The sequence below is a fragment of the Asterias amurensis genome, chromosome 21, assembly GCF_032118995.1.
Source record: "Asterias amurensis chromosome 21, ASM3211899v1".
NCBI lineage: Eukaryota > Metazoa > Echinodermata > Asteroidea > Forcipulatida > Asteriidae > Asterias > Asterias amurensis.
This window is the reverse complement of record NC_092668.1, coordinates 4818243-5068356: the sequence shown is the minus strand read 5'-3', so window position 1 is coordinate 5068356 and position 250114 is coordinate 4818243. Positions and strand designations below refer to the sequence as shown.

At 39.1% G+C, this 250114-nt stretch overlaps 14 protein-coding genes, 1 long non-coding RNA gene and 1 other non-coding gene across 21 annotated transcripts; 11 read left to right on the top strand and 5 right to left on the bottom strand.

Moving 5' to 3' along the window:
- Positions 1-3207: 3207 nt before the first annotated feature.
- Positions 3208-4863, top strand: LOC139953190 (uncharacterized). The gene is made up of 3 exons (XR_011787949.1): positions 3208-3276; positions 3654-3767; positions 3882-4863. It is a non-coding gene; the product is annotated as an uncharacterized lncRNA (long non-coding RNA).
- A 5260-nt stretch (positions 4864-10123) lies between these two features.
- LOC139953074 (uncharacterized) lies at positions 10124-60641 on the top strand. 2 transcript variants are annotated; one of them, XM_071952477.1, is made up of 54 exons: positions 10124-10296; positions 16997-17192; positions 18529-18686; positions 20076-20167; positions 21550-21626; positions 22374-22640; positions 22781-23047; positions 23717-23983; positions 24099-24365; positions 24543-24809; positions 24949-25215; positions 25350-25616; positions 25792-26058; positions 26520-26786; positions 26926-27192; positions 27863-28129; positions 28246-28512; positions 28685-28951; positions 29091-29357; positions 29917-30183; positions 30323-30589; positions 30724-30990; positions 31166-31432; positions 31893-32159; positions 32299-32565; positions 33236-33502; positions 33618-33884; positions 34057-34323; positions 34466-34732; positions 34850-35116; positions 35291-35557; positions 35702-35968; positions 36084-36350; positions 36526-36792; positions 36935-37201; positions 38107-38355; positions 39819-40085; positions 41088-41351; positions 42482-42598; positions 44500-44775; positions 44936-45070; positions 46236-46493; positions 47367-47479; positions 47888-48104; positions 49332-49451; positions 50154-50287; positions 51372-51518; positions 51758-52127; positions 52828-53030; positions 54992-55144; positions 56678-56802; positions 57742-58025; positions 59446-59512; positions 60007-60641. In XM_071952477.1, exons 1-54 carry the CDS (start codon positions 10255-10257, stop codon positions 60524-60526), a joined length of 12594 nt encoding a protein of 4197 aa, XP_071808578.1. In that variant the 5' UTR covers positions 10124-10254; the 3' UTR covers positions 60527-60641. The 2 variants fall into 2 exon arrangements, with proteins under 2 accessions (XP_071808578.1, XP_071808579.1); XM_071952478.1 differs by lacking the exons at positions 31893-32159; positions 32299-32565; positions 33236-33502; positions 33618-33884; positions 34057-34323.
- Positions 60642-65066: 4425 nt separating this feature from the next.
- On the bottom strand, positions 65067-68798 carry LOC139953355 (uncharacterized). Its single transcript, XM_071952863.1, has one exon. The coding sequence runs from the start codon at positions 68796-68798 to the stop codon at positions 65067-65069; it is 3732 nt and encodes a 1243-aa protein (XP_071808964.1).
- Positions 68799-83146: 14348 nt separating this feature from the next.
- Positions 83147-101842, bottom strand: LOC139952896 (uncharacterized). Its single transcript, XM_071952182.1, has 9 exons — positions 101620-101842; positions 99622-100223; positions 97910-98089; positions 93074-93223; positions 90581-90781; positions 89753-89911; positions 88593-88751; positions 87466-87582; positions 83147-85841 (listed from the first exon to the last, which is right to left on the bottom strand). Exons 2-9 carry the CDS (start codon positions 100192-100194, stop codon positions 85449-85451), a joined length of 1932 nt encoding a protein of 643 aa, XP_071808283.1. The 5' UTR covers positions 100195-100223; positions 101620-101842; the 3' UTR covers positions 83147-85448.
- Positions 101843-104962: 3120 nt separating this feature from the next.
- LOC139953099 (QRFP-like peptide receptor) lies at positions 104963-127086 on the bottom strand. 2 transcript variants are annotated; one of them, XM_071952508.1, is made up of 2 exons: positions 126982-127086; positions 104963-106592 (listed from the first exon to the last, which is right to left on the bottom strand). In XM_071952508.1, exon 2 carries the CDS (start codon positions 106584-106586, stop codon positions 105438-105440), a length of 1149 nt encoding a protein of 382 aa, XP_071808609.1. In that variant the 5' UTR covers positions 106587-106592; positions 126982-127086; the 3' UTR covers positions 104963-105437. The 2 variants fall into 2 exon arrangements, with proteins under 2 accessions (XP_071808609.1, XP_071808610.1); XM_071952509.1 differs by lacking the exon at positions 126982-127086 and adding an exon at positions 123557-123636.
- A 1603-nt stretch (positions 127087-128689) lies between these two features.
- On the top strand, positions 128690-134226 carry LOC139953287 (uncharacterized). Its single transcript, XM_071952768.1, has 4 exons — positions 128690-128963; positions 129944-130066; positions 131105-131199; positions 132204-134226. Exons 1-4 carry the CDS (start codon positions 128795-128797, stop codon positions 132558-132560), a joined length of 744 nt encoding a protein of 247 aa, XP_071808869.1. The 5' UTR covers positions 128690-128794; the 3' UTR covers positions 132561-134226.
- A 2250-nt stretch (positions 134227-136476) lies between these two features.
- On the top strand, positions 136477-141216 carry LOC139953015 (uncharacterized). Its single transcript, XM_071952402.1, has 4 exons — positions 136477-136821; positions 138351-138473; positions 138718-138812; positions 139090-141216. Exons 1-4 carry the CDS (start codon positions 136659-136661, stop codon positions 139444-139446), a joined length of 738 nt encoding a protein of 245 aa, XP_071808503.1. The 5' UTR covers positions 136477-136658; the 3' UTR covers positions 139447-141216.
- A 912-nt stretch (positions 141217-142128) lies between these two features.
- On the top strand, positions 142129-148538 carry LOC139953018 (uncharacterized). The gene is made up of 4 exons (XM_071952408.1): positions 142129-142396; positions 145202-145339; positions 146003-146094; positions 147120-148538. The coding sequence occupies exons 1-4, from the start codon at positions 142225-142227 to the stop codon at positions 147477-147479; spliced, it is 762 nt and encodes a 253-aa protein (XP_071808509.1). The 5' UTR covers positions 142129-142224; the 3' UTR covers positions 147480-148538.
- An 837-nt stretch (positions 148539-149375) lies between these two features.
- On the top strand, positions 149376-153042 carry LOC139953086 (uncharacterized). The gene is made up of 4 exons (XM_071952493.1): positions 149376-149615; positions 150482-150619; positions 151292-151383; positions 151889-153042. The coding sequence occupies exons 1-4, from the start codon at positions 149444-149446 to the stop codon at positions 152246-152248; spliced, it is 762 nt and encodes a 253-aa protein (XP_071808594.1). The 5' UTR covers positions 149376-149443; the 3' UTR covers positions 152249-153042.
- An 887-nt stretch (positions 153043-153929) lies between these two features.
- On the top strand, positions 153930-156044 carry LOC139953239 (uncharacterized). Its single transcript, XM_071952705.1, has 4 exons — positions 153930-154101; positions 154916-155050; positions 155438-155529; positions 155685-156044. The coding sequence occupies exons 1-4, from the start codon at positions 153930-153932 to the stop codon at positions 156042-156044; spliced, it is 759 nt and encodes a 252-aa protein (XP_071808806.1).
- A 6462-nt stretch (positions 156045-162506) lies between these two features.
- LOC139953073 (microsomal triglyceride transfer protein large subunit-like) lies at positions 162507-184789 on the bottom strand. Of its 2 annotated transcripts, none has more exons than XM_071952476.1 (17): positions 184589-184789; positions 181595-181696; positions 180002-180171; positions 179375-179608; positions 177937-178202; positions 177612-177762; positions 176379-176539; positions 174834-175002; positions 170224-170340; positions 168678-168890; positions 168014-168228; positions 167689-167786; positions 165646-165767; positions 164750-164974; positions 163962-164086; positions 162978-163148; positions 162507-162828 (listed from the first exon to the last, which is right to left on the bottom strand). In XM_071952476.1, exons 2-17 carry the CDS (start codon positions 181641-181643, stop codon positions 162654-162656), a joined length of 2661 nt encoding a protein of 886 aa, XP_071808577.1. In that variant the 5' UTR covers positions 181644-181696; positions 184589-184789; the 3' UTR covers positions 162507-162653. The 2 variants fall into 2 exon arrangements, with proteins under 2 accessions (XP_071808577.1, XP_071808575.1); XM_071952474.1 differs by having other exon boundaries at positions 184597-184789.
- Positions 184790-185746: 957 nt separating this feature from the next.
- On the top strand, positions 185747-204670 carry LOC139953172 (poly(ADP-ribose) glycohydrolase-like). 3 transcript variants are annotated; one of them, XM_071952605.1, is made up of 17 exons: positions 185747-185816; positions 187163-187316; positions 187749-187866; positions 189252-189803; positions 190145-190307; positions 190951-191070; positions 192327-192410; positions 193143-193310; positions 194163-194323; positions 194826-194926; positions 196596-196732; positions 197801-197948; positions 199413-199491; positions 200704-200812; positions 201073-201178; positions 202725-202853; positions 203517-204670. In XM_071952605.1, the coding sequence occupies exons 2-17, from the start codon at positions 187211-187213 to the stop codon at positions 203735-203737; spliced, it is 2502 nt and encodes an 833-aa protein (XP_071808706.1). In that variant the 5' UTR covers positions 185747-185816; positions 187163-187210; the 3' UTR covers positions 203738-204670. The 3 variants fall into 3 exon arrangements, with proteins under 3 accessions (XP_071808706.1, XP_071808704.1, XP_071808705.1); XM_071952603.1 differs by having other exon boundaries at positions 187746-187866; XM_071952604.1 differs by having other exon boundaries at positions 185774-185816; positions 187144-187316; positions 187746-187866.
- On the bottom strand, positions 188685-188757 carry Trnan-auu (transfer RNA asparagine (anticodon AUU)). Its single transcript has one exon. It is a non-coding gene; the product is annotated as a tRNA-Asn (tRNA).
- Positions 204671-207636: 2966 nt separating the features above from the next.
- On the top strand, positions 207637-216949 carry LOC139953019 (uncharacterized). Its single transcript, XM_071952409.1, has 5 exons — positions 207637-207827; positions 211536-211643; positions 213149-213223; positions 214078-214203; positions 216152-216949. The coding sequence occupies exons 2-5, from the start codon at positions 211589-211591 to the stop codon at positions 216226-216228; spliced, it is 333 nt and encodes a 110-aa protein (XP_071808510.1). The 5' UTR covers positions 207637-207827; positions 211536-211588; the 3' UTR covers positions 216229-216949.
- Positions 216950-221059: 4110 nt separating this feature from the next.
- Positions 221060-227638, top strand: LOC139953062 (uncharacterized). The gene is made up of 5 exons (XM_071952464.1): positions 221060-221197; positions 222428-222532; positions 224195-224263; positions 225423-225542; positions 226413-227638. Exons 1-5 carry the CDS (start codon positions 221134-221136, stop codon positions 226475-226477), a joined length of 423 nt encoding a protein of 140 aa, XP_071808565.1. The 5' UTR covers positions 221060-221133; the 3' UTR covers positions 226478-227638.
- Positions 227639-228901: 1263 nt separating this feature from the next.
- Positions 228902-247192, top strand: LOC139953100 (mitochondrial import inner membrane translocase subunit Tim23-like). The gene is made up of 7 exons (XM_071952511.1): positions 228902-229100; positions 233343-233407; positions 234350-234443; positions 235580-235661; positions 238167-238225; positions 241865-241975; positions 243862-247192. Exons 1-7 carry the CDS (start codon positions 228959-228961, stop codon positions 243972-243974), a joined length of 666 nt encoding a protein of 221 aa, XP_071808612.1. The 5' UTR covers positions 228902-228958; the 3' UTR covers positions 243975-247192.
- Positions 247193-250114: the final 2922 nt, after the last annotated feature.

Genomic DNA, 250114 nt, shown 5'->3' with positions numbered 1-250114 from the left:
GCTAATAAAAACCCAAAAATGTACAATTCAGTAGTGGTTGGGTAAAGTAAACAACTGCTATGAACAGCCACGGACACTCTACATGGTTTTGCTAAAATAGCTTTGAAGTAATTTCCTTCCAAAACACACCAACAAAAAGTCCAATCATGGTCCAATGCAGTACCATTTTGCTATATAGCTTTGTACACAAAACAATGGGATAGCCCTGACCACCACATGTGGAATCAATCACTCCAGTTTCCCGAATGACCCAAAACGGTAACATCACGTCATGCGACGCCTGCGCACAGCAAGCGAAAGTAGTCAATTGTTAGTGCTGTACTGAGTCCCGGAAAACTGAACACGGCGGAAGACTGAAACCGCCACACCTGGTTAGCACGCCATTCAACTTTGGCAGTTTGTTTCATGAAGGTATGAAGTTGGATTAGACGGAAGCCTGATTGTTACAAATTATTATTAGTAAAGTTATGCAAAACAATGCAAATAGGTGCAGTGAAACACAGTGGCACTGTCTCGGGGAGGGGACGAAAGACATGCGTGTCTAGAAAATATTGAATAATGAATATGTACGCTCATTAATGGCTCATTTAAATGTGCTAGCATATGGCACATTAAAATTTGCCAATTCCAGGGGTTATCGAGCAAGGCATGATGGGAAAAAATGGCGCTGTGAGATTGATCACGCCTGGGAACGAGGTTGAGAGGCAAATTCTTCGGTTCAAGACTCTACTGAATTAGCCAAAAGAGGGCGTGCTGCTCACCCCAAAGCGCTATCAATCAAGAACCGCTATATACCACATCCCGAGAACCGCTATTACATGAGAGTACTGGCACTTTTGTGATATGTTACCGTTCGTCAAATCGATGGCCAAATGGCCCCGTCTGATGCTGTGCACTGTCCCATATTATATCGGGAGTGCGTATATCGCGGCACCAGACAGTTCGAACGGTGCGTTGAGGACGCTCACGAAGACCAGAGACTTCCCGGCAGTTCGAACGGTGCGTTGAGGACGCTCACGAAGACCAGAGACTCCCCTGCAGTTCGAACGGTGCATTGAGGACGCTCACGAAGACCAGAGACTTCCCGGCAGTTCGAACGGTGCGTTGAGGACGCTCACGAAGACCAGAGACTCCCCTGCAGTTCGAACGGTGCGTTGAGGACGCTCACGAAGACCAGAGACTCCCCTGCAGTTCGAACGGTGCGTTGAGAACGCTCACGAAGACCAGAGACTTCCCGGCAGTTCGAACGGTGTGTTAGGACGCTCACGATGACCAGAGACTCCCCTGCAGTTCGAACGGTGCGTTGAGGACGCTCGCGAAGACCAGAGATTTCCGCAGGGGCGCTGTTGACGACCGTTGTGCCAATGAGCCAATCTTAACACAGCCGCAACCAGTGCTTCTTTAGCGACTGCACTCTTGACTGTGACTGTTTGTTGGTGTTGGAAATGCCACCATAAATACAATTTCAGTAAACACTTTCGTCATTAATTTTGTTTTTTTACCCATACACCGATGTGTGTTAGCACTGTATTCTCAGTACTTTCCCGAGTCAACTGCCTCTAGCTACTGGGCAACCTCGATAGTCTAGTTGGTAGACACTGCTCTAGAATTGCAAGGGTCGTGGGTTCGAATCCCACCCGAGTAACATGCCTGTGATATTGTTTTCACAGGAGTCGGGAAAGTACTGAGTATACACAGCGGTGTATAGGTAAAAACCAAAATTCATATTCTTTATCCCCGATGCAAATTTAACATCTATTACTTTCGTCATTCTATTTATTTTGTCAACCATGAACGCATCGGTCCCGATCAACAACCCCAATCCACAAATCAACCCTGATTGTTTCAATTTCCATCAAACTTCATTTATCCTCTCCTATCAAAACAAAACAAACACTTTCATACAAAACAAACTAGTCAACACTTAAGGGGGGGGGTACAGAATTGGTAAGATAAAACCTCGTTAAAAATTCCTAAGATCACAGATTTACAAAACACTTACACGGTTTAATGATGATGATAGTAGGAAACATCCCTTGAAATATTTCCGTCCAAAATTCCATATTTGATGAGAAAGAAAGAAAAGTAATTTAACGATCGGACTTTATCGCTCCGGTAGCGTTTTATTCATTTTTTTTAATCAATTTCGTAGATACTGCCCTCACACGACAAATAAAAGCTATTTTTTCACTCAATTGGGCACACGTAAATAATTCGCGAACGGTCGGTTTCTATGGTTCGCAGCAATCGTCGTTCTGAATGATGATCGATCTCGCCGCTCCCATAACACTTTAAAAACTTTTTCGAGCGCGCCAAGTTAACCCACCGTTGCATACGAGGTTGTGTTGTGTACATACACGTAGTCTGGCTCCCACACCCCAAATCTCTGACCTATGTTTACATTAAAAGAGGTCCAGGAATATGTGGTCAGCAACTAGACTAACTTAAACTCGTGCACCCCATCCAGTACACACACGCACGGCCCATTGAATACTTTTGGTGCACACTCCATCCACACTCGGCGCACCGCCGCCGGGGGACTACCCGCAATCAACCAATGCAATCAACCAATGCAATCAACCAATATTTGTCAGCAACAATGGGTGATCGTACCAAAAACGGGCCGTCCGACACTCGCAGAGAGTGCAAAAAAAAAAAAAGATCTAAAGCAAAATATAACAAGGACCATAAAAAGACGCTGTCTCTGCTAAACACATCGACGAAGCTTCCAGTTTCCGTTATGCAGAGATGGCGTTGAACATCAGTAGAAATGAAAATGTCGTGTGCTAGTACTTAGTAGGTTGGCCACGTTTTTACTGGATAAATACGTCGTCGGCCAACAACATGCACCATCGAGGAGAAGAAGCAGCACCTCCAGTTCCAGCCCTATGAAGTGAGTATTTTGTATTTTAGAATCCAACAAACCCTTCACATCATCCACATCATATCGAGAAAAAAAGAAAAGATTCATTAAGAAAAACTCACTAGCACTCTGAAATCCCTGTGAATTCATGATTTTATTTTTATTTCACCTTTTGGATCCCGCCTTTTTATTTATTATAATGTTATAATTTAAGGGAACCTTGAAAAACAAAATCTAGACAATTAGACTGGCCTCTGTATCGAATGTGTTCAGTCACTCACTGACAATATTAATTAAAGCTTTCTTATTTATTTCCACATCTAGAGGACTACCAATGGCTGTTTCAAGTTCAACACCTGTGGAGACAAAATCACTAGAGACTATCATGACAGTGACTCCATTTCCTCTGGATTGTAAGTTAATTTTACTTCTATGTTTTTGCATTGCTAATAATAAAACTAATCTTTTCAAACCTCCTTCAAAGACACTGGACACTGGTAATTGTCAAATACCAGTCTTTTCATTTGGTGTTTCTCAACATACAACAAACCTGTAAAAAGTTTAGCTCAATTTGTCGTCGAAATTGCAAGATAATAATGATGAAAAAAAAAAAACCCTTGTTAGACAAAGTTGTGTGCATTCGGATGTCAGATGCTTGATTTCGAGACCTCTATATCAAATTCTTAGGTTTCTAAATCAAATTCGTGGAAAATTACTACTTTCTGGAAAACTACGTCACTTTAGAGTACGTTTCATGACATTTTTGTGTTCTTATTTTTTTCAAATTTAGCATCAGTGTCAACTACAAGGTTGATGGCCAGTTTATTTACCCCCAGGAATTTGAGGGTGATATAACCCTACAAGATGACGATTTGTGGAAGCCAGTGATGTCATGTAAAATAGGGTAAGTTTTTTGTCTTGTTTTTTAAACTAAGTACCGGTATGCAATTACTTTTATTGTACATACGCAACTGGCATTATTCTATACACAGCTGACATTATTCCATGTATTTTTTAGAAAAAGCTGTGAAGGACTTCAAGTGGGTGCACATGCTGAACAAGTCCACGGAATAGCCGACGAGGATGAGGAAGAAGCTGCACAACTTGAAGATGAGGTTGCCTTCACATGGTCGGGTCTACACTGGATCTTTTTAGATCTCACAATGTTTTATACTATGAACCTCTCCCCATTACTCGTTACCAAGTAAGGTGTTATGCTAATAAATATTTTGAGTAACTACCAATAGTGTCCACTGCCTTTAAAGTGCAGTATTGATTGAAAGTTGCTAAATGTACATACTGGATGTAAAGAAAGGCAATGCCCATGTGTATTTCTGCAACAAATACATTCCTCATCTGTTGGCATTGGTCAGCAATGTGTACAAGTACGTACACAACTCTAGATCTTGAGCAGGCCGAGGTTGGGCTGGCTGCTGTGGTTGCTCATGCAAAATGTCGAAGATGAGACCTGGGCTTCTCTCTGCAGCTTGCAGCAGCAACTGCCGAACTCCTTCGATTGACATATTTGCAATGCCCTCCTGCGTAATTAGAAATTGGCAATGTTTAATTATTTTGATTCCCTATCTATATTATCAGACTAACCTTACATTGATGACAGTATACTACAAAAAAATATGTTCTGGGTTTGTAGCTACTGAAATTGTGCAGGTTTATGAGCTGTATACATGCAGTTCGTGCTGTAGGGTTGTCACTACCTACAGCATCCATCTATGTACACCTGTGTACATGAATCCCAGTATGTTGAATAAACACTTGGATGTGGGTGGTTTGCAAGTAAAAGGGGTCCAAGTAGTCTGCAAGTCTACAAAATCATAAGTTTCAATAGAAATATACAATGTACATGTGGGTTTGTTTTACCTTCAAAATAAACTTGTGCATTCCAATTATCTGCGCTAGTTGTGTACCCACATTTCTTGCTAGCAGTCATGGCTGATGTGTTTTAACATTGGTATTTAATTATTTATTTGACAGATTTGACAATTGAATTGATTGTAATCGAGTCCAACTAGAGCTTTGGATTTTGTTGTTCTTAGGTGTGAACATTATTTAATGTAACTCTACAGTTTGATTGTCGAGGGATTTATCAACCATGGTAGAGCCAGAACGAAAGTTATGATTGGGGGGGGGGGGGTGAATCCCAGAATTCTAGTGGTAAATTTGTTCTGTTTGCATGGTTTTTTTTTATCATAGGCCTTTCTGTGTAGTAAATAATTGATGAGGAATTTAAAATGTCAATAAAAAGTTAGAATATTTTTGCCCAACTTATGTACCACTACTAGTGAATTAATTTTAAATTGATGTTTACCCTTAATCTTTGCTGCTTCTGTTCACGAAGAACAGTCACAGCCTGGGCTTGTGGCAGAGGTTGCAGTGCCACAACCCTTCTGCCTCTAGTGCCCCTGGCTGCCCTTCCTCTCCCCCCTCTTGATGATGCCTCTCACCTTGTGCTGCCTTGTCCCCTTACTGTGCCTAAGCTTTTCCCCTTGCTCGTCTGCCTTGCCCACTTCTGCCCTCCCTTCCTCTGGTTGTAGTATGTAGGTTAAAGACATGATCTTTTTAATTTAATGATTAAAAAGAAAATAATTCAGTTCAGTCTGAAAGCTTACTGTCTGTTTATAAATAATTTCATAAAAGTATGTATCATCTACAGTATCATCAGAGAAATAGTTTTGCGTATAAATAGCTTGAGATGATGTGAAGGCTTACCAAGATGCGACTGCAACAATTACAATATGTTTACAAAGCTGGACCTCGAACATAAATTTGTCGATTTCTTTTTGGTTGAGAGGTTTATTGGATCAGTGTAGAAAAGCAGCAGATTAAAATGAATAATGGTCACTTCAAACATGCACACACGCACGCACTTCACAAATAACGCGCACACATGAGCCCATCATGACTAGTGAAAGTATAACAACTTATTTTTGGCAAATTATTTTGTCTACTGAAATCTGAGTTTTTTTCTAGCCAAACTACACTCTATAGGGCCATTGTATCCTTGGATTTGTCATATTCATGGTGCTTGAGTAAGCATGGATAGATGTGTACGAATTGCATCTCGTTCTTCCTAAAGTCGGAAACTTAGATTTCACCTAAACACAACACTGGGTTGGGGAGAGGGCTATTTATGTCATCGATTCCTTACCTGACTTTGTCCTTCCAATTCAGGTGACCACACTTCTTCATCGGCACGAACCACTTGTGAAGAATTCGAACTCATTTTAGTTTGTAGGCTATTACACGAGATACAGTTAGGACGACTGTGTTGTACAATAATATACAACATTCATTCACAGGCGCGTGTACTGTGATGTGTAGCTGCGTTTGTTGCTAACTAAAAAAAGTATCTTCTGTAAACTAAATGCTATATAATTACTATCCTCCATTCTTTATTCGAGGAAATTTTCATTATAATGGAACTATTCTACCTCTACTCAAGACCCATGGTTGAGAAAGCCGATATGGATTAATAAAAATAAGTGTGTAAATACAAAAAAATACAGAAAAATAAATGAATCACGTGAGCCTAAACGATAAGGATAAAACTGCCATTGCCACTGTCAAAAGACATTGTTGAGGCAATATATAGGCTATGTACAGTATACCGAGTTAAAGAACCACTTGTCGTAACCCCCCTTTCAACCTTGATTTTGGCCCAAAGTTTTTTCCCTGTTTTTGTTGCTCGAAACAGAACAATTAGTCAAGAAAAAGAGATAGATTTTTTAGAATGGCTATAGTTTCCGTGTGGAGGGATGCGTCCGGGCTCGCCGGCTGCCGCATGGCCGCCCGACGGCTGTGTGTAGGCGCGGACCGCCCGGGTTGCTTTGCGCCCGTCATGTGTGATGATCCCAGTATATTTTCATTGTTGTCGTTGTTTACGTTTTCACATAATCCATGTACTTTACCTTATAAAATACAATGTAGGTATAGCTCCACGGAGATGACAAAATTTTATTTCATTTGTAATTGAGGAGCTCATACATAGAGCTCATGAGTGATGGCATTGTAGGTCCATAACTCCCTCCGACGAGAGGGTTTTGGGCCAGTTACATAAAAAAAATATAAAATAAAGCAGCTATTAGGTCTATTATATCATGGATCGGTACCTCCATGTTTTTTTGGTCAATCGTGGAGGAAGATTCTAAAAAAAAAATTATTATCTTACTGTGAATGATTCCTCTTTTTTTTTATCTAATTAGACACGACACAAGTGTATGAAAATAAACTTCATAATTATCATGTTGTTATAAATTATCTAACAGGTTTTTCTCCATGTTCATCGGCAGTACTTTACAATTGTTTATGAGCTTGGCGTATTTTTCCACGGTTGATGGAGTGTCCCCCCCCCCCCCCCCCCCGGCCGTGAGCACCATCATCCCTGTTCAAGTTGAAGTAGTAAAAGAGTATGCTGATGCTGTATGTATCAAAGACATAGAGCTCTATGATGTTAACCACACATACATGATTGTACACGCACACACCGCGCGTGTGACGGAGGGCCTCATTATTAATGTAGATGAACCTTCGGTGACCTTTCAGTATACAACCGCAAACGGCCAACTCGCAAAACCCTGAGTACGAATGAGTATTTCAACGGCTGTCCGTGCTGAAACGCATGAGGGCGACATTCAAAATCTATCTATGGAAATTTGCAAGCCTGGACCGTGCATGGATATTCGAATGATTTAGCGGCAAAAAAGTAATCGGTTTTTCACTATTTTCTCGGGACTCAGATGGCCGATCGATCTAAAACTTCTACAGGTTTGTCAGTTTATGTATATGATGGATTACATAAAGTGCTTACACTGCCAGCAACTATGTTATTGGTAAAACCAATTCTGTAACGTTCCTTTAAATGCAAATGCCTTTGTTAATTAAATCTATTTTCGTTTATATTATATATTTTTATTTAGTGCAGTTGAGTATTAAGTTGAGCCATGTTATCCAAATTTTCGTCTTTTGAAAAAAGGGATTGTAATTTAAAATGGACGTGAAAGTAGTTGAGGTTGGGTGTGGCACAGAGTGAACGTAAGCTCTCATGTCAATGCGTGTATTTTCAAGAGGGATCAGTACCCAATTTCATAGAGCTGCTAAGCACAACAATTTGCTTAGCATGAAATTTCTTCCTTGATAAAAACAGGATTACCAAAATTTTCCACGTGATTTTAAAGGATGAGCAAACAACAGCTTAAAAAACAGTAACCAGCAATATGCAACAAATGGAAAATTGGTTGGTAATCTTGTTTTTATCAGGAAGAAACTTCATTCTAAGCAATTTTTTGCGCTTAGCAGCTCTATGAAATTGGGCCCTGGTGGGTGATTTTAATTGCACGCAGGGCAGGGGGAACACCCGCTGGTCGCTGGAAGTGGAATGGTGATCGCAAACGACGAATTCACGGCGGTAAACAGAGAGGTGAAATTTGGCCCAGGTGTTTTGCGCCAATGTTCATTTTGGGAAAACACGCTTTCCACAGGTACAAATTCCTCATGAACCAAACAACAGTGGCCCACAATGAGTCAATTGAAGTCAACACGGTAGGGCCGACGGTAGGGCTCTTTTGAGCTAAAAATGTTCGGCGATTATATTTATTTCCTGTTCTTTGAGCTCGTTTGTTATTTCTATCTACAATGCCCTACATGGCAAATTGGGTTTACTTGTGTTTAATTGCATGTAAACTTATGGGTTGTAAACGTGCCACATCTCAAATTTTGATCATGTCCATCATTATGCATTGTGGCGAAATTAGTTCAACAATATACTAAACTGAACAAACAAATATAATATATTCAACAGCCCTTATTTATTGTTTGTCTCCTCACAATGTTTTATACTATTAACCTCTCCCCATTACAGTTAATCAAGAAGGTTTTATGATATTATTAAAAATAACTATTTTGAGTAATTACAACACTATCCACTGCCTTTAAGTGCACAAAGTGCTAAACAAATCGACAACCGTGTCTCTGAGTGGCAACAAGTATTACCCAGTGGACGGGACTTTGTAATGCTAGGCATACTTGTCAGATTAAATGTTTATTGATTCTAATGTTCTGGTCAGGCGCATGTTTCCAAAAACATTGGATCACCTGTTAAGTCTGCTGCCACCACGAGTTCCAAAAGTCCCATCAAATCAAACTCACATTAATGCATTTCCGAACATGATACAAGTAAAAAAAATCAAGCGCGCCACTATGATTGCTACCATGATTAAACTTTTGTCTTAAAGGAACACGTTGCCTTGGATCGGTCGAGTTGGTCTTTGAAAAGCGTTTGTAACCGTTTGCTATAAAATTGGTATTGTTAGAAAGATGTTGTAAAAGTAGAATACAATGATCTACAAAAATACGCCTCAAAATTGCGTGGTTTTCGTTTTACCTCGTCGACTAACGTGGTCGGCCATTTATGGGAGTCAAAAAGTTGACTCCCATAAATGGCCGACCGTGTTAATTCGCGACGTAAAATGAAAACTGTGCAATTTTGAGTGATGCTTGTGTGGATCATTATATTCTACTTTTAAAACATCTTTCCAACCATATACATTTCATAACAAACGGTTTCAAACGCTTTTTTATAGACCAACTCGTCTTATCCAAGGCAACGTGTTCCTTTAAATTAATTGTGGTTTTTTTTTCGTATGATTTTTACCAATCAGTTGATATGTTTTTTTAACCAACTAGTATAACCAAGTTGATGATTGGACATTTTGTGTGAATCTACATCTTGTGTAACATCTTATGTGAATCTACATTGGCTCATTGATCAAAGAGTGTACTTCTCCTTCTTTACAATCAACCGCTCACTACTTTTGTTTTCATTCATAACAATATTACATGACAATTTTCTTGTCACTAGTCACTGGTCACTGGGTCAATGGGACTCGATTAGGGACTTCATGGGTGTTTAGGTGTATAATACACTGACCTCACTAGGGAGCGTGACAAAGAAGGACTACTTCTACTCCATCAAAATTGTACCCTGAAAGGGTATTTTGCCAATGGTCTCTTGAACTCTTATTGAGTGTTTGTGCAGTGAGGCATTTCGTGCTGTGTTGTATTATGGTTGTATCGTTCCCAGAAGACTAAAAACACACGCCCATTGAAATGACTGTCAACCAGTCTATACAAAGTTGTGGAAGGTAGTTTCCCTTTACTGCACCGTGACACGTAGATTACAATCACAACTTTAAATCAAGTTAAACTGCTTCAAGGACATGTCACGTTCGTTTTTGCTGTCGCAATTTAAGCAGGCACTAAATGATATTTAACACGGACGCCGACTTGGTACCACTGCCGCAGAACGTTAGAATTAGTTCTACTATACTTGTCCCTTGGAAAGAGTGTCACGATAGCTGCAAACCTCTACCAACGAGATGAATGGTAATAACGGACTGTTGCCAACATTATGTCAAAAGGTGAGTTTAGAGTTTTCGTAAAAGAGTGAGTGTGTGGTGCTGGGGTGGGTTGTGTTCAATCTTTTGTGAAACACTATTTTAAAGGATGGCTTCCAAATCTGCCTTATTCCCAGTGCGTTAATGAACAGTTTCCGTATTGCCACCACGTTTGCAGTTGCTGTGAAATAAAATGGTATCGGCCCTATCTATTAGTATCTACAAATTGACATCTGAACAGGTTCATTTTTAAGTAGCTTTGAATGGTGTGGATACATAGGAAGAAAACTATGAATAAACAGTAAACGTGCAGGTACAACCATGTGTAAATCTGTTTTATTCTGGTGGAGTGTTGATCTCTACGTTTGGAACAGTGTTTTAAGTATACTCTTCTGCAGACGAGCAGCGTGTAATGTTCGAAACGTCAAGACACACCGTTGTTTGTTTGTTTGTTTGTTTGTTTTTTTTACAGAGCCAACACTTCCACAAAAGAAACACTTCCACAAAACAACCAGAAATCTGCGATCTTCAAATAAATCCCTGCTGGCCCCCCAGCCCCTGTTATCAAAACCAAGTCGTACGGTTCCCGCTCTTTCCAATACGCATCAGTTCAGTTCTGGAACAGTCTTTTAGGGATTGTTAATACAGGCTGAGACATCAGAACACGTTTTAATCTTTGTACAATAATTGTTGATTTCCTTAAACAGCGCATAGGGACCTCACGGTGAAATATGCTATATAAGAATGGTTTTATTAAAGAGATTTAGACTTGGTCGAACCCGCAAATTCATTATTCATTTATTGTTTTGAGATTTTGCCTATGGTTCATTTTCAACTAGGTTCATTTTCAATGTTTACTTTCTCACTTTGTTGTTTAAATATAATGGCAACTTATTCGTAGTTTGTTTTCAAAATGTTGAAAATGTGCCTTAGGGGAAGATGCTAGAAGAAACAAACCGTTGCTTTAAAATCCTTGTTTCGGTATACATGTTTTTGACCATTTTATGCTGTAATTGTTTTTACAAAAATAAAAAATATTAATAAACTATGAATAAATAGTAAACGTGTAGGTACAACCATGTGTAAATCTCTTCTTCTCCACGTTTCGAACATGTTTTTAAAATGTTGAAAATGTACTTGAGGGGAAGATGTAATACAAGAAAAGAAGCAGTTGCTCTAAAATCCCTGTTTCGGTAGCAATTATGATCGTTTTTGTCCTGTATAGGAAAAAAAAAAAAAAAAAAAACATGTATTGTAGAGACACGGGAAGGAGAGCCGGTCCTCTAATAAAGGATGAGCATTCGCCAAAATACAATCAATAATAACGGAATGCCAATCAATGACGTCTGGGATGTATAACGTATTAATTAGCATATTATAATTATATTAATTAGCAATCCGTTATTACGGATTAGCAATCCGTTATTACGGATTTGAAATCCGTTATTACGGATAATCGCAATCCGTTATTACGGATTTGTAATCCGTTATTACGGATTCGTTATAATCCGTTATTACAGATTCGCAATTTGGACAGGGAACTGTCCGCCGTCTTTTTAGGAATCTTAGATCCCGACGGAGTTAAGTGTAAGGAAGATGCTTCAGAGAAGGTCTTCGTTTATAGAACTGACATAACAATGATTAGAAGACAGTTGTAGTTCCATTAATTCTGGGTGACCCAATGACTTACTAAGTCCCCAGAGTGAAATAATTAAAAGGATAAAAATCAAACTAATTAACATCACTTGGTTGGCAAAAGTGACATTGATTATATCCGAGTAGTTTTAATGAAATACATCAAGTCGAGTCTCTGCCGTGAAGCATTTTTTTGTCATGATATATCTACATGTATCCATGCATACCCTTCAAATTTCCGAAAACGCTCGTTATTTGCTTAAAGGCAGTGGACACTATTGGTAATTACTCAAAATAATTATAAGCATAAAACCTTTCTTGGTGATGAGCAATGGGGAGAGGTTGATGGTATAAAACATTGTGAGAAACGGCTCCCTCTGAAGTGCCATCGTTTTCGAGAAAGAAGTAATTTTCCACGAATTGGGTTTCGAGACCTCAGATTTAGAACTTGAGGTCTCGAAATCAACCATAAACGCACACAACTTCGTGTGACAAGGGCGTTTTTTCTTTCATTATTATCTCGCAACTTCGATGACCGATTGAGCTCAAATTTTCACAGGTTAGTTATTTTATGCATATGTTGAGATATACCAACTGTGAAGGCTAGTCTTTGACAATTACCAATAGTGTCCACTGCCTTTTTTTGTTGAACATTTAACATTTAACATGTAACATTGCAGAAATCGGTCCCTAAAAACTACACATTGCCCTGGATTTGGCGAATGTTATGATATGAAGTAAATTTAAATGGTTGGAAAGATGTTTTTAAAGTATAATGTTATGACCGCACACAATGCCATTTGTGTGATTTTCTCTATACACGTGTAAAAATGTTCGTCATTTTGGTGGTGTCAAATCTTTGACTCCACAAAATGGCGGACGCCAGTCGATAGCTCTCGCCAATCAAACCACTGCACTCTAGGCTGAGTAACCAGCAAGTAGCGCCCTCGGGGGATCCTCGAGGAAATCCGTAATTTCGGATTACAAATCCGTAATAACGGATTGCTAATTCGTAATAACAGATTGTGAATCCGTAATAACGGATTACTAATCCGTAATAACGGATCACTAATACGTAATAACGGATTGCAAATCCGTTAAAACGGATTGTTAATCCGAAATAACGGATTGCAAACCCGTTATAACGGATTACTAATACGTAGTAACGGATTGCAAATCCGTTATAACGGATTGCAAATCCGTTATAACGGATTACTAATCCGCAATAACGGATTGCGAATCCGTAATAACGGATTCGATTTTTTTTTTTTTTTTTTTGCTGGCACTAATGGGCCTTCGTAGTTTAAGAAGAAAACTAGTGGTGACATTATTCGGAGAGTTCTTGACATTTCTCCACGGGCTAGCTATACTTTACTGTGATACGTTTTGAGTGCGTGGCACAATCTGAACTATTTTTGTTGTTTGATCTAGACGGTCTTTGTTGCCAGCTGATGAAGCATGTAGCATATGAGTGCATTTTGTTTCGGTTCATGGAAATGGACCTATACGTGTATGAGTAGACCTACGAAAAAATGTTTCCTTTTGTTCACCCCTTTGAGGAGCGATCGACTTTTCTCTCACCGTCTCATAATCCTTATGTTTCTCAGCGGAGTTTGGGTCACAGTCAAAGTCTTGACATTGATTCCTTGAAGCAATTCAACCCATTGTTGTTATGATGTGACGTAAAGCTGTATGTCCCGTGTGTTGTGTAACGCATGTGAAATAGCCTATAGTTACTTTAGTAACTAAAGTTATAACTTGTTGGACTTAAAACATATGATAATGCGTTTTGCCCTTATGTTTGTGTGGTAGTGCTTTTTGCTTTACCATGCTCCATGGTTTTACCGACCAGGCTTCGGATTGATGGCACCCAATCCTACATCCGTATGAACTGTAAAATGGGTAACCCTGTTTCAGCCCTAGGAGTAGGTGGCAACGGTCTCTGGAAAAACAAAATTGTAGCCATCACCTTGAAGTGGGCAAGTCTGGCGATTTGCGTAAAATATATATATATATACGGCCCGTGTACGTAGTTCAAAGGCATCCCATGACTATGAACGTCTTTATAGTTCAGAGGGTGGGGACATGCAAATTATGAATTTATGCATTGCGCCCATCTTGAAAATCCAAGATGGTTGCCTTTCTCAGTAATTAGTTGTAAAACGAAAGAAAGCACAGCTGGTGTCTAAAATAAATAGTAGAGTTGTATTCCTTGACATGATCCTCACATAGGTGAGGTTAAAGAGAATGGACGAGAAAATATGGATATGTGTGTATGTGAATAAAATGTACGAGCGGAAGGCGAGTACACTGTAATCACGAATCTACACTTCAGAGTCGATCTTGGTTGTGTAAACGTTTCAATGAATTGGATTTCTCAATAATACCAACACTAGTTAGTCTATCCAATTCAAAAAAATAGTTAATGGCCTGACGTTTCGACCCTAGCAGAGTCTTTCTCGAAGGCTAAATGACAACACGACAAACATGAACAGGTAACTAGGTGAAACATAAGCAGTGAAGTGGAAATACATGATTCCGTAAAACTTGTCAAATGACGCGTCGTCGCGACGGTTGGTCACATACAAGTTTTGTACAAAATATAGGCATACTTAAAGCCATTATACACTTTCGGTAAACAGTATTGTCCAAGTCCCACACTTCGTTTATCACAACTTATATATAAAACAACAAACCTGTGAAAATTTAGGCTCAATCGGTCATCGGAGTCGGGAGAAAATAACGGGAAAACCCACCCTTGTTTCCGCACGTTTCGCCGTGTCATGACATGTGTTTAAAATAAATCCGTAATTTTCGCTAACGATAATTTATATTGTTTTACTGTTTTCTCAAAAAGTAAAGCATTTCATGAACTAATATGTCAAGAGAAGTCTTTCACCATTACCTTCTGTAAACCCTGTAAATTATTTGTAAATCTGTGAACTTTTATTTTGTTTTCTGTACCGAAAGGGTCCAATGGCTTCAAGTGCTTGATGCAACATATAGAGTTCAACGAAAAAAAAGTGCAGACTCGTATAAATAATCTACACTTTTAACAATGGAGTGACGTCACAGATAGTTCAAAATAATAATAATAAGTAGAAAACTAGTGGTGACATTATTCGGAGAGTTCTTGACATTTCTCCACGGGCTAGCTATACTTTACTGTGATACGTTTTGAGTGCGTGGCACAATCTGAACTATTTTTGTTGTTTGATCTAGACGGTCTTTGTTGCCAGCTGATGAAGCATGTAGCATATGAGTGCATTTTGTTTCTGGTCATGGAAATGGACCTATACGTGTATGAGTTGACCTACGAAAAAATGTTTCCTTTTGTTCACCCCTTTGAGGAGCGATCGACTTTTCTCTCACCGTCTCATAATCCTTATGTTTCTCAGCGGAGTTTGGGTCACAGTCAAAGTCTTGACATTGATTCCTTGAAGCAATTCAACCCATTGTTGTTATGATGTGACGTAAAGCTGTATGTCCCGTGTGTTGTGTAACGCATGTGAAATAGCCTATAGTTACTTTAGTAACTAAAGTTATAACTTGTTGGACTTAAAACATATGATAAGTTCAAAATAATAAAAACAACTGGTTGTCTGTCGCGTAGTCAGCGACCGTAACCGTGGTAAACACCATTTTGTTAAACATCACGAATTGTGTCCAGGTTCCTAAATTATGGAACACAGCCGGAAAACAGCATGGCCAGCAGAATAAGCTTGGGGTAAGCCTTTACCCTTTAGAGTTACCATTTACTTCAAAGCACCATAGAAAGTGAACACAATGCCAACCATGCAATAATTATTCACGTTTTGAGACATGACGCCGCAAGTTGGATTTGGGTTATTTTATGTTTGTATGGCCTGAGTGTGCTAACCCAATACATACAAGCATTCTTGTTGATTATGTGGCTTTGGTGGTGAACCTTTTGAAGTTTATGCAGACTGTGTATGACCATGGGTTGAGGTGAATATAATTATTGGCATCGTCCACAGGTTAAGTGGCTGCCAAAATGTATCATGAAGAAGTGATTCCTATTAAAAATGCTAAGCTTAGGTAACTAGCATGTGGAAAGATGTTCCTCTGCACGATAGTATCTACATTGTCTCTAATGTTGGTCATAAGAATAAAATTGTGTACATAAACAAGTTATTAGGTATCATTATTATTAAACAAACTATAAACAAACAAAAAAAGTTATCTTCAAATGTTCATGTTTTTTCAAACGCCGTACCTTGGCCCAACTCCATAGAGCTGATAGATGTTAAATTTGCATCGGGGTTACAGGAAGTTATAAGGTTTCCATTCGTTTGAAGTACCCGCTACTAAAACATAGGATTCGAACTGCCTCTAGCCACCGGGCAATCTGGGTGGTCTAATTGGTTCTACTCTGCTCTAGAACTACAAAGGTCGTAGGTACGAGTCCCCGCCCGAGTAATAAGCCTGTGATTATTATACTATTAGAGAAAAAACTTTGGGTTAACATTGAGCAGAAATTAACAGGATTTTAGCCACAATTTGTGCACGTGACATGGTAGTTCGGTTGGACAATTTAATCCTGTAGTTGTGCTACCTTTTGTGCCTAAAGGGACACGTTGCCTTTGATCGGTCGAGTTGGGCTTTAAAAAGCATTTGTAACCATTTGTAAAAAAAAAAAAAAAAAAAAAAAAAATTCCACATGATTAGAAAGATACTTTAAAAGAAGAATATAATGATCCTCAGTATCACTCTAAATTGCGTGGTTTCCCTTCTACCTCGTCGACAAACGCGGTCGGCCATTTTATAGGTCAAAATGTTTGACTCCCATAAATGGCCGACCGTGATAGTTCGCAGAGTAAAAGGAAAACCACGTCATTTCGAGGCAAATGTGTGTGGATCATTGTATTATTCTTTTAAAACATCTTTCCAACCATATCATTTTTATAACAAACGGTTACAAACGCTTTTCAAAGACCAACTCGACCGATCCAAGGCAACGTACGTGCTCTTTTAAGCAACTGTTTTAAATTGAGTCCGTATTAGATACCTGCGATAAGACTGTTGTTCAAAACCAACCTGTCTGCTATTAATTGTCTTTATTCAACAGGTATACATAGCTATTACAATAGCATTTCTGCTTCGTGATGTAAATGGACTACCGTCTGGTCCACCCGTTACCAACTACTCGGGGTTATGTTTAGACATGAAACCGTCTGGGCACGGAGGCAAACCGAGCGATAGTCCGCCGCCTTACACCTTGTATTTCAACGAATCCGAATATTCGCCAGGAAAACATCTACAAGGTAAGCCGGGGCGCCCGGGGATTCGGTCCCCCAGTAATGGGAAATTCCGTCTTCCGTCTATGTTAAAGGCAGTGGACACTATTAGTAAATTACTCAAATAATTATTGGCATAAAACCTTTCTTGGTGACGAGTAATGGGGAGAGGTTGGTGGTACAAAACATTGTGAGAAACGGCTCCCTCTGAAGTGCCATAGTTTTCGAGGAAGAAGTAATTTTCCACGAGTTTGATTTCGAGATGTCGAAATCAACCATCTAAACGCACACAACTTCGTGTGACAAGGGTTATTTTTCTTTCATTACTATCACGCAACCTCGATGACCAATTGAGCCAAAATTTACGCAGGCTTGTTATTGTATGCTTATGTTGAGACACACCGAGTGAGAACACTGATCTTTGACAATTACCAAACGTGCCTTTAACATCACCACTGAGTACAAAAAGAGTAGGTAAAAACAAGCCAACTGGTGCTAAGTTGCCTCTTCTTCCCTGGGGAAAAAATATGCTTAGATTTTTTTTACCGTCCCCTCCCTCCTCCCGACCCGAATCGAAAACTACCTTTTGACATGGGCTAGAGGAGAATGATTCAAAAGAGGGCGCTATCAGAAGAAGTGGGGGGGGGGTCTCCAGGGGACAGAAATTCCTGCTACGCTGGTGGCATTTGTTGTGTTTCCACTACGAAACTGCCACTGTCGCAGCGCTTCAACGGGTACATATTTTTCTTCTCAATCGATTCAAAAAGGGAACCTTAAAAACAAAACATGAATACATTTTTTGAGGATTTCAATTAAAATGTGCACAAAAAGAAAAACAGCAAGCCTGTCTGAAGGATTTGGGTGTATACAAAATGTTTCACCCAAAACACATAATGTTATAGTATGTGTCCACAATAATTATCTCAACATAACTTGGCGCCCTCTTTGGGCACAACTTCCTTTAGCCCATTAATTTACCGTGGGACACACCGAAGGACAAACATAACCCTACGACCCACGCACAATCTTTAATCATTTTTATCCAAGTTCTTGTCCCCATAACGTCGATCTGTCTTTAGACATTCTACATTTGAATTGTTAACAACGGACACATTAATGACAGTGTCTTTTCTAAACATGAGTTTACGCTTGTCTATCTCGTTACACTTACTAATTTACTTACTAATGGGAGACTTTTGGAACGCTTGGTGGCAGCAGACTTACCAGGTAAAATCCATTGTTCTCGGGCATGTGCGCACGCTCAGAACTACGTAAACAATGGGAACTTCCTGGTAAGTCTGCTGCCACCTAGCGCCTCAAAGTATCCCATGGTTACACAGTTTTCAACATTTTTTTTTTGCAGTGACGCTTGAAACCGGACAGAATGGAAGTGGACAAACAGAACACTTTAAAGGTTTTTTCATCCTCATCGACAACCTCGACGAGACCATAGTTCCACATGGGACCTTTGGTGAAGTAAGTGAAGGAACGCAGGTTCTCAACTGCTCAGGGAAAGGACAGGTAAAGAACGCTTTTGTTGATATCATTGGAATTACAGAACACTCTAACACTGTAGACAAATAATGGAAGTTAAGTTAAATCAATAAAAACAAAAGCAAAGTGGGAAAATCGGTTGAAAATACACTCTGATTTTTTTTACCCTTTCCGGGTCATCGTGACCCGGAAAGGGTCATCGCGTTTGACCCGATGCCGGGTCAGATATTGTTTTAACCCATTTCCGGGTCAGATTTGACCCGGAGATGCCGGTTGTGCCATTGTTGACCCGCTTCCGGGTCATCGTGACCCGGACACAGGTAACCTTGTTTGACCCGGTGCCGGGTTGGCCTTAGTTGACCCATTTTCGGGTCATCAGGACCCGAAAATGGGTCAAATCTGACCCGGGATTTTTTAATGTTATTCCATCAATCGCTCACTACGTAGTGAGCGATTGATAACCATGAGCACGCAAGCCATAATCGAATTAGAGCTGCATTTGCTTACGCCTGTTTAAACTTTAGTTTCAGGTTAGCTGAAACTCATGAGAATCTGTTATATAACTGTTTTATTTTGTGATACTTCATTTCCGCAATTTGTCGAAGTTCATATACGCACATCTGGGACCTTTGGTATCAAATTTGCAAACGTAACAATTAAGCACACATGCCTACATAAAGAGTTTAGTGGGAAACACAAATGAAATTGGGAAATTGGGAAATACCATCCGAAATAATTATGAAAGGTACATTGTCCGGTGTTCGCCGAAAGAAGTTGTTTGGGCACGGCTGATGAATGTGGGACAAGTCAATATTTAATGAAAACAACTATTTTGTATTATAACCGGTAGGTTAAATAACACCAACAAAATCACTAATTATTGTTATCATTGCCGTTGTTTTTGTCCAACATCTTAGATGTAGGGTAGACCACGCTCACTTTGTGTAAAATAATTATTGGCATAAAACCTTTTTTTGATTACGAGTAATGGGGAGAGGTTGATGTTATAAAACATTGTGAGAAACAGCTCCCTCTGAAGTGCCATAGTTTTCGAGAAAGAAGTAATTTTCCACGAATTTGATTTCGAGACCTCAGCTTTAGAACTTGAGGTCTCGAAATCAACCATCTAAACGCACACAACTTCGTGTGACAGGGGTGTTTTTTTCTTTCATTGTTATCTCGCAACTTCGATGACCGATTGAGCTCAAATTTTCACAGGTTTGTTATTTTATGCATATGTTGAGATGCACCAACTGTGAAGGCTAGTCTTTGACAATACCAATAGTGTCCACTGCCTTTAAAGATAGCTGTACAGGTAGTTGCTTGGAAATGTTATCTTTACATTTTCATTTTGTTTCAGTTTTAACATTAGTTTTTCAACTTGTATTAGTTTAAACATTTCTCTCATTACTTCAGGATGCATGGGGACATACAAACAGCGAGCCGAAGACCAATGTCACTGCTTTATGGCTGCCACCGATAACATGGACAGGCCCTCTCGTGGCAAGGTAGGTTAACTTTATAAAGCGTCAATAAGGGTGCACCAGTCCACATAAAGTCACCCAACTACAGCATAAACTCCCGCAATAACATATACTGTGAAAAATGTTGTCAAAATAATAATTTGTGAATACGATTGTTAACAGTCAACAAATTAACAGCAGTAACTCTAAAAAAGTATACATGATTGACAGGCAGAAGTTGTTGGCAAGTGACAAATTCAACTGCTTACAGAGTATGCAAATCACGAGTTCAAATCACTCGTTGTGTAAGCTGTTACTAATATCTAAACAGCCGTTGGAACAGCCACGGAAGATGCTGATAGGTTAAACCTTTTTAAGCGACACTCTTTTGAAATCTGGTATTGTTTTCTGAAAACACTTTAGCGTAGGTTACTGTAAGGTTAGTTGTGGATTGTTTGCAGCAATAACAGCGATACTAGAACTAAAACCACAAAATTTCAGCACTTGGGTCATGGACTGACACTAGCCCAATGACATGGCTCTCTTTAACATCGGTCCTGTAAAATGGCGACTATGTTAAGACCGATGTTAAAAACAAACAAACAAACAAAAAGGGAGGGCTAGGGCAAATTAATAACAAATGATGGAGTCAAATTGCTCGATGGGATCGACGCATAACCTGGGAACGATAATGACAAACTACACACGACAAGCAAAAGCTTCAATTCCACCGATTTAACCTCAATTGGGTCAAGAAGCTATCACATACGGAAGGTTTCTGGTCGGACAAGATTGTTTCAGACAGCAGTGTCATTGAAACTGTACAGTACTCTACAAGAGTTTCGGCCGAGGTACTAGCTGGTTGGACGAAACAATGCCTGTTTAACGTTAGGGCTCTGGCTTTACATACACCAGATAATGTCCACCAAGGAGGTGGAGTGTTATTGGTGGTGGACCTTATTTTAAGCATGTACAACGGACTCACGCGACTCTTCTGAAAAACAAAATATGCTCTGTGAGCCTGTTCACTTACCTTAAGAAAACAAAACGTGACGACTAATAATTAAGCTGGAACTTCTACACGGAAATTATATCACATACATATCTAAGTGGGGACACGACGACTTTAAGACGTCTTGTAGACGTAAATTGACGTCAAATTAACGTAATTTACGTCTATAAGACGTCTTGAAGTCGGTGTGTGCCCACTGAGTGAGTATGAATTCATAGCTTCGCCATAAACTTGATCGACAAAAAGGTATTAATACCCTGTAATGCTGATTAATTTTCGTTTCGTTGTCTTCCTATTTTGTTTACTATGCTTATACTGTTTTGTTTACTATTGCTCACTAGAACATGTGTCAACTAATGTGTATACAGTGTATAAATTGTAAAACGCAGTGATTTTGGTTTTGTACAATTTACAGAGCAACAGTGGTATATTCGTTTGCGGTTTATTGGCAGAACATCACATCTGATATCATCACATTTAAAAATCATTCGGGTATGTCATAACTAATCAATATTTTACCATAAACGAGAAACATACGATACATCATTGGTGGGAAAGCATTTGATTAAGAACAACGATCTAACACAGGTAACAACACAATAAAAATCCCGTTTTTAAACTTAACTTGTCTGTTGCCACTACTTTTAAATAAAATGTAACTGAATGAGTAATTGAGTGAAAGGACATTGGTGATGTACTGAAAAGATTGTTTATCAGAACTTTCTGTTCGACCATTCGGTTCAAGTCTCTTTCAGACCAGATTGTAACTATGCCAGCAAGCTAACGTGGAAGGGCAGCCAAAATGCGTCGCATCCTTTTTTCAAACCACTGTTTTGCGTCACTTGTTTTCGCTCGGATTTTCTCCCATTGTGTGTGTGTTCCCCCCCCCCCCCAGACAACACCATTTCCATGTCACTGCCGACGGGTGGTTAGTAATAGTTTGAAGTACAACCAATAATATTCGGAAAATGTAATACCATCCATTGGTGGTCGATCGTTTTGAAATTGCATTGTCCGAATTACTGTCTGTACTTCAAACTACGATATAACATGTTTAATTATGCGCCCGATAGAGCAGACAACTATAGGGCAATGAAGTGTTTTGGGTGGGTTTTACTGGCTTAATTGGTTTGTATTCCCATGTAACATTTTAAATGGGTTTTTCAATATGTAAACCAAAAGCTTATTAATACCAAAATTAGATTTTGACTGGGGGATTTGGTTTAATATTTATTACAGACAATGAAATTCCAGTAATTGACTGCCCTGTTGTTGATGCTGTTAACGTAACTAAAGGAACCAGTGGCAGCATGGTCAATTTCATGGTTACAGCACATGATGCCGACGATGGTGAGATAAGTCCAACTTGCTGGATAGAAGATACCCTTGGTACCGAGACGCTCTATCCAAGTTACATCTTCCAAGTTGGAGACACAATTGTAACATGTAACGCAACTGATACATCAGGCAACACTGCTACTTGCTCATTGACCATAACTGTCTTAGGTAAGTTCTATTTTGTTTTAGTGAGATGGCAAATCCTTTACCAATTAACTTTTAACTGTGGAAATTAAAGACATTCAAATATTTACTGATAACAAACGGCAATTCAAAGCGTTTTTTTTTTCCTTCTTCTTGATTTGCAGACAATGAAGAGCCCATTATGAACTGCCCACCAATTTATAATGATGCTGTCAATGTAATGAAGGGAGTTAATGGAAGTACGGTAAACCTGATAGTGACGGCACATGACGTTGTGGATGGTCAAATCAGTCCATTTTGTTTGACACTCGATACATTGGAGACAGTATCTCAAGAGTACATTTTCCCTGTTGGCGAAACAGTAGTAGTATGTGTAGCTACGGATCGATCAAACAACACGGCATGGTGTTTTTTTTACGTTTACGTATTGGGTATGTCAGTGTATTCAATCATACGGCTAACAAATTATGAGGTTTTCAAAATGCCATTTTGTGTGTAAGATTTGAATGTATTTGTTACAATGACGTGCTTGATCACAAGTGACCACTTACGTTTGAATTCCGCAGACTATCGAGACAGTTGCTAGATCACATAAAAAGCCGCAATAGTTTGCGTAGTTACGTAAGAAACGATGAACACCCTCACATAATGGGAGACTTTTGGGACGCTTGGTGGCAGCAGACTTACCAAGTAAAATCCACTGTCTCGGTCATGTGCGCACGCTCAGAACTACGTAAACAATAGAAATTTACCTGGTAAGTCTGCTGCCACCTAGCGTCCAAAAGTCTCCCATTCTGAAATGAATACGTATGACACAATGGTACCATGCAGGGTCTACCGATCCGGAGGTTGCTACTCAAAAGCTTGCCCCGAATCATTTTACAAAGCAACTGTCTCTATTGTTCGAGGTCAAAAATGTAAGCGGTAATTTGTGACTAAGCAAGTCATTGTGCAACCCATTATTCGAATCTAACTTGCAAACAAAATTGCTTATTTTGTCAATACAACAAAAACGTTTCTAAGCTTTAAAAAAAAAACAGAAAAGTTCATCATACAAACATTTACTTTTTTATATAATGGATTATGTCACCTTTTTGCAGACAACGAAAGTCCAGTAATTAACTGCCCTGCTGTTACTGCTGTCAATGTTAGTAGCGAAACCAATGGAAGTACCGTGAACCTAAATGTGACAGCAAATGATATCGTCGATGGTCAAATCAATACAACTTGCTGGATAGACGATACATTCGGTAGTCAGAGAGTTTCTCCAGATTTCATCTTCCCAGTTGGAGAAACAACTGTGACATGTAACGCATTCGATGCATCAGGCAATACAGACACGTGTTCTTTTGACGTAACCGTTTTGGGTAAGATCTGATGTCATTTTTCTTTTCCAAGTGCAAAATGTGACAGTTCAAAAGATAGACAAGTCCCTGATTACCAGGGGTCTTAAAATGTTTTTTTTCACAAATATTTCCACAGATCATGAAATTCCTGTTATCAACTGCCCAGTTGTTGATGCCGTCAACGTAAAGAACGGAACCAATGGAAGTACAGTAAACCTAATGGTGACTGCATTTGATGTTGTCGATGGTCAAATCAGTCCAACTTGTTGGGCTCTTGGTGAATTCGGTACCGACAGAGTAACTCCAGCTTATGTTTTCCTTGTCGGTGATACAAGAGTACAATGTAACGCCACAGATATGTCTGGTAACACGGCAACGTGTTCTTTCATCGTAAACGTGTCAGGTATGTAACCGAACAAAAGTTCATCCGTGATTTTGTCAACCTCTAATACACGACCTATCATACACTCAACACCAGTGGCCATTTAAGACATTTTGTAATATTTAGCCAAAAGACCTCATATAAGCTCTTAACCAAGATTGATTGAAAAACGATGCTTTGTTTTGTTTACTTCTGCAGACAATGAGATTCCAGTTATTGACTGTCCAGCTGATGATTCTGTTACCATAAATAACGGAACCAGTGGAAGCACAGTAAACATCATGGTGACAGCAGCAGATGTTGTCGATGGTCAGGTCAAGACAACTTGCTGGATAGAAGATGATCTCGGTACTAAGATATACTATACAGGGTACATCTTCCAAGTAGGAGATACGATTGTGACATGTAACGCTTCTGATGCATCAGGCAACACTGCAACGTGCTCTTTTAACGTAGCTGTTGTAGGTAAGTTCTTACGGAGTGGGTATCCTTAATTGTTAAAGATATGCTGAATCAACGTTCAATTTATTTTACAGTTGAAAATAAAGACTAACATTGTTGGTTTATTCAAACAAACCTTTAAAGCAATTTTGTTGTTTAACAGACGATGAAAATCCATTCATCAATTGCCCACCTGTTGATGCAATCAACGTAAAGAACGGAACCAATGGAAGTACAGTCAACCTAATGGTAACAGCGAATGATATCGTCGATGGTCGGATCAATACAACTTGCTGGGTAGACGATGCATTCGGTATTAAGAGAGTTTCTCCAGATTACATCTTCCCGGTAGGAGAAACAACTGTGACATGTAACGCATCCGATGCATCAGGCAATACAGACACGTGTTCTTTTGACGTTACCGTTTTAGGTAAGATCTGATGTTGTCATTTATGTTTCAATTGCAAAATCGTTAAGGTCCTTTTAATTGACTAGTTAAAAGACGAATAGGCAAGTCCCTCATTATAAAGTGATCTTTAATTGTTCATACAACTGTTTCCACAGATCATGAAATACCTGTTATTAACTGCCCAGTTGTTGATGCCGTCAACGTAATGAACGGAACCAATGGAAGTACAGTCAACCTAATGGTGACTGTATTTGATGTTGTCGATGGTCAAATCAGTCCAACTTGTTGGGCACTTGGTGAATTCGGTACCGACAGAGTAACTCCTGCGTATGTTTTCCTTGTCGGTGATACAAGAGTAAAATGTAACGCCACCGATACGTCTGGTAACACGGCAACGTGTTCTTTCATCGTAAACGTGTCAGGTATGTAACCGAACAAAAGTTCATCCGTGATTTTGTCAACCTCTAATACACGACCTATCATACACTCAACACCAGTGGCCAGTTAAGACATGTTGTAATGTTTAGCCAAAAGACCTCATAAGCTCTTAACCAAGATTGATTGAAAAACGATGATTTGTTTTGTTTACTTCTGCAGACAATGAGATTCCAGTTATTGACTGCCCAGCTGATGAAGTTGTAACCATAAATAACGGAACCAGTGGACGCACAGTAAACCTCATGGTGACAGCAACAGATGTTGTCGATGGTCAGGTCAAGACAACTTGCTGGATAGAAGATGACCTCGGTACTAAGATATACTATACAGGGTACATCTTCCAAGTAGGAGATACGATTGTGACATGTAACGCTTCTGATGCATCAGGCAACACTGCAACGTGCTCTTTTAACGTAGCTGTTGTAGGTAAGTTCTTACGGAGTGGGTATCCTTAACTGATGGTGAAATGCTGAATCTGTGTTCAATTTACTTTACAGTTTTCTCCCATTTCGTTTGTGTTCCCCCCGCCCCCCCCCCCCCCAGACAACACCATTTCCATGTCACTGCCGATTGGTGGTTAGTAATAGTTTGAAGTACAACCAATAATATTCGGAAAATGTAATACCATCCATTGGTGGTCGATCGTTTTGAAATTGCATTGTCCGAATTACTGTCTGTACTTCAAACTACGATATAACATGTTTAATTATGCGCCGGATAGAGCAGACAACTATAGGGCAATGAAGTGTTTTGGGTGGGTTTTACTGGCTTAATTGGTTTGTATTCCCATGTAACATTTTAAATGGGTTTTTCAATGAGTAAACCAAAAGCTTATTAATACCAAAATTAGATTTTGACTGGAGGATTGTGTTTAATATTTATTACAGACAATGAAATTCCAGTAATTGACTGCCCTGTTGTTGATGCTGTTAACGTAACTAAAGGAACCAGTGGCAGCATGGTCAATTTCATGGTTACAGCACATGATGCCGATGATGGTGAGATAAGTCCAACTTGCTGGATAGAAGATACCCTTGGTACCGAGACGCTCTATCCAAGTTACATCTTCCAAGTTGGAGACACAATTGTAACATGTAACGCAACTGATACATCAGGCAACACTGCTACTTGCTCATTGACCATAACTGTCTTAGGTAAGTTCTATTTTTTTTTAGTGAGATGGCAAATCCTTTACCAATTAACTTTTAACTGTGGAAATTAAAGACATTCAAATATTTACTGATAACAAACGGCAATTCAAAGCGTTTTTTTTTCCTTCTTCTTGATTTGCAGACAATGAAGAGCCCATTATGAACTGCCCACCAATTTATAATGATGCTGTCAATGTAATGAAGGGAGTTAATGGAAGTACGGTAAACCTGATAGTGACGGCACATGACGTTGTGGATGGTCAAATCAGTCCATTTTGTTTGACACTCGATACATTGGAGACAGTATCTCAAGAGTACATTTTCCCTGTTGGCGAAACAGTAGTAGTATGTGTAGCTACGGATCGATCAAACAACACGGCATGGTGTTTTTTTTACGTTTACGTATTGGGTATGTCAGTGTATTCAATCATACGGCTAACAAATTATGAGGTTTTCAAAATGCCATTTTGTGTGTAAGATTTGAATGTATTTGTTACAATGACGTGCTTGATCACAAGTGACCACTTACGTTTGAATTCCGCAGACTATCGAGACAGTTGCTAGATCACATAAAAAGCCGCAATAGTTTGCGTAGTTACGTAAGAAACGATGAACACCCTCACATAATGGGAGACTTTTGGGACGCTTGGTGGCAGCAGACTTACCAAGTAAAATCCACTGTCTCGGTCATGTGCGCACGCTCAGAACTACGTAAACAATAGAAATTTACCTGGTAAGTCTGCTGCCACCTAGCGTCCAAAAGTCTCCCATTCTGAAATGAATACGTATGACACAATGGTACCATGCAGGGTCTACCGATCCGGAGGTTGCTACACAAAAGCTTGCCCCGAATCATTTTACAAAGCAACTGTCTCTATTGTTCGAGGTCAAAAATGTAAGCGGTAATTTGTGACTAAGCAAGTCATTGTGCAACCCATTATTCGAATCTAACTTGCAAACAAAATTGCTTATTTTGTCAATACAACAAAAACGTTTCTAAGCTTTAAAAAAAAAAACAGAAAAGTTCATCATACAAACATTTACTTTTTTATATAATGGATTATGTCACCTTTTTGCAGACAACGAAAGTCCAGTAATTAACTGCCCTGCTGTTACTGCTGTCAATGTTAGTAGCGAAACCAATGGAAGTACCGTCAACCTAAATGTGACAGCAAATGATATCGTCGATGGTCAAATCAATACAACTTGCTGGATAGACGATACATTCGGTAGTCAGAGAGTTTCTCCAGATTTCATCTTCCCAGTTGGAGAAACAACTGTGACATGTAACGCATTCGATGCATCAGGCAATACAGACACGTGTTCTTTTGACGTAACCGTTTTGGGTAAGATCTGATGTCATTTTTCTTTTCCAATTGCAAAATGTGACAGTTCAAAAGATAGACAAGTCCCTGATTACAAAGGGGTCTTAAAATGTTTTTTTCACAAATATTTCACACAGATCATGAAATTCCTGTTATCAACTGCCCAGTTGTTGATGCCGTCAACGTAATGATCGGAACCAGTGGAAGTACAGTCAACCTAATGGTGACTGTATTTGATGTTGTCGATGGTCAAATCAGTCCAACTTGTTGGGCACTTGGTGAATTCGGTACCGACAGAGTAACTCCAGAGTATGTTTTCCTTGTCGGTGATACCATAGTACAATGTAACGCTACGGATACGTCTGGTAACACGGCAACGTGTTCTTTCATCGTAAACGTGTCAGGTTTGTAACCGAACAAAAGTTCATCTTGATTTTGTCAGCCTCTAATACACGACCTATCATACACTCAACCCCAGTGGCCATTTAAGACATTTTGTAATGTTTAGCCAAAAGACCTCAAGGTCTTAACCAAGATTGATTGAAAAACGATGATTTGTTTTGTTTACTTCTGCAGACAATGAGATTCCAGTTATTGACTGCCCAGCTGATGATGTTGTAACCATAAATAACGGAACCAATGGAAGCACAGTAAACCTCATGGTGACAGCAACAGATGTTGTCGATGGTCAGGTCAAGACAACTTGCTGGATAGAAGATGACCTCGGTACTAAGATATACTATCCAGGGTACATCTTCCAAGTAGGAGATACGATTGTGACATGTAACGCTTCTGATGCATCAGGCAACACTGCAACGTGCTCTTTTAACGTAGCTGTTATAGGTAAGTTCTTACGGAGTGGGTTAACTGATGGTGAGATGCTGAATCTGTGTTCAACTTGTTTTACAGTGGAAAATAAAGACGAACACTATTCGTTAAAAAAACAAATAAGACTTTCAAAGCTTTTTTGTCATTTTTTCAGACGAAGAAAATCCATTCATCAATTGCCCACTTGTTGATGCAGTCAATGTAAAGAACGGAACCAATGGAAGTACAGTCAACCTAATGGTAACAGCGAATGATATCGTCGATGGTCGGATCAATACAACTTGCTGGATAGACGATACATTCGGTAGTCGGAGAGTTTCTCCAGATTACATCTTCCCAGTTGGAGAAACAACTGTGACATGTAACGCATCCGATGCATCAGGCAATACAGACACGTGTTCTTTTGACGTAACCGTTTTGGGTAAGATCTGATGTCATTTTTCTTTTCCAAGTGCAAAATGTGACAGTTCAAAAGATAGACAAGTCCCTGATTACAAGGGGTCTTAAAATGTTTTTTTTCACAAATATTTCCACGGATCATGAAATTCCTGTTATCAACTGCCCAGTTGTTGATGCCGTCAACGTAAAGAACGGAACCAATGGAAGTACAGTAAACCTAATGGTGACTGCATTTGATGTTGTCGATGGTCAAATCAGTCCAACTTGTTGGGCTCTTGGTGAATTCGGTACCGACAGAGTAACTCCAGCTTATGTTTTCCTTGTCGGTGATACAAGAGTACAATGTAACGCCACAGATATGTCTGGTAACACGGCAACGTGTTCTTTCATCGTAAACGTGTCAGGTATGTAACCGAACAAAAGTTCATCCGTGATTTTGTCAACCTCTAATACACGACCTATCATACACTCAACACCAGTGGCCATTTAAGACATTTTGTAATATTTAGCCAAAAGACCTCATATAAGCTCTTAACCAAGATTGATTGAAAAACGATGATTTGTTTTGTTTACTTCTGCAGACAATGAGATTCCAGTTATTGACTGTCCAGCTGATGATTCTGTTACCATAAATAACGGAACCAGTGGAAGCACAGTAAACATCATGGTGACAGCAGCAGATGTTGTCGATGGTCAGGTCAAGACAACTTGCTGGATAGAAGATGACCTCGGTACTAAGATATACTATACAGGGTACATCTTCCAAGTAGGAGATACGATTGTGACATGTAACGCTTCTGATGCATCAGGCAACACTGCAACGTGCTCTTTTAACGTAGCTGTTATAGGTAAGTTCTTACGGAGTGGGTATCCTTAATTGTTAAAGATATGCTGAATCAACGTTCAATTTATTTTACAGTTGAAAAAAAAGACTAACATTGTTGGTTTATTCAAACAAACCTTTAAAGCAATTTTGTTGTTTAACAGACGATGAAAATCCATTCATCAATTGCCCACCTGTTGATGCAGTCAACGTAAAGAACGGAACCAATGGAAGTACAGTCAACCTAATGGTAACAGCGAATGATATCGTCGATGGTCGGATCAATACAACTTGCTGGGTAGACGATGCATTCGGTATTAAGAGAGTTTCTCCAGATTACATCTTCCCGGTAGGAGAAACAACTGTGACATGTAACGCATCCGATGCATCAGGCAATACAGACACGTGTTCTTTTGACGTTACCGTTTTAGGTAAGATCTGATGTTGTCATTTATGTTTCAATTGCAAAATCGTTAAGGTCCTTTTAATTGTCTAGTTAAAAGACGAATAGGCAAGTCCCTCATTATAAAGTGATCTTTAATTGTTCATACAACTGTTTCCACAGATCATGAAATACCTGTTATTAACTGCCCAGTTGTTGATGCCGTCAACGTAATGAACGGAACCAATGGAAGTACAGTCAACCTAATGGTGACTGTATTTGATGTTGTCGATGGTCAAATCAGTCCAACTTGTTGGGCACTTGGTGAATTCGGTACCGACAGAGTAACTCCTGCGTATGTTTTCCTTGTCGGTGATACAAGAGTAAAATGTAACGCCACCGATACGTCTGGTAACACGGCAACGTGTTCTTTCATCGTAAACGTGTCAGGTATGTAACCGAACAAAAGTTCATCCGTGATTTTGTCAACCTCTAATACACGACCTATCATACACTCAACACCAGTGGCCAGTTAAGACATGTTGTAATGTTTAGCCAAAAGACCTCATAAGCTCTTAACCAAGATTGATTGAAAAACGATGATTTGTTTTGTTTACTTCTGCAGACAATGAGATTCCAGTTATTGACTGCCCAGCTGATGAAGTTGTAACCATAAATAACGGAACCAGTGGACGCACAGTAAACCTCATGGTGACAGCAACAGATGTTGTCGATGGTCAGGTCAAGACAACTTGCTGGATAGAAGATGACCTCGGTACTAAGATATACTATCCAGGGTACATCTTCCAAGTAGGAGATACGATTGTGACATGTAACGCTTCTGATGCATCAGGCAACACTGCAACTTGCTCATTTAACGTAGCTGTTTTAGGTAAGTTCTTACGGAGTGGGTATCCTTAACTGATGGTGAAATGCTGAATCTGTGTTCAATTTACTTTACAGTTTTCTCCCATTTTGTTTGTGTTCCCCCCGCCCCCCCCCCCCCAGACAACACCATTTCCATGTCACTGCCGATTGGTGGTTAGTAATAGTTTGAAGTACAACCAATTATATTTGGAAAATGTAATACCATCCATTGGTGGTCGATCGTTTTGAAATTGCATTGTCCGAATTACTGTCTGTACTTCAAACTACGATATATCATGTTTAATTATGCGCCGGATAGAGCAGACAACTATAGGGCAATGAAGTGTTTTGGGTGGGTTTTACTGGCTTAATTGGTTTGTATTCCCATGTAACATTTTAAATGGGTTTTTCAATGAGTAAACCAAAAGCTTATTAATACCAAAATTAGATTTTGACTGGAGGATTGTGTTTAATATTTATTACAGACAATGAAATTCCAGTAATTGACTGCCCTGTTGTTGATGCTGTTAACGTAACTAAAGGAACCAGTGGCAGCATGGTAAATTTCATGGTTACAGCACATGATGCCGACGATGGTGAGATAAGTCCAACTTGCTGGATAGAAGATACCCTTGGTACCGAGACGCTCTATCCAAGTTACATCTTCCAAGTTGGAGACACAATTGTAACATGTAACGCAACTGATACATCAGGCAACACTGCTACTTGCTCATTGACCATAACTGTCTTAGGTAAGTTCTATTTTTTTTTAGTGAGATGGCAAATCCTTTACCAATTAACTTTTAACTGTGGAAATTAAAGACATTCAAATATTTACTGATAACAAACGGCAATTCAAAGCGTTTTTTTTTCCTTCTTCTTGATTTGCAGACAATGAAGAGCCCATTATGAACTGCCCACCAATTTATAATGATGCTGTCAATGTAATGAAGGGAGTTAATGGAAGTACGGTAAACCTGATAGTGACGGCACATGACGTTGTGGATGGTCAAATCAGTCCATTTTGTTTGACACTCGATACATTGGAGACAGTATCTCAAGAGTACATTTTCCCTGTTGGCGAAACAGTAGTAGTATGTGTAGCTACGGATCGATCAAACAACACGGCATGGTGTTTTTTTTACGTTTACGTATTGGGTATGTCAGTGTATTCAATCATACGGCTAACAAATTATGAGGTTTTCAAAATGCCATTTTGTGTGTAAGATTTGAATGTATTTGTTACAATGACGTGCTTGATCACAAGTGACCACTTACGTTTGAATTCCGCAGACTATCGAGACAGTTGCTAGATCACATAAAAAGCCGCAATAGTTTGCGTAGTTACGTAAGAAACGATGAACACCCTCACATAATGGGAGACTTTTGGGACGCTTGGTGGCAGCAGACTTACCAAGTAAAATCCACTGTCTCGGTCATGTGCGCACGCTCAGAACTACGTAAACAATAGAAATTTACCTGGTAAGTCTGCTGCCACCTAGCGTCCAAAAGTCTCCCATTCTGAAATGAATACGTATGACACAATGGTACCATGCAGGGTCTACCGATCCGGAGGTTGCTACACAAAAGCTTGCCCCGAATCATTTTACAAAGCAACTGTCTCTATTGTTCGAGGTCAAAAATGTAAGCGGTAATTTGTGACTAAGCAAGTCATTGTGCAACCCATTATTCGAATCTAACTTGCAAACAAAATTGCTTATTTTGTCAATACAACAAAAACGTTTCTAAGCTTTAAAAAAAAAAACAGAAAAGTTCATCATACAAACATTTACTTTTTTATATAATGGATTATGTCACCTTTTTGCAGACAACGAAAGTCCAGTAATTAACTGCCCTGCTGTTACTGCTGTCAATGTTAGTAGCGAAACCAATGGAAGTACCGTCAACCTAAATGTGACAGCAAATGATATCGTCGATGGTCAAATCAATACAACTTGCTGGATAGACGATACATTCGGTAGTCAGAGAGTTTCTCCAGATTTCATCTTCCCAGTTGGAGAAACAACTGTGACATGTAACGCATTCGATGCATCAGGCAATACAGACACGTGTTCTTTTGACGTAACCGTTTTGGGTAAGATCTGATGTCATTTTTCTTTTCCAATTGCAAAATGTGACAGTTCAAAAGATAGACAAGTCCCTGATTACAAAGGGGTCTTAAAATGTTTTTTTCACAAATATTTCCACAGATCATGAAATTCCTGTTATCAACTGCCCAGTTGTTGATGCCGTCAACGTAATGAACGGAACCAGTGGAAGTACAGTCAACCTAATGGTGACTGTATTTGATGTTGTCGATGGTCAAATCAGTCCAACTTGTTGGGCACTTGGTGAATTCGGTACCGACAGAGTAACTCCAGAGTATGTTTTCCTTGTCGGTGATACCATAGTACAATGTAACGCTACGGATACGTCTGGTAACACGGCAACGTGTTCTTTCATCGTAAACGTGTCAGGTTTGTAACCGAACAAAAGTTCATCTTGATTTTGTCAGCCTCTAATACACCACCTATCATACACTCAACCCCAGTGGCCATTTAAGACATTTTGTAATGTTTAGCCAAAAGACCTCAAGGTCTTAACCAAGATTGATTGAAAAACGATGATTTGTTTTGTTTACTTCTGCAGACAATGAGATTCCAGTTATTGACTGCCCAGCTGATGATGTTGTAACCATAAATAACGGAACCAATGGAAGCACAGTAAACATCATGGTAACAGCAACAGATGTTGTCGATGGTCAGGTCAAGACAACTTGCTGGATAGAAGATGATCTCGGTACTAAGATATACTATCCAGGGTACATCTTCCAAGTAGGAGATACGATTGTGACATGTAACGCTTCTGATGCATCAGGCAACACTGCAACGTGCTCTTTTAACGTAGCTGTTATAGGTAAGTTCTTACGGAGTGGGTATCCTTAACTGATGGTGAGATGCTGAATCTGTGTTCAACTTGTTTTACAGTGGAAAATAAAGACAAACACTATTCGTTAAAAACAAATAAGACTTTCAAAGCATTTTTGTCATTTTTTCAGACGAAGAAAATCCATTCATCAATTGCCCACTTGTTGATGCCGTGAGCGTAATGAACGGAACCAATGGAAGTACCGTCAACCTAAATGTGACAGCAAATGATATCGTCGATGGTCGAATCAATACAACTTGCTGGGTAGACGATGCATTCGGTATTCAGAGAGTTTCTCCAGATTACATCTTCCCAGTTGGAGCAACAACTGTGACATGTAACGCATCCGATGCATCAGGCAATACAGACACGTGTTCTTTTGACGTTACCGTTTTAGGTAAGATACTATGTCATTTATTTTCCAATTGGCCCATTTTGTTGACAGTTCAAAAGACAGACAAGTGCCTGAATTACAAAGGGGTCTTTAAATGTTTTTTTTAACATTGTTCCACAGATCATGAAATACCTGTTATTAACTGCCCAGTTGTTGATTCCGTCAACGTAATGAACGGAACCAATGGAAGTACAGTCAACCTAATGGTGACTGCATTTGATATTGTCGATGGTCAAATCAGTCCTACTTGTTGGGCACTTGGTGAATTCGGTACCGACAGAGTAACTCCAGAGTATGTTTTCCTTGTCGGTGATACAAGAGTACAATGCAACGCCACCGATACGTCTGGTAACACGGCAACGTGTTCTTTCAACGTAAACGTATTAGGTATGTAACCGAACAAAAGTTCATCTTGATTTTGTCAGCCTCTAATACACGACCTATCATACACTCAACCCCAGTGGCCATTTAAGACATTTTGTAATGTTTAGCCAAAATACCACAAGTTCTTATAACCAAGATTGATTGAAAAACGATGATTTGTTTTGTTTACTTCTGCAGACAATGAGATTCCAGTTATTGACTGCCCAGCCGATGATTCTGTTACCATAAACAACGGAACCAGTGGAAGCACAGTAAACATCATGGTGACAGCAACAGATGTTGTCGATGGTCAGGTCAAGACAACTTGCTGGATAAAAGATGACCTAGGTACTAAGATATACTATCCAGGGTACATGTTCCAAGTAGGAGATACGATTGTGACATGTAACGCTTCTGATGCATCAGGCAACACTGCAACTTGCTCCTTTAACGTAGCTGTTATAGGTAAGTTCTTACGGAGTGGGTATCCTTAACTGATGGTGAGATGCTGAATCTGTGTTCAACTTGTTTTACAGCGGAAAATAAAGACGAACACTATTCGTTAAAAAAACAAATAAGACTTTCAAAGCATTTTTGTCATTTTTTCAGACGAAGAAAATCCATTTATCAATTGCCCACTTGTTGATGCAGTCAATGTAAAGAACGGAACCAATGGAAGTACAGTCAACCTAATGGTAACAGCGAATGATATCGTCGATGGTCGGATCATTACAACTTGCTGGATAGACGATACATTCGGTAGTCGGAGAGTTTCTCCAGATTTCATCTTCCCAGTTGGAGAAACAACTGTGACATGTAACGCATCCGATGCATCAGGCAATACAGACACGTGTTCTTTTGACGTAACCGTTTTGGGTAAGATCTGATGTCATTTTTCTTTTCCAATCGCAAAATGTGACAGTTCAAAAGATAGACAAGTCCCTGATTACAAGGGGTCTTAAAATGTTTTCTTTCACAAATATTTCCACAGATCATGAAATTCCTGTAATCAACTGCCCAGTTGTTGATGACGTCAACGTAAAGAACGGAACCAATGGAAGTACAGTCAACCTAATGGTGACTGCATTTGATATTGTCGATGGTCAAATCAGTCCTACTTGTTGGGCACTTGGTGAATTCGGTACCGACAGAGTAACTCCAGAGTATGTTTTCCTTGTCGGTGATACCATAGTACAATGTAACGCCACCGATATGTCTGGTAACACGGCAACGTGTTCTTTCAACGTAAACGTAATAGGTATGTAACCGAACAAAAGTTCATCCGTGATTTTGTCAACCTCTAATACACGACCTATCATACACTCAACCCCAGTGGCCGTTTAAGACATTTTGTAATATTTAGCCAAAATACCACAAGTTCTTATAACCAAGATTGATTGAAAAACGATGATTTGTTTTGTTTACTTTTGCAGACAATGAGATTCCAGTTATTGACTGCCCAGCCGATGATTCTGTTACCATAAACAACGGAACCAGTGGAAGCACAGTAAACATCATGGTGACAGCAGCAGATGTTGTTGATGGTCAGGTCAAGACAACTTGCTGGATAGAAGATGACCTCGGTACTAAGATATACTATCTAGGGTACATCTTCCAAGTAGGAGATACGATTGTGACATGTAACGCTTCTGATGCATCAGGCAACACTGCAACTTGCTCATTTAACGTAGCTGTTATAGGTAAGTTCTTACGGAGTGGGTATCCTTAACTGATGGTGAGCTGCTGAATCTGTGTTCAGTTTGTTTTACAGTGGAAAATAAAAACGAACACTATTCGTTAAAAACAAATAAGACTTTCAAAGCATTTTTGTCATTTTTTCAGACGATGAAAATCCATTCATCAATTGCCCACTTGCTGATGCAGTCAATGTAAAGAACGGAACCAATGGAAGTACAGTCAACCTAATGGTAACAGCGAATGATATCGTCGATGGTCGGATCAATACAACTTGCTGGGTAGACGGTGCATTCGGTATTCAGAGAGTTTCTCCAGATTACATCTTCCCGGTAGGAGAAACAACTGTGACATGTATCGCATCGGATGCATCCGACAATACAGACACGTGTTCTTTTGGCGTAACAGTTTTAGGTAAGACATGATGTCATTTGTTTTCCAATTGATCCTTTTTGTTGACAGTTCAAAAGATAGACAAGTCCCTAGACCTATCCAGTAGGCTCCGCCCACGACACACGTGTGAGCAAAACACGTGGGGCTTTCCAATGCCTTTCTGCACAACTCTGCCGCGCGCGCCAAGATACGCGCACGCGTGTCGGACCTTATTTTGTCGGACTGTCTTTGCGTTGTGATTGGTCAATACTTGATGGGGCGGATCTTAGCGGATCGGTCTATTACGTGTCAGGTTTGAAACCGAACAAAAGTTCATCTTGATTTTGTCAGCCTCTAATACACGGCCTATCATACACTCAACCCCAGTGGACATTTGTTACATTTGTTAATGTTTATCCAAAAACCTTAAGCTCTTATTCAGGATTAATTGAAAAACGATGATTTGTTTTGTCAGGTATGTAACCGAATCAAAACTTCCCCCGTAAGGGTCACTAACTTACAGATAAAGTAGTTCCCACGGGATAAAAAACTTGTGGCAAAACAAACTCAAGCTCTTAAAACCGAACTTGGCTTTTTAATCGAGGATTTTGGCTGACCTTGTTGAGACAATGGAATTCTTGTATTTGACAGTCCATCTGTTGATGCTTTTAACATATACAGTGGAACCGATGAAATAAAATATAGCCAAATCATTGCAACTTATCAATAAAACATAATTATTATCATTTGTCTGCAGGTTTCATTTTCCCAATGTTGTAATTTGAACATTATATTGTAACACGACTGTGAAAATTTAACGTAACTGACATAACAGGCATTACTGCATTGATAAGCTTACGGGTGTTTAGCTTAGTTTCAGGTTAAATGAAACTCACGATTGTTTCTATTTTGTTTTACTTCATTTCCGCTATTTTTGTGTTATGCAGATAACGCAATTCCTGTATTGGACTGCCCTTCTCACATTGGCGAAGTTACTGAAACCAATGGAGCCGTGGTTGACGTCATCGTTACGGCTTATGATGACGTCGATGGCCACGTCAATTCAACATGTTGGATTGCAGAGAACGAAGTAGTGCCAGGGTACATCTTCCCAGTTGGTGACTCAATGGTAACTTGTTCCGCAATGGACGCAGCGGGTAATACTGCATTGTGCAATATTCTTATCACAGTTTCAGGTGAGTTTATTGTTTTGGGAAAGATACGATGGTTTGTAAATATTGCGCATCTACGTCATGGATCAAATACTTTTCAAACTGCCATTTCAGTGATTACGTTTACACAAAAATCAACGATGTTGATTTTGATCATAATATTGACAGATTTGAGCGGAGAATGTTATTGTCTTTTCTGACACTTTTGGGAGTAATAATATTACGCACCAAACACAATTGGCACCAAACACAATTGGTTATTACTCAAAATAATTAGTAGCATAAAAACTTACCTGGTAATGAGCAATGGAAAGCTGTTGATATTATAACAAATTGTGAAAAACGGCTTCTTCTGAAGTAACTTAGCTTTGGAGAAACTAGTAATTTATCACTAGAATATTTTTCGTGAATTGAATTCGAGACTGCAGCGGAGGAATCGAATTCAAGCGTTTTAAAGCACAGCACAACTAGTGCGACAAGGGTGTTTTTTGTCCATTATTATCTCGCAACTTCGACAACAAAGTGAGGTTAAACGTTCACAGATTTGTTTTGTTCTTGTTGTGCCAAGTGAGCAGACTAAGTGATACGCCAAGTGAGAAGACTGGTCTTTGGCAATTACATAGTGTTCAGTGGATTAAACGAATGCATGTGTCAAGCTTGCTTTCATTATAAACATTTGTGTAGGCCCTACATTGAGTTTAAACGAATAGTACGCTTAACGTGTATGTCGGCCTGGTGCACATTTACCTTAAAAGAACACGTTGCCTTGGATCGGTCGAGTTGGTCTTTGAAAAGCGTTTGTAACCGTTTGTTACAAAATGCATATGAGTAGAAAGATGTTGTAAAAGTAGAATACAATGATCCACACAAACATGCCTCGAAATTGCACGGTTTTCCTCCAGCCTCGTCGACAAACACGGTCGGCCATTTATGGGAGTCACTTTTTTGACTCCCATAAATGGCCGACCGTGTTAGTTTGCACAGTAAAAGGAAAACCACGCAATTTCGAGGCAAATTTGTGTGGATCATTGTATTTTATTTTTAAAACTTCGTTCCAACCATATGCATTTTATAAAAAACGGTTACAAAAGCTTTTTATAGACCAACTCGTCCGATCCACGGCAACGTGTTCCTTTAAGGAACATAGCTAAACGTTGAAGATGTGGTTTGGAGTTGTTCATTAGAGACCGCTTGCATTGGCCGCAATACGCCTTTCTTTGTGTATGAATGAGGTGCGTCACAAAGCTAATCCAAAACGAGGCGATGGGCGCATTCATTGCAAGTGGTGGCGAACGTGCCCCCATAGCCTCATTTTGGGTAAGAATTAATGACGTCATGCATAAAATGTTAAGAGAGACGTACATACAGTGGATTAAATATGCACATAGTCCACTCGTCATTGCCGACAAATGTTCCCATTTTGAAATGGTTTTAAATCATTGTACATGTATAAATTAAACTGTATCCATCCTTGTTATGTTTTGCAGATATGGCAGCGCCTGTTATTGAATGTCCAACCCATGAGGCTGTTGACGTAACTTCAGGAAAGAACGGCAGTACCATCAACTTAATGGTTACAGCAAATGACATTGTTGATGGACAAGTCAGTGTAACTTGTTACATAATAGATACGTTTGGAACTCAAACTGCAGCTTCGGGATACTTTTTCCGAGTTGGGGACACTACAGTTAGTTGTAACGCGTCTGATGAAGCAGGCAACGTTGCGTCGTGTACATTTGACGTCACTGTCTCGGGTAAGTTGTGAAGAATTTCCAATCTTCATTTCCTTCTTCTTTTGGGGGATGAGTTTTAAATTTACGGATGATTGTACAATGAAGTTTCGCACCTGTCGGTAGTATTTCCTAAACCGAACCACAGCTTTCGTTCAATTGACAGCTTTGCCAGGTATTTATAACCATGTTTTTGTTCTATTTCATTATACCTCACACTTTCAATAAGTTATAAGCATTGTTGTTGTTGTTAAGCAGATGCAGATTTACTTCCTTAAACCAAGTTCTAAAAACCGTTTGTATAACTTGTGTGTATTCGTTCAGTTCCCTTTACGTATCCTAGAAAAACGGTTTCCCTTTTAGTAAGACTTGTGTTTGTATGTAGAGCTTTATCATGGTGGAGCAATCTTGATTGTTTTCCCTAATGGTATTGATACAATCTACCCGAGGCTAAATAACAAGAATAGTCTGGTTCCTATTTGCAAAATGATTATTATCATTTACTAGTGTTATTCGATACAAGGAACACGACCACTCATTCCCATATTGGTCAACAAAGGGATAATAATAAACAAATTGTGTACAAGTATTCAAGTTAAGACAGTCGGAAGCATACCTAGATAATAATTAATGAAAGTTAAAGGCAGTGGACACTATTGGTAACTACTCAAAATAATTATTGGCATAAAACCTTACTTGGTGACGAGTAATGGGGAGAGGTTGATGGTATAAAACATTGTGAGAAATGGCTCCATCTGAAGTGCCATAGTTTTTGAGAAGTAATTTCGAGACCATCTAAGCGCACACAACTTCGTGTGACAAGGGTGTCACAAAGGTTTGTTATTTTATGCATATGTTGAGATACACCAACTGTGAAGGCTAGTCTTTCACAATTACCAATAGTGTCCACTGCCTTTAACTAAAACCAAACAATGGATAACTTATTGTGGCATTAATTCACTTTCAAGCCGATCTATAAACCAGTTTGAAAGAATTTAACTACTTTTTTGATTTCCATGTTTCCAGACAATGAAATTCCTGTTATTGACTGCCCTTCTGGTGTTAATGTTGCTACAAAAACAAATGGGACAACCGCTGAGTTAATGGTTTCTGCATTTGATATTGTCGATGGTCAAGTCGACACGACTTGTTGGATTGGTGAGGCATCTGTACTGACGAGAACCATATCACCGGCGTACGTTTTCGAACTTGGCGGCACATTAGTGACATGTAGAGCATCGGATACATCTGGTAACACTGCCACGTGTTCATTTGTAGTAACAATAACAGGTAGGTATTGTTTGCAGCCGTGAATGGTGTGAATAAATAGGAAGAAACTCAAAATAAATTGTAAACTTGCGGGTACAACCGATTTTTCCGATTTTTTTTTTTTTTTGTGGGGGGGGGGGAATGACCATCGAATCAATGTGTAAGTTTATATCTGAAAGAAAAAAATCTATCGTGTGTCTTAACAACAATTTGTACGCCTTTGAAATGGCTGCTGATTAGAAAGTATGTCGGTGTATGGGTAAAAAACAATTCATATTATTTATCCCCGATCCAAATTTAACATTTTTTATTATCATTGCGGTACCCGCTGCCAATGGGGACTTTTCGTTTTCGACGACGGATGGTTCTGCGACGGTAACGATGACATTTGGCGTCATCTGCGCATGCGTCGGCTTTGAGGACGGTCGTCCCTCAATTTATACGACAGTACTTTGGATGAATCTTCGTTGTGCTGAAAACGACAACGTTTAGATGAACAACCGTCGCGGAACCACCCGTCGTCGAAAACGAAAAGTCCCTACTACATATGATTCAAACTACCCCTAGCTACCGGGCAAACACGGTAGTCTAGTTGGCAAGACACTGCTCTAGAATTGCAAGGGTCGTGGGTTCAAATCCCACCCGAGTATCAAGCCCTGTGATATTTTTTTTCGCAGGACACGGGCAAGTAGTGAGTATACAGTGCTAACACACATCGGTGTATGGGTAAATAAAAAAAATAATAATATTCTTTATCCCCGATGCAAATTTAATATATCTTAATAAAATTTAAATGTTTCTTGGGGAAGATGTTTATATGTATGGATAGCTTATGTACTCAACTTTCATATGAAACCACCATGTCCGAAATTAATCCATGAATGTGTGAGCACTGCTCACTTTTGTAAAGGATATGAAAGTTAGGTGCACAGTAATTAGCCTCCCAATGTATGAGGGTTGAGTACTTCTTTGGAGCTTACAAGACTCACTCCAAGACGTCAGCTACTTGTGAGCAGTGCTCACCCAAGCATGAATTATTTTCGAACTTGTTGGTGTCATATTAACGTTGAATACATAAGGTATCTTATCGTATTATACTGTATAGTACATGTATTTCTTTTGCGTATTTTGTTATTTTTGTTTGACCTCAGACGAGAATGAGTGTTTAGAAGCTCCCTGCCCAGGTAATGTTATGTGTGTCAACCTTCTTGATGGATTCACCTGCCTCTGTTCTGCTGGCTATATCTGGAATGGAACTCATTGTGATGGTAAGATAAACATTTTCAACAAAGGTAAATGTCGTTGTTTTAGGCAAGCGTACAGTTCGGGCATGCGCATATCACTCGCCCATGAATCAACGCGTGAGGCTTGCCATGTTTCAAACGCGTATATATTATGGACTCTTGCACTCACACACAAATCAATTGACTCGGTATTGAACGAAGCCAAAGAGTGTAATATACCTGGGCCCAATTTCATAGAGCCGCATAATCCGAAAATAGTGCTTAAACATGTTCTGCTTAGAAAAAGTTTGCAGGATAACAGTCAAAGATTGTACACAAAGCATGCTTTTGGCTGGTAACCTTATTCTGGTAAGCAGAATTGTGTTCAGCTATTTTTTGTGCGTAAGCATCTCTGTGACATTTTGACTAATATATAACACCAATGCCAACAGACAACCTTCCCATCTTCTCCGGTGTCGCTCCTTCACACATTGATTGTGACTTCGTTTCCGCAAAACTTGCTCAGACAGACGTGGGCCCATTTTCACAGAGCTGATATAAGCACAACAATTTGCTCACTATGAAGGTTTGCCTATTGGCGTTGGTGTTATATAACCAGGGTCCAATTTCATTGATGAGACATACGAGTTAGCTGAGCATATTAAAATAATGCTTTTTACCGAATTAGATAAAAACAGGATTACCTAACGAACTTTTGCGTGATTTTCAGGATGAGCAAACGTCAAGCAATATGCAACAAGTGGAAATTTTGTTGATAATCTTGTTTCTATCAAGGAAGACATGTCACGCTAAGCAACTGGTTGTGCTTAGCAGCTCTATGAAATTGGGCCCAGAATCCAGACTGCACATCAGTACCCTCAATCTTTGATTGACCAATTGGCAGAAGGTTAAAAACCGCAGTTGCATCATAATACTCTTCATCATCACCCTTAAAGACAGTGGACACTATTGGTAATTGTCAAAAACTAGCCTTCACAGTTGATGTATCTCAACTTATGCATAAAATAAAAAACCTGTGAAAATTTGAGCTCAATCGGTCATCGAAGTTGCTAGATAATAATGAAAAAAAAAACACGAAGTTGTGTGCATTTAGATGGTTGATTTCGAGACCTCAAGTTCTAAATCGGAGGTCTCGAAATCAAATTCGTGGAAAATTACTTCTTTCTCGAAAACTATGGCACATAAGAGGGTGCCGTTTCTCACAATGTTTTATACTATCAACCTCTCCCTATTACTCGTACCAAGTAAGGTTTTATACTAATAATTATTTTGATTAATTACCAATAGTGTCCACTGCCTTTAATCGGAGGGAGAAGTCCTCTGCGAAATCCTCAACCATCCATGACCTCATTCCGACTTCATTCTTCAGACTTAGGGCCTAAGATCTTCCTCGTAAGACCTGAGTCCAACTCAATCGTTTTAGAACTGGATGGGGCTGTAACACCTCACTCCTTCGCGTTACAGAACCTAAATATGTGTCAGAATGGCAGACCACAAACAACAAACAGCACCATCTGTGACTAACCAGACTTTAGAACACACAGAATGCAAGCAGGGACAGAAAAAGATAAGGAAACAAGAGGACACATTCAAATACAAAATAACTTAGACAATGTTCACCCCTTTTAGATCACGGATAAAAAGAAGAAGATAAGTTGTTGTGTCTAAGCGTTTGCGTTGTAACTATTATGTAATACTGGAGTGGATTTCACAAAAAGTTAAGACCAGTCAGTAAGAGTAACTCGTCCTAACTAAGGGCTAGATACACGTTTTTGATATCTCTTAGGACTTGTCCTAACTCTTTGTGAAATCGACCCCCGTTTTGTTTAAGCTATGCCTATCTTTGAAATAGTCTTATGTATTTAAAATGTACTTTAGGATTATACTTTTTTGCATTTAAATACTTCATCCACTTTTCATTTTAGATGTTGATGAATGTATAAATGTGCAATCACCCAGCTGTCCGGTGTTATCCACGTGCCTCAATTCTATTGGTTCATTCCAGTGTCTGTGTCAAAGTGGCTTTACATTAACCAGCCAATCAGAAACCGGGTTACTCGTCTGTTTGGATATCGACGAATGTCTGGATGAAGGCTTAGTTGATTGCCATAGCAACGCTGGATGTTTCAACCAACCTGGTGGCTACACATGTTTATGTTTAGAATCACAGGGTTACCGTGGCAACGGAACTTTTTGCGCAGGTAAGTATCCGCGTAGGCACATTTCGTCGGATATTTCGTTTGTAATTCTGTATGTTCACTGAACGAAAACTCATAAAAAAGTCTTAAATTATGGTTGGTCCGAAATACTCATTTTTTTACTCTTGTCTTATTTAGTTGTTCACACTTTCTATTCCCGTAGCATATGACCTATGTGAAAGCTCGCCTTGTTTGAATCAAGGCATCTGCAGCTCCACGCTAGGGACTGGTGTCTACAATTGTTCATGCACGGATGAATTTACAGGAACCAACTGCGGACTCTATGTTGAACCTCTAGGTAAAAAAATGTCACTATTTTAACCCAAGAGAATGTCTTTCACCAATGAATGTGATATTGGTAATTTTAAAGGGACTGCCGTCGATTTCACAAAACTCTTCCTAACTTAAGACTAAACTTAGAACTGATGACGAGTCTCAACCCTTTACTGTAGCATGCAGATCTTAAGATTAATCCCAAGTTAGGAAGAGTTACTCATCCTAACTCGAGGTAAGACGAGTCCTAACTCTTTGTGAAATCGACGGCAGGACACGTTTGGGAATTGTCAAAATACCAGTACTGTCATGTTGGTTTATCACAACATATGCATATACAAAACACTTTTTACCATGTATTTGTATTGTTTATAATCACACTATAGTACGGTCCTGCGCACATTTATTTGAAAGGTTGCTTGAAGGTACTGGACACGTGTGTTTATTGTCAAAGACCAGTTTTAACACTTAGGCAGTAGCCCGACCTATGCACAGAACAATAAATCTGTGAAAATTGTGCTCAAATGCTCATCGAAGTTGCAAGAAAATAATGACAGCAAAATAATCTTGTTTACACAGCAAGTGTACTTTCAGATACCTGATAAAATTTTCAGGCCAAATGTTTCTCTCAGATACGAATGTTTGAGTAAGAAATTAACTACGTTATTTTCTCAAAATACTGTAAACTCACATCAACAGCTAACCAGCCCCATCTTAAAGGAACACGTTGCCTTGGATCGGACGAGTTGGCCAATGAAAAGCGTTTATAACCGTTTGTTATGAAATGCATATGGTTAGAAAGAGGTTTTAAAAGTAGAACATAATGATCCACACAAGTATCACTCGAAACTGCAAGGTTTTCCTTTGACGTGGCGAACTATCACGGTCGGCCATTTATAATTTTGACTCCCATAAATGGCCGACCGTGTTATAGTCGACAGGGTAAAAAGAAAACCACGCAATTTCGATGCATATTTGTGTAGATCACTGTATTCCACTTTTACAATAGCTTTCTAACCGTATACATCTTACAACAAACGGTTACAGAAGGATTTTAAAAAACCAACTCGACCGATCCAAGGCAACGTGTTCCTTTAAACAAGTCCTCATCTAAACTCATCTACTGTGTGAGAATCGACAAAATAGTTTACTATTTTTTTTTTTTTTTTTTTTTTTTTTTTGCAATACAGGTCCGCCAGCAGTTCTGAAACACCCTCGACCAGATGTCACAGTAAACCAATACGAACCAGTTACATTGCAGTGTAGTTTTGATAATGTGCAAAGTTTCGCCTGGTCTAGAAATGACGAGATTATCCCTGGGTCCGCCGGTAAAACATTCCTCACCATTGGTGGGGCTACATTATCTGACAGAGGATATTATAAGTGCATTGGGACCGGTCTTCAAGATGTAGCGATCGAAACAAACTCTTCTCTACTGCTGATTGCAGGTAGACAAAACACATTATAACAAACCTAGTCAATTAAACCCTAGTTTTTATACTTTAATTTGCTACATGTTGCAACTCGAGGCAACATTTTCCCAAGAAAAACAAAGGTAAAATTGAAATAAGTTGGAAAATTGTGTCTGGAAAAAATTGATGCGTATTTATAAGTAGAAATTCGCATTATCATTGACTGTTTTTTGTATCAAACGTCAATCTTTGCTGTCACACAGTGAGTTGACATACTAACGTTTTGAACAGCAAACAGAAACGTTTCAAACCTTTGCTGTTACACAGTGAGTTGACATACTAACGTTTTGAACAGCAAACAGAAACGTTTCAAACCTTTGCTGTCACACAGTGAGTTGACATACTAACGTTTTGAACAGCAAACAGAAACGTTTCAAACCTTTGCTGTTACACAGTGAGTTGACATAAAAACTTTTGAACAGCAAACAAGAATGTTTCAAACACACACAATATACCTTAATCATAGTGTGGTCACCTTGATTTTACTCAATTCCAACTCATTGTAACCAAACTGAGGCTGGACGAAATAATAGTATGGTGCCATTCGCAATGAACGTACCATTCATTACTGTACATGGAAACAGGGAACTTGATCAAGATGTTGATAGCGTGATAAAGGTCTAGGGGAGACTTTGTAACACTAGGTGCCAGCAGACTTACCAGGTAAATTGCAATTGTTTTTTACGTAGTATTGAGCATGCGCACATTCCCGAGAACAATGGATTTTACCTGGTAAGTCTGCTGCCACCAAGCGTCCAAAGAACAAGAATTGTATGGCAATAATGGTATATAAGGGAAACCTCTAGTACCACACCTGTCGTGTAACCTGTATCCCTTTCTTACCACCAGGTGTGTCTTCATTTTCAACAATTACTAGATTTCCAACACTGACATTTAACGAGAGGTTCTCGGATAAAACCTCATCGGAATTCCAACAAGCATCTGCACAAATTACAACCTTTGTAAGTGTATCATCTCTTGTAGTATACAAATTTAAATCAAATATATCTGCAAAACAATTACTTTAAATGACGTTCAGATGGTATTGCTAATAATTGGATATTGATATATTATCTTATAAACAAAAGTGTCCGTAAGTAAATCGTTTCCCTCGTGCTGAACATATTTCCATTAAATTGACCACTTTGGGTTGACTTTCCATTTCACTTAATAAAAAAAACTTTTTTTATTTATTTATTTTTTATTTTTTTATTTTTTCGTGTTTGCTTGTTTTTGTTTTGTTTTGTTTTTTTTTTTTTTTCGGGGGGGGGGGGGGGCGGGGGCAGGGTAGGCTGTGGCAGTACCCGCAAAGAAAAACCCTGTGACCAATATGTTCGACTTCAAATGTTGCTTTTCTCTAACAATTGTAGCTCACTGAAGGTTTGCAGTCTGCCGTGGCTTCACCGACTGTGGTTGTTGAAGCACTCCAAAGTGGGAGTGTAATTGCCACTTCCAACATTCTTACTCTGGACCAGACTATGACATCTGACCTGGAGAAGCTAAATACCATCTTGGAGACGTTGTTGGTGCTTGCAATGGACTCAAATGGATTCCTGGATCCGTCGTCTATATCGATCCAAAGCACGGGTAAGAATGTACTAAGCCGTTGAGGGCTATGGCTTAAACATGGTGGATGTTTAGCAACACCCTTTGGCAACAGTCTAAGGCCGTGTCCGAAACGGCGACTTCGGCTACAGCTACGGCTAGATCGCGCGCGTCTGCCTATTCTTCAACACTGGTAGACGCGCTGATCTAGACGTAGCTGTAGCCGAAGTCGTCGTTTCGGACACGGCCTTAGCCACCATGTTGGATTTGGCCAATGTCATGTCATGGATGTGTCATAATACTATTATTCATAAATTCCGCACTCAAGCTGTCTGCCTACCATCGGCTTGTTGGTGAGGCATTTGCATACTTTGGGCAACCAAAGTAAAATTGTAACAGTCCGGGCACATATACATCACACTATTAAATACACTTTAACCAACTCAAATATTGGGCAACTTTTAAGAGGAACTCTATCATTATTATTATTAAGTTATGTCATACACCCATTTTTTTTTATATACAGAGTTATACTAAAAATGGGGGAAGTTACAAGCTTTTAACCTCACGTTAAAATCGTGTAAAAATAATGTCATTGCGAAAGTTTTTAACATCATCCCAGCATTATCATATGACGTCTTAATTCAAAGATGTCTGTTTAGTTGTATTTGACCGTTTGTTTGATGAAACAAAAAAAACGTGTGGATTACGCAGACACACTTCGTTTCGATATTCAACATGTAATGGTCAAATTTTCGCGCTCTGTAAGAATATTGAACACAACAGAATGTTACACTTTTTCAGCAACGTGTGAGAGAATGGTAACATACATTTACCCGCTTTTATGAAGATGATCTAACGCAAAAGTGGTACATCACGAAAACTATGTTTTACACTAACGTTCCCCTTGAATTCCCTCCTCTTTCCGAAGCCAACTTTGTTCAATAATTTATGTTAAAGACACGACACCGGCAATTGTCAAAGATCACTCTTCTCACTTGGTGTATCTCAATATATGCATAGCCTATAACAACAAACCTGAAAATTGTTCGATATACTATATACATCACATCTCCCCATTACTCGTTACCGAGTCAGATTTTATGCTAATAATTACTTTGAGTAATTATAGTGTCATCAACTGCCATTAATTATGAGCATGATTGTTTTTAAATCATTTTATCATTAAATGTACTTTCTCTTGACCACTTGGCAATGCTGCTTCAAACGTTGTTTTTAACGTTATACTTTGGTGATTTTGTTTTACAGGAAGTTGTGTGGAAACCAGGTGGTCGTCAATTTACGGAACGATAACGTTCCCACCGAGAAATTTGGGAAGTATCGCTGATTCTGAACCAGATCTTCTGTGCCCCGACTACACACTCAATGGTACGTATCATCAGTAAATTGACCGTTAACACTGTAACACGGGTGTGCGGCACCATAATATAACCCGAGCCCTAAATGTAGCCTGACCTAAATGTAGCCCCAAACATGTACCTAGGTCCGGGCTACATTTAGGTACATGTTTGGTCAGGCTACATTTAGGGCTCGGGCTACATTATGGTGCCGCACACACGGGTCTTCGTTGTTAAGTTATACCGTAAAGTCATGACTCACGTTACGTTAAGTAAATGGAAATAGAAATCTGGTTATTAACTCCCGGACGTTTTTTTTTTTTTTTTTTTTTTTTTTTGGTGATGTTGTTTGATATGAAGGTTGATGTGTGTTCCGATTCTAAATCACACCCGGTGTAATTAAACTGTAGTCTATACTGACTGGCATGATTCGAGCACTATGGACAAAACTGACTCACGCTGTGCGTTTTGTTTTTTTTCGGAGCCGAAGTACATGTGTGTAAAGGGAAAACAGATCGCTTACCAAGGTTGAACAAGTTTTAGCCATAATGTAGTGAAAGGTGGCAGATGATAGGTGTATTTTGATATAGATGGATTTACTATTTTTCCTCCATCCTCTGTGATTTAGTATTTTGATTATATGGGTAATAATATATATCGTTTATGTTATTATCTTGAGAAGAGTTGCGTGAAATAAATGTTGACTTGTTTTGAAATGAATTGTGATTTGTAGCCGGGATGGTCATCGGAACTGCTGTATGTGTTGGCGACGGGTTTTCGGTGGCAAGATGGAGTCCAGCCAACCAGCCTGAGTTAAACTGTGGACGGAACCTAACAACCGATGAAAAACTGGAAATCTTAAACCAGGTATAATTTAGATAATGTTTTGCAACTGTTACTCTTGCGGACTAAACAGAACATGCCTGCATTCGAACATGATCTTATTTTGTTTAAACATTTAAGGGTCACGATGCCTTCAGATTAAAAACATCCAGCGGAACATACGCTCCGCCATTTTGTAAAGTCACATATTTTGTTATACAGTTATGGCGGACCGTGTTCTAGCATGAATAGTTAAGTGGACGGCTTGAATTCTAGACGCTTGCCAGTATGGTCTATGTTTCAAGCCGTCCCGGTTAAATAGATCATACCGTGGCGGGCGCGCGTAGTACACTATCCAATATCAAGCACCACAGTCTTGCGCCAAGACTATACGAAGTCGTGTGCTTTCAGATGCTTAATTTTGAGACTTAAAAGTATAATTATGAGGTTTTAAAATCAAATTCGTTGAAAATTACCTCTTTCTCAAAAACTATTATTGTTTTGAAGAGGGTGCCGTTTCTCACAATGTTTAATAATATGAAAAGCTCACCATTGATTGTTACCAAGTAAGTTTTTAAGGTAACAAGCAATGAGTATTTATAAATAGTGTCCACTGCCTTTAAAGACAATGAACACTATTGGTAACTGTCAAAGACCAGTCTTCTCACTTCATGTATCTCAACATATGCATAAAATAACAAACCTGTAAAAATTTGAGTTTGATTGGTCGTCGGAGTTGCGAGATAAAGAAAAATCACCCTTGTCACACTATTAAATTTGTGTGCTTTCAGATGCTTGATTTCGAGACCTCAAATTCTAAACTTGAGGTCTCGGAATCAAAATCGAGGAAAATAACTCCTTTCTCGAAAATTACGTCACTTCAGAGGGAGCCGGTTCTCACAATGTTTTATACTATCAACCTCTCCCCATTACTCGTTACCGAGTGAGGTTTTGTGCTGATAATTATTTTGAGTAATTACCAATATAGTGTCCACTGCCTTTATTCTACTTATTATTGCACACCTGCTTATAATTGTGTGCTGTGTTGTCTTACCCTTCGAGGAAGACTCTGCTAGGGGCGAAACGCCAGACCATTAATTTGTTTTGAATATACTTTTTCTTCTTCCAGGTCGTTGTTACAGAAACGAATGTAATGGAAGTCGCAACTCAAGTCGTAGCTCTCACGGAGGACGCAGCATCAATGACTGACAATGGCGTCACGTCAACTGCGGATATCATGGAAAAAGTAGCCAGTGTCGATTCAGTTACTTCAGAGGTAAACAAGTGACGGGAAAACAAACTTATTTTTAGTGTTGTTCTTCGAGATCAAAACTTAAACGCTTGATTAATTTGTAATGTACAGTTTCCGTATTGAAGTGAACGAAGGTAGGTTTAAACAAGTGTTCACGCAGATGCGAGGGCACTTGGCAGAGCAGTGACACGTAAACCTACATATCCCATGTTCTGCTCTGTAACACAATTTTCTTTGTTCAACCCCAACATTTGTACTCGCAGGTAACGGTTACTATTGTAGATGCCGTCGGAAATCTTATCGATGTCAACGACGAAGCCTTGAGACAAGCTGAAGCTACTACAAGAAGTCCGAGCAGGGTCGTCAAAGTCCTGGAAAAACAACTGGAGAATGTGCAAGTCTCCATGAATTCATCTTTCCGTGAAGTACGTCCCAACATTGCCGTTGAGGTCCGGAGAGTGACCGATTCGACCCTCCTGAGCGGGTTGGGATTTGCGAGTGCAGCTGCATCGTCGGAGGAGGGGAGTTTTGGCAACTCCAGCCTGGTGGTCATGGTAGGAAATGAAATGAGCAACCAGGACGAGATGACAGCTGTGCTTATTCTGCCTCCTGAAGTCAATATCTTAGCGCGAGGTTTGTCCTAGTTTTGATTTCGTTTCCTTTTATACAATGTTATGTACTGAGCTCTGGAAATGCCATCTAAAAATAGTTTACGGGAAAGTTTCCCCTGAGTTTATCATCTGCTGTTAACAGTGCCACGAAAACTCAACTGTTGTACTTGAATGTCGTTGCTATTAGTAGAAGTATGGACATACATTTTTTTTAACAGTGAATTGAATTTAATTTAATTGAATTGAGCTGAATTTATGTAATTTGCATTGGATAAAACATGTCAGTATAAATAGTGGGTGACAAAATTCAGCTGTACAGTCGTTTTTTGGCAGTAACATCAGGTTTCACTGAACATGAACACAGCAAATACATGTACATTTTGGAAAGTTTGTCAAATTTGTATTACGGGTGCACAATGTTATAAAAGCCTATCTATTGTTTAACCTCTAAAGGAACATCACATAATTGTTTTTTTTTTCTCTTTGTTTTCTTTTTTTCGGCGTCAAGCAAAAATAATGTGTAATCGTGTTTTGACTATTTTTATCTTAACCCAGATGACCGATCGATCTCAAACCTCTACTTGTTTTTCAGTTAACGTGTATGATGGATATTACAAGAAGTACTCACACTGCCAGCAACTGTTTTTTTTTTTTTTTTTTTTTTTGCGGAAACACTTTCTGTAATGTTACTTTATAATGTGTTTGTCTTTGAACATTTTCAGATGACGAAGATGAGGGAACTCGTGTTTCTTTCACCGTCTTCAGAAAAAGAAACTTATTCCAGTCAAGTAGGCTTACAGACTTCAACCAAAATGAAAACAATTTCAACCGCACGATTAACACTCGTGTCATGTCGGCCACTGTGGGAACTCAACCGATCAGGAACCTCAACGAACCGGTGAAAATAATACTAAACAGGCTCGATGTAAGTCAATTATGAAACATTTTCAGTATATTATTTATTATATTATTATCGGTGTATGGGTAAAAACCAAAATTAATATTCTTTATCCCCGATGCAAATTTAACATCTATTATATCGTTGCGGTACCCGCTGCCAATACATAGGATTCGGACTGCCTCTAGCTGCCGGGCAACCTTGGTAGTCTAGTTGGTAAGACACTGCTCTAGAATTGCAAGGGTCGTGGGTTCGAATCCCACCCGAGTAACATGCCTGTGATATATTTTTTCACAGGACTCGGGAAAGTACTGAGTATACAGTGCTAACACATCGGTGTATGGGTAAAAAACAAAATTAATATTCTTTATCCCCAATGCAAATTTAACATTTATTATTATCATTATATAATGAATAGGGTAGATGGCCTTAGCTTTCGATCCAATCCGGACCTTCTTCAGAGGCATAAAACAAGTACAAACAAATACATATCCATTTATAGAAAAAGAGAGGGGGAAAGGGATTAAGGAAAGGATCCAGAAAGAGGCGGGAAAATAACAGCCAATCAGGTTACTGGACCATAAAAGTGGTAAATGTATTGTTCGACAACAATGCAGGGAGACATGAAAGGGTAGGATTAGAGAGCAAGTTGCATCCTGATGCAACTAACAATGGTCAATTAATAAGAATAGCAAGATCAAAGGTATGATGATTTTAAAAATAGGTATGAGGGACCTGTGGAAAAAAAGGGGGGGTACTTACATCAGATAGTTATCATTATAAATATCATTATTATTAATTGGTTATTACTATTTTTATCATTTTCATAATTATTATTCAATATTGTTATCGTTATCATTATCATTACCATATTCAATATCGTTATCGTTATATCTACGCCTCAACTTGTGTAGTGTGTCCGTCAATGCTTGTTCACGTGATTATCAAGCCACCGCCACCAAATTGAGAAGGAGGCCAATGGAATAAAAAAATATCGATTATAAAACTCGCATTCTACAAAGAATATTCTCTACGCGACAGCTATAAGAAACAAATGTATAATGATTAAACATTGCGAAAACTCATTGCCATGGAACTAGACACCATCTTTACGGGCAATATACGCCATCTTTACGGGCAAATTGCAATTAAGCTTGCAGGCGCGTCAAGCGCTCAGTTCATTCACGCAACCACGCTGTTTACTAACCAATCAGGCAACGAGTTTTGTGAATTCTGTGCGTGCTGCACGCCGTTCTCGCGCAAAACACATGGCTACGTGTTCCAAATTGCCCTTAAAGATGGCCGATTTACGTCATGTGGGAACTATCTTATAGGGTGAAGAGCAGTGTATTCAATTATGTTTTGAACGTTTCCAGAGAAACAATTGTTACTGATAAAAGTGGCTATTTTTTATTTATTCCAAAGCCGAGTTCCAATGAGTGCAAAGGGCCGGTCAATTTAGTAACAACATTTTCTAAATGTGCCTATTTCAAGACGTCTTAAAGGCAGTGGACACTATTGGTAATTACTCAAAATAATTGTTAGCATAAAACCTTTCTTATTGACGAGTAATGGAGGTTGATGTTGTACAACACTGTGAGAAACGGCTCCCTCTGAAGTGCCATAGTTTTCGAGAAAGAAGTAATTTTCCACGGAACGCACACAACTTCGTGTGACATGGGTGTTTTTTCCTTCATTATTCTCGCAAATTCGATGAACGATTGAGCTCAAATTTGCACAGGTTAGTTATTGTATGCATATGTTGAGATACACCAACTGTGAAGTAGTCTTTGACACTTAACCAATAGTGTCCACTGCCTTTTAAAATAAACAAGAGAAAGTTCACTGGTTTCTCAAACACATGGCAGTATTTCGGATCAAATATAAAAAAAAATATATAATCTGAGACTATAAATCCATGTGTTATTGTTTTAAAATCAATCGGTATTCTAAACGACGTTATTCCATTGTTTTGCTTTCCTTCTCAGAACGGGTCCTTTGTGAACAACACGGCTTGTGTTTTCTGGGATTTCGATAATGGAGTCTGGTCATCGGAAGGATGTACATTGCGTGAGAACTACGGGACAGACCAACAGGTCGTTTGCCAGTGCGATCATCTCACCAACTTTGCAGCCCTCATGGTAAGGCCAACCATTGACATTCGGTGGTATAATGTTTAAGACGACACGGGCACCAACGATTTTTATCATTGGTTAAAGGCAGTGGACACTATTGGTAATAATTGTCAAAATCCAGTCTTCTCACTTGGTGTATCTCAACACGTACATAAAATAACTAACCTGTGAAAATTTGAGCTCGATTGGTCGTCGGAGTTGCGAGATAACTATGAAAGAAAAAAACACCCTTGTCACACGAAGTTGTGTACTTTCAGATGCTTGATTTCGAGACCTCAGATTCTAAACTTGAGGTCTCGAAATCAAATTCGTGGAAAATTACTTCTTTATCGAAAACTAAATCACTTCAGAGGGAGCCGTTTCTCACAAGGTTTTATACTACCAACCTGTCCCTATATACTTACCAATAAAGGTTTTAGGCTAACAATTATTTTTAGTAATTACCAATAGTGTCAACTGCCTTTAAGGGTGCCCTATGAGGAAATTGCACATTTCTACTGGACAATTTCAAGGGCACCAATGCAATGACTAGGTGGCTTGGAGACAATAATTGCTTTCGTTGCCTCCGTGAAGTATCAGGCCTGATATTGTCAACGAGATTTAAACAAATCTCGGCAAGAAAAACGTAAATGAATGTTTAAAGGAACACGTTGCCTTGGATCGGACGAGTTGGTCTTTCAAAAGCGTTTGTAACCGTTTGTTATAAATTGTATATGGTTGGAAAGATGGTTTAAATGTAGAATACAATGATCCACACAAATTTGCCTCGAAATTGCGTGGTTTTCCTTTTACTTTGCGAACTAACACGGTCGGCCATATGTTAGACCTTATCACATGTGGTTAATATTAATTATGAGTTTTAGTATTCGATATATAAAATGTATGAGTTAATCATTTCTTTGATAATTTCGATTACACGATGTGTCTGTTCTTAAAAGCAGTCAGTGGTGGGTCTAAACAAAAATATAAAAAAGCAAGTGCGTTTGTTTTCTTAAAGTTATCTATAAGAGTGTAATTACCAATCCGCACTATTGTAACAGCCTATTTTTTAAAGGGTCCATGTACTTTTTGTAGGACAGAAAACACAATGTCCACAGATTTACATTAAAATTAAACAATTTGAATATAATGATAGTAGAAAGCTTCCCTGAAAATATTTCACGCTGGAGTGCTGTAGTTTTTGAGACATGAGTTAAAAAAAATGTCATTAAAATAATTTTCATCTCAGTGATCATCAGACGAAAATTATGTAAGCATGTAAAAACGTATTTTCATTACATTGTTTTACCCATTTCTCAAAACCTACAACACCCAAGCAACAAAAATGTTTTAAGGTGTGTTTTCTACTATCATCTCCAAACGGTGTCAGTTTGATGTAAATCTGTGGACATTGTGTTTTTTGTCACAAAAAGTACCCAAATCCTTTAATAAAGCCACTGCTTTTCTGTTCAATGAGGTGTTGTGTTTCTGGAATACATTTTGTTTTCTTACGTACTATTTTGTTATTGTAACAACCATTTACGGGTTAATAATTCACAGGATATTTATCCAGAGTCTTCGTTGACCGAGACGCAAGAGTTTATTCTCAAGTTACTCAGCCTTATTGGGTGTGGAATGTCCATCCTTGGTTTGAGTGTTACCATGGTTACCTACATCAGCCACAGGTAATTTAATGAGATCATGTGTGTCTTCATATGTTATAACTTGGTGTAACTAGTATTGTGGCATCATGGGTGGCACGGTTGGCTTGTGCGTAAAGCGCTCGCCTCTCACCAAGGTGACCCCGGTTCTCACCAAGGTGACCCCGGTTCGATTCCCGGTCGGGGCCATATGTGAGTTGAGTTGTGCGTTGGTGCTCTGCTGTGCCACGAGGGTTTTCCAGACTATCCGGATTTCCTCCCTCAGGAAAAAAACCAAACACTCTCGATCTTAGCTGTGCTCTGTGGTCATAATGGGTTGATGTGGCTGGCAGCTGAATGTGCCCTTGCATGCCCGTTTCTCGAACACGTTGTAGCCGCGTACTTCGCAATTCAGCTCTAGCTGCGATTAAGGACGATTAGCCCCAAAATTATTATTATTATCATTATCATATTTTGCCTAACAAGAAAAAAATAAAAATAAATCGCACTTCAATAAATAGCTTGTGGTCGATTTCACAAAGCACTAATTCATCTTAAGTCAGCCTCTGTCCTTCGTACAAACATTTTCAATGTAAATGTGCCACATCAATGTGCCCACGTACTTCATCCTACCAGGAGGTTTGAGCGTGAAACTATACTTGCTGCTTCTTCTCACCCATACACTTTTTATCTGCTGAGAGTAAAAAAGAACAATTCTGACAGCTATATTTCACGTACTGTATCTCTTTGGAATTACCTGCCTTGTGCAAACTTCCCTCCATCCTGCAAATTAGACTGGTGTAAGAGGAATACAAATTCCTACTTTCAGCTTCCCTGACTTATTTTCATTTTTGTTTTTGTTTTTAGTAACCCCATACCAAAAGTAGTTTACGCCTAGGCGTCGAGGCGCCTAGTTAGGCGAGAACTTGCATTAACAATGTTTTCTTAACAATCTACTTTTTTTATTCCTGTTCTCACTTCCAGGAAACTTCGTGAGAAGAGCCCAAACCAGATCCTTCTTAATCTCTGCTCATCTCTGTTGGGTTTATACATCACCTTCGTAGTTGCCACGGTTCTGGATTCACAACAAGGCGTGGCCGAGGTAGACGTGTTACCATGCTGTATTCTCGCTGGTCTCCTGCATTACTTCACTCTGACGTCACTATGTTGGATGGGCGTGGAAGGGTTCAACATGTACCTACTTTTCATTAGAATAGTTAATGTATACATCCCAAAATTCATGTTGAAAGCAGCCCTCGTAGCTTGGGGTAAGTAAAATTGTAAATTGTAATAAAGTAGCTTACGAGATAACAATGATCATCGGTTATGGTATCGTTGGATTCAGATCATTTAACAAGCTTCTTTAAACACAAATGTTTTTCTTTGTTCATGGTTGGAGTGTAAAAGTCATGTTTGATCATTCACTGAGCACTTTCCCAAATGACACATTTTTGTATGTGCATGATAATAATGATATTGCGAAGACACAGTTACTTATCACATGCGTTGTGATTTTGACATGTTTTTTTTTTAAGATTCCTGTTCGAAAAACAAGGATCCTAGTTATTGCTTAACAAGGGTAGCTTTCACACGACTGTAATTTCTATTTGTCTAATGTTGATGTGATTTAGTAGATGTCTCTATTCTCTTATAGTAAAACAAATTATCTCGTGTGAAAGCGCCTTTGCAAGACTACATTCCCTTTTTTAAGCCATTATACACTTTCGGTACAGAAAACAAAAAAGTTCACAGATGTACACATAAACTTACAGGGTTTACAGAATGGTGAAAGAATTCTCTTGAAGTATTGTTCCATGAGATGCTTCACTTTTTGAGAAAACATTAAAACAATAACAATTCTCGATATCGAGAATTACGGATTTATTTTAAACACATCTCATGACACGGTGAAACGTGCGGAAACAAGGGTGGGTTTTCCGTTATTTTCTCCCGACTCCAACGACCGACTGAGCCTATATTTTCACAGGTTTGTTATTTTATATAGAAGTTGTGATACTCGAAGTGTGGACCTTGGACAATACTGTAACGAAAGCTTTGTCCAATGGCCTTTAAGAGTCGTTTCTCTGTAGGTCGTCACATCAGTTTTCAAAGCAGTACAAGTCGATATTTGGACAACAGCTGGCATGTATATACTCTGTTTGCCTTGGATCGAAGACAATACCACAGTTTCTCAGACTTCACTAATACTGTGACATAAATGATAACATTAATTTTTCAGTTGTTGATGTTACTCAGAAAATTACTTTGACAACTTTGCCATTATGTTCTTATCATTTTTAGTAAACCACAAGTGCCCCGCTGCCGCTTCCCTTGTCGTTTCGTAAACTTTAAGTGTAATCCCTGGCTATCATGGTATGGCCATCTTGATTTTCTCCATTCCAAGTAACCAAACTGACAACGAAATAACAGTCTGGTGCATGTTTGCGCAATGCTTGTTAGCATTCATTGATGATATGGAAACAGGCAACATGACCAAGATGGTGACATCGTGATTGAGGTCTATAGGCAATCATAGGTTGAATGGCTTCTGACTGAAGATATTGACACAATGGAGAGATAAGCTGGCATAGCGCCGGCACGTCATACAGGTCGCAAGTTTCAAATTCCACTCTAGTCATGTTTTCTCCATTTAATCCAAATTATTAAAACATTCAACTTTTTTTGCAGGTGTCCCGATGCTGATCGTATCTATCACTGTTGGAGTAACCAGAGAGGACTATGTCGAAACAGACTTGTAAGTTAAACTTTAGACCTAAATTAATCTATGGATAAAATTAAAGGCACTGGATACCCTTTGCTATTGTCAAAAACCAGTATGGTCATTTGGTGTATTCCAACATTATTATGAATCATATAACAAATCTGTGAAAAGTTTGACTAAATTTATTAGTCGGCTCAGTGGCAAGACAATATTGGAAGAAAAACACTCCTAATTATTGCACAAAATGATGTGTGTGCTTTCAGATGTCTACAGGCTTCAAAGTTTAGACCTGAAGTATTTTAATGTTTGACTTAGAAATAACATAGTTCCCAAAACTCTGTTATTTCAGAGGGAGCCATTTCCACAATGTTTCAAGAGCTATCCATTGCTCAATGCCAAGTAAGTTTTTATGCTAACAGTTATTTTTAGCAATAGTGTTCAGTGCCTATAATAGTCACGAACAGTTTATATTCTTCATCCCCGATGCAAAACGAAAATAACTTAAATCTATTTGTGTTGTTTTTCAGTTGTTTCTTGAAGACTACCCCGATGATCGTTTCTCTCCTCGTCCCCATTGGACTCATCATCGTTTTCAACCTCTTCATCTTTTCCATGGTCGTCCGGAAATTTATCATCACAACGTCGGAAAACTCAGCTCTAAGGACCAGTGAGAGGCGACTCTCGAAGCGCAAACTGCACAAGCAGCGTTTACAGAACGCCCTCACCGTCATGACCCTGATAGGATTAACGTGGTCAATAGGATATCTTAATCTCGTCCAACCGATCAGCTTCCCCATCCAGCTAATCTTCTGTCTACTCAATACACTGCAAGGATATTTCATCTTCATGCTGTACGGTGTACGCCAACCCGAAGTCCGGAGACACTGGAAGCACTGTTGTGCTCTTCAGCCGTCGAACTCGTGGTCCGGTAGGACTTATTCAGACCCTCAATCGTCATCAGCTAAAACACAACTAAGGACACCGTTTGACCCTAAGAGTGTACCCCAGCCAACATCGCAGATATATCGTAGAGGCTTCGATAATTAAAGGAAGTAGATACCGAAAATAACTGAAACTACTCAATCTTGATGCAGCACGGTAACCTATAATAAACTGCGCCAATAAAGTATCTAAACACTTACAAATGGTCAGATTTATCGGAACCTGAAATAGTATACAACAAAATAATTATTCATTTCTATTCACCGTTAACTTATGCACATTTTGACACATCTTTAGTTGCGCTACGATGTTGTTGGGTGGATTTATGGGCACTTGAGTGGCTTAAGGTCGAATTTCAAAAGTTGCAAAAGCCTCTATTCACCCCAATTCCAGAAGGGAACTCGCACAAGCACCACACACAGACAAAATCAAGACAAAAGACACAAACTCGTTTCGTTTACTTGACCATGAAATTTATTGACCGTGTCTATAACTCTAAAACTGCTGATATCCTATCCTCAGTTCTTAGTGTGTCCTCCATCACTGTCCTGAACGCCAAGGAGTCGTCTTCTCATACTCCCAATGAGACCTCTGATCTGTACCTGGTCAATCCCCTGCCATTTCCTGATCAGGAAGCGTCGCAATCCCTCGAGAGTGGTGTAAGGCTTTATGCACTTTCTTCTGCTGCAGAAGTCACCCTCGGACGGCCACTCCTTGACAGATCGTCCCCATTTCCCTGAGCTTGGTAGTCATTTTATCATTTACTGACCGTCGCTGGTGACGTTGTAACCATGAGCTGCAGCTCGCATCGACATACCGGCTTCTATCAAACCAACGATCCGTCCTCTTTCCTGTTTGATCATTTGAGCCATCTTTCCTGTTGTCTTGAACCACCTTTCCCTATCTCATCATAATCAGGGATTCTGGCTCTTAACCCAGATTGTTGTATGCCTCCCATCTTTGACCCCTTTGCTTGGTTACTGACAATTATTGCTGATGTTCATCACAACCGATTTATCAAACAAGCGACAAAAAAAATCGTTTATAAAAGGTGGGCAAAAGAAACGCTGATCTTACTCGTCACAATACAACGATTTAGCTTGAATAGGGGCTTTTACAACTTTTGAAATTCGACCTTAAGCCACTCAAGTGTCCATAAATCCACTAAACAACATCGTAGCGCAACACAAGATGTGTCAAAATGTGCAGAAATTAACGGTGACTCGAAATGAATAATTATTTTTTGGCATACTATTTCAGGTTCCGATATATCTGACAATTTGTAAGTGTTTAGATACTTTATTGGCGCAGTTTAGTTACTGTAACTGGCTCTTTAAAGGCAGTGGACACTATTGGTAATTACTCTAAATAATTATTAGCATAAAACCTTTCTTGGTAACGAGTTATGGGGAGAGGTTGATGGTATAAAACATTGTGAGAAACGGCACCCTCTGAAGTGCCATAGTTTTTGAGAAAGAAGTAATTTCACATGAATTTGATTTCGAGACCTCAGATTTAGAACTTGAGGTCTCGAAATCAACCATCTAAACACACACAACTTCGTGTGACAAGGGTGTTTTTCTTTCATTATTATCTCGCAAGTTAGATGACCGATTGAGCTCAATTTTGTTATTGTATGCATATGTTGAAATACACCAACTGTGAAGGCTAGGCTTTGACAATTACCAATAGTGTCCACTGCCTTTAATGCTTAGCTTGATTTAATTACCTTAAAAGTACATATCAATTCGTGAGCCTGTATTATAGGCAAATATGTAATGAATTGTGTGTGTTTTATGTATTGATTTATATTTGATATTTGTTTATTATTTAAAAACACTCAACGCATTTCTGTTAAATGTTTCTCCAAACAAAATAACGGTTGTGTTGAGGGGAGGTGTACGTTTTGTGTATCCTTCTTTATAGACGTAATGCCAAATACAACTTTTGGTTATATTTAGCCTACAGCAGCTGCCGATAGTATGAAGCGAAACAAAACTCACTTTGAAGTAACGTGGCTACATACAAGTTATAGTATATCAGTTTGGAGCGTTACCACGACAACTTTTTTCAGAGTGTGTATTTCCAAAGATTATATAGAGCGCCGCAAGGCGCAACATGCGGAACTGAAGCTTTATCTTTTGTTGGAATGTGAAATACGCATGGGCGCCATTTCAGCAAGTGAAGGTTTTGTTTCCCATTGATAGGAATGGTCATTGTCTGCACTGAATTGCACTGATCTATTGTTGTATCAAAAGAGTTACTTGCCGAAATGGCATCCAGTGGGATTTCACATTTCAGCCCGAGTTCCGCATCTTGCGGCGCTCTATAATCTTTGGTATTTCTGTATGATGTGAACATAATTGCTACGGATTTTCAGAGATATCTTAAAAAATAAATATATTAAAAAAAAAAAAAAAATCACAGTGCTGACACAATTCGGTGTATAAGTAAAAACAGAAAAGTAATGATCTATTATAGTTGGTATTTGTGTACTTAAAATCATTTGTTATTTTCAAGTATTTGACATTTACTAGTTTGTTCGTTACCAGTTGTTTTGTCATTGTGTTTCTTTTGAATATTGTTGTTGTTGATGTTCAGACGAGGGCTTGCAGGACCAGTGATCAATGATTAGTATTGTATGCCTATACTTTTTTGTTGTATTGTAATTCAGTAACTTTTAACTTGGTGTCGAAGACAAACAAATTGACCAGAGCGGGATTTGAACCATCGTCCTCCAGCTCCAATCCCACTCTGGCCAATATATCTTTGTTCCCCCAAAATTATTTCACAAGTGTTCTTTTTGTGTAGGCGTCTTGATCGGTTTTCTGGAGAAGCGCGCAATAATCCATTATTATTATTATTATTATTATTATTATTATTATTATTATTATTATTATTATTATTATTATTATTATTATTATTATTATTATTATTATTATTATTATTATTATTATTATTATTATTATTATTATTATTATTATTATTATTATTATTATTATTATTATTATTATTATTATTATTATTATTATTATTATTATTATTATTATTATTATTATTATTATTATTATTATTATTATTATTATTATTATTATTATTATTATTATTATTATTATTATTATTATTATTATTATTATTATTATTATTATTATTATTATTATTATTATTATTATTATTATTATTATTATTATTATTATTATTATTATTATTATTATTATTATTATTATTATTATTATTATTATTATTATTATTATTATTATTATTATTATTATTATTATTATTATTATTATTATTATTATTATTATTATTATTATTATTATTATTATTATTATTATTATTATTATTATTATTATTATTATTATTATTATTATTATTATTATTATTATTATTATTATTATTATTATTATTATTATTATTATTATTATTATTATTATTATTATTATTATTATTATTATTATTATTATTATTATTATTATTATTATTATTATTATTATTATTATTATTATTATTATTATTATTATTATTATTATTATTATTATTATTATTATTATTATTATTATTATTATTATTATTATTATTATTATTATTATTATTATTATTATTATTATTATTATTATTATTATTATTATTATTATTATTATTATTATTATTATTATTATTATTATTATTATTATTATTATTATTATTATTATTATTATTATTATTATTATTATTATTATTATTATTATTATTATTATTATTATTATTATTATTATTATTATTATTATTATTATTATTATTATTATTATTATTATTATTATTATTATTATTATTATTATTATTATTATTATTAGTATTATTATTATTATTATTATTATTATTATTATTATTATTATTATTATTATTATTATTATTATTATTATTATTATTATTATTATTATTATTATTATTATTATTATTATTATTATTATTATTATTATTATTATTATTATTATTATTATTATTATTATTATTATTATTATTATTATTATTATTATTATTATTATTATTATTATTATTATTATTATTATTATTATTATTATTATTATTATTATTATTATTATTATTATTATTATTATTATTATTATTATTATTATTATTATTATTATTATTATTATTATTATTATTATTATTATTATTATTATTATTATTATTATTATTATTATTATTATTATTATTATTATTATTATTATTATTATTATTATTATTATTATTATTATTATTATTATTATTATTATTATTATTATTATTATTATTATTATTATTATTATTATTATTATTATTATTATTATTATTATTATTATTATTATTATTATTATTATTATTATTATTATTATTATTATTATTATTATTATTATTATTATTATTATTATTATTATTATTATTATTATTATTATTATTATTATTATTATTATTATTATTATTATTATTATTATTATTATTATTATTATTATTATTATTATTATTATTATTATTATTATTATTATTATTATTATTATTATTATTATTATTATTATTATTATTATTATTATTATTATTATTATGAAGAAGTTTATTTTATGCTATCTACGATACATCCTACAGAGCCGGATCCAGACTATGGATCTGAGGCGCTAAAGGGGTGATGTTATTTAATGGACAGAATTCTACGTAGTATGTGAGCTGTGCCGAGGAGTGCAATCTTCTGGACTAAGTTGATGCTTATGCTGCCAGGGATACGTTCAATGAATTTCTCCAGTCCTTTCTTTACTAGTCCCAGAGCTCCGATGACCACTGGGATTGTCTCGGTCTTCATACTCCACATTCTGCTAATCTCGATCTCAAGGTCTTTGTATTTAGACAGCTTCTCGGCAACTTTAATTGAGGTGTTTCGTTCGGAAGGTATTGACACATCAATTAGTATACACCTCTGGTCTTTCTTGTCCTTGATGATGATGTCGGGTCTGTTGGCTTTAATCTCTTTGTCAGTATGGATTGGCATGTCCCAGAGGATGGTGACTACATCATTCTCTGTGACCGTTGTCGGCTGATGTTTGTACCACTCCCCTGTCGTCTCTATGTTGTAATGCCTGCAAATTTTCCAGTGAAGGTACGCCGCTGTCTTATTGTGTCGATGAATAAACTCCGTCTTCGCCAGCTCTGGACATCCAGAGATAATATGGTCTACGGTTTCTTCATATTTTCCGCATATCCTACATTGTGGGTCTATTCCATCTTTGATGATGCGATGGTGAAATGATCTGGTGGCGAGACTCTGGTCTTGGGCGGCAATGATAAGGCCCTCCGTCTCTGCTTTCAGCCCGGTGTTTTTAAGCCATTGGTGTGTCTTCAGTTGGTCAACATCTGCTTCTTTCGTCCTTTTTGGATACTTCCCGTGCATTACCTTGTCTTCCCAGGTTTTCTGTAGTTGTTCATGACCCTTGGTTTTTGCTGTCTTCTTTACTCGCTTTGTATAGATAGTTGTTGCTTCATTATCTGATGGTGTGATTTCTGAGTAGTCAAGTTCTCTTTTGAATTTTACTGCTTCTTTTTTGATGGAGTAGAGCTTTTTCTTGTCATCATGTTGTTTCACTATTTGGAGGAGTGGGTCATTAGTTTTCGTCAGATAAGCATCTAGACCGATTGTGGAGGTTTTGAAGGTCAGTTCAAGCTGGATCAGGCCACGTCCTCCAGTTGATCTTGGCAGGTACATCCTGTCAATGTCTGCTTTTGGATGGTGCATCCTGTTCATGGTCATTATTTTTCGTGTCTTTGCATCCATCCTCTTAATCTCCGACAGTTTCCAGTTGATGATATTGAAACTGTACGATACTACAGGTATTGCAATGGTGTTGATAGCTTCAAATCGGTTGGCTGCATTAAGTTCACTCTTCAGTATCATCCGCACTCTTCTATAATACTCTTTCCGGACCTTCTCCTTCATGGCTGAGTGTTGTATGCCGTTACCTTCATTTATTCCAAGGTATTTGTATGTACCCTCTTGGTCCATCTCCTTGATTTTAGTGACAGTGTCAATGTCTAGGTCTGTTGTTTTGGTGAGTTTTCCCCTTATGAATGTGGCTTTGGCACACTTATCGAGTCCGAACTCCATCCTGATGTCGTCACTGAAGGTCTTCACAATGGTGAGCAGACCCTTTTGCTGGTTGTCATCCTTGGAAAATGTCTTGAGGTCATCCATGTAGACAAGATGGTTAAGTTTGCCATTTTCGGATGTGTATCCGTAACTACTGTTGTTCAGCAGGTTGCTAAGTGGTGCTAGCGCTAAACAGAAAAGTAGTGGTGATAGTGAATCTCCTTGGAAAATCCCGCATCTAATGTTAATCGGTCTTGATGTTAACGACCCTTCTGCATGGTGGAGATTCAAGGTGGTTTTCCAGTTCATCATGCTTGCTGTGATGAAGTTGACAGTAGTTGGACATATTTTGTAGATTTCAAGGCATTTTCTTATCCAGGAATGAGGTACACTATCAAATGCCTTCTTGTAGTCAATCCACGCTGTTGATAAGTTTTTTTTCTTAAATTTGGCTTCTTCCATTACGGTTTTGTTGATCAGTAGCTGGTCTTTGCAGCCATAGCTTCCTTTCCTACACCCTTTCTGTTCTACTGGTAGCAAGTTGTTTTCATCAAGGAAGCTATACGTCCTCTCTGTTAGGATGGAGGTGAGGATTTTGTACATTGTGGGCAGGCAGGTGATTGGTCTATAGTTCTTAGGGTTCCGAGTCTCTTCCGACTTTGGAAGCAGGAATGTAGTTCCTCGTGTCAGCCATTCCGGGCATTTCTCTGGGTGTTTGACTATGTCGTTGTAGGCCAATGCAAGATCTTCGTGGATGCTAGGCAAGTTTTTGATCCAGAAATTCGCAATTCCGTCTAATCCCGGTGCCTTCCAGTTATTGGTTTTATTGATAGCTGCAGTGGTCTCAATGGTGTTTATATCTGACCATTCTTGGCTCGTTACATCTGTGTATTGGTCCTGTTGCTGTTGGATCCAGGTAGCTCGGACGTTGTGCATTTTGTTGTTTTCAAGGATCTTACTCCAAAACTCCTCAACTTCTTCTATAGTGGGTGGCTCGGTGACATCTATCTTCTTATTGCTAAGCTCACGGTATAATTTCTTTGCATCTTCTTTAAAGATCTTGTTTTGCCAAAAGAACTTGCTCCTTTTTTCAAATCTTCTGAGTCTATGTGCCTTTGCTTGGATCCGTTGTTTGAGTATTTCTTTGGCAGTTGATATGTCTTCCTTACATTTGATTTTAAATTTTCGTTCCAGATGTTTTCTTTTCCTGTCTTTGATGTTGGAATTCCGTTCAACTTCACTCAGGAGTGATAGTTGTCCACGTAGTTTCTTAATCTCCTTCTCTATGTTCTCCTTCCAAACAGGCTTCCTTCTCTTCCGCTTCCGTTCTTGCCTAGGTTTCTCTTCCACTGTGTCTGCAATGGTTGAGGCGGCTGCATGTATGAGTTGGTTTATCTCTGTTATGTTCAAAGGTCTCGTCATCTCACCTGTGATATTTTGGATGGCTTCATTGGCGAGTCTAAGGACTTCTATGGATAGGTTTTTCTTTATTTTGGGGATTCGTGGTCGTTGTTTGAGAGACGTTTCCTTCAGTGTTTCAAATTTCTGCTTTATGTTGTTTATCATTTCGTTTAACTTTACATTGTCTCCTTCTTGGGTAGTCTCTGTTTGGTGTTGTGTCAATGGGGGGTCAACAGTGGCATTTCCTGTTGGTTCTGTTTCCTCAGCAGCGGTAGCTATCTCATCTGGATTGTCACTAACTATATCGTTGTGGTTGATGATGCTCACCCTTATCTGTACTCTGATGTTTTCAAGTTCCATTTCTGTTAGACGTTGTTTGGATACAATGTCACGTCTAACGTTGGAGAGTTTGTTAGCATCTAGATTCAGTCGATCTGCTGGGTGTTTTTTTCGCCAGATATTGTAGGCGGCTTTGGTTGTTGATGTCTCAGTCGGGTTTAGAGAAGCGGTGTAGAATGCTTCCATAACATCTTTATACTCTTCCCGGGACCATTTGTTTCTTGTGACTTTTTTCGGGTTTCCAGTGGTTGCACATAGGGGGCCATTTTGAGGTGCGTCCTCTGCATGGGGTTCCTCTAGTACTTGGTGGGTAGAGCTTGTTCCAGCAGCATACTTTTCGATCCCAATCTGGTTCCTCACTGGAGATCGTGGTCCACGTTGACCCGCGTGACGACCGATGCGGTTTGTTGATCTGGCAAGTTGGAGTGGCGTATTGTTACTAGCTGTCGGCAGGGCTCTTTCGGTGATTGGTATAGCTGGGTTGCCAAACATGCGTTGCCTGGTCCGCCGTGACATGGGCGAAGGGGGTTGAACTTCTGCGCTCATTATTATTTTGTAAGTTACGTCAACAAAGGCAACACTACAAATCGTTGTGCGTAGATCTTTGCTTCTGCGTCGTTATGGGAGTTCTAAGGCGATGCGTTAAAGGCGCGGGCGTTGTGTTTTCCCGCACCGAACAAAGATGCACCACCGAATTTAAATTTGTAGTGTATATTTATCGATGAAAAACTACTTTTCTCACCTCCGTTTTGCAGAAAGTTGATGTCGTAGTAGTTCCTTACTTTCCCAGTGCTGTCTATGTCACACGAATTGTACTTACTCCAAACTTGGTGATTTTCTGTTCAGGGGATCTCCAAATTTTATGTCAAAATTACGGAGCACGATGTTCGCCCTGTTTACTGGCCAAATCTTATTATTATTATTATTATTATTATTATTATTATTATTATTATTATTATTATTATTATTATTATTATTATTATTATTATTATTATTATTATTATTATTATTATTATTATTATTATTATTATTATTATTATTATTATTATTATTATTATTATTATTATTATTATTATTATTATTATTATTATTATTATTATTATTATTATTATTATTATTATTATTATTATTATTATTATTATTATTATTATTATTATTATTATTGAAATATTACACCCAGACAGTCACATTTCGTGTCGTTTACTTCTCGTAGCTTTTTACAACCATAATTTGTTTACACATGCCGTCTAGTTTTGTGCACGGCGCTCTCTGGTCGTTATTAATGCGACCCTTACTGCAATTTATATTATTCATGATTAGTATTATAATTATTTGCCGAATGTATTTAGCCCTATACTTATGATATATAGATAGATAGATAGATAGATAGATAGATAGATAAAAGGTTTATTGGAAATAGCCATCACAGCATAAAAACTGAGTTGCAACTATGATACAATATTTTAAAAAGATTAAAAGGACATCAAAAAGAGAACAACAATTTATATACACAAATTACTATATAAAATACACAAGCAAAAAGGGGAATAAAATTAAACAGCAACCACACACCTTTGGCAAGACACACGCCACGCAGCACACACAAAAAGGACCAAAAGCGCATGTAGACATATGGACTAAACAAACACAGCATTTTTTAGTCTAATTAATTCGTTAACGGAAAAAAAACTTGATTTTCTTTTGTTTATTTTCTTCTCAATATTACATGTTCACATTGGTTGAATTGTGATTGAACAATTAAAGTTATCATTCGAAAGGACAAGTAAAACAGTTCGATTGTTTTGGTAAAAGAGTGTCAGGTCAATAAAAAATTGTCATCCATGCCGCTATTTCGGGGACCGCCCCACCCCCCCCCCCCGCCAATTTATTTACACTAAACAAAAATAAGCAAACATTAACTATGAACAATAATTTGGCCTCTGTCAATATGTTTTTACATGACAATGAGATTGTCCACGAAATTTGATAAAATGTATGTACTTACCCCCCCCCCCCTGAAGTTGTATTTGAAACATTCCTGTCTGAATACTTTAGATACAGATCGTAAATTAAGTTTATTAAAATTAAAGTAAATTTGTGCAGAAAGTTAGTCGGAGTGAAGACCAGGTATTCAGGGGACTCAAAGTCTGGTCGAAACCAGCGTGATGATCACCCATTAGAACCTTTAAGGGGTGGCTATTTCCGATCCCTCCTTTACTTTCCCACCCGGAATAATCACCCTTTCCTAGTTTGTAGAGACATGACGGACCCCAATCACTTACTGGTGCCAGCAGTAATAGTCATGTCCCTTTGGTACGGGAACAGGATTCGAACCGGATGTCCCAGCTCTGGACAGCCCGCAATTGAACTATCCAGTGCACCGTGTCGCCACAGTGCCCGTTGGTGTTTGAAGCCGGTTTTTAACCCTACTTATATAATTCACTGGCGTATTTATTATAAGCAAAATATACAGAAACAAAAAACACGCCCGGGTATTGAACCCAGGTCTCGGGGCTTCCAGCTAATTCGCACCTCATGTAGCTACGGCGCGATCTGGATTGGTATAAAAAATAAAATAATAATATATTGAAACATAATTTCAATACAAAACAAAATTAAACACGCCAGACGAAAATACGGGTGGGGTTTATAATGTGAAGTTTTGAAAAGATTTGTTATCGTGGGAGCTGTTTTAAATTGTACAAATTGACCAAACAAATCTTGAGAAATCGAAAAGGTAACGGTGGGACTTTCTCTGTGCTCTTCAACGTTTAGTTGTTGTACAACCGCGCGGCACTATAGGCTTGTGGCTCGGCGACTGGAAGTGGGTTCCAGGGTGAATGTTTATATATGAAGAGTCACAGTAAACGGTGAGTACAATATAAAGAAACGTGAGTACTTTGACAATTCTTGTCATGCATTTATTTAGATGTTTCGTGTCATTATAGCTAAAATTACAAGGGGGCTCATCAAGTTTAGGACACAAGTAAAAATGCTGGACTTAGGCTTACCCCTTGCGATTATTTTAATTTGGGTCAAATTTGATAAAATGTCTGTACTTGCCCCCTTAAATTGTGTTTAAAGAATTTCGGTCTGAATACTTTAGTATACATATCGTAAAGTTAATTAAAATTAAAAAATAATAATATGCTGAAACAAAATTTCAATACAAAACAAAATTAAACACGCAAGACAAACATAGGCTTGTGGCTCGGCGACTGGAAGTGGGTTCCAGGGTGAATGTTTATATAAGAAGAGTCACAGTAAACGGTAAGTACAATATTAAGAAATGTTGTACGCTGAGAGTACTTTGACAATTCTTGACATGCATGTTTCGTGTCTTTTAAGCTTAAATTACAAGCGGGCTTATCAAGCTTAGAAAACAAATAAACATGCTGGACTTAGGCTTACCCCTTGCGATTGTTTTAATTTAGGGTCAAAATTGATAAATATCTGTACTTACCCCCTGCAATTGTATTTTAAACAATCCGTTCTCATTAATTTAGTATACAGATCGTAAAGTTAATTAAAATTAAAGTAAATTTGTGCAGAAAGTTAGTCGGAGTGAAGACCAGGCATTCAGGGGACTCAAAGTCTGGTCGAAACCAGCGTGGTGATCACCCATTAGAACCTTTAAGGGGTGGCTATTTCCGATCCCTCCTTTACTTTCCCACCCGGAATAATCACCCTTTCCTAGTTTGGGGAGAGACATGACGGACCCCAATCACTTACTGGTGCCAGCAGTAAAAGTCATGTCCCTTTGGTACGGGAATAGGATTCGAACCGGGTGTCCCAGCTCTGGACAGCCCGCAATTGAACTATCCAGTGCACCGTTGCCAGTGCCCGTTGGTGTTTGAAGCTGGTTTTTAACACTACTTATATAATTCACTGGCGTATTTATTATAAGCAAAATATACAGAAAAGAAACACGCCCGGGTGTTGAACTCAGGTCTCGGGGCTTCCAGCTAATTCGCACCTCATGTAGCTACGGCGCGACCTGGCTATACATGATAATTAAAATAAAATAACAATATACTGAAAGAAAAATGTCAATACCAAACCAACCTAAACACGCAACTATAGACGAAAATACAGGTGGGGTTTTAAACTCCACCCGGGTTTATAATGTGAAGTATTAAAAGGTTAGTTATCGTGGAAGCAATTTTAAATTGTACAAATTGACAAAATAAATCTTGAGAAATCGAAAAGGTAATGGTGGGACTTTCTCTTTGCTCTTCGGCGTTTTATGAAGCCCCATTAGTGCCACTTGACATGTGCATATATGTTTCACTGAATGAGATGTATTTCACAGCACCGCCACTTATATCTTGTGGCCGCCACTTATTATCTTGCGGTCGCCACATATTATCTTGCGGCCGCCACTTATTATCTTGCGGCCGCCACTTAGTATCTCGCGGGCGCCACTTAGTATCTTGCGGCCGCCACTTATTGTCTCGAGGCCGCCACTTATTATCTTGCGGTCGCCACTTAGTATCTTGCAGCCGTCACTTATTATCTTGCGGTCGCCACTTATTATCTTGCGGCCGCCACTTAGTATCTCGCGGCCGCCACTTAGTGTCTTGCAGCCGCCACTTATTGTCTCGAGGCCGCCACTTAGTATCTTGCAGCAGCCACTTATTATCTAGCGGCCGCCACTTAGTATCTCGCGGCCACCACTTAGTATCTTGCGGCCGCCACTTATTATCTTGTGACCGCCACTTAGAATCTTGCGGCCGCCATTTATTATCTTGCGGCCGCCACTTAGTATCTTGCAGCAGCCACTTATTATCTAGCGGCCGCCACTTAGTATCTCGCGGCCGCCACTTAGTATCTTGCGGCCGCCACTTATTATCTTGTGACCGCCACTTAGAATCTTGCGGCCGCCATTTATTATCTTGCGGCCGCCACTTAGTATCTTGCAGCAGCCACTTATTATCTAGCGGCCGCCACTTAGTATCTCGCGGCCGCCACTTAGTATCTTGCGGCCGCCACTTATTATCTTGTGACCGCCACTTAGAATCTTGCGGCCGCCATTTATTATCTTGCGGCCGCCACTTAGTATCTTGCGGCCGCCATTTATTATCTTGCGGCCGCCACTTAGTATCTTGCAGCAGCCACTTATTATCTAGCGGCCGCCACTTAGTATCTCGCGGCCGCCACTTAGTATCTTGCGGCCGCCACTTATTATCTTGTGACCGCCACTTAGAATCTTGCGGCCGCCATTTATTATCTTGCGGCCGCCACTTACTAAACCCATAGGGCTTCATAACGGTCAGCCCAGCTTGGGCACAATTCGAATGCAGCCATCTGTATCCTTGGTGATTTCCTTGTCTGTTTGAGTTTTAACAATAAACATGGCAACATCTAACAAGTCAGATATGTGTTTTCTTCTGAAAAGTCCAAGCTTTCTCAATTCACGCTTTAGGGTCCGCATACTGATTATGATTCTATGATTGGCTGCTAAAGAGCACAGTATTTCCCTGTAATTTAAAGGAACACGTTGCCTTGGATCGGACGAGTTGGTCTATAAAAAGCGTTTGTAACCGTTTTTTATAAAATGCATATGGTTGGAAAGATGTTTTAAAAGTAGAATACAATGATCCACACAAATTTGCCTCGAAATTGCGTGGTTTTCCTTTCACTGTGCGAACTAACACGGTCGGCCATTTATGGGAGTCAAAAATTGAAAACAGACATTGGGACAGGTTGTCCTTCATAAGGACGTACAGTCATGCAAATGTTGTCGGTATTTTGCAATGTTGGACAACATGGAACGGGATTTATTGATACAAGTTTATGTCCAGCTGCATGTCTTTACGTCCTTATGAATGACAACCTGTCCCAATATCTGTTTTCAATTACACAACTTGAAGTTGCGGCTGCTAGATACAAGTGGCGGCCGCAAGATACTAAGTGGCGGCCGCAAGATACTAAGTGGCGGCCGCGAGATACTAAGTGGCGGCCGCAAGATACTAAGTGGCGGCCGCGAGATACTAAGTGGCGGCCGCGAGATACTCAGTGCACCGCTGCTTACTCGCTGACAGTTAGTTTTGCGCATGTGGGAAATTGTTGACGAGCGCCCCCTTGAGTTAAAATCGTAAACAAAACATCGCCTTTCAACCGTTGAAAACGATCTGGGGTCATCGCGATTTTTGACCAATTAAAAGCCAAGATGGAAAACTAAACATGAATATGCAATGAAGTTATTTGCGATGGTCGGATTTTGAGTCGAATTGATCCTTCAAAATCTACGTAATGTGAATTTTCTTGTTGAGAAATAGACCTCACACATAAGAAACATATAACAACTAATGTTTTCCACTCAAAATGGAGAAAGCAAACCCTTTGAAAACAATTCCCTGTTTATTTTTGTAGCACATGACGACGTTCTGGTGAAGCATTTTTATCAAGAGTAATGTACACAAGCATTGGGCAATTGCGCTTTTTGTGAGGTGTGCACATTGTAATAAACATTGTGCATTGTATGCGTTTGTTTAGTTTGTAAAACTATGTGAAACATGTAGGCCGCGTCAGAAAAACGTCGGTGGAATCCCACTGATTTTGATAATTCCAGAGGGTTTGCTGCTATATAAACGGAATAATTTGATAAAATAATAATTTTCCTCTACAACAAACATTGTTTTAATATCAGGGAAATTCAATTTTACTAACAACTCTAACAAAACTCATCGTTGACGTCATTCGGTCTCGGTTTTAAAGTCATAGAAACATGCACAAAACAGCGATGGGGTCACTGCTATGAATAATTCATCTCATGTTGGACTTTCTGAAAATCTCGCGCATGCGCAAAACTATTTGGCACTCGATGTAGAGCTCTGAACAGCGGTGAGTGGCGGCCGCAAGATACTCAGTGGCGGCCGCAAGATACTCAGTGGCGGCCGCAAGATACTAAGTGGCGGCCGCGAGATAACAAGTGGCGGCCGCAAGATAACAAGTGGCGGCCGCAAGATAATAAGTGGTGAATAAGTTGCGGCCGCAAGGTACTAAATGGCGGTGCTGTGAAATACATCTCATTCAGTGAAACATATAAGCATTTGTCAAGTGGCACCCGGCCGATAAGGCTTCGTAGTGATTGAAATTTGGCAACCTGGTATTTTGGGTACGTACTTGAAGTCATGGTGGTATAGAGTGAACAAGGACGTTATATAAACGTTTTAATAAAACTATTCCCAAAATTTGCATGAAGTAAATAATTAACTTAAAACGTTTACTTCACGATAGATTACTGCAAACTACTTTTACACCATGACTAGAACTACGTTCCCAAAATATCACTTTGCCAAATTTCATAAATTATTATTAACCTGAAAACAACCCCAGTGGTCATAAATTTCAAACTGGCTCCCTATAAAAGCATATGACAGGGAATTAATCCTATGACAGTTAATACAATAAATCAAAACCACTGTTTTGAGTTAAAACAGTCCAAAGGGTTTAGGTTCAGCATGTATATCCAGTGTGGACCAACAAATGCAAAGGAGTGTTTCTACCAAATATTATAGAGCGCCGCAAGGCGCAAGATGCGGAACTGAAGCTTTATCTATTGTTGGAACGTGAAATACGCACAATCTACCTGCAGTACCCTAATCCCCTTTGTTATATATCTACAGGGATATGCGGCGTTTTTTCATGCGTGACTTCGGTTTGAATACTATTAGTCAAAAAGGCTTCTGGAATTCGGTCATTTTCAGCCTTTGCTGAAAAGTCTCAACCAAAATAATGTACCAGTAAATTGAAACGAAGAGCATGTCTGTCGTTATGTATAAAAAACAATCGGTGCAACTCAAATTTTAAAAAGAGAACTTTGTACGTAAAAAATGGCTTCAAAAATGTTGGCATGGTACCTTGACCACCAAGCTTAAGTTAGTCAATCACAAAAGCGCCCGTCTATACCATGGGCTGAACGAGCCAATAACAATAGCCCCCGTCTATTGACTCCTCATCATTCAGCCCATGGTATAGACGGGCGCTTTTGAGCCCATGGTATAGACGGGCGCTTTTGAGCCCATGGTATAGACGGGCACTTTTGTTATTGACTAACTTAGGCTTGGTGGTCAAGGTACCATACCAACTAAAAACAACATGCTGCCTTATCAGTCGATGATGTCATCGTCAGCCAATCACCCGTGCAAGAAAACCATTCTGTCTAATAATTGACTTTTTCGTAATGTGACATTTGGATTAACGGTGGACGAAATCGCTGTATTCTGACTGGACTAGGAACGATCCGGTCTCGCTTTTAACATTTCCAGATAGAATATGAAATAATCTATCCATACATACTAATTTGGGGACTGTCGTTCATAACGGGAAAATTTGCCGTGTTTTGTGATTTGTTTTCTCCGTTTTTGCAGCCACTTTTCACGTACAAATTTATCTTTTTAAAAATTGAGTTGCACCGATTTTTTTCTTTACATAACGACAGATATGCTCTTTGTCTCAATTTACTGGTACATTATTTTGGTTGAGACTTTCCAGAAAAAGCCGAAAAAGACTGAATTTCAGAAGCCCTTTGTACTAATTAGTATTCAAACCGAGGTCACGCATGAAAAATCACGCCAACTCGCGCAGATAAATGACAAAGGGGACTTATTAAATCGAGTGTTCTGCGGGTGGAGTGCGCATGGGTGCCATTTCAACAAGTGAATGTTTTGTTTCCCATTGATAGGAATGGTCATTGTCTGCACTGATCCGCACAGGTCTATTGTTGTATCAAAATAGTTACGAAATGGCATCCAGTTGGATTTCACATTCCAGCCCGAGTTCCGCATCTTGCGCCTTGTTGCGCTATATAATCTTTGGTTTCTACCCTTCCATATCAGAACACTAAACAAAACACAATTACTCCGACATTTGTATCCAATTTGAACCCAAAATTGGAAGAAGAAAAATCACAAGGGAACGCACAAGACCGTGCAACAATGAGAAGAACCAACATTTAAATGGGCAGGAGGGGGGGGGGGGCAACGACAACGGCCGGGAAGCGCGCGGCCGGGAATGTCTGACATTTTTCATCGTGGACTTTGTTTAAAACATTTCAAAATAAGGGTTTAACAAGACTATAAGATTTGATCGAAAAAGTAAATAAAAAATCCGAAGTGGAAGGCCTAAGTCCAGCAAATGTATCAAACAGATTTGAACCCATTATTGAAAATTCACAAGAGGTAAGTCCAGCAACAGTGTGGGCCGAACTAAAGAAAAACACAAGGGGTTAGGCCAACTTTTTGTCCAATGTTGACTACAATTATAAACAATCACAAGGGGGTAAGTCCAGCATTTGTATCCAATTTGGACCAAAATTTCAGAAAAACAGAAGAAGTAACTCTACTTTCAAAATAAGGCCGAACACTAAGAAAAACACAAAAAGTCAGATTCTTTTTTCAAATTTGGACCCAAACTTTAAAACAAATTAATAAACCGTCACTAGGGGTAGGTCCAGCATTTTATACAAATTGAGGCGAAAATTTAAAAATCATGAGGGGGAGACCGTGCAACAATGAAAACCAACATTGAAATGGGGCCTAACGAGATGACCGGTGTCATGACAAAAACTGTCCGCTGGCAATAAGTGTCCGCTCATTAGCATATTGCGTTCTGATTGGTCAAGTGTCTATGACGTCTATGGCATGGCCAGGAGTGTAGCTTAGAAACTAATTACAGCTTCCGTCATGTCCGTAGTCGAGACAATTCACAGAGAACAAAACGATTGATATTTTGCTTATGAATTTTATTTGATTTTGTATTGGATGTCTATAATATACATACATGTATTAAAAAAACAAGTTCAGTACTCAGTAAAGAATGGCAAACAGCACATGCTTGTTCATTACACACCAAATAATATTCTAATTTAATTAATAATCTCAATTAAATACCATTTATTAACAACAGTTGTGGAACTTTATAAACTAAATACACCATTAATTTTTTCTGGCAATTATAAATCTGTAAAACTATTCCCGTAAATTATACCGTTTTTTTTTTTTATATTTTTATTTGGCACAAGCCCTTCTGTTTTAAGGTACTGTACACATTTGGTAGTTGTCAAAGACCAGTCTGCTCACTTGGTGTATCTCAACAAACCTGTACAAATTTGATTTCAATTTGCCGTCGAGGTTGCGAGAGAATAATGAAAGCTGTGTGCTTTCGAAGCTTGAATTCAATTCCGCAAATAATTTAGCGAGAAATTACTTTTTTTCTCAAAAACTCTGTTACTTCAGAGGGAGCCATTTCACACAATGTCAACAGCCCCCCCCCCCCCCCCCCGTTGCTCGTTAACAAGTACATTGTAAGTTTTATGCTAACAACTATTTTGAGTAATTACCAATAGTGTCCACTGCCTTTAATTACCGACTTATTAACAGATTGGATTACAGCGTATTATTAACCATCTAAATCAATTATGTACTGACTATAAAGATCAATATACTTCAAACACGGTACAAAGTAACTCAAATTGTTAAAATTGCAGTGAATTTCTTTGAACAGTTAGGTAATATCAAGAACTAAAAGACAGCAATATATTAAAAAAAAAAAAAAAAATAACGGATGTGAAATAAATCTATGAAGTTATCACGGCACATCTTTTACAAAAAGGTTGCCCGCTGTCTTGAGCTACTTTTTTACAAAAAAATACACACTCATATTAAAATGCAAGCTACATACATGCTTCATCTGAGCTAACTATACATTGGCTTCATAAAATAGGTCAAAAATCCAGGGGAATAAACATAACAAATTACCAAGCAAATCAACTCAAAATTATCACGAGCAAAAAGTTACACATTTAGGGGACTGTACATGTTTGGTAATTGTCAAGACCGGTGTTCCCACTTGATGTATCCCATCATATGACGAAAATGACAAGCCTGTGAAAATTGTAAACTGTCAACAGCTCTCCAATGCTCGTTACCAAGTCAGTTGTTAAGTTTTTAATATTTGTTTGAGTAATTACCAAACGTGTACCTTCCCTTTAACTACGAAATATTTATTAAAGTTTAAAATAATAAACCACAAGTAAAACTGCCTGAGTATTAATTTCAAATGACTTTGAAAAACTTGACTGAAAAAGTTTTTGCTCTGAAAAAGTTGAAGCCTAAACGTATTTAGAAGATTGCAGGGCAAAAAAAATGAATCAAAGATCATATTAAAAAACACTGAACTGTTCTAGGAAAAGTATACTGAGACCATTGTAACTATAGCCAACTAACAACAAAAATGCAACCACAACAAAATATAATAGGATTTTAGGCATTGCACGATGAGGTACATTATGTTTGGTTTGCGATAACACCATGTGACTGACGATGACTAGAGCAAGCTAATCGAAACGTTGAGACCAATTTAAGAACTGACTCCGCTGTAGTACACAGTTAATTACGATAAGCTAGAGTACCCCAGCCTCATTTCTATACCATCCTCCCGGGTAATAGTTAAAAAAGCAGGACATTTCTTTTCAGAACTGAGAAGTCTCCTGGATGAACACCCCAACACCCGAACAATCTACCGCGATAGTAGAATCAAGAAAGACAGTTCTCTAAGAAGTAAACACACACATGGTGTTACTGCAAACCCAAAAACAACAACATGAGATAAGCTCTATGGACGTACCGCATCTTCGAAGAAATCAGTCATTTACTGATATTGACACATTATAACTACTATTATGTGTATGTACAATGTTCATGCAACTACTATCTATATGTACATGCAACTACAAACTACATGCAACTACAATTACAGAAACACAACTACTAACAGAAATGCAACTATGAACTACAGATAATGCAACTATAATACACAATAATATGCACACCACACTCGTGGGTCTTTCTATTCTCCCATTTTAAGGAACAACCGTTTGAAAACCAATGATGCATTTAGTTTAAATCTCAATGTCGTTTCAATTAACATTCTCTGCGTTTAAAAAGTCTTGTCAAATACAAGATCTGCAAAGAGTTGCTTAATAATAATAATTAATACGCCTTTCTTAATATTTATGCATGAGGTACGTCACAATGCTAATCCAATACGAGGCCATGGGCGCAGCCACTGCAAGTGATGGGAGATGTGCGCCCATAGCCTTCATTTTGGGTAAGAATTATGACGTCATGCATAAGTATTAAGAGAGGCGTATAGGTACGGTTGTTCAAATAGACAGATCCACTAAGCTCCGCCCATAACTCTATGGCTCCGTCCCATTGCGTATTGACCAATCACAACGCAACGAAGGTTCGACAAATAAGGTCCAACATGCGTGTGCGTTTCTTGGCGCGCGCGGCAGAGTTGTGCAGAAAGGCATATTGGAGAGCCACACGTGTTCTTGCTCACACGTGCGTCGTGGGCGGAGCCTACTGGATCGGTCTATTGGTGTCTTTGTAGAAAAAAATGTGTACACATGATTGTGGATGTGTACCAATGTATATTGAAGAAATCAGTTGTTGACTGAGATTGTACACAAGTATACCAATCTACATGGAACTACTAACTACAGAAATGCAACTACTCTATGTAAATTGATGTACGTGTAGACCTACATGTACTTCCTCGATAAACAACTTTCAATTAGACCTTAGGTCTACAACATTTCCGTCTCGGGTGGTAATACCCTATTACTTAAACAGTTAACCAGGAAGGTATCAACTTTCTCATCTATCTATAATAATACCAAAAAACACCCTCAAAACCCCTCAAAAACTAAAACCAAAAACAAACTGTAAAATGACTTTATTTTTCCTTTTTTGTAAACTGACTGGGTTTTTCCTTTTTCTTTGCAACATTGCAATGTAGCGAGAAGTTACTTGTTAATAAGTTAATTCCGCAAATAATTTACCGCGAAATTACTTGTTTTCCTCAAAAACTCTGTTACTTCAGAAGGAGCCATTTCACACAATGTCAACAGCCCCCCCCCCCCCCCGTTGCTCGTTACCAAGTAAGTTTTTATGCTAACAACTATTTTGATTAATTACCAATAGTGTCCACTGCCTTTAATTACCGACTTATTGACAGATTGGATTACAGCGTATTATTTACCATCTAAATCAATTCTGTACTGACTATAAAGATCAACATACTTCAAACACGGTACAAAGTAACTCAAATTGTTAAAATTGCAGTGAATTTCTTTGAACAGTTAGGTAATATCAAGAACTAAAAGACATCAATTTTGAAATAAATCTATGAAGTTATCACGGCACATATTTTACAAAAGGTTGCCCGCTGTCTTGAGCTACTTTTTTACAAAAAAAATACACACTAATATTAAAATGCAAGCTATAAATACATGCAAAAACATAACAAATTACAAAGCAAATCAACTCAATATTATCAAGAGCAAAAAGTTACACATTTAGGGGACTGTACATGTTTGGTAATTGTCAAGACCGGTGTTCCCACTTGATGTGTCCCTCCCATCATATGACGAAAATGACAAGCCTGTGAAAATTGTATACTATCAACAGCTCTCCAATGCTCGTTACCAAATCAGTTGTTAAGTTTTTGATATTTGTTTGAGTAATTACCAAACGTGTACCTTCCCTTTAACTACGAAAAATTTATTAAAATTTTAAATAATAAACCACAAGTGAAACTGCCTGAGTATTAATTTCAAATGATTTTGAAAAACTTGACTGAAAAAGTTTTTGCTCTGAAAAAGTTGAAGCCTAAAAGTATTTAGACCAAACCAGAAGATAATCCAGGGCAAAACAAATGAATCAAAGATCATGTTTAAAAACACTGAACTGTTCTAGGAAAAGTATACTGAGAACGATGTACATGTAACTAGCCAACTAACAACAAAAATGCAACCACAATAAAACATAATAGGATTTGAGGCATTGCAGGTGAGGTATCAATAATGTTTGGTTTGCGGTAACACCATGTGACTGACAATGACTAGAGCAAGCTAGTCGAAACGTTGAGACCAATTTTAGGAACTGACTCCGCTGTAGTAAGCTAAAGTACCCCAGTCTATTTTCTATACCATCCTCCCGGGTAATAATTAAAAACCAGGACATTTCTTTTCAGAACTGAGAAGTCTCTTGGATGAACACCCGACCACCCAAAAAATCTACCGCGATAGTAGAATAAAGAAAGTCAGAATTCATGTAAGAACAAACGCTACCATGACAAGTAGATACACACATGGTGTTTTAACAGTTACTGCAAACCAAAAAACAACACACCATAGAGATAGCTCTATGGACGTACCGCATCTTCGAAGAAATCAGTCATTTACTGAGATTGACACATTATAACTACTATTATGTATAATGTACAATGTTCATGCAACTACTATCTATATGTACATGCAATTACAAACTACATGCAACTACAATTACAGAAATACAACTACTAACAAAAATGCAACTATGAACTACAGATAATCCAACTATATTACACAATAATATGCACACCACACTCATGGGTATCTTTCTATTCTCCCATTTAAGGAACAACAGTTTTAAAACCAATGACGCATTTATTTATCTCAATGTCGTTTCAATTGACATTACTCAGGTGTATGGGTAAAAACCTAAATTAAAGGAACACGTTGCTTTGGATCGGTCGAGTTGGTCTTTGAAAAGCATTTGTAACCATTTGATATGAAATGCATATTGGTGGAAAGATGTTGTAAAAGTAGAATACAATGATCCACATAACCATGCCTCGAAATTGCGCGGTTTTCCTTTTACATCGTCGACTAACTAACACGGTCAGCCATTTATGGGAGTCAATTTTTTTACTCCCATAAATGGCCGACAGTGTTAGTTATTAAAGAAAAAGGAAAAACACGCAATTTCGAGGCAAGGTTATGTGGACCATTGTTTTCTACTATTTAAAAATCTTTCTAACCATATGCTTTTTATAACAAACGGTTACAAATGCTTTTTAAAGACCAACTCGTCCGATCCAAGGCAACGAGTTCCTTTAACATTCCTTATACCCGATGCAAGTTAACATCTAATGGATGTACATGTACTCCCTCGATAAACAAACTTTCAATTAGACCTTAGGTCTACAACATTTCCGTCTCGGGTGGTAATACCCTATTACTTAAACAGTTAACCAGGAAAGTATCAACTTTCTCATCTATCTATAATAATAAAACAAAAAAAAACATCAAAAACTAAATCCAAAAACAAACTGGGGTTTTTCCTTTTTCTTTGCAACACTGCAATGGCATCTAAGCCCAATTTCTTGGCGATGCTTATAAGCAAATAATATGTGCTTACGGAAGCACGGTTACGTCAAGCCTAATTCCTGGGTAGCAAGGAACTTTTTCTAGTTCCACTGCGTACTCAATGTTACTTAATAGGTATATCTCTTTGCTTACACAGGTTTTACAGTAAGCGGAGATAGACGATTGTGAGCGCAGAATTTGGCGGTAAGCAGAGCCATGAAATTGGGCCCCATTGGACAAGACAGAAAAACTTCTTCAATACTATCATCTGATTGGACTAGCCATGAACATCATCATCAATACCGTCATCTGATTGGACTAGCCATGAACCTCATAATCAACACCATCATCTGATTGGACTAGCCATGAACCTCATCAGCAATACCGTCACTGACCTTACAATTAATACTATCATCTGATTTGACTAGCCATGCACATCATCATCAATACCGTCATCTGATTGGACTAACCACAAACCTCATCATAAATACCGACATCTGATTGGACTAGCCACAAACATCATCATCAATACTGTCTTCTGATTGGACTAGCTAAGATCATTATCAGCTGCCAGTCAACTCAAATGTCAAGCCATAGAATCATAGGCCCTTTTAGACAGCTTCGGCTTTGGATTCGGCTCAAGGCTAGCTTGGCGTCGCTGTTTGATTTTACAATTGTGCGTATACGTACTCGCTCAGGGCTTCATGGGAGAAAACGGAGCCTCATAAGCCGAGTCCAAAGCCGAAGATGTGGTTTGGAAAAGGGCCATAGCAAAATGATGCAGACACCAATCATAATTAGCTTCTCACATCATTTATTTCCACACAAATATTGTTCCATCTATACAAGATCTGAACCAAACGTTTATTTGGTCCTTACACTTCAACTACATGTACAAAACACCGTCGGCATTCCGGTAAATCACGCCACACAATGCCCCCCCCCCCCCCTTTACAAACTTTGTACAAAACTGAAACCAGTTGCTTTCATCTGCCTTACATGTATGTAATTCCCAGAAAGTCAAACATTTCTGGGTAAAGAGAGTATCATCTACAACAACGTCACTTCCTCATTATTTCCAGAGCGAAATCTTCTACCTGCTTTCTGGACAACGCTTCAGGCCTGGAATTTCATCTTGGAGGGGCAAGGCTATTTTCATTTTTTAAAAAGGGCACTTCCATCTTAAAGTCTATGGGAAACTTTGAAGGGGCACCAAGGCCAAGACAAGAGCAACGGAGGCCATGGCCATATGGCCACACTGCTAAAAATGGTTTTCTTGAAACAAGAAAAACATCTTATTTTGAGAAAATCTTAGCAGTGCATGGCCTCCGTCGCCTTCGTGAAAATCCAGGCCTGACATCTTCTAAACCCTTTCAGGAGTCATAAGGCAGTTTGCTTAGACCCATGTCCCGTACTCGGCTATCCACTTAGTGCGCTTTCAGTACGACGTACTTTGCGCTTCCTCATTTGTTTGAGCTTATAGCTCAGCCTCCTGTGGATCCATCCTGAGCTAACGAAAACAATCATGAAATCTTTATATTTTATCTGTGGACAATTATTCCCGCTGTTGATGTGTCCATTCACTTACTTCTTCTACACAACGGGGCTAAATAAATGGCTTCTGTAACTTCCCCCTAACTTCACTAAGTAAAACCCTTAGTGAGTATTTTACTATTTGACAATATCATACGTGCATGGTGATTATACGATACATGCAAACCAAGGTAAATGTAATCTTTGGGTATACATGTAACATGTCTAAGTGATAGGTTAAATAAAAGATTTAGTGACCAAGTAAGTTATAATTTCTTGCCCTTTATTTGACCTTATTAAAACGTCTCTGGATTATAAACTGGGGGTTATTTTCTTTTTCTTCATTTGTCCATCTTTTCCCTCACTACCTCCCTATCTTAGAGACCAATCAATTTCCTCCGTGAAACTGAAATCCCTTCACCAACAACCCTTCCAGATCCCGATGGGTAAAGCTTTTACTTTCAGGAACTATCGAAGCATTTTCTTACATGGTCTTGGTACTGCTCCGTCTTGTCCGCTGAAAACTCGCGTTTGCATCGTGGGCACTCTTGTACCTTGTCTTGCGATAAGCTCTTTGAGGACGATGAAGCACCCGCACCGTTCGATGTCGATTTGAACAGTGGTGATTCATTGTGTCCGTCCATGCAGTCCACTTCGACAAAGGGCGAGAGAGGCTGTGGGGGTGACCCGAACCATGGTACACTAACGGAACAGGCTCTTGGCAATGGGGTGCCAGCAGCGCCAAGGCTGGCAGCCATAGGCACCTGGTGGCGTGGCTTGGCTTGGTTCATCTGTTGTTGAAGTCTCTGTCTCAACTCCCGTTCTCTCTGGAGGTCTCCCATCAACAGATCAACCTGTAGGTGCGGATGGTAAGGTTTAAATAAATTGTTCACTTTAAAGACAGTGGACACTATTGGTAATTGTCAAAGATCAGTCTTCCCACTTGGTGTATATCAACATATATGCATTAAATAACAAACCTGTGAAAAATCTTATCTCTCCAACAATTATTGTCTCTTGTTCGACCTATCCTAAAGAAAAATGTATGTTTCTTGTGAAGAAAAGAAAGTAAGGGTTCCTCTAATATAAAGGAACTTACATGGGACAACAGGGAGTAAAATTATCACTTTTTAGATGTTCATGGCAACATTATATTCTGGCATTTAGTTGATCCCCTTAAGACTGAAACAGCTGGTTTGAGTATCGGTCTGGACACTTGTAGACACCTAACCATTAATGTTTCTTTCTTTGGGTGTGATATGTAAAGCCATAGGCCCCGTGTGTTGTGTAATGCACTTAAAAGACTCCAGTACATAAGCGAGGGGGGTTTGTCCTGAAGTTTTCTTGTATGGTTGGCTGTAGATTGTGCCACGGCACCTAAACCGCTACATGGTAAGCCGCTACATGGTGCTATGTTAAAGGCAGTGGACACTATTGGTAATTGTCAAAGACTAGCCTTCACAGTTGGTGTATCTCAACATATGCATAAAATAACAAACCTGTGAAAATTTGAACTTGCGAGATAATAATGAAAGAAAAAAACACCCTTGTCACACGAAGTTGTGTGTTTAGATGGTTGATTTCAAGACCTCAAGTTTTAAATCTGAGGTCTCGAAATCAAATTATTGGAAAATTACTTCTTTCTCGAAAACTACCATACTTCAGATAGAGCCGTTTCTTACTACGTTTTATACCATCAACCTTTCCCCATTACTCATCACCAAGAAAGATTTTATGCTAATAATTATTTTGAGTAAATACCAATGGCCTACTGCCTTTAATAGTCTGAGTCGATTCAATGATGGCTCGCTTTTTTGTATATTATTGTTGGTACACCTACATTTGCTGGTTATCCCATGGCTTTGTCTTTGTGAGTCTTATATTCGGTGTTAGTCTAGACTGTCAATAGGTTGGGGTACAAAAGCCGAGTCTTCACCCATGCAATCCTAAGATTTGCCATTCTTACTTTGTATAATGTTGGCTTCTACTTATAACTGTCACTGTTTGTTAATATCATAAAACACGAATTAAGCATTTTATCATGTGAGGCTATTACAAAAGAAATATTTTAATGAATGAAGGCCGAGTCACACTGCAGCGACAACAATAACGATAACGATCAAGACGCAAAGAGAATGCATTCTATTGGTTGATTTGCGCCATGCAGAATACGCACACGCTCATTCAACCAATGGACTGCGTTATCTTTGTATTGTTATTGTTCTCGTTCTCTTTATCCCTGCCGTGGGACCGGGCCTTTAATGTTTTTTTTTCAAACATAGCTCTGTATACCTAGCAAAATAATGAGTGCTTTGAGACACTCTTAGGTGTTATAAAGTTTGTGGAACTATTATTACATGTATTACAAAGAAATCACAATAAGAGGGTATCTTGAAAAAAAGTTGCAAAAGAAATGAGAACAAACGGTGACGGGATGCAACATGAGGGGAGGACCAATTAAGTGGTTTTTGTTTTTACCTGTTGCCCCATTTTCTGGCAATTCCTCTTCCACTGCTCAATGTGGAAAGTGTGCTTCAACTTCAGATTCTCCATGTCTAACTGTTCTTGTCTCAGATCTTCCTCGAAGAACTTCATCTGTGGAGGGAGATATAAATTAATCAGTGACTGGGGAGGACACAAGTTTTTCTTCACAGACCACAAGAAAGTACTGAGTATACAGTGCTTCCACACATCGGTGTACAAATGGTGTAGGTCCTATGTGGGTAAACCCAAAATTAATATTCTTTACCCCTGATGCAAATTTCCGTCTATAAAATCGTTGCAGTTCCTGCTGCTAATACATAGGATTCAAACTGCCTCTCTAGCTACCAGGCAATCTCGCTGGTCTAGTTGGTATGACACTACTCTAGAAGTGCAAAGGTCGTACATGTAGGTTCCAATCCCACCTGAGTAATATGCCTGTGATATTTTTTTTTCACACAGCTCGGGAAAGTACTTAGTATGCAGTGCTAACACACATCCATGTATGTTGGTAAAACCAAAATTAATATCTTTTATGTGTCCACAATGCAGGCATGATATTTGGTCTTGGGGAAAAAAAGTCGGAAGGCATTATTGAGTACTAGGGCTGCCCAACATGTACATGGTGTAGGCTTAAGAAAATTGTCCCGGCTGTTTAATCACACTTTTTCAGATTTATCCCTACATGCAATTTGTTTTGCTTCTGAAGTCAGACTTTTAGACACTTGACACCTTTGGTAATAATATTGTCAAAAACCAGTCTTCTCACTTCGTATATATCTCAACATAATAATGCACACAAAAACAAAACATGTTAAAATTTAAACTCATTTGGACTTCAAAGTTGCAAGATAATAAGGTCTCGAAATCAATTCAAATATTTTACTGAGAAATTACTTCTTTTTCAAAAGCTATGTTACTTCACAGGGGGCCGTTTCTCACAATGTTTTTCTGCTATCAAAAGCTCTCCATTGCTCGTTAACAAGTAAGCTTTTATGCTAACAACTATTTTGAGTAATTACCCATAGTGCCCAGTGCCTAAAGTAGGAAGAATATCATGCCTGCAGATGTAAACCATCCGCTGAACTGTATAATGAATTTTGCAAAAAAAAACACTTCCATACCTGAGCAGAGACAAGTTCATTGACCTCTTTCAGGTCAGCAAACTCAACTTTGACCTTGGCTAGCTCCTGTTCCAGGGTGCGACAGTTAGAACACTGGTGCTGTCGTTGCTGAACGGCCTGCAAGGTCTCCATGAGCTTGTTGTAGCGATCCTCGAAAATCTAGAGATAAGACAGGATTAATTATTGATTATCAAATAATATGTAACGGCCACGATCAAAAGGAAAAATGAAGGTTCTACAATGTAGGTCAAAGTGTAAGGTTTGCTTCGTAAAAGTTCAGGAAAGTATTGCATTTTGCTCCATCAACCAGGCGCCTACATCCTTCTGGACTGTGAAGAGGTAACACTGTTTTAGCCCCAGGAGTAGTGGGCAACATGCCCCTGGTGACAGCTGATTTTGGCCAACAGGGCAGATCAGTAAAATGTAGCCCTCACCTTGAAGTGGCAGTCTGGCCCTGTGAGTTGGGCGATACATGTACATGTACCTCATAAAAATGTTTTAAAGCCATTGGACCCTTTCGGTACAGAAAAAAAAAAAAAAAAAGTTCACAGATTTACAAATAATTTTCAGGGTTTACAGAAGGTAATGGTGAAAGACTTCTCTTGAAATATTAGTCCATGAAATGCTTTACTGTTCGAGAAAACATTAAAACAATATAAATTCTCGTTAACGAGAATTACGGATTTGTTGACACGGCGAAACGCGCGAAAACAGGAGTGGGTTTTCCCGTTATTTTCTCCCGACTCCGATGTCCGATTGAGCCTAAATTTCCACAGGATTGTTATTTTATATATAAGTTGTGATACACGAAGTGTGGGACTTGGACAATACTGTTTACCGAAAGTGTATAATGGCTTTAAACAAAAAAGTGACAAAGTGGGTGCAAATGAATCCACCAAGTGAGGAGGAGAAAGACCTGGGGCCGATTTTTGGGGCTAAGATTGATCATAACTGCAAAGCAATCGTAGTTGCTTAGTACAGCAGTGTGATGTCACAATGCAAATCACTATGGTGATACTGACAATTTGTCTTACGATGATTTTTTTTACTTTTATCGAGGCAAAAATTTAATGCTAAGCTAATTGTTTTGCTTAGCAGCTCTATGAAATTGGGCCTTGACGTGCTTGGAGGTGGGGGGGGGAGGGAACATTGATCCCTACCTCTCTCTGCCTCTCTGTTGCCTGGCGATCCTTGAACAGCTGTTTGTTCTCGACCATGACTTGATCCATCTGAATGGAGAAGAGTTGAAGTTCCTCTTCCAGACGCTGGACTTGCTGTCGGTGTTTCTTTCGCTCATTGGAGAGAAATTGGCTGCCAATCTGTAAAGGAGCAAGATATTATTATCAATATTATTATTATTAATTTCTTGTTTATTAATTATTTTTTAATTATTAATTTCCAGGCTACAATGTTTAAAGGCACTGGGCACCTTTCGTCAGTCTTCTCACTTGCTGTAGCTAAAAAAATGCATAAAAAAAAAAAACTGTGAAAATTAGAACTCAATTGGTCGTCAAAGTTTAAGAGAATAATGGAAGAAGAAAAAAACCTTTGTCGCACAAGTTGTGTGCTTTCAGATGCTTTTCAGGCTTCCTAAAGAAAGAGCCTATTTGCTCGTTCACCATGTACCTTTTTCAAATAATCTTTTTGTTGTTAAAGGAACGTTAAAGAATTGGTAAGAAAACAAAATCGTGAAGATCACAGATTCACATCAATCTTACAGGGTCTAATGATGATGCTAGCCTTAAGTGTCACATTTGATGAGAAATAAATAATTTAACTTTGCGTTTGGAGTTTATCGCAAAAATGTGTCATCGATTTTTCACTTTTTTCTTGTGACCCAGATGGCCGATCAATCTCAAACTTCTACAGGTTTGTCAGTTTATGTACATGTATATGGTGGATTACATCAAGTGCTTACACTGCCAGCAAATGTTTGGTTAGCAAGAACCAATTATGTAATGTTCTTTTAAAAACTCTGATAACTTTACCTGGTCTTCAGTCTTGACGGGGCTTTTGCTGCCACTTTGTTCTTTTGTATCTTCCGTGAGACCAGAGACTTTAGAGCCATCGATTGTATCGCAGTTTGGTTTCTGCGCCAACTTGACTTGGGCTTCCAGCTCCTCACACCGTTTGGACAGCGTGTCAATCATGACTTGACCAAGGTTGAGCCTCTTCTGAAGTTTATCTTTCTACAAAATGATAAAATCCAGCAGAAACGGGGTCAGTAAAGCTCGTTATTTTACTAGTCCACATCTCATACAGAGCTTCCACCATTCACATCTTGCAGTCAAAAACAATTCACAATTCTATAAATTATTTAGAATTACATTCTGCACAACAGAGAACAAGTTTCCATAATCAGGGAGATTTACTTTGTTCATCAGAACATGGAAAGATTGGTTTATTTTCAGGAAACTTTCTGCAGAATCAAGGAGAGTTGGCAACTCTGACCCAGAGCTGTATGTACATAAAGAGAGTTTTGACAATTTCCAATTAGAAGCCAACTTGTGTCCCCAAAAAACACATTGGCGAATACAGGACGCCAGACTAGTCTGCCAATAGAAGACCCTTGAGATGCTGGCGGCAGCAGACATAAGGGTTTGCTCGACCCCAGCGCCTTGCTTTAACTAAAAGCGCTGGGATTGGCAAATGTATCATGCACTGTCATTGGTTTAACAATGCGCAGTCCCATCAAGCATCACACTTACCCTGCACCATATTTCTATGCACTGCATACGTGAGGTACCTCCTGAACAAGACTCTGTGCAAGCGATTAGCCCATCCCAGCTGTCCTGCATAGACTGGCCACTGGGGCCGAGCGAAACATAACGGTCCTTTTTGGCGACTCTATGCGCGCATGCTCAGTATTGTGTGCGTAGGTCTGAGCACGCACACTACTGTGAAAAAGGCCAGTTTAAAAATCTCCCATTGGGTTGTGATGCATTAAGACCGAAAATGGCATCCATCATGTCTGTGACCAATGACAACTGGGGTTGATTTCACGAAGGGTTAGGACTAGTCCTCGGAGATAATGTACAAATAGCATCGTTGGTCCTAAGTTAGGACGAGTAACTGGTCCTAACTCGAGATAAGACTGGTCCTAACTCTTTGTGAAATCCACCCCTGGTCCCTTAAAGTTGCAACTCTGTCAAGACACAGCTCTGCACTTGCATTGTACCTAGCCAGCTGCAGGCCTGGAATAACACGGAGGCAATGGCTTCAATTACCCCTGGGGCCAATTTCATAGAGCTGCTTAAGCAACAAATGTGCTTAAGCACGGAAATAGCTGGCTTATTTTACACATGTTACTGGCCAAAATTTCATGCCATGTACATTGCTTGAGACTGGTATGTACATGTAGCTGTCATTTACTTAGCAGAACAATTGAGTGGGGTCTTGGCCGATAATCTGATTTTACTAAGCAAGGAATTTTTTGCTTTCAAAAGCAGAATTTTTTGCTTAAGCAGCTCTATGAAATTGGGCCCAGGTCTTAACCTTAGTGCCAAAACTTTCCCATAGACTTTTTGATTCTCCTATAAAATGTAAGTGCCCTGTTGCAAAATCACAATCACCTTGCCCTCTCAGAGATGAAATTCCGGGGCCCAATTTCATAGATCTGCTTAAGCAAAAAATTCATTGCTTAGTAAAATCAGATTACCGGCCAAGACTCCACTCAATTGTTATGCTAAGTAAACAACAGCTAAATACTAGTCATAAGCAATATGGCAGGACACTTTGGCCAGTAACATGTGTAAAATAGGCGAGCTATTTTCGTGCTTAAGCAATTTTTTTACTTAAGCAGCTCTATGAAATTGGCCCCAGGCCTGCAGCTGGATTCCATTGCAATAACTATGACTGGTCGTCAGGTGATTTAACTTGCAACTAGCGAACAAGTACGGGAGAGCACTTCAAAATACTTTTAAAATACATACTTTTAAGATCGTAAAAAAAAGGGACAAATAGTCTAAGCAAATATACGAAGAAGAATAACTGCTTTATTTTGCAAAACGTTTGGATTCAATTAAGTACTTTTTTTAATACAAAGTAAAAATGACTTAAAGCAATTGGACCCTTTCGGTTCAGAAAAAAAAAAAAAAAAAGTTCACTGATTTACAAATAACTTACAGGGTTTACAGAAGGCAATGGTGAAAGACTTCTCTTGAAATATTATTCCATGAGATGCTTTACTTTTTGAAAAAACAGCAAAACAATACAAATTCTTGTTAACGAGAATTACGGATCTATTTTAAACACATGTCATGACACGGCGAAACGCGCAGAAACAAGGGTGGGTTTTTCCGTTGTTTTCTTCCGACTCCGATGACCGATTGAGCCTTAATTTTCACAGGTTTTTTATTTGATATAGAAGTTGTGGTACACAAAGTGTAGGCCTTGGACAACACTGTTTACCGAAAAGGTCCAATGGCTTTAAAAATTGCTCTAAAAACTTTAATAATAAAAGATTTTAGAATTTGACCAACCTGAAACTGAAGCTCGGTGACTCGACTTCCTTCCTCCGAGTCCTGAGAGCAAAGCTCTTTTATTCTCTCAACAAGTACTTCATTCTGATCAACTTTCTCCTGGACGTCTTTTTGTAAATTCTTGATGATTTGGTTATACTCTGCTGTCTCCTGTGTGGATAATAATAATAATAATAATAATAATAATAATAATAATAATAATAATAATAATAATAATAATTTGGAGGGGCTAATCATCCTTACTCGCAGCTAAGAGCTGGGCCCAATTTCATAGCGCTGCTTAGCTCAAAAATTTGCTTAACACAAAAGTTTCTTCCTTGATAACAACAGGATAACCAACCAAATTTCCATTTGTTGCATATTGCTTGTTACAGGTATTCAGCTGTTGTTTGCTTATCCTGAAAATCATGTGGAAATTTGGTTGGTAATTCTGTTTTTATCAAGGCAATCAATTTCATGCTAAGCAAATTTTTGTGCTTAGCAGCTCTATGAAATTGGCCCCTGAAGGACGCGGCTACATCGTATACGAGAAGCAGTCATGCAAAGGCGCCTTAGGGCTGCCAGCCACATCAACCCAATTCACGGCCCTGGCCCGGAATAGAACCGGGGTCACCTTTGTGAGAGGCGAGTGCTTTGAAACACACAAGCCAACCATGCCACCCATGGAGAGAGATGAAGGAGAGACAGACTTTGTCGTTAACATTTTCAACAACTACGTAGGCAGAAGAATGTTCGGGAGACTTCTCAGTTCTGAAAAAGAACTGTCCTGCTTTTGAAAACTACTACCAAGGTGGGAGGTATAGAACATTAGCTGGGACTACTACTTTAGCTTATAGGGTCGTAATTAACTGCACTGCCGCGGAGTCAATTCCTGATGATGACTGGAGCAAGCTAGTCGAAATGTTGAGACCAATTCAAAAACTGACCCAAGGTAGTGCAGTTTCGTAAGATCATCCGTAAATCTACTCCGCGGTAATAGAATAAAGAAAGACAGTTCTCTTAAGAACATACTCTACCAGGCAAGTACATACACACATGGTGTTAATGCAAACCAAATATGTAACCAGAAGAACTTGTTTTTAATTTCACAAGTCTGCTTTGTCACTTGTTAAAGGCATTGATGGACCATGTTTGGTAATTGTCTTGGACCAGTATTCTCACTTGGTGTTTCCCAGTACATGTATGTATGCATAAAATAACAAATCTGTGAAAATTTGAACTCAATTGATCATCGACGGTGTAAGAAAAAAAAGATACAACACCTTTGTTGCACAAATTTGTGTGTTTTCAGATGGCACAAATTTGTGTGTTTTCAGTTGGCCAAAGTTTTGTTTAGCCCTGAAATACATTTAAACTCTTAAATTTTATGATATTTGAAAGCTATTTTGTCTACTATTTTTTTTTTTTTGGGGGGGGGGTTGGCCTTTACTCAGTTCTTGTTGTTCCAGATTTTAATACTTTTGATTTTGTTTGTGTAACTCTATTTGTTTTGATAGTGTTATTTAAAAAAATACTTTTTAAAAGATTTATAAAAAGATATTTTAAGGCTTGGCTTTTTAAAACTCGGTTAGCTCATTGAAAGGTTTCCCCAGTGTAAATAAATAAATTAAAACACAAATTTGAGGAAGCAAATTCACACCTTGGAACTTTAGCAGGAAGTGTGGCGCTTTAACATGAATGGATTGGCTGAAAAGGTTTATTGATATTACATACAGGATCCACATGAGGAAAACATTTTGTGAAATGTGCAGTATGCACATTTTTCAAACAAGGATCCAGGATATAGGATTATAAGGATGCACCATTACTCATAGTTCACATTTAAAATTTTACAACCTTTTATTAAATAAGGAACTTGATTATCATCCAAACTAAACTTTTGTCAGTCCCCTTTTTTTTTAGAGGCCAAATACAACAAGCCTTTTTTTGAGATATGGCGGACACAATGCTACAACACTAAGATACACTGATGGGCACATCTGTCTGTGTACACCCAAACCTCCTCCATGCCCAAACCAAACAGTCCACCCCTAATCACGTCCACCATACCTCAAAAAAGCTTTATACATTGCCTCAATGTAGAGTTATTGCCTCAAAGTCATTGTCCCCATCTGCAATCAGGTTATTGTGAAAATTTCTTTATGAGTCATGTGAGAATTCCCCTAAAAAGCACCCGCAGATGAAGAAAGAAAAACTGTAATCAATAGATTTTAATTACAAAGGTTGTTTTTGGCTCCCAGCCACGATAGTGATTAAACAATATGGGGATAACAAAGAGTACACAATGGACTCTGACAAGTTTAGCTTTGTGGTTTATTTATGTGGCTAGGATTGTGAAATGTATTACTGTATTAGGGAAACCCCCTCAGTCTGTGCAGTATACAAAGTGAAGTGTTCCACATATCAGCAGTTTCACCCAGGACAAATAGACTGTGTAAGTCTCGCGCGCACCGGAGCAAGAAAACACGACAACTTAAGAACTTTATTTTGTTATGAATCAAATCTTTGCTTTAATTTATTCTTAGTGCCGAATCTGAACAACAAAAATACCCTATAGAGCTTGTTGAAATTAGTTTTAGCTTTTTAAACAAATACACAATTATCGGTTAAAGTCTATTTATTGACAAAAGTAAAACTCTGGGACAAGGATGTTTGTTTGATCTTAAATTTTTTGAAACCCCTTTTGTAAATCTACGCCCGAATGCGAAACTACTAAAAGCTGGTTTATACGCGGACGCACGATGGTCGCAAGGGCGTTAGATAAACGCATGACGCAGTTTAAAGAGGAAGCCGACCGAAGCCGACGCCTAAACGACCAATGAAAAGGCTTTTCACCCCGCGCGACGAAAACAAGCGTCTCGTAAGTTTCGTGATCGGAGATGGGCACAAGTTCTTAATTTTTACCAAGTAACCTGACCTGAGGTCAAGTTTAAATATCGGTTTTTCTTCGTTATTATGTTGACTTTATTTTTACTTTTATATATGATGTTAATTAGTATTACATTTTTAACAACATATGTCATTTTTATGGTCATAAACTACATTAAATTAAAGTAATGGACGAAACAAAATCTCCCCAACGTAAAACTCCATAAGGTTGGGACCACAATGGTCCCGGAAGTTCAAATCCGCGCGAGACTTGCACAGTCTATAGGTTGAATCATACATTTTATGACTGCCTGCAGTTTCATTGCTACAGTATAAACCCTGCTCTTTATAGATCGAAATGTGAACTCTGTTCAACGGGAACCTCCCCCCCCCCACCCCATAACAAAACAAAACAAAAAAACCACTAAAAATTGATAATAATACTAACAATAACTAGTTCTTATAGTGCCCTGGTCATTGGGCAAGTATCATTCCATTAATAATAATTTAGGGGGGCTAATCATCCTTACTTGCAGCTACATGTAAGAGCTGAGTTGCAAAGGATGCGGCTACAACGTGTTCGAGAAGCAGGCATGCAAGGGCGCCTTTGGCTGCCAGCCACATCAACCCATTATAACCACGGAGCACAGCCAAGATCGATTTTTCCCGGATGGTCTGGAAAACCCTGATGGCACAGCAGAGAACCAACGCACAACTCAACTCACATATTATGGCCCCGGCCGGGAATCGAATCGGGCTCACCTTGGTGAGAGGCGAGCGCTTTACGCACACGCCAACCATTAATCCTTCCTATGCTCTCTTGTGAGTTATTGTACAGTCCCAGGCTGCTTACATGTATGTGTGCTTAAATAAGCAGCTCTATGAAATTGGGCCCAGTGGGTTTCACAAAGAGTCAGGACCAGTCTTATCTCTAGTTAGGACGAGTTAGGACGAGTTAGGACTAGCCATACGTTTTTAATTTCCCCTAGGACTAGTCCTAACTCTTTGTGAAATCGAGTCATCGACCCAAGGTTTCATAACCCACACCCTGATGACTTAACCACCACAATTGAATTTGATGCTTGGCCCTGACACTGTAAATTGATGACAAATTTAAGAAATATTTTCATCATTCCTCAAAGGCGTCATCGACATAATTAGAAATGACGGATGAAGGGCAAAGCTAGTGATTGGTTGATTCAGAAACTGTAATTAAAGGGAAGGTACACGTTTGGTAATTACTCAAAACAAATATTAACTTAAAAATTTACTTGGTAACGAGCATTGGAGAGCTGTTGATATTATAAAACATTGTGGGAAACGACTCCCTCTGAAGTAATGTAGTTTTTGAGAAAGAGGTAATTTCTCACTAAAATACTAAAAGACATTCTAGTCTTTTATTCCTAAAAGCACACAAATTCGTACAACAAGGGTGTTCTTTCTTTCATCATTTTCTCGCAACTTCGATGACCGATTGAGCCCAATTTTTCACAGGCTTGTTATTTTATGCTTATAATGGGATACACCAAGTGAGAACACTGGTCTTTGACAGATACCAAACGTGTACAGTGCCTTTAAAGACTTGTCATAAGTTTTCTGTTTCATAGCCATTTGGATTGATTGCAAAATATGAAAATGCAAGCACAGTATGAAATGAAAATTAATTCTCTAATATCACCAATTTACATTGTATGTTGTTGTTGTTGTTGTTGTTTTAAAAAGAAGATTTACCAAGTTCACTTTCTGACACTAGTTTTTCCTGTAAACTAGGCCTACAGTTGTAATACAAGAAGTTCTCAAGCTGTTCAAAAAACAGTTATTGTTATTGTATGCTTATGATGGGATACACCAAGTGAGAACACTGGTCTTCGACAATTACCAATAGTGTACAGTGTCTTTAAGTGACAAATGGAGATTTTAAATTTTAAGTGTAGTTGTTCATTCTATCATTCTGAGAAAATATCTTACCAAAATTGTGTCCACACTCATCGATTTCTCCTTGGCCAGAAGCGTTAGCTGCTCTTTGTAAAACACTGCTTCTCGAATCAGAAGTTCATGTTCTTCGTGCGGAACGCCACCTGTTCTTTTGCCCTCTGTTCCTTGCTGTGTTTGACTTTTATCTTGGTTCATCATGGATGATATTGCCTCCTGAATCAAAATCATAAATTGAAAACAAAAACTTAGGCAATATTTTCACACAAGGTTCAAAAAGAAGTAATCCCTGATTTATTTCAATTTCACAACATAAAGATTTTAGAATGAAAAGACCAGCGAAATATTCAACTTTAGCAGCCAACCATGTTATAAATGTTGAGTACGTCTGTGTTTAGATTGTTTTTCCGACAGTTTGAGGAAACCGTTGTTGGGACAAATCAACTTCTAAAGCAATAAAAAACCAAAGCAAAATCTTGATACATTGGGTTTAGACATCTCTATTTTTAGTTACTTACAAAGTCATTCATTTAAGAGGAAATTGTTGTGGAGAAATTAACAGTACAAATCAAAAGCGATAATAAAAAAAACCCAGTTGAAATCTTGGAAAGCATTTCGACACCTACCGGTACATAGTTATTTACAGAATATCGCAAGAGGAAATGCTAACTTTGAACCCCCCCCCCCCCCGTACTAAAAAATAACCATGCATGGTTGAGCAAACCTACATAATTATGTACATTGTATAAGGACCCTTTGTGCAACACAAGGTGTACGTGTACACATTTGTACAGTCTGTTGTCTGACACCGTATTTACAACACATTTCTACACCGTCTGTTGAGATGTTGTAATATTTTCTCATTTTGGACTGCCCCAAGTCTCGAAATCCCACCAAAACACAATCCAGGGTAACAGGGTTTCCTGTTGTGCATGTTAACTGCCCAGATCCCTGGATAATTGCAAAAAGTGGTAAACATCGACCAGGCGGAAGCTCAGTCAGTCAATTTATTTATACAGGGTTGTTAGATTTTTGAGCTAGTAGTTTCTCACATTGTGAACTTCACCCTGATGAGAAATGTGTGCGCGCCTCTTAACACTGTCACCAAAAAGGGAAAGATATCAAGTATCAGTGTAAGGCACCCCCGACACTATTGGTTATTACTCCAACTAATTGTTAGCATAAAAACTTATTTGGTAATGAGCAATGGGGAGCTGTTGTTAGCATAAAACATTGTGGAAAATGGCTCCCTCTGAAGAACTAGTTTTTTAGAAAGAAGTAGTTTTGCCAAAAAAATATGTGAAGTGAATCGGAGATCTCAGCTGAGGTCTCGAATTCAAGCATCTAAAAGCACACAACTTTTCAACAAAGTGTTGTTTTCCCCATTATTCTCTTGAAACTTCGACGACCAAATGAGTTCAAAACTTCACAGGTTTGTACTTAGGCATATTTTGTGCATTCTATGTCAAGATACACCAACTACCAAAAGCGTCCGGTGTCTTTAACTACCCAGATCCCTTGGTGTTGCAAAAAGTAGTAAATGTTGACTGGGCACTCACGCACTCGGGGTTGTTTGATTTTTGAGCTGGTAGTAGTTCATCACATTCTAAACTTCACCCTGATGAGAAATGTTTGCCCGCGTCTTAATATTTTCACCGAAAAGGGACAGATATTATGAAGAGTAATGAAACACTTGGGAAACTGTCTGGGTAAACTTGAACAAATGAGAAAACAACTTTTATTTGTACCTTCTTCTGAGTTGAAACCTCAGACTGTGGTAACCGTCTCTGAGCCTTCTTAAATCCTCTCATTGCTTCTCCGCCCTCTCCAGACGAATATCTCTCATCCTCTTCATTTGCATCCCCAAGACACTTCTCACAAATAACATGACGTTTCTCACTTTTTCCCATCAACTCTGCATTTTTTCTCTGCTCTTTCATCAGAGAGTCCCTCGTTCTTGATAACTGAGCGTACACTCTTGTTACATCAAGCTCAAGATGTTTTGCCCTCTCGCTATCCCGTTCGGAATTCTTCTTCATTTCATGGAACTCGTCTACGACCTTCTTAAAGGCATTGCTCCTCCTGTTTATAACAACCTCCGAACGACTTTTCTGGTCGATCATCAGTGCTACCTGACTCGGAGATAACTGATCTGAAATTCTTGTGAGTAAATCCGCCATGATAAGGTGAATCACACCAAACGTAAAACACAAAGCGCAGTATGAGCAGAAGCTATTTTGACTCTTTAGCCTCTTCGTTCGCACTTTAAGCTTTTCTGTAGTTGGAAATGTGGAGTAAAGCATGTAGCACCAGTGAACCATTATTCAGTTCCAAGAAAGAATGTAACATTCTGAAGAAGAAAAAAAAGGGACAACAAAGTCAAATTTGGTCGCATATAATTGTACAGTATCATCATGGATTACTCCACAGAAATCGAATAGGAATATTAATTTGTAAATTATAATGTATTACAAATTGAGACAATAGTGAAGAACCTCAAATATGCACTACAGGAGTAACACTATAGATTCTCTTGAAAGCTACAACCCAGAGCTCAATTTCGTATGTAAGCTTGTAACTATTAAAGGAACACGTTGCCTTGAATCAGTCGAGCTGGTCTTATCAAATCGATGGTTGCAAGATGTTGTAAAAGTAGAATATGCAGATTGTTAAATGCAGATTGCAAGTCAGATGCGATGGTACTGGATGCCTACTCCTAGAACTACATGTATGCAGTTTTGATCCACTATCGTCTCCCGTTACAGGAGACGATAGCGGATACTGGATGCCCAATTATCCTATAAGCAAAGAAATTTTCTGAGCAATACTTTTTGCAAGTAACAGCTTTATGAAATTAGGTCCATGACAAATGAACATGGAGGTAGATATGGGCCCGTCCTTACAACCTTCCGGTAGGGTACGTCGGCATCACTTGTCGCCGGGGCATGAGAAAGAGAAAGGACGGGGAGGATCTAGTTAATTCGGTCGGCCATTATGGGAGTCACCTACTCCTTGAATTATTTTGGTTTCGTACGCTATCGTCTCCCGATAATAGTATTAACGGACGATAGCGGACAAAACCGAACTAGGAGTAGGAGTCACCCATAATTAAATGGCTGACCGTGTCAGACAATGAAGTAAAAAGAAAACCACGCAATTCAATTTTCAATTCAATTCAATTTCAATTCAAGAATACATTTATTTACATACTCTCATAAAAGAATAACAACAGTTACATGTATGACGGAGTAAAGCAAGACATTTCTTCGAGGCATTTGTGTAGATCGTTGTTGTAATTGTATTCTACTTTTAGTACAACATCTTTTCTACCCATACATGACATGCATTTTATAACAAACGGTTACAGAACGCTTTTCAAACACCAACTCGACCTACTTCTAGAAACTATAAGACTCCCCTGTGCCTTATATAGTTTCTAGAAGTAAACTCGTGTTCCTTTAAAATGATTCAGTCTGGCAAAATACTGCTGGACCCCAAAACGCTTTCTATAGGCCTACATTATTAGCAAACAAATTGGAGTGATATTTGTAGCAGGATTACGAATACTATGATGATTATGATGCTTATTTTTTAGCCAGCCATAATTTCAGATACTCGCTTAATAGAGTCAATCAAAAGTGCTTGTTTGTTATTTTGTGGTGTTCGGATGTCCATGGATGGGGACCATGGATCATGGATATATGGGAAGTCCAAAATCGTATCGTTCCCAGAGTTACTCAGCTTACCTTCGTTGTTCTCATTGTCGTGGGGTTGTTGAGTCGAATGTTGGACCAGGAGACTTTCCTTCACTTTTTAAACAATAGAACAAAAATAAACGAACTTTGCATCAGTTACAACACGAGTCGTCACGTGACCACAACATGTCTGATATGGGGATTTCCCTTTTGAGGGGGCAGTCTTGCTCAATGCAATATCATTTATTTTACGCAATCATCTAATTCTTGGAAAATTCGCTGATCATGAGATGTCGCAATAATAATTGCAAGAGCGCCCTCTAGTGTTGATTGCATTTCGCGTTGTATGACAAATCAATGAAGAAAAACACTTTTTTGTTTGTGGTTATAATAATGTGTTTTTTTTTTTTAAATATATAAAGAAAGGAAACAAAAGAAAAACAACAAGGGAGAACATAACCGCATCAGTATATTCCTGGTCCTGCCGCTGACGAATCTTGATAGTACACCAATTATTTTAGAAAAACATGATAAATAACTATATGAATGACTTGCTGCTCATCATCGGTAGGACTCAGAAATTTATTATTTTGTTTCACTTTGTCTATGATATTAAAGGCAGTGGACACTATTGGTATTTGTCAAAGACTAGCCTTCACAGTTGGTGTATCTAAACATAATTATGCATAAAATAACAAACGTGTGAAAATTTGAGATCAATCGGTCATCGAACTTGCGAGATAATAATGAAAGAAAAAACACCCTTGTCACACGAAGTTGTGTGCGTTTGATGGTTGTTTTCGAGACCTCAAGTTCTAAATCTGAGGTCTCGAAACCAAATTCGTGGAAAATTACGTCTTTCTCTAGTAAAACTATGGCACTTCAGAGGGAGCTGTTTCTCACAATGTTTTATGCCATCAACCTCTCCCCATTACTCGTCACCAAGTAAGGTTTTATGCAAATAATTATTTTGAGTAATTACCAATAGTGTCCACTGCCTTTAATGTATGCACCAACACATAATGAGAAAAGTGTAAAGCACGCAGCGTTTTTAAAAAGAATTAATTGTCGCAATCATTGGTTCGAGTAATGCCCTTTCCGTGGACATGAAGGTGAACTAAAAACCAAAACATGCTACAAAACAAAAAGCGATAGAAGACAACGGATTGTTAATTTATAACTGTACTGTTTTATTTATTAGAATCCACAGAGTTTTAAAGTCAGTAAATCTTTTAATTCACTTTTAAATTGAAGCAAACTATTACACATTTATCAGATGGAATATAATTATTAGTAAACACTCTTAATGGAATACAATTTGGCAATGGAATACACTGTTATTGGTAAATTTAGAATTATTGGTAAGTATTTATAATGTATGTTAATAAGTACATGGGTGTACTACAATACCACTAAACTCTCAACCAAGATTCATTTCCGTATATGGGGACCGTATGGGTGAGGGGGCGGGGACACATTACCAGGAAATAAATCCCCAATGACATCAGCCATAGGGATTGTAGCATAATACGCCTCTCTTAATTTATAACGAGTGCGTCACAATTCTAACCGAAAACGATTCCATAGGCGCAGCCACTGCAAGTGGGTGGCGGACGTGCGCTTATATCATCTTTAGTTATTATTATTACTGTTATTATTATTATTATTATTATTATTATTATTATTATTATTATTATGACGTCATGCATGGATATAGAGAGTTGTATAAAGTAGTGACCTTGAAAATTAATTTGTGTCACATTGGGGCCGAGTTTCAATTGAGTGTGCAACATTTTGCCCCACGCGGAGGAAAATAGCACAATAATACAATATTCAGTGTTGGAATCACCATTTTAGCCATATTATTTCATTCAAGTTTCAACACGTACACTAATTACCAAGCTCACATGACGTCATCACACGATATGCTTGCACCATTTGGGGGAAATTATGCATGTGTAATATTGTGCAATAAGATGACCCGTCCAGATGTCCTTTTCTCAACGATGAAAGGACACGTGTGGTTGCGTGGATTTTCAATCGGGGCTAATAAAAAGCGTAAAGCGTTTTGAAATGAGTATGGTTGACCTGAAGTTTTAAAGACTCTGGACACTATGGTATTTGTCAAAGACCAGTCTTCTCACTTAGTGTATCTCAACATATGCATAAAATAAGAAACCTGTGAAAATTTGAGCTCGATTGGTAGTAAGAGTTGCGAGATAACTATGAACGAAAAAACACCCTTGTCACACAAAGTTCTGTGCTTTCAGAAGCTTGATTTCGAGACCTAAAAATTCTAAATCTGTGGTCTCGAAATCAAATTCGTGGAAATGATTAGTACTTCTTTCTCGAAAACTACGTCACTTCAGAGGGAGCCGTTTCTCACAATGTTTTATACTATCAACCTCTCCCCATTACTTGTTACCAAGTGAGGTTTTAAGCTAAAAATTATTTTGAGTAATTACAAATAATTATACTGATCTAAGTTTGTGATTCCACAAAATGGCGGACTGTGATAGTTGACGAAATAATGAGAAAAAAATACACAATTACGAGGCATTTTTATTAGAATTTAGTTATAAATCTTTCCATATTCATTTCATAACGAACGCTCCTTGATCATCAGTGCAACTCCCTCGCTCCCTTCCCTTTAATTTTCAACATCTGAACTTACTTCTGCAGTTATTCGTTATGGCATTATTTATAATCAAGTTGTTGTATAATTACGTTTAATAATCCATGACGCACGATATTATATATTATTATTATTTTTTTTATAATACAGCTGGTTTTTGAATAATTATTAGACAGATAAACGTTCAATTTACAAAATGAAGATTTCGCAACTTGCTTAGCCTTTTTTGGGGGGGAACAGCTGTTTTTTGTTCTTTGTTTGTTTGTTTTTTACTTGGGAGACGTATTAATTTAACAAATGTGAATAAATAATTGGGGACTTTTATGACGCTAGTGACAGCAGACTTACCAGGTAAATCCGTTATTCTTGAGTATAATAAATATTGTTATTAACTTCTATATATATGTATTATTAATTTATTTTATATGGTACCTATAAATGGTGAACAATACGCTACTGAAAAAATAAAACAATGTTATTACATAAAATAGAAGAAGATAGTACCCTTAAAAAAAAGAAATCTGAATCCTTCAATCAATCAACCAACCAATTTATAATCAAGGAATAAGTAAAATCAATAGTGAATCAATCAATCAATCAATAAACTTTGCTGTACTTTAGAAAGCAACATTTACCATAAAAAGTATGACTCGATTATAATGTTAACTAATTACAACTTATTTTAAGCTCACTTTGTGACGAAACTGATGCTGACATTAAGTTTTGGTAGTTTTTTTTTTTTTGTTTTTTTTTTAGACTCATATAACTATAATATAGGCATAAAATAGTTGAAAACTTCTTCAGGTTATTATTTCATTCATCTCATTTTGAACAAGTGTCTTATTTAGTCACAGGGTAGTTTGGACGGCATAAGGGCTGACAAGATGTGACGTTGACTTCTTCACCTTTTCTTTTCTTTCTTTGGCGGTTAGACTCATATAACTATACTATAGGCATAAACAATAGTTGATTATTTATTTGAAAACTTCTTCAGGTTATTATTTCATTCATCTTATTTTGAACAGGTACAGTCTTATTTAGTCACAGGGTGGTTTGGACGGCATAAGGGCTGACAAGATGTGACGTTAACTTCTTCACCTTTTCTTTTCTTTCTTTGGCGGTTAGACTCATATAACTATAATATAGGCATATACAATAGTTGATTATTTATGTGAAAACTTCTTCAGGTTATTATTTCATTCATCTTATTTTGAACAGGTACAGTCTTATTTAGTCACAGGGTGGTTTGGACGGCATAAGGGCTGACAAGATGTGACGTTGACTTCTTCACCTTTTTCTTTGCCTTCTTTGGCGGTCGGACGCAGAGCGTCCTCCTAAACTTTCTCTTAAAGTTCTCATTGAGAAAGGCGTACACTATGGGGTTATTGAAGCTATTACTGAAACCAATGAGCTGGACGATCGCGAGCATCATGCGATTTTGCTCACTGTCAAGAAGTCGAACGAAATCTCTGATGATGCTGACCACGTGGAAGGGCAACCAGCTTGCAGCGAAGAGGACTACGACCACGATCAGCATCTTAGTGGCACGCCTCTTGTTACGGAGTGACGAGGCGTTTGCCAGACTACCCGGGGCTTCAACTGGCGTGATGGCCTTGCGTATCCATAGTCGGTGCACCACACGGAGATACAGGATCGTCATAGTGAGAACGGGGATGATGTACAGGAATATGACCAGAAGGAGAGTGAAGGTTTTCTTCTGGTCGTGGTGCGGCCAGGTCTCACGGCAGAATTTGTATGTGGTGCCGCTAAGGAGGACCATCTCGACCTCCACCTCCATGACGAATAGCAGAGGGGACACTAGGATCATTGAGAAGATCCACAGCCCGGCGATCAAAATGGCGGCACGGGTTGGGGTCTGGATGATACGCGCACGTAAGGGGTGGCAGATCGCATGGTGGCGCTCTACTGCGATGGTTGTCAGGGTGAGGACGCTGGATACAACTGCAACCATGGTGATGTAGTTAAGCAGCTTACACATGAACGTCCCCAGGACCCAGTCTACGGTGATGACCTCCACCAGGGTGAAAGGGATGCAGAATATGGTGACGAGGAGGTCGGACGTTGCCAGGGAAACGATGAAGGAATTGATGACCGTGCGCATGCTCCGTTTGGACGCAACTGCGATGACGACGAGGAGGTTGCCAACGAGCGACATGATGAATATCAACGTGTAGGACGTGATGAGAAACGCATCAGCCCCCGGGGACAGATCCGTGGGGTCTACACCAACATCGTACACCTCTAAGAACTCTTTCAGAGAGGAGAAGTTTAAAAAGGCTAGAAGCTCATCGATAGATATGTTCTTTAAGTGAGGAATGTCGTAGGGGATTAGATGATCGGAATCCATGCCTGCTTGATCCATGACGACCTGCCAAAAAAGGGGAATTTTCTTAATTTAGTCATCTTCATAAAATAATGAAACCTTTCCTTTAATTGAAGTGCGTCCCGGGTGAAATTAAGGACATTTAAACTCAAAGAGCAGCAAATTATACTTTGTACCTATAGAAATAAATTTGAGAAAGTAGAAATTGCTATGTAACTGCCGTTGCTTACGAACCAAAACCGTTGTCTTTCTCGAAGGCTATATAATGTTAATTTTTAAAGTTGGTAATTTTTTCCATTGACTTTTACACTCACGTCAGATTATCTTTTAATAAAAATAGTTAAAGTGGCATGACAAGTGCTCTGGCCGTTAGACCGAAGGCTCATGACCATCCCGGAGACATCTCCTCCGTAGGCTACCTCGCACACGTGTGGAATTATTCAAGAGGCTTTATGAAGAAAAAAAACGTCTTATCAAAGTAAGGAATTAGTCTAGATGTATCATTTTATCTATAGTCTTTTTTTCCCCTCTTTTTTTTGCGAGTTTAAGAAATGGTGATTACGATTAACCTGTTTTTCCCCGGCCTTAAAACATTTCCAAAGTTCATACATTGACGTTGACTGTGCCGATCCAGACTTAAACAATTTTTCCCTCCTCTTTAACCCTCAGGATAACAGTTATGAGCGGTCGGGAAAAAAAAAGTCAGATTCCGCAATCTAGGAAATGCAACAACAAAATTCCCAAAGGAATGAGCTATTTTTACTGGGTTGCGTGAATAGACAAACATGATTGTGTTTGCAAGTCGGCAAGGGGAACTATAGAACATGTGTGGTAAATCTAAACCAACATTGTTTCGTCTTTGGATGGTGTTTGTCCCTGTGGTCATGGAATTATAATATGAACAGCCGAATATGGCTATTATAAAAGTATGATTGAGTTTAAAGAAAATTATTCTCGACTGAACAAGGGGACATTTTGGCGGACGCTAGGTGAAGAGTGTTGCGTAAGGGTCATGTCACACGAGGCAATTTACAGGCAACCAGTTCCAGGCAATCTCCAAGAAGATAATTCAGTCATGTTTAAATATAATACATTCCTTGGGAATCGTAAGACATTGTTTGCAACATTACTCATGTGCTACCAAGGTGGTCCTGTGGCATTGCACTGCAGTTGGTTGCCCCCAAAATGCCTGTAAAACTTACCTCGTGTGACAAGGCTTTTAATAGCAAGCAACAATAACAAAAGTTGTTTTCATTTTTTTTCCCATAAAAAAAAATAAAAATAGGAAGGTAATTAGAGAGAAAAGAGAGATCTCAAGAGAGAAAAAATATTAAATGCCTGTTTTTTGTGTGTGTTTTTTTCCAATCAATCGGAAAACTAAGTTATTAGCCGCCCATTTTGCTTTGGGTGTCCTTAGATTCGGCACAATACCGTTTCGTCTGTTTGTATTGATTAATATTGTTTTATGTAAGTTTCCAAACAAGGCTAAAAGCTAAAATTAAGCCACTCCCCAAGATGGACCCAGGGGAAGGAGAAAGCTTGGTTCCGCACTCAAACATGAGGATCTGAAAAATAAACCTTTCATATGTTATGATGAAAGGCAATGGACACTATTGGTAATGACTCAAAATAATTATTATCATAAAACTTTTCTTGGTGACGAGTAATGGGGAGAGGTTGATGGTATAAAACATTGTGATAAACGGCTCCCTCTGAAGTGCCATAGTTTTCGAGAAAAGAAGTAATTTTCCACGAATTTTATTTCGAGACCTCAGATTTAGAACTTGAGGTCTCGAAATCAACCATCTAAAAAAACGCACACAACTTTGTGTGACAAGGGTTTTATTATATTTCATTATTATCTCGCAAGTTCGATGACCAATTGAGCTCAAATTTTCACAGGTTTGTTATTTTACGCATACGTTGAGATACACCAACTGTGAAGGCTAGTCTTTGACAATTACCAATAGTGTCCACTGCCTTTAAAACTAACTCCTTGAAAAGGAATTGATATTTCGTTGAAAGTGTATTTTGATCCTTGATGTAAATCCTCCCTTAAATCTAATAGCATCGTAAAATAAAGTCGACGACTGACACTGGCGCCTATAGAAATTATTCCGCACTCGGGAAACAAAAAGGGCTAATATGAAAATCTTAAGGGCTTTAGATATAGGTCGAACTGAACACGAGATAAGGATGTGAAATGTTTCATTTTATGTTGAGTGTCTGGTCGTGGGGGGGGGGGGGGGTAGCTATACACAATCAAACCGTGACAATGGGTCCCTGGTTGGATGAAGCTCCCCAATTGGAGAGTGTGTACAAAACCAATGGGAGCTGTTGCCAAAAATAATCGAGTACAGACAACATAGAGACGGTTATCAGATTGCTAGTGGTTTTAAACAAATCACTTTATACGAATCCGGTTAGATGGGGTCCTTTTTGTTCTACTACTTCCTTCTCTAAAAAAAAAATCCCTTGTGGGGTCCAGGTTAAACAAAGAATTTTATTGTGGTGTCCCTTGTTCCATTCTATAAAAGACCCCGCAAGGGCACGCCCTAGAGCACACTGCAACCTTATGCATCTGGTTGGGATCTTGCTTTTGGTGCTCTATTATTCCCTTTTCTATAGAATTCCCTTGTGGGGTCTGGGTTGAACAAATAATGGGAGACTTTTGGGACGCTTGGTGGCAGCAGACTTACCAGGTAAAATCCACTGTTCTCAGTAATGTGCGCATGCTCAGGACTATGTAAACAATGAAAATTTACCTGGTAAGTCTGCTGCCACCTAGCGTTCCAAAGTCTCCCATTCCTTGTGTGGTCCATTGTTCAATTGTGTAAAAGAGCCCACAAGGACATGCTCGTAAGTACACTGGAATCTATTGATATTGTTGGAATCTTGCTATTATTACCTTTTCTAAAGAATTCCCTTGTGGGATCCAAGTTAAACAAAGAATTCCCCTTGTGTGATCCGTTGTTTCATTGTGCAAAAGACCCCACAAGGGCACTCCTCCCCCATGTCTATTAGCAGTTTTCTCTCCGAATGTTTAACACCCATACTACTACAGTGCGTATAGGTCATCCGCACTTTTTGTTACTGTCTGCATACGGAGGTCGCCAGGGAGTCCTCGTATGGATGGATGGATTGCACATGACGTCATTGGCCACCATCTTTGATGAAACGTACACACGCGTGAAAGGCACACGTACACGTGTGTCATCACCACACAAGCATCGCGTGCATTTGGTATCGCAAATCGCGCAAAGGGAATACAATACAATAATCTTTATTAGATCCCAAAAAGGGTAATTCAAATGCTCGCATACAGTAAAAACAATGACACATTAAAAACATTACAAAACAGACAATGGCTATATACAAAATATATTTTGGAAAACAAATAAAACAAAGAATAAATGAATAAAATTAAAATAAATGAACGCCTTGAAGCTTGGTCGTCAATGCTATGTGTCCGATGAATAGTACAAGAACGCTGCTCCAAATCTCCAATCTGATCTTTATATCAAACTGCATGTATTTAGGCGTAATGTCCCCTCTATAAGTTAGATGTAGAGATTTTTTAAATCTCTGATGTGTGTCTCCCATCGTGAATTACTTGCCCTTATGAGAAGTCTTCTAAACGCCCTTGAGCACTATACCGTGAACTGTATGATGAGATAACGAGCTTAAAAGCTTCCTGTCAGCTTTTAATAACAGTATCCAATATCGGTCTCTGGTGATGATGGACTCTGCCAAGAAATTCTCTCTGTTTTTTTTCCTGTTTTCTTCTTTTTACCAGTTGGATGTTGAAAGCACGGATGAATAATCCATACTCGTTTCATTATAAGCTATAATTTCGAAAATGGAGTCAACTTTAGCGCGAATGAAATTTCTGCAAGATTTTTTTTTTTTTTTTTTTTTTTTTTTTTGCGAGCCTGTGCACATTTTTGTTACTATGCGAACCCTGCAGCTGTGCCAGCACAAGCAAGCAGCAAAATTTAATGGACGAAAAACATGACGTCACAAGAGCTGTTTTATACTGAGTAGCGCGCCCTCACGTATCAAAAAGGGTTGATCATCAAAGACATTGATCTCCATTATATAATAGAGATACATGATCATAGACCTATTCGCAAATACCCATTGCGCAAGCGCTAAATGTTGAACGAGGTGCAGGCTGGTCTAGCTAGCGATCAAACTTGATCGCTAGCTAGACCACGTGCACTTCATTCCATTCCTAATGCGCGCGTACCGAGTATTTACGATAAGGTTGCATGTCATAGTTTTGCATGCGAACTCAAACGGGGTCATTTTATGTAAAGTTCAACGACTGCTAGGTCTCCCAGCTCGCGTGGTAGCCTGAAAATAACGTGACTCTACGAGGCTCATTATTTACGCCAGATACCAGTCTTGAGCCTACTACACGTCATCACTTCCTAAAGCACCTTAACCTGGCATCAATTTCATATGGAGATTCGCAGTCAAATCAATCGTCAGGCTGCATACAGTCATGTAAAACAACGTTACATGCATGTTCAAGTACACTATGCATGCCGCTGTATATGTATGCAGACGACCGAAAGTGCAGCTGATAAGCATCACCTCGGACCAATCAAAATACCGATATTGACAGCTTATAAATACGTCACTGCACGTGTATCCAATGAAAAGTAGGTATCCAAAGAAATCACTGGTTAGGTAAAACTAATACCTGGGTCGATTTCACAAAGAGTTAGGGCTCGTCTTATCTCGAGTTAGGACGAGTAAAAAGGATTAATCTTAAGGTCTGCATGCTACAGTGCAGGGTTGGGACTCGTCCTAAGTCCTAAGACTAGTCTTAAGTTAGAAAGAGTTTTGTGAAATCGACGGCAGATCCTTGCGGATACAGACAGTGAGACAATCTAGGTCACCGTCAACAGACACCAGCTCCCCGTTTCTAATAACATCGACCTCAAAATTGCGGCAGCATGACATCAATGCCAATTGCAATCAAAAGACTGACCCTCGAGCGTTGACGGCATGGCACCTAGACTGGCCCCTGTCTTTATATACGACCCTCGAGGTGTGACGTCAGATGTTCAGGCTACAGTTGACCTTATGCGCTTGACGTAGTTTAAGTAGGGCGCCCTCGCATATAGGTCAAAGTGGGGTTGTCCATTGACCCATCTATATGTGCCAATACGTTTCGGGACAGAATCCACACAAGCACACACTGGGCCAATGAAAAACCTTCCTTTCATGACGAGCTGTGGGCGTTCTAATCTTGACGAGTCATCTGTTTAAATCATTGATTTGCCTCATCTTTTGTTGGAATTATCAATAATGTTGCAAGCAATTCACCATTTAAAGTAAAGATCGTAAAAAAAACTATAAAAACAACACTTCCCACTGTTTTAACCTTAGGAACAACAATGGAGGTCAAAAAACAAAATGTGCACGAGGTGATTTGTAATGTCTCCTCGCGGCCACCATAGGAAAAAGCCGCCGTTTTCAAGGTCTGCGATATCTACACACGTACCATGAAAGTTAATATTCAGAGTAACTGATACGGAAAATATATCTTACCTCAACGACGGAACACCTTATACATCCTTCAATATACAAATTATTTTCTGAGAATAGCTATCTGTGGGTATAATGAGTATTACAGAACATCTCAAGACAGTAAGACAAAACGCTCAAAGCAAAATAAAATAATTATGCATAAATCACAGTACAAAGGACAGGCCGGCGGGCAATGAATTTGTTTCACTCGAATTGATTTATGACTATCTCTTGTGTGGCTTAAAGGCAGTGGACACTATTGGTAATTTTTTTAAATAACTATTAGCATGAAACCTTACTTGACAACGAGTATTAATGGTCGATTGAGAGCTGTTGACAGATAAACATTTTGAGAAACGGCTCCCTCTGAAGTCACGTAGTTTTCGAGAAAGAAGTAATTTTCCACGAATTCTATTTCGAGACCTTATAATTATATTTTGAGGTCTCGAAATCAAGCATCTAAAACCACACAACTTCGTATGACAATGGTGTTTTTTGCTTTCGTTACTATCTCGCAACTTCGACGACCAAATTGAGCTCAAATTTTCACAGGTTTGTTATTTTATGCATAATATGTTGAGATACACAAAGTGAGAAGACCGGTCTTTGACAATCACCAATGGTGTCCATCACTGTCTTTAATTCTTGTTCTCTAAACAGAGCCCGATTTCATAGAGCTGCTCAGCACAACAATTTGCTTAGCATGAAATATTTTCCTTGATAAAAACAGGATTACCAACCAAACTTCCACGGGATTTCCAGGATAAAAACAGCTTAAATCTTAGTAACAAGCCGAATGCAACAAATGGAAATTTGGTTCGTAACCCTGTTTTTATCAATGAAGAAATTTCATGCTAAGCACATTTGTGTGCTAAGCAGCTCTATGAAACTGGGCCAGATCTTCTTGCCCAGTGATGGTAAAACTATAACAACAAGCTGACAAACAAACAACAGGAAATTACGCGGCAAAAGACCAAAGAACATAATACAGTGGGCGGTGAGTAGATCCGAAACCCGAGCCCTTTTGCCGCGACCGACGAAGACCGCTACTCGACGGCGGGAGAAGAGAGAACCAAACATTGCAAACGAACGAACGTCTGTATTAGGATTTGGCTTTGCCTTGTAGCAAACATAAAAATACATCTTTCTTTTGCAAAATCACAGAGCGAGTTTTTGCCTATACCGAAGTTCCAAAATACCAATTAAAAATCTGTATAGTCCCATCTTTAATATAGACAAATGGAAAATGTACATTGTCTAAAACTGATAAAAGCTCTATAAAACGGGACAGTAAACATCTTCAAGAAACATAAAAAAAAGGATTTAAGACTACAACAATATTCTAGACAGTGCATTACAACGTACAAATTGGCAATAATAAACACCTCAGAACACAACCGTGTAAGTTACCCCTCCCCCCCCCCACACACACAAACATCATGATTGGAGACACAACATACTTAAATTATTCAAAGCTATTTGAAAACTATGGAAAGTGAAAGTCGTAGTAATAAAAAAAAAAAAAAAAAAAAAAAAAATAGCTACTGTTTGTAAGACAGTATTCAACAGTATAGTAAATCATGGGATTTATTTTCTTTTACAAAACATATTGTAGAAATGTTGAAATTTGACACAACATCATTCTATTTGATTTTATAACACCCCTTGCAAGTATTCTGCCTGCTCATTGGTTTAGAGCGCGTCACATGACATGTCTTAGTTTTGCCAGACGACGGCCGTGTGATAGAGCGTCGGTTTGCCATGCGCTAGTCCAACAGACTAGCACATGGCGTGCAGTACCCAGACGTCCGTTGCGTATACTGGGATGATAAATTAATAGTCTGTAACCATTTCGGATTGCGCGACACTACATGCAACACAGTAAGTAAAAGTGTTTGCAATCTGTATTCGCGTCGTCCGTGGATTGTAGCATTCAGGTCTGTAACTTAATAATAACAGTACAGTATTTAGAAATGTTTGGGGTGTTATAAAACAAATATTGACTGCTTTTACTCGTGCAATGGTTAAAAACTATGACTCCCTCGGTGATCCCCGGAGTGTTCTATTTTCCCTCGGCTTCGCCTCGGGAAAATAGAACGCTCCGGGGATCACCTCGGGAGTCATAGTTTTAACCATAGCACTCGAAGCAGTCAATATTTGTATACAATTGAATGTGTGGCTAAAATACGGCCGTCCATCATGCCAAACAGCTCAGTTTATTTATCAACAATTGAAAGGTCAATCAAGGTGCGGCCATCTTGATTTTCTCTCATTCTGAAAATATATTCAACCAAACCGAGGCTGGAAAGCTGGCAATAAATGTTCATCATGAACAGACACTTAAGAACCTCAGAGAAAATCTCATTACTAATTTTGCAAAACAAAAGCCCAGCTGAAAGCAGGAAACATAACTTCGGTTTATTAGTTTTAACACCCGCCTTGTTACTCCATTTAAATGGTTTGTGTCTTATAATAATTAGTCCCCTAATTGTAATTTTGTTTAAGCCCTTGAGCTACGAGAAAGTTTTGTACTTCCGGTTCCTATTTGTACAATGGATATTAACACCCATCACTGTTGTTAGATACCAGGCAACATGACCAAGTTGGTGCCAGCGCGATACTGAAGGTAGTGGACTATCACATTGATGGGCAAACATGAGCAAGGGCAGGAGAAGACTAACATTCGTAGATCAGAGGAAGCAACACAACAAGAAACAACTGCGCTTAGGACGCTGATGCTTGACCGGGACGCGAGGAAGACGACCACCAGAGTTTCCCCCAAGAAGGCTCCGGCTGAACTTACCTCTCGCTCAACTATAAAAATGACAGGCTGTCTGACTGACTCGACTATCACTGGGTTCAATATACGGCTTGAACTAGATTGGTTAGAGATGGGGGCGGGTTGGGGAGCGGGGGAGTTTACAATAACTAAACTGCGGTAGAAGTAAAGCCAACGGGCAGATTTTGAGACATGTTGACACGCTAGAGTAATGCCTCAAAACATGCGAACAGACTCGTTTAGACTTGTAGACAAGCCGTTTGTCAATGTAGGGTTAATAAAACAGCTTTCTTGAAACTACGGTCTCTCGAGACTGCTACATGCTCCGAGCGAGACTACTGCTCTCGCGACTGCGAACGGAGCCAGCAATGTCGTTAGGACGGTCTATTTGCGTGAGCAGTGCACCGAGACAAACAGTTTACGACTTGTTTACAAGTCTACACTTTAGTTGGGGGGGGGGTGTTACCGCCCAGGGAGACAGGGGGGGGGGTCTCTGCTGATCAAGTTAGGCGTTAATATGATGCTGCGATGAAATTATCTCACAAGCCAAACCTCTAAGGGGACGTTAAAATTTTCCCGCCAGTCTTTTTATATTAATTCACTCTCTAAATGTTTTGCACTTCATTGCTTTCCCTCTTGGGTATTTAGTTGTTGCCTCTTTATACAGTTCCCATCGTGTTCCTTTAGGGACACCGTAGACCATTCAACATTCTTCAACTATAATCGGGCCACATGTTTTAATCAATCAATCAAAAAGGTGATTGGCAACCGGGCGGCTAGAGACGAAATCCAGAAAGGGAAATGAGCAAATATTGGTACATTGCTAACATACAAAGTACTTCCACAGAGCAAATTGACATTAATTTGCGCATACACGCACCTCTGATGTAGTTTGATTTGTGCAAAGCCGAACAACAAGCATTCCTATCGCTCGGCGCAACTTCATATAAAAAAAAACAACGAAGGATTCGCAATTATAACAAGTCTTCTTAGAACACCTTACAACTGGGCCACGTTGTCGGATGATCGACCGCTCTATTTTTTTTTAACAAGCTCTTACAAATCTTGACGGTCATTTTCCGTCTAGTTACCATGGAAACTTTTCACTTCACTTGTCTGCAAAACGATGACGTCTCGGATTATTTTGCTTTTGTTTTGGGGAAAAAAATCACGGCGTGGTGATGGAAAATCAACAAGATGGGTGTTCGAATTGTATGTCTGTTGTTGTGAACTATACTGACAACTCGTCGAGCTCCTTCGTCTGCATAAACCCAGCAAAATGTCACAAAAGTGCATATATTAAGCCTGTTGCTCATATGAGATTGAGGCCACATTGACGTAAAGAACCTATAGAGTCGAATTACACGAGCAAAAATAAAGGCAATCATTGAGCAGTATTCGCTGTAGATGTCAAGTATTTTGTTATCCGAGAAAAAGAAAAAAAAAAGAAAGAGCGTGTTCCAAGTGAAACAAAAACACTACCACTCAAACAGCTTGATGGACTTCATAATTCACTCTTTATCTCAAGTACCGGTAAAAAAGACCTCTGTCGCACTGGCGCCATCTTGGTCACGTACCTTGTACCCAAATACAAGCATGCAATAGTAACAATTACAGAACCAGACTATTTTTCTTTCAAGTCTTGGTTTGGTTTAAAAGATCGCTTTCATGATTCATGGAGCCTTCATCCATTTTCATTGTGTGCACACTAAATTGTGATCATATACCTTTTCGCAAATACCCATTGCGCAAGCGCTAACTGTTGAATGAGGTGCATGCTGGTCTTACTAGCTAGCAATCAAACTTGATCGCTAGCTAGACCAGCATGCACCTCATTCCACGCCTTACGTGTGCGAACCGAGTATTTTTGCGAGAAGGTTTATGCGTCTTAGGCTGAACAGCACCGTGCCATCGCTCCCATCATGCACCACTACATCATGAACAATTAAATTCATACAAGCTCATAATTAGTCCATCCCAGCATTCCCAGTTGAGACAGGTGGGGTCGAGAGAAACACATTGTTTGTCACTCATTATTATTTTTATTGTCTATCTTGAGCCACACCACCTACGGCTTCGGCTCCAGATTCAGCTTAGGCTATAGATTGGCCCCGCAATTGTCTTGACATTTTGAGCGTGCTTTGAGTATATGTGCTCAGGGCTCCAGACGGCCTGAAGCCGAATCCAAAGACGAAGCCGTGGTTTCGAAAAGGGCCGTGTAAAGAAAAACATAATGGAATGCCCTCTGTTTGTGAAAACCCCCACCATCAAACGAACACATCACGTGCACCACGACCTCAACTAGACTGGTACCCTGTCTTGGACCATAAAGATGAAGACAGGTATGATTTCATTTTAGTGTGTGTTATGATGGTGATTTGTCTGAGGTGACGTTTTGGCAGCTGCACTTTCGGTCGTCCGCATATGAATCTAGGTGAAAGGTGAAGATGGGCGGGGATTGACCTAGGCTAGAGGCCACTCTCTGGCGTTTATATTCACGAGCCTCGAAGTGTGACGTCAGATAACAGACTACGGTTGTACACTCCCACCAGCTTGAACATCTGACGTCACACTCCCAGGCTCGTGAATAACGCCAGAGGGTGGCCTGGACCACAATTTTTGCTGTCAAAATGTCACCTCGGACTCGGACCAATCAAAACACAGATATAGAAATCTTAAGTCACTGCACATTTTATCCAATGAAATCATTGTATCAAATGAAATCGATGGGTTCTGAAAAGTAAACGACAGGGTGCCAGTAGGATGGGAAACTTTGCATGGTGGAAATACGATATAGAAAGGTTTGCGTTAACACCATGACTATCCATGTAATGACTATCTCTAATGAGTTGAGGTGGTTCTGCAAAGAACCGTTGGTTTCAACTCGACGTTTCGATCAGTATGCTCTGATCGTCTTCTGGAGACAGGGTACCAGTTTAGTGGGGACCACAATACCGGTTCCCACGTGTAGGTCCATTCCAACTGTGTTGGTTCGGTAATCCTGCGTCATTCCCCATTGAATACTGTGGGAAGTCAAACAATCAAACAAAAAACAACCCTCAACAAACAAACCAACTTAAAGGCAGTGGACACTATTGGTAAGTGTCAAAGACTAGCCTTCACAGTTGGTGTATCTCAACATATGCATAAAACTACAAACCTGTGAAAACTTGAGCTCAATTGGTCATCCAACTTGCGAGATAATAGTGAAAGAAAAAAACACCCTTGTCACACAAAGTTGTGTGCGTTTAGATGGTTGATTTCGAGACCTCAAGTTCTAAATCTGAGGTCTCGAAATCAAATTCGTGGAAAATTACTTCTTTCTCGAAAACTATGGCACATCAGAGGGAGCCGTTTCGCACAATGTTTTATACCATCAACCTCTCCCCATTTATTCGTCACCAAGAAAGGTTTTATGCTGTTAATTATTTTGAGTAATTACCAGAAGTGTCCACTGTCTTTAAACAACCCAACTTAAAGTTTAGAGCAGCATACTAAAACAACAAAATGGGAAGCGGTACCGGGAACAATAAGCTCAAAACATTCCCTTGACGCGACACTGTTTCACACTCTAAAATCGCCTTGGCAATGGGGTGATTTCGACTCTTCCTTGTTACATATAGTTGCCAATATTTATTTCAGATTTATACGCCGTGTCGTGAAACTAACGTTGTACAGTAGCATTTAGTTAGGAATTAAGATTCAAAGCATGTAAGGATATATCCAAACTACTTCTACTATAGATGTAAAAACAAAATCGAACTCCCTCGTCTATCCCGGAAAAACAATGCCGAGTGCAAAGCTTGTCAGAGCCTATCGTCAATATTCATCTTCAATGTTTTGTTTACTCGAAGTCCTTCAATATTGTGTATCTACCGGTCAATTAAGTATAACAAATTTGTCATTTTGATAACTGGCGCTCCCAATGCGCACACAAAAGACGTGGTCAAAATAAATCCGGTCCCATGGGTCAAAACCCGTCTCTGGGTTAGGCTGCCTAGAAAATTTGCTGAAAGTCTGGATTTAGAAGATTTTTTTTTTTAATGCATTTCACTTCGAGGTAATTTGGTCATGGAAAACGGATCAATTTTTATCAACCAACTGAACCGCTCACGATTTATTGTGTTTATTAGTTTTGTTTTATATATTTATAGGATTAAGACAATCACACGCGGGTCCAAAAACCAAAGGTATAATTTAAACGCAGTGGACACTATTGGTAAATCTCAAAATAATTGTTAATAGCAACATATAAAAACTTACTTTGGTAATAAGAAATGGAGAGCTGTTGATAATATACAACATGTGAGAAACGGCTCCCTCTGAAGTAACACAGTTTTTAAGAAAGAAGTAATTTCTCACTCAAACATTAAAAAGACTGCAGGCCTGAAACCCTTTTTAATCATCTGTGTTTTTTTCTTTTTACAACTTCGATGACCAATTCAGTCAAAATTTTCACAGACTTGTTATTTAATCAAGCATAATGTTTGGGATACACCAAGTAAGAATCTAGTGTTTGACAATTACCAAACGTTTCCAATGCCTTTAAATAAAGGCTTACATTTGTGTGATTCTTAATTATTTTGTTCATTCGAGAAGCAGACACTTCACAATGAAGGTAATTACTCAAAATAATGTTTAGCATAAAAATTTAATTGGTAACACACAATGGACAGCTGTTGATAGATTCATATTGTGAGAAACGGCTCCATCTGAAGTAACGTTTGAGCAAGTTGTAATTTCGTAACACAAAACAAATTTGTGCTTCCAACAAGGTTTTTTCGTCTTCATTTTTCTCTTGCAGATTCGATGACCAATTGAGCTCAATTTTAGAGTTGTTATTGTATGTACAATATTATGTTTGGATACACCAATAAGAATACTGGTCTTTGACATCAACCAAACGTGCCCAGTGCCTTTAATAAAGGGTCAACTTTTTGCGATTCTAAATTATTTTGTTCGTGCGAAAAGCAGACACGCTCGTTAATTTTCAATACAAAGGATCTTTGTTTATTTTCAAATACGGAGGAAGGCGCTCGTTTATTTATTTTTGTCTGAGGTTGATGATGAGAAATCAGACACTCGACAATCAGAGACAACTATATTTTTTGGTGATCAAAAATAATAAACACGACGTAAGATACAGTTGACTTCTTCAAGTTAATTGATTTTTCGATGAAAGACACTGATATTCTTCACCGTGGTAATTGAAACCGAGTTGAAACTGTCCGTTTGCTTATACATGGGTTTGTTTAAAACAGAGTAAGGGATTTTAGCTCCGGGGATAAAAGGGTGATCTGTCACGCCAGATTTAAAGCATGTAAGCATAAAACTTTCCGAAATTGCTTGAAAGAAACTGGTTAAAGCAGCCTAAATTGCATGAAGTTTACGTTGTTGCAGCTGGTGCCTCACTCTCGTTGTGCTTAGAAAAGACATTTGCTAAGCAATAGTTTCTGTGCTTAACAGATTCATGAAATTGGGCTCTGATCCCAAGCATGCTCTGACTGGGGCTCATTGAATATAGCGAAAAATTTCACGCGTGAACGTCACACCACGGCCATAATATCACCGAGCTGCTTAAGCATATAAAGTAGCTGAGCATATCAAAATGATGCTTACAAGAATAAGATTACCAGCCAAAATACCATCTCACATTATACTATCTGTGGTTGGTATCCTACCTAAAGTTGCTAAGCTCAAACAGCTAGCACAGAAATAGACCCTCTCCATAAAATATGTAAATTGCACATAGTGCGTGCGCACTAACGTTTTGGTTGGCAAAATGAGGGAACATCGCGCTGTTTTGTACACGGCTAATGGTTGCGTGACGCACACGCGATTTCGCGTCTGCTTAGCGCACAACTCTATGGTGTTTGCCAACCAACAGGATCTGTACGCATGCGTGAATGTAATTAGCATACTTCATGGGAAGGGTCCATTGAGCACCACTGAAAGCAGATCAGAGTAACCATGGAGAAATATTATGAGCTTGAAGAATTGAACAGTTGCTCATAACTTCTCAACTCACAATTTTACGTTGAAATTGTATCAGTTTTGTCAATAAATTGCTATGCAATTATTACTTATAATAGATGTTTTAAAAACCAAAATTAATATGCTTTATCCCCGATGCAAATTTAAAAATTTGCATCGGGGATAAAGAATATTAATTTTGGTTTTTTACCCATACACCGATGTGTGTTAGCACTGTATACTCAGTACTTTCCCGAGTCCTGTGAAAAAATATCACAGGCATGTTACTCGGGTGGGATTCGAACCCACGACCCTTGCAATTCTAGAGCAGTGTCTTACCAACTAGACTACCGAGGTTGCCCGGCAGCTGGAGGCAGTTTGAATCCTAAGTTAACATTTATTACTTGCGATATAAGTGCAGAATTCATGAAATATTGGGAGCTTGAAAGTTTGGACAATCAGTAACAAATTACTTCTCAACTTACAAGTTCATTATAAAATTGTATCAGTTTACAGCTCATAATGTTAATTATGCATTTATTACTTGTGACTTTGTGACCTCCGAATTCTGCTTTTAATATAAGGTTTCCTTCAATCAGGTCCATAAAACGAAACATGGATGCGCATGAAAGTTGAGACCCCCAAACAAATTAGACCTTGAATAAGCCATCATAAATTAAAAACCAATCACGATTTAGACTTTTATGCAAGTATTTATTGTCCATTAAACGTCGCTATTTTAACTATAAAAAGGAATACGGGTTTTCTATTGAAAGCTGCGCACTACGCGCCCCCCCCCCCCGCTCCATCGGCGCAAGTTGATGCAATCTCCCCAAAAGATATAGAATATCTTTCTCAATGTTCGCATCTGTCCCAAAATGGATTTATGTGAAGCCAAGAGGGAAAACGGATATGCAATTTGGAATTTCTCAGAAAGAAGAGATTTGTTCATATAAATCTCTAGAGCAGCGCGTATCATTGACAGTTACCCACTTATGTGAATGCAAAATTTGTGTTTTCTTATTTTCTAATCATTTCTTTGTGACGCATCCCAACTCAAATGTGCACGTGTGAAGAGTATAACGGATTAACGTGCCGGCGCTCCCTAACTGACTTAAAGATATCTTTGTTTTGTCATGTTCTAATCGTTTCAATTATGATGCATCCCGACTCAGGGCTCTCGGTTCACAAAGCTGAAAATGTCGACGAACCGAAGTCAACTTTCCTAACATCTGCTATTTACATAATTGAATCTAAATACAATCTGTTCTGACTCGACTAAGCCAATTTACATGCATGCACAAACAATACTTAATGCGGAACGGGTTAGGATGACGGGGGGAAACTAACTTCTCAGAAGACCTCAGTTTTTTAGGATTTTTGAGCCAGCTCTAAAAGAAACAAGGGATAATTGTGTTCAATCTTGGTTTGTTTTTGATGGGGACTGATTAGATAGGTAAGCATGACTTTGTTCAAATCCCTCGGGGAAGCCGAGAGGCGCAGGCGGAAGGCCTAGCTTCATTAGGGATGTTTAGCTGCACCATACGCAAGCAAAAACGTGAACGTGAACGTCAGAAAAGTTTGTTGTAAAAATAAGCGTTTTAAGCATACGAGTGAAGTTACCACTTTCTCGCGTCAGGTACGTACGTGCAGACGTCATACGTGAACATGTTTTAAGCCCAAAGTGGTGACGTCACCTAGAAACGACACAATTTTCTGACGTTCACGCTTTTGCTCACGTAACACAGCAGCTAAACCTCCCGAATACTCTATACTTAATCTTTAACTTTTCTAATCAAAATGTATACTATGCTGACTTGAACTCACATTGATCAGAAACACCAGAGCTTGAGTCCGTTGCTCTTAACCGCTCTGTCACGACACACCATAAAGATGAGTAAAGCTCAAGATTTTATATAGAGTATTAGGGAGGTTTAGATGCACGTTATGCAAGCAAACACGGGAACGTGAACGTCACAAAATTGTGTCGTTTCTAGGTGACGTAACAACTTTGGGCTTGTGCTCACGTAAGACGTCTGCACGTACGTAACTGACGTGAAAACGGCATCTACTTCACGTATGTTTAAAGTTTGCTCTGAACATTTCTGAAGTTAGTAGTTTTTGAGAAAGTAGTAAACCATTAAATTACTCACCCAAACATTTGAGTTGAATTCGAGTCTCAAATTCAAGCCCACAAAATAATAATTGTGACAAGGGTGTTCTTTCTTCCATTATTTTCTCGCAACTTCGACGACCCATTGAGTTCAAATGTTCACAGGTTTTGTTATGTTATGCAATACTATGTTGAAATACATCAAGTGAGAAGAGTGGTCTTTGACAATTACCAGGGGTGTCCAGTGTCTTTAAAACATGAAACTCATACAAAAAGGCTGCTCAAAATGTCTTGCAACTCAATACTATTGTTGCGACATCCAATACTGTATCAAGTGACTATCTCTTCAAAACTAATCCTGATAAAGCCATGAGAGGTTGAACATACAAAAAACCTCTTCTTTCTATAGCCTTATTATAGCACAAATCTCTTGGGTAATTGTGTATGTTAGTTTCGCCCTATTGTGTCGTCTCGCGTTCCCTAAGCTTCATGTTATTTTTGCCCGTAGAGTATTTGCATTTGATTGCAACTTGTCTTGCAAAACATCTGCCCTTTCAAAGGCACTGCACTATCGTTAAATAATTGTTGCATAAAAAAACTTACTTGGAAGCAAGCAATGGTGAGTCAGCTATTGACAGTAGGCCTGTAGAACATTATCAGAAACGCGACCCCCTCTAAAGATAACGTAGCTTTCGAGAAAGAACTAATTGTCCACGAATTTGATTTCGAGACCTCAGAGTTAGATTGTAAAGGTCCAAAAATCAAGCACCTAAACGCACATAACTTCGTGCATGCAACAAGGGTGTTTTTTCATGATTCTCTTGATAACCAATTATTGTTTGGATATGTTGAGATACACCAAGCAAGAAGACTGGGCCCAATTTCATTGCTCTGCTTACAGCCGAGTTCTACGCTTACGATCACGATTCCCCGCTTATTGTGCGAGTGCCGACTTTCTGCGCTAGCCTTGTAAGCGTAGAATGCCTAGTAAAGTAGAGGACGCATGCGCAGAAGCCAAAAATACCCGTGAAACGCTTCCCGTAAGCACATAGTTTCCTGCTTCCGTAAGCGCCGATTCTGTGTTTACGGTAAGCAGAGCCATGAAATTGAGCCCTGGTCTTTGACCGTTACCAAAGGTGCAGTCTACTACAGTGCCTTTACATCTAGAGTGTGACTCTGCCTTGATGGCCATTAGGGCTTCATCTATCGGGTTACCTCATAGGCTCCAAGTTGAGGCACCGTTCTGGTTCCGGCCAACATTTAGCTCGGGCTACATTAGTGCAGTGAGTCAAGCCCCAGCCTCTTCTACAACTGGGCCAAATATCATGGCTCTGCTAACCGTAAGCATAGATTCGGCGCTTACGGAAGCAGGGAATTATGTGCTTACGGCAAGCGTATTTCACGGGTTAGCGGCGATTTTTGGCTTCTGCGCGTGCGTACTTCACTTAACTAGGTTTTCTACGCTTACAAGGCTAGCGCAGAAATTCGGCGCTTGCACGTAAAGCGGGGAATCGTGATCGTAAGCGCCGAATTCGGCGGTAAGCAGTTCTTTGCTAGAAACCCAGTGCCCGTCCGTGCAATCGGTTGTGCATAATTATATGTGTATCTGAAACGCGCGAACGAACGTTAACGTGTGCGACGTTGCCCCCTGCACTGTTCAATTTTCCCTCGGCGGCTGCGCCTCTGGAAAATAGAACGCTCCGGGGATCACCTCGGGAATCGTAAATTAAACCTTAGCACTCGAAGCAGTCAATATTTGTATAGTATTGATCTGTCTGTATCCATCACCTAAGAAGCAAGTCCTGTGCCCCCCCCCCCAACCCCCCAACCCCCGGTGCAGGATCGATACCAATCTTTTTTGACAAGGGGATCAACATAGAAATGGGGGTAATTGCACTATTCCCCGCGAATCAAAAAGGTGATAACTCTCTATTCCTAAGTTCACACATTACAGAGATCAGATTTTCAAGTGAGGAGAGGCGACAGTTTGACCTGACAAAACTCCAAGTCAGGAAATTTGAGCGCAACTCTGGAATTTGAGATTGCACTTTAGCTCCGACCGTTCCCTTGAAGAGGTTTTTTTTTCCCCGTTGGTTTCGACTGTTTGAGTTCTGACAGGGATCTGAAGTACTTTAAATGCATACGTACTAAATGATGCGGGGAACAAACAACGCCAAATGTGAGCATTTCTTCCGGAAGCGGTTTCTGGCTCAAGAATAGTTCCTTGGGACTTCTTAACATGCTTTTAGGGATTATAGTTGCACGGATATTTGGGAAATCTAGGTTTTAGAAAGTACGTGTATAAGTGCTTGCTTTGGGAATAAACTCGACAGAAAAATTGCTGAAAATGTATGTTTTGACAGATTGCCAGACGTGTTTATCATAGTGCGCCAAAATGTTTTGATGTAGTTGTCAAATCGGGATCATTTTTATTTTTTACACATGTTATTATTCGATTTCAATTGATGTGGAGTCAATTTGATAGGTGGAGTTACCACAAGTCTAGCTCCTATTTAAAATAAGGTAATTAACAAACTAATAGTAGTTTCAAGATTACTTAAGACACTAAAAATTAACGTAAAATGCAATTTTTTTTTTTTTTTTTTTTTTTTTTTTTTTTGGGGGGGGGGTGTTACCGGCTGATCAATGTTTGAAGGAAATACCCTGGTCTGAAACGTCATCCAGCCTTATCGCAATGTCGCACAATAGGTCGGAAAAAGACATTTATTAGAATGGGACTCAAATATTAAACGTTAAACTGACCCTTTTAAAGGCAGTGGACACTATTGGTAATTACTCAAAATAATTATTATCATTAAACCTTTCTTAATTACGAGGTATGGGGAGAGGTTTATGGTGTAATAAATTGTGAGAAACAGCTCCCTCTGAAGTAACGTAGTTTTCGAGAAAGACGTAATTTTCCATGAATTTGATTTCGAGACCTCAGATTTTGAATTTGAGGTCTCGAAATCAAGCATCTGAAAGCACACAACTTCGTGTAACCATGGTGCGACACTGGTGTTTTTTTCTTTCATTATCTCGCAACTTCGACGACCGATTGAGCTCAAATTTCCACAGGTTTGTTATTTGAGATACACCAACTGTGAAGACTAGTCTTTGACAATTACCAATAGTGTCCATTGTCTTACAATGAAAACTTACATCAACTAAAATATGAAACAAGTGGGTCTCATCACATTGACACGTTCCCCTCCCCTGTGCCCTCATTGGAAATCTGGACATTTTGATGTTAAAGGATTTGGGTACCTTTTCAAAATGTCCATAGATTTACATTAAACTTACAGGGTTTGAAGATAATGATAGTGGAAACCTTCCCTTCAAATACTACTTACGGAGGTGTTGTAGTTTTGAGAAATGAGTAAAACATCGACACGAAAATACGTTTGTAAAATGATTAAAATAATTTTCGTCTCATGAGAAGAAAATTATTTTCATGACATTGTTTTCCCAAAAACTACAGCACCTCATAATAGCGGGTAATATTTTCAGTGAAGCTTTCTACTATCATTATTTTCAAACTGTGTAAGTTTAGTGTAAATCTGTGGACATTGTGTTTTTTTGTCATACAAAAGTTACATAGACCCTTTAATGCAGAGAGTAAAACATTATATTTTTCCACATTTACACGCATTCGATGTAATTGTTTTGACACTTTCGTCATAATTATCTTATAGCAAATGACACAAGAAGAACTTCGGGGGTTCGTTTAATATTAACTGCAGAGATGCCTTAGTTTTCCTTTCGGAAACGTTCGATTGTGTTTATATTTAATGTATAGGATGTATACAATAAAACCCAAAGATTGCATTTTTGGGGGGAATAAAAACAGATGTACTTTTCACACAACATAATATAACTTCTAAAGTGAAATGTTTCTCAAAATGCGATAAACAATCGAAAGCGGCTGCTGTATGACCAATAGTTTGTATTGCTACTAATTTAAGAATTATCTCAACGTATACATTCCCTTCTGAAATCTATAACACAAATATTTGTTTCAAACTTACCTCGGGTGACTAGCAGGATACAGAACAAATCGTTTACGAGAAGTTAAGCCTCAGGCCCCTATAGTCAGCCTACCTATAAGTCGTAGGCATTGTCGCCTAATGAAGAAATCGCCCAGGATTTTAACAGAGGGCCCCAGAACGACATCAGCAAAATTACCTTAACAAGTCATAATATTGTGTAGGCTGTCGTGGGCATCACACCACAGAAACATCTACTATTACGCATGCAGTCCGGTCTCTGTTGTCAGGTCTGGTCAGAAAATGTGCGGGAAACGACTTTAAAGGCGCGACTGCAAATCAAGCGGCTGTAGGCTAAGGCTGTGTTAGAAAGCAACAGCGAAAACGTCATAGGACTTTTGGGCATTCGGCCGTAGCCAATGCTAGAAGCCGTTATTTTGGACACAGCCTATCACAATCAGAGTATTGTGTGCAAAGGGATGTTGTCGCAGCCACGTGATGAACATTGGGATCGAGTTTCTTTTATTTCACGTGATGAATTAACTACGGAAGCTTAAAGCTGTCAAATCACTTTCCATTTTTCCAGTATTTTACCGTTGACAGACTTGGCTTCGAATGGCTGTATCTAGGCCCAATTTCACGGCTCTGCTTATCGTAAGCAAATAATCTGCGCTTATGGAAGCAGGGAATTGTTTGCCTATATGTCAAGCGTATCTCATGGGCTTGGGCGGGGAATTTTGACTTGTGCCTCGGCATTCTACGCTTAAGAGCAGAAAATATGCACTTACCGTGCAAGCGGAGAATGGTCATCGTAAGTTCGTAAGACGACCAAATGAGCTCGTCGACGACCACTTGAGCTCAAACTTGCACAGTTTTTTTTTATGCAAATTATGTTGAGATACACCAAGTGAGAAGACTGCTCTTTGCAAAAATACCAATAGTGTCCAGTATCTTTAAAGGGAAGGTACGCGTTTGGTGATTGTCGAAGACCAGTCTTACAACTTGGTGTATCCCATCATAACCATAAAGTAACAAGCCTGTGTAATTTTTGGCTAAATATTGGTCATCGAAGTTACGAAAAAAATGGTGAAAGAAAAAATCATCCGTGTTAGACGAATTTTTGTGCTTTCAGATAAGAATAAAAATTACTTCTAGCTAGAAGTCTGTATTATTTTAGTGAGAAATTACCTCTTTCTAAAAAAAACTACGTTACTTCAGAGGGAGTCGTTTCCCACAATGTTTTATGCTATCAACAGCTCTCCAATGCTCGTTACCAAGTCAGTTAATATTTATCATGAGTAATTACAAAACGTGTACCTTCCCTTTTAACCATGAGAGAGACTGGATGTTACCAGCTTGGTGTTTTTATACCCTTGTAGGATTTTCCCGAGTTCCCTTGACGGGGATAGCAGCTCTAAACAAAATACTGTTTTATTTCTTTGCTGACAAAGAGAGCATTTCGCTTTCGTTTTTGTTTTTTTAACGGTAACCACCCTTACCACGGTGTACCCCCCCCCCCCCCCCCCGCGGACTGCACATTACAAAATGTTGCATGTTAATGATGCATAACAAAATTAAAAACAACGGCCATGAAAATCCACATACTATAGTGTACTTGTTAGAGCAAATAAACATTGTGCAGGTTTTTTGTTAAGGTTTTTGCAACGCACTTTCCATGGGAGCTGCACCCGCCAAAGGTCGCACCTAATGCATGAGTGCAGACGTTGTGCGTGTCTATTTGTTATTACGCTTATATTATTAAATGTAGTGCTTGGTTGTGTACGACCCTCACCATTACACACTCGTCGTACGATAGCATTAAACGCGGCAAGTCACCACTAAACCTCAAACAAAAATGGCGAAAAACAAGCTGTATTACATTTGGAATTTCATTGAGAAACCCGGCAAGCCGATAAGTCCCTTTAATTCCTTTCTGGAGATGTGGACGGAAACCACAAACTACGTGAAGAAGAATCCACAGTTTTTGTCGACTCAGCTTCACCGAAACCTCAATCCAACTGGTGGTAAGTCTGACGACTCGATTACGAGTCTAGGCTGGGTTGGATGTAATGGCGGAGGGGTGTAGATAGACATAGAACCGAATTGAAGTTGTGGTGGTTAAAGTCATCGAAGTGTGGGTTCGAATCCCGGTCATGACACTTGTGTGTCCTTGAGCAAGATACTTTACTATAATTAGTTGTTTCTCTTCAGCCAGGGGTATAAATGGGGACCTGCGTGGGATGTGGGTGAAAAAGCCTTTGAGGTGCTACAGATGCCCACACCAGGTTGTGTATTCTCCCCAGGGAGCTTAGAAAGATTAGAGGATGTTTATACTGGTCCAATGACCACCAGGGCACTAATGCAAAGCGCATTGATACGGTTATTGTGAAATGCGCTAGATATACGAGTTTGTTATAATGTATTCGCATCTTATGCAACCATCACACTATTAGAAAGTTTTAGTATGGACTTTGCCATACAAGGTAACTTTGATAGGCAGCTTGTAAGTTGTAGGGCAATTACCATCTTCAGTGCATGCCACATGACCAATTTGGTAGCGCATGATAATTTTTTTCAAACTGTGCCTTCACGATCCCCAAGAAAAAGGAAGACTCCGCTCCTACATTCAAAATGTGATTGCCTTTTCTTCTTGAAGGTTGCCTTGGGAACTGGTTGCCTGTTAATTGCCCGATCGTCTTAAAAAAAGAATAAACATACACAACATATCATATAGGGACTAAAAACTCAATTTACTAGAGTATGGGAATAATTGACCACAACCTGTAAACACATTTTAAGGCGCGGGGGGGGGGGGGGGTCACAAGTGTGTGCGTCATTTTTGTATAGGGTGTGAAATCTGGAGGTGTTTTTTCAAGTTGGTGGAAGAGTTTGTGAAGAAAAATATTCTTGCTTTAAAATCCCGTTGTAATAGTAATGTTCGGATAATAAATGATTTCAAACTAGTGTGACGTCTTTTAACTGTTCTTCATATTCCATTTTACAGGAGCATTCCCTTGCGTGAACCACGCTGCCTTTGACGGGACAGACTTTGAAGGGTTCGGCAAGCCGACTCCAAAATGGTTTGAAGTCCTCAAAGCCACGACAGGGGATACTGTTGCTCACCCAGGTACGTGTGAACTTTCAGATAATAGCATCTAGGTTCCGTAGGTCAGCGTAAAAGTAACAACTCACTACCTCTTATGTTCAACTGCACAATATTACAAGCTGAAACATTTTGCGAAACACTGACTGTAAAAATAACTGAGGAAAAAACAATTATCCACTCATTACAGTACAATAAACAAATTGTCAAGCATTAATGTTGAGCAAGTGATACTTGAAACTTTGCATGAAGATATAATCCAGTGATGCTATCTCTTTAAGGGAAGTGGTGGTTCTGAGAAGATCCATTGGTTTATAACCAACTCAACAAATTCGACTAAAGACCATTGCACCAATTTTTTTTTGTCCTGGTCGTGTCCTTGTCTGTCTCAGGGAAATATACAAAAGCATTATGCTTGACTAATGTTAATTTTTGTAGTTATTATCTTCAAATTCTATGCATTGCATCTGTCCTTCGTTATTACGTTCATCGATATTTGTTTTCTAGTGTATGCTTAAATTGCTATTGTTGACATGAAAATAAGTGTTCATTGAATTGAATTGAACATTGAAACAAACTAATTGTCAACAATATTGGGCAAGTCATACCTGAAACTTTGCAAGTTTAAGATACATTCATGTGATGCATGCTCTTTGTGGTGGATTTGAGAAGAGTCAGTGCTGTAATAACCCGACCTTTCGTCTAAAGACCATCAGAGCATACTGATCGAAAGGTCGGGTAGTAGTAACAACCATCCACTTGTCATTGCAATATAAAAAATATATATAAAAAGTGTTACAGGAAAATTTGAAACTTAAATGTTCTTATGTTAATTTTTGTGGTTATACTTTCCTGAACTCTGTGAAAATAAAAATCATAGGTATATTACTCAGGTGGGATTCAAACCCACGCAGTTTCTTACCAGCTGGACCACCGAGATTGCCCGGCAGCTATAGTAAATATAGAGGCAGTAAGACTTCCATGCTTTCAGAAGAAGGTATACGTAAAGATGAAACGTTCTTTTGCTTTGTTTTTCCTTTGATGATTTGTAAAAACTTACAGGTGGATACACAGAGATTGGTACCACCACTGGGAAACCTCTTGGCCCATGGTTACCCAAGGATGGTAAGACCACGTTCATCGTGACTGCATTTAAGGTAAGATTAAATGAAAACGAAGTAGTCAGTTGGTTGTTTCGTTTTATTGAGAAGTAGATTATGCTCAAACAAAGACATCTTAATTCGCCTAGCTCTTTCTCCCTTTTTGTTGTGCCAAAAATCCGCTATTCAACGTTTGCAGAGAGATATTTATCTGTATTATGGCCCCCAAAATGTGGAAAAAGCTTCCTGTTTAAATCAGAAATGGCAGCTCACTTACCTCGTTCAAGACATTAAAACTCATATGTTTCAGCAGGCTTACAAATTAATCACCTGCACTAGTGGGAGTGTCGTGGTCAAGTGGAAGAGCACCGAATTCAAACTCTGGTGTTTCCGATCAGCAGAGTGTGGGTACGAATCCCCAGCCGTGACCCTTAATGTGACCTTAAGCAAGACACTTAAACATTGCTTCCTTCTTCGGATGGGACGTAAAGCCGTTGGTCCAATGTGTTGTGTAACGCGTGTTAAAGAACACAGTGCAATTATCGAAAAGAGAAGGGGTCCGCCCCGGTGTCCCTGGCTGTGGCTGCTGAATGTGCCGTAGCACCTTTGTAAACCCTTATAAGGTGCTGAATAAATGGGTGTCAAACTTCATCACTGAATCTTTCTGAAAGTTTGTATATACTCAGCGCCTTCTGGGTATCTTGTTTGTTAGATACGTGCGCTATATAAGACTTCGATATCAGTGCATCAGCACCTTTTGGAGCAAACCTTTGACTTTGCGCTCTATAAATTACTTATGATTGATTGATTGATTGATTGATTGACTGATTGATTGATTGATCTGTCCTTTCTAAAAGCATCAGAGTAATTTCTCTTTTTCTCAGTCACTCTCTCTCTCTCTTTGTAATTGTATTAACTCCGTGAGAGACAAACGTGTCTGTCAAATGGTCGTTTGAGTTCGCCATTTTGTTCTGCATATTGTTTACGATATCAATAATGAGAAAACGTCTTACCCAACACCATCCAAAAACCAAAATCATTTAGTATCACTCTTTATATAGGCAGGTGACGAGAAGGACGCCAAATCACAGGAAGCATTCGAGAAAGATTGGAAGGAATCTTCAGGAAGCAACTTCATCCTCAAGAATGCTCCCAAAGAGCTCGGCATCTCTAACTGCGGCCTGTATAAGAAGTTTACTGAGCGTCCCGGGATACTCTACGTACTCAGAGCTGAGCTGACCGGGGCTGGTGAGGACTCTGAGCCGGCCAAGACCTTCCTGGCACAACTCAAGGAGTTCAAGTATCCGGACTATTTCCAGAAGGTGGACACAGATCTCTTCAAGCCGGACCAAGAAAATATTCATTTTTCTGAGGGTGGGGTGAGGGAGCTTCCGGCAGGCTTCGTGTGGAAGCCATAAGCTCGGATAGAAACGCAGCAAACAAACCTGACCCGGTTTCAAAGAGCTGCTTATAGCAGAGAATATATTGCTTGACGATTTTCTGCTTACCAGAAACGAGCAGGGTTCCATTCACACGAAGTTGTGTGCTTTCGGATGCTTGAGTTCGGGACCTTAAAATCTAATTCTGAGGTCTCGAAGTCAAATTCAAATATATTGAAGTAGAAAATTACTTATTTCTCGAAAATGACATTACTTTAGAGGGAGCCGTTTTTTCCCAATGTTTTATACTATCAACAACTCTCAGTTTTTATGCTCACAAGTGTAGTGTTTGTGTATAATGAAGAGAAGCAGCGCAGTTTAAACCAGAAGCTTTTAACTTATTGCCAAGAGATAATCAAACATTTAAAGCAACGGACGCTATTGGTAATTGTCAAAGACCAGTCTTCACAGCTGGTGTATCTCAACATATGCATAAAATAACAAACTTGTGAAATTTTGTGCTCAATTGGTCGTCGAAGTTGCAAGAAAACAAGAAAAGAAAAAACACCCTGGTCACACGAAGTTGTGTGCTTTCAGATGCTTGATTTCGAGACCTCAAAATTCTATACTTGAGGTCTCGAAATCAACATCGTGGAAATTTCGAAAACTACATCACTTCAGAGGGAGCCGTTTCTCACAATGGTTTAAACTTAATATCAACCCCTCCTCATTATTCATTACCAAGTAAGGTTTTATGCTAATAAATATTTTGAGTAATAACCAATAGTGTCCACTGCCTTCAAACCAGAAGCTTTCAACTTATTGCCAAGAGATAAACAAATATTTTTAACCTGTCGTTGTGGGTAAATATATTTTCTATGATGTTGATATAAGATGCATTGAGTTATTAGAATAAAAAGTTGTTATGTAAAGAAAATAAAAACAGTTTACGGTAACTGTAGATTTTAGTGTCTTTCGGATAGTCGTAAAGCCATTGGACACTTTCGGAACAGAAGAAAAAGTTCACAGATTTACTTATGTCATGACACGGAGAAACGTGCGGAAACAAGGGTGGGTTTTACCTTTATTTTCTCCCGACTCCGATGACCGATTGAGCCTAAGTTTTCACTGGTTTGTGATACACGAAGTGTGAGCCTTTGAATAATAGTTTCCCGAAAGTGTCAAATTGCTTTAAATGAACACAATGCCTTGGATAGGGAGAGTTGGTCTTTAAAAAAGTGTTTGAAACCGTTTGTCGTGAAATGTATAATGGTTGGAAAGATGTTTTAAAAGTAGAATACAATGATCCGCACAAATGCCTCAAAATTGCGCGGTTTGCCTCTTTAGTCGTGAACCACAGTCGGCCATTTTGTTGACTCGAAATTTTGACTCAAAAAATGGCCGACCTTATTGGTTCGCGACGTAAAACGAATACCGTGCAATTTCGAGGGATATTTATGTGGATCATTTTATTCTATTTTAAACATCTTTCCGATCATTTTGATTGCTTAACAAACGGTTTCAAGGCAACGTGCTCCTTTAATATTTTCTTTTTTTGCACAGGAAAGCTTTGGTCTGTATTGTTGCACTAATACCAGATTTGTATGTGTAATGATGGTGTAATTCACACAATGCATTCGCTAGGTGCTGTCAAAGAGTGTCTTATAATAAATCTGCAATTGAATTGCACTGGCAAAGAAACCAATTTTAGAGTGTCCAAGGTATTTGTTGACTGAATTGAATTTAGAAATTAATGTTTACTTTATGTGTTTAAAAAAAAAGAGTCACTGTTAAGAATTATCTCTCTGATTCGAAGTGGAAAATTCCCTAAACATTCATACAACGAGCGCTCGTTTAGCCCTAAAACGCACAAACCAGGAGGCTTTGTACCACTTTAAAGATGCTATGTCAGATTTTTTGGCCGATTTGACCCAAAAATTTTGATTTAAAATTCAATAGGTATTTTGATGGGGGTCGAGAAAGTTACAAGCTTTCATTTGAGCCATAATTGCTCGAAAAAGTCCGCCAATTATTAGTAGCAGTGATATACAGTGCTCAAAATTAGTTTTTAAATTTTTTTCATGGTTCCGGACCATTAAAAGTAAAAGTTAAACTTTTTTTTTTGAGCGGGTGATACTCTTTGAAAATCAATTTTTTAATGTTTGAGGCCAAAAATCTGACATAGCATCTTTAAAGCGCAGTATTCCGCCGGATAGTAGAACCTTGACATTGGTCCCTGCACCATCCCGCCCTGTGGCGGTCTACGTGACTTACCAATATTTTGAGCACAAAGGACCGTGTATAAAGTATATAGCTGCAATGACTGGACTGGTTTGCAGTTATTAGCATAATAATGAATATTGAACTTTCCTGACCCAAAGCACTTCGCTAAAAAGGTTTGTTTGCATTTTGTAGTTTAAGTTTTTAGGCCATGCCATGATTCCCACTGTGAATGAAGACGTATTTAATATAATTTACCTGTAGAAGTTTCCTGGTTGTCTCAAGTTTTTGAGAGAAAAGTGAAAATCACAGAACGATGTTGTCAGGCGAGTCGCGTATAATACCAGCAATGGTAAATACGTTGTACCTGCTATCAAACAATTTGTCTCCCGAAATTAGTTTAGTATGTGGGCCTAATAACGTTGGTATAATAGCGCGACATAAATTATTTTCGTCACATTTTTTACTTATTGTTTAACGAAAACTACCGGAAGTATAATTTAAGGGACTTAAAGGAACACGTTGCCTTGGATCGGACGAGTTGGTCAAAACAAAAGCGTTTGTAACCGTTTTTTATAAAATGCATATGGTTGGAAAGGTGTTTTAAAAGTAGAATACAATGTTCCACACAAGTTTGCCTCGAAATTGCGTGGTTTTCCTTCTACTGTGCGAACTAACATGGTCGGCCATTTATGGGAGTCAAAATTTTGACCCCCATAAATGGCCGACGTGTTTAGTCGACGAGGTAAAAGGAAAACCACGCAATTTCGAGGCATGTTTGTGTGGATTATTGTATTCTACTTTTACAACAGCTTTCTACCCATATGCATTTTATAAAAAACGGTTACAAAGGCTTTTCAAAGACCAACTCGACCGATCCAAGGTAACGTGTTCCTTTAAGCTTTCTACCATAATTGTCTTCAAAACGTAACAGAAAGTACCCACATCCTCACCTTAAAAAAGGGGGTTTTGGGAACTATTGGTACGGCATAAAACACAAACGTCACAGATTTACATTCCACATCAGGGCCCAATTTCATAGCGCTGCTAAGCACCAAAATTTGCTTAGCATGAAATTTCTTCCTTGATAAAAACAGGATTACCAACCAAATTTCTACGTGATTTTCAGGATAAGCGAACAACAGCTGAATACCAGTAGCAATCAATATTGAACAAATGAAAATTTGGTTGGTAATCCTGTTTTTATCGAGGAAGAAATATTATGCTTAGCAAATTTGTGTGCTTAGCAGCTCTATGAAATTGGGCCCAGATGGTATAGAACCCCATAGAACACTTAAAATACTACTAGCTCCTCGTGTACCATGCGTAGCTCCTGTATTCCTTGCTGGTGAGGTGTTGTTATAGTTTTGGGGAGCTACAGGTAAATTAAAATACATACATCTTCATTCAACGTAAGTAGGGATTTATGTCATGGGCTTAAACCTTACAAACTAAGGATATCAAAACTCCTTTAAGCCAGATGGCGGTTTGCAAAGTGCCTTAGGTCATGAAAGTTTAAAATTCAGTACTCTGATAAAAAGTACAAAAACGTCCGGTCATTGCTGCTTTTTATTAGTGTTACATTTATTTAGGTCATAAAAGTTCGATATATATTATTATGCTAATATTTACAGAAACGTCAAGTCATTGCAGCTACCAGGGACCATTGTGCTCAAAACGCCAGAAAGACACGTTCACCACCACAAGGCGAGGGTGCAGGGACGAATATTTCGGTTATTAAGCACAACGCAGTTTCATTTCACAAGTATTGAGAGGGACGCCCGTCCTCAAAGTCGACGCATGCGCAGATTACTCGATGTGTAATATTCACCTTTGCAAAACCATCGGTTGTCAAAAACGAAAACTCACAAATAGACTGAGCAACTAGCCACCGCAAGCAAAACTAACACAACAAAAATGGCGAAAAACGGGCTGTATTTCATTTATAACTTCATCGAGAAACCTGTCCTGATCCCTCCATTTAAATCCTACGTGGATTCGTGGTTCCAGACGGTGCTCTACGTGAGAAAGAACCCACAGTTTCTGTCTACCCAGCTTCACCGAAACTTGAACCCGAAGGGTAAGTCGATCCTAATGACTCCAATGTAGCAGTGGTTATTAATGTTCCACGTGGTCAGGGTCCCTCGCTGCAGACTAAAGCACAGCAGTGGTGCAAGTCAGAAAAAAAATAATGAAGGGGTGTTAAAAAGTTCAAGTATTTAGTTATGATAATGACAGAATGTTTTATGCAGACAAACAAAATGTCACCCTGAAAAGGGGGGGGGGGGCTCCAATCCCTTGTGTCAGGCTAGTAGACCCTCATACACTCGCCATTGTCCACGCTTTATTTGGATTGATGAGCATTCGCTGATAATTTTCCATTATAGTTGGGCACGCGCGTTGGCAATTTGAAGATACTTAAATAGGGCCGTAGGGATGATGTGTGTGTGGGGGGGGGGGAAGGGGGGAGTTAACCCATGAAAAAAAACAAGAGGCAGTGGGAATTTGCCATGTACCATAAAATGAGCTACCCTGGATCATGGGATGAGCTAACCTGGATCATGGGAATGAGCTACCCTGGATCATGGGATGAGCTACCCTGGATCATGGGATGAGCTACCCTGGATCATGGGGTGAGCTACCCTGGATCATGGGGTGAGCTACCCTGGATCATGGGGTGAGCTACCCTGGATCATCGGAATGAGCTACCCTGGATCATGGGGTGAGCTACCCTTGATCATGGGGTGAGCTACCCAGAATCATGGATGAGCTAACCTGGATGAGCTACCCTGGATCATGGGTGAGCTACCTGTATCATGGGAATGAGCTACCCTGGATCATGGGAGTGTGCTAACATGGAATTGGGCTACCTGGATCATGGGAATGGGCTACCCTGGATCATGGGAGTGGGCTACCCTGAATCATGGGAGTGGGCTACCCTGGATCATGGGAGTGGGCTATCCTGGATCATGGGAGTGGGCTACCCTGGGTCATGGGAGTGGGCTACCCTGAATCATGGGAGTGGGCTACCCTGGGTCATGGGAGTGGGCTACCCTGGATCATGGGAATGGACTACCCTGGATCATGGGAATGGGCTACCCTGGATCATGGGAATGGGCTACCCTGGATCATGGGAGTGGGCTACCCTGGGTCATGGGAATGGGCTACCCTGGATCATGGGAAAGGGCTTCCCTGGATCATGGGAGTGGGCTACCCTGGGTCATGGGAATGGGCTACCCTGGATCATGGGAATGGGCTACCCTGGATCATGGGAGTGGGCTACCCTGGATCATGGGAATGGGCTACCCTGGATCATGGGAATGGGCTACCCTGGATCATGGGAAAGGGCTTCCCTGGATCATGGGAGTGGGCTACCCTGGATCATGGGAATGGGCTACCCTGGATCATGGGAGTGGGCTACCCTGGGTCATGGGAATGGGCTACTCTGGATCATGGGAATGGGCTACCCTGGATCATGGGAGTGGGCTACCCTGGATCATGTGAATAAGCTACCCTGGGTCATCGGAATGAGCTAGATCATAGACTGATTTTTACTGAGTATCTTGTTCTACCTCTAAAGAGTATTTTTCAATCTTCCATAACCGACAGGGAAATACCCCCTCGTGAACTTTGCTGCCTTTAACGGGACAGACTTTGAAGGCTTTGGCAAGCCATCTGAAACCTGGGATAACGTACGTAAAACATCCGTGGGGTCGACTACTATGCATCCAGGTAAGTCTGGAATAAACAAGCGTGAACAAAACTTATTGTGTTTTAATTCCCTCGATCTTTAAAGGCAGTGGACACTATTGGGTATTACTAAAAATATTAGATAGCATGAAACATTTCTTGGTACCACTAGCAAACGCATAATCTCCACGCCCCTTTATAATTCAAACATGAAACGCTCCATAGAGTCCATATATTGTCCGTGGGTATACCAGCTCTTATAATGTTTTAATTTGTCAACTTACAGGCGGTTATCTTGAGTTTGGGACCACCACTGGGAAACCTCTTGGCCCATGGTTACCCAAGAATGATAAGACCACGTTCATTGTGACTGCATTTAAGGTTGGTATTTATAAATACAACAGTTAATAAACTGTCACTTTTATCATTAACATCTTTAAACAAATTTAAGGGATTACAATATTTTCAAACTCGTGGAATTTTGTCCGCCTGTTTTTTTATTATAGTTATAGCTCGTTTTTTTTCAACTGCTTTTACTTTTTATTTGATGAGAGACAATTTAAATGTTATTGTTTTAACTGTCATCAAATCACGGTTTATATCAAAATTGAGACTAGGATGTGTATGCCTCATGATAGTTTTGTTTGCACTTGTTTAGGCAAGTGACGAGAAGGACACCAAACTCCATGAGGCATTCGAGAAAGATTGGAAGGAATCTTCAGGAACAAACTTCATCCTCAAGAATGCTTCCAAGGAGCTCGGCATCTCTAACTGCGGCCTGTATAAGAAGTTTACCGAGCGTCCCGGGTTGCTGTACGTCCTCAGAGCTGAGCTGACCGGGGCTGGGGTGGACTCTGAGCCGGCCAAGACCTTCTTGGCGCAACTCAAGGAGTTCAAGTATCCGGACTACTTCGAGAGTGTGGACACGGATCTCTTCATGCCGGACCCAGGAAATATTCAATTTCCTGAAAGTGGGAAGAAGGAACTTCCGGCAGGATTCACATGGAAGCCATAGACATAGCTTGGCAAGGAAACACAGCAGCCGTCGATTTCACTAAAATCTTTCTAACTTTTATAGGATTAATCTTAGGACTTATGACGAGTAAAGTTCCGTAACCAAAGACGTAGGACGCATTGAACCCATCCTAAGTTAGGACGGGTTACTCGTCCACACTCGTGATATGATTAATTATAGCGTTTCTCGGAAATGGCTGTATGAATCATAAGGTAGCTACTCTAGTGCAAATACCTCAGAAAGAATTTTCTTTTTAAATGTTTGCCTATGGAAGAATTAGATTGATTCGTTAAATCTTGAACAATCACATTTTGGAGAAGAAAATTGTATGACAATTTCTAGCTGTAAATTTAGAAATTAATAAAGAATGAAAAAAATTGTTCCTGATCGTCAACCTTTTAAAAATGCGTAGTAGTAGTTTTAAATAGAATTTAAGTAGACGTTGTTTTTCAAAGGGCACTGGATATAGGCCTACAACTTTGGTAATTTTCAAAGACCAGTCTTCTCATTTGTGTATCCCAACATATAACAAGCATGTGAACAATTTGAACTCAGTCGGTCATCGAAGTTGCGAGAAAACAATGAAAGAGAAAACACCATTGTCGCATCCCAGTTCTGTGCTTTTGTATGATGCATTGAATTAGAGACCTCAGCTGAAGTCTCGAATTCAATTCAAAAAATTTAGTGGGAAAAAAATTCTTTCTCAAAAACTACGTTACTTCAGAGGGAGCCGTTTCTCACAATAAAACCAAACAATAATACGGTCAAATCTTGATTTTGTTAAACATACTATAGAGGTTTCCATCAACAGGCTTAGTGACAAAAGTAGGCCTACTATAGTGTTATATAACATTGAAATCTATATTTCCAGTTATCATTGATAGTAGACAAAACCAAAACATTTTCAAAATCATTTCGCTCTTATAGGCAGTGGACACTATTGGTGACTGTCAAAGACTAGCTTTACAGTTGGCGTATCTCAACATATGCATAAAATAACTAACCTGTGAAAATTTGAGCTCAATCGATCATCAAAGTTGCAAGATAATGAAAGAAGAAAACACTCATGTCACACGAAGTTGTGTGCGTTTACATGCTTGATTTCGAGACCTCAAGTTCTAAACCTGAGGTCTCGAAATCACATTCGTGGAAAGTTACTTCTTTCTCGAAAACTATGGCACTTCAGAGAGAGCTAGCTGTTTCCCACAATGTTTTATACTATCAACCTCTCCCCATTACTCGTCACCAAGAAAGGTTTTATGCTAATAATTATTTTGAGTAATTACCAATAGTGTCCACTGATGCCTTTAAAGGGAAACATTGCTTTGGATCATGCGAGTTGGTCTATGGAAAGCGTTTGAAACCGTGTGTTATTAAATGTGTATGGTTGAATAGATTAAAAGGTAGAATGAAATGATCTACCAAAAACAACCTCAAAATGTGACGGTTTTCCTTGACGTCCTGGAACACGGCACGCCATTTTGTGAACTCAAATTAATTTGACTCCACAAAATGGCCGATCGTATTAGTTCGGAAAATAAAATTAAAATCATGCATTTTCTAGGCATGTTTATGTTTGATCATTTTATTCTACTTTTCCGCATTTCATAAGTAATGTTTTCAACCGCTGTCACAGTTCAACTCGCACAATCCAATGCGTACGTATCCCTTTATTTTCTGGGTTTTGTTTGTGTGCCAAATTGTGAATGAGTATGTTGTTTTCATTACCCGGAGGTAGAATAAAATACACATTAACGAAAGTCACATTGAGTTTTAGAAGCTGTACCGTATCAGTTTGTTACCGCGTCTGTATTCATGATGAATTATTCACGATTTGGACTTTGTGAATACATTTTGAGATTATCACAATCCGATGATCCCTATACTCAAAGTGATAAGGAGTAAGTTGATAGCGACGTCCACTGACATTGGACTAAATTTAAATAAATATAGTTTCAAAATAATTAATATGAAACAATATTCAACCAAGTTTGTTATACCGTAAAAAATGTACACCGCAAATTATGCACCGCATCGTTAGAAGAGACACCATATTCATTCAGTAACATTTAAAGGGATGCTGCAGTGAATTAAAATAAAACATTTAATTTTGCTGTCAGTTATTTCATATATATGTATTGAACATCAATAAAATGTGTTTTGTATTTCCCCGACGTATCTCACTTGCGTAATTAGCGAATAAGTCATGCCCCCCCCCTTTGTGGATTGTTACCGCCCCCTTCCATCGACGTCACGTCGGGAATTTGTCCCTAACTACACGCGCCTAGGTACCTGCAGCCACCCTTTAACATTTATTTCAATCACACAGAATATCAATGCACATTATGTCAAAATTATGGGTACACACAATGGCTTAATAATAAGCAGCAATTTAAAGACAACAATTAGATTATAAGGAAAGCGAGATGCTTTTGTTCACTATACGGTCCCTTTAAATATATACCTGCATAGACCTATAACATTGGGGGTGACTGTCTGTGGATTTTATCATGATTGACATAATATCCTGCAATTCATGCGGGATCGCTGCAAATAATTATTAACAATATCAAGGTCACATGAAGAATGATATCTACAAGTGTATACGTCATTGTATACATAACTAACCCAGTTGCACAAACAGTCGGTTTGTTGACACAATGTCGGCTTCGCACGCTAGGGATCAAAGAGGCCCTTTGGTGACCTCGGTTGGTAAAATATTATAAAGGTAGTAACTGCTGGAGCATAACCGACGACAGTGTATCATTGCACTTTAACATGGCCACCACCAAGCCAAATCTGTTTTACATTTGGAACTTCTTCGAGAAGACCGGGGGCTATAGCTCTCGTTTTTCGTCTTTCGTAGATTATTGGACGTTCGCCGCCAACGTCGTGAGGAAGAATGATGACTACATAGCGACTCAGCTGCACCGAAACCTCGACCCAAAAGGTAAAAACGTATACTGAGGGTATTCGAATTAGAGCTAAATTATAGCCTGAACTCAAACCGTGTTAACTTTTACGGTTTTCACAATCCATGTAGCCTTAGTATGCGAGCAGCTATACCACCACGCATAATGTGTGTACCACTCATAGATGACCGGGTCCTTCGTCTGGTGATATGCTAGTCTGTGTTCAAGACTCTCCTGCTATTAATACCTGAACCAATGCCACAAGAGGGCGTGTTCACCATAGAAAGCTGGAAATTAACCACCATGAGATAGTAAGATGATAAACGTCAGGAGCTCCTTGAAGAAATGCTTGTGGGCTAATAATAATAATAATAATAATAATAATAATAATAATAATAATAATAATAATAACCGTATTTATAACGCGCCTTTTGCCAAAGGATACAAAGCGCCATGTATTATTACTGCAAGGAGTGGGGCGAATTTTGAGATATAAGACCTAGTCCTTAAGCACCATGTAATGGTTTACAAGGTGCTATGGCGCAATATGCTGCCAATCCAGCCAGGAACACCGGGGCGAACCCCTTTTCTTTTCGATAAGTGCACTGGGTTCTTTTACACAACACATGGGACCAACGGCTTTACGTCCCATCCGAAGGACGAAACAATGGTTATGTGTCTTGCTTAAGGACACAAGTGTTACGGCTGGGGATTCGAACCCACACTCTGCTGATCATATACACCAGAGTTTGAATTCGGTGCTCACACCCGCTCGGCCACGACACTTCCATGTTTTAAGATTACCAAGGTACCGTTCAATTAGCCTAGGTTGGACTCGCAGTGGCACTGACTGACGTCCTACCAGGGCTACTAATACTTATATAACTGCTTATAGACCTATATGAGTGGGCGTGATCACTGTCTGTGGATGGTATCATGATTGACATCTCGTGAGTAATAATGTACTCAAAGCTTTCCCCAGAAGATGTACTGAGTTCAGATCATATACCTTTTGAAACGTCGAGTTGTAACCACTACGGGAAACAAACGGTTCTGTTCAGAACCGCCCCAACTCATTTAGAGATTATTAAATACATGATATGGTTAGTGCAAAGAATAGACTCGTTGAAGTTAACCACATAATACAACAAACAGACAGATCCTCTTACGCCTGTAAAACTTGGGAATGACTTGTGCAGAGCTCGAACTTATTGTGAAACTGACGGAAGCGCCAATAGGAAATGGTAAAATTGGTCGAAATCGCCGCTCTCAAAACTGGTTAAAATGTTTCGCCTATCAGGGCACCGAAAACCAAGATGAATAGACTTGGAACCAAGTCTAAAAATTGGTTGACAAGATAAATTTGCAATGGGGATAGAAAAGTTTTACTCTGATTACACCGTTAATGTGTAAAAAAGAAAGTCTACTCAATACGTTCCCTAGTTCTAAATATAATATATACAAAACAGAACTGCCTATAATATTGGCTATACCGGGCAACGTGGTGGTCTAGTTGGTATGACATCTGCTCTACGATGGCAAAGGTCGTGGGTTCGAATCCCACCCAAGGTGAGTAATATGTCTTCGGAAAAAGAGTCACTCGGGAAAGTATCAAGTACTTGCACATCGGTATACGGGGAGAAGCAATTAAAACAAACGGTACAAGATAATTAATTTGAAAACTGCTTGAATTTCGTTTAAAAAAAAAGCCAACAGACAAAAACAAAAACCTATATTGAGTTTGGTCAATATTTTTTTTCGCAATGACCAAATTAATCTATAGTTTTGTATGTAGTTTACCGACTCAGCCCTCAGATAGAAATGACAATGAACAGATTTTGTAATTATTATCAATATTGTCTTATATAGCATGATTATAGTATACTAGACATAATAAAGAACTTGCTGCTGTTTATCGTGAAATGCAGTAGTGCCTCAAAATTGAGACAAAGTGTTTAATTAAGTTCATTTCCAGCTTTCTTACAATAATAAAGGTTTTAAGGAGGGTGGTGATAAGAGTCAAAACACTGCCTTCTTGCTACTCAAAAGGTCCTGAATGGTGACCAACCAAGTGGATGGTACTTGAGACAAACCTAAATCATAAACAGTGCTAAAAACGAGGCCGAAAATAAAGGTTAAACGTAAGACCGGACACAACAACAAGATACTCGTGAGGTTGTGTTTTTGGTGAAATAAGTCAGTATTTGAAGCGGTTATTACGTGCGTCATCAGTTTTGTTTTGTCGTAGAATCACAACCTATACTTGCCATGTTTTTGTCGTAACTGTAATTGACCGTGATGAACTTAAAACTGTACAGTTCGATGCCTGCTGTAATTCCCTTCTTATTCTGCTCTCCCCCCCCCCAAAAAAAAAATAAAAAAAAAAATGTTTTTATTTGGGGCTGAAGCGGATTCTTTATATACCACCTTTCTTAAGAACAACAGAGTCCTACAATTTTTGTCTCATATAACCAATGATCTGTATTATAAACCTTCGTCTCGATCGTACGGAGCCCCTAAAGGGACAGGTAAAAGAAAATGTTGAAAAGATATAACAAAAATATTATTCAAACTATTTCGTCCCCTCGAAACACTATTTCATTACCTCGAAATCATTTCGTTCACTCGAAATATAATTTCGTTTCCATCAAAGTAATATCGTTACCTCAAAATACCATTTCAGAAGGGAGAAATAATATTTCGAGGTAACGAAATAACACTATTTTGTTTACAATTTCAATGTATTTTGTACCTGTCTTTTAATGGGTTCCGTATACGATTGGAAATTATCAAGAAAGTAAGTTTTCAAGTTTTTAAAACTCCAATCTTTCTGTTATCAACAGCTACCTTCCCATACGTGAATCATGCGGCGTTTGATGGAACGACCTTTGCAGCTTTCGGTCAAAGCAAACCAACAGCAGAATGGATGGAAGTCGCGAAAGAAGGACGTGGTGGCACGGGCACCACGGTAGCCTACCCGGGTAAGTCGTCAAAAAACACGGCCTTTTTAAAGTCTTAATCACATTATTGGTATTTACTTAATTGTTACTAAAAAATCACTTGGTAACGAGCATTGGAGACTAGACCTGTTGAAAGTATAAAACATTGTGAGAAACGGTTCCCTCTGAAGTAACGTAGTTTTTGAAAAAGAATGAGTTTCTCACTAAAAAATTTGAATTGAATAGCTGAAGTCCCGCATTCAAGCATCTGTACAACAAGAGTGTTTTTGTACAACAAAGGTGTTTTTACTTAATCCACTACTCTCCCGCAACTTCGACGACCAATTGAGTTCAAATGTTCACAGCTGGGTTTGCATAATATGTTGAGATACATCAAGTTAGAAGACTGGTCTTATGTTGAGATACATCAAGTGAGAAGACTGTATTATGTTGAGATACATCATGTGAGAAGACTGGTCTTATGTTGAGATACATCAAGTGAGAAGACTGGTCTTTGACAATATCATCAAAGGTGTCAATACCTTTAACCAAAACAAAACTTAAACGTTTTGGTCTGTTTTATAACAAACAAATACATTAGCCCCGAGCGAGTTGTGATACAGATGTTTTTACACAATCGGGTCATAAATAATATCTCAAGTATACTGACTATTAATTAACCCCTTCTCCCGTTTAACGTTACAGGTGGATACAAGGAGATCGAGTCTATCACTGGCAAACCACTAGGTCCTTGGCTGCCCAAAGGTGATAACATCTTTCTCGTGTCAGCTTTTAAGGTACGGTTGACGACATCACATAGTTATTCGTTCAAACATTTTAAACACGGAAAACGAATCGATAAAGTTAAAGACCTGCTTGAACGAAAATGTCATTCGTGAACTTTGCTGAATTCCACTTAAAATGTTTTCGATGAATAAGAAAATCGAGTCATATGATTATAAATAGGTTTCAATTGTGTAAAAAAAAACAATCATTTTGTATGCCCTTATCCAGAGCTTTTCTGTGAGATTTGCGAAAAGCCCCGTTACGTAATCATTCTCAAATCGTCATAAGTAGACAAAGCCGCTTTGTTGGAGCGTGGATGTATAACAAAGCAAACTCCCACAAATGACGTCAGCGGCATTGTCCTTTGACGCCCGCTCTCAACGGCAAATGTGTTTTTAGTTTTTCAAAAAAACCTTTCGGTAGGGGCCTGATTTTTTAATCGATAATTACGAAAAGTTCAGAAGTGTACACATATCAAAATTACATTAAAAATGGTGAACAAGTGCATTATAAACAAATAAAAATACCATTTCTGTTGAAAACATTCCGCTCAGGTAGCTGTTTAAGCAATCAATGTTTCGTTTCGAGCCAGTGTTGTTGACTCCAGTAAGTGTTGTTGACTGGAGTCGTTGTCTTGTACCCGAGTCGCCAACTTCACTGGCTTGCGACCTGACTTGACTTTTGAAGAAGAAAAAAATGACTTGTGACTTATCTTGACTTGAGCAAGAATGCATTGTCGCTTGACTTGAGCAAAACTTACTTCACTTGGTTTGAGCAAAGATGACCTGCGACTTGACTTGATTTGAGAAAAAAAATACTTGGCCAAAAACTGGCTATACAGTTTTCGTGTTGGCAAGGATTTTCACGAGGGATGTTAAACTTTGCATTGTTGGTGAGGTTTGCGGTAGTATCTATCGTAATCTCTTTTGAGAATATTGTTGCTCTGGAGTTGACTACCACGGATTCTTTTCAGAACGAACTATAAAATATCTCACTTGAATTTCACGTGGTGCTTTATTTTTGCTCGTGATAACAGGTAGCTGATGAGAAGGACACCAAACTCCAAGAGACATTCGAGAAGGATTGGAAGGAATCTTCAGGAACCAACTTCATCCTCAAGAATGCTCCCAAGGAGCTCGGCATCTCTAACTGCGGCCTGTATAAGAAGTTTACCGAGCGTCCCGGGTTGATGTACGTCCTCAGAGCTGAGCTGACCGGGGCTGGGGTGGACTCTGGGCCGGCCAAGACCTTCCTGGCGCAACTCAAGGAGTTCAAGTACCCGGACTATTTCCAGAAAGTGGACAATGGGCTTTACATGGCGGATCCAGAAAACATCATTTTCCCTCCAGCGGGGAAGAAAGATCTCCCGGAAGGCTTGGCGTACAAACCGGAGTAAATACGCCACCCAATGGACAAGAAAACCGTCATTCATACGGATTTGCTTCTTATCGCGAACATACTCTAAGATCGTCAGCATACAGTGTCAAAATTTCCTCGAATTTGACCGAAGCTTTTTTTGGATGGACTCTTCCCTCCTTTTGTTTAATTGTTTACCGACTCTCAATTGGTGGTGGGGAGGGGAGGGGGGGGGGGTCCGACACTTTATTTTAAGTCTTAAAGGCACTGGACAATATTGGTATTTACTCAAAATAACTTGTTAGCTACTGGGCCCATATTCAGCCAATCACAGAGGACACGATTAACCTTACGTAACCGCCATTCTTTAAACTGAAGTTAACGAACTTTACAGGCCCATTGGCCATAAAACCCAAATCCTTGTTTCTCTTGAAACGCAAATTTAACCTTATACAGATAGTAACTTCTCTAAACCAACACTTCGTATAAGGCACAACGGTTGCACCATTTTGTTTTATATGGGCGTTTCTGATGGCCTAAGTTCCATTGGCCTTTAAAGGCAGTGGACACTATTGGTAATTACTCAAAATAATGATTAGCACAAAACCTTACTTGGCAATGAGTAATTAATAGGGAGAGAATGATGGTATAAAACATTGTGAGAAACGGCTCCCTCTGAAGTGATGTAGTTTTCGAGAAAGAAGTAATTTTCGTCGAATTTGATTTCGAGACCTCAGATTTAGAATTTGAGGTGTCGAAATCAAGCATCCGAAAGCGCACAACGTCTTGTGACAAGGGTGTTTTTTCTTTCATTATTATCTCGCAACCTCGACGACTGATTCGAGTTCAAATTGTTACAGGTTTGTTATTTTATGCATACATAACTAAGTGAGAAGACGGGTCTTTGACATTTACCAATAGTGTCCAGATCTTTAAACAAGCACACCTTTAGGGTCTTATAAAGTTATTTTCTTTGTTTATAAGATATCATGGCGTGAACACAGTTTTTGAAACATTAAATTGTACTAATTTGTTTTACTTTGGAAATGTCCAACCTCAAACATACAGTGTTCCAATTTGGGTGGGTGGGGGTAGTGGAACAATGGGGGGGGGGGGCAACGAAGAAAAAAGGGGGAAAGCACCCAAAGGTAAAACAATACAAATTTACATTAAATGTTGTACTTTGTGCCAACGTGTAAAAAAATGAGTATTTTATTTTGTTCATAACCTGGAAGACATTATGTAGAGTTACATTATTTAAAGTGTGTACCGTATTTTTTGTTACCCGTGGATGCCGGCGCCAACTGTTCACGATGAATTATTCATGATCTGGATATTTGTGACAAATATAACTTTGAGATTAACATAATCCGATGATCACTGCATCTTTAATGTGGTGTAGACCTAAGATGTTGCGATGTTGGACAATATTTTACAGGGGACCCTCCCCACTACAAGATTATCGTCCTTTCACACGAGATACATTTTGTTAAATTGTACAACAATGCTACAATTATGCAATGGACCCGTGCTAAATCGCTCTCGTGTGAAAGGGGCTTTAAAGGTCCGATCACAACAGCAGGTCTCGATAACGAGAACGAGAATTTCAACTATGCACAGTCACGATTGGTTGAATAAAGCGTTGGCGTATTTCCTACGTGGAGCAATTCAACCAATAGAATGCGTTCTCTTTGGGTCGTTTATCGTTGACGTTTGCGTTATCGCTGAAGTGTGACTCCGTCGTTCATATGATCGCTCAAAATAATGGGGGAACAACCTATCTACTTAGTGTTTCGTCATTGTCTATACAAAGTGACGCAATTTTACAAACACGAAGCTTATTTCCCGGTGTTTGTAAACTTGCGTCACTTTGTTGACACAATGACGAAACACTTGTACATCAAATCGGCTTTCAAATAAGAAGCCCTGTTTACCTCGGGTGGAAAACATTTTAACGGTTAAGAACTGCTGAAGGACAACCGACAGTGACCATCACTCTTCACCATGGCCGCCGACAAGCAAAATTTGTTTTACATATGGAATTTCTTCGAGAAGACCGGGGGCTATAGCACTCGTTTTTCGTCTTTCGTAGATAATTGGAAATTCGCCGCAGAGGTGGTGAAAAAGAACGAAGAATACATAGCGACACAGCTGCACCGAAACCTCGACCCAAAAGGTAAAAACGTACGAGGCTGTTCGGACTAGGAAGCATAATGGTCTAACCAAACCGTGTATAAAAACGTTTACATTAACTTTTCAGGTCTACCATGAGAGTTCTACCTCCATGCATAGTGTACGTGGCCTACATATACACATCTATGCGGGTGTGTTCAATTAGCTTCCCCGGGTCTACCCCGATCTGCCCCCGGTGCGTTCGAATAACTTTCCCGCCATTTCAGGGGCTCAACCGGCTCAGCCCCAGTGCCATGCTTCGGGTCATTTGGGTCTGGCCGGTGGTGCATGACGTCACCACTAGATGGTGATTGATCGTTCGCCATTAGCTCTTGTCAGGGGCTCTCCCGAAGGAGCACCGCGGTGTCGACTTGGGGAAGCTTATCGAACGCATCCTAGTCGAACGCACCCAATGATCCTTGAGGTGCCGCCATCTTAACACATGCTGCCGGTATGTTCTTAACCACGCTTTCAGGGCGCCGCCATGCTTTTTCGTCAACTGGCGCCCGCACCCTGCTGAAGGGATGCGTATCAATGTGTCCAGTGCGGGGTACCCGTGTGTTGAGATCTGCGTTGCACAAGATTATTTTAACAATGGAGGTAGAACAAACCCGTAATACTTCTCGAAACACTATATAATTCCGTAATCTCAAATTGTGTATTTTTTTCCCTTCTCGAAATCACCTCGAAATACCATTTATTGGGAACGAAATATTATTTTGATGTAACGAAGGTGTTGGCATCATTTTCAGTATTTTTTAAAAACATTTTTCAAAGTTTGTTTTACCTGTTTAGGGGGACAAATTATCCAGAAAGTATTCGCGCTGGAAGTTTTCAAAATTATTGTAATTATTTTGATTTTACCCACAGCCACCTTTCAATACGTGAATCATGCGGTATTTGATGGAACGTCGTTTTCAGCTTTCGGGCTAAGCAAACCAGAACCGGAATGGGTGGAGGTCATGAAAGAAGGACTTAGTGGTCCGGGCACTACGGTAGCCTACCCGGGTAAGTCGTCAAAAACACGGCCTATTTAAATTCAGAATTACGCTGTAGAAGCTTCCCCTGGTCTCAATAAATAACATCGAAGTTTTATCTAGCGCACGTATCTACCAAACAAGGTACTCATCAAGGCGCTGACATACAAACTTTCAGAAAAATGGGTTATTGCAGTGATGGATTCTGAGACCCCAAGTAGCACCTTATAAGGGTTTACAAGGTGCTACGGCGCATTTAGCAGCCACAGCCAGGAACACCGGGGCGAACCCCTTCTCTTTTCGATAAAGCGCACTGGGTTATTTTACATGCGTTACACAACACTTGGAACCGACGGCTTTACGTCCCATCCGAAGGACGAAGCAGTGGTTATGAGTGTCTTGCTTAAGGACACAAGTTTCACGGCTGGGGATTTTAATCCACACTCTGCTGATCAGAAACACCAGAGTTTGAATTTGGTGCTCTTAACCACACAGCCTCGACACTTCCACAAACCACAAACTATTTTGTTTGCCTTTAATCTTCTTCTTTTAAACATGGCACCCAAGTATAGGGAGTCTTGCATTTCTACTGCAGCTGACACAACAATATTGTTACATTATTTTCTCGAACCAAAAGTAATTTCTCAAGTACAGTGAATATTAATTACCCCTCCCCCCCCCCCTCCCCCATATGACGTAACAGGTGGGTACAAGGAGATCAAGACTACCACCGGCAAACCACTAGGTCCTTGGCTGCCCAAAGGTGATAACATCTTCCTCGTGTCAGGATTTAAGGTAGGGCTGTTGTACATCCCATGTATTTTCTTTAAACACATTTTAAACACAAACATAATAATAATAATAATATAGTACCTAAAAGTGTTGTTTTTAAGTTCTCGTGATTTTCATGTGGGATTTGACACTTTGCAAGTAAGGTATGTGAGGTTGGCGGTAGCACCACGTGTACATCTCTGGTGATGAGTATAGACCTTTATCACGCTGTCGCCATCTTGGTCGTGTACCCTGTTTCTAGTTACGGTAATGAATGCTAACATTCATTGCGCAAACATGACACAGAGTATTATTTCGTCCAGCCTCAGTTTGGTTATATTGAATTGGAATGGGGTAAAATCAAGATGGTCACAAGGTCTATAGTGGTGGTTATGAAGTTGTCAACCACTAGTTGTTGTTTTTGGGGAGGGAGTTGTCAACCACTGGTTCTTTTTGGATTACGCATCAACGTAAACCTCACTCGATTATCGAGTGGTGCTTTTACTGTCATCCTTGTTCGTAATAACAGGTAGCTGATGAGAAGGACGCCAAACTCCAAGAGACTTTCGAGAAGGATTGGAAGGAATCTTCGGGAACCAACTTCATCCTCAAAAATGCTCCCAAGGAGCTCGGCATCTCTAACTGCGGTCTGTATAAGAAGTTTACCGAACCTGCCGGGATGTTATACGTCCTCAGAGCTGAGCTGACTGGGGCTGGGGTGGACTCCAAGCCGGCCAAGACCTTCCTGGCGCAAGTCAAGGAGTTCAAGTACCCGGACTATATCCAAAAGGTGGACAATGAGCTTTACATGGCGGATTCAGAAAACATTATTTTTCCTCCAGCGGGGAAGAAAGATCTCCCGGAAGGCTTTGCGTATAAACCAGAGTAAACACGTCGCCCGATCGGAAAGAAAGAAAACCTTGTCATTCAAACGGACTTGCTTTTCATTAATGAGGCTCTTTACTCTACAGATCATCAATATGCAATCTCATAATTCCATCGAATTTAACCAAAACACATTCTTGGTGGACTGGTCCCTCCCCTTTTTGTGTAGTTGAGAGTTTGTTTGATGGGTGGGGGTGGGGGGAGGGTCCGCCACACCTTGATTCATGAGACCGAAACACTTCTCCGGAGATGACAATGAATAATAGATTTTGAGACTGAACGTTGTGAGACACTACTTTCAATCTCAACAAAATATTGAAAACATACACAGTTTTTGTTTCACCCCTTTTTTCAATTTTTTTTTTTTTTTTTTTTTCATACAAGTAATAATCACAGGGTTTGTGATATCATAATATTGGTTGTTGGTCACATTTAAATCGGATACCTGGCGGCGCGATTGGCTGTTGTCACCGGTGTTTTCTGAACGTATACCTTTGGTTTTTAGAACCGTTATTCATTATTTTGCTGGAAAACGTAAATCTCTGAGTTTGGGTGGTTCTGAAAAGACGTTTCGATGCACTGATCCTATTCTGGTGATTATACAATAAAACTAACCTGTGAAAATTTAAATTCAAATGGTGTAAGCGTTTTTTAGATCGCGGGAATCCGGTTTAGAAAAAAAACAATTTGTTGTTATTTTTTATTTAGAAACGAGTTTATATCTCTTGTACCAAAGTGTGAATTGGTATTTTGTTTTGAAGTAGAATAAATAAAGCCTATGGAAATTATTGACAGTCACATTGAGTATCCGTGTTTTGTTACCCGCAGATGTCCGCGTCCAAAGTTCACGATGAATTATTTATGATTGGAGAATCATTCCTGAATACAATTTGAGTGTATATCATAATCCGATGATTCCTATTAAAAACTTAATGTTTCAATGGGAGACTTTCGGGACGCTTGGTGGCAGCAGACTTACCAGGTAAAATCCATTGTTCTCGGTAATGTGCGCACGCTCAGAACTACGTAAACAATGGAAATTGACGTGGTAAGTCTGCTGCCACCTAGCGTTTCAAAGTCTCCCAGAGCGACGTCCACCGATCTTGGACTAATTTTTACATGTTCTCAACAATATTCAACCAAGTTAATTTTACTGGATAAAAGGTGCACAAGTTGTGCATTTTTTTTCACAGAAGGCCTCCTAATGTTACACAGTGCTTGTTGCATGCCTCAGGGGTGATAGACTTGTGGACAAGTCGTTAATGGTCTGCCGCAGTGAGATAGTCGAGTTGTGGCGGTGCTCTCGCGCGAACTGCTGGTTGCCGACCTCTATACACACCATTTTAAACTGGGACGTAGTCGTGAGAGCAGTAGTCTCGCGGGGCTAGCAGTCTCACGAGAACACCGCGGGAATCGCGGGGAGATTCGGAATAGAGTCGAAACGCTACCGCTGCGACATACATTAACGACTTGTCCACAAGTCTACATGTGGATGATTGCTCCAAATATGAGAACAATCAAGACAGACGTCATTATTATACAAACTGACGCAACTCTTCAAACATTATAGGCTAGCTAGGCTTCTTTACAAACAGGCTTATATTGATTGCACGCTGGCCTATTGAAAGGGACCTGGTGGTGACCTCGGGGTGGAAGGTGTTCCAGCCGCGTACAGATAATTCATCATGGCCGCCCGCAGCAAGAGTCTTCTCTACTTCTGGAACTTCTTCGAGAAGACCGGCGGCTATTCCTCTCGTTTTCCGTCTTTCTTAGACTTTTGGCAGTTTGCCGCCAACATAGCGATAAAGGACAGTGACTCCCTAGTAACCCAACTGCACCGAAACCTCAACCCAACAGGTAAACACGGTGTTCGAACTACACTATGGGTGCGTTCGTTTAGCTCCCCTGGGTCTACCCCGGTGCGTGGCGGTGTTTTTTTCCCAGGACGCACGTGGGTAATTATCTGCACACATTTGTCCTGGGAAAAAAAACCGTCACACGTCGGGGTCGACCCAGGGAAGCCGAACGCACCCACCCGGGTTCGGGTCACCTTTTTTGCCCGAAATCCCGTGGGCCGAAGGAGGGGGGATTCAAAAGAGGGCGCTATCAGAAGAAGTTTGTACATAACTCTCGCCATATGGGGGACCAAATCTCGGGGGCGGGGGTGGGACACCAGAATTTTCTACCGGGTCCCATATTACATGACCAAGTCCGGATGAAAGTGACCCAGGAAGCAATATCAACATTGTGATAATTGTTGTTATTCAAGAAATGCCAAGTACCCCAAAGTTGCACCAAATCGATAAAGTTATTTCCAGATTGTTCATAAGGCCTAATAAAGATTTTACTGAGAAACGGACGCCCGATGTGGCAGAAGTTCTGCTACCCCCCCCCCCCCCCCACCCACCCCCTCCCCAAAAAGAAGCTTCTCCTTACAGCGCCCTCTATTGAAACAACCTCCTCCAACCCTCATTAGAAATTCCGGGGACAGATTTTCCAATGACACCGTAACACTGCATTCTTGCTGCTCGAAAGGCTCTATGGTTACTAGATGGTACTTGGTAAAATCGCAATAATTTTTTACATTTTATTATTAATCGTAAATAGCGTTAAAAAGTCCGGCAGTAAATCTGCAAACTTTCATTTCTTCAGTCTTTTTGTTAACCAATAGCTTTCTTTCCATACGTGAATCATGCGGCATTTGATGGGACGGACTCTCGAGTTTTCGGGAGCAAACCCTCAACAGAATGGATTGAAGCCATGAAAGAGGGACTTACAGGCCCGGGCACCCTGCTAGCCTACCCGGGTAAGTTGTTAAAAAACACGGCCTATTTAAAGTACGAAGCACGCCGCAAAGCTTTCCTTTCTCCAACCCCCCCCCAAAAAAAAAAAAATAATAATAATAATAATAATAATAATAATAATAATAATAATAATGATAATAATAAATAAATAATAATAATAATAATAAAATAAAATAATAAAATAAAAAAAGTATATATAAACAAAATAAAAAATAAAATTATCTGTTCCTATTTTCTTTTTCAACACTGCTTTAAGTAGTACCTGAGGGTCTTTTACTTCTACAGATGAGCATGACACAAACAGTAATTTTCTTGACATGTAAATAATGTATCCAGCATTGCATAATAGACACTAAATCTATGGACCATCCCCCCTTTTGACGTAACAGGTGGATACAAGGAGATCGAGACTACCACCGGCAAACCACTAGGTCCTTGGCTGCCCAAGGGTGATAACATCTTCCTCGTGTCGGCTTTTAAGGTAGGGTTGTGATTACATCTCATATTCGTTCAAAAATCTCTAGAACGACCCCCCACCCCATGAAAAATAAACTGTGTTTTGCTCAATTCGTCCTATTCGTGTTGTCAAAGATTTCCACACGGTGCTATAACTGTTATTCTTGTTCTTAGTAACAGGTAGCTGATGAGAAGGACACCAAACTGCAGGAAGCATTCGAGAAGGATTGGACGGAATCTTCAGGAACCAACTTCATCCTCAAGAATGCTCCCAAGGAGCTCGGCATCTCTAACTGCGGCTTGTATAAGAAGTTTACCGAGCGTCCCGGGTTGCTGTACGTCCTCAGAGCTGAGCTGACCGGGGCTGGGGAGGACTCTGAGCCGGCCAAGACCTTCCTGGCGCAACTTAAGGAGTTCAAGTACCCAGACTATTTGCAGAAAGTGGACAATGAGCTTTACATGGCGGATTCAGAAAACATCATTTTCCCTCCAGCGGGGAAAAAAGATCTTCCTGAAGGCTTTGCGTACAAACTGGACTAAAGATTGATAAAGCAACAACCATTGTCATTGAAACGGGCGCGTTTTTATATTGTGAGTCTTTTTGTATAACTTCTTTGTGTTTATCTGTAGTTCTTATACACTCGGCCTTGGTTGTTGGGCTCGCCGCAATTCAGCATCATTTGCATAATATTTGATAGATTGAGATTATTCCTGTGCCAACAAACAGGGATATCGACACTGGGTTACCGCAAACGAAACTCTTTTTGCATAGCGCCTGGGCCCAATTTCATAGAGCTGCTAAGCACCGAAATTTGCTTAGCATGAAATTTCTTCCTTCATAAAAACAGGATTATTGACTAAATTTCCATTTTGTTGCATATTGCTAGTTACTGGTATTCAGCTGTTGTTTGCTTATCCTGAAAATCACGTGAAAATTTGGCTGGTTATCCTGTTTTTATCAAAGGAAGAAATTGTATGCTTAGCAGATTGTTGTGCTTAGCAGCTCTGTGAAGTTGGGCCCTGGTTTGGAGGTCGCAGGTTCAAATCCCATTGTACTCAAATTTGCTGTACAACCTCAAGAACCAACCTCAGATGCCTAATAACAGGCTTCAGTCCCGAAGTCTTTAAATATTATTTGAGTGAGAAATTACCTAATTTTTAAAAACTACGTTACTTCAGAGGGAGCCGTTTCTCAATGTTTTGCAACTCTCCTTTGATTGTTGTTGCCAAGTAAGTTTGTATGCTAACGATTATTGTTTTGTTATATCATCAGTGTCCCGTACCTTTAATATTGATTTGGTATTCTTTACAAATGCATCTTGACAACTTTACGCGGTAAGAAGAACAGAAGGGTGGAAAATGAGTTCCCGAGGGTGGCCGATCTGTGGTAGGGAATGGAATCTCCTGCATCCATAATGCATGTCGGTTGCGTGTCTTAAATCTCGGAAGATAAAGCCTTTCACTTTTCAAGAACGTAGTCATCTCTGATTCATTGTGCTTTTAAAATGCATTTCTTAGATTATTCAGAGAAGAAAATATTCACTAAATATTAGTATAAGTCCTATTGAAGACACTGGATACTACCCGTAATTGTCAAAGACCAGTCTTTTAACTTGCTGTATATCAACTTTTTTTTATGCAAACAATAACAAACCTGTGAAAAGTTGAGCTCAATCGGTCGTCGAAGTTGCGAGAATGAAAGAAACAAATGTGCGTTCATGATGCTTGCTCGAAATCAAATTCGGGGGAATTACTACTTTCTCGAAAACTACTCAACTTCAGAGGGAGCCGTTTCTCACAATCATTAATTTTATTCTACCAACCTATCCCCATTACTCGTTACCAAGTAACGTGTTATGCTAATAAATATTTTGAGTACTTACCAATAGTATACACTTTCTTTAAAACCAACTTTGAAACTCAAAGGAACTTCTTTGTTAAAAGTTTTTCTCTCCAGGTTTCTAGGGAAGCCGACTGTTTTGTAAAGTGTCAGCCTATACTACACCATGTTATTTCTTTCTGCAGGGGCTGATTTCACAAAATTGGCAGTATTACCGTAGAGTGACATTTTTACTTAGTTACTGCTCTATGTGAAATACTAATGGACCCGGGCCCGATTTCCCAAAGCAATAAAAAAAGTCATCGCAAGACACAAACTTGTCAGTATTAGGCTACTAAAATGATTTGTATTGTGACATCGCACTTTACTTATCAACTACGACTGATTTGCAGTTAAGATCAATCTTAGCTCTATGTGAAATTGGCCACAGGGTCAAGTAGCGTTAATCTGGTTTGGAAATAATAACACATTAGGTCTATTTACACTTGGAAGAAAAGCTCGAACACAAAACACTGTTGCCGTAAGGAAAACAACGCACATCGTGTAATCATTTCTTTACATCAAAATTTCTTCTCGAAGATACCCTAATAATAGTTTGACACTCCGGTGTGACAGGAGAGTCACTCTGTCCCCTGAGATTATATCCCAACGGTGAATGGTGTGCAGCGCCCTCTATTGAATCATTTTCCTTCAGCCAATGTTAATTTCCCATGGCGGCAGAATTTCCTGTGGCCATAATTCCCTATTGACATCGGATCAACCACAATTTTCCCTTCGGCTGTGATCTGAACAATATATCTTTGAGGAGTAAACACATTTATAAATGAGATACAATGATTACTACATGGACAAAAACATGAGGCCGTTCAACTTTATACAAAAACTCCGTCTTGAGCGTAAAGGGAACAAACTGAACAGATTTGGGTTTCAAAGAAAATGTACACAAAGTAATTGTCAGCAATTTCGGGGTTAATTGTTTGGAACAATCGTGCAGTGTTGTGACATACGGTATTTCTTAAAACCCCACATGTATGCTATTTTCTGCTAATTGCACATTTCTGCTATTTGTCAGTCGTTGGTCATCTTCATGTAATAAAGTACGTCTCCTCTTTCTGACGTCAGAGCTGAGCGCCCCGTTCGTCAAGCCCATAATTATTATCAAACAATCTGGAAAAAAAAACGTCAACCGTAAACCAAGTATCTGCAGAACGTTCACTCCGTGTATTATTATACGCTGTACCGAAAACAACAGGTGAAGCCTCAACTTTTAAAACTTCAGTTTACAGAAGTTGTTATTCCAATTTGCAATTTTTATTGTGGCGAAATTTCATGATATTTCACATTATTTCTGCTTTTCAACAATTCTCTGCGCTAAGCATTTTCATTCTCAAGAATGCTCCCAAGGAGCTCGGCATCTCTAACTGCGGCTTGTATAAGAAGTCTACCGAGCGTCCCGGGTTGCTGTACGTCCTCAGAGCCGAGCTGACCGGGGCTGGGGTGGACTGTGAGCCGGCCAAGACCTTCTTGGCGCAACTCCAGGAATTCAATTACCCGGACTATTTCTAGAGGTGGACAGTGGGGGCTTCTCATCCAGACAACATCATTCCTCCAACGGGGAAAAAAGATCCGGAGTGGCTTAACTCTTCTTCGTTCACGAATGTCCTGTATCATCACTTATCAGAAAAGAAAAAGAAAAAGAAAAAGAAAAAAAATCTTCCTCAATCGTAGGCCACAGCCACGCTATGTGATTTACTTTCGACTGATGGTGAATTGCAATCTTCAACATTATTATTTCTTGCTGCAGGCCTACATGTAAGTAGCGTAATCCGGTTTGGAAATAAACCATATCCCCTATCTTGGAAGAAAAACTAAGCCCGAATGCAAAACACTTTCCCGTTGCCCTTAGCAAAAAAAAAAAAAAATCAAAAACATCGCGATATTATTTCTTTACGTCTATAATCCCCTCCATGAAACGGTCATTGGTATCCTAGTTAAAGGAACACGTTGCCTTGGATCGGACGAGTTGGTCTATGAAAAGCGTTTGAAACTGTTTGTTATGAAATGCATATGGTGAGAAAGATGTTTTAAAAGTAGAATATAATGATCCACACAAGTATCAATCAAAATTGCACGGTTTTCCTTTTACGTCGTGAACTAACACGGTCGGCCGTTTATGGGAGTCAAAGTTTTGACTCCCATAAATGGCCGACCGTGTTTGTCGACGAGTTAATACGAAAACCACGCAATTTCGAGGCATATTTGTGTAGTAGATCATTGTTTTCTACTTTTACAACATCTTTCTAACCATATCAATTTTATAACAAACGGTTACAGGACGCTTTTCAAAGACCAACTCGACCGATCCAAGGCAACGTGTTCCTTTAACTTTGACCATACAAAAAATCTCCTTTCTGTTATGGTTTCCTCCAGAGAAAACGAGCAAAGTATACTGTTCGAAACGTCAAGACCAAACCGGCTCTTTTCAGAGCCAACACTCACTCAAAAGAGATTAACACATGGTTGTTCCCTCAAGTTTACTATTAATTATTTAGAGTTTCTTTCTATTACTTTCTACTGTTTTGCACGGTGTCAGTCTCCAACATTATTATTTCTAGCCGCAGGCCTAAGTAGAATAATCCGGTTTGGAAATACAACATAACATTCCCTACTCAGAGTACGCAAGCTAAACCCGAACACAAAACACTTTCGCGATGCCCCAAGGAAAAAAAACAACTCGTCTCTTGAAATAATTTCTTTACATCAATATAATCCTCTCCAAGGTAACGATCGAAGATAGCCTAGTTTGACCATAGAAAAAGTTTCATTCTCTATGGTTTAACAGTCAAAGTGTTACAGGAATTTTTTTTCCCCAAGGAGAGTCTGTGAGCTGTCCAGAAAATCTTAAAGGACGATCTAAGAATCTAAAATTAAAACATAAGTTTACACCAAATCATACCTACCAAGCATAAAATTTGTTTTGTAATTTGTATTGAATTTTCAACACCATCCACTCCCTCCAAAGGGATGGGGGGTGTAAAGTACATTATTTTATAAATCAAGATCCACACAATTATTCTTTAAGTAATGATCATTTTATTTTCTATTGTTAGAAACTTTCAATACATCTTCTGCACAAAGGTCATGTGACTAAAACTAAACCATATTTAACATAATTTAGTCAAAGAAACTTATTGTAGCTAAAGTAATAAGAAAGTTGCATTGGTTGCATGGCTTGAAGGCACTGGACACTGTTGGTTATAAATTGTCAAAGGCCAGTATTCTCACTTGGTGTATCTCAACATATGCAGAAAATAACAAACCTGCAAAAAATTTGGACTCAATTAGTCATTGAAGATGCAAGTGAGAACAATGAAAGGAAAATCATCCTTGTTGCACAAGTGTGTGTGCTTTCAGATGCATAACAAAGGCTTCAGCTGAAGTATTTTTATTATTTGAGTGAGAAGTTACCTCTTTCTCAAAAACTATGTTACTTCAGAGGGAGCCGTTTATCACAATGTTTTATACTGTCAACAGCTCTCCATTGCTTGTTACCAAGTAAGTTTTTATGGCAACAATTATTTTGAGTAATTACCAATAGTGTCCAGTGCCTTAAAATATATCATAAAACAAATATTTCTTCGTTTTCAAATTATTTTATTTTTTTATCTGTTATTCTAGAATTGGAATTTATAAAGTACTAAGAATAAATTTGTAATACTTTTCACAATTAGACCTTGCATATAGAAGCATAAAACGACATGCGGTGGGATAAACATTGTCATTAATTTGTTATTTAAAAAAATAAGGCTCATCAAAAACGGCCATAATAATATCAAAAATCACATACAAAACATCTGGAAAGGCACAGAATAAAGTTTGTGAAAAGCAAAATTTTAAAAAACGAAGGGGGAAGAGTAGATAATGCCAAATCAAAAACCTCCGTTCTTTCACACAATAATGCAATTCCACTTACAAAAAATACTTATATTATTTATTTCTTAATAAATCAAGGCATGATTTGGTGGCTTACTGTCAAAAAGAGTCAAGTTAGTTATTTTTAAGAGCATCGTTTCTTCAGGAGCTGATTTCACAGTATTGCTCAATAAACTTTCCTAATTATATGAAAGGTTTTAATGGTATTTTATAAAATTGGTAGACCTGACAAAAACAGTCACAGACAATATTCATATTTGTGTGCTCCAAACCATACATGAAATTTCAAACCTGTAAACATTTGGGCTTAGTCCAATGTGAGAGTCAAGAGAAAAAAATAGTAAAATCACACCCAGTTTTCAGCATGTAAATAAACACATTGTGGGAGCGTTCGTTTAGCTTCCCTGGGTCGACCACAGTCTTCCCCCGGTGCGTATGAATAGCTATGACGTCATTCCAGGGGCTGACCCGGGTCAGCCTCCCGTGCCCTGCTTGGGTAGTGGGTCACTTTAGGGCTGTCCCCAGGTGCATGATGTCACTACGAGAGCGGTGAGTGATCGTGGTTTAACTCTTATCAGGGGCTCACCTGAGTGAACACAGCGGGGTCGACCCAGGGAAGCTAATCGAACGCACCCTGTACTTCTCGTTGTAACCACCAAAATCAGCTGTGGCCATTTCATAGGTTTTCAGATACAGTGTTCTTGAATATAACTTCATTTCAGAGTGAAATGAGTGTTTGTGTGAACTTCATAATCATTAAAGGAACACGTTGCCTTGGAACGGACGAGTTGGTCAAAACGAAAGCGTTTGTAACCGTTTTTTATATAATGCATATGGTTGGAAAGATGTTTTAAAAGTAGAATACAATGATCCACACAAGTTTGCCTCGAAATTGCGTGGTTTTTCTTCTACTGTGCGAACTAACACAGTCAGCCATTTATGGGAGTCAAAATTTTGACCCCCATAAATGGCCGACGTGTTAGTCGTCGAGGTAAAAGGAAAACCACGCAATTTCGAGGCATGTTTGTGTGGATCATTGTATTCTACTTTTACAACATCTTTCTACCCATATGCATTTTATAAAAAACGGTTACAAACGCTTTTCAAAGACCAACTCGACCGATCCAAGGCAACGTGTTCCTTTAAGCTGTCAAACTAAAAATTAGACAAAAGGAGCATCTCCCAAATGATTATGAGAAAATAGGTCAACATGCTATTTTATACAGCGGTTGTTTCATCTGCGAAGATGATTTCATGTACAGCTCCTTCACATACTCAAAAAAATAGGAAATTGTTAACCTTTGAGTGCATTTGTAAAAAGTACCGAAAGAAAAAGGGCAGAAGAGATTCTTTCTAGAGAGCCCTGGCTAGAACATCTACCACCAGCCCCCTTCTTCTTCTTCCTCCTCCTTGCCAAACATCTCATAGCACGGCTGGGTGTTCCTATCAAAGAGCTTAAAGGATTGCTCTAAGATCCTGAACCGCCTTCTCTCCTCAGACTCGTACTTCCTCTCGGTTCTTTCAAGCTGCTCATATTTTTTTACGTCGTTTCTGGCGAAAAGAAAACCGAGGTAAAACAAAAGTTACTATGAGGAGTTTCGGTGTAAATATATCAACAGTTAAGGTTACTGGGTCATTTTTGCGAAGAGATGTTTGAAGGAATTTTCGACATTTCTATAGAGGACTGAGTTTGTACTTACATATAAATAAGAGGTTCAGTCATGAGCTGTAGGCATGACAAAGGTGGCAGAGATGAGAACTGAACTGACGTGACAAAGTCAAACCTCGTCGCTCCCTTGCCAGAGAAGTTAATCCCAGTTCTGATGAACGGCGTGTTGATTTGGGTAGAGCCTTTTATACCCATTGATCCACTACGTATAAACAAGATTAAAGAAACACTGGCTGTTTAATAAGGGGTCTGAGTTGGAGACTTCCATGCCCTAATAGAGGACGTCGATCTCTCAACTACATCGACACGGTCGGTAGAGATACGGAGCCTGAAATGAGGACCTTCCAAACATGATCAGGGATAAACTCCTCTGGCTTGACGCTGTGAGTTGAATCTTGGTTACGCCGTTAAAAATGATGATGATGGGTTGGTGTAGAGGTATCTTTAAATACTTTCTATTCCTAGAGCGACGGTTGGAATTTCGCCGGGTGCAATATGTCGCTTTGGTTTTCATTATCTCAATAATTGTGCGGGTTTTTCCCTAGAGAACTTTTCTGAGGTTTTCTTCACACACGAAACTTCCTTCCTTGTCTTCTTGTCATTAGTGGGGTTCTTGACAAGAGTAGACTACTTGGCTTACCAACCAAAGTTCATAAATTAAATAAAGAAATCGCTATTCAAAAACGGAAGAAATCTTCAATCTTTGATTATAACATCAAACAAAATCATGTAAAATTATAGAACTTGGGGAGAGGTGAAGAACACAGCCCCCCACCCCCACCCCTGGTACAACCAAAGCATGTTTAAAACTTTATCTTCCATCATGTCACAAGGCCAAATAAAAAACAAACATGTTTAGCGTCTCTGTCGCTTCCTTTTTAGAGAATACATTTGAACAATCTCAAACAAGTTTTTGGTTATTCACAAATAGCACAGCCAGTTAAAAAAGAAAAAACTCCTTCCCATTTTTCAAAAAGAAAGGACGCTAAACATGTTTCAAAAAACTGTTACCTACCCAGTTGATACAATCGTAGTTGACGACCTGTCCCATAGACTGAACTCAAGAGTTCCTCCGAGATCTAGGGATAAACTTCCTTGGATGCCGACATCGACGTCGAACCCTGATTGCAAGCTGAGTTTCTGCTCATGAGATCGACATTGAGAGAAAAGACGGCGAGGTTATTTAAATAAAATAATATCAAGCAATTCTTGTGACTCTTAATTACTTTTTGTTTAAGAATTCCAAGATCAAAACTTTAATTAGAGACCAATTAAGAACTCACTCCACGGAAGTGAAGTTAATAACAAGAAGTCCCCTTGATCCACTAAGCGCAAGTAGTAGTCCCAGCCAACTTTCTACCTTTAGCCTAGAACTGTTCTAGAACACTTTTTCTAGAACTGTGTTTCAGAATTCTGAAAAAAATCTACTCTGCAGCAGTAATATAAATATCAAGATAAATTCTCAAATAACCTGATCTACCCAGCAATTGAAAATATACATGGTGTTACTGCAAACTAAATAAACACCCAAGCATAATTGTACCTTTCCTTTTTGCTGTAAAAACTTTAAACGCTACCTGCCTAAGGTGTTAGTAAAACACAGTCGCATAATAATTGGCACTTCGCTTGCACTCCTGGACGTAGAGAAGCAATTTAAGTGTCTTTCAAGAATAGTTTTAGACAGTGGCATTTGGCTCAATCCGATGAGATAAAAAAAAAACTCCTGAGACGTATTTCTGAAGATTGTAGCATTACTACGAAAAAAGGTCATGCACCAAGATCCCCTTAGTGTACAATACTAACCTGAGAGTGATCTTGCACCAGTCCAATCACCCTCATATGAGGCATAGGTCCGTCTGATGATCCCATATTCCACGCCATGCTCATCAACTCGCTGCTACCGGTAAAGAATACTAGCATACGAAGCTTCATGTCCATACACTCAATGTTGAGACCGGCAGTCGCTTCACCGGTATCGCCGGAATCCTCTCCGAAGAAATATTCAAGACCGCGAGAGAAGACGCCAACCTGTGTCAGGGTTGATGAAGACAAAGAACGATATTGGTAAATTTTGTTTGAAGCTTTGCATGGTTTGGAGAAATAGGAAAAACTATAAATAAATAGTAAATTTGCAGGTACAACCAAGTGTAAAATCTCTTTTTGAGTGAGTGTTGGCTCTGAAAAGAGCTGGTTTAATTTTGACGTTTCGAACAGGTCTCTGAGAAGAGCTGGTTTGGTCTAGACGTTTCCAACAGGTCTCTGAGAAGAGCTGGTTTGGTCTAGACGTTTCCAACAGGTCTCTGAGAAGAGCTGGTTTGGTCTAGACGTTTCGAACAGGTATCTGCTCGTCTTCAGGAGAAATGAAAACTTGTAAAGCTTTAATCTTTTCATACTATATGTAGTACCACAGGTAAACTTTTTTGTTTCATCTACAAAACATAAAAATTGAATTTGACAACAATCTTACTGTGGATGTATATTATTAAAAACTAGATAGGAATTTAATTATTGTCATCAAGTCACATCTTGGTAAAAACCTGTAAAGATGATGATAAAATGGCATGTGTCCCGATAGCATTGCAACCCACTATTTTCATACCATCAGTTTCTTGAAAAAGGACAAACTCATCCGAGAATGTTTTATAAGTTTTAATGAGAGCAAGAGTAACAATGCGACTTTACTTTTTGTTTACACTTACATTCAACAAGAGAAGCGATTCATTTTTCAAGTCCAGCCCAACATGGAAGTCACTTTTTCTGAGGAGACCACTCGGGGTCATCTGAAGGTCAAGTCCAAAGCTTATCGATACATCTTCGGTGTCTATGAACGACGGCGAGGGAAAGTAAAAATCATTTAAATAAAACTGATTTGACTGAGCTTACATAAAACATTTATCAACTTAGTATGTTAAGAAACTAGGCCTAAAGTTTATTTTAAAAACTATTTAAGAAACTAGGCCTAATGTTTATTTTAAAAACTATTTAAGAAACTAGGCCTAATGTTTATTTAAAAGAAAGAGACTGTTATTTTTTTTGTATTGTTCCCTGTTTACAAAAGCAATCTTGAACATAGATTCTCATTGTATCAAAAAAGGGGACCTGACTACTTAAGCTTCTAGCCTCGTTTTGGTGGATATTGATTATAAGAGAAAACACAACACAAACATGGCTACACGTACATATTCATTGGTTATGTTTGTGGGAGTTTGCCCAGTTCCCTAAGATCATCTAAGGAAAACAAATTGTTAAAGATCTAACCTATCTACTCTAGTCACAATACACATATTAATCAATTAACACTCATTGCAAAACAAAACTAGCCTTGCTCAAGGCAGTCGCATTATTCGCTCCGAAAAGACGCCGCTGTAACCCCACCCGTATACCCTGTGCGTGGTGCGTGCGATACACCGCATGACCCACCCGTATACACACTGTCACATTGTACGACTACTGTGCACATAAGTCATCCGCACTCATACCACTAACCGCATGCGGAGGCCGTCAGGCCGACAGCCTTGTCGGGTCTGTATTTTCCGGGTTTAATGTGTTGTATTGAAAAAATTTCCACAAGTGGAAAAAAATGGGGGGGCTCTCGGAAATGCTAGTATGCAGCCATGAATATGTATATCTTTCGTCAGACCTATCAGACAACACAGGATGTGAGGCAAATGAATTATTCATTTTGACGTCCAATCACGCACTTCCCTTATCACGACCTTTGGACCCTATCATGCGTCCGTGGTGGTGGTGTGTGATGTAAACATGTCTCGTCTTTCGCGGGCATTATGGTAATGAGCTGACCGTGGGAACTCTTTGCTTATTATAGTAATGAGGTCAGTGGCTTCAACACAGACCCTACAAGGCTGTCGGCCTAACGGCCGACGCATGCGGATAGTGTACGGGGGCATCGTGTCGTGCGATGTTACGCACAGTGAATACGGGTGTTTTTTTATACAGCGGTCTTTTTTCGGAGTGAATAATTCGACTGCCTTGAGCAAGGCTAGAACAAAACAGGCTGTAAAAAACATGTACATGTAATATAGACAAGTCCTGAAAAATTACCATAAACATCCACTAAAAAAAAATATTATTAAAACAAAATTACAAGAGAAATATATAACAACATCTTGATTGCAACGGGGGTAAATTAATGTACAAAACGCATCTTGTGCATACAGTAACAGTAGGAGAAAACATAATTGTAGCAATAGAACAAATTTTACAAGAGGAATAAAAATGCCAATATTGCAATATTCCACATGGGAAAAAATCCACATAATTTTCCCTTATTTATATTGTTGTAAATTGTATACAGAATAATTGCAAAATCAAGAACTTCAACAAATGACAAACAAGAAAAGAAAAAAAAAACGGAGTGAAAAGAACATGGAGTATATTAATACTTGAAGTACGTGTATAAACAAATTGTAGAAAGAAAATAAATACTAAAATGGAAATTAAAAGTGAGAATATTGCACATTTCATATGAGCAAAATCCAAACAAATTGTACCTTCATTTATACAAGTGATACATTGCATACATAGTGATTACAAAATCACAAAAAATTATGATAACAATTGAGAAATATTGTATGTAAAGAACATGGAATAAAGAACGTATTAAGTATAAAACACAAAAGTCATACATATATCTAACAATGACACTAATTTAAAAAATATTCCAGTGAAAATCATACTTATGAAAAAAATTGATTTCAGGTGATGGAAAATGATGAACTTACCAAGAAATAAGCTGTCAAAAGCTACTGACTGCCCTTGCAGTGATATCGTGTCGTAATTCCAAATGCTTGAATCGGATAAAGCTATTCGGATAGTTTCACTGTGGATTGCAAGAGAAAAAGAATAACAAAGTCATCATCAAATAATGAAAAAAAGAGTGTGCTGGCAAGTCTCAATGAGTCAAAGGTGAAGAAATTAGTCAAATGATGTCACCTTGCTTCTAAAGAACAAACTCTACCTGGCAAGTAGATACACACATGGTGTTACCGCAAACCGAATATATATTGATACCTCACCATGCAATGCCTCAAATCATATATATTTCACCTTGCTTCTGACGAACCCTTTGAAAGTGCGATGACCTTCTGTAAGACAAAGACAGCCATCTCCGCCTGTTTGCTGCCCCCTAGTGACTGGATGATGTTGACGACATCTGACTCAGAAGGTGTTTTGCTTAGCAACAAGGTGGTCGCAAGAATCCGTGTGACGGTTGAATATTGTCTGCTACCCTCATGAAAGATGTTGTTGAGAGCATTGTTGACCTGAAGCGAGGAAAAAGAAAAGATGGCTGTAAGTTGGGAAGGTTTAGGACACAGTTCTTATTTTCACTTTATCCCACGTGAGGGCATCTCAAAGTGATTATTATGTCTCGTTACAAGTATGCAGAGTTATATTTAAATTACATGGCCAATTTACTTTCATAGCACCATCTAATAATGGTTTACAAGGTGCTGTACATAATCTGCAACCTCTTCAGTTAACGACAAATTTACCAGGTTCTTTTACACGCATTACCAAACACATGGCACCTAAGACTTAATGTCCTATCTGGAGGATGAAACAATAATGGCTAAAAGTTTCAAGACTGGGACTCAAGCCCAGACTTTAAAAAAAAAAAAAGGAATTTTAGTTAAAATGGTTGTTTTCAGTCATGTTTAAACGGGTTACTTTGACAATAACCATAACAAATTCTGTTTGTCAATGATTTTACCTTTGGAGTGAAATACTTGGGCTCAAACTTGAGGAGAGCGTCCAAAGCAACCTCGACAACGTCCATATCAGGGTCAGACTCCGCAACAGTTAGAAGGGTATCAATGCTGCTGGGCTGAACGGCATTCTTCAAGGCGTTGAGACAAAGAATCTTCTGGAATCGATCTTCGGAGGTGACGCCCACAAGAAGCCAGTTTATTGCGTCAATCACAACCTAAAGAAGAATAAAATGTATTAGTCGATTGTTGTCCTCCTTGAGGAGGAGAGTCGGAGAGGAGGGGATAGGCACCGTATTGAGGAGTCACAGGCTGAGGTGGTTTGTTGGTCATGTGGAGAAAAAGGAGGATGCAAACTGGGTCAAGAGGTGAGCCAAAGTAGATGTGGGTGGGCCCACACCCATGGCACAACTCTGTGTCAAAAGAAATGCAATTGCTTGGAGACGCTGCACAATAGGCGATGGACAGGGCCAAGTGGAGGAGAGCAAGTGAAAAAGCAGGCCATCCATGAAAAGACTGGACAACTGCCTTAAAACCGACATCATGATGATGATGTCCAACTTGTAACGAGAAGAATTGGGACTCTAGTGAAAGTTCGTCATAAAAAGGCGTCATGTAAAAGAGCAATTCAGCCCTTCCTTGGTATAACAGCCCAACTCGAACATTTTGTTCTTTTATAGGCCTATCAGATTATTTATTGGTACATGTGTGTTGAGGGTGCTTTTTACCATTTCAAAATTTCAAAAGGCTAGAGATGTGAATTTAACTTGTCTGATCTCAGCCTCTATTCAAACTTTCGTCTATTAAGGCAAGACAGCTTATCTCTTAACTTGCTTTTCTCAAAATGTAATTTTTTTTTAGTTAGGCTGTTACGTCAATGAAGAGCCAAATTGGCCCCCTCTCATCTTCTTTGATCTTGTGATATGCCTAACTGTGTGCAGTTTAGGGCGACCGTGTAAATACATGATTCAGTTGAAATGGGATAGCTTCACAATGATTGAAACACATGAACTTTGCATCCTACAAGCACCGTACAGGTTTGGTAACAAGTGTGAAGGCAAGTCAGTCATCGTAAGGAGCTCAACAGTAAGCTTGGGCGATATCACGATACTATTGAATATCGCGATACTAATTTGGAAACGATTTCGATACCGGATCGATTTGGTTTTAACCGAAGTGTCAATATATCGCGATATATCGCGATATTGATCAAATATCGCAATATCGCAATGTATTTCTTAGCTGAGACATCTTGCACCCCATATGTTTGGAGTAAAACCAGAAGAATAGGTCATTAGAACACCTTTCTTATGCTATGATTGTCTCTTCTACAACTTTCACTGGGAGTTGTAAGACTGATGATGTCAAGTTTAATTAAGCGCGATTATATCGAACATCGCGATATATTGTCGGCGATATATCGTGAATAAAATAAATCGATATCGCCCAAGCTTACTCAACAGCATTGCCTTCAGTACATCCCTACCAGGGGTTAGTGACGAGAGGTATCGATACAACATGTTGTCTAAGAAAAGATAATCCTCTTCATACCTGATCATTACATTGCTCAGATCCCAGATAGCAGTAAGAGTTGACAAGTTTAGCGACGGTTAGAGCCATCATCGCACGGACGTCTTGACTTCCAACTTTGTCTTCTTTCAGCATCCCCTTTTGTTGAAAAAATTAAACAAATTTATTAGGGTTAACGGCAGACAGCATATCAGGATAAAAACAGAGGATGAGTATAACAACTGTCAGGAAGCTGAAGCCTGGACACAATTTTGTTTTACTCCATTTTAAAACAGTAAAATAAAACTAGGGGAAAAAATGTATTCACACTTTTTATCAAATAAGACACACACGGGGCACAAGACAAATTCTGAAAAAAGCCCACTCGTAATTCCACAGAGTAGTAGAGATAAGTATAGACTGTAGTGCTGGGCGAATAGTGAAATTTTGTTATTCGGATACCGCTGGCCAACTATCCGAAATTAACCGGATATTCGAATAGTTTTTTTTGCCACTAGAGGGCGTTATAAAAAAAAAATTAAAAAAATATTTTTTTGTTTTTTTCGCTAGAGGGCGCTGTTCGTTTGTGAATGAGATCTTCTGGGCGGATTGATATTAGTTTTAGACAGTGTCACTCGGTTCATTCATAAAAATGACCGGATCTAATTTAAAGATGGCGATTTGCTTTTTCTTTTGATCGTGGATGGCTCTACGTGAAGGAAAACTTTTGTAATCTTTGAACAAATTACGTCAGAAATGTCATTGTTTTAACTCTTCAAGAAGGTGAGCATAGTTAAGAGTCAGTTCAGGTAAATAGTTGACATAGTTGCTCACGGTCAAAAAATGAATTTTTTTTATACTTTGTTGGTGGAAGGGCCTTGGGGTGCAAGTAAACAAAATTGCATTTTCAATTCTATATATAGCCCGTTGCCATGGTTACGGCTCATTTTGTTTTTTGGCCATTTTAGGCCGATTTTGGGGTCTGAAAAACTGGTTTTTAGCTCATATTTACAACTCCACCCAACCAAAACGCAATATTATTTCAAAAAACCTTTTATATCACTACAAAGTATCATCCTTGGCCTTCCTTGAGAAAAAAAATTATTGCTTTAAATATCACCCTTGTGCTATTTTTGCATCATGCATTACAGTATGTTTTTAGAACTTGCAAAATCGACATTTTTACCCTATTTTTTGACCCCAAAATGTCAACTTGCCAGGGGTCTCAGAAAATTTTCCTTTCGTCTGTGATTAGGGCCAACATTGGTCTTTCCATATCTGGTGTCAAAAACTTGGGCAATTGTATCCTGTTGGGCCAGTACTGCCTCAAAACTAGACTTTTTTCCCCAAAACATGAAAAATGCCTTTTTAAGGGTCTTTTCACATAATATCGACATACGTGTCCATGGTAAAAGAAAAGGAATATTTTTCTTATACTTTGTGGATGGTAGGGACTTGGGGTGCAAATAAACAACATTAACATTTCAAATCATAATATAACACGTTGCCATGGTAACTGTTCATTTGTGTTTAGGCCACTTTGGGCCGATTTTGGGGTATGAAAAACTGTTTTTTAAGCTAATATTTACAACTCCACCCCACCAAAAAACATTTGTTTTAAAATGCATGGTTTTTGAGTGATACTTGTGTGGATCATTATATTATACTTTTAAAATAGCTTTCTAATCATAATGCATTTTTTAATAAACATTTACAAACGCTTTTCAAATACCAACTCGACCGATCCAAGGCAACGTGTTCCTTTAATGAAACAACATTGAAAGAAGTTGTAAAAACTTGCACCTGCTGAACATAAATAAGTAAGATGCATTTGCAGTAACAAAAGTCTATTCAGGCTAGTTTGATTATTATTTCCATTCACTATCTTACTAATTCATAATTATTATATATGTCTCTGAGAACGATCAACAAAAAACATTGTCAAACATTACCTGCTGAATTGTTTATCACGTTAAATAAACCAACTCTTTCATTGTTTGCAACAGTACAATTGAAAGGAACCCCACCATAGATGGGGGAACTGCTTACAGAAGGCCAAAGCAGGTGAATGGCCATTTATACTTTGGATACAGTGCTTGCTCACTTTTAGAGCCTCTTTGTTCTGATTGGGATGAAAATGTTTAGTTTGGTAGCGGGCAGGGGACCAAGAAGACTATTATAAGGCCATGTAAAGACAAGAACAGTAAAGATTGCTCATCGCACTACTTCTCTTCTTGCAATGTGTACCATACCTGTACAACTAGGTAAAGTAGTTATGACAAAATAAGATCTCAGTGGCTTAAAGAGCATGGAAACAGTGCCATATATTTTTAACAAGCATGCTCGTTTTTTTGTTTTTTATCAATTCAAACTAAGGGATAACTTCAAAATGCATTTTTATTGTTTTTGGAAAAATTACCATTTTTGAGGCAGAAGTGTCACAACAGGATACAATAAACCAAAGTGTTTCTCCCCAGTAGTCATGCAAACCATAATAATAGCCCAATCAAAACAAAAAGGGAAATATTCTGAGAACCAATAAAACATTAAAGATAGTACAAACTTTCTTGATGTGCAAGGGGAATTAAAAAATGTGATTTTCAAAAAAGAGGCGCTGTTCACAAAACTGTTATTTTATTTTATGCAATGTCAAGAAATATGATTGGGCCAGAGCCGGGGTGGGGCAAATTATAAGATTTAAGTCCTGATCAATGTTTGGTAATGCACTAAACCTACAAAGTGCTTATAAAAAGCTGCCAGATTGATGGAATTATTGCTTACTTCTTCATGTTATAAATTCAAAATGAAGCAAATATTTCAAAATGCATTTCTCTATGTTTTCGGGGAAAAGGGTCTATTTTTGAGACAGTTCTGTTACATCAGGATACAATTGCCCGAGTTTTTCTTACCAGAAATAAAATGACAAATTATGGCCCTGATCAAAACCGAAAGAAAAATATTCTGAGACCCCTGAAAAAAATGAAATTTTGAGGGCAAAAAATATGGTAAAAATGTTGATTTTGCAAGCTCTAAAAACATACTCTAATGCACGTTCTAAAATAGCACAAGGGTGAAATTTATAGCAATATTTTTTTGTCTCAAGTAAAGCCAAGGATGATACTTTGTAGTGATGTAAAAGGTTTTATGAAATATGTTTGTTTTTTGGTGGGGTGGATTTGTAAATATTAACTAAAAAAACAGTTTTTCATACCCCAAGATCGGCCTAAAGTGGCCTAAACACATGTGTTAATGTACTGTTACCATGGCAACGTGTTATATTATGATTTGAAATGTAAATGTTATTTATTTGGACCCCAAGTCCCTACCATCCTACCATCCACAAAGTATAAGAAAAATATTCCTTTTTTTTTACCGTGGACACGTATTTCGATATTATGTGAAAAGATCCTTAAAAAGGCATTTTTCATGTTTTGGGGAAAAAAGTCTAGTTTTGAGGCAGTACTGTCACAACAGGATACAATTGCCCAAGTTTTTGACACCAGATATGGAAAGACCACTGTTGGCCCTAATCACAGCCGAAAGGAAAATTTTCTGAGACCCCTGGCAAGTTGACATTTTGGGGTCAAAAAATAGGATAAAAATGTCGATTTTGCAAGTTCTAAAAACATACTGTAATGCATGATGCAAAAATAGCACAAGGGTGTTATTTAAAGCAATAATTTTTTTTCTCAAGGAAGGCCAAGGATGATACTTTGTAGTGATATAAAAGGTTTTTTGAAATAATGTTGCATTTTGGTTGGGTGGAGTTGTAAATATGAGCTAAAAACCAGTTTTTCAGACCCCAAAATCGGCCTAAAATGGCCAAAAAACAAAATGAGCCGTAACCATGGCAACGGGCTATACAAAGAATTGAAAATGCAATTTTGTTTACTTGCACCCCAAGGCCCTTCCACCAACAAAGTATAAAAAAAATTCATTTTTTGACCGTGAGCAACTATGTCAACTATTTACCTGAACTGACTCTTAAATACTTAATTTATGCTGTTTTATGCTGTCTTAATAGAAGTTTCATTAGGATTCAGACAAACCATTCATGTCAGTTGTCGCCCGACGTCCGCGGATATTCGGATATAAAGGAATATCCGGTTACTTGGTTGTAATTACAGAACTATCCGGTTTAAAAATAGCTATTCGCGCCCTATGCGGATATCCGGTTAAGAAAAAAAAGGCATTCGCGGTTACGGATAGGAAAACCTATTCGCCATTAACCGGATATTCGAATAATTCGCCCAGGCCTAATAGACTGGGCCCTTGTCTTTATCCGCAAGGATAAAGACAGATCGCTGCCGCTAGATCTAGTGATTCCCATTGGATACAATGCACATGCAGTGACATAGATGCCCAAATAGTCACTGCCTATCTATTATGTGAAACGACAGAGGTCAGAGGTCGAACTACATGCCGGTTTTGCAATTGTTTGAGCCCGGTGTTCCTGGCTGGATTGGCAGCATACTGCGCCACAGCACCTTGTAAACCATTACATGGTGCTTAAGGATTAGGTCTTACATTATATCTCAAAATTCGCCCCACTCCTTGCAGTAATAATACCTGGCGCTTTGTATCCTTAGGCAAAAGGCGCGTTATAAATACGGTTATTATTATTATTATTATGAAATACAAAATGTTCTCACCATTAACCATGAGATTTGCTCCTTAACGGGATGGTTATTATAAGCCATCGTCAGGAGGAATCTCTCCAACATCTCGGTGCCTTCCCCGCTGGAGAAGTCGACTACCTCCTGGATGACCTCCCAGGCAGGAAGGGTCTGTGTGGCTGCAAGGACGTCAAATAACTGTGGCCTGTCCAATAAATAAGAGAATACGATTGCCAATTACTTCCCTGGTCAATGGGCCGATACCACTAACCTTTCTCCAGCTCACTGGGGAGTATACAGCCCTGGGGTGGATTTCACAAAGAGTTAAGACTAGTCTTATCTCGAGTTAGGACGAGTTACTGTTAGGAGCTTAGGACTAGCCTTAAAGGCAGTGGACACTATTGGTAAATACTCAAAATAATTATTAGCATAAAACCTTACTTGGTAACGAGTAATGTGGAGAGGTTGATAGTAAAAAACAGTGTGAGAAACAGCTCCCTCCGAAGGGATGTAGTTTTCGAAAAAGAAGTAATTTTCCACAAATTTGATTTCGAGACCTCAGATTTAGAATTTGAGGTCTTGATATCAAGCATCTGAAAGCACACAACTTGGTGTGACAAGGGTGTTTTTTCTTTCATAATTATCTCGCAACTTTGACGACTAATTGAGCTCATATTTACACAGGTTTGTTATTTCATGCATATGCTGAGAAACACCAAGTGAGAAGACTGGTCTTTGACAACTACTAATGGTGTCCAGTGTCTTTAAAGGAACACGTTGCCTTGGATCGGACGAGTTGGTCAAAACAAAAGCGTTTGTAAACGTTTTGTTTAAAATGCATATGGTTGGAAAGATGTTTTAAAAGTAGAATACAATGATCCACACAAGTTTGCCTCGAAATTGCGTGGTTTTCCTTCTACTGTGCGAACTAACACGGTCGGCCATTTATGGGAGTCAAAATGTTGACCCCCATAAATGGCCGACGTGTTAGTCGACAAGGTAAAAGGAAAACCACGCAATTTCGAGGCATGTTTGTGTGGAACATTGTATTCTACTTTTACAACATCTTTCTACCCATATGCATTTTATAAAAAACGGTTACAAACGCTTTTCAAAGACCAACTCGACCGATCCAAGGCAACGTGTTCCTTTAAGCTTTTTAATAACTCCAAGGACTAGTCCTTAGTTAGGACTCTCTCTCTCCTGGGCTGCCGTGGAGCTCTACAGGCTTTTCCAAACACAATATCAACCTATCCCTAGCAGGTATCCATTTATAACCCTGTTTGAAAAGAAGCAGCTATAGTAAAGCAACTTGCTCAAGGACACAAGTATCCTAACCAGGACTCGAACGAACACTCCGATAAGTTAAGACTGAGTGGCACTGCAGCAAAAACGAAAACGATAACGACGCAAACAGAACGCATTCTATTGGTTAAATTGCTCCACACAGAGTACACACACGCTCATTCAACCAATCGAGGGCATGCATTGTTAACATTCTCGTTTTCGTTCTTGTTATCGAGGCCTGTGTGACTGGGCCTCTAGCCTCCAGAACCTGAATTTCAGAAAGAAAGAACTTACATGATGGCAACATTGTCTGGAGAAACTAGAGCTTGTAGAATGGCGTCTTTTCCTGCCGAGCGGAATGCTTGAAGGACGTCCAGGTACGCCATGACAGACTTTGTTTTACCGATAGCACTCTCCGTAAGACTGCCCCGTGCGTCTGCTACAACCTCGGAAAGCTGCGGGAACAATAGTTGTTAGATTGTTAAGAATTTGGCGATACCCACTCTGAATTGTAATGACTTGACTTATAGATTGATAAAGTTAAAGCGTATTTGAACATTGAAACCTGTTTAAATGTTGGAGATTGTTTCATTCGAGCAATAACAGGGCTTGAATTTGTACGCTGAACTGCAGGCTCGAGGCCATTAGTTTTAGTGCCGGGCCATTAAACTCATGACCAAGCCCAGCAGTCTTGTGTTTATGAAACTGAATATTATTAATTTTGGTTGTTTACCCATACACCGATGTGTGTTAGCACTGTCATGACTGTATACTCAGTACTTCCCCAGTTAATTTCGGTTGTTTACCCATACACCGATGTGTGTTAGCACTGTCATGACTGTATACTCAGTACGATCCCCAGTTAATTTTGGTTGTTTACCCATACACCGATGTGTGTTAGCACTGTCATGACTATATACTCAGTACTTTCCCCGAGTTAATTTCGGTTGTTTACCCATACACCGATGTGTTAGCACTGTACATGTATACTCAGTACTTTCCCGAGTCCTGTGAAAAAATATCACAGGCATATTTTACTCGGGTGGGATTCGAATCCACGACCCTTGCAATTCTAGAGTAGTGTCTACCAACTAGACTACCGAGGTGTATGGGTAAACAACCAAAATTAATATTCTTCATCCCCGATGCAAATTTAACATCTCTTAAATTGAATATTACTATATATAATTTCTCACTGTTTAATATCTTGAACAAAAAACAATTTATTTACAAATACACAAATGTTGATTTTTATTCTGATAAAACACCTTTCATTTCAATTGAGTATTCTAAACGAATTGTGTTTGGGCTTGAAACAAAAATTGACTTGAGCAGGATTTGAACTAACAACCGCACTCTACCTGAACAGAGCTATCCAGCCCTTTGTCGGCGGTCTCCCTATGTTATGCAATTGCTTGCAGTCTCCTGCTACGGGAAAAACAAAAATATCGTGTGTTCCTGGAAGAAGGACATAAAGCCTTACGCCGTTCTTCCGAGCACACAATGAATCAAAGAATGTCTTCTTACCGGCCTGCATCCCTCCCCACACTGCAGGTTCATTTCATCGCTGTTCCACTCTGCTCGCTGGAAAGTACCAGACCCCATGATAGCGCCCTCTGCTGTTGACCCTGAGAGAGTCGCGGCAACACCATCACTGCTGATCAGGGCAAGGCTTTGGCTGAGAGATGAATAAATACAGAACATTATGACCAGCCAAAATGCCATTTCTCATGTAAAATCTATGACTAGTGTCCTGCTTACTTTTGCTGCGCAGAGTTAGTTAGCAATATTTTGTGCTCTATGAAATGGGCCAAGGAAGGGAAAAACTTATCTGAATTAAAAAAAAACTTACCTTGATGTGACTGATGTTGAAAGCTCGCTTCTAATATTCACGTACGTCCTCCAGCGTTCGAAGGTCACGCCTGATTTGATAACTTTCTTGTCAGCTGACAGACTGCATGACATCGAGGCTTCTGATTGGGTGTCGATACCGAAGCCCTTTTTCTGGTGGGAGAACCCGCCTGATTGGGTGGTCTTACAGGAGCTGAGGTCTTTCAGTTTCAGGATTTTGTTATCGACCAACGCATATGTGACCAAGCATTCTCCAGAGGCATCAGTCTAAAAAAAAAAAAAGGAGGACAGATAATTGTTTTAAAGAGCTGGTAGTCAACAGAACTTTGTTTATTACTATTTGTTATGTAAGATGCCAGACACAAGGCCTGAAGTTCTGAAGGTCACTTCAAGGTGTGGACTACAACTTCTTGCCACCTACTCCTGGGGTTGGAACAGGGTTACCCCCGTTACAGTCCATACAGATGTAGGCTTGGGTATCATCCATCAGAAGACTGGCTGGTAGAGCAGAAAGCACTACCTCCCCAACTTCCTGAAGCAATAGTTAAGTGTCTTGCTTAAGGACACAAGTGTCTTGGGTATCATCCATCAGAAGCCTGGCTGGTAGAGCAGAAAGCACTGCCTCCCCAAACTTCTGAAGCAATAGCTAAGGGTCTTGCTTAAGGACACAAGTGTCATGACCGGGACTCGAAGCCACACTATGGTGATCAAACACCAGAGCTTGAACCCAGTGCACTTACCCGCTTGGCCATGACACGCCATGTTATAGTATAGTATTTATCAGGTGACAAGACCAAGAAACTCTCAACTTTCGTATTCATTCTATTCACATCTTTTTCAGAAGAATACAAAAATTTTAAAAATATTTAACAAAGTACTCAGCACCCCAGCTGGACTGGCAGATACATGTAGGAACAAACTCCAGTGGTGGAGGTGCACTTAAATAATTGTAAACAAAATAAAAACCAACAAAACATTGGCAGGGAAAGCCAATAGTGACTGACAGTCAATTTTCAAAGTGGCTGAGTATTTGGCTCTCAAAACCACTCGGAAAATAAAAGACACAAAAAAAAAACTAGGAGGGATGTACAATACTCACCATCAAGCCAAGCAAGGACACTCAGAACAACATTACCATGAATTTTTAACAAAAGTACTAAATTTGTGTTAAAACACCCCCCAAAAAAGAGTTAAATCTGGACCTGCCTGCCATCTTTATGTAACTATTGAGGGTCAAATAGACTTGTCACACACACACACGACCATCAGAAAAAAAGGGTTTGTATACGTTTAATTTTTGAGGGAGTACTGGGTTTTGGGTCAACCAGCATCTGGAGCAGATCAACTTTATAATTTGCATGAGGAAATCTCCTTGGGGGAATATGACTTTATAACCTTGAAACTTTCTGAAGCCATTCCTGAAAAAGGGGTAAACCTACCTCTGTAATGGTCCCTTCAATCTTCTGCATCTGAAATTGACTGATCACACCTTTCTTGATGTCTGCCGAGCCTTCAGGTTCGCTGTCGCTAACGTACAGCTGGGTGACCTTGCCCTCGGTCCAGACGAAGTAGGCAGGCTGGGACGAGACAACCATGAGAGTCGTTGGAGGGGCGCTGAAAGTGTTCTGATCATCTGACCTCTCGGCGATGTTGGAGAGACTCACATCCCGAAGCTGTAGAAGATATAAAAATAAAAGTAGCTGCCCCTTATCGAAGATGTGACCTGTGACATCACATATTTACAAAAGAACCACAGAGCCTGGACTTCCTACAGGCTATATTTGCACACAGCCTAACGGAAGAAAACATAAAATCTTATTTTTTTATGGAGATTGCACTGTCTAATTCCTATCAACTTTTGATATGATGAAAGGGGGCACATCTCAAAACTTGTCCAGCTTTTGGCTTGTGCAAATGAGTACCTCTAGACACTCTGTGCTTACACAGCTAGCGAAGAAATTTGGCGCTTGCCATGCAAGCAAAGAATGGTGATCGTAAGTGCAGAATTCGGTGGTAAGCAGAGCAATGAAATTGGGCCCTGTTCAATACACTTTAAAGGAACCTACGCTTATCTTAGCCACTTGCTCCGAACCACTCTGCCAGACGATTGAAAGGTCAACTACTGATGAGAGCTTGAAACCAACGTCACTTCCAGATGGATCTGCCTCGTTAATATGCACCTCAGTTACATAGTTGTAGCTGTATGTTTTGCCCAAGTCATAGCTAAAACAAAGACCTGAAAGCAAGAACAAGATACAGGGTTTTCAGAAGTGTTAAATGAAACATTCTACAGCCACAAATTGGGAACTGGGCATGCTGAGTGTCCAAAGGGTTTTTATTTCATATATTCTGGTTGGTTTTGAAGTCAAGGACTCCAAAAAAGCAAAATTAATCGCTGTACTCGGCAATAACATAATGGTTCAGCTTTCGGTTTTTAGTTTCAGTTTCAGGTGTGAACAGAAAACCCCAGAAAACTATTCTCAAGAAAACCCCTGCAGGGACTAAAAACCCAATCCATGTACGAAGGTGCATATTTTTATATACTCTCCATTTAAACTTTAAAAACATGACAACCAAATTGTTCGCTTCTTTTATAGGCCAACTTGTAACAACTGATGACATAACTCCCTGGCTTAATTGCAAGATAAATCAGGGCTATATAACCTGTCAATAAATAATTAAAAAAAATTATTGCTGGGATTCTATACAAATAATTTGTGACTTAAATTTGCCTGAATTTGTTGCGGCCAGACATTTCACCAAGTATACATTGCATCATTTTTCTAGCAGACTTTGACCCCACCAGAAAATATTTAACCAAATAATTTCAAAATAATTTGTACTTTAATCCTTAGCAAACATTGCTTAATTGTGTTATTTGGTACACTGCGATACGTGTCCCAAACAAGGTGGGTATTTTTAACGTGTGTAAATGGCAAATAAATCCACTGATAAACATCAAAACCTGAAGCCAGTGATCTCACGACAACCCCCGAACTGGCAAAAAAATGTAATTTTATCTTCAGCAAACAAAGATTACAGCTCTTGAGTTAACCACAAAACAATCTCTGACATTATATCAAATCCGATCCACCAACAGTGAAATGCCACGTGTTCTTATCGAAGGCCTGCACTGATTGAAAAACTAAGATTTCATCCTGCTCAAATTTGCGCTACTATAAAAATATTATTGGTTAGGAATTTGAAACAGGTTGAAAGGAATTTAAACAAGTTTAAAGAAAGGAATTCAGAGAAGATACCCTGTATTAAAGGCATTGGACAATATTGGTAATTGCTCACAATAATTGTTAGCATAAAAACTTACTTGGTAACAAGCTGCGGAGAGCTGTTGATAGTATACAAAACATTGTGAGAAACGCCTCCCTCTATAAAGTAAAGTTAGTTTTTCTAGAAAGAAGTCATTTTCAAAAAAATATATTTTAATTTCATTTCGAGACCTCAGAATTAGATTTGAGGTCCCAAAATCAAGCATCTGAAAAGCACACAACTTATTATCTCGCAACTCCGACGTCCAATTGAGTTTGAATTTTCACAGGTTTGTTATTTTGTGCATACATGTATGTTGAGAAGACTTGTTTTTGACAATCACCAAAGGTTTCCGGTGCCTTTAACTCAACAAATCAATTTATTCTACTCACCTATACATGAGGTGCAGAGTACCACAAGAAGAAGTATAAAAGCTCTCATTGTGAAGACAGTTTCGTGGGGTTTGTAGTATTACGCCTTGCAATTTGTAAAGTCTGAAACAGAAAATATCAAGGGAAGAAAGCTGTGAAAACCATATTACCTCCGTTTACAAAAAGAATTATTCACATTCTCGAGGGCTGTTTTGGCAGGCAAGATACTTCACAGGTCATTAAATTAGAGTTGGTTCCAAGTCTTTTATTTGATCATGGCTTTCCGTCTTGAAAGTCGCTACAAACAGCGCCCTCTTGTGATCAACCTTATGTCATTTAGCCTAGATTGTGAGTTAGGGCCATGATCGCTAATATGTAGGGGCGTTTTTCGTGGCTGAGATGCAGAAGAATAACCACGAGCTAAGACTTGAATCAAGTCTAGTCATTAAAGGGAAATTGTACACTGTGATAAAAAAAGTAGCAGCTGAACAAGTTTTCAGACAGTATACCAAAATGTTGATAAAAATTTTGATAAGAAAAAGAAAAAAAATTGTTTTGTGCCTCTGAGCCCTGTGTACAAATTCTGCCTGCAGGAAGGAAGTCCAGGCTCTGTGGCTCTTTTGTAAAATAATTGTGACACTGATATTAATTTAAATACTCGATCACTAGAGATTGGTTTGATCAAGTTATTGCAGACTGACACTGACACGAAGCCTTCTGACATTATTTTCATGAACACGCAGAGTATATTATTTGTATTTCCTTCCTCATCCATGTTGAATCTACAACCATGTTGTGTTGAACACAACCTCAAACTTGTCAGTAGGGGTGTAACTTGTAGTTTTATAAATTTGTCAAAACGAGTGACAAACTGGTTGTCTTGTTTCTTAGTCAAGAGTTTGAAGACACAGGACACTATTGGTAATTGTCAAAGACCAGTTTTCTCATTTGGTGTGGGGCCCATCTCAACACATGCATAAAATAACAAACCTGTGAAAACTTGAGCTCATGAATTGGTCGTCGAAGTTGTGAGATACATTGTAATAATGAAAGAAAAAATACTCTTGTCACACAAAGTTGTATGTTTTTAGATATGGTTGATTTCGAGACCTCAAATTCTAAATCTGAAGTCTCAAAATCAAATTCGTGGAAAATTCTTTCTCAAAAACGATGTCACTTCAGAGGGAGCCGTTTCTCATAATGTTTTATACTATCAACATCTCCCCATTGCTCGTTACCAAGTAAGGTTTAATGCAATCATTATTTTGAGTAATTACCAATAGTAAGGATAGTGTCCACTGCCTTTAAAAGGACTATAAAGCACTATCATGTTTTTGCCTCCAAACCTCGCCCACCAAATCAGACTCACCCAGACTTTATTGTTCTCTTTGGAGCGTAGAGACTGTGTGATCAATGTACCATACATACGTACAGGTACGAGAAAAGTGTAATCAAATATAATGTCACACCAACTAAGTTTTTACAAAACATGAATGACAACTTTTAATTATGTCAGCTTATGACAGGGTCAGTGCAAAGTACAAAATTCAGTGTGAGATACAACCCAATGAATCATGTTATTATGATTCATTTAAAATGATAAAAAAAAAAAAAAAACATTTATGTCAATAAATATGTCTGAAACACATAGTATGCACGTGCGAAAATTCAAAAATAAACATTGTCTGTGGTTAAAGGCAGTTGACACTATTGGTAACTATTACTCAAAATAATTATTATCATCAAACCTTTCTTGATTACGAGTAATTGGGAGAGGTTGATATTATAAAACATTGTGAGAAACAGCTCCCTCTGAAGTGACGCCAACTGTGAAGATTAGTCTTTGACAATTACAGTACCAAATAGTGTCCAGTGTCTTTAATGTTACTTGTTAGGCTACTCCTGGAACTATGAGGTTCATTCCGCTCTCAGAGACCGCGACGACAGTGGAAAGATCCTCATAGTCATGGTTCTAGGAGTAGGCCTCAGTTGGTAACTTGGAAACTGTTCTCCATTTTTTTTTTTTTACCCTTTCAATCGTACTCTAGCTAGCAGAGGGAAGCACAACTGAGTGTGTCAAAATTTTGAAAAAAATCAGTACAGCGCCCCTGGCTAGTAGGCCTTCTGGCACTTGCCTTAAGCGTTCCTTCCTCCCTCCCTTGGGGTCGGGCTAAGCACATAACAAAGGGTATTCGGAGGTTTGACACCTTTTTTCCTCAACCAATTACTAAATTAGGCCTAATTTGCACCTCCATGAGTCATGACTGGACTCTGGAGCTCCACCACCAATAACAATAAAAACATTGTTGAATTACACTTGTGTCTGTTTATTTTTCCTTCCACCTTAAAGGCATGGCAGTGCACTAGTACTCAAAATAATTATTATCATAAAACCTTACTTGGTATAAAACGAGTATATGGGGAGAGGTTGATGGTATACGTGTGAGAAACGGCTTCCTCTGAAGTGACGTAGTTTTCGAGAAAGAAGTAATTTTCCACGAATTTGATTTCGAGACCTCAGATTCAGAATCAGAATTTTTAGGTCACGAAATCAAGCATCTGAAAGCACACAACTTCGTGTGACCAGGGTATTTTTTTCTTTTGTTGTTATGTTATCTCGCAACTTCGATTCGACGTCCAATTGAGCTCAAGTTTTCACAGGTTCGTTATTTAATGCATATTGTGTTGAGATACACCAACTGACCAAGTCAAGTGAGAAGACTGGTCTTTGACAACTACCAATTTCTTAGTGTACATTAATCTAATCTTTAACATGCTTAACCCACAACATTATGATCATACATGCATTCTCATCTGCTTATGAAGCCATTTCAAAACAAATTGTCATTATTCCAAGTTAATCGTCCACCGCTGTTAAAAACCTAGCTTAGCACTCATAGCAGGCCAGCAGGGCGTTCATTCCATCAGCCATCAAGTCAAGAAAGTTAAAAACAAAACTTCATTTCCGACCTCTACTACTAAAAAGTAAAACAAAATAAATCTAATAATTTGTACCTCCCTACCTCCTCAAAGTCAGAATAACCATAAACACCGTCCTTTCTCTACTCTTTAGTCTGAGTCGCGAACAACACCTCGTTTTTGATGACCGCTGCAGTTTCCCTCTTCAGCTTGTTAATGTCATTAACTCCCTGACCAACACTGTGATATTGAGCAATCTTTGCATGCAAAAGCGATCAGCTGGGACCTGAGATAGAACCTGTTATTGTATGTAAATTGTGCGGTGTGGATTGCCTAATAATCCGATGTGTGTTGACGTGCGCCCTCTATAATTGATTGTTTATTTTCACCATCAGAAAGGCTAGGCGTGGGGTATGGGAGGGGGATGCATGGAGATGGAGTTGACACTTTTATTTCTTGTTCAGGCAACTATTTATGACTAGTTATGTAAATAAATGAAATTTCTTGAGTGAGTACTTTCTTTAAGACGTGTTTTGCTGTAATTATATCAAAAATGTAACGCGCGAAAGAAAACAAGTTTTCACTCTGCTGGCCTTTTTTATTGTAATGGTGTACTTTTTATTGTTCATTGCGCTTTTTATCTGTGTTGCTAGACCCACCCAGTGACTGGGGCGCTAGATTCCTTTTTTTCCTCGAAATGTTGACATTGCAAAATTTCGAAAAAAAGGAATCTAGCGCCCCAGTTCTGGGTCTACTGTGTTGCATTCCCACACTTGAGCCTTTAATTTTGGTTGTCTCTTTTTTCTAATTATTTTGTATGAATCTCTGCATTTTAACACTGTGTATTATTTTGTATTGTTTCTTCCGAGATATTTTGTATCGTTCATTGTCATCATGCGCCTTTGAACAGGTTAGCCTGGAATTGTTGCGGTAGCATTTTTTTATTTCTATAAAAGAGTTATAATGACAACCTCGGACTATTATTATGGAGGAGGGTCGCCCAATGATGCATGCTTTATGAAAAATGCATAACGGTAAAATATGGCTTATAATGTAAAACTGTACTGAGGCAATTTTTGGTAAACAGAAGACCCCCCCCCCCCACAAAAAAACAAAAAACAAAAAAACATGTCCCGGGCATGCAAGGCAGAATAAGCGCGTCAGTTACAACTGAAAAAACTAAACCGTGTACCCAAAGCCCGCCCTCTGTATCGAAACTAGATCCAAGCACGAGTGACCTTTGACATACAAGCGGTACTTCTTGTGTTTTGTTTTGTGGGATTGGAAAAGAGCGAGTAGAAACACTTCTTCTAAAGACTGTTTTGTGAGTATTTCTTCTAAATTGCTTTAAAATAATTGCTGTCAAAGGTTGAGTATTGTGACATAATTATTTCAAAGCAAAGGAGTTCAAAATCAGAAGTGTAGTTTTCATACTATAATAGATCTGATCTGATTCCATTCTGGGAAAGTGAGAATGAGATTGATGAAGAGAAGTCAGTGACATGAGTGAGACTGAGAGTGAGATCATGGAGGAAGCTACTTCTAGAAATTATAAGGCTCCCCTGTGAGCTCACAGGGGAGCCTTTATAGTTTATATCAGAAACTAAAGGCTCCCCTGTGAGCTCACAAGAAATAGCTTCCTCCTACTTCTAGAAATTTTAGAAGTAGGAGGAAGCTATTTCTTCCTCCATGACCATGGTGAGACAATCAAGTTAATTCAATGCCGGCTTTTTTAAATCCACGTCCCATGTAGAATCAGATGGTGATTAATGAAAATAAAATTGATGGACGTGTTCTGTTTTATTATGCTCTTTATTAGTCTTAATTGATGATTAAATCATTCATAATGACATATTTAGTCAGGGATGAGATTGTTCAGACTTTTGTTGGCTGAATTAACTCAGACTTTTTAAGTTTTTATGTCAGTACAGCAGGAACTCGTATTTCCGTTATTCGTGTAAATATAGCACGAATTCGCGCCGTCCGCCAGATTTTATTTTCCGTGCATAGCTAGAACTTAGAAGTTCCTGCCATGAAACGAATCGAAAACTATGGTAGCTAATGCAGCCAAAATGCCTTACCCGCGGGACTTGTAACGTGTCTAAAAATGATCTAGCACAAAGACTCCCTAATAAAATGCAGACAATTTTTTATTTCTACCGACAGGTGCTATTTTATTATTTACAGTCATACGTAGTTTCGCTGATATTTCAATGGAAAATTAATTGCTGAATAAATCAATTTTGGGAAAATTAGTCTGAAGTCATGATATTCAGTTTAAAATTTTCTTTTAAACTTTTTACTTGGCAATTAGTCTGTTTCTAACCGAGGTAGTCTGTCTCCACATGTTGTTTTCATTGACGCAGCGCTGTAACATCATGGCGAAACGCTGAGAAGACCGGTGCGTACAAATTCTGACAGTTCTACAAAAAAAACGACAATGCACTGAAAAACAGAAATATGGTTAGAATCTGTACTGTATGTCGGCCTGGTGAAGAAAATCAGACAACATAATATTTTTTTCCATTATAATATAAAGAAATCCTGCTCATTGGTCTACTTCTCTAGTGCTTTGGATACTGTTACCTTTTGCTTTAGTGAAGCCTTTAAAAAGTTTACAAATAATTTATTCCCCCTTTTTTTTTATAAAGAAAATTTTTTTGTGTGTAGTTTTAGCTAGTAGTCTCTTCTCAAGCCACTAGGCCTACCTCATGGAGAATGAGTCATCAGTCTAAAGAAGAATCAAGCAAGAAGCGGCTGCGACAGACTAGTCTTGAGGATTGCTTCAGCTCGGTCATTAAGCGCCAAAGAAGGCTACAGGAAGGTAGTGCATCTTCTTTTTTGATATGAGATTTAAAGACACTGCACACTGTTGGTAATTGTCAAAGACCAGTCTTCTCACTTGGTGTGCTCAACATATCCATAAAATAACAATCTTGTGAAAATTTGAGCTTGATTGGTCATCAAAGTTGCGAGGTAATAATGAAAGAAAACAACACGCTTGTCACATGAAGTTGTGTGCTTTCAGATGCTTGCTCAAAATCTAATTCTGAGGAAAATTACTTCTTTCTTGAAAACTATATTACTGCAGAGGGAGCCGTTTCTCACAATGTTTTATACTATCAACCTCTCCCCATTACTCGTTACCATGTAAGGCTTTATGCTAATAATTATTTTGAGTAACTACCAATAGTGTCCAGTGCCTTTAAATGTAACAAAACACAATCCCCCTCTCTCTCGTGTTGATGCTCAGCAGAAGAATCCATCCTGGATGACATTGAGACGAGTGAGATGAATGTCAAACCTTCAGAGGGTTTCTCAGAGAAGCAGAGGATGATGCGAGAGAAGATTGCGGCTGCCGCGGAGAGGAGAAGGTATGTACAGTCAACTCTCGTTTTAACAGGGTCTCTGCGACGAGCCAAATTACGTCTTTATAATACCAGTACTAGGTTCTTATATGAAGCGCTTTATCACATCACAGGGTGTCGTGGTCAAGCGGATAAGAGCACCGAACTCAAGCTCTGGTGCTTCTGTTCAACAGAGAGTGGGTTCGAATCCCGGTCGTGACACTTGTGTCCCTTAGCAAGACACTTAACTATAATTGCTTCTCTCCACCCAGGGGGTAAATGGGTACCTGTGAGGGCAGAGATGATTCTTGAGATCGGTTTAGCCAAGTTAAGCGCATATAATTGTTGCACATATTCCCGAGGAAGCTGAAATGGTTTAAGGAGTGATTTACGGCCGAGTGACCAGGGGTAATACTTTGAGAAGCCCTCGGGTGTGAAAAGCGCTATAGAAACTGGTTATTCTTATTATTATCATCCCTAAGAATGTATCAGAGCACTCCGTATTCTTTTATGTAAGGTATGTGGAGCTACAATATACGTATAACAGGAATGTTGTTATTTACATGTAGATGACAGCTAAACAAAGAAACACAATGCAGAAATGAAATTCAGGAATTCAGAATGTACTCTTTTATATAAGCAGAACTTCTTTATCTCAGTGCTTTTTCAGAACCAATATTATTTTCTTTGTCAGGGGAAATGTTTGGATACTCTTGATTAGAGTTTGTAAAGGACAGTGATTTTTTCTTTTTAAGGTAAAATTTGTTTCAGATATCAATATAAACCACACGGGGAAACTGACTGGGTAAATTTTGAAATGAGTTTTGGGGTTGACCAAAAAGAATTGACTAGAGTGGGATTCGAACCAACGACCTTCGGATTAATGTGCCGGCGCTCTACCAACTGAGCTATCTAGCCCTTTATTGGTGGTGTCCCTATTTTGTCAATATCTTTGTTCGGCACGTTAATATCTTTGTTCGGTCGTTGGTTCGAATCCCACTCTAGTCAATTCTGTGTTCATCCCCAAAACTCATTTCAACATTTACCCAGTCAGTTTCCCTTGTGGTTTATATTGAAATCTGAAACAAAAAGTCGCATCCCCTTAAGGTGATCCCCTGGCTGCCGCTTCCCAGGTTGTATCGTACTTTGGGTGTGATCCCTGGCTACACGGCAGTTAACGGTTGTATGGCTTCTGACTGGCACCCCGAACAAAGATATTGACAAAATAGGGACACCGTCACTATAGGGCTAGTTAGCTCAGTTGGTAGAGCGCCGGCACATTAATCCGTAGGTCGTTGGTTCGAATCCCACATTAGTCAATTCTTTGTTCAACCCCAAAATTTATTTAAAATTTGTGAGAGTACATAGTGTCTTTCTCTCTTAAAGTTCTGCTCTCTTTTTCTTTCCATTAGGGAGTCGCAATCTCCGTACTCGACCCCGCCCCATGACGAGCCGCCCTCACCAGAGAGCGACCCGAACATTGACACTAAACTAAACGAATCATGCCCAACCACATCTCACAATCAACCAAAGCCCAAGGCCAGTGATGGCTTGAACGTCGACAAACCATCAACAAGCACAACAGGAAATAAACCCAAAGACACAGCAAACAGCAGTAGCAGCTACAGAAAATCAACAGGAAACGGTAGCAGGAACTTTGAGTCGGTGTTCTCTTATCTGGAAGACAGTGATAATGATGATATTGGGGAGTCATCTTCTTATCCATCTAATAGAACAAGGAGTGGAGCTAAGGACTCCATCACTTCTCCCGCCTCGGTTAGAGACAGTCCCAAAAAACCATCGCCCCGAAAGGTTAACTTGTCCCCAGTTTCTAAGAACACATTGCAGAAGAAACCGAAGATAGTTGATTCCAAGGATGAGGAGGATTCAATTGAAGATGAGAAAGATGACGGGAATGTCTCGCCAACGTTGGAATATAACTCATCGATGCCGTTATTCACAGAGTAAGTGAAACTTGTGAAAGTAGTGTACGCTTTTATACCAGAATATTGTAGTAAATGTACATGAACATCATCCTTAAAGCATCTTTGTGTAATATGATTTATTTTTACCCTTACACTGAATGTGTATTAAGGGCTGTATACTCGATGAATTTCTGTGAAGAAAAAAAATCCACAGGCAAATCACTCAGGTGGGATTCGAACCCACTACCATGACTACCTTTGCATTTGGTAAAGCAGATATCTTACCACTAGACCACCTAGCTAGCCCAATGGCTAGAGGCAGATCGAATTCTTCCTATTTGCTATATTTGCCTAAATTTTATTACTCCTTTATCCCTCAGTTCTGAGCCACAATCACCTCAAGACGTTGATGTAGCGACGAACAAAGATGCTGAAAGGATAGTATGGAGAGGAGTCAACATTTCTGAGATGAACCGAGCACCTGATTGTCGGACTCCGCTACCTCAGCTCAAACCAAACAACGAACATACCGTACTCTTCAGGGTAATTTTGATAATAATAATATTAACAAACTCTTACACTGTATATACATGTTGCGCATTTCACAATAACAGTATCAATGCGCTTTACATACGTGCACCAATAAAATCCCTTTAATCTTACTCAGCTCTTTACGGGGAGTATACAGCCCTGAGCTGCTGTAGCGCTCCAAAGGCTTTTTCATACACAATATCAACATCTACCCTCGCAGGTACACATACCCAAGCGCTTCACATTATTACCCCTGGTCACTGGGCCTCAAATCACTCCTTAAACCATCTCAGCTCCCTGGTGGGGAGTATGCAGCCTGTGCAACATTAACAGGCGCTACTCGGCTAAATCAATCACAAGAACCATCTCTGCCCTCATAGGTACCCATTTACCCCTGGTTGGGGAGAAGCAATAGTAGTAGAAGTAGTAAATTTCACTACTCGCCTCAAAATTGCTTCCCTCAAAATTTAGCAAGGCTGTTCGAATGAGGCTGTTTGAATAAGGCTGTTCTGCCACAGCAGGGCAGAATTGCTAAGGCAGGATTGCTGGAAAGGCCTCTCTTCAATGTTGTGGATGCGTGCTGCCAACGGCAACAGCCGTAGCCGAATACACTTGGCTCAGATACTGACTTCTATGTTTTCCTCTTTGACTCTAGCCATATATACGGACTGGCACCCCGCCTCGTCCGTATCCAGATGGATACCGTGATACATGGGACACGAACCATGTCAGGATGCCATGCTCCTTGGAAAACCTCTACCCCGTAGATGGCAAGGTGAGTGTTTTTTTTGTCAACTGTGTTTTTATTTTTTGAATGAGATACTGCCAAATATCACAAGGCCGGACTGCAACTTCAAGGGTGAAGGCTGCACTTAGAGGCACTGGACACTTTTGGTAATTACTCAAAATATTTGTTAGCATCAAATCTTACTTGGTAACATGCAATGGAGAGATGCTGATAGTAAAACACATTGTGCGAAACGGCTACCTCTGAAGTAAAGTACAATGTAGTTTTTGAGAAAGACGTAATTTCTTACTAAAATATTTGAACTGAATTTGAGACCTCAGCTGAGGTCTCGAATTCAATCATCTGAAACCACACAACTTGTGCGACTTGTGCGGTTTTTTTTCTTCAGTTGTTCTCTCGCAGCTTTGACAACCACTTGAGTTCAAATTTTCACAGGTTTGTTATTTTATGCATAATGTTGAGATACACCAAGTGAGAAAACTGGTCTTTGACAATTACCAAAGGTGTCCATTTCCTTTTTAGGCTGGCGACCATAAAACTGTCAACCATGGGCATGTTGTCACTTACTCCTGAGACTGAAACAGGGTTAACCCCTTTCCACAGTCTATACGGATTATAGGCATGGGAGTCACCCACTAGGAGCCTGGCTGGTAGAGCAGAATGCACTACCTTCCCAACTTCTTTACAAAGCAATTATGGTTGAGTGCCTTGCTCAAGGGCACAAGTGTCATGACCGAGTTTCGAACCCACACTCTGCTGCTGACAACACTAAGGCTTGAAATATCTCAACATATGCATAAAATAACAAACCTGTCAAAATTTTAGCTCAATCGGTCATCGAACTTGCGAGATAATAATGAGTGAAAAAACACCCATGTCACCTGAAGTTGTGTGCATTTAGATGGTTGATTTGGAGACCTCAAGTTCTAAATCTGAGGTCTCGAAATCAAATTCATGGAAAATTACTTCTTTCTCGAAAACTATGGCACTTCAGAGGGAGCTGTTTCTCACAATGTTTTATACCATCAACCTCTCCCCATTACTCGTCACCAAGAAAGTTTTTATGCCAATAATTATTTTGAGTAATTACCAATAGTGTCCACTGCCTTTAATGTATTTTTTGTGTAAATTTGGGTTTTTCGTTGTGACAAAAATATTTTCAAAAGAAATAGATTACTCCAGAAGCTCCAAAAAGTGCTGAAAAGTAATATAGCGAAGAGGGATGGATTCAGTTTTGGAAAACCAACACAAATTGGTGAAAGAGGTCTGTTTATTTCTTGCAGAATGGCGAAAAGACTGTTCAGAGTCGCTGGGAGCTGATCGAGCAAACACTACTCTGTCCAATCACAAACTCCTTAGAACTGGAGGTAAGTTATTACCATATCTCATGAATAATCATCATCCATACTCTGATTGGACAAATCTGTGTCAGGCCCCTCCTGCAATCATTGTTTAATATCCAATCAGAGTTGAGGAGTATCATTCATATTACACATATTTGTTTATATTTGTTTTATTTCTTATTGATTTTCATCAGCGGATAGCCGCCACTTACAGTTATCATTAAAAAAAGATAAAACTTCCAATCACGTTCCAACCTATATAATTCAGATGTCGTTCAGAATTGATTGATTAAATTAACATTCTGAGTGCACTTTTCATATTTTTGAAGGAAAAAAACGACGTATGGGCTATGTGCAAAAATTTATTGGTCTGAAGTTTCAACCTTAGCAAAGACAACACAACACAAACAAGTATACTGGCTACATTGTACATGTACATGTATTAGTCTAGATAAAAAAAAAATATGGCAGAATTACCTGTTGCAAAACTGCTTACCAACCAAAAGAACCTATGATATAAACGCAATTAAATTGGTAGCGGCCTGACAGTTCAACCCTAAAGGCCGGTTTATAGTCGGTCGCGTGACGGGAAATCTTGCGCGCAATCCTAAGACTGAGGCCTAAAAACCGTGTCTTTTTATGATCACACGTCTAGATTTCTGACGCCTGACCATCGCGCGACCGACTATAACTCGGAGTCTTTCCGGAAGGCTGGAAAAAAGCAAAAAAAGATTTATGATTGCTTTTGTTTTCCAGGAGGCCATCTTGACGTACAATGCTCGCTACTGCACCAAGTGGAACTTCTCAGGATTGCATCATTTCTTCACAGAGGCGGTGGATCTGAATGAGACTCGACATTTCTTCAGTTACCTTCTCCCCAAGATTGTCAAGCTGGCGTTAATGCTTCCAAAGATATGTACACAGGTGAACAACAAACTTTCTAAATTTGTGGGGGGGGGGGGAGGTTGAATTTTTTTAGAGCAGGATTTGAACCCAGGCCCCGGATTTACGTCCCGGCGCTCTACCATCTGATCTGTCTAGCCCAAATGTTGACAGAATGATATTAACAATAAAAAGAAGAAAAACTTATATAGCGCAATTCAGTACTGCAAAACAAATTTATACAAGAGAAAGCAACAAATTAATTAAACAATATAAGATTACAAAAAAGATTGCGTGAGCAGGTGGGTCTTGGGATGTTATTTGAAGAGGTCCGGGATTTATCTGAGAACAGAGGGTAGCAGGAAGAGATTTCCAAAGGGTTGGTACACCCTCCCTTTAAAGACAGTGGACACTATTGGTAATTGTCAAAGACCAGTCTTCTCACTTGGTGTATCTCAAATATGCATCAAATAACAATACTGTGAAAATTTGAGTTTGAAGTTGCGAGATAACTATGAAAGAAAAAAACACCCTTACATGTATCTTACAAAGTTGTGTGCTTTCAGATGCTTGATTTTGAGATCACAAATTCTAAACTTGAGGTCTTGAAATCAAATTCGTGAAAAATTACTTCTTTCTTGAAAACTACGTCACTTCAGCGGGAGCCGTTTCTCACAATGTTTTATACTATCAACCTCTCCCCATTTCTCGTTACCAAGTGAGGTTTTATGCTGATTATTATTTTGAGTAATTATCAATAGTGTCCACTGCCTTTAAAAACAGACATGCACAAAGTTTTGATTTTGTGGTTTTCCAATATAGTTTTTATCAAGAGACTTGTTTGTGTGATGTGAAGGATATCTATTTTTTTTCAACATCTAAAATGCTTTCCAGGCGATACCTCTTCTGAGGCAGCAGCAGACCCATACCATCACTCTCACCCAGCTTCAGATTGCCTCCCTCCTCGCCAATGCATTCTTCTGTACCTTCCCAAGACGCAATGCTCAACAAAAGAAATCGGAATACTCAAGATTCCCGGACATCAACTTCAACAGGTAGGGGTCGCCTCCAAAAATCTGAGAAAAACTGCTTAGCACATATACACGTTATGCTTAGCAGAAACAGGTTACAGACCAGACTAGCGTATAATGCACATTGATTGTGACTTACTGGTCTGGGGTTCTCCTCATGCACAAGCTAGAGTATCAGGACGATAATGCGCAAATTGCTTACCGATTCCTGCAATTTTCTGTCAAACGTGTGAACTCTTACTTGACCAGTAATCTGTTTTCTCTTTTCCCCCGAAGATTCCCCACCCCAACCTCCGTCATCCTGACTTGTTTTTTGTTCCAAACAATAAAAGTCAATGCCACTAAAGATGGGTTTATTCATCGTGTGTCCTCTAGTTACAACAGAATTACCCATTGGAATCCCAGTATTGACATTTTCCAACCAAACCCTTCCTCCCTTCAAACATAAAATCAATGTTGTGATTTTTTTGTGTACCGTTTGTGTACTGTTTTCTACTAAACAGAATTTGTTTGAATTCGTTGTCAGGTTATTTGAAGGATCACAAAGGAAGTCTGTGGGAGTCAATCAAAGAAAAGCAGAGAAACTTCGCTGCATTATCAACTACTTCAGAAGAATAGACTTGCAAGGTAAATATCTGGGATCTTTGGATATTTTAAATACAGCTGTATAGCTGTACTGGATGTGAACAATGGTCCAGGGGGAAAACTCAATCAGATCAATCAATCAGTTTATTCCCACAGTTTCAAAATCACAATCAGTATCAAGATAGCTAACCTGGACCCAATTTCATACTGGTGCACAAGTACATGTACATGTAGCAAATATTGCCCAATGATTTTCCCTACTTAAAGGCAGTGGACACTATTGGTAATTACTCAAAATAATTATCATCATAAAACCTTTCTTGATTACGAGTAATGGGGAGAGGTTGATAGTATAAAGCATTGTGATAAACAGCTCCCTCTGAAGTGACGTAGTTTTCGAGAGAGAAGTAATTTTCCACAAATGTGATTTTGAGAACTCAAGTTTAGAACTTGAGGTCTCGAAATCAAGCATCAGAAAGCACACAACTTCGTGTGACAAGGGTGTTTTTTCTTTCATTATTATCTCGCAACTTCAACGACCGATTGAGCTCAAATTTTCACAGATTTGTTATTTTGGGCATATGTTGAGATACACCAACTGTGGAGGCTAGTCTTTGACAAGTACCAATAGTGTCCACTGTCTTTACACAATGTAAGCAGCGTACCAGTCACAAATGGTATGGTATTATTTGTGATAACCTTAGCTTGGTAAGCATACTTTTGTTGTGCTTAGCTACCTTTTGTGCTTTAGCAGCTCAATGAAACTGGGTCCAGCAGCCAATTTCAGAGCTCTGCTTATGAACTCTATAGAGGAAACCGATTTCTATAGAGAATCCTTAAAAGTTCTATAGAGAATCTGGAATGCTATAGAGTTTTATAGAACTCTATAAAGCGTTCTATAGAATTCTATAAAACTTGTTTGTAAGGGAAATCCAGCAATTTTGCAAATTAAAGACCACATCACGACTGTACTGCGAATGTAGTTGGCCACGACCCCACTACGCTTATTTTCAGCATGTTCAAAATAAATTCTAAGTCCCAAAAAACAGAAAAGAAACAGACTAACTCCTTTCGAAAAATTCGAAGTCCCAAAAAACAGTAAAGAAACAGTCCACCACTCTTCAACAAATATTCTAAGTCCCCTAAAACAGTAAAAAAACAGACTACCACCTTTCAAAAAAATTCTAAGTCCCAAAAAACAGTAAAGAAACAGTCCACCACTCTTCAACAAATATTCTAAGTCCCCAAAAACAGTAAAAAAACAGACTACCACCTTTCGAAAAAATTCTAAGTCCCAAAAAACAGTAAAGAAACAGTCACAAAATATTCTAAGTCCCCCAAAACAGTATAGAAACAGTCAACCACCCTCCCCAAAAATTCAGAGTCCATAAAAACAGTGAAAAACAGGTTTTGATGTTGCAAATTGGTAAAAAACAGTCTCTAACTTTGGCATATTTTCATTGAAACAGGAAAAAAACATATTTTTTTCCTAGTTTTTGGTGGGAAAACAGGAAAAAAACATGTTTCCAGCAGGATTAAAATAGGTTTTTCTATTAGAATTTCGGCAAGGGTAACAGTTACAGTGTAGCAAAGTTTTGTTCTAACTACATAACAGAACAAGTATCTTTAAAGTGTGAGCGTATTTCACAGGTTAGCATGATGTGAAGATTGGATTGAATTGGAAATCAGTGTTTTTGTTCTCTCCTCTCAGTCCCAGCTGGTACCGTCTCATTCACACGGAAAGCTCTTGATACAATGCCGAGATGGGAGAAGAGTTCTAACACATTAAGTAAAGTCCACGGTAACGTGACTGGAATGATCGAAGATGAGGGAGAGGGAATGCTGCAGGTAAGACCTTCCGGAAATACTTAACCGTTGAATAAAAATCATCTGAAAGCACGCAACTTTGTGTGACAAGGGTGTTTTTTCTTCCATTTATTATCTCGCAACTTCAACGTCCAATTGAGTTCAAATTTTCACAGGTTTGTTATTTTGTGCATTTGTTGAGATACACCAAGTGAAAAGACTGGTCTTTGACAACAAATATGAAATGATCATTGTTTTCACAAAGAGTCAATTTGGCCTCTGGGATAGTACTCCGCACTAATGAAGACACTTTTGCACCAAAATACCCGGCTGTCAGACAAACATTCCACATTGCTCTAGCAATCATGCCATCATCAAGTCGCCACTTGTAGTAGTAGTGTAATGCGAGTAAACATAAAACTTGAATATTCTTCGTCCCCAATGCAAACTTCCTTCTATTAAAGGGAGGGTACACGTTTGGTGATTACTCAAAACAAATATTAACTTAAAAACGGACTTTGTAACGAGCATCGGAGAGCTGTTGATGGTGTAAAACATTGTTAGAAACGGCTCCCTCTGAAGAAGCATAAATTTTGAAAAATAGTCAATTTCTCACTGTAACAATAAAAGACTTCAAGCTAGAAGTCTTTTATTCCTCACTGAAAGCACATAAATTCGTACAACAATGGTATTTTTTCTGTCATCATTTTCTCGCAACTTCGATGACCAATTGAGCCCATATTTTCACAGGCTTGTTATTTTATGATGATGGGATATACCAAGTGAGAAGACTGGTCTTTGACTTTCCTTCCCTTCCCTTTAAACCATTGCGGTACCCACTGCTAAAATATACATGTAGGATTCGCACTGCCTCTAGCTACAGGGCAATCTCTGTGGTCTAGTTGGTAAGACACTGCTCTAGAATTGCAAAGGTTGTGGGTTCGAATGCCACTTGAGTAAGATGCCTGTGATTTTTTTCACAGAGCTCGAAAAAGTACTGAGTATACAGTGCTAACCCACATCAGTGTATATGGGTAAAACCAAAATATGTATTCTTTATCCCCGATGCAAATTTCCATCTATTAAACTTTTGATTTTGTCATACCATAGATGGATTTTGCCAACATGTACATCGGTGGCGGAGCTTTGGGCAACGGCTTGGTGCAAGAGGAGATAAGATTCATGATTTGTCCAGAGCTGATCGTCTCCAGACTGTTCACGGAGGTTCTAGATCCCAATGAGTGCCTCGTCATCAAAGGTAGGTGTAGCTTTAAGGTACTGGGCACTATTGGTAATTACTCAAAATTGTAAGCAAAGAAACTTACTTGGTAGCGAGCGATGGTGAGCTGTTGATAGTATAAAACATTGTGAGAAACAGCTTTCTCTGAAGTAAAGTAGTTTTCGAGAAAGAAGTAATTTTTCACTAAAATATTTGAATTGAATTCGAAGACCTCAGCTGAGGTCTTGAATTCAAGCATCAAGGGTGCAACAAGGTTGTTTTTATCTGGCGTTATTCTCTCGCAACTTCAACAATTTTATGCATATGTTCATATGTACGCAAAGTGAGAAGATTTGTCTTTGACAATTACCAATAATGTCTGGTGCCTTTAACAGCAGAATTGGCATGGGACTGTTCAGGGTAAGCTTGGGCGATATCATGATATTATCGAATATCGCGATTTTATTTTGGAAACGATTTCGATATCGGATCGATTTGGTTTTAATCGAAATATCGATATATCGCGATATATCGCGATACATCGCGATATCGATTAAATATCGCAATACCAGGATGTATTTCCTAGCTGAGACATCGTGCACCCCATAGGTTTGGAGTAAAACCAGAAGAATATGTCATTAGAACACCTCTCTAATGCTATGACTGTCTCTTCTACAACTTTCACATGGAGTTTGATGACTGATGATGTCAAATTTAATTAATCGCGATTATATCGAATATCGCGATATATTGTCGGCGATATACCGTGAATAAAATAAATGGATATCGCCCAAGCTTAGTTCAGGGACCATCTGTATAGCTACTTTGCTTGTTTTTTCTGTCTGTCTGTCTGTCTGTCTGTTCTACCCTCTTTTTGTGTACTCTGATTCACTCCATGGTCGGAGGTAGTCTTTACCAAAGTTGCGGTGTTCAATAATGTCATATCTTCTTCTTCCATTGCATACTGGAGGGTTTCTTTGTCAATCTTTACTTCCTGATCTCATAGTCTACTCCCACATTATGCTACAGACCTTTCTCTTTGTAAGTTATAGGGGCAGAAACATTTCCAGGGGCACCAAGGCATGAACCAAGGGCATGGAGGCAAATTCCTCTGAAGTATCAGGCCTGATACTGGAACATTTTAAGTGGCACCAAGGCACCGACTAGAGGCATGGAGGCAGTTTCATCTGTGAAATTTCATGCCTGATACTGGAACATTTTAAGTGGCACCAAGGCACCGACTAGAGGCATGGAGGCAGTTTCATCTGTGAAATTTCATGCCTGATACTGGAACATTTTAGGGGGCACCAAGGCAGTGACCAGGGGCATGGAGGCAATTTTCTTCTGTGATGTATAAGGGTCTAATATTGTAGCATTTCAGAGGGCACCAAGGCAATGACCAAGGAGCATAGACAGTTGAGGCAAATGCCCTGTTTCCTCTGTGAGGTTTCAGTCTCATTGCTAATTAATCGAGCTATTAATTAATGTCTGATCTTGAAACAGGTGTAGAGAGGTTCAATGACTACACAGGGTATGCTAATACATTCAAATGGACTGGTGACTATCAAGACAGCATCCCCAGGTAGGTGTTCTCTTTGATCTCAAATTGTTATTTTACTTCGTTTTTTGCCTCAAAAGAGCCTTTTGCAAGAAGCAGCTGATGATCAATGATGTTGAGAGACATTCCTTGATTTACAAGAAGCCTTTTCCCTGTCATTTCTGGCCTTGTCAAAATTTGTCCGACCAGCGGAGAAGGACAGGGATTTTTACCCGCTGTTAATTCACCTTGTTTTAAAGAACCTTTCGCCGGTTTCCTTGATTTCCAAGAAGCCATTCCACTGTCATTTCTGGCCTTGTCAAAATTTGTCCGACCAGCGAAGAAGGACAGGGATTTTTACCCGCTTGTTTATAAACTAAAGAGATTTTCACCTATTTCAAACAGGCGCGTCAGTGTCGCGCCAAACTAAATAAGTATAGGAGCGACTCTAGGTCAATCCAAACAAAATTTGTTTCAGACAGGCGATTTTAATAGGCTTATAACATTTAAATAAGGTTCATCTCATGACAAGATCGGTAGTGTCGTGGCCGAGTGGTTAAGAGTACCGAATTCAAACACTGGTGTTTCTGATCAGCAGAGTGTGGGTTTGAATCCCCAGGCGTGACACTTGTGTCTTTAAGCAAGACACATAACCATTGCTTCGTCCTTTGGACGGGATGTAAAGCCGTTGGTCCCATGTGTTGTGTAAACGCATGTAAAAGAACCCAGTGCACTTATCGAAAAGAGAAGGGGTTTGCCCCGGTGTTCCTGGCTGGATTGGCAGCATATTGCGCCACGGCACCTTGTAAACCATTACATGGTGCTTAAGGACTAGGTCTTATATCTCAAAATTTGCCCCACTCCTTGCAGTAATAATACCGTGCGCTTTGTATCCTTTGGCAAAAGGCAGTTATAAATACGGTTATTATTATTATTATTAAGATCGATGACTGAAACTAAGGTGTTCCGAACAGCTAACTGTTCAGACATCAAACTTTGTACTTAATTCAGAATTTGGTTTGACCCGGCTCTTGATCGCCCGTCTGAAACACGTGTTAGACTGCTGTCTACTTGAAAACAAGCAGGGGTCTCTTTATGGCTGACTATAATCAACTCTGCAAAACACTAAATAGGGATTTGAGACCCCCTTCGAGTGCGAAAAGTGCTATATGTAAAAACTGTTTACTATTATTATCTGTCTTAGATTAATTTTCACAAGACCACTTATTTAATCAGAACAATAACATTTTCTTACAGAGATTCTTGGGGCCGCAAAGAAACTGAAATAGTCGCTCTCGATGCTCTTGTCTTCCGTAATTTCTCAGACCAGTTCAAACCGCAGCTTCTTCGCAGAGAACTCAATAAGGTAAAGATCAAAAAAGACAAAAGAAGTTCTCCTTTTGGTGTTCAAGAGCATCAATCATTTAACATGTTTAACTCATACTGATATCTCCCAACCTGAACAAATGGACCATGGTTAACGAAGAGAGGTTTACGGTAACAAAGAAACTGTCATGGTTGCATTCCATGGTCATCCCGGTCCAGCATCAGTGTCCTAAGCGCAGTTGTTTATTGTTGTGTTGCGTCCTTCTAAATTTAAAAAAATTTGATCTCTTTCCTTGGAAGGCGTTTTGTGGTTTCTACGAGAACGGTACACCAGTGGCAAACCTTACAGCCATTGCAACCGGCAACTGGGGATGTGGAGCGTTTGGAGGGGACGCTCGCCTCAAAGGTAAGATAAATCTTTAAAGGGTTTGTGTACTTTTCTTGTAGGACATAGAACACCACCCACAGATTTACATTAAGGTTAAATGGTTTAAAAATAACGATAGTAGAAAGCTTCCCTTAAAACAGTACTTGCTGAGGTGTTGTAGTTTTTGCAAAATGGTTAAAACAATTTTACAAAAAATATTTAGCATGTACATGTACATGAACAATGGATTTATGTGACCCTCCTGAAAGCATTATACAATTGTTGCACGCTGGGACGGGGTCCATGGCGTTTTGTACACTCGAGGGGGAAAATGGTACCCGAGGCGAAGCCGAGGGTGCCATTTTCCCTCGAGGGTGTACAAAACCCTTGGACCCCAGTCACAACGTGCAACAATTGTTTTGTTATACCTTTGTATAATTGTTATTCTTCTTCTCGAAGTTCTGTTGTCAACTTCAAACATTATTACGACGGACTATTCATTGTTGAATAAGCAGACGAACGAGAAACAATTCCCTCGAACCCGCGGGTGTTTCGTACACAGCGCGAAAGCGACCAATGCTGGGAACAATCAAGGTGATGTACACCGGTGTACATCACTTTTCATGTTACCCGGCCCGTCGCGAGCCATGTAATATGCGTTTTTGTTGCGCGTCACATGATTGGTTTTCGACCAATCAAACTTCACAGCTTGTTACCGAGGTATAACAATGCTATGTGATGACTAATGAGACTGTAAATTACATTCACAGTGAATAGGGATTCATGTCATGGCCAAAAAACTTGATGATCTACAAAACGTAGCAAAACCTTTCAATTATTTCGTCTTATAAAGAAGAAACAATTTCCAGTGTTATTTATGTCATCAGTTAAGCATTCTAAGGATAACTGTATGTGGAAATGTAGTTTAATTGTATTCCCTTTTGTTTCCTTTTTGATTTTGTGTCCACCATTTTGGGGTTTTTTCTTTTTTAAAGGCAGTGGACACTATTGGTAATTGTCAAAGACTAGCCTTCACAGTTGGTGTTTCTCAACATATGCATAAAATAACAAACCTTTGAAAATTTGAGCTCAATCGGCCATCGAACTTGCGAGATAATAATGAAAGACAAAAACACCCTTGTCACACGAAGTTGTGTGCGTTTAGATGGTTGATTTCAAGACCTCAAGTTCTAAATCTGAGGTCTCAAAATCAAATTCGTGGAAAATTACTTCTTTCTCAAAAACTATGACAGCTGTTTCTAACAATGTTTTATACCATCAACCTCTCCCCATTACTCATTTCCAAGTAAGGTTTTATGCTAATTATTATTTTGAGTAATTACCAATAGTGTCCACTGCCTTTAAAACGCTGCTTTCACAATTCCTGGTTGTCTGTTTCACTCCAGTATATTTTTATAGTGAATTTAATGTAAATGTACATGGACATGTATTTGATGTAATTTTATTGTGAACCAAATTCCCTTAGTCTTGAGCATTTTATTTGTCATGTATTTTTGCAAAATAAACTAATATTGATTTAAAAATGTAATTAACCGTAAGTTTTTTGTTATGTGTTTTGGTTCAGGTCTCTTACAAATGATGGCTGCAGCTGAGTGTCATCGTGACGTGGCCTACTTTACTTTCGGGGATGCGAAGCTGTGCTTTGAGCTTTGCAAGATGAATGAGTTCCTTGTGTCACAAGGTGTGACAGTTGGTGAGTAGTAAATGAGTTATCAGACTAAAATGTGTCACAAGTAGGGTGAGGTATCTGTAGAGTGAGTTATCTGTAGAATGAGTAATCTTTAGAATGAGTAACCATTAGAGTGTTTAATTAATAGAGTGAGTGATAAGTAGAGTGAGCTATCAGTTAAAAAAGGAATCGGTCGAGTCAGTCATCGATCAAATTCATAATCAGTAGAATGAGTAATCTGTAAATTGAGTAATCAGTAGTTAATGAGAAATCAGTACAGTGAGTAATCAATAGAGTCAGCCATCTATTAAAAAAGCAATAGGTTGAGATCAGTAAAAGTGAATAACAATTAGAATGAGTATCAGTGGATTGAGTAATTAGTTGAATGAGTTATCTGTAGAATGAGTTATCAGTAGATTGAGTAATCAGTTGAATGAGTAATCAGTTGAATGAGTGAGTGGAGGAATAGGTTAGCAGTAGAGTGAGTAAGCAGCCGAATGAGTAATAAGTAGAGTGAGTAATCTGTAGAGTGAGTAATAAGTGAATGAGTTATCAGTAGAATGAGTAGTCATTCAGTTAATGAATCATAGACTGAGTAATCGGTAGAATGAGTGATCATTGAAATCGAGTACCTTTAAAACAAAGAGCAGATCTTTACATCGTCATTAATTTTACCCAATGTCTAAGGTGACCTCTGGCTGGTGTTGCAGCGCTACCGGGACGAAGTCCTCAGTAAAACTAAAAGAAACTTTGCCAATCTGTACACCTTCATCTACCAGGTATACAACGACTTTGAGTCGTCCACTGATAACGAAGAAGATGAGGAGAAGGAGAAGGAAGCAGGAGAAGATGTTGATGGAGAAGATGCTGCGAGTCCTAGCCCAGATTACAGAGTTGATACTCCGTAGAGTAAAACCACTTTGTAAACTATCACTGCAGTCGATTTCACCAAATTATTTCTAACTTAGGGTTAATCTTAGGATTTAGGACGAGTTCAGTTCCGCATCCATAGACTTTAGAATGCATTGAACCCATCCTAAGTTAGGAAGAGTTAATCGTCCTAACTTGAGATAGGATTAATCCTAGCGTTTCGTGAATGCGGCTGTAGGACTTTCCTGGATGCGATTTTCAGACTTTTGTCTGAATTCATACTTTTTTTGTGTCTGCCTGGTGACAAAACAATGCTGACATTTAAACCCAAGATAAAAGAGAGACCTGATCTTTGATCATCTCTAACACTCTGGATACCCAGAAGCTCATTTGAATCTACTCAAGGGGTTATCAAAAAGTGGGAGTGCTCTCAGTTTAAAGGGAAGGTACACTGCTGGTAATTGTCAAAGACCAGTGTTCTCACTTGGTGTATTTCAACATATGCATAAAATTACAAACCTGTGAAATTTTGAGCTCAAATGGTCATCGAAGTTGGGAGAAATTCATGAAAGACAAAACACCCTTGTTAGACGAACTCGTGTGCTTTCAGATAGGAATAAAAGACTTCTAGAAGTCTTTTATTATTTAGGGAGAAATTACCTCTATTTCAAAATCTATGCTACTTCAAAGGGAGCCGTTTCCCACTATGTTTTATACTATCAACAGCTCTCCAATGCTCGTTACCAAGTCAGTTTTTAAGTTAATATTTGTTTTGAGTAGTTACCAAACGTGTACCTTCCCTTTAACTGACCGCCCAAGATCTGGATAAAATTTTTGATTTTTTTTTCTCAGTAATAACTGCCATCCCTGAATACATTAAAGGAACACATTGCCTTGGATCGGACGAGTTGGTCTATACAAAAGTGTTTGTAACCGTTTGTTATGAAATGCACATGGGTAGAAAGATAATTTAAAAGTAGAATACAATGATCCACACAAGTTTGCCTCGAAATTGCATGGTTTTCCTTTTACTGTGCGAACAAAAACGGTCGGCCATTTATGGGAGTCAAAAATTTGACTCCCATAAATGGCCGACCGTGTTAGTCAACGAGGTAAAAGAAAAACCGTGCAATTTCGAGGCATGTTTGTGTGGATCATTGTATTCTACTTTTACAGCATCTTTCTACCCATATGCATATTATAACAAATGCTTTTCAAACACCAACTCGACCGATCCAAGGCACTGTGTTCCTTTAACATCACCAAGAATAAGCCTGTTTTTCGAATTTGCATCTACAGCTACGGCTACAGCGGTAATCTAGGATCCCGGCCGAAAATGCTTGGGCCACCCAATCCCAGCAGTACATAAAACCATTCTATGTCCATTTCCCCTGACAATAAACATTCTCTCCCTCATCCCAGTTACTCGTCCTAATAACTCGAGATACGATTAATCCTAGCATTTTGTGAAATCAGCTGCAGGGCACTAATGTAAAGCGCATTGATACGGTTATTTTGAAATGCGCTGTATAAGAATTAGTGTTTTTACCTGTGAGGGTACATGTATACATTGCTGATTTGAAAGATAACTGACCTGTGCGCCATTTCGGTTGTCGGTGCTGCATACTCTTAAAGGCAGTGGACACTATTGGTAATTGTCAAAGACTAGCCTTCACAGTTGGTGTATCTCAACATATGCATAAAGCAACTAACCTGTGAAAATTTGAGCTCAATCGGTCATCAAAGTTGCGAGATAATAATGAAAGAAGAAAACACCCTAGTTACACGAAGTTGTGTTTGCGTTTAGATGGTTGATTTCGAGACCTCAAGTTCTAAACTTGAGGTCTTGAAATCGAATTTGTGGAAAATTACTTCTATCTCGAAAACACTCCACTTCAGAGGGAGCCGTTTCTCACAATGTTTTATACTGCCAACCTCTCCCCATTACTCTTTACCAAGTGAGGCTTAATGCTTATAATTATTTGGAGTAATTACCAATAGTGTCCACTGCCTTTAAGGAGTTGAGATGGTTTTAGGAATGCTTAAAGGTGTAATACTGTTAGTTGTGTATGCTTTGATGGGTCATACTTTATTTGAAAAAAAATGTTTAATTTATTTATTATATTTTATTCAACATCCAAACAGCGCAAGTGAAAATAACAGGATGGACAATAATACTGAATAATAAAATAATATACATATTAATTGTTATAATTATTAAATTCAACAATTGAAAAGTTTGTAAACAAATGTTGTGAGCCTTATGCTCTCTTTTTGAAAGGGCAGGGGCACCAAGATTTTTAAATTCAGTAAATGGCACCTGTAATAAGGAAATTTTAAATTTCTATTGGAACAGTTCAATGGGCACCAATGCATAACTAGGGGCATGGAGCAATTGCCTGTGTGTGAAGTATTAGGATTGATACTGGAGCATTTTCAGAAGGGGCTTCAAGGCAATGACATGGGCAATGGAGGCAATTACCCGCCTCTGAGAAGTATCATGCCTTTGGATGCTCTTGTATTAATAATAGTAATAAATAATAACATGCATTTATATCGCACTTAATACGAGGCAAACTACTGCATTAAATGCATATTGTAGTATACATATTTAAACAAATATTTTATTTTATCTTGCTTTGTAAATACTATAAAAAATGTTTCATGGATCTACAGATGCAGAGAGAACAATTAATTTCTTGAAGTCAGAAAATAAAATATTGAAATTCCTAAGATTTATAATTCTGTTATCTTAATAATTTTTCGCCGTTCTTGATCCATTTGCTGCAGAGGCAACGTGTCCCTGTATTGTCGAGTCCGAGTCGGAGTGGTGCCGTCACGTCGGCACCGAAATGATGGCCTTGAGTCACGCAGAATTCCATTATATACATGTACAAGGTAGAAACCTGCAGCTAATGGAAAACTGTAATATCTAATATATTTGAGATCATTCTTTGTTGGCTGTTTAATAACGCAATTTCTATACCAAGGCTTAGGGCCAAATTTCACAGAGCTGCTAAGCACAACAATTTGCTTAGCATGAAATTTCTTCCTTGATAAAAACAGGATTACCAATCAAATTGCCATTTAATGCGCATGCTTGTTACTGGGGCTGTTTGCTTATCCTGAAAATCACGTGGAAATTTGGTTGGGATTCCTATTTTTATTTCATGCTAAGCAAATTTGTTGTGCTTAGGAGCTCTATGAAATTGGCCCTGATGCTCTCATGGGTTTTTGGTTGCATTCTCCCAAGCGCTTTTGTATCCTTTGGGAAAAGTCTATAATATAAATACGTGTTTATTATACACCAACCGTGACACAACAATGAAGATTGAAACGGGTTTGCACATCTTCCACATCGATACCTAATTCCACAAGGCATATCACATCAAAGCGTATAACCCCGTTGTCCAACCCCGTTGTCCAACCCCATTGTCCAGATTTCAAATTGGGTGGCGCACAGGCATAAATTGGGGTTGGGTACCCCTTAACGCTTAGGCCTTTTAGTCATCGTGGTAATACTTCAGCAAGATTTTTTTGACGGTTATAACACATGTCATAAAAAAATGCTTTACCTTTAAAGGTAGTGGACACTATTGGTAATTACTCAAAATAATTATCATCATTAAACCTTTCTTGATTACGAGTATTGGGGAGAGGTTGATAGTATATAACATTGTGAGAAACAGCTCCCTCTGAAGTGACATAGTTTTCGAGAAAGAAGTAATTTTCCACGAATTTGATTTCGAGACCTAAAGTTTAGAATTTTGAGGTCTCGAAATCAAGCATCAGAAAGCACACAACTTCGTGTCGTGAATTTTATTGCATACCATGTTGCATACCATTAGGATGATGTCATAGTTGTGGATAATTTGTTACCGCCAGCAGGGGTTTCCTTTTGGTGGACGCATCGAAGTGGAACATGTGCAAACTATGGCGAGCAGGTGAGCAGTCATGTCACCAATACTCATTGTTGCGTCACGGTTGGTGTCTTCTAGTCGGTCTAGAATTACCCCTTTTACATTTTTTTTTTATTTTGGTACTCGGCCGGTGGAGGTTTGTAACATTTGAGTTGAAGTTTTCATCGGGTTTCAGCATTTAACAAGACCTGGGTTTTTTTGTATACCGGTAAGTTTATTTCATAGTTCTTAAAGGAACACGTTGCCTATTATCGGTCGTGTTGGTCTTTGAAAAGCGTTTGTAACCGTTTTTTATAAAATGCATATGGGTAGAAAGATGTTGTAAAAGTAGAATACAATGATCCACACAACCATGCCTCGAAATTGCGCGGTTTTCCTTTTACCTCGTCGACTAACACGTCGGCCATTTATGGGGGTCAAAATTTTGACTCCCATAAATGGCCGACCGTGTTAGTTCGCACAGTAGAAGGAAAACTACGCAATTTCGAGGCAAACTTGTGTGGATCATTGTATTCTACTTTTCAAACATCTTTCCAACCATGTGCATTATATAAAAAACGGTTACAAACGCTTTGTTTTGACCAACTCGTCCGATCCAAGGCAACGTGTTCCTTTAACATAACTCTTATAACATAGTTCTTAAAGCCGTTGGACGCTTTCGGTAAACAGTTTTATCCTAGGCCCACACTTCGTGTATAACAACTAATATATAACATAACAAACCTGTGAAAATTTAGGCTCAATTGGTCATCGGAGTCGGGAGAAATAACGGGAAAACCCACCCTTGTTTCTGCACGTTTCGCCGTGTCATGACATGTGTTTAAAATAAATCCGTAATTCTCGATATCCAGAATTGATATTGTTTAAAAAAAAATCAAAAAGTAAAAGCATTTCATGGAATAATATTTCAAGAGAAGTCTTCACCATTACCTTCTTTAAACCCTGTTAGTTATTTTGTAAATCTGTGAACTTTTAATTTGTTTCCGTTCCGAAAGTGTCCAATGGCTTAAGACAGTGTGCACTTTTGGTAATTGTCAAAGACCAGTGTTCTCATTTGATGTATCCAATCATGAGCTTAAAATCACAAGCCTGTTAAGATTTGGGCTCAGTCGGTCATCGAAGTTGCGAGTAAATGATAAAAGAAAAAACACCCTTGTTGGACGAATTTGTGTGAAGTTTTTTATTATTTTAGTGAAAAAAACACCCCTTTCTCGAAAACTACGTTACTTCAGAGGGAGTGGTTTCCCACAATGTTTTATAATATTAACAGCTCTACAATGCTCGTTACCAAGTCAGTTTTTAAAGGCAGTGGACACTATTGGTAATTACTCAAAATTAGCATAAAACCTTTCTTGGTGACGAGGTAAATGGGGAGAGGTTGATGGTATCAAACATTGTGAGAAACGGCTCCCTCTGAAGTGCCATAGTTTTCGAGAAAGAAGTGATTTTTCACGAATTTGATTTCGAGACCTCAGATTTAGAACTTGAGGTCTCGAAACCAACCATCTAAACGCACACAACTTCGTGTGACAAGGGTGGTTTTTCTTTCATTATTATCTCGCAACTTCGATGACCGATTGAGCTCAAATTTTCACAGGTTTGTTATTTTATGCATATGTTGAGATACACCAACTGTGCAGGCTAGTCTTTGACAATTACGGTTTCTCGAGCTTCCAAAAGTATAAACTATCTCATTCACTTCTTTTATTAATTACATAAAACAGAGAACCACAATGTTAAAATAATTTCAGGCAAAAAAAAAAAAAAACTTTCTAGTGTAGTGTAGAGATTATGAGCAAGTTTGCTATCGAATTGTTTTACGGTTTATGTCAAGTTAAAAACAAAAAATTCCAGTAAAACATTTGAACTTGGCTTTCATATAAGATTTACTTGTTCTTTTGCGGAATATGTATGGTGAGACTGATACGCTCGTAAAAAAATGTAGATGACGATTGAAAAAGTAGAAAAGAAAAACTACGCAACACCCGTCGATTTTAAGTCAGAATCGCGGGGTGCCGCTTTGAGGCAGATGAAAAGCCAGGTGTGTTGCGTAGCGTACACGATGCGGAACGTTGCCTAATTTGTATGAATAGATCTAGTTCTTGGAAAACTATAAAGTAAACAGCGTTAAAGGCAGTGGACACTATTGGTAATTACTCCAAATAACTATTAGCATAAAACCTTACTTGGTAATGAGTAATGGGGAGAGGTTGATAGTATACAAATATTTACTGCTTCGAGTGCTATGGTTAAAACTATGACTCCCGAGGTGATTCCCGGAGCGTTCTATTTTCCCGAGGCGAAGCCGAGGGAAAATAGAATGCTACGGGGATCACCGAGGGAGTCATAGTTTTAATCATTGCACGAGTAAAAGTAGTCAATATTTGTTTTATAACACCCCAAACATTTCTAAATACTGTACTATTATTATTAAGTTACAGACCTGAATGCTACAATCCACGGACGACGCGAATACAGATTGCAAAAACTTTTACTGTGCTGCATGTAGTGTCGTGCAATCCGAAATGGTTACAGACTATAAATGTATCATCCTCGTACACGCAACGGACGTCTGGGTACTGTACGCCGTGTGCTAGTCTTCGGACTAGCGCACGGCAAACCGACGCACTATCACATGGCCGTCGTCTAGCAAAACTAAGACATGTCATGTGACGCGCTCTAAACCAATGAGCAGCCAGAATACGTGTAAGGGGTGTGATAATATAAAACATTTTGAGAAACGGCTCCCTCTGAAGTGATGTAGTTTTCGAGAAAGAAGTAATTTTCCACGAATTTGATTTCGAGATCTCAAGTGTATAATTTGAGGTATCGAAATCAAGCATCTGAAAGCACACAACTTCGTGTAACCAGGGTGTTTTTTCTTTCACTGTTATCTCGCAACTTCGATGAACAATTGAGTTCAAATTTTCACAGGTTTGTTATTTTATGCATTTGTTGAGATACCCCCATAGTGAGAAGACTGGTCTTTGACAATTACCAATAGGGTCCACTGTCTTTAAACAAAATAATCTGACTGTTTTCTCAATATTCTTGAAACGACCTTCCTAAGGGATTGGTAATTTGAACATAGTTTGTTTATTGTAGATATATCCATGAAACTATGGTTTTGAGAAGCTCCATGTCAACAGAAATCTAGAGCGGTATTTTTCACGAAGAAAATGCTGTTACTGGAATACAATATCTGGGGGAGAAGCATTACAGCGGTAACGAAGCCAACTTGGTCTTTTTTCATGTCAAACTTTTCCCAAGTCAACTCGGTTGCACGCGAGCGTGAAGGTTAAAAATGTGTTGTTTATAGGTGACGTCACCACCTTGGGCTTATTGCATGCTCACGTATGACGTCTGCACGTACGGAAATGACGTGACAAAAACGGAACTTCACGTTTACTATGCTTAAAACGTTAACGACACGATTTTTTGACGTTGACGTTCACGTTGCGGGTCTATTTTTATAGAATTCTATAGAACTTTTTTGTAAGGGGAACGTGTCCCTATTTGTCTATAGAGCTCCCTGTTTCGAAGATCTGATCGTATAAATGGTGATTCTGAGATACTTGGATTCCGTGTTTCCGTTAAAATTAACAGTGTTATTAACGCAGTAGCGTGAAGGCAATTTAAGCTTCCGTAGGCAGCAGGCTGGGCTTCTACGGAACAGCCTGTTCTCGCGTGTTGGAATGTGAACCTTGGGGTTTCCGCTGTTCCGAAAGAAAAAAACCCCGATGATTTACAGGTTATTAAGGTTGGATGACACGGGTTAGGAGTTAGGGTTAAAATACACTTTGGGTATCAGAACAGAGGGGTGTCGGAACATGTTAGGCCTACGTTTATACCTGCTAGAAGGAATTGTGTTTACAAAAATATAAACGTTCAAACATTGGAATATTGTTTCTTGCAGTCTGACTGATTGATTGATTCAAGACTGCACCACAAGAGCCTGCGGGATTTAAGATGAAATTGTTACTGTTAGTCCTCGTTGCTGTGTTGCTTCTTGTACCCGACACTGGTAAGCCATTGAGTCTCACTAGTGTTCATAGGTTTTGGAGGTACGTCGGCCGGTCGACCACGTCAGAGCCAATGAACAGCCCTCCCTGGGTAGCTCCACCCACAATTACACATAATATGTACATACACGACAGACGTTGCCCAAGGTTCCTTTATTGGGTGCGTTCGTTTAGCTTCCCTGGGTCGACCCCGGTGTGTGGCGGTTTATTTTCCAAGGACGAGTGTGTGCAGATAATTACCCACGTTCGTCCTGGTAAAAAAAAAAAAACGCCACACACCGGGGTCGACCCAGGGAAGATAAACGTTCGCACCATTAGCAAGGTGAATATTCATGCATCGGCCTTTGCGATGACAAAAAACTTGTAAGCTTACCCGAGCTATTTGAAGGCAAATGAATAGACGCGCTTTTGACATAACAAGTAACACAAAGAGTCCCCTCTATTATTAAAAATGCACCCCTGATGAGACCATAATAAGTCTTTATTGCTTCATAGACTGTGCAGGACTGTCTCCACTCATCCGTTGGACCATGGAGGTATATTTCTACCTCCACGGTTTCACTCGGTATGTCACAAGCACACAGTCTATTCATTCGCCTTTGAATAGCGCGGGTAAGCATATTACCAGGGCCCAATTTCATAGAGCTGCTAAGCACAACAAATTGCTTAGCATGAAATTTCTTCCTTGATAAAAACAGGATTACCAACCAAAATGTCCATTTGTTGCATATTGCTTGTTACTGGTATTCAACTGTTGTTTGCTTATCCTGAAAATCACGTGGAAATTTTGTTTGGTAATCCTGTTTTTATCAAGGAAGCAATTTCATGCTAAGCAAATTGTTATGCTAAGCAGCTCTATGAAATTGGGCCCAGGTGTTTCGTCATCGCAGAGGCAGATGCATGAATATTCACCTTGTAAGTTACTTACAATAAAGGAACCTTGTGCAACGTTCGTCATGAATGTTAGTTGTGGGTGGAGCTACCCAGGGAGAGCTGTTCATTGGCTCTGACGTGGTCGACCGACCGACGTACCTCCAAAACCTATGAACACTATAGTGAGTAAAGTAAATCCCAATACAGCTCACATAGGAAGCCACACTTAGATGGTATGTTGGTGACGTCGTTGGTCGGCGGTGCAAGGTGCGAAGAGAAACAAAAGAAAACGATCAGAAAAGGTTTATTTGAAGCATGGAGGTATAGATATGGAAACTGTTTATGAACAAAATCGGTACGGTGTGCCAAGTGACATAGCTCTGGGTTAATATTGAGTTAGTGATGTGTGAAGCTTTTGCTTTTTTGCGTAGAATAATAGTTGCGGGTACAACCATGGTAAAATCCCTATGAGGAGGAGCGTTGTCTCGGAAATTGAGTCGGTGTGGTCTCGACGTTTCGAACAGTATACTCTGCTCGTCTTCATGAGAGCTCCACTCGTCTTGAGCAGTTGTAGCCTACAGCTGAGCTATTACTTTTTGTTTTTTAACTGATTTAAGTGGATTATTTTCTTCAGGGGCGTGGCTTAGACGAAGAAGAAGGAGGCGGCCAGCTGTCTCATCGGCCTCCATCGCCCGCTTCTCTAAGCTAGGTATGTCAGCAGAGTGCCAGTATTGTAGTCGAGACCTCCTAGCGTAACTAGTTTGTGCGTCTATTATAAAAATGTATTGTTCTTTTTCATAGATAGGTATAATTATTTTTACACAAATTCGTGGGGGGGGGGGGGGGCTCAATCCAACAGCCTTGCTTTTAGAAGCCCCCCCCCCCCCCCACACACACACAAACTTAAAGGCGCTGGAGACCTTTGGTATTTGTCAAAGACCTGGGGTCGATTTCACAAAGAGTTAGGACTAGCCTAACTTAGGACTAGTCCTTAGGAGATATACAAATTGCATGGATAGTCCTAAGTAGCTGTACGAGTAACTGGTCCTAACTCGAGATAAGACTAGTCCTAACTCTTTGTGAAATCCACCCCAGGGCCCAATGTCATGGCTCTGCTTCCGCCGAGTTCTGCGCTTACGATCACGATTCCCTGCTTATACGTGCAAGCGCCGAATTTCTGCCCTAGCCTTGAAAGCGTAGAATGCCTAGTATAACGTGGCGTACGCACGCGCTGAATTCGCCGCTAACCCGTGAAATACGCTTGCCGTAAGCACAGAATTCCCTACTTCCATAGGCGCCGATTCTGTGCTTACGGTAAGCAGAGCCATGAAACTGGGCCCAGTATTCTCATTGGTGTATTATTCTCAAGAATTTTGCTTAAAATAACAAACCTGTGAAAATTTGAACTCAATTGTTCATCGAAGTGGCGAGAGAGGACAATTGAAGAAAAACACCTTTGTCGCACCAAGTTGTGTGCTTTCAGATGCTTAAATTTGAGATCTCAGCTGATAACAGTGCAATATTTTTTTATAACTATCTTTTTATAAATTACATAATATTCAGAGTCAATGGCCGAAGGCGTTGTCAGCCCTGATGGAAAACTGACTGTTGACCAGCCTAAAAAGACAACGAACAACAAGATCGATACTAGTCCTGCTGGTTATTTTGCAGTTCTGCAAAATGTTGTGGGTAAGTGATTATTAAAGCCCGATTACGGGAAACCTTTCAAATCCTGTAGTTGCCGGTGTCCCAGGCCGGTGTCCCAGGGAATGGACTCTTCTCATGAAATATGCTAATCACATTCACGCATGCGTACAGACCCTGTTGGTTGGCAAACGCCATAGAGTTGTGCACTAAGCAGACGCGCAATTGCGTCTGCGTCACGCACCCATTAGCCGTGTACAAAACAGCGCGATGTTCCCTCATGTTGCCAACCAAAACGTTAGTGCGCACGCGCTATGTGAAAATTACATATTTCATGGGAAGGGTCTATTCTAGTGTCTCAGCCGGAGATTCGGCCACCCATTATGGGAAATTATCATGTGGGTTGGATGAGGATGAATCAAAAGAGGACGCTATCAGAAGAAGTTTTGCCGTACGGGGTGGGGGGGGGGGGGGTACTGAACCTCTGGGTACAGAATCTCCTGCCACACCGACCAGCACAAAATACAGTAACGAACGCGATCAAATTAATTGTCATTCAACCGTTTCTTTGAAGTGGCTCTATTGATGAAAGTGTAGATTTTGTGCAATGCACTCAACTGTAGATTCGTAAACATGTTGCAGTAATCGAAATTTTGGGCAATGATTATGACGTCATCAGGGGACGAAAAAGATGGCACTCAAAAAGTATTGCGAAGTGGCAATGTCTCTATCACTGAAAATTTGCTAAGGGGACCCTAGATGAATGGACCGTTCCGGCTTTCCACTACGCTCCGCCCACCGCGCACGTGAGCAAGACACGCGTACGAACACTCCCAATGACATTCTGCACGATTCTGCCGCGCGTGCCAAATATACGCGCACGCATGACCGAGTTTGTCCGACCACAATCATTGCTGTGATTGGTCAAATGGGTGAACGCGCACAGTTTGATTGATAGGCCGGATTGGTCCATTGATCGATCTGCACAGTCAAAACGCACTTTCAAGAGTCACTATGAAATCCAAAATGGCTGCTTTTCCCTGCCCTGCCCGAACGCATGTACACTTACTGGTAGATTCGTTACAAACTAGAAAGTGAAATAGTTCAACTAATTGAAAATAACCGTCTTTCCAAATTGAAAGATTACTGATTGATGTGCAACAGAACACTGTCTGAAAACATGTTACCTTTCAGTTGAAAGGTTTTCGGTAGCACCATGTCACTATGATGATCTCTATAAATATGAGTTGGGGTGTTCTGAAAAGAACCGTTGGTTTCAACTCGACGTTTTGTATGATTTTTTTTTTTTTTTTTTTTTTTTTTTTTAAACTTCGGACATAATTCTTTGTTGGCAGGGGCCGTCCAGGGTAAGCCAAAAGTTTTAAAAACTGTCATCAAAGCGATGTGCCCTCCCAGACCCCTCCAACAAAAAACATATATGTTTATAAAAATACAGAAAATAAAAGCATGAATTTTAAAAATGTAGATATAATAACATATAAAAGTACAAAACGCCACATTAAATTAAAATCATTAAACTCCGAGCTGGCACAAACATTATGGCAAGATAATGACAATAGACCAAAACTGAACGCTGGTAGATAAAACAAAATATAACCCATAAGATTATTAAGAAACAAACCAAGCAAAGTATATAACATGTACAACAAAATGGAACGAATGTAAAAATAGAGCGACATTATAAGAACAAAAACACTTGGTAGCAGCTGTGGAAGATTGGCAATAACAGATTAACCCTAAGAACTAAAATGGTATATGCTCTGAAGGCGATCCAGAAGATGATCAGAGCGTTGAAACCAACGGTTCTTTTCAGAACCTCCCAAACTCATTTAGAGATTATCATTACATGGTGTTACCGAAAACCTTTCTGTATCGGGTTGCCACTATATATGGAGTTTCAAATCATATCTTTCAATATTATTCAACAACACTCAAAACCCAGATTTTTAACTAACATTTCTCCCTTTTGCAGAAGGCTTTCGTGAGTCAAAGATGCATGTCAACGACGGTGGTTTGGACGTCAATACGGATCTTCTGCCTGAAGAGTAAAACAAACATCCAGCCCCCAATTTCATAAAGCTGTTAAAGGCACTGGACACTATTGGTAGTAACTTAAAATAATTGTTAGCATCAAAACTTATTTGGTAACAAGCAACGGAGACCTGTTGATAGTATAAAACATTGTGAGAAACGGCTCCCTCTGGATCGAATATCGTAGTTTTTGAGAAAGAAGTAACTTCTCAGTAAAATATTTGAATTAAATTCGAGACCTCAGCTGAGGTATCGAATTCAAGCATCTGAAAGCGCACAACGTAATGTGCAACTATAGGGTGTTTTTTCTTCCGCTACTCTCTCGCAACTTCGGCGACCAATCTTGAGACCAAATTTTCACAGGATTGTTATTGTTATGCATTTTGTTCAGATACACCAAGTGAGAAGACTGGTGGTCTATGAAAATTACCAAAGGTGTCCATCAGTGCCTTTAAGCAGAAAATACTGCTTGACAAATTTCTTTGCTAAGCAAAAAAATGAGTAGGACATGCAGTCGCAACAATGTAAACTTAATCTAATTGTGGATGGTATAATTATCTGTTTTTGTATAGGTTTTGTCGGTCAAATTCGGCAAATGAGCAGTCAATTTAAAGGAACACGTTGCCTTGGATCGGACGAGTTGGTATATAAAAAGCGTCTTGTAACCGTTTTCTATAAAATGCATATGGTTGGAAAGATGTTGTAAAAGTAGAATACAATGATCCACACAAATTTGCCCCGAAATTGCGTGGTTTTCCTTTTACTGTGCAAACTAACACGGTCGGCCATTTATGGGAGTCAAAAGTTTGACTCCCATAAATGGCCGACCGTGTTAGTCGACGAGGTAAAAGGAAAACCGTGCAATTTCGAGGCATGTTTGTGTGGATCATTGTATTCTACTTTTACAACATCTTTCTACCCATGTGCATTTTATAACAATCGCTTTTCAAAGACCAACTCGACCGATCCAAGGTAACGTGTTCCTTTAATGTTCATGCGTGCCGTTCGAATTATAACTGTTTTGCCTCTCAACTTGTTACTGCGTTTCAAATTCAGAATTCGGCCGTTCAATTTCGCTTTGAGTCGAGTCAAATTCCTTTAGTACTCTGTTCAATTTAGCGTATCGTAATTCTTTTTCGTGACACACACGCCTCAAGAAGCGTCTGTGAATTTGAATGCTGCTTTGATGAATTGTTAAATTGAATGATTATTTTGTTAAATCGAATAACGTAAAAGTACATTTGACTAGTCTTAAAAAGAAATTGAATTACCCTTTTCAGTAGCATTCAATTTCGTGCCAAATAGAATAAGCTGTTGGTTAAATTGGCTGCTCATATTTTCCAAAATTGACCGAGAAAACCTATAATAAGCAATACTTTTCTGTGCTCAGCGAGTTTTTGTGCTTAGCAGGCTATAAGACATGTAAGAAAGTAGAGCTCTCGCGTAGTTTATTTGTGCTGCGCTGTGTGTGAAAGGAAAACGTGTTGCACCAAGACTACACGCGAACGGAGCCGGAGACTGTCGGAAATAGGCGTCTCAGTCATCTGTGCAATTTTGAGGCATATTAGTGTGAATCATTGTATTCTACTTTAAAAACATCTTCCTACCATATTCATTTCATAACAGACGGTTCCAAACACTTTGGTAGACCAATTCGCCCTTAATAGGGCAACGTGCCCCTTTAATGTGCATTTCCCCGCCCTGTTTTGCACGCGGGACCACAATATTTAGCTACATTTTGACCGCGAGTGGGCACTATACGGCTTGTTTGCTAGTTAGGGACCTCTTACACGAGAACGGGCTTGAATCAAATCTAAGCACGATTTACTCGTAACATGTCATGCTCCAAGAAATTAATTAATTATGAATTGGGGACTGAGATTGTATACGTACTTGTTTTTATTAGTCTTTGTTGCATTGTAAGTTAAAATGTTGTTATTGTTGTAACCCTTCCCCAGGGTACGGGGTTTGTTCGGGTTTTTTTGTGGAAATAAAATTCAATACAATACAATTAATTTTGTTGTGGTGGATTTTCTTTTTTTGTTTTACGGAAGTGTAATAAAGACATCGTTTAAAAGGCTATTTTGCCAGGGGTGTAATTCGCCCAGACGGATCAGTATACTGGTACCTGAATGTTTTTGGAGTTATGATCAATAAATCACAACAGCAAATCTTTGAAATAGTTACATGCCAGGGCAGTAAATATAGACGATGTGACCTCTGACGTCACACGAAAACCATAACATGATTCGCGCGCATACCGCCGGGCAAAACCTTTGTGTTTTGGCAGCCAGCTAGAAAGTGTACGCAATCTTACTACGACTACGCAACTCAGTGCCCGGCGAAACATGACGTATATAGTGTTTTGTCAACAGAGGGCGGTTTAAATGTAAACATTGGTCACATCGTCTATAACGCACAGATCTGTACAAATTTCTTTCATGCTCTGCTGCTCATAGCCGCTTTCTTGCACATTCTTTCAAATAACGCGCTCAAGCTTGAACGAACTAAATTACATTGGAACTCGTCCGCTGGTGTTAACATTAATTTGCAAGAGACCTTTGCAGCTTGGTGCATGTTTGATGTTCACTCACTATTGAAGTTCTCATCGTGTTTCTGCATTCAATAAGACACGTTCTTACTCACTAGGTAAGTTTATTTAGACACTGAACACCTTTCGGTAATATTGTCAAAGACCAGTTTTCTCACTTGGTGTATCTCAACATAATATGCACAAAATAACAAACCTGTGAAAATGTGAACTCATTTGGTCGTCGAAGTTGCGAGAAACATGGGGGAAAAAACAACCTTGTCACACACAGATGTGTACGTGTGCTTTCAGATGCTTGGTTTCGGGACCTCAAAATCTAATTCTGAGGTCTCGAAATCGAATTCAAATATTTTAGTGGCTTTCTCGAGAACTACGTTACTTCAGAGGGAGCTCTCAATTGCTTGTATTTGTACCAAATAAGTTTTTATGCTAACAATTATTTTGAGTAATTAGTACCAATAGTGTCCAGGGCAACCTTGTCCCCATGGTTTACTTTATTTTCAACCATGTTTACAATAGTTAACCCTGGGATGGAAACTCCTTACTTGGACCCTGATTACGTATTATGATAATGCCCGAGGTGCGCGCCATTCGTACCCACGAGTTCATCATATGCGACTTTAGACATAAAAACGAACAGTCAATTTAAAAACAAAAACAAAAACTGAAAACTGGGTCAGCCAGAGAGTTGTTAAGAAAACAGAGCACAACAGATAAAAACACTAAGATTTGTGATTAAGCAGACTAGTCAATTTAGGGATACAACTGTTATTATATCTGCTGAATATAGTCTGAATTATTAATTATATTATTATTTACGTAGCCACCATTTCGGCTTTGGATTTAGTCTTGGCCCAAGACGATGGTGCTTGATTCTGGATATTGTACTACGCGCGGTTGAATCGCCAAAGCGCGCCCTGCAAGCTACCATGATGGTAGCTTGCAGAGTGTAGTCTAGATTTCAAGCCGTCCACGTAACTAAATCATACCGTGGCGGGCGCGCTTTGGCGATTCAACCGCGCGTAGTACACTATCCAGAACAAGCACCATCGTCTTGGGCCAAGACTACTTTGGATTCGGCTTCAGTCTCCTTTTCTCGTCTGAAGCCATGATCACGTACGCGAAGCACGCGCAGTTGTCAAAACAACCGTGGGGCCAAGCTAGCCTGAGCCGAATCCGGAGTCGAAGCCGTGGTTTCGAAAAGGGCTCTGCTATGTCACTGCACGTTTATCCAATGAAACTATTATGGGTGCGTACGATTAGCTTCCCTGGGTCGACCCCGCGGTGCTCACTCGGGTGAGCTCCTGACAAGAGCTAATCGAACGATCACACTCGCCGCTCTCGTAGTCACGTCATGACCTCTGGGGCCAGCCCCCCAAAAGTGACCTACTTGCGGATAAAGCCATAGTCTGGTTCCCTGACCAAAGATTCCTTGACGTCTCTTGTAAAAAATCTTAGGTCAGGTATCACCCACGGTTAAAAATAGCGCATGGCGCAACTTGTCTGGGTCGGGGGTCATCTTCAGTGAAACCGTGTCTGCACTAGTTGCGATAACGTAACCCTCCTCCCGATGGCCGCCAGGCCGGAGGGTTACGAGATTCTTTTGATCGGCAAATGACAATCTGGTTCAACACGTATAATTTCGACAGCTAGTCACCAGATTTGCCCCATTTTTACCACTTGAGAACTCATGACACTTAATCCTCAATGTCTAACTCTAATGAAAACTCAAGTCAAAACACCATTGAGTTGACTCATACTGAGAAAATATTTTTGAAGAAAAAGGACAAAAACTTACCAGATCCCGGAGCGATTTTCCAGGTTTATATTTTGAACTTGTCGCATCGCTTTGTACAACGCCTGCATTGGCTTTAAATAACAATAGCTGGCATACAAACTCCTGGATCTACGACCGACAGGACTGACAATATGATTTAATACCGACCATCAACGATACTGTCCGAATGTTGACGACAACACATTCTGAACATTTCGGATAACTTCGAAAAAGGAGGAATTCCTCCTTTTTTGGGTGATACCGGACCCTAAATTCGACAAAGCCTAGTCGGAGTTTTTTGGGTCTGGGAACCAGACTAATAAAGCCAGAGGGCCAGTCTGTGGAGACTGGAGCTATTAGAATAAAAAACGTCTTTAGGCTGCAAAGTGATTACTCCACAGTAGCCTGCCTACAGTAATGAGTTTGGTCAGAGCCAACGCCCTTCTTTCATGCTCTGCTGCTCATACATAGTGAAAGGTTTCAAACACATTCTTTCAAATAACGCGCTCAGGCTTGAACCAACTAAAATTACATTGGAATTCGGCCGCGGGTGTATGTAACATAAGTTTGCAAGAGACATTTTGCAGCTTGTTGCATGTTTGATCTCCACTATTCTCATCGTGTTTCTGCATCCGATAAGACCCGTTCTTACTTACCGGGTAAGTTTACTTCATAGTTTTTTAAAAATCTAAATCTAAGGTTTCGAAATCAAATTCAAACAGGTTAGTGGCTTTCTCGAAAAGGATAACTTTCCGTATGGCGCCACCACCTTTTCACTCATTTTTACAAAAAGGGATATCTCATTGAGGTAAATTAGATACTATATTATTTCATATCGAATGAAAAAGTGGTGGCGCCATACGGAAACTTTTCCCTCGAAAACTACGTTACTTCTGAGAGAGCTAGTTGCTTGTTTTGTTACCAAGTAAGTTTTTATGCTAACAATTATTTTGAGTAATTGCCAATAGTGTCCACGGCCTTCTCAATAACTCTGACTAGTTAAGTAATTTATGTGAGTTCATTCAGTCAAATGTTTAGTATTCGGTTTTGGGGCTGGATTCTGGCCTATAAGATAGCAGTTGAGATAGTTTTGGTTCCTATTAAAACACTTGTCTTAAAAAGCCTTTAAAGCATTTAAAGCCATTGGACCCTTTCGGTAAACAGTGTTGTCCAAGGCCCACACTTTGTGTACCACAACTTCTATATCAAATAACAAACCTGTGAAAATTTAGGCTCAATCGGTCATCGGAGTCGGGAGAAAACAACGGGAAAACCCACCCTTGTTTCCGCGCGTTTCGCCGTGTCATGACATGTATTTAAAATAAATCGTAATTCTCGTTAACGAGAATTTATATTGTTTTGCTGTTTTCTCAAAAAGTAAAGCATTTCATGGAAAAATATTTCAAGAGAAGACTTTCACCATTGCCTTCTGTAAACCCTGTAAGTTATTTGTAAATCTGTGAACTTTTATTTTTTTCTGAACCGAAAGGGTCCATTGGCTTTAAATGCACTAAACACGTTTGGCAATAGGGAAGTATTCTCACTCGGTGTATGTGCATAAAAAACAAACCTTTGAATTTTGAAATGTTGACACAATAAAATTGTTCATCGAAGTTGCAAGAAAAGAATGAAACAAAAGGGTTTCTTGTTGCACAAATTTCTGTGCTTTCTATGCCTAAAAAAAACATTATTTGAGTGAGAAAATTACCTCTTTCTAAAAACTACGTTACTTCAGAGGAGCCGTTTCTCAAAATGTTTTACCCGACCACTAGCAGTCTATTGCTCGCTACCAAGTAAATTTTTATGCTAACAATTATTTTGAGTAAGTACCAAATACTGTCCAGTGTCTTTAGAAGAAAATAAACGTTACTTGGAATTGTTTCTTGCAGCCAACAGTCTGATTGATTGGTTGAAGAGTTCACCAAGAGCCGGATTAAAGATGAAATTGTTACTGGTAGTCCTCGTTGCTGTGTTGCTTCTTGTACCCGACACTGGTAAGCTGTGTAAAAGTCACGGAACGGTTTTGAAGAGTCAAGGGCAAAGCTACAGCCGATGTGACCTATGTTTACATTTAAAACGCCCTCTGTTGAAAAAAACACTGTATATGTGATGTTTCGCCGGGCAAAAACACCCGTAGTCATGGTAAGATTGCATACACTTTCTATAGCTGGCTGCCAAAAACACAAAGGTTTTGCCCGGCGGTATGCGCGCGAATCATGTTATAGTTTTCGTGTGACGTCAGAGGTCACATCGGCTATAGGTTGCGGTGTCCCAGGAAAATCTGTCAGCCGGAGATTCTGTGTCCCCCATTGTTATGGGAATAACACGGGCTGGAGGATGATGATTCACAAGAGGGCGCTATTTGAATGTTACCAAAGCAGGATCAATCTGGGTTTTTGTGGAGAGCAAGTTGTGGAGCTGCTAAAGTACAGCGCGTCCATAAGTAGGGCCTATTAAATGTATAACACCCTTTACAAATATTCTGCCTTTTCATTGGTTTAGAGCGCGTCATGGTATGTCTTAGTTTTACTGCAGACGGCGGCCGTGTGATAGTACATCGTTTGCTGTGCGATAGTGCATGGTTTGCCGTGTGATAGTCGACTATCACACGACGTGCAATACCCATAAGTCTTTTTGCCCACCTTGAACCCATTAGTTGTGCATCTGTGTATCTGAAACGCGCGTACGAACTTTACGTGTACGAAGCATATAAATTATCATCTTCGTACCATAGATATAGAATAGAATAACTAGATCGGCCGCGCGTACATACGCGCCATTACCTGTGTAATAAAATTGTTCGCCATGGACGCGGTAAAAATTTTACGTTCGAAAGGCGACGCGCAAAAATGAACGCGGGAGATAGGCCTTTGACGCGCTAAATGTCACGTGCTGACGGCAAAAAGTCACGTGCTGACGGCAACGCACAGAAAATGTACACGGGAGATAGGCAATGGCGGCCCCCCATGCCAGAACCCGCGTATGTACGCGCGGCCTGTCTAGTTATTCTACTCTATATCTATGGTACGAAGATGATAATTTAGTCTGTTGGGGTGTTATAAAACAAATTGACTGCTTTAACTTGTGCTATGATTAAAACTATCACCCCCTCGGTGATCCCCGGACCATTCCATTTTCCCGAGGCGCACGGGAAATATAACGCTCCCGGGATCACCTCGGAATCGTAGTTTTAACCGTAGCGCTCGAAGCAGTCAATGTTTGTACATACTATAGGCTCCTTTTTCAGAACACTCTTCCCAAAAGAGTTTACACATTGTTGTTCCCAAAACTTTCTATCACAGTGAATTATTATTATCATTTTTTAATTAAGCAAAGCTTGAACATCACTTATAGTTTTAAAGGTGTGTGTTAATATTGACCTATAACGTCGCCTTCGATTGCCATTCACAAGCTACGTCACAAATGATTTCAAATCAATTATTTTGTTTACGTTTTTGTTAATTTGAACATTGTTAATGTATGCTCACCTGCTGACCCCCGTTGCTTCTGCTTGGTTTAAAAACAATTTTATTTTATGGATGATAATCGGAGAATAGCACAAGACAGGAGAGAATGGGAAAAGCTTGTGTCCGCCTGCTGTGCAGTCGACCGATGATGATGATGATGATAATGTGGATTCTATGTATTTTTCACAGGGGCGATTTTCTACAGAAGAAGATCATATGTTAGATCACGAGGCTCCATCGCCAGACGCGCTGAGCTAGGTACGTCAACACATTTTGAAATCAATATTTTTATAACGATCAAAGGCCACTGGTGGTACATTGTATATAAACACGGCTAACCTTCCGTACCCTAGCTGCCACCACCTTTTCACTCATTTTCTTTTTTACAAAAAGGTAATCTCAATGAGCTAAATCGGATACTATTTTATTTCATATCGAAAAAGTGGTAGCATAATACGGAAACTTTTCCATAAACACTCATTTATCCTACTTCACCACAAATCCCTGGTCAGATTTTACCCGGATTACGGGTTCCTGCGGGGCCCGACCCATTTTCGGGTCACCGTCAGTTGGTCGTTTGCTTGACCATCTATTGTCATGCTCCTAGCTAGGTGGCATGCCCTCTCGTCAAAAAATTTATAGTTATAAAAACTATGGGGTATTAATTATCTCGGATTCTTCTTCTTCTTCTTCTTCCTTTAAAGTCACCTGGAAGTGGTATTTTTTCAAAATAAAGCTTTTGTCACTAATAATTTTATATGTGTTTTGATGAGTGTGTGTGAATAAACAGTTAACTAAGGTTTTAAACAATCAGTTCTTATGTTATTTACAAATTTAAGAGTAGACCCCGACCCGAGAGGGCGCTGTTCGTGGCGTAAATCGAGGCAGACTTTGCCTGTTATGCGTATAGTAAACACAATTGCAAGTACATGTACGGACCAAGTCGTGAGTTTGTACGTTTCAAAACCAGGTGTATTGCTGCTGAATGCAGAAAAACACTTTTTGAAATGTACCAACTCACGACTTTGACCTACATGTACTTTGCACGTGTGTTTATTATACGCATTGCAGGCAAAGTCTGCCTCGATTGACGTCACAAAAGGGGTAGGCGGAGTCAGCCCCCAAACAACTTTATATATTTTGTAAACATATAAATCGTGACAAACAATTACTAAACAAATTGTTTTATTGTTCGTAAGCATATACTCTTATGTTTGAAAGAAAGAAAATTCTATTTCCAGGTGACTTTAAAGTGCTGCTTCATTAGTTTCACCCATTTCTAGGTCATTAAATTAACATGAGGATGTAAACGGACGACTAAAACATGTCATTTCACATTCAAAATGCAGTAATCGATTGACTTAATAACAGTGCAATATTGTTTTAATAGTATTGGTTTTTGTTGTTGTAATTTTAGAGTTGATAGTCGAAAGAGTGCTCGATGAGGAATTGACACTTTACCAGGCTAAAAAGACGGCGAACGACAATACCGACACTTCCCCTGCTGGTTATCTTGCAGCTCTGCGAAATGTCGCGGGTAAGTGACACAAAACCAAGCCCACACACTTAGGGGGTTATTATGCTAGCTGATGTGGATGGTCACATAATCGCCCCTAACAGAATAATATTCATGATGGACCACATTGGACCAACATTATTATTGAAAACTCTCGAAGATTGTCCCATTTTTTGTACACTTTTTGTTGTTCCATTTTTTTATTTTTTGCAAACTATTATGCAAACACATAGAGACAACAGAAAACAAGAAACATTCACCGCGAAAACAGCCATGTGACGTCAAAATTCGCATCGCGTTACTTCGCATGAAGAACCTGGCTTTCAACTTGTATAGATTCGTTACTAACTTAAAGAATTTGGGTACTTTTTCAAAATGTCCACAGATTTACATTATAGGATTTGGGTACTTTTTCAAAACGTCCACAGATTTACATTAAACTTACAGGGTTTGAAGCTTCCCTTTCAAATATTACTAACTTAGATTGTGTAGTTTTTGAGAAATGAGTAAAACAAGTCACAAAATAATTTTGGTCTTATGAGACCAAAACTATTTTAGCATGTAAAATCCCCTTAAGCAGTTATGATATTAGACCAAAACCATAGCATAACTGGTTAATACGTTTTTACATGCTAAAACTGAGACGAAAATTATTACCTTTACTCATTTCTCAAAAACTACAACACCTCAGTAAATAAAATTTCAAGGGAACCTTTCTACTATCATAATCTTCAAACTGTGTAAATTTAATGTTGATCTGTGGACATTGTACCCTTTAAGTGAATAGTTCAACTTAAAAATAACTGTCTTTCCAAGTTGAAAGATAATCGAATGATGTTTGTCAGATATTTCCAAACAAAAATTCTAACTTAACAATTCCTTCTTTTGCAGAATCCTACCGGGAGACAAAGATGCATTTAACCGACGGTGACTTGGATCCTCTGCCCGTAGAGTGAAATAAAATAACCAGAAAGAGCTCGCACATAATTTGAACATTACTTTTACTTTGCTTCCTTCACGCAAGCAATGGACGTGGGACCAACAATGGGGGACTTTTGGGACGCTTGGTGGCAGCAGACTTATAACGGCCAGCAGGTAACGGCCATCTTTCTCGGTAATGTGCCCATGCTCAGAACTACTGGAAATAACCTGGTATGTCTGCTGCCACCTAGCGTTCCAAAGTCTTCCTTTAAAGTGGGTGCGTTCGTTTAGCTTCCCTGGGTCGACCCCGGTGTGTGGCGTTTTTTTTTTTCAGGACGAACGTGGGTAATAATCTGCACACGTTCGTCCTGAAAAAAAAAAACGCCACACACCGGGGTCGACCCGGGGAAGCTGAACGAACGCACCCAGTGTGATGTTCGACCGGGTGAGCTTCTAGCACCGTTTACTCGTTACATGTAATGCCACTAAAAATTAATTAATGAGGGATCGGGGAAGTTGTTAAAATTGGGGGGGGGCTCTTAGATTTAGCCTCCTAGTTTTTATTTTTCAATGTGGCGGTTACTAATTTTCTTTTGAGTTTTTGTGCTTTATGGGTTTTAAGAAAGTGGACCCAGAAGACTGATGACTCGCGTGTAATTTGAACATTATTTTTGAGTTTGTATTCGTCATACGTGGAGACCATGTAGAAATGTAGTTCCACAAGAATGTTCAACGGGTGATATTATGAGCCTTGCACGGTTTACTAAATATTAATCATAACACGTGTTGCTAAAATACTGTACAAAAGCAACAAGTTTTATTTTAGGGAGTTGACAGTTCTGTTTCGCGAGCTTACATCGTTTGCTTGTTTATAAAACTCAATGTGGTGGGATTTCATTTTGTTTTCTTCTGAACATAATAGAGACAAGGTGAACAAGTCTCTATCGCCCGGGGAATTACCTTTTCACCACGGCGGATTAATACCAAAATTCACCCGGGCGAATAAGTACCACGTCCTTAATACTCATCCGTATTTGTTTGTTTTTCTTTTTCTCTTTTTCATTTATAAATAACTAACTGAATTAAAAACTACAAAAAGATTGTTTTCTTATGACTTATTAGTCAGTAGATATCAATTGTACCTGATGTAATGATGATTGTTATTAAGGGAATAAAAGAGTAGGCGAGTAGCGAAACTGTCTGGGGTATTTATGAATAATTGATTTAAAAACAAAACATCAACTGACACTCAAAACGACCAGTTGAAGCACATAATAATTAGACAAGCAATTATTTCCTGCTTATCTGAAGAAGAAAAAAAAAGTAAACAAATAATATTGACCGTGCTTGGCTGAATCTAATCATAATTAGTATAAGCATGGGCGTCCATCTATCTTGAAAGGTGGGGGTAGGAGATAGGGGAGGCATCGTTAGCCATAGCATTTACGGCGTGGGATTTTTTAAGGGCGTGTCTGGGGGACGTGCCCCCCTCCCCCTCAGCTCCCCCAAGGATGCCCATTACGGGACACGTGTTTGGTTGACAGTAAAACCTGAGGTTCATGGTGAAACGGAAGTCAAAATCATTGGAGGTGGAAATGTTTTGATAGTGTGTCCCCAACCCTTGAACCTTAATTGGGGGGGGGGGGGGGGGGGGGGGGGGGGGGGGGAGACATGTCCCCCTGTAACCCCCCCCCCCCCCCCATATTGATCTATGCACATAGATGCACAGAGGTTGATGGTATAAAACATTGTGATAAACGGCTCCCTCTGAAGTGCCATAGTTTTCGAGAAAGAAGTCATTTTCAACGACTTTGATTTCGAGACCTCAGATTTAGAACTTGAGGTCTCGAAATCAACCATCTAAACGCACACAACTTCGTGTGACTATAGGGTGTTTTCTTAGGTTAGTTATTTTATGCATATGTTGAGATACACCAACTGTGAAGACTAGTCTTTGACAATAACCAATAGTGTCCACTGCCTTTAACTTGGCTTGGGAACTAGAGAAGTGCAGCAAGTTTGTTTGGGGAAAAAACGCATTACATTTATATGATTTTCTGGGTGTCTTTTCTGAAGTAATTATTAGCGAATAATTAAAAAAAACTGACCTGCCCCGCCCCAAAAAGTAAAGAAATCTGAAGTTTAGTTGCCGAAAATATGTTTGGTTGGTTTTCAAAAGACTGAGACTGAGAGCCTGTAAATATTTTGTAGTATTTTTAAGTATTACTTGGCATTATTTTTGTTTAGCCAAGTAGGCATGGGTTGCTAGATATTGCACCCGTCATAGAACCCGTCCCGTCAGAGAGTGGATTAGTCGCCGTATAATAGAGATGGCGCCCTCTGTTGAATAGATTCTCTCACTGTAGTCATTACGTCATTTACCGAAAGGTTATTGCCACTTCGTCCTCAAGCTGTTTTTTTCTTCGAGCCCACCACGTAGCAGCACAACAACAACTGTGATACTTTGGACACGAGTCTGATAGCATACATGCAATAATTATTTTTGCGTTGCATGCATGCTAAATACAACACATGCTAGCTCTGTGTGCTTGAAATTGAACTCCGTACGTGAGAAAATTTTATATGAAATGATGGATCAACAAAATTCAGGAATATTTGGTTCATTTGGCACAGTGGATCCGAGGTTAAATGTTTCAGGTTGGTATATTATTTCCTATTACATTTGATTTATCATTGTAGGGCCTAGATAGTTGTTATGTTATTTTGAGACCAACAAGAGGCAAGCCGTTTCCGTTGCGTTGGTTCTTGCATGGTAGAATTAATCTAATTCTAATTCTACCTCCATGGTTCTTGGTAGGTGTCGAAAAAGGATTGCTAGTCATCTCACCCCCTGGCAAAGTCGCCCCCTACAAAGTCGCCCCCAGCAAGCTCGCCCCCTCCGCGTACAAACTCGCCCCCTCACAACGTCGCTTCCTACAGAGTAGGGGACATGGGTATGGGAGGGGTGGTCGGAACTGACTTAAACTAGGCAGTTTCATCAAGTTGATTTCACGTGTACCAAAACGCACACACACACAGCCCCGAAAAAAAAGAACGAAATATATTAAATCATAACTCACATTTTGTACAACTCACAACTATGAGACTTGACAGCAGGCAGGAGCATTCTCTCTCCGTGCTTACATTTCAAAAATATTCGAAATCGGATGAATACTTTCGGAGATATTGTAAAAAATAGAGAGCAACGACAAAAAACAGAGGCTTGGCCTCGCGTGCAGCGCCCATTCGTTTGTGCATGACGTCACCTATGAACCCCGTGGACAACGGATTTCGGAAATCTTTGGAAAGCGCCGAAGAAGCCCGAAGACGGTTTTTTGCGATGCGGGAGCACATGTTTACACTAAATGAGATAATGATTACATCATCGTGTAGCCGATAAAATTCCGCACATCGTACAGCTAGCCGCATAGCTTTTACCATAAAAACCTATTTTTGTCGGCGTTTTCCATTTTTTGAATCAAGATTTCTTCCAGAGACAATCATCAAAATTGAATGCGACTTTGTCAGTGCTAATTCCCATACTTTTAAGTTTAACTTGTGAAAATTTGGTGTAATTTGATTATGTTTTCTTCTCCCTCCGAAAGGTTTTGTTCGACCATTTCTTGCAAAGTTGTCCTAAATACGCCTGATTGTACATGTACGTCGTACATCTTCGTGTTTCCGTGATGTGCCACCACAAGAGGGCGTGTGTTACAATAAGTTTGATAGGCCGGGGCTCTAATAATGTTTCGTCTTGGCTGGGGGAAAGCTGCCCGATCTTCTTTTTGATAATTTCTACGTTCTGAATTGATAATAACAGACTGCTCATCTTGAGACAAAAGAAACTAGTATTATTATATATTTTTAAAGGCCTATACTAATTGAAACGAAAGTAGAGCAAAAAAGTTGATAGTATAGCCACTAGTTTTTAGAAATTGTCTTTGTAAGTATAACAAAAATAATCCATGTATACCAATGCCTTCATCCTCAAGTTTTTTAAAGATTGTTCTAAATTTTTACTGTGTTAATGCTACAATTTTAAATCAAAGGATCAACTGATCTTAAATTAAAGAAAACACCAGTCATAAACTCTTTAATTTTATTCCATTCTGGTTAATTTAATAATGTTATTTGTTGACATAATTAATAAAGAATATTCACACAAACACCTGCAAAACTTAACACATATTTAATTTTTATAGTTAACAATTTCCCCCACGATGCCGCTCCTCAGTTTGATTCACAAAATATCACTTTTTGCCGTTTATAAAAAATCATACTAGCGCCTTAAAGCACAGTTTGTAAACCTCCCCATTGATAGAGGGCGCTCGCCTAGTGTGCGCCCTCTATTGCCATAGGCTGTGCATTAAACTTGGCCGTGGCCGATATGAAGAAAAACATAACAATTGAACTTGAACACGGGTACGTTTTTTTCACGATCCACGCTTATTAAAAACGGTATATCTCTGCAACCAAACATCCGATTTCAAAATTTTAAATTGATTTTTACTCCTAAGAATACACCTTAACAGACCACATCTTTTCAGAGAAAAAATCACCTGCATTAAATTTCACTGAAAAAGCCTACTTAAACTTAAAGAAGCATGCATCCCCCCACTGTTTTTGGATGGGCGGGTTTTTCTGGGCTACTCCTGTCCTGGGCTGGGGAGTCCTGGGGTGCGTTCCACTTGCGCATACGTTGCCAACAGTTCTGCACACGTTTGCCTAGTTCGGGTGAGCTCCTGACAAGAGCTAATCGAACGATCACACTCACCGCTCTCGTAGTCACGTCATGCACCTCTGGGGCCAGCCCTCCAAAAGTGACCTACTTGCGGATAAAGCCATAGTCTTAGGTCAGGTATCACCCACGGTTAAAAATAGCGCATGGCGCAACTTGTCTGGGTCGGGGGTCATCTTCAGTGAAACTGTGTCTGCACTAGTTGCGATAACGTAACCCTCCTCCCGACGGCCGCCAGGCTGGAGGGCTACGAGACCGGTTCGAGCGACAACGGTTAATCTGGTCCAACACGTACAATTTTGACAGCTAGTCACCAGACTTGCCACATTTTTACCACTTTCAAAAATCATGACACAAATTCTAAGGGCACGAAGTTAATTCTCAATGTCTAATGAACACTCAACACCACTGAGAAAATATTTTTGAAGAAAAAGGACAAAAACTTACCAGATCCTGGAGCGAATTCCCAGGTTTATATTTTGAACCTGTTTCATCGCTTTGCAAACGCAATATTTTGTTGTTGGGCTAAACCATTCTGTAAAAGGGGTGTTACAAAGTTGCAGTGCTGCACTGCGTGCGCACCATTATGAGTGAACACGCACTGCAACATTGTAACACCCCTTTTACAGAATGGTTTTTTTATTAGCAAATATTTTTTTATTAGCAAATAATTATTAGCATAAAACCTTGGTAACGAGTAAAGGGATAGAGGTTGGTGTAGAATAAAACATTGTGAGAAACGGCTCCCTCTGAAATGGAGTATTTTTCGAGAAAGAAGTAATTTTCCACGAATTTGATTTCGAGACCTCAAGTTTAGAATTTGAGGTCTCGAAATCAAGCATCTGAAAGCACACAACTTCGTGTGACAAGGGTGTTTTTTTCTTTTCATAGTTATCTCGCAACTCCGACAACCAACCATACTCAGATTGTCACAGTTTTGTTATTTTATGCATTTTATGTTGAGATACAGCAAGTAAGAAGACTGGTCTTTGACACTTACCGATAGTGTCCGCTGGCTTTAACTTACACAGTTTAAAGACAATGATAGTAGAAAGCTTCCCTTGAAATTTTACTGACTGAGTTACAAGTAGTTTTTGAGAAATGAGTAAAGCAAGTAAATTTCATCTCAGTTTTAGCATGAAAAACGTATTAACCAATTATGCTATGGTATAATATCATAACTGGTTAGTTGGATTTTACCATGTTTACATGCTAAAATAATTTTCGTCTCACTTTTAGACGAAAATTATTTTGTGATTCGTTTTACTCATTTCTCAAAAACTACAGAACCTCAGTTAGCAATAATTTGAAGGGAAGCTTTCCACTATCATTATCTTCAAACCCTGTAAGTTTTAAAATGTAAATCTGTGGACATTTTGAAAAAGTACCCAAATCCTTGAAGGTGAGCGCATGGGCTGCTGTGCCAGGGTTCTCCCTGCTGCTGCAGATTGAGCCGACACATATACAAATTGTGTGCCAATGCGCCAATCCACCCTATAGGCAAAAAAAATTATAAAGCAAAATATTTACTAATTTCAAAAATTATTAATTTCAAAAATATTTATATTTTATAATGCTTCTTAAAATAAAGAAAAACATGTAGAAAACATTCTGAAGACCTTCGGCATCATTTTTGGCAGTACAGGTATGTGCATTGGACCAATTCAGGCCTGTGTAACGAGGGCACCAAGGCATCGTTTCCTACATGTAGGTCAGTTAGTAAAGGGCACCTGTGGACAGCCTGATACTTCACTTCATGGGAGGCAACAAAGGCGATTGCTTTCATGCCCCTGGTCATTGCTGTGGTGCCCTTGAAATGCTACTAGAAATTAGCAATATCCTCATGGGGGGGGGGGCATACATAGGGTGCCCATTACCGAGGAGAAAATGCCTTGGTGCCCTTTCCCTTTCAAAAACAAAGCATACAAGCCTGAAAGAAATTGTACAATTTTACTGTAGCATTTCATGGGCACCTACATGTAGGCATTGATAACAAAAGGGGGCATGGATGCAATCGCCTCCATGCCTCCGTGACTTATTGTATTAGTCCTGCCACTTCCCCTAACCTCATATTACAAATGTACCTCAATAATTTTACTGTCTGAGTAGTTCTGAAGAAATTCATCTAATGTTTTTGTTTTTGTTTGTTCCTTCCCATGCAGTACCGTCAGGAGCTGGTGCATCCATATCTCCCTATCTAAATGTTGACCCCTACTACTTGAACCAGGTGAGACCGAGTTTGTTTGTATTTTTTTAAAGGGACACGTTGCCTTGGATCGGGCGAGTTGGTTCATGAAAAGTGTGTTTGTTATAACTGTCAAAGACCAGGGCCCAGTTTCATGGCTCTGCTTACCGCCGAATTCTGCGCTTACGATCATGATTCCCCGCTTACAAGCAAGCGCCGAATTTCCGTGCTAGCCTTGTAAGCGTAGAATTCCTACATGTACATGTAGTATTGCGGAGTAGCACGCGCAGAAGCTAAAATTCGCCGCTAACCCGTGAAATGCCCTTGCCGTAGGCGCAGAATTCCCTGCGCCTGTGCTTACGGTTAGCAGAGGCATAAAATTGGGCCCAGTATTCTCATTTGGTGTATCCCAGTATGCACGATTGGTCAGTGGAAATTGGTCAGTGGAGTTGTGAGATTATGATGAGAGAAAAAAAAAAGACCCATAATTCAGATGCCTAATAAAAGGCTTCATTCCGGAAGTCTTGTGTGAGTGATAAATTACCTCTTTCATGTCTTTTTCAAGGTACAATTACCTCAGAGGGAGCCGTTTCTCACACTGTTTTTTACTATCAACAGCTTTCCATTGCTTGTTACCAAGTAATTTTGTTATACTAAAAATTTTGTTGAGTAATTACCTACATGTATAGTGTCCACTGCCTTTAAGTGACGTGATGCCCCTGGGCCCCAGCCTTTCTGTAGGCCCTAGCCTGTTAAGATTTTTTGCTTAAGTTCAACCATGTGGTAGATTATTTTGCTGCATTCATATCAAATAGACAGATACATGTAGAAGAGCTTTCAGAATATCGAGGGGAAGATGATGAAAGGTTCAAGTGAGATCAGAAGATCCGATTACATAAGCTGATTGCATCAATTGCCTCAGGCTTTTAATTAACAGATCATTTCTGATTTTGTTTAATTTTTTTTCTTTTTTTTTCTTGACAGGGTGGGCCTCAGTTCATCGTTCCCACGGGTCAGGCCCGTGCTAGAGGAAGATTTGAATTGGCGTTTTCGCAAATTGGAAGTTCAGTTATGGCAGGTATGAGCAAACATTTCAACTGATCCTGGAAAAACAGTTTGTTTTCTGATAACTTATTATTTTTTTGTAGATTATTACTATTTTTTCCCCTCTTGACATGCTTAAAGTGACTGGACACACCTTTGGTAATTGTCAAAGACCAGTCTTCTCACTAGCAGGGTTCTCCACAGGCATGACAGGGTTAAATTTTGTCTGGGCGCTAAACCAGTCCTGTACTATTGTCAAATTGCGCAAATCATTCCTGCACTGTTGTCAAATTTCGCAAATAATTCATGCACGATCTCCAAACACCGCAAATTGTTCCTGTACTATCGGCATATTGCGCAAATTATACCTGCACTATCGCCAAATTGCGCAAACTATTCATGCTCAATAGATAAGTCGATTGCACAAACCACAAACCATTCCTGCATGATCGGCAAATTTGCACAAACTATTCCTGCAAGATCGACTGATTGTGCAAACATTTTTGTGCAAGTCATTTCAGCATGAACAACACAACCACTGATCTTGAACTAAAATCTTGAACTAAAATCCACTGTGAACTTTTATTTTTGTTTTTGTATAATGGCTTTAAGATAGATTGGTTTGTACTTTAATCAAATGAAGGCAGAAATTATCTAGGAACTTTCAGGAAGTCTTGGGTCCCTATAAAGGAAATTAACTTTCAAAGATTGAAAGTCAGAGAACAATTAGCCTTTGAGTTGGGCACCAAAAGATGATCTTATTGAATATGAAGGGAATAAATGTAGGAAATGAACATTTGAAAAACCTGTCATCTTTGTTGCCGGCAAATCTTCCCTAAAATTTCCCTTTTTACAAAATGTGAGTTCCAGAACAAAACAGGTGTGATTCAGTAACTCTTATCGTCCCTATCAAAAGAGATGGATGCTTTAAATTGATCTGGACTTAGGAAATGAGTTTCAGTTTTAAATTCGGTTTATTTTAGTGATTTATTTTAGTAGAATTGTGATCAGATTCCAGATGGGTCTGCGGGGAGTTCTATTTTTTATTCCCCACAAGGAAATGCAATGTTCCTCAGAAGGAGATTTTGCTTTTTTTTGCAAGGCAAAATGTTTCTCCAATTTCTATGATTGATTACGACAATTATTTTATGGTGATTTATGACTTCACAGGTGCTGTGTATGGTGCGCTAAACGGTGTTAGGATATCGACCAAAGAAACGCGGGAGTTGAGCGGTAAAGTCAGAGTCTCACAGTAAGTGTTACAACATACATGTACAGTACACGTACATTCATGACATTACCGGTATAGACGATGTGACCTCTGACGTCACTCGAAAACTAAACATGATTCGCGCGCATACTGCCGGGCAAAACCTTTGTCTTTTGGCAGCCAGCTAGAAGGTGTATGCAATCTTACCATGACTACGCGTCTTTTTGCTCGGCGAAACATGACGTATTGTTTTTTCAACAGAGGGCGGTTTGAATGTAAACATAGGTCACATCGTCTATAATGTAGATCAACATCAGCCGAGGTCTTGAATTCAGGCATCTGAAAGCACACAACTTGTGTGACAAGGGTGTTTTTTTCCCTTCCATTAGTTTTTCGCAATTTCGACGACCATTGAGCTCAAACGTCCATGGATAATCAGGGCTGTATGCTACGTTTTTGAAAGGGCAAGGGCCTCAAGGCATTTTCTTCTTGGTAAAAAGGGCACCCTATGATGAAATTGCAAACTTGTACTGGAGCATTTCAAGGGCACCAAGGCAATGACCAGGGGACACGGAGGCAATCGCCTTTGTTTCCTCCTCGAAGTATCAGGCCTGGATATTGCATAACACATGTACATCTATATACCAAGTGTGAAGACTGGTCTTTGGCAATTACCAAAGGTGTCCAGTGCCTTTAAAGGAAGTGTGCCCTCTTGATTTGAGCCATTATGCATTGTACATTGTTAGGGTAATCCACAATCTCAATTGATGAAGTTATAAAGCTAAGCCAAGCCGGATATCGACCCATGAATGTATTAATACAAACGATAACTTGGATGACTTTATGGAAGGATTATTCTATGCCTGGCTAAATTATCATTTAAATTGATTGGTGGCATTTACATCTACACCGGAAATTTAGGCTTAGGCCTACTGAGTTTGATTTACAGCGGATTACACAGGGCTGAGTTTATTCAGATGTTATGTTTTACAGATTTTTTATTTAATGAACAGATATATTTATAACCCTGTTGAGTTGATTTTTTTTTTTTTTAACTTGATGTTTTTCAAAATGCATTCAGTAGATTCTTCAAATATTCCTAGAATTTTGTGATCGTCTTTTTGCGGGTTGTTTTGTTTTCCTGGACAGACTTGAGTGGCCATTTCTTTAATCCGCTCTTTACGCCTACACTTAATATCTTAGATTACTTCAATTTGAAAGATTAGTCATTCTAAATCTCCAGAGATGGTCTCCATAATTGGTCTTGTTAAGATTTATTACCAATTTTCTTGCATACTACATGTAGTTCTAGTTTAAAGACTCTGGGGACACTATTGGTCATTGTCAGAGATCAGTCTTCTCACTTGCTGTATCTACAATGTATGCATAAAATAACAAACCTGTGAAAATTTGAGCTCAATTGGTCCTCGAGATACGAATGAAAGAAAAAACACCATTGTCACACGACGTTGTGTGCTTTCAGATGCTTGATTTCAAGACCTCAAATTCTAAAACTGAGGTATCGAAATCAAATTCGTGGAAAATTACTTCTTTCTCGAAAACTACGTCTCTTTAGAGGGAGCCATTTCTCACAGTGTTTTGTACCATCAACCTCTCCCCATTACTCTTTACCAAATAAGGTTTTATGCTATAATTGTTTGGAGTAATTACCAATAGTGTCCACTGCCTTTAATGTATCCCAGTTTAATGTACGATCAAAACCCCTCTTATTTGTCGTCTGAGGCTGCTTTCTGATTGTTGATGTCTTTTAAAATTGGACTGATTTAAAAGCAAAAAAGGAGACAAACAATATAGGCTTGGGCGATATCACGATATTATCGAATATCGCGATATTAATTTGGAAACGATTTCGATATCGGATGGATTTGGTTTTAATCGAAATATCGATATATCGCGATATATCGCGATTATCGCTATATTGATTAAATATCGCGATGTATTTGCAAGCTTAGACATATTGCACCCCATGGGTTTGGAGTAAAACCAGAAGAATAGGTCATTAGAACAGCTCTTCTATGATATGACTGTCTCTTCTACAACTTTTACTTGATGTTTGAATACTGATGATGTCAAATTTAATTAATCGCGATATATTGTCGGCGATATATCGTGAATAAAATAAATCGATATCGCCCAAGCTTAGTAAACAATCTGAAAAGCGTTCATAAAAATGACAACTTCTTTCTCCAGAAGACGATCAGAGCATACTGATCGAAACGTCGAGTTGAAACCAACAGTTATTTTCAGAACCACCCCAACTCGTTAGAGATAGTCATTAAATGGTGTTACCGCAAACCTTTCCATATATCGTATTTCCACCATGCAAAGTTTCAAATCCTACTTATCTTTTAACATCTTTTTCAATGTGCAAGTACTGTGAGTGTATTCAGTGCTAGACACATGTACCTTGAAGTATGGGTAAAACCAAGTAATGTTCTTTATGATTGTCGATGCAAATTTACACATTCATTAAGCTTTGCCTGTTTCTTTTTTGGCTCATATTGAATTGTGCTCTCATCATTTCAGGATGCTGAACTTAGTAACTAAGCAAGGGGCCTCTTCTGCTAACGTTGTAGGCGTGATCGGTAAGCTGATTTTAAGGATACCAATTGTTTTCTGAAGCCTGGTTCATACTTCCTGCGAGTGCAAAGTTATGCAAAGCGCTTTTTTCTGCCATATGGCTGTTTTCACAGCAACAAATGTTTGGTTGCAAATTATTTGTTAGGATTTTGTGAACGTCAAAATTCGTATCGCATTCGCATCGCATTCACATTCCCAGGAAGTATGGATCGGGCGCTAAGTACATACATGTATTACAAACTTTCAGAAAGAAAGGTAATTGCAGTGATGAGTTTTGAGACCCAATTATTTAGCACCTTAAAGTAAATTAGCCTGAACAGAAAGGGCAGACCTTCAAAATCCTGAACAAGACTTGTATGTACTTTGTACATTAAACATGTTGGTCAGTCCTTTAAACCTATAGATACCTTGCAATACGCGTAGCGTACTCACAAGTTACAGGTATTGTTTGTAAGGCGCGTTCTGTATTGTGTAGGAAATCGATAGCTCCACCTTGCATAACGCGAAACGCTGCAGGTAGACTGAATTCACACGCACACGTTTAGGCATAGAGAACAGTATTTGCCTCCTTTTTGAGAGTGTGACGTCACGTGCAATGGGTCTATTAAAGTTTTCTGTCAACAAGACCAAATTGTATACATGCAGTTGACAAAAAATTGATAATTTACAAAAAGTTGGTTAATCTGCTGCCAGCGACATGTACCCAAAAATCTCTTTCTGACCAAAGAGAGACACAGCAAAACCATGATTGGTTTAAAAAATGAGAGTAAAACCTCCTACATGTTCGTGTGTGTAGTTCACTATTTTTCCCTTCACGTTGTAGTCCATTATACACTTCTAAGAATATGGATTTATTGGGTAAGTCTGCCACCAGCGACATGTACAGTCCACAAAAAACTCGTTCTGACCAAAAACAAACACAGCAAAACCATTATTGGTTTTTAAAAAAATGAGAGTAAAAACTCCTAGTTCGCTAGTTTCCCCTTCACATTGTAGTCCATCATACACTTCCAAGAATATTGATTTATAGGGTAAATCTGCCACCACCGACACCCCATAAAACTCTTTCTGACCAAAAAAACCCACAGCGAAACCATGATTGGTTTAAAAAATGAGAGTAAAACCTCGTAGTTTACTCGTTTTCCCTTCACATTATACATGTAGTACATTTCACACTTCCAGGAATATGGATTAATCGGGTAAACCTAAACTCCCTTTGTGACCAGAGAAAAACACAGCCAAACCATGATTGGTTTATAAAAAAATGAGGGTCAAACCTCCGTGTTAGTTTTCTTGTCTTTCTCTACCGGATATTGAACTACCTCTGCAACAAGGCGGTGTTTGTTTGAAACTCAGATTATAAGATTCACCTGTTGTATTGAGGGCTTAATCTTCAAATCATCCTACGGCAATCTTGGCAATCATTCTAGAAGTACACACCTTGCACTTAAAGGGACACTTTGCCTTGGATGGAGCGAGTTGGCCTTTGAAAAGCATTTGAAATCGTTTGTAATAAAATCCATATGGTGTATAATGATCCACATAAACATGCCTCGAAAATGCATGGTTTTCCTTAATATACATCAGGAACTAACACGGCGCGCCATTTTGCGAAGTCAAGGAAGTGTTTGACTCCTAAAAAGGCTGATTAAATGTTAGTTGGCTTAGTTAAAGGAACACCACGCAATCTCGAGGCATGTTTGTGTGGATCTTTATATTCTACTTTTAAAACATCTTTCTAACCATTATGCGTTTCATAACAAACGGTTTTAAATGCTTTTTACTGACCAACTCGACCGATCCAAGGCAAAGTCACTGTCCCTTAAACACGATTTGCTGAGATTTTCCTCATAAAGTTAGAGCAAGAGTTTGGCATTTTATTTAACCCCCACAAGACACAAATTTACCGTCTGTGCCAATTTAGAGGAGAACAGATTAAGACCTGCCCTTGAGTCTTGATGGGGGTGATACATTATTGATACTCACATACAATGTACATGTAAGTCATGGGAAGTGAGATTGTTTTCACCAAGTGTGGGTGTCGGTTAGGAAGATTACAGATAACTTCCCGTCTGGAGAAATGTGTTTTTGGTGCTGGGGGAGGGGGAGGCATGAGGGGGGAAATGTAAAGGAAGGGTTGTGGCGGAGTTTTGGATTTCTATCAATGTAATGAAGGTTTAAATAATGATACCATGGCTTGCTGGTAGCAAGATGACTGGCTCTAGCGTCTAAATGAAACATTAAACCACAAGGGAAAAGTACATTGAATTAATCGGAAACCCTGTTGTTGTGAAAAAAAAGAAAAAAGAAAGGATGGCTTTGGGTAGATCTACAGATCTGTACCAACTCCTTGATACGCGTAAAGTTCCCTGAAAAAAAACCAATCATTTGAAAAATCTCTCTTTTATAATGGAATTTTTTTCCTGATGCCCATCATCAGGCATGCAACTTTTGCAGCCAATCAGCTGATTTCCTCTTTTTCTTTTCAAAGCAGTGCCTTAGAAACTGAAAGAAAAAAAAGATGTACAAAATAAAGTGTGATCGGCCATTTCCTCTTTTTGGCATGGGGGGCAAATGGCAAGTTGCACCTGTGCCATATTGAATTAACACATCTCCCTGGTTGTACAAAATTTCCACTGATTGCAAGATGCAAATGCTGGCAGCTCTAGGTCTGTCCTGTCATTGATTGATTGATTGTTGAATCAAATGGGTTGGCAGAATTTTGGTTTCAACTATTACTTTTTATGTCAAATATACATCGTAGATACTGGTTAATAACCATTTTACTCTCAAAATTTGCAATTAGTCATGTTAGTAATTGGAGTCAAAAATTACCTCTTGAAGCCAGTGAGGATATTCCCCTAAATGAGTTTGAACACAGTTCTCCAGCTTTGGCAAACTGAGGGTGCTATTTTCCATACTAAATAGCCGCCACTGACGTCTCGATTCCTTTGTCGCGCAGGTTTGTTTGACCCCTCGTTTTTCAGAAATTTTGTTAGGAGCGTTCTGTAGAAAAAATATTTTTACCATGTTTTAACATGAAGTAAGAGACTCGTTATGTTTTATTTTATGTTTCCTATGGACTCCAGCTGTTAGAAAACTCTAATATCTTTGTATTTGAGATCGTAAATGACGTGTGCACATATGACATGTATGACGTCAGCGGCATTGTCCTTTGACGTGCACTCAATGGCAGAAGTGTTTTTCGTTTTTCAAATCCTTTGGGTTGGGGCCTGATTTTTTAATCGATAATTACGAAAAATTCAAAATCACATTAAAATGGTGAACAAGTGCATTATCAACAAGTTAAAATACCACTACTGCTCAGGTAGGTGTTTAAGCATTGTAAACTCAAAACGCATTGCTTTTCTGAGTTCTGTCTGTCTGTGAAAAAAAAAATCAACGGGCAAATCACTTGGGGGAATTCAAACCCACAACCTTTTCTTAGAGCAACGCCTTACCACTAGACCACTGAGCCAGCCCAGCGGTTAACGGTAAAGGCAGCTGGTACCATAATTAAATGATCCAATAGATGGAAAAAAATATTATTATCATTTTTGTTTATGCCAACCATGCCCCTGTAGTCTTTAAATCGATGTGCGAGGGCCTGTCCGCTGACTGTTTTCATTCTTTGTGTTCCGCAGCGCTTATGTACAGTATTCTTGGTCTGGGGTTATCGTGGGGTCGCGGAACTGAAGATGAGTTGAATACCCTCGGAGCTGCCACGGCAACGGGACTTCTTTACAAGTCGTCAGGTGAGATGGTTTTTTTTACCTGTTGAAGTTCTGAAGACTCAATTAGTTATGGCTAAACACACATTTCTTCGTTTAGTAAGAAGTAACAATGGAAAGTGTTTTAAAGAAGGCTAATGGCTGTTAGTGTTTTCAATTTATATTGTTTAGAGTGACTAATGAGATTGTAAGAAAATGGAGAAGTTTTTTAATTCTAAAGAGTAGAGTTGAAGTCAGAAAGGATTTGAACCTCAAAGCTTTATCATCCACTCATTCATTATGCCTGTGTGGAACAGCATCAATGCATTTTCTTCTTGGTAAAGGGCACCCTATGAGGAAATTGAAAATTTCTACTGGAGCATTTCAAGGGCACCAAGGCGATGACCAGGGGGCACGTAGGCAATCGACCGTCAAGTATCAGGGCTGCATAATTACAGTCATGATTTTGTTGCATTTTATTAATATCACATTTTGTGGCCCACAGGCCAAATTGGACGTGATTTACAATATTTAAAAGACATTAAGAAAATTGCAAGTAGGATTAAGACACTTTATTAAAAAACACACATATACAGGACTGGAGGAAGAATGCAATAAATAAACAGGCACACGGGCCAAATTGGATGTGATTTACATTAAATAAATGGCAATACATGTACGTATCGTATGGAAGTAGTAAAAAAACATTGACTCTGCCATAAAATGGTCGACCGTTTTACTTCGCGACATTGAAGGAAAACTGCAATGCAGAGGCATGTTTGTGTGGATGATTATATTCTACTTTTGAAATTTGTTTCTAGCCATATACATTTCATAACAAAGGGTTTCAAACGCTTTTCAATGACCAACTCGACCGATCCAAAGCAAGGTGTTTCTTTAAGAAAATTGCAGGGCGGATTAAAACACGTTAACAAAATCCTCTCTCTTTGAAACTCTTCCTTGCGGTTGATTCATTCTCGAACTCATCTTTGCATCTAGCCTCTGAAAACTTCATATGCCAATAAAGGTATCTTTTTTCCAGAATGATTGATCAAATAATTGCATAATTTAATTGCATGCTGGAGGATAGCCCTGGTGCTCTTACACTTTCGATTTGTACAACAGTGACGTCCTGGACATCAGGGTACATTTCTGGGGCGGACAATTTTCCTGTGTACAGAGAAAGAGTCCTATATACATCTACCTGATATAGGGCTAGCTCGAGGATGGATGTATTATTTGGATTGTTATGAGTAGTATTGCTAAGATAATCCTGCAGTACATGTAGGGTTCAATCCTGTATGCCTTGTGTTTTTGAAGGGCAAAGACACCGAGGCATTTTCTTGTTAGTAAAGGGAACCCACCCAATGTGTAAACTTCTACTGTAGCATTTCAAGGGCACTTTAGACTAGTTTAACTTGTGTATTTTGCAGCCTTGGATGGCAAATAATCAGATGTCCCTAATGTACATGTATTTTTATTTTTTGCATTTTCAGCCTTGTTAGGTCTATTAAATAAAATAGTTTAACTTGCGTATTTTTCAGCAATGTTTAGGCCAATAGCTACAGTTTGACTTGTGTTATCGCAGCCTTGGCCAAGTTCGAGCAGCATGCAATTCATCCGGGGTACCAGGCAAAATCACTCAATGGTCGACAACAGTCTCCCTTGTTAAAGCTTGCTCCTTTTTAGGTCAATAACAAGTTAAACTTGTGTAATTTGCGGCCAGGATGAAGATAATGGTCAAGGGAGCTGGTCGTACTGTTTGAACTTGTTGAACCAATAACTAGTGGGAATTAGTTTATTATTCCAAATTAGTTAAACTTGTCAGGCCAAACTAGTTTGAGCTTGTGCATTTTGCAGCCATATTAGGCCAGTGTTTTTTGCTGTCTTGTTCTGCTGCCAATAACTAGTTTAACTTGTGTTATTTGCAGCCGGGTTGAAGACGATGGCCAAGGGAGGAGCAGCTGGTCTAGGGATAGCAACGATTTGGTGTTTGTGGCAGAATAAAGACAGACTGAAATCTTGGAATGTTCAAAGCTTATAAAGACAATTCATTGTTATCGGATGAACACTGGATACAGGTGTTCTTTTTATCAAAACAGTTAATGAAAGGAGGTAGACTCTCAGCAGAATTAAGGAGTCCTCGCCATCTTGAAGGGATTGCAATCTATTTCTCAGAAGAATGAGAAGAGTTATTGGTTGAATCTAGTTCTGTCAACGGAGTCACTTCACCCTCAAGTCTGTATCACCTGGCGATGATGAAAGGGACGCGGATCAATGGCGTCAGTATTAAGAATCTCTGTAAATGTTTGAATTGTCCAGAAAGGGACTCATTGATTTTGACGAGTGTGAAACCTTTATTGTTGTCCTCTAAACTGAGTAGGTATTTAAAGTGGTGGAACTTAAAAAGGGAAACGATGTCAGGAAATAACCTTAATCTGACAAGGGGAAGACGATCGAGATGTCAAGACATCTATGATGTCAAGACGTCTTTGGGACACCTGGTTTGAAATTTCACTCTACATGTACTTTCCCCATACTGTATATTGTACTGTAAGTTTTATTCTTAAATGCAGTGGACACTTTTGGTAATTACTCAAAATATTTATTGGCATAAAACCTTACTTGGTAACGAGTAATGGGGAGATGTAGTATAAAACATTGTGAGAAACGACTCCCTCTATTAAAGTGGAGAAGATTTTGAGAAAGAAGTAATTTTCCACGATTTTGATTTCAAGACCACAGATTTAGAACTTAGTTGAGGTCTCGAAATCAAGCATCTGAACCCACACAACTTTGTGTGACAAGGGTGTTTTTTCTTTCTTTATTATCTCGCAACTTCAACGACCGATTGAGCTCAAATTTTCCCAGGTTTGTTATTTTATGCATATTTTGAGATACATGTACATGTACACCAGGTGAGAAGACTGGTCTTTGATAATTACCAAAAGTGTCCAGTGTCTTTAATGTAAGTAAGTAAATTGCATGATTCGATTTTGTAATTAGTGTGAAAACCTGTTATCTAATTGCCTATTGGTCAATCCTGTTCATGTGACACTATATAAGCCACACCCTGTTCACAATAACTGGCTCCACTGATTATTACAAAAGGATTGTTATTTTTCTTTGGGTGATTTATGCCAGAAAAAGACCAAAACAAAGGATTTGGCATTTGAAACGGTTGATTTTTGGTAAAATTACTTTGGCGTTTATCAAAGTATGTGTGTGTGGTACACTAACTGACCAATTTCATTTCCAATTTCATAATGCTGCTCAGCAGAAAATGCTGCTTTTTGCTAAGCAAACAAATTAGTGCTGCACCAGTGGCACCAATAAATAAACTTACTGGAATGTTGGCTGGTAACCTGTTTTCTGCTGAGCATGATTTGTTGTGCGGCCAGGCTTTATGAAATTGGGCCCAGATCTAGGCCAGGGGTGGATTTCACAAAGGTAGTCCTAACTTAGGACTAGTCCTAGGCAATGCTAAGAGATAGGACCAGTCCTATTAACTGATCCTAACTTAGGACTGGTCCTATTCCTTAGCATTGCCTAGGACTAGTCCTAAGTTAGGACTACCTTTGTGAAATCCACCCCTGGGCACTCAATGTTTGATCTCAGAACAATAAAACATCTGTTTCCTAAAGGATTAGAAATAAACAACTGATTATGTTTTTGGTTAAGATCAATGTGCCATAAATTCTACTGACAATTAAGTACCTTTGACTGACATGTATTGCATGTTAAAGGTTAAAGGCAGTGGAAAACTATTGGTAATTACTCAAAATATTTATTAGCATAAAACCTTACTTGGTAACGAGTAATGGGGAGAGGTTGATAGTATAAAACATTGTGAGAAATGGCTCCCTCTGAAGTGGAGTAGTTTTCGAGAAAGAAGTTATTTTCCACGACTTTGATTTCGAGACCTCAGATTTAGATCTTGAGGTCCCGAAATCAAACGTCTGAACGCACACAACGTCGTGTCACAAGAGTATTTTTTTTTTTGTCTCGAGTAATTACCAATCACGCAACTTCGACGACCAATTGAGCTCAAATTTTCACAGGTTGGTTATTTTATTCATATTATGTTGAGATACAGCAAGTGGAAAAAAAAACATATCTAGGATTGGAAACTTTACATGATAGTTATGCTTGCGGTATAACACCATGTAGTGATAATCTATGAAAAGAACCATTGGATTCAACTCAAGAGGTCATCATTACATGGTGTCACCTCAAATCTTAACTATAAAGTAAATTATATGTTTACACCACTGACCGTGAAAGAGACTCCCCTTCGTGGCTTGCCCAACAATAGCAAATTCTAACCAGTTGTAAAAACGGGTTCCACCATTTTCCAGATTTGCAAAAACGGCAGTAAACATTGTCTGAATCAATAATTGAAGTAAACAATAGTATGTGAGGTCGCTGACCGTTAGGTCATTCATAGGAATACAGAATCACATGATATTACATTTTGGTTCATTATGTATTCATAGCTTTCCCCTTCAGACATTCTGATTGCCCGTATTGAATTCCTTAAAACGTGAAGTGACTGGAACCCACAGAGGAGACTGGACATGGTTTTGATTACACTTCCAGGCTTGCTAATTCCCACGGTCTCCAGTTTCATTAATTGTTTTTTACTTCAAAATATTCTGCCTTTTTACGAGACGGCGCGGTAGTGTATTGGTTACTGGTACAACAACTAGTGTAAAATTCACAAATTTACACGTGTGACTTTATGGTATAAACAGGCTGTTCCAAATGGTCGACACAGTAGTCAACCATTGGTCGAACAGGAGTGTATTTCACAAAGAGTTACGATCTCGAGTTAGGAATGGCTATTCGTCCTGACTTTAGTACTAGCCTATATGTAAGTAGGAATTCCTATTAATAGTCCTACATGTAACTCTTTGTGAAATCGACTCGAGACTTCGGTTCATAGTCAACATTTAGTTAATAATGGGTGCACATCTCGAACTTGCTCGTTATGGCGTTTGCCAACCTAAAGTGTTTAACATTCACCTAAAAAGTGTTTAAAAGTGAATGTTTATGAACATATCTTTCGGGAAAGACGTATTGATTGAGCCGCTTTGCTGATTTTTGTTTGCCAAAGAATTCTGGATTGTGTATCTGTGTCCACCGTTTTAATCATACATTTGTTACAATGTTATTTAATGTTTTATTATGTACTTTATTTTACCTCAAATTTGAAAAAAAAAAAATATATAATAAAAAAAGCGGAAGTTAGTATTTCATGGAGTTGGAAATGTTTGGTCTCAGAATCGTTTGTAAATTCTTTACGCGCAGATAAAGACATGTGATTGGTGTCTGCTTAGCAGTCACGTGTTGGTCAGCAATAGTCGTGTAAGGCAGAGGGCTTGTCCTGAATCTGTAAGAGCTACACCTGTATGGTTTGAATGTAGGTTGATTTCTTAGAGACATTGAAGATCTGAAATGTCTTAAATGTAGCTTTAAAGGCACTGGTCACTGTTGGTTATTGCTTAAAACAAAAACTTACTTTTTACAAGCAATCAGGAGCTGTTGGTAACAATAAAACATCTTGAGAAACAGCTCCATCTGAAGCAACGTAGCTTTTGAGAAAGAATTAATTTCTCACTAAAATAATATTTGAATTTATTTCCAAACCTCACGCATCTGAAAGCACACAACTTGTGTCACAAGGATGTTTTTTCGTCCATTGTTCTCTCGCAACTTCGAGATATCTGAAATGTCTCCTTGATGTTTTATTCGCATTGATTTGAACCCTAATAAAGAAACTTGGGTTATTGAGCAATTGAGCAGTAGTTGCTTTCAGGCGCTTCCGCTGCGATTGATGAACGTTTTATTAATGTTGTGATGAATTTTTGCGAGGCGAAGAGTTTCGGCGCCAAATTTCACGTATTCCGTCCACAGTTTCTCCTTCCGGGCTTTCAAACCCGGGCTTCCGGTTTGAGCTCTTCTACTTGGTACCTCTTTAATTAAAACCCCTGTTGTGATGGAGTGTTGTTATCCGAATGTTTCTACTGTTTTCGTAAACACACTGGTCAGCTCATTAATAAAATACTAATATAATAGTATTAAGAGTCAGTTCAGGTAAATAATTGACATAGTTGCTCACGGTCAAAAAATTGATTTTTTTTATACTTTGTGGGTGGAAGGGCCTTGGGGTGCAAGTAAACAAAATTGCATTTTCAATTCTATATATAGCCCGTTGCCATGGTTACGGCTCATTTTGTTTTTTGGCCATTTTAGGCCGATTTTGGGGTCTGAAAAACTGGTTTTTAGCTCATATTTACAACTCCACCCCACCAAAATGCAAAATTATTTCAAAAAACCTTTTATATCACTACAAAGTATCATCCTTGGCCTCCCTTGAGAAAAAAAATTATTGCTTTAAATATCACCCTTGTGCTATTTTTGCATCATGCATTACAGTATGTTTTTGGAACTTGCAAAATCGACATTTTTACCCTATTTTTGGACCCCAAAATGTCAACTTGCCAGGGGTCTCAGAAAATTTTCCTTTCGGCTGTGATTAGGGCCAACATTGGTCTTTCCATATCTGGTGTCAAAAACTTGGGCAATTGTATCCTGTTGTGACAGTACTGCCTCAAAACTAGACTTTTTTCCCCAAAACGTGAAAAATGCCTTTTTAAGGGTCTTTTCACATAATATCGACATACGTGTCCATGGTAAAAAAAAAGGAATATTTTTCTGATACTTTGTGGGTGGTAGGGACTTGGGGTCCAAATAAACAGCATTTACATTTCAAATCATAATATAACACGTTGCCATGGTAACAGTTCATTTGTGTTTAGGCCACTTTAGTCCGATTTTGGGGTCTGAAAAACTGTTTTTTTTAGTTAATATTTACAACTCCACCCCACCAAAAAACAAAAATATTTCATAAAACTTTTTACATCACTACAAAGTATCATCCTTGGCTTTACTTGAGACAACAAAATACTGCTATAAATTTTACCCTTGTGCTATTTTTAGAACGTGCATTGGAATATGTTTTTTTGAACTTGCAAAATCAACATTTTTACCATATTTTTTGCCCTCAAAATTTCATTTTTTCAGGGGTCTCAGAATATTTTCCTTTCGGGTTTGATCAGGGCCAAAATTTGTCTTTTTATTTCTGGTAAGAAAAACTTGGGCAAGTGTATCCTGATGTTAACAGTGCTGTCTCAAAAATAGACCTTTTTCCCCAAACAGAACAATGCATTTTGAATTGTTTTTTCTTCATATTGAATTTCTAACAATAATAATTATATCAATCTTGCAGCTTTTCCTAAGCACTCTATAGGCTTAGTGGATTACCCAACATTGATCAGGAACTGTTGATGACCTTAATTTGAGAGTTTGCCCGGCCCAGCCCCAATCATATTTCTTGACATTGCATAAAACAATGTTTTGTGAATAGCGCCTCTTTTTTTGAAAGTGTTCCCTTTCGGTTGTTATTGGTATTTTCATGTCTTCTGGGTAGAAACTCTGTGTTTATTGTATCTTGTTGTGACTGATCATGCCTTAAGTATAGTAATTTTTCCAAAAACAATGCATGCTTGTTAAAAATCTGGCACTGTTTCCATGCCCTTTGAGTAATGAATACAAAGTTTTTATTTAAACATAATGGTATCCAACCAAACCATAACCAATGCTTTGCCACTGAGAGTTCTTGATTTGGCTACTTTACCTATTGTACAGGTATGATTCCCATTGCAAGTAGAGTGCCATGAGCATTCTTTACAAGTTGTCTTTTTTTACAGGGCCTAGTCTCCTTGGTCCCTGCCTGCTACCAAATGTAAAACTTTTCATAGAGATAGAGATCATAAACAATGTAGTTTCTGTGCTTGAGGCAGATGGTTTGGAGCATGCAATCATGTCCAACACAAATGTGGGAAATTAAAAAGCCCGCTTAAAAGTGTTGGAAAAGTTTGCCAAGATCTTATTAAAAACAATGATACTAACGATTTGCAAGATGAGCGTAAGAGATCATTTAAAAGGAACACGTTGCCTGGGATCGGTCAAGTTGGTCTTTGAAATGCGTTTGTAACCGCTTGTTATAAAATGCATGGTTAGAAAGATGTTTTTGAGTGATACTTGTGTGGATCATTATATTCTACTTTTAAAATATCTTTCTAATCATATGCATTTTGTAATAAACGTTTACAAACGCTT

What these genes read in the sequence shown, in the direction of transcription:
- LOC139953287 (XM_071952768.1), top strand. Translation starts at nt 128,795, where the DNA reads ATGGCGAAAAACAAGCTGTATTACATTTGGAATTTCATTGAGAAACCC. An exon ending in AAACCTCAATCCAACTGGTG is followed by an intron (nt 128,964 to 129,943) that starts GTAAGTCTGACG and finishes TCCATTTTACAG; the next exon opens with GAGCATTCCCTTGCGTGAAC. An exon ending in GGATACTGTTGCTCACCCAG is followed by an intron (nt 130,067 to 131,104) that starts GTACGTGTGAAC and finishes AAAAACTTACAG; the next exon opens with GTGGATACACAGAGATTGGT.
- LOC139953018 (XM_071952408.1), top strand. Translation starts at nt 142,225, where the DNA reads ATGGCCACCACCAAGCCAAATCTGTTTTACATTTGGAACTTCTTCGAG. An exon ending in CCGAAACCTCGACCCAAAAG is followed by an intron (nt 142,397 to 145,201) that starts GTAAAAACGTAT and finishes TGTTATCAACAG; the next exon opens with CTACCTTCCCATACGTGAAT. An exon ending in CACCACGGTAGCCTACCCGG is followed by an intron (nt 145,340 to 146,002) that starts GTAAGTCGTCAA and finishes TTAACGTTACAG; the next exon opens with GTGGATACAAGGAGATCGAG.
- LOC139953074 (XM_071952477.1), top strand. Translation starts at nt 10,255, where the DNA reads ATGAATGGTAATAACGGACTGTTGCCAACATTATGTCAAAAG. An exon ending in ATTGACCATAACTGTCTTAG is followed by an intron (nt 26,787 to 26,925) that starts GTAAGTTCTATT and finishes CTTGATTTGCAG; the next exon opens with ACAATGAAGAGCCCATTATG. An exon ending in TTTTAACGTAGCTGTTATAG is followed by an intron (nt 30,184 to 30,322) that starts GTAAGTTCTTAC and finishes GTTGTTTAACAG; the next exon opens with ACGATGAAAATCCATTCATC.
- LOC139953355 (XM_071952863.1), bottom strand. Translation starts at nt 68,798, where the DNA reads ATGAGCGCAGAAGTTCAACCCCCTTCGCCCATGTCACGGCGGACCAGG.
- LOC139953100 (XM_071952511.1), top strand. Translation starts at nt 228,959, where the DNA reads ATGCTAAATACAACACATGCTAGCTCTGTGTGCTTGAAATTGAACTCC. An exon ending in TAACGTTGTAGGCGTGATCG is followed by an intron (nt 238,226 to 241,864) that starts GTAAGCTGATTT and finishes TGTGTTCCGCAG; the next exon opens with CGCTTATGTACAGTATTCTT. An exon ending in ACTTCTTTACAAGTCGTCAG is followed by an intron (nt 241,976 to 243,861) that starts GTGAGATGGTTT and finishes TGTTATTTGCAG; the next exon opens with CCGGGTTGAAGACGATGGCC.
- LOC139953099 (XM_071952508.1), bottom strand. Translation starts at nt 106,586, where the DNA reads ATGGATCAAGCAGGCATGGATTCCGATCATCTAATCCCCTACGACATT.
- LOC139953239 (XM_071952705.1), top strand. Translation starts at nt 153,930, where the DNA reads ATGGCCGCCCGCAGCAAGAGTCTTCTCTACTTCTGGAACTTCTTCGAG. An exon ending in CCGAAACCTCAACCCAACAG is followed by an intron (nt 154,102 to 154,915) that starts GTAAACACGGTG and finishes GTTAACCAATAG; the next exon opens with CTTTCTTTCCATACGTGAAT. An exon ending in CACCCTGCTAGCCTACCCGG is followed by an intron (nt 155,051 to 155,437) that starts GTAAGTTGTTAA and finishes TTGACGTAACAG; the next exon opens with GTGGATACAAGGAGATCGAG.
- LOC139953073 (XM_071952476.1), bottom strand. Translation starts at nt 181,643, where the DNA reads ATGAGAGCTTTTATACTTCTTCTTGTGGTACTCTGCACCTCATGTATA. An exon ending in AGCAAATCTCATGGTTAATG is followed by an intron (nt 170,341 to 174,833) that starts GTGAGAACATTT and finishes TTTCAACAAAAG; the next exon opens with GGGATGCTGAAAGAAGACAA. An exon ending in TTTTGACAGCTTATTTCTTG is followed by an intron (nt 165,768 to 167,688) that starts GTAAGTTCATCA and finishes CGTCGTTCATAG; the next exon opens with ACACCGAAGATGTATCGATA.
- LOC139952896 (XM_071952182.1), bottom strand. Translation starts at nt 100,194, where the DNA reads ATGGTTCACTGGTGCTACATGCTTTACTCCACATTTCCAACTACAGAA. An exon ending in AGGTTTCAACTCAGAAGAAG is followed by an intron (nt 98,090 to 99,621) that starts GTACAAATAAAA and finishes ATTTTGATTCAG; the next exon opens with GAGGCAATATCATCCATGAT. An exon ending in GCCAGAAAATGGGGCAACAG is followed by an intron (nt 85,842 to 87,465) that starts GTAAAAACAAAA and finishes CCGCACCTACAG; the next exon opens with GTTGATCTGTTGATGGGAGA.
- LOC139953019 (XM_071952409.1), top strand. Translation starts at nt 211,589, where the DNA reads ATGAAATTGTTACTGTTAGTCCTCGTTGCTGTGTTGCTTCTTGTACCC. An exon ending in GCTTCTTGTACCCGACACTG is followed by an intron (nt 211,644 to 213,148) that starts GTAAGCCATTGA and finishes TATTTTCTTCAG; the next exon opens with GGGCGTGGCTTAGACGAAGA. An exon ending in CGCCCGCTTCTCTAAGCTAG is followed by an intron (nt 213,224 to 214,077) that starts GTATGTCAGCAG and finishes CATAATATTCAG; the next exon opens with AGTCAATGGCCGAAGGCGTT.
- LOC139953172 (XM_071952603.1), top strand. Translation starts at nt 187,211, where the DNA reads ATGAGTCATCAGTCTAAAGAAGAATCAAGCAAGAAGCGGCTGCGACAG. An exon ending in GCTGCCGCGGAGAGGAGAAG is followed by an intron (nt 187,867 to 189,251) that starts GTATGTACAGTC and finishes TCTTTCCATTAG; the next exon opens with GGAGTCGCAATCTCCGTACT. An exon ending in CAAACTCCTTAGAACTGGAG is followed by an intron (nt 192,411 to 193,142) that starts GTAAGTTATTAC and finishes TTTGTTTTCCAG; the next exon opens with GAGGCCATCTTGACGTACAA.
- LOC139953086 (XM_071952493.1), top strand. Translation starts at nt 149,444, where the DNA reads ATGGCCGCCGACAAGCAAAATTTGTTTTACATATGGAATTTCTTCGAG. An exon ending in CACTACGGTAGCCTACCCGG is followed by an intron (nt 150,620 to 151,291) that starts GTAAGTCGTCAA and finishes ATGACGTAACAG; the next exon opens with GTGGGTACAAGGAGATCAAG. An exon ending in TCCTCGTGTCAGGATTTAAG is followed by an intron (nt 151,384 to 151,888) that starts GTAGGGCTGTTG and finishes TCGTAATAACAG; the next exon opens with GTAGCTGATGAGAAGGACGC.
- LOC139953015 (XM_071952402.1), top strand. Translation starts at nt 136,659, where the DNA reads ATGGCGAAAAACGGGCTGTATTTCATTTATAACTTCATCGAGAAACCT. An exon ending in GTCGACTACTATGCATCCAG is followed by an intron (nt 138,474 to 138,717) that starts GTAAGTCTGGAA and finishes GTCAACTTACAG; the next exon opens with GCGGTTATCTTGAGTTTGGG. An exon ending in TCATTGTGACTGCATTTAAG is followed by an intron (nt 138,813 to 139,089) that starts GTTGGTATTTAT and finishes GCACTTGTTTAG; the next exon opens with GCAAGTGACGAGAAGGACAC.
- LOC139953062 (XM_071952464.1), top strand. Translation starts at nt 221,134, where the DNA reads ATGTTTGATCTCCACTATTCTCATCGTGTTTCTGCATCCGATAAGACC. An exon ending in GCTTCTTGTACCCGACACTG is followed by an intron (nt 222,533 to 224,194) that starts GTAAGCTGTGTA and finishes TATTTTTCACAG; the next exon opens with GGGCGATTTTCTACAGAAGA. An exon ending in AGCTCTGCGAAATGTCGCGG is followed by an intron (nt 225,543 to 226,412) that starts GTAAGTGACACA and finishes CTTCTTTTGCAG; the next exon opens with AATCCTACCGGGAGACAAAG.